The 282498-nt window shown below is 44.3% G+C and overlaps 16 protein-coding genes and 1 non-coding gene across 28 annotated transcripts; 9 read left to right on the forward strand and 8 right to left on the reverse strand.

Moving 5' to 3' along the window:
• Positions 1-7020: 7020 nt before the first annotated feature.
• On the reverse strand, positions 7021-23072 carry ZBTB33 (zinc finger and BTB domain containing 33). Of its 3 annotated transcripts, none has more exons than XM_033137961.1 (2): positions 22954-23072; positions 7021-9462 (listed from the first exon to the last, which is right to left on the reverse strand). In XM_033137961.1, the coding sequence occupies exons 1-2, from the start codon at positions 22994-22996 to the stop codon at positions 7436-7438; spliced, it is 2070 nt and encodes a 689-aa protein (XP_032993852.1). In that variant the 5' UTR covers positions 22997-23072; the 3' UTR covers positions 7021-7435. The 3 variants fall into 3 exon arrangements, with proteins under 3 accessions (XP_032993852.1, XP_032993853.1, XP_032993854.1); XM_033137962.1 differs by lacking the exon at positions 22954-23072 and adding an exon at positions 13991-14108; XM_033137963.1 differs by lacking the exon at positions 22954-23072 and adding an exon at positions 12952-12972.
• A 221-nt stretch (positions 23073-23293) lies between these two features.
• NKAP (NFKB activating protein) lies at positions 23294-31564 on the forward strand. Its single transcript, XM_033137854.1, has 9 exons — positions 23294-23614; positions 27221-27301; positions 27712-27788; positions 28153-28239; positions 28897-28954; positions 29626-29741; positions 30185-30260; positions 30675-30824; positions 30985-31564. The coding sequence occupies exons 1-9, from the start codon at positions 23355-23357 to the stop codon at positions 31157-31159; spliced, it is 1080 nt and encodes a 359-aa protein (XP_032993745.1). The 5' UTR covers positions 23294-23354; the 3' UTR covers positions 31160-31564.
• A 2759-nt stretch (positions 31565-34323) lies between these two features.
• AKAP14 (A-kinase anchoring protein 14) lies at positions 34324-40576 on the reverse strand. The gene is made up of 6 exons (XM_033138195.1): positions 40544-40576; positions 39746-39913; positions 39556-39653; positions 37803-37982; positions 35864-35916; positions 34324-34490 (listed from the first exon to the last, which is right to left on the reverse strand). Exons 2-6 carry the CDS (start codon positions 39900-39902, stop codon positions 34406-34408), a joined length of 573 nt encoding a protein of 190 aa, XP_032994086.1. The 5' UTR covers positions 39903-39913; positions 40544-40576; the 3' UTR covers positions 34324-34405.
• A 5994-nt stretch (positions 40577-46570) lies between these two features.
• Positions 46571-51924, forward strand: LOC117040257 (putative defense protein 1). Its single transcript, XM_033137925.1, has 5 exons — positions 46571-47024; positions 48459-48571; positions 49759-49874; positions 50755-50819; positions 51716-51924. The coding sequence occupies exons 1-5, from the start codon at positions 46817-46819 to the stop codon at positions 51811-51813; spliced, it is 600 nt and encodes a 199-aa protein (XP_032993816.1). The 5' UTR covers positions 46571-46816; the 3' UTR covers positions 51814-51924.
• Positions 51925-53612: 1688 nt separating this feature from the next.
• On the reverse strand, positions 53613-57984 carry NDUFA1 (NADH:ubiquinone oxidoreductase subunit A1). Its single transcript, XM_033137926.1, has 3 exons — positions 57734-57984; positions 54552-54641; positions 53613-53783 (listed from the first exon to the last, which is right to left on the reverse strand). Exons 1-3 carry the CDS (start codon positions 57833-57835, stop codon positions 53763-53765), a joined length of 213 nt encoding a protein of 70 aa, XP_032993817.1. The 5' UTR covers positions 57836-57984; the 3' UTR covers positions 53613-53762.
• A 1029-nt stretch (positions 57985-59013) lies between these two features.
• Positions 59014-72401, forward strand: UPF3B (UPF3B regulator of nonsense mediated mRNA decay). Of its 2 annotated transcripts, XM_033137513.1 has the most exons (10): positions 59017-59241; positions 61135-61241; positions 61392-61498; positions 62764-62862; positions 64470-64580; positions 67108-67151; positions 68933-69121; positions 69736-69896; positions 70633-70951; positions 71400-72401. In XM_033137513.1, the coding sequence occupies exons 1-10, from the start codon at positions 59080-59082 to the stop codon at positions 71541-71543; spliced, it is 1443 nt and encodes a 480-aa protein (XP_032993404.1). In that variant the 5' UTR covers positions 59017-59079; the 3' UTR covers positions 71544-72401. The 2 variants fall into 2 exon arrangements, with proteins under 2 accessions (XP_032993405.1, XP_032993404.1); XM_033137514.1 differs by lacking the exon at positions 70633-70951 and having other exon boundaries at positions 59014-59241.
• Positions 72402-74845: 2444 nt separating this feature from the next.
• RPL39 (ribosomal protein L39) lies at positions 74846-78541 on the forward strand. Its single transcript, XM_033137957.1, has 3 exons — positions 74846-74961; positions 75632-75735; positions 78299-78541. Exons 1-3 carry the CDS (start codon positions 74959-74961, stop codon positions 78345-78347), a joined length of 156 nt encoding a protein of 51 aa, XP_032993848.1. The 5' UTR covers positions 74846-74958; the 3' UTR covers positions 78348-78541.
• Positions 77052-77183, forward strand: LOC117040536. Its single transcript, XR_004425863.1, has one exon. It is a non-coding gene; the product is annotated as a small nucleolar RNA SNORA69 (small nucleolar RNA).
• A 3886-nt stretch (positions 78542-82427) lies between the features above and the next one.
• SOWAHD (sosondowah ankyrin repeat domain family member D) lies at positions 82428-88017 on the reverse strand. 2 transcript variants are annotated; one of them, XM_033137944.1, is made up of 2 exons: positions 87695-88017; positions 82428-84025 (listed from the first exon to the last, which is right to left on the reverse strand). In XM_033137944.1, exon 2 carries the CDS (start codon positions 83854-83856, stop codon positions 82831-82833), a length of 1026 nt encoding a protein of 341 aa, XP_032993835.1. In that variant the 5' UTR covers positions 83857-84025; positions 87695-88017; the 3' UTR covers positions 82428-82830. The 2 variants fall into 2 exon arrangements, with proteins under 2 accessions (XP_032993835.1, XP_032993834.1); XM_033137943.1 differs by having other exon boundaries at positions 87680-88017.
• A 6814-nt stretch (positions 88018-94831) lies between these two features.
• Positions 94832-143879, forward strand: SEPTIN6 (septin 6). Of its 5 annotated transcripts, none has more exons than XM_033138360.1 (11): positions 94832-95129; positions 109758-109872; positions 122638-122833; positions 123652-123838; positions 124231-124392; positions 127532-127628; positions 129511-129679; positions 131194-131326; positions 133285-133475; positions 134522-134567; positions 143268-143879. In XM_033138360.1, the coding sequence occupies exons 1-10, from the start codon at positions 95100-95102 to the stop codon at positions 134523-134525; spliced, it is 1284 nt and encodes a 427-aa protein (XP_032994251.1). In that variant the 5' UTR covers positions 94832-95099; the 3' UTR covers positions 134526-134567; positions 143268-143879. The 5 variants fall into 5 exon arrangements, with proteins under 5 accessions (XP_032994251.1, XP_032994250.1, XP_032994249.1 ...); XM_033138359.1 differs by lacking the exon at positions 143268-143879 and adding an exon at positions 136624-137006; XM_033138358.1 differs by lacking the exon at positions 134522-134567.
• Positions 143880-148629: 4750 nt separating this feature from the next.
• Positions 148630-157318, forward strand: NKRF (NFKB repressing factor). Of its 2 annotated transcripts, XM_033137481.1 has the most exons (3): positions 148630-149084; positions 152232-152371; positions 153983-157318. In XM_033137481.1, the coding sequence occupies exons 1-3, from the start codon at positions 148789-148791 to the stop codon at positions 155950-155952; spliced, it is 2406 nt and encodes an 801-aa protein (XP_032993372.1). In that variant the 5' UTR covers positions 148630-148788; the 3' UTR covers positions 155953-157318. The 2 variants fall into 2 exon arrangements, with proteins under 2 accessions (XP_032993372.1, XP_032993373.1); XM_033137482.1 differs by lacking the exon at positions 152232-152371 and having other exon boundaries at positions 148935-149084.
• A 2852-nt stretch (positions 157319-160170) lies between these two features.
• Positions 160171-169602, reverse strand: UBE2A (ubiquitin conjugating enzyme E2 A). 2 transcript variants are annotated; one of them, XM_033137532.1, is made up of 6 exons: positions 169396-169600; positions 169035-169115; positions 163701-163726; positions 162363-162452; positions 161475-161563; positions 160171-160669 (listed from the first exon to the last, which is right to left on the reverse strand). In XM_033137532.1, the coding sequence occupies exons 1-6, from the start codon at positions 169437-169439 to the stop codon at positions 160541-160543; spliced, it is 459 nt and encodes a 152-aa protein (XP_032993423.1). In that variant the 5' UTR covers positions 169440-169600; the 3' UTR covers positions 160171-160540. The 2 variants fall into 2 exon arrangements, with proteins under 2 accessions (XP_032993423.1, XP_032993425.1); XM_033137534.1 differs by lacking the exon at positions 162363-162452 and having other exon boundaries at positions 169396-169602.
• An 8578-nt stretch (positions 169603-178180) lies between these two features.
• On the forward strand, positions 178181-186903 carry CZHXorf56 (chromosome Z CXorf56 homolog). The gene is made up of 7 exons (XM_033137902.1): positions 178181-178385; positions 179898-180015; positions 180436-180477; positions 180844-180982; positions 181670-181759; positions 184772-184864; positions 186406-186903. Exons 1-7 carry the CDS (start codon positions 178262-178264, stop codon positions 186466-186468), a joined length of 669 nt encoding a protein of 222 aa, XP_032993793.1. The 5' UTR covers positions 178181-178261; the 3' UTR covers positions 186469-186903.
• A 16172-nt stretch (positions 186904-203075) lies between these two features.
• Positions 203076-210652, reverse strand: SLC25A5 (solute carrier family 25 member 5). Its single transcript, XM_033137454.1, has 4 exons — positions 210387-210652; positions 206245-206731; positions 205982-206122; positions 203076-203448 (listed from the first exon to the last, which is right to left on the reverse strand). Exons 1-4 carry the CDS (start codon positions 210495-210497, stop codon positions 203291-203293), a joined length of 897 nt encoding a protein of 298 aa, XP_032993345.1. The 5' UTR covers positions 210498-210652; the 3' UTR covers positions 203076-203290.
• A 5585-nt stretch (positions 210653-216237) lies between these two features.
• On the reverse strand, positions 216238-229575 carry SLC25A43 (solute carrier family 25 member 43). The gene is made up of 5 exons (XM_033137617.1): positions 229221-229575; positions 228039-228280; positions 226433-226605; positions 217008-217142; positions 216238-216566 (listed from the first exon to the last, which is right to left on the reverse strand). The coding sequence occupies exons 1-5, from the start codon at positions 229490-229492 to the stop codon at positions 216390-216392; spliced, it is 999 nt and encodes a 332-aa protein (XP_032993508.1). The 5' UTR covers positions 229493-229575; the 3' UTR covers positions 216238-216389.
• A 9721-nt stretch (positions 229576-239296) lies between these two features.
• LOC117040042 (A-kinase anchor protein 17B) lies at positions 239297-259348 on the forward strand. Of its 2 annotated transcripts, XM_033137567.1 has the most exons (5): positions 239297-239430; positions 246381-247171; positions 248597-248727; positions 253754-253988; positions 255213-259348. In XM_033137567.1, the coding sequence occupies exons 2-5, from the start codon at positions 246395-246397 to the stop codon at positions 256815-256817; spliced, it is 2748 nt and encodes a 915-aa protein (XP_032993458.1). In that variant the 5' UTR covers positions 239297-239430; positions 246381-246394; the 3' UTR covers positions 256818-259348. The 2 variants fall into 2 exon arrangements, with proteins under 2 accessions (XP_032993458.1, XP_032993460.1); XM_033137569.1 differs by lacking the exon at positions 239297-239430 and having other exon boundaries at positions 246002-247171; positions 253754-253865.
• An 8271-nt stretch (positions 259349-267619) lies between these two features.
• PGRMC1 (progesterone receptor membrane component 1) lies at positions 267620-274614 on the reverse strand. The gene is made up of 3 exons (XM_033137930.1): positions 274176-274614; positions 269306-269461; positions 267620-268122 (listed from the first exon to the last, which is right to left on the reverse strand). Exons 1-3 carry the CDS (start codon positions 274507-274509, stop codon positions 268001-268003), a joined length of 612 nt encoding a protein of 203 aa, XP_032993821.1. The 5' UTR covers positions 274510-274614; the 3' UTR covers positions 267620-268000.
• Positions 274615-282498: the final 7884 nt, after the last annotated feature.

Genomic DNA, 282498 nt, shown 5'->3' on the forward strand with positions numbered 1-282498 from the left:
TCCACCTTTTTCTCCAGAATATCTATGGGCAAGAGCCTTTTGGAGTGGGAGGGTTTGACTCTGCACTAAGATTTCATTAATTGTGTTAACCTCATTTGTATAGCAATCCCTGCTATCATAAGAGGCTACGCTAGAACAGGGCTGGCCTCTAGCAGACTTACACATTACCCTTTAGATTTCATTATCGAGTGCCAAAGACATTTGAACAAATGGAATGGTTATGTCACAGTATCCTTGCTGCTTTTTTAAAAGGTCTTCTTTTTTTTTTTTTTTACATGAAGAAAATAGCAGTTATCTCCATCCTGACGACCAGGTTGCTTTTTAGCTTTGATAGAAGTGTATGCAATCACCTGTAAATGTAAACACAGAAGTCACGTGCGCTGTATTATCTTCTTCAAATCCATTTCTTGTGAGAATGTAATGCATACATGGTTCATGTGCCCTTGGAATAATTTATAAAAATAAAAGTGGTAAGAATTTTGTTTACGTTTTGATTTTGTGGCAGGGTTAGCTGGTTCCCAAATTCTTATCTATATAAATGGCATTATCTGCCTATATACATAAAAACGTAAGGCTGTCGCTGTACAGCCCCATTAAGAGAATGTGTAGCGCACCTCTTAACCTGGATTTGCATTGATTCAAGGTGGAGGAGGGGAGAAGACAGGTTTTAGAATGGTGGCTATAAACAACAGCAGAGGTTTGAATAAAGCAGGGTTGGAAGGATGCAGAAGAGCTGTGGATATGGGTGGCTGGGGGGCCTTGAACGAGCTGTGGAGGGTTGGGTGAGGAATAAAGGGAGGGAGTAGGTGAGCAATACAAGTAGGAACAGCAAACCCTAGCATGCTTTTAAAAAGGAACAGCGTGCTTAAACAGCCTGGCCCCGAACTCCCATCTGCTGGCAGTACAAAGGGGTTCACTCCCAGCTATAGGTAAAGGGACCCCTGAACATTAGGTCCAGTTGCGGACGACTCTGGGGTTGCAGCGCTCATCTCGCTTTACTGGCCAAGGGAGCCGGCGTACAGCTCTGAAGTTCCACAGTAAAGGAGCTGACGTGGAAAGCGCCTCCTAAACATGTTTTTAAAACCAGTCACCTATATACAGTAAAACACAAGCTAAATGAATGGAATAATGACAAAATGACTCCACATTCTTTTACCCCAATTCAGCCAAAAATATGTGCACAAAACAGCCTCTTTCGTGTGTAGATGGTTTGCATCACAATTTAATTCTTCCGAACCGATGTACAACTCAACCCAGGGTCACCAATTGTCATAAGGGACTAGTATGTTGTGCCTTGAGTTGGATGCAGGGCTCTGAGAATTACTCCCGAGGGAGAAGAGATGCTGGGCTACTTGATTGCCTCAACCATAGGACACCAGCTCTACCAAGCTTCCCTTCCTCATTTGGCATCAGGCGACAGCAAATAAAGAGATGCAAAGCAGAGCCATTCCATTGCCTTTTCTCCCTGAATTGTTTTAATCCCAGCTGGTCTTTATAATACCTATTTAAGAATTGTGCTTGTTTGCTCCCCCTTCCGCCCGCCCCTTATGTCTTCTAGAATGCAAGCCTTTTTGATAAGCTTACTTAAAGTGCTCTGGGATACTTTCTGTTGTTTTGCTAAACTGCAGCAGGGTTAAAGTAGTTTGAATAAATAATATTTTTAAAAAACAACAACAGCAAAACCAATTAGATTTTGAGACATACTACATAAATGAGCTAAAACAATGGTTTTTCATTGGTAAATAAAGGTAAAGGACCCCTGGATGGTTAAGTTCAGTCAAAGGCAACTCAGGGGTGCAGCGCTCATCTTGCTTTCAGGCCGAGGGAGCTGGCGTTTGTCCACAGATAGCTTTCCGGGTCATTTGGCCAGCATGACTAAACCGCTTCTGGACCTGACATTGGACCCGACAGACTTGTAATTGTCCCTATTCAGATTAATCGCCTCTTTCCTTCAGTTTACGCCTGCAAAGGAATCCAAACCTGACTTTTCAAAAACTGGGCAGCAGCAAAAGCCATCCATGAACAGCAATCCCAGAAACAACTGTTTTGGTTTTTTTCTCTCAATAATAAACTGTTTGCACATTGGGAAAATTAATAGCTTTTTATTTTTTTGCCATACAAAGCTCTAAGAACTAAAGGTCAAGTATTGGTTAATGAAAAGCAAAACACAATTCCCAAAAAGTATGTTAAGGGGGGGGGGGAAACTGTACAAATTATATACATTACAGTACTGTATTGATTCAATATTATTTTTAAAAAAGGATAAAGCTCAGTAGAAACCAGTATGGAATAAACCACTGCCCCCACCCCTTAAAAAAGTTCTATGCTTTAGTAGGAAATAAATACGCAATGCACTGATATTCCCCCTCTTACATGTTTTAATTTTATACTGGAATGTCATATGAATTTTGAAAAGAAATCATTACGGAGAACTTAACACTCTCCTACCCACCTTACCCTCACAATACCATTTCCTTGGACTTAGGGGTTGTTTGTATACATTACAGTGGTACCTCAGTTTACAAACAGCCCTGTTTACGAACTATTCAGTTTACGAACTCCGCAAATCCAGAAGTAGCATCCCGGTTGGCAAACTTTACCTCGGTCTAAGAACGGAATCTGAACGGTGGAAGGGCACCAGTGGCAGGAGACCTCATTAGGGGAAAGTGCGCCTCGGTTTAAGAACAGACTTCTGGAACAGATTTAAGTTTGCAAACCGAGGTACAACTGTATACAGAAATGTGGTGGTAGAATCAAAGACTGTACCACCTCAGTCTGCAGGTAGGTCAGGGTGTCATGCATTAAACTCGCAAGAAGAGGGATATGCTGAACTGTTCCTCCCTTGCTGCATGCAAGGTGGTAGGCAAAGCACTCGAAAAACACGAATGCAGATCAATGTGGTACTTCCAGAAGTGTGCCACCTTATTCTGGGTAACGTGCAAGATGGACATAGCAGAACTCGCCTGAAACGAGTTCAACCAAAATCAAGGGCACTTAGTTCCAAGCAGGACACGTTTGGAATGGTGTCAATAAACCACTCTTATTTTAACCTTGAGTACAGATTTGCTATGGGGTTTCTGGTTAATATCTAGCTCTTCTGTACAAACACATTTTTAGGTTACAGTAACCTTCCTCCCCACAGTCAACATGCTAATATTTACAGAAAGGTGATAAGTGAGGCTAGAAACCAAGTGTTTCTTTTTAACCCTACAAAAAGCAAGAGTCAGGTGTTTTAATATCAAAACGATAGGGTGTCACAAAAATGGCTTAAGGTACAGAATGGATACAGCGTTATTTCCAACCCATAAGCAGAGGATTTCAAAAATATAAACACACTTTATAGGGACTTTTCGACTTTGGATACTGAAACTTTTTTCCTAGGAAAAGCAAGGAACCTGAGATGCCTGCATGTATGATTCTTCTACCAAAAACACAGCTTGGAACCCTATCTATCTTCCAGTTTTCTTTTACACTTAATCAAAAGGGGGAAAAGAAAGACGCCGTCTGTAGGCATGATTTGGGGCTGCATCCAACATACTCTAGAGTAGAACCACTGAAAATAATGGGCGTGAACAACAGGTTCACTAATTTCAACCAGCCTACTCTGAGTAGGATATGATCCCTTTTAAGTTTTAAAAAGTTTCAGTATATGCTATCATTATGTCCCGGTTCTCCTGAAATTACCAGGGAGCCTAGATCTGCAGTGGCGCAGTGCAGGAGGGGGACAGCAGCCTTCACTCGGTAAGTCAATCAGGGCCGCCTCTCTGAGAGATTACTGTAATCATAGAGTTGGAAGGGAAGAGGGTCATCTAGTCCAACCCCCTGCAATGCAGGAATCTATTGCCCAACCCGGAGCTGGAATAAGACTCTCTTTCTCAGGTATAGTTGCAGGGGGTGTTAAAAGGAGAGGCACCCTCCATTTGCCCTCATCTTTCCTTTGGTGGCAGCAAAGGCATTGGGGCTGGAATCTAAGAAGGAAAGTGAGAAGGGGCACCCAGACCCATTTCAGGGGGAGCTCCCCTTAAGGGGACTTTGGAGGGTGGTGCTCCCTGTCCAGAAGCCCAGTTTGGGGGCTGAAGGGTCATAGCACCCCCTACCAGGTTGCCCATGTTTGCTTCAAAGCTGTACATGCTATAGTGGACCCTGACCATGGACAACCCCCTATTGGTTGTTGGGGTATCCACCAGCACTCAGGCTGCTCAGTCTTTTGATCCATGCCCTAGGAAGGCCTACATTAAACCTATTCGCTTGTGGCAAAGTTGTGGTCTTGATCATTCTCAGCTATGTATCACGCTTTGTTTATTTCTGTACTTCTTCGTCTGCGCTGCCGCCAGTATTCTCTGGAAGTAAAGGTTGTTTTAACTCCGTAAGTAGCAACTGTTGTAAGATGCACAAAACCTATCATTTGAAGGAATAGTGAGCAATTTTTACTTAGCGCAAAGCAACTTTTCTTTTGCTAGGAACTACTAATATTTTCTCTTTAACAGGGATCTTGTTCACTCCTAAAATTTTAGAGAAACTTGAAGCATGCCTCCTGTACCAGAAGGAACACACCAATTTCAATTAGTGATTAAAATTATCATCATCATCATCACCACCACCACCACAAATCACAGAATTTAAATATGAACCACTCACTTTAAAACATGGTTTATGGAACTATTTTCTTTTTAATCCCTCCCCCATAAACAAAATGTATTCAGTCTAGATAACAAAGGACCTTTGCCCATTACTGCAAACACAGATTTCCAACATCCTTTTTGTCATAGCTTATCACATTTCAACAGACCTTACTTTCTTGCCAGAAAAGTAGATATATATATTTTTAATCAAAGGATTAAAATCTAAAGGTGAAGGACCAGGAGCAAGACCTTGGGGGGGTCATAGCAGAAGGCTTGATTAAGACGTCAACCCAGTGGTGCAACAGCCATGAAAAAGGGGGATGACGCTCATTAGAGGAAAGACTACAGACTTTTTAGTTTAGAGAAAAGGCTAGGAAGAGGTGACATGATAGAAGTTCATAAAATAGTGGATGAAGTGGATTTTTTAAAAAAAGTCTCCCCCTCTCATGGACATCCAATGAAGCTGAACAGATTAAAGATTTATTCATGCATCACATAGTCAAACTATGGAACTAGTTTCCCCAGGAGGCAGTGATGGCCACCAACTTGGATGGCTTGAAGAGGGGATTGGACAAATTCATGGAGGAGAGGGCCATCCATGTCTACTTGCCATGATGGCTATATGCTCTACTTCCACAGTTGGAGGCAGCAATGGTTCCAAACAGCTGTGCTGGAAACCACAGAAGGGAAGAGTGCTCTTGTGCTCATGTTTTGCTTCCTGGTTTCCCACAGGCACCTGTTTGGCCACAGGCTGCCGGACTAGATGGGCCATCGGCATGATCTAGCAGGCTATTCTTATGTTCTTAAAATTAAGGTCCAGAAGAGGTTGCTTTTAAAATGAAATGTTTATTTCACAAAACATGGGGAGAGGGAATTCTAAAGTGGTGGGAAGAAGAGATTTTAACAACATAACCACTGATTTCTAGCTACTTCTATTCATCACAATCCTGTTCCGTCTTCTATAACGTCTCCACACACCCCCTACAAGCCCGCGTAATTTACAAAAATTTAGGACGTCATTCAATGTAAAGCAACAAACTACATGACTGCTGACCAGTTTACTTGGGACAAGCTCCCCCCCCCCACTCAAGATGGACTTTTACTATAAGCACAGCGTTTTTAAAAAAATGTGTAACATTGTGCGGGGGGGGGGGGGAGTAAACAGGCACAATGTCTGAGACCTGACACACCCCTGCCACTGAACGTACATGAGATGTTAAATCCTTATCAGAACTCCTAACTAACCTGACAGTTACCTTGAAATGAAGTCAAACGAACTAAGTTCATGAAAAACTATAAATAAGTTCAATTATGGAACAAATGACAGTAAGCCAGCAACTTACGTGGGGGTTATGTTCCAGGGAGAGTCAAAGCACATTGGGTGCAATAGCAGGTGGGATTGCCAGTCTTTTTTACCCCTGAACACCCTCCTCCTTTCTGCCCCCTTTAAAAAATGTTTTGCCAAGCACATAAAAGTTGAATGCACACTAGTTAAATGTGTGTAAGTTGTGTACATCATTTGAAGCGTAACTTTGGGAAACAGCTTCCACACCCTTCAGCACAAAACAAAAACAAAAACCCACCTATACAGTTATATCTGTCACCACCTTTTCCCATGGTAAACTAAATGGAAAACGGCAGCTTAATCCAAACCACCAACATGATTTCAGCAAAAGGAGGGTCTGACATAATTCCTTGATATTGGAGGGTAGAAAATGTGGGCAGACTTAAGAAGGGCAATGTCACTGGACAATTTTGCTGACAAAGCCCCTCCTGTGTTGAAGGATAGAACACAATGGTCCAGCCATTGGGTCTTTTTAATTACCAAATATAAATAAAACTTGTTCAGGCTTCTTCAAACAAATAGCATCTTTTCTCCTCCAAGATAAGAAGCTTACATTATGAGCAATTTTTGTGAAGGCAGAATGGCTATTTTGCAGCAGAACAGACTTGGGATGCAACTTAGAAAATAATTTGATTTATGGACAGGATGATTGGACCTTCACACACTCTCCCACAACAACACTATTTTCCATTAAGTTAAAAGGAGTGCAATGATTTCTACTATAAAAAAGAACTAAGCTATAATCAGGAAACCTATCTAGACTGCCTTTACGTAGTCTCAAGCAATTTAAAAAAAAACAGTTTTAAAGTGCTAACATGAAAGAAGGGATTACGTAATAAGTGGTTCAAGAGGCAAGAAATGTTCCCATTATTCTACAAGTTATCAGGATCATTTCTCATTACAAGAGACTCTCAACTTACGTGGGGGTTGTGTCCCAGGGATTGCACCTAATGCCAAAGTCATGTTTGGTCAAAACACACTGGGTTCAATGGCAGGAGGGATTGCCACAGTCCTTTTTCCTGGACATCTGCCCCCTATTTAATTTTTTTAAAATTTTTTGCCAAACACATGAAGCTGAATGCACATGGGTTATAAATGCACAAGTTGTGAGTTACCTTTATTGTAAAGAAGCCACACCTTTTCAAACAATTATTTCACCGGATTTTGATCCATGATAATGAACCAAACACATTTAACACCTAGCTTCTCAAGTGCCTTTTCCCATAATCAAGTGAAGCGTTTTTCTTTCCCTGACCAATTTTCTTTCACAAGCCTCTCTGAAGCTTATAGGCATTCTAGTCTTAACATACTACATTTTTGTTGGCTAGGCGTTAACACACTGACTTGTTATATAACATGAGATGTCCTACAACTTTTTTCAAGCAGCCCATTTAAAGAACTTTTTCTTTATATATATATATATATATAATCTATATATCTATATTTCTATTTCAGTCAGAGAGAAGATTCAGTAAGATTCCGGTATAACAAACTCAAATTCAGTACTGCCATCCGATGGATTTTGTTTGAATAGTGATTCACTTCCCTGTGGAACAAATATATCATCCCAGGTCATTGGCTTTCCTGAAGGGTTAGGGGCTGGTTCTTGAGGGGCTTCTTTTGCAGGGTCAACAGGATAAACAAGAGCACTGTCATTTACCATGGGTATATTGCTGGAACTACCCGAAATATATGCATAATTTCTGATCTGCAGAGACCGACAGGGATGCAAGCGATATAGCTTGGACTCGCCAGAAGGATCCTGGCTGTGAACCGATCTTACGTGCGTGGCCATGACCTGATAGTTGATGAAACACTGGCCACATGCCAAGCACTGGTACCGCCGCTCCCCGGTGTGGTGAATTTCATGCTTGGTGCGGTACTCCGCAAGAGGAAAAACCTTCTCACAATAGCGACATGGATACTTCTTCTCCCAAGAATGGACGTTGAAGTGTCTCCGCAAACTTGTAAGACAAACGTAAGACCTCCTGCACACAATGCAGATATAGTAGACCTTGCCATCCATTATGAGCTCGTAGTGATCATCATGCTTTACTTTCAGGCGCTTCCTGTTTGTAGAATCGTCCCCCGATGTTCTGGGCATGTCATCCAACTGCACTTCTCCATCAGCCTCATCTTTCACAGGAATTACAATATCATAGGTATCTTCACCGATGTTTGCATAAACCTTGCAACCTGTTGACAAGCCTTCTATCTCAGTAGCTTTATCTAAAGTGATGGTCTTCTGGCCTTCTGTTACGTGCTTTGGCACAGCGCCCGCTGGAGCATCCTTGTTGTTCCCAGGAAGAACATCAGAAACTTTATTTTTGAACTTTCTGGGTTGGGAGACTGGTTCTTGGGGAAAGCTAGGGCTGTGCTTCTTCTGTACTCCTGTGGCATCAGGTGCAGCGGCTGGTTTAGGGGTGGTGGGCTGCTGGACCAAAGAACTGCTGCTTGCTGAACCTGGGCTGGATGAACCGAGGATGTCGTCGTCATCTTCAACATCCTCATCTTCATCCTCTTCTTCATCAATGGCATTGGTTTCCATGTCAGTTAAGGAATCGTTATTAGATGGCTGCTGATTCTCTTCGGGGATAGGAGATACCTCTATTTCGTGCGATGAGCCAGCATTCGGCAATGCTCCAATCTGCGGCCTATTTAACACAAGCACATTTGGACCCGCAGGTTTTGGAACCGAGGGGACAAGCGGCTCAGCAGGGACTTGGTTTTCAGTTGGATTTGACTGGCCAGGGCACGAGTCAAGCCTCGGAGCTGTCGCTGCAGCTGACTGAGGCGGGGAAGTACTGCTGGTACAATTTATTTGGTCAGGGACCCCCACAGGATTTAGGCAAGGCTGGCTCTGTGTTACTACAGTAGGCTCCAGGGGACAGTCCTTTGGAGGCACAAGCTCGGAGCAGAAAATGACGTCGTCATCGTCAGAATCACTGATGGTAATCTTCGCAGCATCACACGCTTCCCCATGCAGCGAGACAGTTACAGCGGGCTCCTCATCAATTAGATTTTGGCCCCCAGCTGGTGTTGGAGGCTTCTGTGCTTCGAGACCATTAGTTTCAGAGCTGGGCCATTCTGAAGCGCCAGGCTTGACACTTCCTGACATACTTTTCACCTGCTGCAAAGGACCACCCAAATCAGCAAGGAATTTAACTCCCAGCAACTGCCCTGATTTAATTAACTCATCGAGCAAGTCCGATCTCACCCGGACTATTTTGGAGCTGTAAATGTAATTGAGAATTTCTGCAAAAATCTCTGCTCTGATGAAGTTCAGTTCAACCACTTGACCTGCAAGGGCGAAAAGCTGGTGGAAGTAAGTGCTGGAAGCTGAAAGGACATTTCTGTGGGCTCGAAATTTCCGGTCCTCCACAATGATGGTAACATCACAGAAAAGTCCATGTCCTCGCTGTTCATCCAAAGCCTTTAACAACATGCCAGAGTACTGGTTGTCTGTTGCGGTGATTAGCTTCCTGGTCTCCATTCCTACAATGAGAAAGAGAAGTGTGTTCATATGTATCTGCTACAGAAGGAGATGCTTATACCCTGCGCTCCAAATATCATCTTGAATGTTCAGTAGCAGCATCTTGAACTAGATTGAAAGCTTTTAAGTTGGAATGTTAATGAATTTGACTTATGAGATTATCTTGCTCGGAAGCCATGTATTAAGGAATAACTCAGAGTTCCTCAAAACAGAAAGCATTAAGAATATTTACTACTACATTTCCCAGTAAACTGGGCTACAATCCTAAACTACTTATTTTAAAAGTAATTTCTCTTAACAATAATAGCCCTTAATGTGTTTAAAATTGCATGTGTGACTGAGGGAGGGAATCATCCAAGAGAGTGTATGTACAAAGACTGGGGTCAGATACTATCAGATAGAAAATCTGTGCTTAAAAAACCCAAATAATTTATTAATGTCCCAAACTAAATACTGTTGCCCTTCAAATAAAGCCTAATATTATAAGGCTGCAGCCCCTTGGTTGACGGAAAAGCAGCTTTGAAAAATATCTAAGCAACGCTGACAGTGACAACACTTTTCCTAGAACTGTTTTGAAGAAAAACGATAAATATTTACAAACCTCAAATGCCAAACATCTGTGCAAATCCAATGCATAAAGAAGACTGATTATATTATATCAGCCTCTTTGGGGATAAATGCATCTCTCATTCTCCTAATCAAGAGGAAAAATAAAAATATTTTTAAAGAATACTGTTAACTGAAGCAAAGAAAATGCAAGGGGGCATTTAAATATTGTTACACAACCAAGGGCTACTACCTTACACATGTATTGTTAGTCAGGCTGCCAGAGCAAACAAGTCACTGAGTTCCCGAGCCTTTAAGTACAGGGTGAAAGGAGCATCTTAACAATTGCACCTTTCCCATAACTAGTGAGAAAAGTTGAAGCTGTTGTAATTCCCACTCCTGGGCAACTGTTAAAGACATGGGAGCCCAGTTCCCTATTGTATCCTTAGAGCAAAGAGCTTATCCAACCTTCTTCTTGTGCAGCTGCTTTTACCCTGGGGGGAAGCTGCTCTTTAGCGATCAGTCAGAACAAATGACAATTTGGCTTTTCCTCATATGTTGCCTGCCATTTGTTCCAATCTATTGCTGAAACTGCTTGGACATGTGCTTTCTAGTATGGGCCCAATGAGACAATGTTGTATATTAGAATAATTAAAGTGCAGACAACTCCTGTCCTATACGAAAGAGTGAGGGTGAAGTCAGAAATTCAGTGCTTGTAAGATCCTACAGATTGAGAAGCCAGCTTGGTTAAATAGTGTAGGCATGCTGAGACATATCCTTGGAGGTGTTTGCTTTTATATATATATATTTTAAAAACTACTTAAAGGGACTATAGACTGGATATGTGGGAGGAGAGCATGTGAGAGCGTGAAGCCTGGGAAAGGCCCACTTTCAAGACTAAATCTAGCTCCACCACAGCCACTACCACCATCAACTGCAAAGAGAGCTGTAGACCAGCTCCCACTCACCCTGTGCTGCACATGTAAAAAGGGATAACCAGACTGAAGCTTCTGTTGCCTGCAGAGGGAAGGGCAGAACAGAGTTTTGAGGTTCCCCCTTGGAGACTCAATTCAGGGCCAACATCACCTGGAAATCAAGCTCACTTTGCCAAGTTGGCTCAGTTACTCCTACCCTAACTGAAACAGCACCCACCCCTCCAAGCAGAGGTGTGTAGTACACCCAATGCCATTCACTTTGGCACCTGGAGCAGAAAAAAAAACCCACAAGTATTTCTCACTCACCTTAGCGGGAAACCATCCCCAACTCAAATATAGTAATAATAATAATAATAATAATAATAATAATAACAATAATAATAATAATAATAATAATAATAATAAATTAAATAACTAACAGCCAAACAAATAACCAAAAACCAGCTACCTCTCTCTGCCTAATAATGGTAGGGTCAGGACAGAACAGTGGTACTTGTTGCCTGCTGGGAGGTGGACTTCCAAGCTCCAAAAACCAAACCTGACTTAGCCTACAAATTGAGATTAGAAGTGGTAGCCACCCCCGCCAATAGCACTCTTAGAAAGCAAGCAGTGTGCAGAACCCTCAGTCTCAGTCTGTTTCACCTGGACTGTGCATTTGTTGGATTGAACTTTGGTTGTGTGGAGCCAGGCTGAAAACATGAACGCATAAGAAAAATGGGTGCAAGAGGTGAGTTGGAGTTCCTTCCAGAAAACAAACGAAGCGGGCATTAGCAGAGGTTTTAATGTTTTAACTTCCAAGGGCCTTTTAAAGTGTTACAAGTGGTCTGGTTTTCTGTAACCTGCTCTGAGTTATGGGGTGGGGGCAACTGGGACAGCCACGTAATGGAACACATATGAGAAGCTTTCCAGATAGATTAACGCCTGGTATATTGTCAAAGAACCCAAGAAACAGGACATTAGAGGGAATATGGGTTTATTTGTTTTATTAGGCCCTGCTCTGATGCTTTTAAAATCAGTCTGATAGACAAGAGTGGTTCAGATGCAAAGGTCTCAGCCTAAGAAGCTACAGGTTCTCTGCCTAAAAACAAGCTGTATTCTGCATGACCCCCTCCTCGCATTTCCCTTCTCCCACATGCCCAGTGTTGACATCTAAAATGACCCACAAAAAAACGCAGCTGCTGAAGCTTTTCCCACAGTTTATTTCACAGCCAGGAAAGTTTCAGCTGCAGTCAAAGCTGGAGAAACAGAGCCTGTAAACAAAGCAGCAACTCTTAGGAGTGAAGCATAGGGGATTGTCATGCAGAATATATTTGTCAAACTGGAGCAACAAGTTTCTATAGGAAAAGAGCAGAACAGGAAAGCGGAAACCTTGGGAAATCTTTGATTGCTACATACACATATTCTATGCATTATGCTCAACTCCACTCATCTTCACTGTCCGGAGACTATCAGCTAGTGCATTCAGTTCTTTTGCGATTTTGCTTTATACATGCCCCAAACTGAAGGCTGAGGGAACCACTGCAAGCAGTAGCAGCAGCAGCAGCAGCAACAACAACAACAACAACAACAACAACAACAACAACAACAACAACAACAACAACAACAACAACAAGAGTCTGGGAGAACTTCTGGGTGGCTGCTGTGAAAGAGAACCGTTTCAAGTGTAAATGATGGTATTCAACTTGTAAGTGTGTGAAATGGAAGAGGCTTTAAGGTGCCATTTGTGGGAAGTGAGTGAGGGGTGAGCTGCAACCACAAGGGGAAGATGCTAGGTGGAGAAAGAGCAGAAGCAGAGATACCAGAGTGCGGGGGGGGGGGACACTTGGGAGGAAAAGAAACAATGAGCACCAAGGAGGGAAGAAGCAAACAGCAACCTCAGGAAGGGGATGTGCTGTAGCACCTTAGGAACATGGGATGCTGCATTATACCAAATCAGACTTATGGGTCTATCCAGCCCAGTAATGTATACACTGGCTGGCAGCGGCTTTCCAGGGTTTCAGACAGTCCTACCTGGAGGTGCTGGGGATTGAACCTGGGACCTTCTGCACGCCAAGTAGGTGCTCTACCCCTTGAGTTGCAGCTCTTCTACTGAGGGAAGCAGGGGGTGGGGTGGGGTGATGGCAGACTAGCTCACGCTGCACCAGGGGGCTCGTCCACACTTCTACCTAGAAAGCATGGGTCCAAGTGCTTTACCACTTCTAGGCATATGTCTGAGTGGTTTCCCCTTTGTCCCTCTCCTTTCCTAAGGCAAACCTGCTCTTTAGCGATAGATTGGAACAAATGGCCATCCAGGGAAAACCCGAATTGCCTTTACAAAAGGATTTAGGAATGAGCCCTTTAACCAGCCACGTCCGTCCCCCCCCCATCCCGTCCCCCCCCCCCGGGAAGCTCGTTCTTTGGCGCTGAATTGGAACAAACGGCAATCTGCAGAAACTCAATTGTTGTTTGCTCCGATTCTGCACAAAACCATGTGTTTCCCTGGCGGGCAGGGGGGTGGGGTGGGGGACAGGGAGATGCATACGGAAGTATGGACAAGCCCTGATCAATTGGGGGGGGGGGTGTCCTCTTATTTATTATTTACCCTTTGCTTCCAAAAAGAAAAGAAAGCGGGGTGGGGGGTGTGCTCTATCCCTGAAGGGAAAGGAAGAATCCCAGTCGGGGCAAACCAACAGACTTGAGGGTTCAGCACAAGTTGGTGGAGTGGGTGGGGGGCGCGCGCAAAAAATAACGGGGGAAGGGGAAGCGGCTCCCCAGGACACCCCAGGGGGCTGCTTCCTCTCCTTCCGCTCCTCCTCCCCCCACCCTCTTTCTCCAGCTGACCTAATGCTGGAAGCCGCTGAGCCCCTTCCCCGTTAGCATGCTGGGGGCGGCGGGGGAAGCACGCGCAAGGCGGCACCGGCTTGCACAAAGGAGAGCGCGCCGCCTTCTTTTCCTGCCGGCCTCACCCGGCGCTTAACCTTCCCTGGGACCCCGCCCGCACCCCGCGTTAAGTGGGGGTTGGGGAGGTAGGGGAGAGAGGGAGAACGAGAGATATATACGGGCCCGATACCTCCGCCGCGCTCCTTGCACCGTCGCCCAAAGCCGCCAGCCCCGAAGACAGGCGCACGCGAAAACTCGCCGTCCGCAGACGTCGAAGACGCCTCCCCGTTTGCCGCGCCGCCACCAGGGGCCGCTGTCGCAGGCTCTCGGTAGCACCAGCGCCGCTTCCTCTCCCCGCCCCGCCTTCGCCCCGCCTCCTGGTTTCAAGGATCGGGAGGCAGAACACGCGTTCACGCTCGGCAAGTTTCGGCGCCTTTGCCCGAGCGCGCACGGCTACGTTCGGAGAGGGCGGGTTCGAAGGGAGAGCCTTAAGGAGAGCGCGCTCGGATGCTGTCGGAAAATTCCGGCGAAAGAGAGGAAAACCCAGAAAGGAACCCTGAAGGGTCTTCGGCAACTTTCGGCTTTTGGGACGATGACCGCATTCTGCGCGGCTCCATGTCTTAAAAAAAGTAAATTAAAAAAATTGATCGATCGGGTGATTGATTAATTTATTATTATTATTATTATTATTATTATTATTATTATTATTAAAAAAACATGGAGCCGCCAGAATGCGATCGTCTCGAACACTCCAAAAGCTGAAATTTCATTAATTAAAAGTAATTAAAGTCATTAATAAAAAGAATTAATGGATGGATGGATGGATGGATGGCTAATGCTCAGCAACCACGGAGCCAGGTCCTAGAAAGCCGCCGCCCACGTGGCTGAGAGGCATCAGAGCACCATCAAGCTCTTAAGCCACGTGTGCCCCAGAACCCAGGGAAAGTCTACACAGACTTACTAAAGAAGGGGGCTTCCGTGTAAACATAAAAAGGAGAAGGAGTCTCTTTGAAGTTTACTTCCGAGTACGCAAGCACCAGGTTGTGTTTTTTTTCGGGTCGGGGGTGAAGAGAAGGAATAATCAGATAGCACCTCTAACTCTCAAAGCCCACAGACTCTAAATTAAAAAACCAGCATTTAAATACTCGTTCACTTTGGCTATAAAAAAATAACGCTGCTGCTGCTGCTGCTGCTGCTGCTACACCAGACTACCTACAACAAATACAAGTCCCACTTCAGTCAAGAGTGCTGGTGTTAAACTCACCAGTACTGTACTGAGAAAGAAAAGCAAGTTGCTCAAATGCCCTTGGAAACAGCAGCTTATTCCAGGCAGCTACTGAATGACTGGATGTAACTGGGCATACTTCACTTTATGAAGCATAGCCGAAACACAACTTGCATGTAAAACGCTTCCGGCATTCTTTAAAAAACACACCTTGCAGCTAATCTCAGCAGGGGCAAAAAATAAAGATTTATTTACCAAGTCTGCAAAGTGCTATCCAGTACTGCAGGCATGTCCAACAGGTAGATTGTGATCTACTGGTAGATCACTGGACGTCTGCGGTAGATCACTGATGATAGATCATTGGCTCCCCCCAAAGAAGCTGAACAACTGTGGCTCCCCTTAAAAAGGGTCAACATTTTACCTCCTCCCTGAAAAAAAAAATCAATTTTGACCTCGAACCCCCCCCAAAATGGGTGTTCCTCCTGCCTAAAAAAAGCTCAACAACTCTGACCTGAATCCCCTAAAAGGGGGTAGCTCACTAGATCGCAGTCTCTTGGGAGTTTGCCACCCCTGCAGTACTGCAAAGTACACCCAGTCCCAGGAGCCACTTGAAAAGCTAGATACTCATGCTAATGCCCTGACCTGCATTTGTCAACCTTGATAAAGACAACCTAGCAAGCAGCTTGCCCCTAGCTTGGCTTTGGCTTTTACTGGTGGAACCTGTTGATTTATGCACATCTAGTCAATCCACAACAAAACTGCCTACAAATTGGGAATGCAAGCCACTTGTTAATCACTTCAGATTAGGCAACTGGTCCTAACATAAAAAAGAACTTGATTCAATAATAGAAACAAAATAAAAATAAAAATACTTCCAGTAGCACCTTAGGGACCAACTAAGTTTGTTATTGGTATGAGCTTTCATGTGCATGCATAATTCTTCAGATACCAATAATAGAAAAAACATAAGAAGCAGAAGAAGTATCCTTTAAATCACTTGTTGTCATTTAATTCCCACCTGTATATTGATGGTGTCAATGATCTATTCACTAGAAATGACTACAGTTTTTTTGTATTGCTAATGTACTTTCTCTGCTTGCAGTTAGCACAGTTCTGGGATTCATACCCTGCTTTCTCAGTAGAATCTGCAAGTGTTCTCTATTGTTTTCTGGGAGAAGCTCAATTGGTGAGCAGCCCTTGGAATGCTTGCCCATTAGGAAATAAGTGTGGACCTTCCAATAGTTAAGGGAAAGTGGATGTATTCTCCTTCTTTCTGGGTAAGTATTTCTAATATTCCTCCCTACCCACATCTCTTTTCACTGGTGTCTTAAGACAGAGTCAATTCCTTGAAGAGAAAAAAACTGTGGTAGTGCCTGTTATTTCCACAGTTTCTTGTAACTCCAGTACTACTTTAACTTTACGACTCCCCAGGTCACTTCTTGGGTATGATGGCGTCAGGCAGCAGGGAGTCCTATTGGGTGACTCGCTGGATCATCACCTTGTGGTGAGTGGGCTTCCATGTTCCTATGACCCTTGTGAGCGAAGCCGTTGGGAGTCTCATACTCCCAGCTGGGTCACTCAAGGCGGTTAGGTCAAAGGGGAGCAGTTAGACCAAGAATGATCCAAGAAGTCCTCAACGGCAGAAAAGGCGGAAGATAACAAGCAGTATGTTACAACAGCTGTGAAGGCAGATAAAGGCTGCAGCAGATAAGAATCAACTGGTCGTCGTGATATTCATGTCATCGGAATAGAGCTTACTGCGAAGACTGTGCGTTGGTAAGCGTGCACTGATCTACACACATAAAACAAATTCATGCACAGGTGTCTTCCAAAAACCCATCCCAAACCCTAACTCCAAAAGTCCCATGGCCATTGGCAAATGGTAACAGGGGATAGGACCGTGAAATCTGGAAGCCCCTAGTCATGAACCAGTACATGGGCTGTGGATACAGATTCAGTCACTCTGACTCAAGGAATGAGGCAGTTGAGCAGCTAGGCAGCTGTATCCATGACTGAGCAGCCCTATTTAGGATCCACTCTGCTCATCCCAAAAAGAGGGAGGGGCTAGAAAAGGTGCCCTAAACATAGTCTGCCTCCCTATTTACCTGACTGGATTGCCGTGCCCAGTGGGGCTACCCAGCAGTCATAAAAGACAATTGAACTTTGGAACATGGAATATATGGACTTTGTTGGATAACACAGATAATGAGCATCCCAAACGCTGAACTGCCATCATTGCAAGAGAGTTACGATGTTTTAACATCAATATGGCAGTGCTTCAAGAAACTCAAAGAGCTGGAGAGGGACAACTGAAGGAAGAAAAGGAGGCAACACTTCTTCTGGAAAGGTCTACCTGAACAAGAATATTGAATACATGGAGCAGGCTTTGCTATCAAAAACAATCTTGTGAAGCTCTTGTCAGAAGTCCCTAACAGCATTAATGAGCAACTTTCAATCCTTCGAATAAAACTCACCATAAACCAACAGGCTACTATTCTAAGCGCTTATGCACCAACACTGGATGCCAATGAAGGCATTAAAGAATTTTTTTTTTACTCTCAGCTGGATACCATCCTCTCAGAGATGCCTAAGGAGGATAAAATTATTCTCCTGGGTGATTTTAATGCAAAAATTGGGCAAGATTTCAATCTGTGGGAAAGAAGGAATTGGCAATAGCAACCAGAATGGAATCTTACTTTTGACTATATGTGCAGCACACAACCTTGTTATTACCAACACACACTTTCAACAAAAAATAAATTTAAAACATCATGGAGGCACCCTCAGTCGAACCACTGGCACCTCTTAGACTATGTAATTGTCCGAGTAGAAGATCGCTGTTATGTGCTCCTTACCAGAGCTATGATGAGTGCCAACAACTGCTGGACAGATCACCGATTAATACACTCCACGATGGCTATCAAGATTATAACACAACTTGGCTTCAAGATAGGAAACCAAGGCGCAAAGTGAACACTCGAGCCCCTCAATATTGCTTCCAAGTGACTCGTAAGGACCATCTGCTTTCAGAGTTCCCTGATAACATTGAGGAACACTGGACCAAGCTAAAAACATCCATTACTGCAGCGTGTGAACAAACTATTGGATACCAAACCAATAAATACCAGGACTGGTTTGATGAGAATAACAGTGAGATTGGATGCATTATTGACAAGAAAAGGAAGGCCTTTCAGATCTGGCAAAGAGATAGATAGATAGATAGATAGATAGATAGATAGATAGATAGATAGATAGATAGATTATTTATTTATTCCCCACCCATCTGACGGGGTTTCCCCATCCATTCTGGGCAGCTCCCAACAGAATATTAAAAAATGATAAAACATCAAACATTAAAACATTTCCCTAAACAGGGCTGCCTTCAGATGTCTTGTAAAAGTCAGATAGTTTTTTATTTCCTTGACAACTATTGGGAGGGCATTCCACAGGGCGTGCACCACTACTGAGAAGGCCCTCTGCCTGGTTCCCTGTAACCTCACTTCTCACAGGAAGGGAACCGCCAAAAGGCCCTCAGAGCTGGACCTCAGTGTCCGGGCTGAACAGTGGAGACACTCCTTCAGGTATACTGAGCCGAGGTCATTTAGGGCTTTAAAGGTCAGCACCAACACTTTGAATTGTGCTCAGAAACATACTGGGAGCCAATGTAGGTCTTTCAGAACCAGTGTTATATGGTCTCAGCAGCCACTCCCAGTCACCAGTCTTGCTGCTGCATTCTGGATTAGTTGTAGTTTCCTTCAAAGGTAGCCCCACGTAGAGTGCATTGCAGTAGTCTAAGCAGGAGATTAACCAGAGCATGCACCACTCTGGCGAGACAGTCTGCGGGCAGGTAGAGTCTCAGCCTGCGTACCAGATGGAACTGGTAGACAGCTGCCCTGAACATAGAATAGACCTGCGCCTCCATGGACAGCTGTGAGTCCAAAATGACTCCCAGACTGTGCACATGGTCCTTCAGGGGCACAGTTACCCCATTCAGGACCAGGGAGTCCTCCACACCTGCCCGCCCCTTGTCCCCCCCAAAACAGTACTTTTGTCTTGTCAGGATTCAACCTCAATCTGTTAGCATCCAGACACACAGAGAGACATTCACCGCCTTCACTGGTGAGGTAGAGCTGGGTATCATCCACATACTGATGAACACCCAGCCCAAACCCCCTGATGATCTCTCCCAGCAGCTTCATGTAGATGTTAAAAAGCATGGAGGAGAGGATAGAACCCTGAGGCACCCCACAAGTGAGAGCCCAGGGGACTGGACACTCATTCCCCAGCACCACTCTCTGAACACGGCTCAGGAGGAAGGAGCAGAACCACTGTATAACAGTGCCCCCAGCTCCAAGCTCCTCCAGATGGTCCAGAAGGATGTCACGTCGATGGTTTCAAAGGCCAAATCTGGGAGAGCTGTGTACAGCTATTAACCAAATGAAAAACAACAAAGCCAGCGGAACTGTTGGGATACCTGCCGAAATCTTTAAAGTAGGTGGAATTGAACTTACACAACTTCACAAGCTCATGGAAAAAAATCTGGGAGAGGAGATCCCAGCAGACTTCAGGTATGCCAAAATTATCAATCTCTCTCTAAAAAAAAAGTAACAGAATGGATTGTGGAAACTATCAAGGCATCTCTTTATTAGCTGCGGCCAGTAAAATTCTAACAATGATCTTAGCAAACCATCTCTTAACAATATCTGAGGCTACGCTTCATGAATCCCAAAATGGTTTTAGACCTTCTAGGGGGACAGTGGACATGATTTTCACCACTCAACAGCTTCAAGAAAAATGCAGAGAACAAAACCAACCCCTGTATATGGTGTTTATTCACCTGACTAAGACCTTCAGCACTATAAATCGTAATGCCCTTCTGAATTTCCTTCTGAAAATTGGCTGCCCAGCTAAATTTGTGAACATCCTTCGGCTCCTCCATGATGATATGACAGCAACAATCACAAATAGCAATGGTTCTCAAAGTGAACCATTCACATTAGGACCAGGTGTTAAACAGGGTTGTGTTGTTGTCCCAACTCTATTCATTATTTTCATTGCCATGATCCGGAGTATACTGGAAGAAGCAAAGATCACCAGTGTCGAAGCAATTATTCTTCAACATCAACTTCGCTGGACTAGTCATGTTGTTCGGATGCCTGATTATCGTCTTCCAAAGCAACTACTCTATTCCAAACTTAAAAATGGAAAGCGTAATGCTGGTGATCAGCAAAAGAAGTTTAGAGACTCTCTTTAAAAAAGTAGTATAAACACCAACAACTGGGAAACACTGGCCTGCAAGTGCTCCAATTGGAGAACAGCCTTTACCAAAGGTGTCATGGGCTTTGAAGACACTTGAACTCAGGACAAAAGGGAGAAACATGTTAAGAGGAAGGCACGTTGGGCAAACCCTCACCATGGTCAACTCCCGCCTGGAAACCTATGTGGAAGGATGTGTGGATCCAGAATTGATCTCCACAGTCACTTACGGACTCAGTGTTAAAACTGTGTTCATGAAAGACAATCTTACTCGACTACAAGTGATTGCCAAAGAAGAAGGCTTTAACTGAAGTGAATCAAATAACTCTACCTGTTATACTTCCGTCCAGTTAATGCTCACATAATGTTTATTATTACTCCTGTAAGACAGGCTTCAAATAAAATTGCTCTCAGTTGCCTAAGGTGCTAATGATATTTCATCTTTCGCAAAACTGGAAGGCATAGCGAGAAGCATTAGAAGCACTGTAATTTCTTTAGTCCCTAACACATAATGAAGAACACTTGTTGAACCGCACTAGGAAAGCTCTGTTAGTTAGAGCAGTGGTTCCCAATTAGGGGTCCAAGGACCCCTGGGGGTCTGCAGAACACACTCAGGGGGTCCATGGACCCAAACTATATTTTTGGTCATTTTGTATGGTAATATCTCATATTTTGTGGTCTGTTTAGCACTGTGTGATTTTTTAACAAACTGGCCAAAATCAGTTTTGATATTACATCACGACAACAATTTTGACCCAGCAATGCGCAGCAATATATTGCTCCTCACGCATGGGACAGCAGGGCAGCCAATTTCAAGGCACCGCTGATACCGCAAGATGAACTCAGCCGATAACACTGCTGATCTGAGCTGCCTTCCCTCATGCTGAGGGAGACAAAGGCAGCCAATAACTCTGCAGTCTTCCCTCACACTCAGGGAAAACAGGGTATCTAATTGTGAGGCGCTGCTTTTCACTCATGCTGACAAACAGCAGCTGATCGCCCTCACTTCAAGGCACCATGGCACTATCTTCCCCTGGCACTGAGGTGGGGCAGCTTTTCTCAGTCAGCAAGAAAGCAGCAGCAGCCACAGTGAACGTGCATCTTCGCTGGCTGCCATTGCTGGCTGTCCCATTGTTGGGGGGGCTTGATGCATCACCCATCCCCATCCCCTCCCACTCAAACAATGTGGTGGAGGTGACTCCGCTTCCTCTTCTCTCTCCCCCCCCCCCATTCTGATCTCCATGACTGCTTCTTCCCTCATCCCCACGCCTGATCTGCATCTATGTGACTGCTCCTTCCCTCATCCCCAATTTCAGGTATCAGAATATCGCAAGGTTTAGCGATATATCACAATGTTGAAAACCAGATATCGCTCAGCCCTAGTCTGTTTTTCAGTATACCTAAAATCCTTTGCTTATTAGGGGCTACCCCACATTTTGTTCAGAAAATTGCTTTTCAAAAGTAGGGGGTCCATGGCTTGGCTTTTGAAAAATATGGGGTCCTCAGTAATTAGCTAATTGGGAACCAATGGGTTAGAGCACTGAGCTGATTACACCAAGGTCGCAGGTTCAATCTCAATATGGGACATCTGCACATTCCTGTATTGCAGGGGCTTAGACTAGAACAGGGGTGGCCAACTCCCAAGAGACTGCGATCTACTCATGGAGTTAAAAACTGGCAGTGATCTACCCCCCTTTTTGGGGGGTTCGGGTTGAAGTTGTTGAGTTTTTTCAGGGAGGAGGTGAGATGTTGAGGTTTTTTTAGGGGAGCCACAGTTGTTCAGCTTCTTTGGGGGGAGCCAGTGATCTACCAGTGATCTACCGCAGACCTCCAGTGATCACGATCTACCTGCTGGACATGCCTGGACTAGATGACCCACAGGATCCCTTCCAATTCTACAGTTCCATGAAACTACTTCCTAATTATGTTGTCTACATTTAGGGCATAAGAGAAGTATTTGTGTAGCTTCCCAACAATGTTCTCTAGTAACTTTTAGGATCCAACCTATCCATTAGAATAAATTATCAGCAAGTTGTGATCCCTCTATTTTAAGGCACAGAAATTTGAGAATCACATTCCAGAACTTCAAAATGAACAATGAATCTGCCACCTATCCTGCACATACGATAGGTATCAAAATGCTGAATATTAAAACACTGTTTTCCTTTATGTGTTTTGTGGATCTCAGCCCTGGTAAAGCTTAGCTGGGAAAACAGAATTGCCAGTTCAGCTAATCTGTACAGATAAAAAGTTTTATGAACGTATGGATTTGTGTGTGTGTGTGTGTGTGTGTGTGTTTATGTCTGAGAGACCCTTAATTGGTAGGTGTGATAACAGTAACTGAGATGGTTCTTAACGCCAAGAGAACTGATTTTTATTCCTACATTTTGCTACCCAGAATCAGAAAACGTAACAAGAAGCCCTTCAATTCTTAGTCTTATTTAAAAAAAAAGAAGATCCCCCGTATTTGGAGGGAGGGTATCTGCACCCCACAGAAAAGAAAGGCGCGCAGCAACCCAGCCAGGACCTTGCTTCGCTTTTTCTTTTATCCAAAGGGGTTGGGTTAAATGGTCCCTAATAAAACTCCCCCCCCACGCCTTTCTCAGTTGCTTGCCCGGGTCCTTAGCCGCACCTCCGAAGCGCAATGAACTGCGAGGAAAGGTTGTTCTCACCTGGAGTTTGGCTTCCCGCCTCGGTCATGGCGCCAGCCTCCATCGCTCCTTAGGGGCTGCAAGCCCATCCAAGCACAAAGGAGCCGTCTCTGGGAACCATTGCGAGTCACCTTGTAGCATCACGAGCGCTATACGGTGTTGCGCCCGGATGCAGAGGGTGACTGTAGAGATAAAAAGTAAAGAAGCGTAATCTAAAACTAGGCGTTTGGACCAATCAATAGAGGATATCAAACGCTTGACGGAGGAGTTTGAAACGAGCGCCGGAAGTGAGGTAAAGGTGGCAATAAACACACTCTCTCTCTCTCTCTGACGCCACATCCGGCGGAAGGAAAAGAGCTCTCTGTTGACCGTTGGCGACGCTTCCGCTACTCGACGCTTTCGGAGGACCTCCTGCCGAGGCCATGGCGCCGGTGTCTCGCTCGCGGAGCCCAGAGGAGTCGCCGCCCTCACGGCGGGAGCGGAGCGGCAGCTCAACCAGCCCTTCCCCGCCCAGGTCCAGCCGGAGCAAGAGGTCCCGCGCCCGGTCTCCGTCCCGGTCTCGGTCCCGCGAGCGCGGCGGCAGCGGCGGGTTCCGTCAGCGGCCCGGCCCGCTTCACCACTTCGGCCACCGTCATGGCCCAGAGCACTACGGCAAGGAGCAGGAGGAGTCGCTGAGGCAGAGGTACGTGAGGAGGTTTGCTTGCTGGCGTCATCCGGGAAAGGGTTCCTGGCGGGGTCTCCCCTCTTGTCTATCTCCCTTTTGAATATTTCCTCCCTCCTTCCCTTCCTTACCTGTTTTCCGTTATTTAATGCCCCGCTTGATTGCGGCTTGCAAAAGGGATAAGGAACTTTTGGCTCTCTGGATGTTGCTGGCCGTGCAGACTGCCAAGTTGGTGCCCGGCAACATATGGAACGTCCCATGTTCCCTGTCCCCAATCTATACGAATCAGTGTCCAAGTTTATCTGAAGAAGTGTGCATGCACACGAAAGCTCATACCAAGAACAAACTTAGTTGGTCTCTAAGGTGCTACTGGAAGGAATATTTTATTTTGTTTTGTTTTGACTATGGCAGACCAACACGGCTACTTACCTGTAACAAGTTTAACCAGTTTCTCATAAAAAGTTAACACAAAGAGTGGTTGTGCCTTTATTACGCCCCGAGTCGTTTCTCTCCCACCCTTTCAGAATGTGGGTATATGGTTAGTTTTGCCATATCTGCAGGTCTCCGTGCTTCCCTTATTTCTGTATACCAGGGTTGCTGTTAAAAAGCATAGAAGCAGGGCTGTTTGGGGTTTTTTATGACAATCTAATTCTAAACCATAACAAAACCATTTGAGACATAAGATCTAATATGTTGGCTTTATATGGGTTCCGATCCTTATTGGGACCAGGTTGCTGACAGCCTTCAGAAGTTTTGATCATCTTTGACTTTAGAGCTTGGGAATAGGCATGAGAATGGGACCATCTTGGTGGCAGCACTTTGCCTGTGGCAAGTAGTATTCCAACTCATCCCTTACCCTTGTTATATCATAACAGCTAGAAAGTTATTACCATGACTCCTAGCCATGGAGGTTTAAGATGTGATATATACTGCAGCTTAAACTGATGAAGTCATGCCTAAAATGACTTCAGTCTTAAGCATAAACCCTGTTCATACTTGCATGGGAGTAGGTTTCATTCAATTCAGAGAGGGATTTGCTTTTGAGTACATATGCAAAGGATAAGTCAGATAGTGATTTTGATTGGGCAACATATCACTAAATCAGTGTTTTTCAACCTTTTTTGGGCAAAGGCACACTTGTTTCATGAAAAAAATCACAAGGCACACCACCATTAGAAAATGTTAAAAAATTTAACTCTGTGCCTATATTGACTATATATAAAGTAATTTTTCAATTTTTCCCACGGCACACCAGGCAACATCTCGCGGCACACTAAATGTTAGGCCATTGATGCAAGCATTTATATTTTTTTGTACCACTTTATATTCTTAGGGGGGGGAAATATCAGAGCAGTTTACAACACATTAATACATCAAGTAAAACAATCCAGAATAAAACATTACAGAAGAAAGTCAAGTATAAAGTATACATCCAAAGCAATATAATTAACAGGAAACTTAAATATTATTTTAAAGATTTCAAAATAAAACTTTACTAAAGGAATTCAAATATAAAATGCACATTTAAACCAGCATAACTAACAAAAGACTAAAATATTATAACCACATAACATTGCTGCTGCTAATCCTGCCAGTGGGGTTTCATGGCAGAGAGCAGTTGTGGAAGTTCATGCTTGATGACCTGGGTTTGTACTAAGAGAGAGCCAAGATGGTCTTTGGGCTCTTCAGAAGCCTCAGCTTTTGTAGCTGGAGTCAGTCAAGGCCCTTCTCTCCCAGGTCAAGTGGCAAAAGGTGTGCAACAAAGGGAGCAGGTGCCCCAGGACTCACAGTTAAGATGAGCCTTCAAGGATATCACCCCTCATGTGACCTCTGGACCTTATTTTGTCTAACCTCTTTAGCGTGTTCAGCACTGCAATGCATCTAAGGCAGAGCTCTTCAAATTTTGTGTCGTGACTTGTTAGTGTGTTGGCTGCAGTGTGTAGGTGTGTTGTGCAGACGCTCCCTGCGCTCCTCCCTGGATTGGAAAGGGGTTAGTTTAACCTCTGGTTTGCTAGTAAAACTGAGTTACCCTGTAGCGAAATGATGCATGTCCAAAAAGCGTATCACCAACATGAAATGTTTGGAAAGCTCTAGGGAGATTGTTTTCCCTTTAATAAAAATTCAAATAATGTTACTGATAAATCAAGTTGTTTCTTGCCTTAGCAGTTCCTTTCAGCTGTGGGGAACCTCAGCCCAGGTCCAAATGCAGTCCTCCTGGACTCCCTAAAACATGCTCTCCTTCCCATACACCCAAACTTGCACTGTTCACACCCTACTTGCTGGCTTAAATGTATAATTGAACTGTGATAATGCTTCTTAATTACCCAGACAGAGAGATGTGTGTTGTATGTATTAAGGATGGACAATACTGTATCTGGTTTTCAACATTACAATATATCACCAGCTAAATATCACAATATTTCGATATAGCACTATATATACCTGTGGTGGTGGAGGGCCTTGCTGGGCCTCCCTGCGGGGGCAGAGAGCTCTACCATACCTCCCTACAGCAGTGGACGGTGTGCAGAGCTGTAGCTAGATGATCTTGCGCCCGTGGCAGAACTGTCCAGATTGCACCCTCTACCCATGGACAAATTATTCTTTCCGACTCTCCTCCAACGCCCCTCCACCCATTCAATTCACCCTCTATTTCAAAAGCTTTTCTTATGAGGCAATAATTGATATTTTTATTTATAGACATATTTATGGACATATTTTAGCCAATTTTGCATGCACACCCTTTCGCCTGCGCCCCTGGCGGGGCCCCACCTCACCACCTAGGTACAGCCCTGAGGGTGCTCAGCGCTTTCCTGCAGCAGCAGAGGGCCTTGCTGGGCCTCCCCGCAGTGGCAGGGGTCCCACAGTACCTTCCTACAGTGGTGGAGGGTGCACTGCACATCCCTGCAGCAGCAGAGGGTGCTGCTGTAGCTCCTTATGGTGGTGGAGGGTGTGCTATGCTTCCCCGCAGCAGCAGAGGGCTTTGCCATGCCTCCCTGTGGCGGCGCAGTGTGTGCCACGCTTCCCTGCAGCAGCTCAGGGCCTTGACAAGGCTCCCTGTGGCAGTGGAGGCCCCCAAATAGTGAATCTGAAAGATTTTGCTGGTTTGCATGAAGGTTTATCTTCATTTCTCATGGGTTAGGAGAGAGGAGTGAAAGAGCAAACAAAGCTGGAGATACTTGTCTACAAATTATCTGCAAAGTATTTGCAAAGTATCCATTCAGCTGAGGTACCTCCTGGGAAGCTGTCAAGTCTCTGCCTTATTGAAACACTTATCATGATGTTATTTTGATACAATGATATGGCAATTTATTGCACAGCCCTAGTATGTAAGTATGTGCAGAAATCTCTTGACTGTTTGCATGACAGGAATATAGTCTACTGCACAAAGCTAATATTGCTCCACCCATTTTTGTCTCCAACCCCATTCCCCACTGGCATGTCGGCCCCAGAAGGTTGTTGGTGAGGAAAAGTGGCTCTCAGGCTGAAAACAGTTTCCCACGGTCTAACCCTTTTGCTCTATAGCAACACTGTCTCTTATGTATGGAAGCATCTCTATTCCTGTGTTGTGCTTAAATTTTATACATGGGAATTATGTCCTGGGTTTTAACACAGATGCATCTTTTACAGGCGATTAAACGAGAGAGAGAGAATAGGTGAACTTGGAGCACCTGAAGTCTGGGGATTCTCACCAAAGGTTCCTGACCCAGAGTAGGTTTGTGTTTTTTTAATAAATAAATAAATACTGCTGTTTTCATTGCTGTAACCTGTCTTGAGGACCTTCCCCTGAATTCTACTAAGGAGGATGGTGATTATCTTTTCCCATTTTGTCCCCCCATGTTGGCTTATTTAGCATCATGGTTTTGTCAAATGTATTTTCTGTTCTACTTTGCTACATTCCTAAAATCAAATTGTAGAATCCCTTGGCATATTTATAATGTTTATAATAATTAATATTTTAAAATCCAAACAGTGGTAAGCTCTCACATAGAAATTTATTTTATTGAATACTTAACACGGAAGTCTTTATATGCTTTCGGCCACAGCTTTTCAAATTATGATGATATATTTTGCACTTCTACCTACACTAATATTGTTTTGTGCTCTGCCTTTAAATCTAGCTCTGATGAACACACTCCTGCAGAAGATGAAGATGGTACATCTAAAAAGAGCAGCTCTTCTGATTCCAGCTCAGAAGGTATTTTGCACTGATTTGGTGGTGTTTGGGTACCATCATTAGTATTTGTAGGGACTGAGTTGTCTTGCCTTCCTAGAATGAATGCACTCCAAATGGAATTGCTAAAATAAATTGCATCAATAATAATTAATGTCGCCAGTTCCTGACTCACTGACACTTCCCATTGCCTTAACAGTTGTCATATTATTTGCAAATGATGTCTCCCATCCCTGTGCAACAGCAGCCCCTACCTGTTCTAGAAAGCAAGGCTGCAGCCTGGTCTCATAGGTGTAGCAGATGCAATCTGTTGGTCAGGAAGTAACAACCCATAGAGTGGATTGTTTGGCTTGATTGTAAAAACATTTCCTTTTCAAATTATTTTCAGAGGAAGAGAAGAGGAAGAAAAAGAAGAAAAGGAAGAGAAAAGCTGTTTCACGTATGTATGAACCTGTTGTGCAAGACTTGTGTTCCGAGCTTGGAATTGGCCTCTTCCTTCTTTTGAGCTGCACACTTAAAGGGGGTTCTCCCAACCCACCCACCCTACAGTTCAAATAAGGAATAGCAAATTCCCATAGCCTTTAAAGTCATATTTATTATTCCATTCATTTTGAAGTATTAACTTCTTCAGTTGTCAAGAATTTTGGCAAATTGAAAATCATATCACAATAGCCCCATACTAACATTGTTCCATTGGATGCTTAAGCTCTCAGGAAGATGAGCTACAATTGAATGATATTGCATTAATGTTCATAAATCACAGTGGGTTTTTTAAAAATGAATATCACTTGTGGCATAGTAGTGCTGGGCCCTCCAGCTCCCATTAGCCTCAGCCAGTGCAGGGATGATGACAGCTGCTGATTCTCATCAGGAAGGCCACTGCTTTTCCATCCCTACTGTGAATAGTCCAGAACTGAAATGCATTGTGCACTGGGGAATAATTAAATTCCTTATTCAGTTGCTATGTAATGTATATTAGGCTGGGAACGTGAGCAAGTGGTTCAAAGTTTCCATTCTGGTCTTCCCAGTCCTAACCCAACACCATTCACTATACCACCCTGGTTTTCCACCCTTCTTTCACTCAAACATTTTATGCCTTACCCTTGTTTATTTTTGTTTTTCTTGGTTATTAACATTTCAGGTGGTGAGGAAAAAAAGAAATCCAAGAAGAGGAAAAAGAAGCATAGGAAGTAAGAGCTGTTTTTTTAAAAAACTTGTAAAATTGGGGAGGGTTTGTGTGTTTCATAACACTAGTATCAAACTCCTGTTTCCCCAGCTACTAAGTTGTCACCAAGAGAACTCTTGACTCTGCTTTCAACTTCTGCTTTTTGTTTATTTCATTTTGCATTGTTTATTTCTGTTTTGGATTTTAGTTTGCTTTCCTTTTGGTCTGGTTATTGTCACCAGTTATGTCAATAATGTAGTAAAAGTTATGTTAGTAAATAGATATGGAACAAAACTAAGGCCACATTCATCTGAAAGAAAGCCTCACTGAACTTGATGAGAGTGGTTTCTGAGTTTGTGTTATAAAGGAAAAGAGAAAGGGAAGAAAATGTGTTTATGCTCTCAGTGCTTCACATCTTCCTTGTGAGCAAGCTTTGTGCTGCATTGTGTGTTCTGTATGCTCCCCAAAAGGCCCAAGATTTTTATTTGGCCCAAAAAGGTTGTTTTTTCTTGGGCTATGGTTATTTTCCCATAGTATCCTTTATACATATATCAGTGGATTTTCTTTAACCCTTTCATTGATAATATTCTTGTAAGTGACACAAAGCTAAAACGTTTCTTCTTGTTCTTACCAACCTTTCTTCTTCCTTGCTTTGATTTTACATATTTATCCCATTTCCCTCTCACTTCTCAACAGAAAAAAGTCCAAGAAAAAAAAGAGTAAAAAAAGCAAGAAAGACTTCAGCGAGTCAAGCAGCGAAGATTCTGATGATGACGAACAGCAAGAGGATGATCTCTGGATTGAGAGATCAAGTAGGTTTTGAATGCTCATAGATTCTTGGAAAAACCTGCACACAGGCACAGCCTTCACTGTTAGGTTGGTCTTTGCTAAGGAAAAGCATCTCTAAAGAGATGTCAATTGATGTAGGCTTTAAATTTATTCCTTTTGTAAGATGGTTATTTAGTTTATACGTATACCCCACCTTTTCCAACAGAAAAAAAAATCAGGTGGGCTGATAAAATGAATATGCCATACAAAACAGAGCAGACCACTGGAAGGCTACCTTCCTTTCGTACAGAGTGGCTGGCTGCAGATGGAGCTCAAAGTGGGAGGGACAAGGTGGCAGTTAACGCCAGGCAGACCCCACAGAAAGGGTGGCAAGGATAAAATTTGTACAGTTGGGTTAAAAAAACTGGTTAAATAATGCATTAGAGAAGGTTTTGGCTTCATTCTTCCTTTTATTGCTTTCTTGCAGAAAATGCAGGTGCTGTGGATTTCATAGGACCAGAAGCTCCCATTACTCATGCCTCTCAAGATGATCGGCCCTTGAAGTAAGTGCTGCACCTTTAGCTTATTTCAGCATTTGAAATCCAAGGTAGCCCAGGAATCCAAATACAGTTCTTAACTATTATATAGCATATTTAGATGATCACAGAGCTCAGATAACAGAGCATATATAATCCTTAATAATCCTCAGCAAGCATCCTATTCAATCAATACTATGTTTCCTGTACAGTGGTACCTTGGTTCTCAAGCTTAATCCATTCCGGGAGTCCGTTTGACTCCCAAAACTGAAAACTGAGGTGCAGCTTCCGATTGGCTGCATATATGAAATAATACTTTTAAGTGTCTTGCTTTGTCTCCTCTTCATCTTCTCTGTATCCATAGCTAGAGATAGAAGTCAGCGGGGCTTTGGGATGCCAATATTTTTTTTGTAATGTAATGATCCTGTCTCTTTCTTAAAGCTATGGACATGCTTTACTCCCCGGTGAAGGAGCTGCCATGGCGGAATATGTAAAAGCTGGAAAACGCATCCCTAGGAGAGGTGAAATTGGTCTAACCAGTGAAGAGATAGCATCATTTGAGAAGTCTGGCTATGTTATGAGCGGCAGCAGGTGAGCGTTCTGGTGGGGATTGCTGTGAAATTTTGCTGCTGTTTTACAGTGTAGGGGGAGACATTTGGGTAATGGCTAATAGAAATTGAGCTAGTAATGAAGGAAATCTCTTCCTGTTGAACATTACTTGTTTTTTTATGCGTATCGTGTTTCTCTTCAGGCACCGGAGAATGGAAGCCGTGCGTCTGCGTAAGGAGAACCAGATCTACAGTGCCGATGAAAAGAGGGCCCTGGCATCTTTCAACCAGGAGGAGAGGCGGAAGAGAGAGAACAAGATTCTGGCAAGCTTCCGAGAGATGGTCTACAGGAAAACTAAGGGCAAAGACGACAAATGAATGGGACGCTCTTCTTGTGCATATTGACAACCGTCACCTGTTACAGCGATTTGCAAACAGGTTCCAGCATCACAGCCCTACTTGCAGGGTGTACTGCTGGTTGAACTTCAGGAAATGGTTTATATGTATCAATAGGAACCATGACAGGTTATGTGGATAGCCTGTTCACAGATTTGCTGTATAGCATTAACAGCAGCAGAAGGACAATGGCCTAAATGAAATGAGACAAGGCTCTATTACAGACTATCCCAAAATATTGCTAGGAATCCAAGGTACTGTGCCGGTTGGTGGATTTAAAAGACATTTTGTAAAATTCTGAACAGCAAATCAAGACGTGTGGAATTGAAACCCGGCATTTTGTTAAGGTTGCTTTGTTTTCAATCCTTTGCTAAGAGAATGTTGAGTGTACAGTATGAGTCACAGAGTGGATCAGAGTGATCTTCCAGATAATCAAATAAATGTTGGTGTGTGTACACACACACACACACACACACACATATATGAATTTTTGGATGCCAAGATCTCCAGTTTTGGGGAGGTACTCTTTGGTGATAGAACCCCAGCAGGGAGTAGGAAGTCACAATATATTCAGCAAAGTAAAGCATAGAAGTATAGGCTGTTTTACCTTTAAAATATGCCCTTTCACGTCAGTTCCAAATTTTCCCTCTTCCCCCAGAATGGTTTACTAACAAACTCTCCAAAGGTCAGATTCATGTGCTCTTCCACACATCAGTCAGAAAAGTTGCACAGGCAGTAAAACTTAACTTAGTTACAAAGTGATGAAAGTTCCTAGACATAGGAAGTGAAGAGTAGTTTGTGAGAGCCATGCTGCTAAGCTGGAGGAACCAGTTCAAACCTCTTCACATGCTAAGGTGCTCAGGTAGACTGGGAGGAAATGATAGGTTTGATTACCTATTTCTTCCCAAGGTAAGGGAACTGACATAGCTAAGCCTGGCAGGACAGCTAACTATTGTATTAACCATTTCATGCATTAATTAGACTTAAGCATGTTGGTTATATGGGGCTGGTTATCCCACAATAACAGATGGTGCAAATTGATTGTACCATTGATTGCACAAAGACAAAAAGTCATTGGCACAGCCTTTTTAAGCTTCAGAACAGATTTGTTTGTTGTACATTAGTGAGGCTTGATTCTCTTTTACTAGATTTTAAGTGACAAATTATAGTCTTTTTCAGTAGCTCTGATTCCTTGTAAATAGAATTGGAGCAGCTCTCTTTGTGCAGATTTGTACATTGTAATTATTAATATATTTTATATTGTTAATAAGAAGCTGTATAATGCTGCAGCAGAGTGTCTTCCAGTGACTAGCCTATTTCTGAGCCAGCAGTGGAATGGGCATATGCACCCTCCCGTTTCTCTTAGTACAGATTTGCTTTCATCATCCTGTACATTAACTAGTATGGGGAGTCTGGCCAATAGCTCATCAAGAGAGAGAATTATTTGAAGATTGCAAGCATCTTCCTACCTGACCTCATTGTGCAGTGGAACGAAACAGGTTAGATATCCATAGGCTTTGATGGGCTGAAAACATAACCCCTATTGTAGGCAAAGTCTTTATGCCAGTATTGAAATGTGTCTGGCATGTGCCATCCACTGGGCACCTCTGCTCTTTCAGAAGCCTCAAACCCAATCTAAAAAATCTCCCTCCCAAGTTCAGGGGACTCTCAGGGGCACCTCTGACATGGCACAAGGAACTGTAATGCAAAAGTTGGGAGGGAGTGGTGAAGTCATAAAATGTGTCCAGGGAATGGGCTTGATGTGCATCCTGTGTACCATTCCTATCACAATTCCAAAACCACATATTATTTCTGGAAAGTTACATTTAAAATTGTTTTCCTGGGTCCACCTTAGTTGTTTTTTATCCATGGCTTGTCAGTTTCAAGCCATGACTCGTTCTTTGAAACAACTATAAAAATAAACAGTTTAATTTGACAGTGTTTGAAAGTACTTGCCATTTGGAAAATTGGAACTCAGGGCTGGGGCTCACAAGCAGGTCTTGAGTAAAGATCACATGTCAACGGCTTACTGTGCATGTTGCAGTCTATGGTACTAACTTGGTGAACAACCGGGACTGATGAGAGCAAGAATTCCCAATAGTAAAATTGTGGGATGTAATCCATTGGTGCAGTCAAATGCAACATTACTTGTTTCCCTAGAGTGGGCACATGCAGGGGAACATCCAGTCAGTGTGACTTCCTGTACCACTGGCCGGGAGCTTCTTCCCCTGCTTGTGACCTGAGAGATGGGTGTGGCTCTGGCTGACTCCTTAAAAGAGCTGAGTCATGCAGCCATTTTCTCACTTGTTTTTTCTCTTGTCTTGCTTGCTGATCTTTTGCTGCCACATTGCTCTCCTGCAACCATTTTCTATTCTATTCTTTCTATTCTTAATGTAATTTTGCTGTCTGCTGGCTCTTAGCCAGTAGCACATGAGTTCAGTCTCCATATGAGATGAACTCAGTTTCTTTGTGTAATCACCAAGTAAAGTCTGCCTTTCAGGAATCATATTGTGAACTGAAATGTGAGTAAACCTTTTGTTACTTTACTCAGAAAGACTCTTGTGTCTTTATTCTTTTAAGAAGGATTAAAGGGGACACCAGAAAATACGAATCTACAAACTAGCTTCCAGCTATATTGAGGGGAATTTGCTCTGCTACATCATAATACTTACCGGTAATCAGTATATCCTTCCCTACCATCCTTAGCATTCCCACAAAAACCATTAAACATATTTCAATGAGTTTAAAGAAAAAGAATACATAAAACATTTTAAAAGGTAAACAAAAGTAACAATACAGCTGTAAAATATAATTAAGGGATAGTAAGGGATAATGGGAGTTGTTGTCCAAAACATCTGGAGGTCTAGTTTATGACAGAGAGTGACATGCAAATATAACCCCTTGCAAATTCCCTTAAAAAGAGTTTTGCAGGCATTGGCAGTGTTGCCATATCTGTGTAAGCAAGGCTTCGTTTCCTAACATGGTACCCTCCAGATGTTGTGGAGTACAAGTTGCATCTTCCCCAGCCAGCCTGGTGAATGGTCATGAATTACATTTGCTACCCTTGGGTTTGATCAAGTAATATTTACTGTCCAAGAATTAAGCTTTCTAACACGAGACAGAAAGACCTAAAATGACAAGCTGACTACAGATATGCATAACTTTTATTTATAAAAACTAGCAGAAAACCTAAAGGAGAGTTTTTAGTTTGTAACAATTCTAGAGGAACTAAAAAGTGATGGTCTCCATCATGATTATTTTGCTTTCAATCACATCTTTGAGCCATTTTTCTTTGAATCGAGACTCTCCTGGCCTATAGAGAGAGACATATAACACAAGAGTTGGGTTACTTAACACATCTGAGTTGGGAACTATGGTTTGTTTGGTTTGTTTGTTTGTTTTGAAAAGTTAATTCCCTAACTATATTCATCATAATCATCTACTATCTTCAGGTCTTGAGTTCAGGTTACAACAGTTTAAAATAAAAAACAGATTACAGTCACAGGAATAGGGTGGATCCTGATTTTTTTTTAATGGCCTGTTTTGACATGGCTCAAATGCACTATGCACTAACACTTCTGTCCCAATGTCCGTGCCACCTTTAGCTTGTTCCTGCACACATCTATACTTTTAATGCACTGATTTGTGCCTTTTAACCCGTTTATGGTGACTTTAAAAAAAAAAACCACAGGAAAAACTTAAATTTCTGCAACCAAAATCTGAGTGCTCATGCACACAGAAAAAAACCACAAAATTTGTGTCAAGGGATGGTATCCAGTGAACTTGTTCCATTAACTAGGGCTGCCATACATCTTGAATTTCAAAGCCGGAATTGACATCTGGGGGGAATTTCCAAAAGGCGGCACTTTATCCTGGATCCTAGGCAAGTCAATCGAAAAATCGTGATTTTTTTTTTTGGGGGGGGGTAGTTCTTTGTAAAAGCTCAACAACTTCCAGGGTGTCCCGGATTTTTACTTTTTGAAATATGGTAACCCTACATTAGCAGAAGGATTTACACTTGCACAATTGAACTTTGCCCCGTCTCTGCACACCCTGCCCCCACTTATAACCAACTCCTAAGAGCTGGGGGAAACCCAGGACAGATCTCCGAGTCGAGTCACATGGGTATATGAAGGTGTGCACTTTACGCAAGTGTAAATTCCTGCACTACCAGAATGGGTTACTTAACACTGCATTGGATGCAACCCTCAGGTCCCTAAATAGGCATGGTGTCCAGTAATGAGCATGTGGTCAAATTTTGGGGAAGCCACTTAAACTCAGGGCACGTCTTGAATAAACAATCCTTTAGCACTAAGCAGCAGAATCCTAGACATTCCTGGCAGGTAGGCATAGGATTGCAGGCTAAGAGATGAATCTTCAGTGAATGTAGTTGGGGAAAAAGTTAGCCAACTTTTCATTGAGCCCTTAAAAAACAACAGCCATGTGACCCGCAAACTGTACCAGATTATGATACATTTTTTTGCAGCTGATTTATGCACAAATGCAGGTCTGGACTCTTCTAAGCCAGCAGTCCTAGTTGCAAATCAAAGAGACAGAGAGAAAGCAGGTACAATTCACTCCTAGATGGGTTTGCAAGATGAACAGATATTTCCCCCATAACGAAACATTTAGCAGAATTTATCATACCACCATTATTTCATGGATTATTTTTAAAATATAAAATACCTGTGAATTAGCTTATTCGTCTCCACCACAAAGAATACTTCAACAGGTAATGTCTGCATTAAATGAGGGACAAAAAAAAATCATACTTCGTTTAAACTCTGAGAATGTTGGGCTTCCATTTTGCTTTTTAAAATCACCCTTCCCTGCAAGGGATTTCTGGTCCTCATGCACACTGATAAACTCAAAATGTAACAGCAATAGGAAATTTGCAAGCAAGAGAAGCCTGACCGTAATGTTGGGGTCTGATGGGCGCACCTCTAGGGTCTTGGTACTATGCATACAATAAGCCTCTGCAGCTCAACCTTTCCAAAAAGGGAAGGGTTACAAAATTGTATTTCAGTTATTTTTAAACAGTTCTGTAGCACAGTTCATCAAAATAAATTCCAGGATGGTGTGCTGCATATGCAGATTAAATTGCGTTAATGATAATAATAAAAGAACGGTATCCTAAAAATGCAGCAGTAGTTAGTTAGTATTTTAACTTGGAAAAAAGGAGAGGAAGGCTTGGTCAAAGTGTGTAAAATTATGTGTTTGGCGGATCAGCAACAGTTTTCCTGTTCTTACAAAACCAGAAGCCAGGACATCTGATGAAGCTGATAGAGAGATACAGGACAGGCAAAAGAAATTGCTTCTATGTGTAAGGAACCTTTGACTCTCCAGATGTTGCTGACCTCATCTTCCCTGACCATTATGGGCTGTGCTTGCTGGGGTTCATGGGGGTTTGGAATTCAGCAACAAATGGAAGGCCAAAAGTTCCCCATACCTGCTCTATTGGTTTTTAGCTGAGGTTCTCTTGGCTTGTTCTGCTGTTTTTATCCCTGGCATCTTGCTGCTGTCTGATTTACTGTACTGTATTGTTTTCACGACTTCTGCAGACCCCCTTGAAGCAGTGTAAGTTCTATACATAAACCAATTCACACCACAGCCATGTGGGGTCACATTCCCTGCCTCTGCCGTTTTTTGGGTGGATGACAAGGTAAATCATACCTAAAGACAGAAGTATATCGGAAGATCCTTCCCTGTTTGTACCATTACAGAGGAAACTGTCCAAAACTTGTTATTGGTTATTTGCAACTTAAGTATTACTGTAACTATTATTGTTAAAGTTAGAAACTGCTGACATGCCAAAATGGCTTCTACAAATATAAAATCAGTTACAAAATCAAAACATAATTTAAATATGTGACAAAACAATTCCATCTAAGCCTTAAAAGCTTTCATAGACTATACTGTACTATAAATGCACAATAGTTTAAACAGTTTATAAACAATTAAATGAGGAGAGTGGATTTCAATGTCACGGTTCATAATCGTTCCATCAGCACAAGTATTTCTGCTTGCCAGACAGAATTATCTCCTCTCCTCCAATTTGTGGGGGATGTGGGGGCATGATGGGGCAGAAGAGTGGGGAGAAAGTCTCAAAACGCTGACAGGAGTCTTTACACTGTCTTCCACTAGCACAATTATTTAGTTCCAAGTTCTTAGGAACAAAATAGAAAATTCTTTCCAGTAGCACCTTAGAGACCAACTGAGTTTGTTCTTGGTATGAGCTTTCAGTGTATCTGAAGAAGTGTTCATGCACACGAAAGCTCATACCAAGAACAAACTCAGTTGGTCTCTAAGGTGCTACTGGAAAGAATTTTCTATTTTGTTTCGACTATGGCAGACCAACACGGCTACCCACCTGTAACAAGTTCTTAGGAAGTTCAAGTTCAGGAGACAGTTCTGCCTAAACATGTCTGCCTTCAAATAAAGGGCACAAAGGGAGTGTGGCCAAGCACTTGGCAAAGGATCAAGTTTATAGATCTCAGAAGTACAAACCTGATCCTATTGAGGGTGTTCTCTCCCCCTTCCGGCTTTTTTAAATTTTATTTTATATAAGAATATTTAATTATCCTCTGGGCTTATAGATCTTCAGAGGTGATGTCAAAATACTTACTGGTGGTCTGATTTTGGAAATCTCTATGACGAAATAGACACATGCTGTTGCTCGTGGGATGGGCTTTCTACAAGTCGGGATACTCCAGCGGACCCGGTAATAGTATCTCGTGGAATACTCCAGTTCCTCTTCACTGATATAGTTTGTCCAATGTAACCAGCTCTCATGAAGCTCCCATGTCTGTGGAATAAACATAAGCCATGATGTGGCCCCATGCACAAGCATTTGCTCGCCTTTGCCAACAACTGAACATTGTGGGTACAACCCGCTGTGTCAAGCACATGTCAAGCCTTTAGGTGTTATCAGAATTGTAATGTAGTGGCAGTGTTATGAGTCACACAATAAGGACTCCTGGTTTCAAATCCCCTGCTGGGCTGCAAAAAGTCTCTGACTGACTGGGTCATTTGCTTTCTCCCAACTTTACAAAGTTGTAGTGAGGAGAATTAGAAGCAGAGGAAGGTTTGAGGCCATGATCTGAGGGCACATGATGCAGGTGTGATCCAGGCCCCATTCATGGCTGCCTGTCACTTTAAGATGGCCCAGTACTGATCACCCACAGCCTCTGGGAATCTTTTGGCTATGTCATGGTGGGCAATCAATCCCTTTGTGATTGGCTGAGCAGGCCAGCTGTCAGTTAAGACCCACCTGGATAAGAAACTCTTCAAAATGGACTGTTGCCGTACAGGCCCTTGTCTGCCCAACTGACCATCTATGCTGCAACAAATGTGGAGACCAGAAGCCCATTTGAGGGTAGCTGCAATAGAACCAACCTTCTAGTAAAGGGCAGGTAACAACAACAACCTTTTAAACGTCTAAGAAACACAAACCATGCTTTGCTCCTTGCTTTAGCAAGATGTCTGTGGAGCCCTGTACGAGCCAATAATTGTAACCTTATATCTGTGAACCTGCATCATCATCTCACAAAAAATGTGTACCACTATTTATAAGGTTGCGACAAAAAGTGTTACCTGCCTGAAGATAGGGTTGCCATAGATGGATCCTAAGGGGAATGTGGTGTTGGCTTACCTGAGAACTCCTGGCATGACTGGATTGCCTGCACTAGCAGTCATTAAAGGATGGGAGAAAAAAAAAAGCCTCTCCAGCAGCCAGATAGTGAAGAGAAACAGGGTTGGGTATGGTTTGTGCATGTACTCTGCCATGAATTCCAAGGCAGCAGAACGATGGCTATAATTGAGCATAAATGTTTAACTGTGTGGTTGTGGATGTACATTGACTGCAGGTTCCTTTTGTATTTTTCACATGAGGTGCAGAAGAACTTGCAATTAATGATAATAGCCAGATTCACTGCCATATTTTTTATTGCTTTATTCTATGCTATTAGTTATTCATTGCTGTATATTTTATGTACCTGCAGCACCCACCCACCAAAGTTTAGAAAAAAATAAAGAAATATTGTTGCTCTTATTAACACCAGAATCAATTATTTAGTACAATAAAGCTGCAATCCTAAACCCACTTACGAGGGACTCAGGCCCACTGAAGTCCATGGACTTTTGAAAAAATTGAAATCTCTGTGGTAGCTTCTGTTATGTGAATGGTGCCACAGACACCCTGGGTGGGTTATGCAAACCCCTTGAGGGAACCACTGATCTAAAGGATTGCACTACGTGTTACCTTGGATGCCTCCAAACACGCAGGCCCCTTTCAGCTGATTCTCACAGCATATTCATGCATCCAGACAGTCATGTCACTTAGCTAAAGGCATTGAGTAAGTATCCAGTTTTAAACTTACTTTTAAATATTCCTCAATCTGTGCCAGTCCTTCAAATACTGTGAAATCCTTGCACCTCATCCATTTAATATTTGGTACGGGATAATTGATTCCTGGAACTGAAGGGAAGAGCATAGATTAATCTCTGGTATGGGCGGCTTTTATACCATCCAGGAGGCATCAAAAGCACAGCAAGTTAATATTGTAATACCTGCCTCCGTCTTTTGCAGGTGTCTAATAGTGTATATTGAATCTCTGACAACGTCTTTCACAATAGACTCTGCTGCCGTCCTGATGGCTTCTGGTACTGGCTCTTCAGCTTCCACGGATGCATCTTCAGCTTCCACGTTAGTGGTCAACTCCTCCATTGTCCACAACTCTAGAAAGAGGATTATTGCTGAGAATTTGACCTACACAGCAAGCAAAACTGCATATTTGGCATAACCTACTCTGCCACTGCTAATCATAGAAAAGATCAAAACCCTATCTTCATTTTTAAGAAAAACATTTTGGGCTGTTACACAGGGCAGACCTGGTTTACCACTGAGTGTATGCTCACTTGGGAGCTGCAACTAATCCTGGTTCCCTGTAAAAACACAGAAAGGGCTTTATACTGAGTCAGCTTATTGGCTACCTAGCTTGCCAGCATGGACAGGAAACAGTCCTCCAGGGTTTAAGACAGGATTCTTTCCCAACCCCAATTAGATATAGTGAGGGGGGCAGGGTTTGAACCCTGGGCCCTTTTGCTGCAGAGCATGTGGTTCCACCACCGAGCTATGGCTCAAACACATCTTTGTCACATTCTTTCATTACATTTTTGCAGTGTGTGCCTTGAAAAATATTCAATGCATGCCTGCAAATCATAATCTGCAAAGAGGGAATGAAAAATCATGAACGAGCCTGTTCCTTTGCATTTCTTTATTCCTCTCATTTCCACTGCTCGTTCAGCCACAAATGCAAATAATTAAGAATGAGAAAGTGGGTACTCATTGCTCTGAGAAATAATCACCAAGGGACGTTGTACGAAAGTCAGCACTTCCTCTCTTCCCATGAAGGATGGTAGATCACTCCACTACCTGCTTGAAAATGCCTCCCAGATGGTTTTCTCTTGTGATCGGAGCTGCTTTATTTCCTCCGAGATGCAGGTTCCCAGGGCTCATTAAGCAGCTGGCTCTCAGGCTTCTGTGACAAGTGTTTGGTCACAATCATCGCCTGGGCAACAGCAGCTCATCCAATAGAGCTGCAGGTTTGATGTACAGGCATTCCATCCTACTAAAAGGGAAAAAAGAACACTGGTGGAGATCAGCTCTTAGCACACAGCGTGCAGCCAATGATATTGTTAGGTGTTCAAGAGGCTGGGAAGTGATTAATGCGAGTTGGGTGGTGTTTTCATGTTATGGAGATCCCTTTTCAGCCCACATCATAGGTGCACTTTTTGCATGTTACTTTTTGAGGGGTAGGGGGGAATTGGGCGTGAAGCCCTTTAGAATAGCCATGGTTAAAAGATGCGTTTGACTGGAGGGAGGAAAATTCTTGGTGCTTTCTAGGCCACAAAATTTGGGCATGCAGCAACCCAGTTTGTGAACTAGCTAACCATTAAATAGTCAAACATAGGCTGTGTACACACCATTGCTCCCCCCCAAAAAAACTGTAGTTCACACCCCTACCCGGGGTAAAATTCCCAGCACCCTTAACAAACCACAGGTCCCAGGATTCTTTGGGTACAGTAAAATGCTTTAAATGAGCATCAAATGTATTCTGTGCGCACAACCACAGAAGAGGGTGCCGACTGCATCTCTGCAAGATTGGTTGCTCTGACTTTCCCTCTATCAAATCAGCCTCTGTCTCCTAGCTGTGTACTACCGGTAGTCAGGAATGGGAAATTAACAGTGTGCTGTTCCCTAAAACATAATTTAGACTCACCCTTCCCTCTTTTCTCGTGGCCTGAAACAAAGCCTGCCGCAAGCCTGTGTTAAGACCCTGACAGGGAGTGAAGTTTGTATAATCCCATTAGATTACCAACACCAGGGTTGAGCCTGAATTGGCATTTGAGAACATACAAGTGATAGGCAAGTGACATTTCTGCATAGAACGTTATCATGCCTGTATCCCTTCTCACTCAGATAAGCTGTAGAATTACTTGCCTTTACAGAAGGCCACATACTGCAACTCTTCACAATCATATCAGGAGATATACCAAGAACAATGGCTTGTGCAGAATGACTCCTTCCTGTTTGTAGTCAAAGGCCCTGTACCTTTATGTCAGGAATAGGGAACTTGTGGCCCTCTAGAAGATGTAATACTTGAAATCATCACCACCCCCCAACCAGCCTGGCCAAATGCCAGGGGTGCTGGAAGCTGTAGTGCAGGGATGGGGGAATCTGCAACGCTCCAGGTGTTGCTCCCTCAGCCCTGCCCATTGGCCATGCAGGTTGGTGAGCTGGAATCTAACTACATCTGGAGGGCCCCAAGTTTCCCGCCCCTGCTGTAGTGCTTTAACACCTGGGGGCCTATAGCCATGCCACTCCTGTTTTTTAAGGCACTTCTGGCTGGGATGCAAGCAGGGCCTGTTCGGTTATGGCTCCCAGGATAGGGAACTCCCTTCCCCTGGGAGACGTGATTGGCCCCTTCGTTAATGGCCTTTTTGTTAGCTGTAACAAAACAGAACACCCGGCTTCTCCAGGACTTTAGTCTACATTGGGTTTTAGTACCTCTGCTGTGAAGTCTTCTGGAAATTACAATTTATATTTTGGATTGGATTGGCTCTTAGAGCTTTTACGGTCTGTTTCACCCCACCCCCACCCCTAAAAAATCCCCAGGGTAAAAGCATTTGGATTAAAAAAATAAAATAAACCACAGTGGATCATCTCTTGTGCAGGTGCTTAGTTCCTGCACATTCTAAAAGAAATCAGTGCATGTTGGTGCCCCCAGTTTTAGAAGCAACAATAACGTCATCTCAATAGTTTTAGAAACAACTAGATCTTTTGTGTTTCTGAGTGTGAGATATATTTAGCCTCCAGAGCAGCTTCTCCTCTGCTTGTGACAGGAAATCTGGGTTCCAGTTTTAATCAGTTTTCAAACGCATCCTTTGAAATTATGTTCTGGATTTCTCTGAGAAACAAACCAGGCTTTTTATTTATTTCAGTGACCTCAACTGCTGCAAAGGACATACGCAGATAGGAAGCACAATGAATTTGCCATGATTAGAGGGCCAAGTCCTACAAACAGTTTTCTACAACAACAACAACAACAACAACAACAACAACCTTTTCTTTTCTTTTTTGCAAGCAATGTGGTCTTTTTTTCTTCTTCCACTGATTATGAACTACAATCCCAATCACTATGTTAAAACAAAACAAAACAACACAAAAACTTTAGAAACTGAAACACAGATGAAATATTGTCACTCATTTGGGAAGGAACATCCACAAATTATCAGAGCAGAAATGGTTTTAGTCTCTCACTTGCTGGAAATATTTATTAGTATTAGTATTAAGTACTAACAAAAAAAAAATCCTTCCAGTAGCACCTTAGAGACCAACTAAGTTTGTTATTGGTATGAGCTTTCGTGTGCATGCACACTTCTTCAGATACACCACGAAAGCTCATACCAATAACAAACTTAGTTGGTCTCTAAGGTGCTACTGGAAAGATTTTTTTTATTTTGTTTCAACTATGGCAGACCAACATGGCTACCTACCTGTAACTAGTATTAAGTACTAGACATATTTCACCAGAAAGTTACTGAAGCTTTTAAGGTGTTATATGTGTGGGATAACCAGTCTCATATAACCAACATTATTAAGGCATGAAGGGGTTAAGATTAAGCTATCCTGCCAGTCTTAGCCTATGTCACTTCACCTTATCTTGGAAGAAAATAAGTAATCAAGTCTATTGTTCACTATCAATCTACCTGAGAAGCTCAATGTGTAAAGAGGTTTGAGGTGGTTGCTGCAGCTGAGATTGGATGGCTCTCACAAGACACTCTTAAATTCCTATACTAATAATTTACGAACTTTCACCACTGTAACTAATCCCAGTTTTACTGCCTGTGCAACTTTCTAAAGCACATGAATCTTGACTTTTAGAAAGTTTGTAAGTAAACCATTTTTAGCTTATCAAATGCGCCATCTTTTCCTATGCTGGGGGACGTGGAAACTTTTGGAACTCGCAAGGGCATATTTTAAAGGTCTAACAGCCTATATTTCCATGCTTGACTTTGCTGCATGTTTTGTGATTTTAAATCTCCACTGGGGCTCTCTCAGCAAAGAGTACATGCTGCCCCAAACCTGGATCTTGGGATCCAGGGAATAGTCCTTTCTGTACCTATTACTGGCCAATGACTCATCTAGTCCAGCAATCTTCTCGCAGCAACCAGTCAAACGCCTCTGGGAAGCTCACAAGCAGCACCTAAATGTAACAGTTTCCAGCAGCTGGTATTCAGAAGCATTACTACCTCTTTACTGTACAGGTAAGATGTAGACATCAGGGTTAGTAGCCATTGAGAGCCTTCTCCGATCCTGTTTCAAAGCCATCCAGGTTGGTCACCATCACTGCTTCTTGTGGGAGTGGATTCCATAGTTTAGCTATGTGCTGGGTGAAGAAGTACATTCTTTTGTGTCTCCTGTCTCTTCCAATGTTCAGCTTCATCGGATAGCCTCAAGTTCTAGGACTCAGCTACATTTGTCAAAACACAGCATGATAAATGCGTTATAACACTGCAACACCAGATGGTGCTGTAGAGCTGAAATTGCAACTCAATTTTTTTCGATTGTGAGCTTTGCAACGTTTTTTCGCAGTGCATTTTCAGTGTTTTTTAATAGCTGCATAGACCCAGCCCTAGTGTTATGAGAAAGGGAGAAAGGGCATTTCTCTGTTCTCTTTGTGCATGTCATGCATAATGTTATAAACTTTCATCATGTCGTCTGATTTTTCACTCCTCCCCATTTTTCGCTTTAATGCATTTCTTATCACTGCTTTGACATGATTTGATTATTTGTGCCGTACTTTATGATGTTTGCCTTCACTTACTGTTGTTGGGTATGAAAACAGAAGGGCAGGTTGGATATAATAACAAATACGGTGATGTTTTTGACAAAGATGATGATCACCCAAGAAAGAATTTCTGTTTCTCCCTAGTTGGAAATACCTCAGTAAGACTGAGAACAAACACTCGTTTGTTGGTGTTGGACTACAAAGCCAGCACAGGTGGCTTCTCGCTTGCAAGGAGAGCCAATGAAAAAGAGACTTTGCAGAGATAGTTAAAAAATAAGCCATTTAATCTTCTCTAGGTAAATGTCCCGCAGTTCCGAAAATGTGGAGCCACTCACCATGGTTGCTTTATCCTCACCCACTACTAACACATTTTATTCAGATCAGCATTTGCAAATTTGTCCTATATTAATATTGCTTTGGCTCGAAAACACTTTGGGGCTGGGTGAGTTTGAAAGGGAAGAAAGGAAGAAGACTTTCAAGGACTGGAGCTGATCTAACATAGTAGCTGCAATTGTACGCCAGATATCAGAGGAATGTAAAAAGGTGCTGATGAATGCTTAATGGCTGAAAAAGTATGTTGCATATGCTAATCAATAAGTATAGATGCAAATGATAAATAATGGGTACTATCCCTTGGACCATAAAGAAGACTGATCACCGAAGAATTGATGCTTTTGAATTATGGTGCTGTAGGAGACTCTTGAGAGTCCCATGGACTGCAAAAAGATCAAACTTATCCATCCTTAAAGAAATCAGCCCAGAGTGCTCACTGGAACGACAGATCCTGAAGTTGAGGCTCCAGTACTTTGGCCACCTCATGAGAAGAGAAGACTCCCTAGAAAAGACCCTGATGTTGGGAAAGATGGAGAGCACAAGGAGAAGGGGACGACAGAGGACGAGATGGTTGGACAGTGTTCTCGAAGCGACTAGCATGAGTCTGGCCAAACTGCGGGAGGCAGTGGAGGATAGGGGTGCCTGGCGTGCTCTGGTCCATGGGGTCACGAAGAGTCGGACACGACTGAACAACAACAACATCCCTTGGTAGCATGGGTGTAGCCAAGAGGGAGGCGAGGAGGTGCAGCTGCCCTTCCCCAAATCAATAAAAACCAATAGCTAACTGAGGTTCTGCCCCTGCTAACAAAAGTCCTGCCCCCCCCACTAACAAAAATCCTGGCTATGCCCATGCTTGGTAGTCATACTTAAAGTAGACCCATTGGAATTAATAGATGTGGTTCATTCAGGTCCATTAAATGTGTCTACCCTGAGAGGAACTCAGTTGGGTCCACACCCAATTACTGTTATTTAGAAGAAATGCAATGCATCCCACTGTAATGGGAAAGATTGTGACCAACTGACCCATGTGCTTAAGCTGCTGTTCTGGTGCTAAGTGCTGACTGGCAACCTCCACCAGCACCACATCTGTACCATACATATAAAGCAGCGCTATCACTTCAAACAATCTTGACTTCCCCTAAAAAACCTAGGAACTGTGATTTGAGGATGCTAATTATTTTCGAATAACCCTATCTGCCTCACAAAGCTGCAACTTCCAGAGTTCTTTAGCAATCAATCCCTCTTCCCAGGGAACTCTACGCAGCCAAGCTCCTTGCCGAATCCATCAAAACGAAGAAGTAATCATTAAAATAAATAGGAATTGTGGGTCAAAACTGTACTTTAAATCTGTGGGTTTTGTCATACTCTTATTTTAAAAGGCACAATTTCCATGCAATTTGTATGTATATTTTTCTCTGCTGTCGTTGTCTTGGATAAATAACCCTGTGCTCCATCTGATGAACAAATAACTGAAATTTTGCACACTTTTTTCTGTTTTATCACATGTCAATGTACTGGGTACACACACTAGGAAGCAGCAACCAATTGCAGTTTCCCAACAGATGCAGTTCACACAATACGTGTGTGTGTGTGTGTGTGTGTGTTGATATAGAAGTGGACAGTGGAGAAAACTAATATCCCTTTGAAACAGGAAAAAGCACTGTAAAGTCTTCACTGTGCAAGTTCCATAATCCATTTCCTTAGCTTGTGTCCACATGGAATCCTAAAGAAACAATATGCAATTCTCAATTTGGAAGTCACGTGAGCAAGAGAAGGGGGTTATAATTGCATCCAAAAAGAGTAGAAAGTGAATCTGTTATGGGTCAGTGACTCAGCAAAGCTCGTGCTTTCATCATTTTGAAGATTCTTCAAGCCTCTTAGAATTCATTCTTGCTTCCAAGGAGCAGGAGAGACTGAGAGAGAGAGAGAACTAGCAGCTACTTCTCTTGCAGACATGGCTTATTGGAACTCCTTCCTTCTCTTCAGCTTGATGGCCCCTTGGACCATGCTCTGTCCATCTCATGCCTTTCCAACTGGTGCTCCCGCATCAGCCTGTGAGAATATGTTACCTATTCACACAGGGATCCAGCCTCAAAAGTCTCCAGTACCCTATGAATTCCTAGTTAGTACACCCTCTTTCCTAAATGGACAGCCTGTTAATGGTAAGTTTCTAAACTGGATTTTAAAAACGTTGGTTGATGATAGATAGATTTCTGTAATAATACCTGCTTTGTTTTATTCAATATTTTATTAAAAATGGGGGGAGAAGAAATCAATATATTCTCATTAATTAATTCACAAAATTGTTTTTTAAAAAAAAACCACAAAAGAAAAGTTATATAATGTAATTACTAACCTGAGCTAACATACTTATCAAGTTTTTCCTCCTAAGATATAGGTAGGCACAAATGCAAAACCCTTGGCAACTTTCTCTTTACTTCATTATAATAGTGGTAGGCAACTAAGTTTTACTCAGAGTAAACCCACTGAAATTAAAGTGACTAAGTTTTCTCCGTTAAGTTCCATAGGTGTAATTGGAGTATAACTTAATTGAATACCATATAGAGTTATTGTTTGCACTTAGTCTCTTTCCAGAAAAGGCTTTTGATAATGTTGCTGCATATGTCCCAAGTTTGTTGTGGGTATATGGGTGCCCTCACCCACCCACCCACCCACCCCACCCTCTTTGTGGGTGCCCTGACCTCCTCTAGATTGCTTGGTGCTGGGGTTTAATCAGAGCTTTGAGAATTAAGATGGGCTGATAGACAGTTTCATTTAACAGTGGGACAATGCAGCCCAACTTTGTTTTTCTGGACCAGGGCATCACCTGGGATATAAGCCACTAAGAACAACAAAGGCTGGTGATGGCCAGGCATCAGCCCATCAATTAGGTGATGCCTGCGCAATACAGGGAGTGGGGGCTCTCCTCCAAATGTGTGTCAGTGGGCAGAGAAGGAAAAGGTTAGGGTTTCAGCCAGGATGGTGTAGGCCAGTGGTTTTCAACCAGCCTGCTGTGGCACCCTGGGGTGCCTTGAATTATAATCAGAGGTGCCGCCTACAAGCTCCCCAGACTATCTTGCCTCTAGGGCTGGCCAGGGGGTGCTTCCCAGGCTTCTGTGGGGCAGTGTGAGGAGGTACCTCTCTTTGGGGCGGGGGCGGGGGCAGCTCAGAGACAGGGGCGCCAGCTGCAGCTGCCCAAGACTCCCGAGGAGAGGAGAGGAGGCTGAGGGGTGAGGAGCTGACAACTCTGCAGGCAAGGGGTGACATAACTGGGCTTCTGAGCCCCACAGGGGTGCTGCAGGAAGAATGCAGTTGGTCAAGACCAGCCAGAGAACTATATATAAGGAATGGGGAATCCTTGGTCCTCCAGATGCTGCTGAACTAAAATTGCAATCAGTCTCAGCAAGCATAGCCAATGGCCAGGGCAATTTGAGCTATAGTTCAGCCACATTTGGAATGCCAAAGGCTCCCCAAACATAATATATAGCCTGTTCCTGGACAAGGTTATAAACACCATTATAGGTCCAGCTGCAGAAAACAAGTGATTTAACCAAACCAGGCTTATTTGTTACTTGATGCCTGTCATCTTTCTCCAGTTCAGATCCTTGGTTCTGCATACAGAGGGTTATTGTTGGAAGCTCGTGCATTTGGTTCCACAGCTGCACTAGGTTTTTGGCAAACTCCTCCCAATAATACTAAATTATTACAGGTAAGAGACAAACAGTCATTCTTTAGTGTCTGATGCAGCAAAATCGTTGCCAGAAACAGTCCCCATTCCCACCCCAAACCAGAGAAGGGTCACAGATTGAACTATACAACTCATAGTTGATCCAGCTAGTTATTCATTTTTTTCTGCACTTACAGTTTGATGAGGTGCTATGCCAGTGGTTAAGGAGTATGTGGCCCTCCAGATGTTGCTGGACTCCAATCAGCTCTAGCCTACATGGCCAGTAGTCAGAGATGATGATAGAATTTGTAGCCCAAAATATGGACAACTTAAATATCCCCATCTCTGGGCTGTGGGGAAGAGGTTAGTTTAGACTTCCTCACTCTGGTGTCTTCCAGATGTTTTGGGTTACACTTCCCATCAGCTTCATTAGAGAGTTTGGCCACATCCTAAATCAGTGGTGGCTAATCTGTGGTCCTCTGAGTGCTGTTGAAGCTCTAGCTCCCATCATCCTTGATCATTAGACATGCTGGCTTGGGGAAGCTGGGGTCTGACAATGTCTGGATGGCCACAGATTAATCATCCCTGCCCTAAACAGCCTGTCTGTGAAGAAATGGCAACATGTTCAGGAGGGCAATGCATCATAGGTCAGAAAGGAAGGCCCACATGTCTCTGATTTTAAGTGGGAAGTTCAACACTTATGATATCTGGACAGCAGAAGTGACCAAAAGTCCTAAAATGGCTGGTTCCAAATGTCCAAAACAGGTTTGGAGGAACTTTAGCCCTCCAGATAATGGGATAATGGGAGTTGTAGTTCAGCCACAGCTAGAGGGGGGTGGCCCCCCACTCTTGGTTTATAAAATGTGTCAGGAATCATAATCTTCAAGATAATGCCATCAATTTAACTCAGATTGTAAAATTCAACATTTGAATTCGAATGTGCCTGGTTTGCTTTTAAAGGCAAATGAACCTCTGTAAAGGATGAATACTAGGTGGCTGCCTTAAAAAAGTGTTGCAATATTGAACAATATTGCACATGTATAATAGCAGAGACCTGGGCAATATGGGGAAATGAATTTCGTTTACTAATGGAACACTGAACTAAATAAATTTATCTCCCAATATTTCTGGACCGGCTCTATAAAAAGTGTTATGGGGTCTTGGTTCTGCTTTAAAATTGATAAATTTGAGGAAGCTTATTTAAAGTGATGTTGTGTCTCCTTTTGCAGTGTTCTGGAAATCCACAAGGTGCAGTGACTCATTCTAACACCAATTTAAAACCAAGACAAGCCAGTTACACATGGCTTCCACCAAACTCTGGCTGCCCTTCAGCAGTTATATTTGTGTAAGTTTCACACATTCTCTAAAATGTAGCTGCCTTCCCTAAATCGTAAGACAGTTGTGCAGAATCTTTGTCCCTCCAGATATTGCTGAAATACAACCCTCATCCCTGGCCATGCCTGGCTTGCTTGCTAGAGCTGATGGGAATTGTAGTTCAAGGCAAAGGTTCCCCATTCCTGATCTAGATTTAAGCTCCTTCCCATGGCTTCAGAAGCCTCTTTTGATGACTGCAAACATTACCAGGCAATTAATGGGATATAATTTTCTCCATCTGCATGCTATTATTTCATTCTACTAGGCAGAAGGCAAGTTTATTTTGAAAGTATGAGGGTCGTTCATTAAAGATTTCCCCTGACCCACTTCTGGTTATCGTAGGAGGATGAAATTGCACATGTATAATTATACACCTCTCCATAGGTATTGTGCTAATTTGTAGCTCTGAACTCCTAACAGTTTCTCTGTTATGGGTGCTAACGTGGAGTAATGTCTGATAATGGAACCAGTTGAATGCAGGGCAGTTCTAAGGTCGTGGTGGCTTCTGATGCAACCTGCCGACTTCTACCGGCAAAGTCCCACAACCGCATAAAGCAATGGGAGAAGTGTTTGACTCTTGCTGGTAGCTATGTGGAGAAGGACTAATAACTGTGCCCAGTTTCATTTGTCTCAGTCCATGGGAAGTATGTCAGGTGAAATGTTTAACCCTCCTATAGAACTTTAGGGACTCCATCAAAGTAATTACAAACTGAATAGGGTTTTTAATAATAATAATAATAATAATAATAATAATAATAATAATAATGTGGTGTTGGTGATTTTAGGAGTAGGTAGAGCCCAATCTCTCAATATGCATTGTAATTGTGATGTCCATTTTCCTATTGTATCAGGGCTACAGTCGCCCAGTCTCATGACATCTACTGGACCAACGTCAAATCCAAAGTGATCTGGAGAAGTGAGTAACTCACCACTTTGTTATGTGAAATAAGCTCCCAGTCTTAAGGTAACTACGCATCTCCCCTGAGATTGAATAGGCCACAAGTACATATGGCCTTGGGATAAATATATCCCAATAACCAACCTGGTGCCCTCCAGATCTTAGTAACTAGAAGTCACATCAACCCCAGCCAGCATTGCTTGTGGGATGGCTTTAGACTTGTAGTCAAACATTTGAAGGGAACAAGATTGGTGAAGGGCAATAACGTATCAACTGGTCTAGCGCTTTGCTTGGATACTTGATACCCCGCTATGGGATCAGGAGAAATGTTCCTTGTTTTAGTATGAGTCAGAAGAGGTTACTAGGTTACATGAGACTGCCTTGTTTGATAGTCTCTGGCCCTAGTAAAATCATTAGCTATGATGCAAGTTGATGAGTGTACCTTTCATTTTAAAAAGACACCTTATTGTTGGGGGAGGAACTGAATGCATAAAACTCAAAAGATGTCAGGATGTGGTGTTGCAAATTTCATGCTTTGTGCCCCATTGGAGCCAAAAGTAACTAACATTGACTGGAAAAGATGCACCATATATTGACGTAATTTTTGGAGCATCACTGAAAAAAATGCCCAATGGTCTGAATGATCTGCCTTGCCTGCTTCTTAATGCACACTAACACAATGAGGAGCATGTGTGCTCAATGGCCATGGAATGCTGACTGTTGTTGGATGGGGAGGAGACAGAAAACCTGGTGAAAATGGGGGGGGGAATGAAATATACTGGAAAGGGCATGGTTAGGGGTCTGACAACCCAAACAGGCCCATTTCACACCACAACATTTTGTTGCAAGCTCCACTTGTATCTCAACTTTAACCTGTATCTTCATGACTCTTGATTTTCTTTCCACCACTGCAGATTCCAAAGCTACCTGTGGAGCAGAATCATTTATAAGGTCACTATCTGCTGATGCAGCAATCTTCTCTTTTTTCCTGATTTTACTGGGATACATTTAGAAACCAGCATACAGCAATTTACTCGCATTCTTTAGTAATCTAAACACATTGTTTTGTGTGGGATATGCATTAAATAATAAAAGCTCTGCTCACTGCAGTGAAGACTTTCCTGAACTTGTGCTTGCTCTTTCAATTGGCATTTTGTGTACAGCTTTCCTGCTCCTTCTAATATAATCTTTAAAACATTGGGGCCGGGATAGATTAAAAAAAATAAAAGCGTTTACACTCCCAAGTGCATGTTTAATGAAAACTGGGCAACATCCAGTGATGTTCATCCACTTGTACAAAGGAAATTCCCTTGTGCAACAGGACATCTGGTTCTTTCCCCCCTACAGCTCCTCATATCCCCACAATATCTGTTCCAAAGCATCCCTCAACTCTCCAGAGCAGATTTTGGGGCTACAGATGGGAGTTGCAGAGAGAACGAAGCAGTCCTGTTGTGCAAGCAGACCTTACTCCCATGACACTGGATGTCTCCAAAAGAGCCTTAACTCACCTAAAGGGTGAAACAGGCTTGTTGGATCTTCCAGGGAAAGAATCCCAGAGTTATGATGACACTACCATAAAAAAACTCTGCACCTAGTATCTGCTAACAGAGCCATGTTTGAGAGCAGAGCCCCTGAAACCAACTGGAGGCTCAGACAAATTCATGTAGCAAGTTCTGGTAACTTTGTCCCAGGATATTAACAGCCTTAAGAGTCAATGTCTAATTCTTTAAACTAGGCTTAAAAGCAAACAGGCAACCTAGCCAACTGATATAAAATTGGCATAATATGCTCCAAGTTTGAAAACCCACAAATGTTCTATTCTGACCACTCAATTCCAGTGTCATAGATTGATTTTCTCTAGATCAGGGTGGAGGGACCACATTCCTTTATGAGAAACCTTTGGAGTGGGGACACACGCCAGTGGTGGGCGGGCCATGGGTATGACTTTCACCTTTGCAGAGTAGGCTACATTCCAGCCATGCAGAAGTCAGTTTTCTATACTCCCATACCACACATTTTTCTATCCAGGCAAGCGAGAGGCATCATTATTACACTTCACATTCCGGCCAGGCAAAACTACTCAGGGATAGTGAGGAACTGGCCTAGGTAAAGTCACAATGCCTGGATAGAAATCTGAAGGGCCAAAATTGGCACAAAGGCCTGTTCTAAAAACATCCACAGCTTGTGAAATGGTAAATATTACCAGGGGATCCAGAGATAAAGCTGTGTCCAGGAGCACCATGCCTGCATATTTGTTCCTTCAGGAAGAGTATAGTAATAAGCCCTAAACATAGCACATTCGTCTTATCAGGATTAAGTTTCAGCTAGTTCCATCCATGTTCATGCCAAAACAGAACTTTAAAACACTGATTCGGATAACCACCACTTCCTTAGGTTTAGACCAGGGGTAAGAAACCTCTGGCCTTCCTATTGTTGCTAAACTATGACTCCCATCGGTCCTAGCAAGCATGGCCAATGATGCAGTTGAGCATCATGTGGAGGGCCAAAGTTTAGATGGTGAAAATGAGAACGAACTGTGGTCATTACTATACCCAACTCTGCAGCTCATGTGTCCCATAGGTTTCATGTAGTAATCAAAGAGCAAAGAAGAACTATCTGGCACTCATTAAAGTAGGGGTAAGTCAACATAGTGCCCTCCACATGTTTTGGACTCCAAGTGCCATCACTCAAGCCAACAACAGCAACCATGTGTTAAGAGTAATGTATCAAATGTACCTTTCATGAAGGTCAGCATGAAAAACAATCCCAATACTGTATTCCGTCTGTCTTGTCAATATTCTCACATTTGCATTATTTCAATCTGTATTTTATTTCTTTATTGCAATTTTACTGGTACAGTATTAGAAACTTATTGTCCTCTTTCCTCGTGAGATTATGATCAATATGCTCCACACTTTGTCAAATACATGTTTATTAAGTTGCTTTCATTGCACCGTGGTTTTACTTAATGTTCTCCAAACCCTGGAAAATAAAAAGTGAAGCAAATGAGTTAAATGTGTCTGCTGTGCACAACGCTGCTGCTATCAAATTACACTATATAATCAGGTTTAACAAACCTCTTTTCAAGGTGGTGCCCTCCTTAATCCCACCAACAGAAAAATACTAATTGCGCAAACACATAGCAAGTTACTCAACTTTTGATGCAGGTACTAGCAAGTGCAGGCAGGTTTGCAGTTTCCTTTGTTACATCAGGCTGCCACTGACAGAAGTGCTCTGCCATCACAGGGCCAGGAAAGAAGACTCCCTAGGACAGGGAACCTTTGGCCCTTGAGATGTTGCTGAACTGCAACTCCCATCAGTCCTAGCAAATACAACAAATGGCCAGGCATGATGGGAGTTGTAGTTTGGAAAGTTCTTAAGTCTTTAAAGATGCAACATAACTACCCATGGGGAATCTACACAAGTAATGACAGCTGTTCTCCAACTTGTGGAAGATGATCAGGAATGCACAAGAGGGGGCAGGGCATGCATGGTCATCCCTGTTTCTTCACATCATGTGGAGAAACAGATATCTGAAAAGGGCTCTGCTATGAGCAGAACATGCCATGCGCATTTTAGTATTGAACACAGCTTAAGGATAAAAGTAACATTGTGCAGAGGAACAGAAATCATTTAGGGGCCAAAACAAATGTAAACTGTTGTGGCATTTAGCTCCCCACACCCACAAAAAAATAGTGTCGTGACTTTGCAACTAGACAGCAGCATGCAAGGAAGTTTATTCAAACCAACCTTGGAGTCATAGTATTTATTTACTCCGGACACACGCCTGTCTCTCTCCAACAGGTACCACTGATAGGTGTTCCGAGCAATTCTCTTCTCCTGGGCACATAAGAAATAAGGTGGTGTGTAGACAAGAGGCAGTGGGAGACAGATAAAGTGAGAAGACTTAAAGCAAAGTTGACAGAAAATGTGAAATATTGAAAAATTCAACAGATGCGGGCAGACCTATTCCTTTTTTGAGATGAAAAGGAGATTGCTCGGCCCTGCTTCACAGCCTAGCACTAAGGCTCAGATATACACATGACAGACTGTCATTCTTAGCTGAAGGTATGATTATTTGGATGTTGTGGACAATTCAGGGGACAACACTGTGGGGTTCAATAGATGCGGTAAGAAAGCCTATGTCTGAACACCACTGCTGCAAACTGCAGGTGTGAGTGAGGCTTGTTTCACTTAATATGCCCACCCCAAAAATAATATATTCATAAAAAAAGAAAATCAACTAGAGTTTCAGCTTTAACATATTTGTTCATGGTTTATTTGTTAATTTAATTTAATTTTTATTAAATTTATTAAAATTTCATCCTACTGAGCCTTTTTCTTACAATTATTATTATTATTATTATTTTATTTTGCTTTTTTTACAAGTCCTCATTTACCATTCTTCTTTATTTTCCTTTAAAAAAAAATCTGTACCTGTACTAATTAGAACATTTCTATATCACACTTCATCCAATCAGAGTTCAGGGTGGCATATATGTAACCTTTTATTTTTTTAGAGCCCGGCTCAGAGCCCAGACAACTTTTGGATACCTTTCTTCTGCATCAATCTGCCTATCTAGTGGGACAGGGATCTGAAAGGTACACATTTAAAACAGCAATTATTGTCTGTTATTGTTACAGGTAAAAGGTAAAAGGTAAAGGACCCCTTACAGTTAAGTCCAGTTGCAGATGACTCTGGGGTTGCGGCGCTCATCTCACTTTACAGGCTGAGGGAGCTGGTGTTTGTCTGCACACAGTTTTTCCGGGTCATGTGGCCAGCATGACTAAGCCACTTCTGGCGCAATGGAACACCAAAACCAGAGCAGCGCACAGAAATGCTGTTTACCTTCCCGCTGGAGTGGTACCTATTTATCTAATTGTACTTTTGGGTGTGCTTTCAAACTGCTACCGGTAGGTTGGCAGGAGCTGGAACCGAGCAACTGGAGCTCACCCTGTCGTGGGGATTTGAACCACCAACCTTCTGATCGGCAAGCTCAAGAGGCTCAGTGGTTTAGACCACAGTCCCATCTGTTATTGTTAACTACTTTTAAAATATTTATTTTCCTTTCTTGTAATACTCTACTAGCTGCCCTAGAATAAACCTACAATGAAAAGTGTAGGGCAGTGGTTTTCCAGCAGTGTGCTGTGGCACCATGGGGTGAGTTGAATGGTGGTCAGGAGTGCCGTGGGGCAATGGCTTCTGTCCCTCTTTCCTTCCCTTCCTCCTCAGATGCCCTCTCACGTCTCTGCCTCCCAAAGGCTTGTGCGGCTGTTTGTTGCAGCAGCCCTGGCTACAAGCACCACAGGTGAATGGTGCCTCTGGGGCTGGCCAGGGGAGAGTAGAGGAGGCTGAGGGAACACTCTACAAGGGAGAGTGTTTGAGAAAGGGTGAGAGGCCACCAGCTCTGCAGGCAAGGCGTGACATAACTGGACTTCTGAGCCCCACAAGAGAACCGCAGAAAGAATATACTTGGTCATGGACTCAAAAAGGTTGAAAACCTCTGGTGTAGGATATAAATTACATAAATAAATAAAACTTGTCCAAGCCTCATGTATTGTGCCTTTGTCACATTCAGACTGGGCTGCTGAAATGTACTCTGCATAGGGCTGTCATTAAAGAAAATTTGGATAGTTCAGCATCCTGTTCTCAGTGGCCAACCAGATGCCTATGGGAACTTGAGTAAAACACCACTCTCCCAACATGTGAACCACAGCAACTGATATTCAGAAACATACTGCCTCTGACACAGGAGGTAGTACATACCAGTGGCTAACAGCCCTTGAAAGCATTAGCTCAGTGAATTTGACCAACCACTTGCTATCCAAGGTGGCCATCACTGCATCTCGTGGGAGTAAATTCCATAGTAGAAGAATGTTTTCTTTTGTTTGCTTTGAATCTTCCAGCATTCAGCTTCATTGGATGGCCCTGGGTTTTAATATTATGAAATGGGGGCAGGGGACGACGCCACGACTCTCCCTATCCTTATGGGCCTTAAAGCCTTTAAAAGGTTTTTGTCACAGTTATTCGAAGGGCTGTCAGTTCCCACACCCAGCTGCCCATTTTCTGAGACCAGCCACCAGGTGAAGGTGAACTGCCAGGCACAAGGCAGTCTAAGAAATATGTCAAACCTGCTGGAGCAGGCCAATGGGCCATCAAATCCAGCATCCTTTTGCTCACAGTGGCATATGGGAAACCTATAAACACAAACACAACAGCACTCTCCCTGTCATTTCCAGAAACTTATATTTGGAAGCATAGCTGCTTCTTACAGTGGAGGCACCAAAGCATAGCTATGATGGTGAGTAGCTTTGTCCTCCATAAATTTGTCCAATCCTCTCTTAAAGCCATCTCCATGGTAGCCCCACAGCTTTGGAGTTCATTATCAACAGAATCAACACTGCAGCCCTTTCAGAAAGGTCTGGAAACAATTCTTATTCTTATTCTTGCTAGCTTTCTCCTGAAATGTATTCCTTTCATTATTATGATTTTGCTGTTGGCTTTGATTACCGGTACATTTTAGAAATTCTGGGTCACTTGCTTGTTTTCTTAGGTCTCTTAGGCCTCCTGGCGTTTATACGCAAGTACTGCACGTTGGATTTGGGTTTGCATCTTAAGACGACTTCTTCAGTTTCAAAGGCGGCGTGCAATTCACTTAAAATTTTTATTTACACCCAAAAGGTTCTCAGGGCAGCTTAACCCCCGCCCCCAGCCCCACCAGTTTTAAGAGACCCTCTGAAAAGTCATGGCATGCAAGGGAAAAGAAGGGGGTGGGGGAAGGGAGAAGGAAGAGCAAACCAGCCGCTGTTTCTAAATCGATCACATACATGTAAACGCAAAACAAGTTCTTAAAGATACAGCAATTCCTAAATCAGCAATGTGGGATTTCAGAAAAGGGAGGGGAGATGGGGATTCGTGAGGAGGAGCTCACCTTTCTCCCGTTGGTGTATCTGTGGATGTAGGCGGTGCTCAAGCCAGGGATGACCAAGCACACGTACATGATGCCCAAGCTAGGCAAGATCTCGTACCACATCCCGACGGCTGCGCGGCTCTTTCCCTCCGCGACCCTGGCGACCTCTCAGTGAGCGGAGCTTCCACACGACTTCGCCCTCAAAGCACAGCTGGTGCTCCTGCGCATGCTCCGCCAACAGCCCTTCTATCGCGAGCTTCAGGCAGCGTGGCCCAGAATGCTACCTTCCTCCCTCCCGCCCCTCCGCTCCAAACGCGTCAGCTGCGCATGCGCCCCCCGCCCCCTAGCACGGCCACGACAGGGTTAAGGGGTGATGTTGCTATGGCGACAAGTCCCGCTGAACGCTCTGAGGCTATTTGTTTGGTTTCTGTTTAAAGGCTCAGTGGATATCGCTCTCCGCTCTTACACTATATAGATTATACTATATCTTACAGTATACTATATACTATATATAAAAGCCACGATATATACTCGAACTGTTAGGTGCCTGACCGGCCGCAGTGCATGCTGGGAATTGAACCTCTTAAAAGATGCGAGAAACTTTTCGGGGGGTGGGCGGAGCATGCTGGGAGATGTAGTCTCGAAGCATCCAGCGAATTGAAACGCCCCACTAAAATTAGGTAACCTCTCCGCTGGGCGGTGCATGCTGGGAGACGTATTCTCGAAGCATCCAGCGAATTGAAACGCCCCACTAAAATTAAGCAACGTCTCCGCGGGGTTGAGCATGCTGGGAGATGTAGTCCCGAAGCATCCCGCGAATTGAAGAGCCTCACTGAGATGAGGCAACGTCTCCTCCGGGAGGTGCATGCTGGGAGATGTATTCCCGAAGCATCCAGCCAATTGAAGCGCCCTACTAAAATCAGACTACCTCTCCTTAGGGCGGTGCATGTTGGGAGACGTAGTCCCGAAGCATCCGACGAATTGAAACGCCCCACTAAGAGGAGGAAACCTGTCCGCGGTGCATGCTGGGAGATGTAGTCCCTAAGCCTCCAGCGAATTGAAGCGCCCCACTAAGCTGGGCAACCTGGGAGCATGCTGGGAGATGTAGTCGCGGGAAAGCGCCTCTCCACTGGGTCTGAGCGCCGGGACCTCCTCTCGCCGGCCGCGGGGGCGCTGTGGCGCCGCTGTTTACTATGCTGCTACTGCCGGCGGCAGTGGCGGCGTCGTGCTCTCCCCCTCCCGTTCCTGCGAGAGCAGCGGCGGCCAATGGGCACGCGGATCCGGCGAGGCGCGGGCGGAGGGAGATATCGGCGGCGCGGGCGGGGGCGTTGGCGGGCGAAGGCCTTGTGCGGCTCTCCGCGTTCGCGATGAAGGAAGACAAGGAGAACGCGCGGCCGAAGGAGAAGCGAGGGGCTCCCGTCACCCCGACCGGCGGGGTGGGAGCGGCGGCGGCGGCGGCGGACGCCAAGGCGGGAGGCGAACCGGACAGGCTGGATCGGCCGAAGGACAAGAAAGAGATCTTGAGCAAGGTGCGCTCAGCAGAGAAACTCCCCGCTAGGGGCCCGTCGGGGTCCCCCGGCAGGTGGGGCGCCTTTTTTCCCTTGGGCTGCGCTGGACTCGGCGGGGGCCGAAAGCGCCTTGCTGCGCATCGTCGCCCCGTGACGTTAGCCTCCCTCTTGCTCGTGGGGCGAGAGTTCAAACGCTAAAATATTCCCGTTCGGTCCCCGTCCCCCCCGCCGTGCATGGAGAACTAGGCTCTTCGCCTTCCCTGACGCGATGGCTTTTTCTCCTTAATCCGAAGTTGGGGTGGGGGGGGGGCGGAGAGGAGGTGCGGGAACACTTTTAAGTCGCAAGGTTTAAAAAAAAAGGGGGGGTGCGCGTGCTTGCGTTATTCCCCTACCATCGTACAAACTCTGCTGACGGCCACCACTACCACTTGCAGCCTGAAATGTCTGTGTGGGTATCTGTCTGTACCTCGAGAGACGATGGAGCGCCTTGGGACGTGCTGGCATTTGGCAGCACCCAAGTGAATTCCCTGGGTCACTGCAAGCCTGGGCAGTGTTGTTGTGCATTAGAAGTCCTGGGCTTCACCGCTGACTCGCTGGCCCAAAGGAAAGCAGAGCAAGACGTTTGTCACCGGCTTGGCTGCAGAAGGAGGCGTACAACCCCACTCCGTATTTGTGTAGGGTTTTAGCCTTTTCTTCTTCCGAAGATCTCCCACAAGGCAGAGGAAGTTTATGATCGTAGTTTTCCTGCTCCCTTACCAAGTTGATGAGCCCCACCTGCCCCTCACTTCCTTCTACAGCATGTGCAGAAACTGCCTTCTTCACCATTGGATCTACTATTGGTCTCATCCGCCAAATCTGCTGGAGCCTGTCTTCCTAAGCAGGGGAAGTCCCAAACTCACCAAGGTTTTGCCTTCACCTGGTTTAGCTGGCCTATACCAGAAGTAGTCCAGAACAGGGGTTTTATTTTCATTTCTGGTCATTGTATAAACTGGCCTCAAATTGCACCATTTTTAAATCTCTGTTTTGATCAAACTCTCTCATTCGGAAACACTCACATTCTGGTCACCAAAGAGCATTATTACTTGCAATGCATTACTATTCAGTAAATAATTGGTGTGCAAAAATGTCTTTCAGTTGTAATGAACACGATGCAACAGACTGGTTGAAAGATTACGTAGGAAGCTGCCTTGTACTGATTACCATTATTGGCCTATCTAGTTCAGTCTTCTCTCTGCGCTGACTGGCAAGTGGCTCCACCAGTATGTCAGATAAGATTATTTTCCATACCTACCTAGGGATGCCAGGGATTAAATATGGAACCTTTTGTGTACAAAGCATGTAGTGTAGTGGATCTTTCCGTGTGTGTGTGTGTGTGTGTGTTGATATATATACGAATGTGGATCCAAAAAACTATAGCAATGGAAAAACATCAGGCTGTTGTAGGGCAGGTCAGCATTTTTTCTTTACTTTGCCTGAAGGAATTCATTTACACAGATTTACATGCCAGAAGAGTATGGGCTGCAGAGAAGCTGGTTTATTATGAAATCTTTGGTAGAAATGTGACCATATCTAAGTTGTTTTCCTTTGTTTTGAAATACATTGGTTGTCAAACTTAATCCGGTCCAGGAATCCGTTCAACTCCCAGAACGGTTTGAAAACCAAGGCATGGCTTCCAGTTGGCCGCAGGAAATTCCTGCACTCAATCAGAAGCTGTGCCGGACATTTGGCTTCCAAAGAACGTTCACAAACTGGAACACTCTCTTCCAGGTTTGCAGTGTTCAGGAGCCAATTTGTTTGGCAACTAAGTCGCTCAACAATCAAGGTAACACTGTATGAAGAAACCTTGCTTTTTTAAAAGAAAAATATTGTATAATACACCTAGTTTTTGTAAACAAATGCAACTTTTTCTTTAAGGTAGTGATTCGACGCCTGCCGCCCAGCTTGACCAAGGAACAGCTTGAAGAACATCTCCAACCTTTGCCTGAACATGACTATTTTGAATTCTTTGCTAATGACTCCAGGTAAAGGAACTATAAGCATTTGGCTGTGCTTCATGTAACAATGTCATGTCATAAATGTCTTTCTGTTTTACATCCGTCTGTGTTGTGTATATTTACAATCATCACTCAGCGACGTTTCCTTATACATTGCCATTTTCTGTCCTTCTGCAGTTTGTACCCTCACATGTTTTCCAGAGCATACATCAACTTTAAAAACCAAGAAGACATTGTTCTGTTCAGGGATCGCTTTGATGGTTATGTTTTTGTTGATCACAAAGGCAAGTAAGCCTAAAACTTGGTTCTGTATATCATATCTGCTTTAAAACATGTTGGCATACATTTATACAGTAATTAAACTGTAATTCTGGAAAACCCATGCATACTTGACTCAAGATTTCAAAAGACATCTTATAGCCCAATTCAGTGCATTATAATGAGGTAGCAGGTACCTTTGATTTTAGTGCAGTTCATCTCAGAATAATCTTTCTTGGACTGCTGTTTTAACAGCCCATTCCTAAGCACACTTTCTTGAAAGTAAATTGCACAAGCAGCAGTTGGACATGCTTCTGAATAAGTTCACTTAGGATTGTAGTGTGCATCAATAATGGGGAACCTGTGGCATTCCAGATGTTGTTAAACAACAACTCCCAGACCCCTGATAATTGGCCATCTTTGCTTCAGTTTATGGGAGTTAAGAGTCCAACAACATCTGGGGAGGCTCACAGTAACCTGTCCCTTGTCTAAATCCTATCTTACGCTGTACTGAGGATCTACCTTAATTGCTAATTAGGGGTAGCTGGTGCTTTGCACTGCATAAACAGATGGCTTTGGGTGTGGTGAAGAAGCTAGTGCCACATTTGTATAGTGGATCCAGAGCAAACCAAATCGTTTTTATGGATTTGTAATGCACACATAATTTTATGGTAATAATAACTTTAATTGTACTGACACGCAAAATAGAGTTCATTAGCTCTGTGTGGTATGGGATGCTGCTTTAGCATTCTCTACTTGAGGAACAGTAGCTGAAATGGCACTCTAGAATAATAGAATTATATTATTTTGATTGCTTACCCTTCTTCATACTGCCAATTTCCCCCCTCTACTGTTTCTGATAGAATAGTCTCATGTAAGTGTTTGCTTCTGAATGACCAAACAAGCAGCTTTCCTATCATGATTTTTTAAAAAATTAAAAAAAATATGATGCAATTTGCCAGTTCATAAAATGTATCAAAACTATTTTGTAGTTTCAGGGCCAGTTCACTTGTTTTCCCAGGTGAACAGGATATAAACCATATTATTGGTTTGGGTAGCAATACTTTGGGTAGCAATGGAGGTATTTTTTTCCAGTTGGCTGCTGTTGGCAGGAGGCCTGGACAGATAGCTCATGTAAGGCAGTAAATGAGTTTTGTGAAACTGGTGTCTCAAAACATTGCCTTAATTGTGGGGTTTCTTGGTTTTGAGACATAGTCCCCCCCCCCAAAGAAAAGCTTTTTCAATTCTTAACATTTTTGTCATTGTCTTTAATATATTTACATATGAACAGGTCTAGAATATCCTGCCGTAGTGGAATTTGCGCCGTTTCAAAAAGCTGCCAAAAAGAAGAGTAAGAAAAAGGATGCCAAAGCTGGGACCATTGAAGATGGTGAGTAGTAGCAGTTGCTGCTGTCATTCAATGAAAATACTTCCAGTGTAGGGTTTCATTCACTTCCATGAGCCAATACAATAAAATAAAAACATACAAAGAGCAATCGCACATACTAACAGTTTTAAACAATACTACATGCATAAAATCAATTCATAATGTGTTTGAGACAATTCCCACCACCCTTCTGAGTAATACCCTTCCCCACTCCCTCACTATATTTAAGGGTCTGATGACTTCTGTTTCAGTGTATCTGAAGAAGTGTGCATGCACACGAAAGCTCATACCAAGAACAAACTTAGTTGGTCTCTAAGGTGCTACTGGAAGGAATTTTTTATTTTATTTTGTTTTGACTATGGCAAACCAACACGGCTACCTACCTGTAACTGCTTCTTAGATACAGGCCACCAGCATACCATGGTATTGCTCTGCTTGTCCCCACATGCCCTAATTTTTCAGCTTTCTCATGCCTAGAGCATTTACTAAACTTGACGGAGCTAATTCTTTTCACTTGCTAGGTTTAATTCCTTACAGTCTACTCTGTCTGTTGATGGTCTCATGGCAGAAATTTTTGCAGCAGGATGTCAATGTCTGTATAGGTCCGATGACGTAGGAAATTGCAGCTGCTTGTCCACTTCTTGTACCTTAAGTGAGCAGATCTTTGAAGGGGGCTGGGTCATTCTTCTATTAGCAGGCATTATATTGCCGTGGTTGGTGCGAGGAGCAAAATTTATTGCACCTGTCATTAAAACCAATTGAAAATTGACAACATAATATACAGTCGCCCTGAGACAATAGCAAATTATCTGATTTGAAGTATGTGTGCTCTTCTGGTTAACTCTGTAAGCTGTGTGTAAGCTGATCGTTTACTTACAATGAACTTTGATTTGAAAATGGTTTCAGGATAAGAATTAAGTGACTAAGGTTGTCATGCAGTGCATGCTTACCTTACACTGTTGGTCTTATTGTCAATTGAACAGGCATAGAATTGCCATGCTAGAATAAGGTTTTCAAGCAATATTGATTGCGCTTATGGTGCAAACCAAAGTATGTTGCTGTGCTCAGTAGGACAGCTAGTGTCAATAGCATTACAGCCATAAGTACTGGCAAGTCGCTAGAGCTCATTTGAGGATTTCGTACATGGTCATGTCAGTCCGGAATATGCAAGCCGATTCAAACGATAAAAGTGATCTAATAAAATGTTACACAGTATTGCCATTAACCATTCTTAAGGGTATTACCACACTTTGCATTCACAGTGATTATTCTGTCTTGTTATTTGGGGGAATTTAATGTTTGGTTGATGCACATTTGCTGATGTGTGAAGAACCTTTTGACAGCACAAACCTCTTTATGTCTACCTGGAAGTAAAGTCTATTGAATTTAATAGGGTTGGCTCCCAGTTAAGCATGTATAGAACTGCATCCTAAGGTTGTTGCATTTTACGGGTACTGGTAGATAGAAACAATAGAAACAACATATTTTATTCAAAAGTAGAGCTTATATCTAACATGACAGCTGGAGATCTTGTTTCTATTAGCTTTACATGTTATGTATCATTTTTAAGTGCATATATTTATGGTACTTACTCTTTGGTTCCTCATCAGATCCAGAATATAAGAAGTTTTTGGAAAACTACAGTGCTGATGATGAAAAGTTAACATCCACCCCTGAGACATTGCTGGAGGAAATAGAGGCACGAAACAAAGAATTAATAGGTATAAAAAGTATTGTTACACAGCATATAGTTACAGAACATAGTGTGGAAGCGCCTAATCTTTGTAACTCCCTGCCTATTGAGACCAAGCAGGCACTTTCACTGTACCCTTTTCAGCACCTGCTAAAAATACTGTTGTTTAGACAAGCCTATCTAGAGGATTAGAAAGTTGAGGTAGTTTTAATCTGTTTTAGTATTTTAACTTCCGTATGCTTTAAAGTGTGGTTGTGATTTTTTCATTCTTTACTGTTTTACCTTAAAAAAAAATCAATTACTATTTTTGAAATATTAATAAGAAATAATAATATGATCTAATTTCTTTGAGGATGTATACGATCCAGCAGGCTCTTATGTGAAACTGTACTTGCAAGTTCCTCATTCCTTGCTGTGATTCTGCTTTAGCTTGAACCTCATCTGTTTAATGTGGAGAATTGAGATAAATGAATCTCTAGTTATGTGCCATGGCAGGTGGAAAGGCAGTTAAGAGGAAACAGCTGGGACAGAGTATCATCCAGTTTCCTCTTAACGTAGAGACTAAAGTAGCACAATGATGTGCATTCACCAGCTGATATCAGCAGGCGGTAATTTATCTAGGCTGTGCATGTTGATGATGTGTCCTTTCAAATTTTGCTTGGAAGAGATACAAATATGAATTGGGGGAAGGTTCACTATACCATGCTGTTCTTAAGAGCATATGAAGCATGTGTCATGCCATTTACCATGCCGTTATGATTTTTTTTTTTAAAAAAAAAACTTTCTGAAAATTAAATTTAAATAATAATCTGCAGTTTTTAAGTATATTAGATGTATTCTCTTGCTTCAGGCAACTGAAGGTGTCTTTACAAAAAAAAAATACTATCCATTAAAACCAAGGGGGCATTAAACACACACACATTTCCCGCTTTAAAAGGCCATAGATTGTTAACAGCCAGTTGGTTGAAGTTTAATGTTTTGCCTGGCCCCTAAAGATATGTAACAAAGCTGCCAGGCCAGCCTCACTCGGGAGAGCATTCCAAAAACGGAACCACCACAGAAAATGCCCACTTTCGTGTTGCCACCTTCTGAATCTCATGGAGGGACACACACAGAAGGGCTTCAGATAACAATTGCTGGGTCCATCTCTGTTCATATTGGGAGAGGGGGTTCTTGAGGTCCTGAGCTGCATAAGACTTTATATGTCAAAACCAGCTCTTTGAACTGGGCCTGGAAGCTAATTGGTAGCCAGTACAGTCAGGCCAGAATTGGTGCTATATGCTCAGACAAGGTAGACATGGCGAGGAACCTTGCTGCCAGATTCTGCACCAGCTGAAGTTTCTGAACCATCTTCAAAGGCAGCCCCACATATAATGCATTGCAGTAATCTAAGCTAGAAACCAGTTACCAGAGTGCAGACAACAGGCTATCCATGTCCAGATTGAGCCACCAGCTGAGGCTGATGAAAGGCACTCAGTATCACAGAGGTCACCTGAGCCTGAAGCAACAGCACTGAATCCAGAAGTATCCCTAAGCTACGTACCTGCTCTTTCAGAGGGGGTGTAACCCCATCAAAAGCAAGCCACCCCTCCCATTCATCCAGTCTAGTCAGCTACCTACTATCAGTGTCTCAGATGTATCTGAAACGAGCTTCAGTTTATTGGCTTTCATGTATTCCACTACTGAGGCAAGACATGCATCCAGCCTATTCACTGCCACACCTGCAGATGTAAAGGAGAAATAGAACTGAGGGTAATTAGCATTAGCAGTTTAGCATTACACAAAAGCCCTAAACTCTGGTTAATTTTAACTGTGATTGTTAAATCACAGGCCAGCCTCATGAACTAGAGTTTGAAGTTTGCTTGTTTCAATTAATCTTGGTTAAGGCTAATCACTATTGATGAATTGCAACTTGTCACCATATTCAACACGTAAGTGAAAGCTTCCAAACTCCTCTTCAGTGAAGGTTGAGAAAGGAAGGGTGAGACATGCTACAGCTCACCCTCATAAATAGCCATTATCAGAAAACTGATAAAACAAAAAGCTGGAATAGCCTGTAACAAGATACCATAATGGGGTGCAATTGAACAAAGCTCAACATATTAATAGTAAGTTTTATTCAATTAAGGAATGCAGGTTTTTGGAGCACAAAAATTGACTCCCCGGCAGAGGAGCCTTTTCAAACCCACATCAAATTCTTGTGCATGTTTTACTTGGATTAGATTTGCTAAATTCATTGGGATTTACTACCCAAGCAATTGCATCAGATTGCAGTTGGACAGAGCTATGCCTTTGACAGTAGTGAGAGAAGATCTTAATTTAGTTAGATACATGAAGATGGGCAGCATTTTTATTTCCACATACGGAAACACCAGAAAAGAATTGTCTCAGCATAACTATATGTATTTGTACTACACTTTGATGAGTTTTGGTTATACATAATTTCAGTTTTGTTTTGTAACTTAAAATTTTCATATGAATATTCTTCTTGCATTATTTCCACAAATAAAATGTGTTAAAATAAATACAAAAGCATTTTCTTTTACATTCTTTAGCAAAAAAAACAACTCCTCTGTTGAACTTCTTGAAGAATAAACAGGTAACAATTGTTTCAGAGCAGCCTGCTTAATTATGTTGGCATTTTTGAATATGTGAATGCTGTCCAATAACACTTGATCTCATGGCAGTAGTGAATGAGATTGAAAAGTTTGTTATTGGATCTTGTTATGTGTACTTTGGCATTTCCAGCTTTCTTTGGAAGAGGCTACCAGGGTGAAATGAATGTTTTAAAATCATTATTCCCACAGGTGTCGTAATGCAGCAACTCTGAATTTTGCGTAATTTCAGAATATATGTTTTGGGGTAAAGGTAATTGCTCAAATTAATTTTGTTAAATAGCAGTCAGCAGACCATTAAAAATAGCAATTGACAATTAGACTTGATAGCATTCATGAAAATATTAATACAACTGGAAAACACAGAATTAAAATTCTAGAATGAATATATGTGTGTAGTGGGGAGTGCATGGCATGGGAATTTGTAGAAACCAAAACATGCTGTGTTCTCTCTTTTTTTAAAAAAGATAGTGAGATTTGTAAATTTGGACACATCATGCCAAAAATGGGGGCAAGTTAACACCAAGGTCATGATTTGGTCTGCCATCTTGAATCAAAATGGCAGCCAGCATCCAAGCATTGATGATGACTGCCAGCTCCAGAACCCTCAGGCCATGTTTGGTGACAATATCTTGAGAAGTGGTGAAACTTAGGAAGAACAGGAAGTGGCAGAGAAACCACTTGCCAAAATATACAGTAGATATAATATATGTACATTAGGTAATCTTATAAGGTGTCTAATAAAAATATTCAAAACTTTACCAATTGTTTTATAACAATTGGTTACACTGGAACAATTGTAACTGTGAAGCAAAGTGATCTTTAGAGACGCAGAGGGGCAAAGGGGGTGGGGGTGGCACGACTGTGTAATAGGATATACTGGGTCTTTCCTAGCCCCTTGATAAAAACTACAATAGAAAAAGATATGCAAGACAGACTCCACTCAGCATTGTTACAGGGGCAGCATTTGTTGTTCTTCAGCATTTTAATATAGAATTGTAGAGTTGGAAGAGACACCAAGGGTTAACTAGGCCAACCCGCTGCAATGCAAGAATCTCGACACTTGGTCCCCCAACCATTTTGGAACCATACTAGACCCTGCTTAGCTTTGCAAATGTGCTAGCAGTTTTATTGCCATCTGATAAATTGGAGGAAAGAACATTAAACCTTGCCAGAGAGAAATACTTCCTAGGTTTAAGGATTGTTTACCAACCCAAGTATGGGATTCCATCTTTACAAAGGTTCATAGTAACCCCAGTGACTATGGGGAACAGAGAACCCTTGAAGCTCCTGGAGATCTATATCTAAAACCCTCTGTTAAAATTTTTATTTGACATCCTTAGATCCATGGTTAATAGGTAGGAGAGCGATAGGCTGTGTTGTCGGGTAAAGGTAATGATTGTTATTACAGTGCTCAAATAAATCTTAATTATATTTGTGAGCTTATAACTTCTTAATCCATATGCAGAACTGTTCCTAGTGCTATATGCCATTAGCCAATTGGATAGCTCAGTTGGTTAGAGCATGGTGCTGATAATGCCAAAGTTGCAGGTTCAACCTTTGTATGGGACAGCTGCATATTCCTGCATTGCAGGGGGTTGGACTAGATGATCCTCAGGATACCCTCCAACTCTACAATTCTATGATTTACCACCCATTCACCCAATTTGGAGCTTTTGGAGCAGTTTATGATGCAAAAGCTCTCCTGTCACAACATAAAGACTTGGCTATAGTCTCACTACATCTCTCCCCCCACCCCTTACAGCGGCTTAGAGAAGAAAAACGAGAGGAAAGGAGGAGGAGAGAACTAGAGAGGAAAAGACAACGAGAAGAAGAAAGAAGAAAATGGAAAGAGGAAGAAAGAAGAAAAAGGAAAGAAGCCGAAAAAACAAAGAAAGTGGAGCGATGCCCAGAAAAAGAAAGGGACAGATCAAAGGATGAACCAAAGATTAAGGTATGCCTTCATTCCTGTAGGGTGCATTGGCCATATGTTGCTTTTGTATGCACACTCGTGAAATACGAGAGCAATTTTGCCTTTGGCTTTGTATAAAGTGTGCTCTTTTTTTGCATGCACACAGTTATTTGAGGTTGCAATCCTATGCATGCTTGGGACTAAGTTATACTGACTTAGATTAAAGTATTATAGAATAGTACTCAGTTCTGCACAGCATGTGTATTGAAGGCACTGTAGAAGCAAACAGTGGTGACAATTTCTTATTTATTGCACTAGAAGCTAGCCGTAGCAATCTCTTGAGAATAAAAAGCAGAACGTAGAATAAGGCCATAATCCTGTACCATTAAGCCTGAGAGTAAATACCATGGGACTCAGTGGGATGTGTGCTCAGAAGTATTGGATTGCATTGGGGAATACTTTTTTTTTTTAAAGCAAAGTTCTGGTAAGTGATAAGAAACAGTGAATCACGGAAATAGCTAGTTACGTAATGCTGATATATTTACTCTTGTATTATGCACCAGGCACCCCCTTGCCTTTCAGTGCAGACCAGCATCCTAGCACAGTTAGCAGCAGAATTAACTTAGTAAGGAAAACTAAATTTGTTCTCTTCCTAGCTACTTAAGAAGCCAGAAAAAGATGAAAGAGACTTTGAAAAAAAGGAAAAGGCCAAGAAACCGGAGAAAGAGAGTCTGAGGGAGGAAAAGGCAGCAAGTGCAACCAGCAGTATGCCAGCCAGGCGCTCCGATGGGGAGGCTAAGGAGGAGAAGTCCAAAAAGTTAGTGCTTTCATTTCAGTACATATCCTTATTTCTCAGAATATGATTATTAATTAGGCTGCTTTTAAATTATATAGTTGACTAGTGTTCCAGATTAGAACTGTGGAGGGACCTCTTTTTGGTCTTTCCAGTCTTTCTCGCAGTTCCAAATGGCTGAAAAGCAGGTGGTCAGTTATGCAGCTCAGTTAGGGTCCCTTCACATAATAGAATTTAATTATTTTTAAGTACGCTTCTCAAAGTGTAAACTGTGAAAGGTGGAAGTGTTACAAATGACAGAGAACTAGGATTGACTGCTGTTGAATTTAAGTTCAGCTGCAAAGCTGGCTTTGCTGCTGCATGAAGCGTGAGAAACAGCCTTGAGAATTCCTAGTTTCTGAGACCTTTTAGTAAATAACCTTGTGTTGCCTTTGGCTGTGGCTTTCAAGAAATGTACATTAGTTGATACTTGGTTAGAACTCTTTCTACACTCGAGTGGCTGGGGAGTTTCCCAGGGAAACTCAGCCAGATGGGCGGGGTACAAATAAATTGTTGTTGTTGTTGTTGTTGTTGTTGTTGTTGTTGTTGTTGTTGTTGTTGTTGTTGTTGTTGTTATTCCTATCTAAATCTTGTATTAAGTTGCCAGGGTGCTCACTTTTCAGGGTGTCATTTTAGTGTCTGCATGGCAATATAGTGGTGACAGGCCTTCACATTACTGTCTTCTCGCTGGATTGAATCTCCCAAGTCTCTTTTCATACAGATTGGAAGATGACTGTGGAAAAGACTATAGAGAAAGAGAGAGAGAATATGACCGAGACAGAGAGTATGAGAGAATGCAAAGAGAAAGAGACAAACTCCGACGTCAAGAAGAAGAGAGGAGGAGGCAGAAAGAGCGCTTCGAGAAAGAGAAGGTTTTTAGAAGAAAGGAGGAAGATGTGAAAAGGGAAAGAGACTCATTGCGAGAGAAAGGGAAGAGAGCTGAATTTGCAGAGTACATGGGCAATGCAGAGAAATCCGAGAAAGTAACCAAAGAGGACAAAAAAGAAGATATGGCTAAGAGGGATCGCATTAGAAACAAGGTGCTGATTGATTCTGTAATAAATCATTGTTCCTTGTTAGGCTGTGGGTGGATGCAGCTCTTTATTATAGACACAGAACGTTAAAAAATATGACTCCATCTAAGGACATTACAAAATAAGGTTTATTTGTAGTACAACTTATTTCCAACTGGGAATGCATAGGATTGCAATTACAGAATTGTAGGAATTATTGGCTTGCTTATCTAGCAAGTGACATTTATCTTCTTTTCTTTTCTTTTCTTTTTTTGTAAGTTCAGGAGTAGCACCTGTGAAGCTATCCCATATATTCCCCTTAACCAAAAACCCTGGAAGGGGCTGGCTGAAGGTCATCCAGTGAACTTCAAGGCGGGGGTGGCGGTGGGGGGGGGGGGTTGGACCTATATCTCAGTTCCAGGTCTGGCACACTTTCACTATTATGCATCACAGCTTTATGTATTCTTGATTTAAGGATCGCCCGGCCATGCAGCTCTACCAACCAGGAGCTCGGAATCGAAGTCGTTTGTCAGGCTATGATGAAAGCTCTGCAAAGTCACCCGATCAAGGAATGGATAAGAAGCAGGAGTGCGAGACCAGTAACACAAAAGAAGAGTGACAAGTGTTGTGCTTCCTCAATGACCTAGCAGCCAAAGAGCATTAACTGTGTAGTCCAAAAGTGCCTTGTAGAAAAGAGGAGGGAATAAAGGGGGAACAGTACTTTTGGATGTATCTGGTTTCAGGTCCTCGTTGCAGATTTGGGACTCGGGCTTAGGCGTTCTCAATACATTTTCAGTTGTGGGGGGTAGTGGCAGCAAAACCACAAGGGTGAGAAAACTTCCATCTCTGAAAAGTAGAAAGGCCTTGTCACCCTAAAATAGGCCGAGTGGTTGCACAGAATGAGTGCTGTCTTTCACATAAAACCCAAGAACCAGTATTTGCACTTAATATACAGCTATGTTGGAGCCTCATGTTTGTTCAAGTGTTAAATGTCTTTTATCACTGTGCTGTGTGGGGTGTGGTCTTCTGACCTGTTTCATTAACTGGAGATAGGGTGGGAAGGTCCAACATAATCTTGGTACTGAAAACATCTTGTCGTCTGGTGTGCTGCTTGTAGCCGACTGCAAAATGAATTTTCAGAAGAAGGCGTGAATGCTAATATTTTTCTTTTGTATAGCTTGAAGGGAAATGAACTTCGCCATAGGAAATGTGGGGTTTTTTTTTACACATGTCTTCTAGAGTCCAGATATAGATGTATATTGAAGGTAGTTGCATAGTCCTCAACAGTCCCTGCATTCAGACCTTCCTTTGTTTCCTGGTATCTTATAGGAAAAATGATCCGTCTTAATTGTGCATTGTTTTTGCCGAAGCTGCAGAGCATCTGGCAACCCAGGAAAGTTTTGCTAAGAGTCGTACCTCCTCTTTGTGGCAGTACCCTATTTGATACTTAATAAAACTCTATGAAGTAGCATTTAAATTTGCTTGTTACTATTTTTTTATGTAATTATTTGGCGCCTTTGAAGTTTATCATATCCAAGATCATATGAGGGTGGACTTAATAATCTTTCAATAAAAAAATATAAATATATATATATATATAAATGAAAAAAGATCTTCTACCTGGCTGCTGCAGCAGGGTGTAGAGGGTTAAATTCTCCCTTGATCCTACCAGTTATGATCCCATTAATCATCTGCCCGACCACCCAGCAACTTTAATTTTTAAAAGGCTGCATGTCAGTTTTTCATTTATGAAGAATGGCTTCCTATGAGGCATCTCAAAGTGATTTACAATACACATATGAAGATACTACCTGCAACTTGGACTTGACTGGTTACTTGCCAATTTTAATTCAATCTCAAACCTTTATTGGCATATAGACGAAATTCTGAAAGGTTCAATACAATCACATCACTCAGCAAAATCTGCACCTAACAATAAAAATACTGTTGTATAACATTCACGAATCCTCATTGCATGTTGCAGGAACCTGCCTATCTCCATCTTATCCCCACCCTGGGTAAACATTAGGAAGGCTACCTTACATTCATCTGACTCCCACTCCCTGCCAACAGCCAACTGATTAAGGAACTTGGATCAAATTGTCTAAACACAAGGGGCAATGCAAAAGAACATGCACGACTGATTCAGGCACAGTGTTTCTGTGAGTGGTATGTGTTGATTGGGGTTGGTTTGGTGGTGGAGATAAGTTGCCATTGGCTGTTCACATTGCACATCTCCAAACTTGCACAGATGCTATTCCTGATTTGGCTACCAAATTATCGAAATTCCTTGTCTTAACAATCTGCATTTAATTGTCTCAAATGCAGAATTTTCCAATAAGCAGCACATTAGGAGTCTAATGGGATTCCTATCTGTTTAATTTCGTTCTCAATCCTCTTTAACTGTCCTGATGATTGTTATTCAGCTAACATGGCCACAAGAAGACTATTAGGTTCAGATCTGTAATGCGCCTACAAACAAAACTTAAATGCTAGCAGCCATGCTTTGATAGCATGGGGGGGGGGGTGGATTTCAGAGGAAAACTGATTGAAGTCTTTCAGTAGCCTGGTTGAAGGTATTTATCCAAACTGGGATACCATTGCAGTTGTTGTGTTGAATATTAGTTGAGGGCATTGAACACCCTCAGGGCTGCTGGAACATACTGGTTCCCTTTGGAATAATGGAAATGAGTGATCACTGACACACTACTTTTTGCAGCATTAATAGCAAATTCTCTGCAGGTTACCCAGCCAGCCTTATAATGGATATAAATGCCCAGGTATTTAAACCACTTAACTTTCTCAATGGCATTTCCTCGTATCGGCTGCTTATACGCTTCCCGTGACTTTGTGAAGACCCATGTTTTTTGACTTCTCGAAAGTTAGTGTGAGTTTATTACACTTGCGACACTGCAAAAAGTAGAGCAATTAGCATTTTAGACATATTTTAAGTGTGAAAGCAACAACGCGTCAAACATGGACCACTCTGTTAGAGGCAGCTCCAGAGTCTATCTTGGTTTTTGTTAAGTTAGTATTTTAGCACTTTAAAAGCTTTGTTTTCAAATGCCTGAGTTTGCTGGGCTGCAGTAAGCAGCAGCAGCATTTTACCCAGTGCCCCCCCCCCACCTCTCCTTTTGAGGATTCAATTAACAGGCTGGCTTTTATCTGCTTTATCTGCTGCAAGCCCAAATCTATAGTAGGAGTCATCCTCTGCTTTTAAACAGTTATATATTTCAGCTGCCTGTACCTTGTGAGAGGTGCCTCCTCCTCACACTGCCCCACAGGGGGCTAGGAAGAAAATGCTCCCAGCCTTAGTGGCCCAACGGAGACTGGCCAAAGATGCTTCCAGGCCCACATAGCGGAAAGACTCCCCTTCAGCACCAGGCACTCAGCTCCCAGGCAGGCCTTGCACACAGCAATCACAAGAAAGGCCAGCACAGTGCCTGCCTGCCTGGCCTCCCACTTGTCTGCCTATTCCCAACAGCAAGGGCTGGAGGACTAGCTGGCTGGGCTCTCTTACCCACTTGCTTGCTTACCCTGAGGCTGCCTCATCTCCTGGCAACTAGCACCCCCTGGCAAGCCACAGAGGCACCATTCACCTGGGGAGCTTGTAGCCAGGGCTGCTGCAACAAACAGCTGTGCAATGGGGGGGCAGAGACACCAGAGGGCATCAGAGGAGGGAAGGAGAGAAGGAAGGAAAGAGGGACAAAGGCCAGTGTTGCTTGCGTCACCCATGACCATCCTTCAAAGCACCCCACCCCAGGGTGCCACGGCACACTGGATGAAAACCACTGCTTCAAGGGCTGCAAAGCTCAAAAAACACTTTTTAATAAACACGCGCGTGTTCGCTCAGAAGCCTGCAACGGCCTCTTGGAGCCGCCAGAGGGCGCTGCCGTCATTTGAGGGTGTATGTACCCGGGAGACATCTAGCACCGTTTCCTGATGCCGCCTCTTTCCCCCATCAGCCTCTGCGCCGTTTCCTCTTCCTCTTTTCGTTTGTTGCCGCTGTGGTGAGCGGTTGGTGGAGCTCGAGTATGGTAAGTTAATCCGTTGCCATCCTCCGCTGGGGCCGTTTTGCTAGCCATCCCCATGGCACCCCGCGTAGAATTAGTGTTTGACGCTCATCCTCGTCCAAACCCCACAAGTCTAGTAGCTATTTTGGGGTGGGGGTGGGGAGAGATTTCTCTGATTCCCTGGTTCGTTCATTGCAAGGAGGTGGGGGGGGGGAGCTCAGTACAAAATAGATGGGAGGGAAACGGCGGCAAGCCCAATATCCCATAATATTTTTTATCTTCACAACAACCCTGAGAGGTAGGCTGCACTCCGAGAGATTGAGAGGAGCTCCAAAAGGATCCTGGGGGCCGTAGTTTGCTTAGGATGCCTGAGTCTTGCTTGAGACCCCTGTTCCCCTCGGAGAGCTTTAATTCCTAACGTGGTTTAAAAACAACTCTCAGCAACCTTAACAAACACCAGCTCCAGGGATTCTTTTTTGGGACTGCTTCATTCGGCATAGCAGAGCTGTAAATATGTAGTGCAGAAAGGGAGTACATCCCTGGTCTAACAGGGGAGCCTAATGGGGAACCTATGGCCCTTCAGATGTTGATGATCGGCATCTTCTACCACCTCTGAGCATTGGCGTTGGGCCCCCATAGGAAAAGGTGAGATATAATAATTGAAACTCCTTATCTTTTCTTTCCAACCTGGCAGTCTTCCCACAAGACATTCAAGATCAAGCGGTTTCTCGCTAAGAAGCAGAAGCAGAACCGGCCCATCCCGCAATGGATCCGCATGAAAACTGGCAATAAAATCAGGTATGGGTATTGCATTCTAGAATACAGTAGAACCTCTGCTTACGTTACCCTCAGGTAACGTAAACTTCGGGTTGCGAAAGCAGCAAACGTTCACCTCATGCGCAGAAGCACTCTACGCACCATGCGCAGAAGTGGCACCTCTGGTTGCGGAAACCTCGGGGTCCAAGCGGAGCTCTGGAATGGATCCTGTCTGCAACCGGAGGTACCACTGTATTAGTAAACGTAAATATCATTCCTGGGTGTTTGGTTCAAATAGCTGTGTTTTTTGTTGGTGCTGTGTGGCAAACATACTCCAGAGGTGGCCAGACCTCTGGAATAGCATGCTGCAGTCTGAAATACTCACCCCTGGTGGTTTATCATTCATCTGCTTGGGAATACTGCATCATGCTTGCACTTCTGATGTAAGTGTACTCAATGCAGAATCTTGTCCCCTACAAACTTCTATGCTAACTGATTCTTTGCTATGGGCATTGTCTTTCTGAAGGTGCTGGGTGCTATCCTTTTCCCATAAGGAAAGCAGCTATGAGTTTCTTTCTTGACTGATTGAACAGTAAATGCCACAGTGAACTCTCTTTAGTGCTTTCCTGTTACTGGTGACAGGACTTTCTGTGGGTTGAACTTCCAGCTTACGTCTGTTGTTCATTTTCTAACCTTCACATGAACCTTTTACTGCAGTGGTCCTGCCACAAATACATGGAGAGCCTGATGGCTAGGGTGTGTGTGTGTGTCAGAAGGGGCCATCCAAGATATTGTGCAACCTTCCCAGAGCCTGGTAAGCAAGGCAGAGGGAAAGGCCTGCTGCAGACAGATGCAGGGGGTTGGGGTTCTGCGGATTTCCTGACTGCATGATTTTGCCTTTGTACATGGACTCCCAGAACCAACCCCTTGTGTAACTTGCAGGCCTGCTATATTGAAGGTCTCTACTGACATACCCTAGAACAGGGGTCAGCAACCTTCGGCTCTCCAGATGTTTCGGACTACAATTCCCATCATCCCTGACCACTGGTCCTGTTAGCTAGGGATCATGGGAGTTGTAGGCCAAAACATCTGGAGAGCCGAAGGTTGCCTATGCCTGCCCTAGAACCTCAGCATTAAAGGGTCCATTCTTACTCAGTTTTTCCCAGATCTTTCGTGTGTGTGTATTTTCTTGCTACAACACTTTCTCTTCCTACTGTTTCTTTTTACACCTCCTTTGAGCATGATGGGTTTTCCATACCTACCCACTAGTTATAATTTGGCTGTAGTGTTGGAATCATTGAGCTTTGTCTCCGATATCAGCTGTTCGGAGGTGAGTTTTCCAGATAAAGTGTGTTCCCAAAGCAGGCTGCAATTACAGTGCTTCATTCTGTGGGAGCACTGCCATGTCCCTGCTGAGAGCAATTCTGTTACTTAGGAATCGGTCTCACCTGTTCTGGTGAAATCAGACTCCCTTTTTAGCAGTGACAGGTGTGCAAGGAAAGCTCCGAACAACATGAACACTTCCAGTGAAAATGACCAATGGTAGCTTTTCTAGGGGAAATGCCTCTATGGTTGTGAATAAAGGGCTGTGTTTTTATTAGGCCAGATTCTATCAGTGAAAGATAATCCAGAGGTCCCATCTTTCCAGCCCTCTCAGAAGGAATGAAAATTAGAATTTATGTTGTGCAATAATAAGGAATGCTTTCCCCACAAAACCAAGCCATGAAGACTTTCAGTGGATAGAACTACTGTTTGATAACTCCATCAGTACCACTCTGTCCACTGTGCACAGCTTGGTGCCACTGCTGCATGGACAAAGATAGTAGTCAGTGATGCATAATGTGTGCATATTTTTTGCCTGTTTGCCATACCTTTTCCCAAAGCCTGCTACACACTTGTGTGTCATCCTCCAAACACACCCATAGTTTCTTTGTGGTCTGCCAGACCCCAAAGCTGATGTTTTAGACTCATTTTATTTATTGCTGGGGACAAAGACCTGCCCCCACAATGTATCCCAAGTTTAAGTTTACACTAGTTCAGATTTCTAATAGATATGTCAAAAGCTTTAGTTAAAATTCACCCACACTCATTCAATTAAGTAGGCTGGTACTTAAGAGCCTCTTCTACAGGAAGGGGAATTGTTGGCTTAATTAGGATGAAAAAGGAAGGTAATCACACAAGTAGTATTTTCAAAATATTTAAATTCTAAGTTTAGAATTGAAACTCCCCCCCCCCCATAATGTAAAACTATTTTGGTTAAAAATTATAATTTTGTTAGAATAGTAAATGCAGCAGTACTTAGTGCATAGGGTTTGGCGTATGTGCATGTGTGTTTAAATACCTTCTGAATTCTTGAAATTATCTCATATATAGTACAATATTAATAAGTGCTCATGTGAGAGGGAGCAGGGGAGCACAAATGGCTCTGGGAAAGTCACACTTTCCTCTGCTAACAGCTGTGGGTCCCTTTGAAAAGTGCAATATGCAAATTGCAAGGAGGTGGCCAGTTCACTTGCTTACTATTTGCTTAACACAGCCTGGGATTTTGGTCTGCTGGAGAGACAGAGCTGTGCCTTGCTTACTAATCATGTCCCTTTTGTTCTAGGTACAACTCCAAAAGGAGACACTGGAGGAGGACCAAGCTCGGCCTATAAAGAGAAGCAGCTCCAATCTTACCGGCACAACCCTGTATCTTGCATCAAACTCTCAAGCGCCAGAATGGTCTCTTCCTATCAACCTGCCACATTATCAGGGCTGGAATTCTGTTTTGTGCAGTGCAGTCTATCCCTTTGAAGAAATATTTGTTATTACAAATATTAATGAATAAAAAACTGAATGATGGAAAGCATTGTATTAGCATATGTCTTTTGGTTCTCAGTCCCATGCGTACTGGCTGAATTCTTGTTGCCAGTGGAGAGAAACTCATTAATAAATACGAGATTCCACATAGTCTAGCGAATTAGCGACTTCTGGTTGGATTTACTGTTTATACTTGCTACACACAAGGAGCTGGCAGCAGTACAAAAGGCTAATAGCTGTGAAATTGGCATGTATTGCATTGAAGGCTGAGAATTTCCAACTGTGTCTTAGTGGATGAATAGTTTGAAACAAGCAGGCCAAAAAAAAAAAAAAACACAGAAAACTCCACAGTGACAATCACCGTCCTCCACGGCTGGAAGTGGGATTGGGATGCCATTGGCTTTGGCTAAGGAAGTACCAAGCAAAAGGTAGAAATTGGGGCAGAAATGCGGAGAGGTGGGGTAGAGCACCATGGGTGTAACCAACGAAGGGCCCCCAAACAGGAGATTTGAGAAGCCATGGGGTAGATGTGAGCTTGAACCAGAAAACTTTTAGCATGCAACACCTGTGCTCTACCAGTAAATTTCAAACCCTCGCCAAAAACTTGGGAGAATCTGAGGAGAATGCTGCAAGGACAAGCTGATATACAAGAAAGTACTCTCAAAATTCTGGTGGTCTAACGCAGGCATGGGAAACAAAGCTTTATGGGTGCTGCTAAACTACAACTCCCATCAGCCCTGTGGCCAATGGTCACATGACTGGAGTTGTCATCCAGCAAGATCTGGAGAGCCCAAATTTCTCAACTTCTGCTCTAATGAGGGACTTTTTTAAGGCTTCCAATTCACTTGATGGAGAACAAATGCACACAAAATAATGCATTCACAGGCATGCACTCGGAAATTTAATATCTGGCCACAGAGATAGCATTTCTTAATCTTCATGGTTTTTCCACTTGGTAATATTCTTGGTGTTGATGTAATTTACAAATCCAAACTCTTTAAAACCTCCAGTGGGACTTCACAGTATTGCCTATGGAGTTATACAGGGGTCCTCAAATTTTTTAAACGGGGCTGGTTCACTGTCCCTCAAACACTGTCGAGGGCCAGACTATAGTTTTTTAAAAATGCATATATATGTGGAAGTCGCTCACCTATTTTACTTGGGTAAACCGATTGACATGAGTGGCCATGCCTAACCCAGGTCCATTCATTTCAGCTGGCCTGCCCTGTGCGTAAAAGACAACGAAGGAACAAAACACAAGGTCTTTGAGATACAGCATGCAATACCACCTGCCAAATGTGATGGACCTAAATAAATCACATGCGCCATATTGTAGGTGGAAATGTATAAATTAAATTCTGACAGAATGAAATAGGTGGTTAAAGATGGAAGAACGATAAATAATGTTGTGCTCCCTCTTCAGCCTACATCTCCTAGCCCACTTTGGAGTAAAGTCTGATGTTAACCAGTTCCAGTTTGTAAAGATGTGTGCTGGCTTGTCATATCAGAAGAACAGGAAAATGGGCAAATTAAAGAGTGCATTAATGCATGACCCGGAGAGCCATCCAGATGAAATGCTTACATTGAAAATATGTACTGGAGGCAAGTCTCTTGTCTCCTCTGCCCCTCAAAGGTTTGTTTGTCTGGCACATCCTTTTGGGAAGAATGCAGCTCCCAATACAACTAAACCACACATACAAGCTGGTGTGTACATTGCTATTAGTTCATTTGGATAAGAAGAGTCATGTTGGATCATCTAGTCCAGTGTTTCCCAAACTTGGGTTTCCAGCAGTTTTTGGACTGCAACTCCTATCATCCCTAGCTAACGGGTGATGGGGATTGTAGTCCAAAAACAGCTGGGGACCCAAGTTAGGGAAAAACTGACCTACTTCACCTAGGTCCAGCATCCTGTTCTCACAGTGGTCAACCACCCAAGTTGATAGTCACCACTGCCTCCTGCAGATGGCGCTGTGGTCTAAACCGCTGAGCCTCTTGGGCTTGCCGATCAGAAGGTTGGTTGTTTGAATCCCTGCCATGGGGTGAGCTCCCATTGCTCTGCCCCAGCTCCTGCCAACCTAGCAGTTCAAAAGCACACCAGTGCAAGTAGATAGATAGGCGGGAAGGTAAACGGTGTTTCTGTGCGCTCTGGCACTTGTCACTGTGTTCTGTTGCACCACAAGCGGTTTAGTCATGCTGGCCACATGACCCAGAAAGGTGTCTGTGGACAAACACCGGCTCCCTTGGCCTGAATGAGCGCCACAACCCCATAGTCACCTTTGACTGGACTTAACCATCCTTGGATCCTTTTCCTTTGCCTTACTGCTTCCTGTGGGAGTGAATTCCCATAGCTGAACTATATGCTGTGTGAAGGACCATTTCCTTTTAATGTGAGTGAGTGTGTGTGCATTACCTTTCTTGATTCTGTTACATTTGCATGAGGTGAGGGGTTAAGTTCCTTTCATTGTTAAATTAATTCTTTCTTGTTGAGCTGCCTGAATGTGCCCAGCTCCAGAGTAGGTGCATTCTGCTAGGATTTAAGATAAGGGCAACTAAGGAGAGGTTGATGTTGCTAGACTCCCTTCAGCTCCAGCCGTCGTGACCACAGCAAATTGCTGTAGTTTCCTATGTACTAGCAAACTCATCTATGAGTTCATATCCTTATTTAGCCAAAATGGCACTCAAAGAGGGAAGTATCCGCTCAACTGAAGTTGCTTATAGAATCACAGAGTTGGAAGGGACCATGAGGGTCATCTGCTCCAACCCTGTGCAATGCAGGAATCTTTTTGCCCAACGTGGGTCTCGAACTCACAACCCTGAGATTAAGAGTCTCATGCTCTTAATAATGAAGATTATTAAGGAAAACTCCCAAACAATTTTCAAGTGGTCCATGCTGGGGAGGGAAGGAGTTTTGAGAACTGTTGCTACAGACAATTGTGCTTCACCCTGTGAGGAGTACTCACCTGGAACAAAGTGAAGCCCATGTAGTACCTGAATATGATGCAGCCGATGCTCCAGACATCACAGGGCTGGGTCCAACTGAGCTCCAGAAAGAAGCCCAGTTTCCTAATGGTGATAGAGCTCTGTGACCACAATGTAGAGAAAGTGTTGGGAAGTAGGGACTGTAAGGGAGTATACTGAAAGTGGGTGTGGCTGGCTGCAGATGCACATAGGAGTACACCATATTGCATTTTGTTGCAAGTCTCCCTAGTTTGGTTCTCTCTCCATCACCCCCTTTATAAGCTGCATAGTGCTAGAAGTCTGCATGGTCCCTTTTTTTTTTTTTACATACACATGTAAACATCTCAAAGTTGGTTCTTGTCAAGTTCTGAGAGGAAGTCTATGTGCCCCCTTGTATCTGATGGACACAAACAGCCTTCAAATTGGCTAGAATTCCCCGACTCCAACACCCCAGTCCTTTATTTGAAACAGAGAATGCTCCTCTGGAGTCACACGGAAAGTTATTCCCACTTACTGTTGGTTAAGCTAGAACTACATCAGGGGTGGGGAATCAGAACCATAGAGCTGGAAAGGGCTCCAGGGATCCTCTAGTGTAGTCCATGGGGAGGCAAACTAAGGCCTGGGGGCCGGATCCGGCCCAATCGCCTTCTAAATCCGGCCCACAGGGTCCTGGAATCAGCGTGTTTTACTTGACTAGAATGTGTCCTTTTATTCAAAATAAATCTCTAGGTTATTTGTGGGGCATAGGAATTCATTCATCCCCCCCCCAAAAAAAATATAGTCCGGCCCCCCACAAGATCTGAGGGACAGTGGACCGGCCCCCTGCTGAAAAAGTTTGCTGACCCCTGCAATGTTGGAATAAGCTAGGGTACTGAGGGTGCTGAGAGTTGTTAGCAAACTCTTCTTCTCTTTCCAGGAACTCTGGGAATGCGAAAGAAAGAAGAATATGCAGGTTTTTTTCCACAGGAGCAAACCTTGCACAGGTTGCAGAATTTATTTATTTTTCTTAGTGCAGAACTACAGTTGCTTTCAGCACACTGTATGCACACCCCTATCTGCAGGTTCCTTTCTGTGGAACAAGGAGACAAATAGGGGCTTTCCCGAACTTAGTCTCACCCACTTTGTCACACCAATCCTCTTTTGTCACCCCCTCCCCACCCCTTCCTTCCAAATTTCAGGCCTTGGTTCTCCCATACCCGAGGCCAAAATGCAAACGCAGGCAGGTTTGCTGAAGCTATCCCCCTCTGGCAACATATCTCAATCTCACAACAGCACCTCCAGTACTTCCTCCTCCTACAGTCCCACCCTCTCATTTAATGGCTGTGATTACAGTCCACTCACAGCCAACAGGTCCAACTGCCTCAACCACAGGGCAGGCATCTAAAGCTCTTGGAAGAACGCAATGGCTTGTCTGAACATGTTCCTGAAATAAGACAGTCTAGGCGTGGCCCTCTGGCTGTGACCTCTGCCCCTGGCTTCCTTGCTGTCCCCCTTGAACATGCCGATTCCACCTCGTGTTGATGGAGCACAGTTGTTGTTGGCGTTTCCAGCTCCTAGCTGGGCCAGGTCTTCCTCGCAAGCCCCCGAGAGCTCCTTTAACTCTCTGGAAGCATCTGCTCGGAGGTACTGCCACGCCTTGCGGCCATTGTGGTCCCGAAGGCTTGCATTGGCTCCGTAGGCTCCCACCAGCACTTTGATGACCATCTCATGGCCTTGGAGGGCGGCCAAGTGCAAAGGGGTTAGCCTGCCACTGGCTGAGGGCATGTTGACATCAAATGGGTAGCAATTCCTTTCCGCAAAAGAAATCACCTCAATCAAGTCTTCATGGCGGCCATGTTTGGCCAACCAGTGGAGGACAGAGAAGCCCGTCACAAAGTCTCTCCTGTAGAGCAGGCTGGGGTCCTTGGCCAGCAAGTTGAGGATGCTCTCTGCATCTCCTTGGGCGACAGTCAACATCCACTCGTGCTCCAGTGGATCCAGAGCTAAGGACAAGTCATCAGTGTTCCCATCCATGAGAGGTTCCTGATCTGGTTGGGTGTCTAGCACAATGCTCTCCCGATGGGAAGCTGCCACCCACATGGGTTTGGCTTGGCTGCTTTGGAAGAGCATATCCTTCAGTCCCTTCCTTCTCGTGCTACCATAACCCATTGATAGTCTGGCTGTGTCCACCCCCGTTGCCCAGTTCCCCGAACGCCTGCTTGACCTGTTTTTACTTCTGCTGAAGTTGGACAACAACTGTCCTCGGCGGAGAATTAAGCTTTCAGCCCGGCTGCTGGGCCTGGGAGACTGGCTGCCAACAGCAGCCTGCTGCAGAGCATGGGTGGCGTCTTCCTGTATGCATGGCTTAAAACCTGGAAGCACCTGTTGTCCCTCTTGCAAGCCATCTTCCCTTTGTTTTTCTGCCATGTCGTCTCCTCCAGAGCGCACCGATCCCCCAAAGTCCCTGGGTTTTTCCTGTCTCTCCCGTTAAGTCACTGTCAGTTTCTGGAAGAGCCACATGTTCAATGTGTTGCTTTCCTGTGTAGATAAGAAGGAAGCTCCTCCTGAGGTCTCAATGCTGCAGGGCTTCCTGATTCTGCATGCAAAGGGGAACAGAAACTTTAGTTTTGTTACAAAGGAGGAAGAAAACACTTATTGAGAAACTGACAACTGCAAGCAGCAACCATCTGGTCAGACTGAGAAGGTTAGGGTTCCACTGCAAGTCTACACCGCCATTGTTAAGCAATGGTCTTCAAGGTTTTATGCATACCTGCAGCACAGAGGGGTAGTTTGTTATGGGTACTGAAAGTTGATAGGAGACCCCTATTCCTATAATTTGTATAGTTAGCTGGGAAGAGGGATTGACTGTTAAACCACTCTGATAACTGTAGTTCTGTGAAGGAATTAAGTGAGTCACCTAACAACTTTCAGCACGCTTAACAAACTACATTTCCCAGGATTCCTTAAGGGGGGGAAGCATGACTATTTAAAGTGGCACTGCTTTAAATGTATAGTGCAGATTTCTATCGCTCCACTGTCGCCTCTACACAATAAGGTTTTTGAAACTCACAATGGTTGGCGGCAAGATTGGGTAATTTGAAGAAAAACAACTCAGCAGCACAGGAAGTTCTTCATTCATTAGAACCAACTAAAGTGTGACAGATTAGTGAGCAAAATTGCATGTAGTACAGACTCCAGAACTCCTCTTCAGGCTGGTCTGTAAGACAAACAGGGGATGGAGGGGAATCGTGCCTGGAAAAGCTGCAAACCCACAGTTTGTATTAAGATAGAGTGCAGGAGGCACTGGGTGTACTTAATTAAGATTAAGACTTAATTAGATTAGCCTGTGCTAAGTGCAAGACAAAGTGCAAAATTTATCACAGCCAGATCTAATTAACAGTGAAATCCAGTGCATGTCTTTTCAGAAGTAAGTCTCACTGAATGACCTTATTCAGAAGACCCTCTGAATAAGTGCACATAGGAATGCAGCCTTTGTCAAAGTAAAGCTTTCTCTACTTCACGTTTCCGAACTTTTCGTTCTATTTTGCTTTTTACTTTATAATATGTTCATGGGTGGGTATGCATTTGCAGAGCATTCAGTACCTGGCAGTGAAAATATCTCATATACTGTGCATTGTATAGATGAGTGCTTGATGTTAGATACACACTGTGTCTTTTCAATGGAGCGTAAAATAGATTCTGGTGGTTCTGGAGACCACTTTCAAGAAAGAGTCCAAGCATGCTAACAAAGAGAACCATTTCTCCAATAAACGATCAGGGTGTTTAGAGACATAATTTTGAACTGAGTTAGGATGGCTCAGATTTTATTACAACATTCCCTGGTGGGATGTGTGCTTATTCATCATATATAAAGTTATTTGAAATCTGACTGCTTCTGTAAGTCAAACACCATGAAATAGTGTCATACTGGTGAGACACTGTCACTGGCTCAATCTGCACTATACAGTACATTGAAAATGTTATTGTACCACTTTTAACACCCATGGATTTCCCCCAAAAGAATGCTGGAAAGTGTACATTCGTTAAGGGCTGTGAGAGTGCGTAGGAGAGCCTCTATTTCCCCTCACAGAGCTACAATTCCGGAGTGGTTCAATAATCAATTCCTCCTCTCAGGGAACTCTGGGGAATCTAAAACCTGTTTGTCAGAGACATACGCAGGCTAAATATTCCAGAGCCAAAAAGAACAACACCCACCTCTTTTCCTCCAGAGATGAACTGAAGTTTCCTTTTGCTCAGTGTTGTTGAGACACTTTTTGGGAGGTACACAGGCTTTCGATATGAAACACAAACATCTTTTTCAAGGGGGTGCCCAACATTTTGGGCCCTGGGCACATCTGCACAAACGCCTCCCACCTATTCTATTGGATATTCTATTCTATTGGTTTCAGACCTAGTTTCAGCAGATGGAAGTGACCTGGTAGCACCAGGGAAGGTCCCTCTGGCAAACACTTTGGCAAATTCTGGTCTGATTTTAAAATATTTGTTAAATAGGCTTCTGACACTTCTCTTTCGATTGTCAAAAGTGTTAAATAAGCTTTGAAATGCAAACACAGTTGTCTCTCCTTTGTTCCCTTTCCCCCATAGTTTGGATAAACAGGGATTATTGATCTGTGACTTCTTTCCTCAGCCAACATAGCAACATTCAGGGTTATTTTTCTGTTGGGGAGCATCAGAGAGATTCTGGAACTCAGGTCTCCATGCAAATGCCCTCTGTTTGGGCAGCCCTTCTTATTTTAGCTATCCTTGCAACAGCCCTGTAAAGTAGGCTGTTGTTGTTTTTTAAGCAGCTCCTTCTTATCAGGAATAACTCACATAGACATAACTTTCTGGTAGCTAAGAAAAGCAGCCATTGTAGCCTCCCACTTGTCTTACTCCTCCAACATAACACCCAAGGGACAGAACCAGATTGCCTGTTTTAATTGTTTTCATATTACAGCTAACTAAGCTTAGGTATATTGGTTTGCCTATGGCTACTTATGTGCAAATGGCCTAAATGCAGACCTCTCAGCTCTCTCTTGCTGCCCTGTGCTAATGCATAGTGGCACACCAACAGTCCAAACACAAGCTATTATGATTCAGTGGTGAAAGAAACGCTCTCTGCACCTACTCAAGGGCACCATGTTCAGTCTGGGCATGACCCCAACACACAAATTGAGCTTGAATGTCTTAGGTGTGGATTCAACAACATGCAGGCAGAGCAGTTTGCAATGTTTTCACGCATGTAATGAACATACAACATAATGCTTTTGATCCTCTCAAGCTGTTCATTTCTACCTATGAATGTTGTGACTGCAGGATAAGAAGTGGGAGAAAGCCATGTTTTAAACTGAATCTACTTCTGAAGTAGGAATTACACGTGGATGAATTGACATGTAGCATTTATATTAATAGTAGTTATCCTTGTGTTCAAAATGCTTGGCAACCTTATCAGAGGCTAACTTGGGTAATACGGCACCATGAGCAAGGACAAAATCCACACACACACACCACTGCGCACTCAGGGTGCATGAGTCAGCGCGTCTCCACCGTTGACCCTCTATTCTGGAAGCGCCCGCAGGATTGTGACCTGGCTGCAGCTTCCCCCTCCCCCAAGTGCCACCTGCGCCTAGTCCGGGAAAGCGAATCTCCTGTCTGCAGAAGGGACCGAGAGAGGGGAGGGGAAGGGAGGGGAGGAGGAGGAAGCAAAGACGACTGCAGCTGCACCGGCTCCGACCATGAGGATGCCTCCTCCGCAGGTAGATCTCGGGGCACGCACGCACGCACCTCCTCGGCTCGTGCCCTGTGCTGGGTAGGCTACTCGCTTGCATACCCCGAATCGGCGCTGCCCTTATTATGACCATTGTCAGTTGTAGTCGCCCGCATTTCCCAAAGACAGGAAACGATAGCTTTTCCCGATTTTCTCTGGGGAATCCCAAGGGGTAACTTTCTGAATCGTAGTTCATACCCTTACGCGACCATCTGTAAAAAGAACTCTGAGACGCTGCAATGAAAGCCCTGACTTCAGCGTAGCGCGAGAATGATCCGGCGTCTTACATGAAACACCACCGTTTCATGTTTCACTTAGCCGCCCTTCGCACTACCTTCCCTGGGTGCTGACGTTTAGACACCTGTACACTTTCTTTTTGGGGCTTCTGAAAAAGAAATCCCCTAGGAAGTCCTAGCTCTTCCAGTAAAGGATGAGGAAGCAGCTTGGGAAGGGCGGGGAAGTACCCAACCCTTTTCATTTTACCTTTTCCAAGCGTACCTGCAGGGTGGCGGGGACAGCGGCTCGGACCAGGTGCTCCCCAGGCCTTTCCCAGCTTGGAAGCCGCTGGGGCACCTTGCAGAGGCGCAGCCGTCCTCGGGGCTCCTCCTCCCCTTCTGAGCCTTGTGTTCCTTCCGCGTCTCAGCGCAGTCTCCAGCCAGCGCCTCTCCGGAGTTCCTTTGTGCAAAGTTTGCCATCGGTGAGTTTCGAAGCGCAGCAGAAAAGCAACAGCGTGACCTTTGCTCTCGACCTATTGGCGGGGATAGATTAAGCCAACGCATGTGATGCTGACTGCGTTCTTCCGCATGGCGAGGAACTTAAACAGCCAGCGATCTTACCCGGCTTCTATTCCGCCAGAAGAAAAAGGGCGCTGGGTGGTGGTCGCCGGCCGCAGCTATACATCTCCCCTTTCTGCGGAGTTGCAGACATCGGATTTAGGGCGGTGCGGATGGTTCTCCCGCAAAATTGAACAGACCCATAGCTGAGAAGATCCATTTGGGGGCGCCAAATGTTGACTTCTCGCTGGAAACCAAAAATGACCAAAGCCTGCCCCTATCCAGGGACAGCGGCCCCCAAATAGACTGGCACCTTAAAAACCGTTTAGGGGTTGGTTACCTATCCAGTCTACAGTCGCTGATTCCTTCTATGGTTCCGGAAAGTCTGCACTATGCATTTTTAAAGCAGCGTGGTACCACTTTAAGCAGCCATGGCTTCCGAAAAAGAATCATGGATGCTGCATTTTGCTCAGGGTGCTGAGAGTTGCTGGGAGGCAATTCCCCTCCTGGAGCTGCAAATTCCAGAGTTCCCTGGGAAAGAGGGATTGTGAAACCACACAGTGAATGAGAGGAAACAGGGGGTCTCCTAGCAACTCTCAGCAGTACACCACCGTCCTAAACTTCAGCTCCCATAATTCTTTGGGGGGAGCCTACTTTTATCACACTACTTTAAACTATATAGTGCAAATGGGGGCCAGCGGTTCTCAGTGGGGGACTTCCTGGTGCAGCTAATCCCTTCCTGATCAGCTGTTTGACAGAGGCCAAAGAAAGAACAATCAGGAGTGTCCTTTGGCAGACATGTCTTTACCTGCTCCACACCTGGCACCACGTGACACATAGGAAGCTGCTTTATATACCGAGTCAGAGCATTGGTCCACCAAGCTCAGTATTATATACACTGACCGGCAGCAGCTGTCAGCGCCTTCAGTCAGGGAACAGTCCCTGGCCTACCTGGAGATGCTGGAGGACTGAACCTCAGGCCGGCTGCATGTGAGACAGGTGCTCCACCACTGAGCCATGGAGCTTACCTGATTTTAGGTGTGGGGCTCGTGGGTATATTTGGGAGGGAAACTGCCTTGTGGGCCAAGTTAGGCCCCATGCTGGGCTTAGGTAGGTCTGGTGTGGCAGAGTTTTTGCACCAATGCAAATCAATTATGCCTGCTGTTAATGCAGGGAACCGTTCTGCTTGGGGAGGATGTGTAATACATGTAATGGAGATTGCTAAACTAATACCGTGTTTCTCATAAAATAAGACACCGTCTTATATTTTTTCCCCCTCAACAAAACACAGTATGGCTTATTTTCAGGGGATGTGTTATTTTAACCGCATTGCATCAGTATGCTGCATAGCCACGCCTCTCCAGGCTGTTTTAATGGGAGGTGCCGCGTCACTATGGCTTATTTTCGGGGTATGGCTTATTTTCGGGGAACGGCTTATATTTCGCAAATGCATAGAAATCCTGCTATGGCTTATTTTATGGCCATGTCTTATTTTAGGAGAAACACGGTAACAACAATATACTTAACATAGAATCATAGAATTGTAGAGTTAGAAGGGACTAGGAGGGTCATGTGATCCAACACACTGCAATGAAGGGATTTTATGCCCAGTGGGGGGCTCATACCCATGACTCTCAGCTTAAGAATCTCATGCAATTCTGAGCTGCATCAATAGGAGTATAGCATCTAGATCAAGGGAAGTAATAGTACCACTGTATTCCGCTCTGGTCAGACCTCACCTGGAATATTGTGTCCAGTTCTGGGCACCACAGTTCAAGAAGGATACTGACAAGCTGGAATGTGTCCAGAGGAGGGCAACCAAAATGGTCAAAGGCCTGGAAATGATGCCTTATGAGGAACGGCTTAGGGAGCTAGGTATGTTTAGCCTGGAGAAGAGAAGGTTAAGAGGTGATATGATAGCCATGTTCAAATACATAAAAGGATGTCATATAGAGGAGGGAGAAAGCTTGTTTTCTGCTGCTCCAGAGAAACGGACACGGAGCAATGGATTCAAACTACAAGAAAGAAGATTCCACCTAAACATTAGGAGGAACTTCCTGACAGTAAGAGCTGTTCGATAGTGGAATTTGCTACCAAGGAGTGTGGTGGAGTCTCCTTCTTTGGAGGTCTTTAAGCGGAGGCTTGACAGCCATCTGTCAGGAATACTTTGATGGTGTTTCCTGCTTGGCAGGGGGTTGGACTGGATGGCCCTTGTGGTCTCTTCCAACTCTAGGATTCTATGTTCTGCCAACTGAGCTATCCCAGTATTTATTTATTTATTTATTTATTTATTTATTTATTTATTTATTTATTTATTTATTGGTTCCCCCTCTTTCGAAAACATCAGGATGATGTACAGCAACATTTTAAAAACCAACCCAAAATCATTAAAATGACTGGCTGCTCCATAACATTTTAAACAACTGCGTAGAACTTGCTGGCATAAAAAGGTCTTCGAGAGATTGCCTGAATGTCCAAAAACGAGGTTGCCTGTCAAATTCTACAGGAGATACCTGAAAGTTAGGTGTGGGGAACCTGTGGCCCTCCAGATGCTGCTGAACTACAACTCCCATCATCCATAGCTATTATCCATGCTAGATTGGGCTGATGGGAGTCCCTGTCAGGAAAAAAGGTGGGGGTCATCAAATCATTTAATTGTAGAGTTGGAAGTAGGGTATGTATAAATAAATAAATAAATAAATAAATAAATAAATAGTGCAATTTTTCTAGAATAAGAGGTGCTGGAACTCTCCATTAATGCCTCCCTCCTTCGCTTATAATGGCAATGGTGCCTACCTGGAACTGAGGTGCTGGAAAATATCCCTGTATATAGTAATAATAATAATAATAATAATAATAATAATAATAATAATAATAATAATAATAGTTCTGAATGGTTGGAGCAACACAAGTTCCCCACACCTGCTGTAAATTATCTTCAGGACAACACAGTAAATTAGACCAATGTTATACCCATATTTTGGGTTAAGGAGCTGAAGTTCAGAAAGAATAGCTGCTTCATTTACACTCTCGGTCTTTAGTGGTTAATGACTATGCAATGATGGTGCTTCTTCAGAAACTCTTCTCCTTCCTGCCCACCCAATCCCCAACCTTCCTTCTTTTGTTACTTGCATGGGAGAAGGCAGAAGAGAGAGCAGGGTCTGCAGCTGGGTTTTGCCTTATCTGCTGCTGACCATAAGATGCTCTTGCTGCTGAAGTTGGGAGCCGTTGAACCATTTAGGTGCCACAATGCATTTCAAAGAAGGGTTAGAAGCTTGTGGCCCTCCAGGTGTTTGGAGAAGAGACATAGCTCAGAAGGCCCCAGGTTCAATCCTCAGCATCTCCAGGTAGGGTTGAGAGGAATCCTGCCTGTCAAGAAGCCAAGAATAAAATATAAATTACTGATAGATGTTAAAGATAGAGGAGGCTTCTCCCTGCTAGACTTGAAACTATATTTGAAGCCTCTTGTATTTGCTGGATCCAGGAATGGATAAAATTAAAAAAATACAGATCTATTAGATTTGGAGGGATATGACAACAGATTTGTCTGGCACGCGTAGTTGTGGTACAAAAAGGCAAGAATACATCAGTGATTTTTAGGCTAGCTTAGGCTGACCAAACAGAATACAAGCATTCAGTTTTCCCCTACGCTGCCCAATAGGCAGGTGTGAATTTAAAAAACCTGCTTCTCATTAATTACAGTGGTACCTCGGGTTAAGAACTTAATTCGTTCTGGAGGTCCGTTCTTAACCTGAAAATGTTCTTAACCTGAGGTACCACTTTAGCTAATGGGGCCCCCACTGCTGCGCTGCTGCCACACGATTTCTGTTCTCATCCTGAAGCAAAATTCTTAACCCGAGCTACTATTTCTGGGTTGGCAGAGTCTGTAACCTGAAGTGTCTGTAACCTGAAGCGTCTGTAACATGAGGTACCACTGTATAGGGAAGATAAAAGCAGTATCTTTTCCAGTCTGCATCTTCTCCTAAGCATTTCTTGAGATATCCACTAGGGGTAGTGTGTGATCTGTTTTTTTTGTAAATGAAACTGATGTTGCAATCCTAAACACATAACTTGCAAAGGCAAATAGTAAGTCTAATTTGACTTAATGGGACTTACTTCCAAGGAAGCATGCATTGCTAAGGAGTTGCTTATTGTGCTGAACCCATTAGCACTCAGCTAATTCCTATTTATTTTATAAGATTTCTTAACTGCCCCTCACCGAAAGGTCCCTGGGTAGGTTACAGCAATAGAATATGCACTTTAAAAAAAAACAACAACAACCCACTACCAAAGTAAAACACATGAAACTGCTCCAAATGGGTTGTGGCTATATAAGTTCAGCTTACAGAGGTGAGTCCCAAGAAACAAAATACCTTAATCGTCCAAGACTAGGATAAATGGGTGCATCTTGGGTATACAAGGGAAGCTGTTTGGTGAAGGTACTAGTCACACCTCTGTAGGGAATGCATTCCTAGGGGCGTAGCAAGGGGGGCATAGGGGGCAGACCGCCCCATGTTTCATAATGGAGGGGTGACAAATTATCAAGGAACAATTACTGCCCAACTAGGGCGGTTCATTAAAAAAAACTTTTTTAAAAAAATTCCTGCTCCAAAGATCTTATCTTAGTATACTAGGGATTATATAGTTATATATGAAATTTCATGCATATCGGTTAATATCTTCCACCACCAAAACAGCTGTTTACTTGGCTGTTTTCCTATGTTGTGAAGGCTGAAATGATGATAGATGAATTTATTTTTTGTACCCTTCCCATCTGTCTGGGTTGTCCCAGTCACTCTGGGCAGCTTCAACAGAATATAAAAAGAACACAGCAGAACACCACACATTAAAAGCATCCTGATACTGGGTTGCCTTCAGATGCCTCCAGGAGGTCATATAATTGTTTATCTATTTGAAATCTGATGGGAGGGTGTTCCACATGATAGGCACCACTACCAAGAAGGTCCACTGCCTGGTTCCCTGTAACTTCAGTTCTTCAGAAGGACCTCAGTGTCCAGGCTGAACAATGGGAGTGGAGATACTCCTTTACGTATAAAGCACTGAAGCCGTTTAGGGCTTTAAAGGTCAACACCATTGTGCTATTGCTTGTGGATTCCAGTATGAGTGCCTTCACATATGGTGCCTGTAGTGTGAACAGTGCAGTCCTGTGTCTGCAGTTAATAGGTGGAGAATGTTACTTGCAGAGCACCTAGTTGAGGCTGATCCAGTTCTGATCTCTTCCTATGCTCCACTGTAAGACTGTGACCAAATGAAGATTTGTGGCTACCTCAAACCCGCTTCCCTTACCTCTGCTTTCACTTTGCTTAACACCCTGCCTCATGAAGGGTTCTTGAGAACTGAAGGTTGCTCACTGTTTTGAGATATTTCAGGCCAGTGTGCAATCTGGTCCTGTTCTCAGAGTAGCCAACCAGATGCCTGTGGGAAGCTTGCATGCAGGACATGTGTGAAAAAATACAATTTCACAACAACTACAAACTGTCAAGTCCCTGGTTTGAATGTCACCTCCTCCCAAACTCACTTCGGCAAACTACTCTCTTGGCGCCCTTTGCAACACAGAGGATAGTATACTGATTTACTTTGTAAGGGCTGGAATGTGGAATGTTTTGAATGCTTGAAAGAGCCCATATAAATGTTCGGTATCAACATGTGCATGAGTAAAGAGAAAAACAAATTGTAAACAGGGGAAACACATCGCCACAAAATGCAACAAATACAGTATGTGGTTTTTTATGTAAAGCTTAAGATAAGCTGTTAATGAATGGTCACTTGGCTTATCTTTATGCTTTACAAAGAAATTGTCACAGATTGTACTTCTTGTATTTCATGACTATGGGGCCCTGCTGTTCGCAACATTTTCTATCTCAACAGAGCAAACGCATCTGAACTGCCAACTGAGACTTACATTTCATGCATCTGTTGAAATGGACTCAACATTCCGTAATAAAACCTGTTAGGCTTTTAGATGCCACAAGACTCTTTGATGTTGATGCTGCTTCCAGTTTCCTTTGGCTGTGTACAGGGGCGTAGCTGGGGGGGCAGATGCCCACCCCAAGTAAAAATACATAACAAAAAGTAGAAATTGGAGCTTGTGGGGTTGTTGGGCTCACATAGGGCACAAGATTCCTGCATTGCAGGGCGTTGTATTTGATGACCCTTGTGGTCCCTTCCAACGCATTTGATTCTGTGATTTATCCTGTCTGCCCTAGGCAGAGGACAAAGAGAGGTGTGCGAGTAAATTAGCATTTCTTGTTCCACCCACGTTTGCTTATGGCCCTGCCCACACTGGCATGTGGCCCCTGAGAAAGGTTCCCTAGAAAAGAATGTGGCTCTCTGAGAGAAAAGGGTTGTCCAGACCTGATCCAGCCCAAACAGGAGAGAAGGAAGCTGGCTTGGCTCAAGGGGATTGCAGGGCCAGCTTAGTAAGCAACGGTGCAGTTAGAGCCTTGCTTAGAGGTGATGCTAAGCTTAAGTTAGGTAGTTTTAGTTCTTTAGATGCTAAGGTGCCATGCGTCACTTATTTCCAACTGAGGTGAGCCAGCACTGCTGGACTTTGAGGCCTCTCCTGCTAATTCTGTTGCGTGGGGGACCTGAAGTCCTGCCCTGAGGGCACCACTAGTAGTAAGGCTGGAGCGCCCTCCTCCTCCTCCTCCGTTCTAGTTCGCGGACTCCTTCCCTCCCTCCCCTTTCTTTGGCTTCCTTCCTCTCCGGTCTCATTCAGAGCAACCCAGGCAAGCGCACAGTCGCATCATAGCCGCGCGGACCCTAGCCTTGCGTGCGTCTCGGACTGCACCACTTCGCCCGGGGGAGGTGGCAGGGGAAGGAATGCTGTGGAGACGCCTGTGGAGACTCCTCGAAGCGTGCGGGAGGAGCTGACTGTTTAAGAAGGAAAGGATCCCGCCAGCGCCCTTCTTCTCTGCGCCCTAGCCGGCTTTCTAGCTCCAAACGAGTGGCAGAGTATTCGGTCGTGTCCACGCCCCATTTCTCCCCCACCCCCATGCCGCAGTAGCCGGGTCCTTCCTCCACCCGCTCAGTCAGTGTAACAGTGTCTCCTGGACTGAGGTAGAGTTTGCTGCGGGCTCGGCTTCCGAGGAGGCGACGGCAAAGGGGCCATGGCGGCCACCGAGATAGCGCGCCAGGTGGTGAGTGCGCGGCGACTGGCGTGGAGGGCGCACCGCGCTCCGGACTGGGGTGGGCCTCCCTGAGCATGGCTGACCGGCCGGCTAGCTAGCTGGCTAGCTTGCCTTCCCTGCGAAGCTGCCGCTGGAACTCCAGCTCTCGGGGACGGGCAAGATTTGCGCGCGCTTCTTTGGCGAGGGAAGCCGCGGCTAGGTGGTGATGCCGACGACTGAGAGGGAAACGGGCCAGAGAGGAAAGAGGCATCTTGGCTAATGAATGAATGCTGGGTGGATACCCGGATGGCCGCTTCAGGAAAGCGGGCGCGAGCTGCATATACACTCCCCAGCCCAGCCCGCGATATTCCCATGGTTCCGAATTAAGAACTGGGCGTTAACACAGTGGGATTGGTGCCGGGGGATTCCGAAGCCGTCTTTTCTAAATCATCAGAGATGTGAATTCTTAAATCTCGGTCTTATATTTACAAATCGCTGTTACTGTCGGCGCAGAGGGATGTGGAGCGGGCTGGTGATATAAGAGAAGCCGCTGGGGTGATGCGCTTGACGGTGACTTTCCCATTATAGTTTCGGGTGATGGCGAATGCGGGGAGGCTATGGACTGCTGCTGCTGCCGCCGCTGCTGCTTTTTGTCTTTTTTTTGCAGGCTGGATTCTTTATGCGTGTGTGCGGGGGCGGGTGGGGAGACAGGAGGACAAGAGGATGTTACTGACTGAAGGTGATGGGTTTTGGGTTTGTTTTTTAGGGACAGCCTTTGTACCAAACAAAAGAGGGTTTGCTTGATTGTGTGTGATGTGACTGGCCGTGATGGGCCGGATTTATTGGGTAGCGTGTTGCAGAGGACGAAGGAAGCAGTGCTTTGCAGATGACTGTCTTAAAGGCTTGGCCTGATGAAGCTGGGGAGATGTGGGTTGAATGATGCGGTGGGTGTGACCTCTTCTTGTATTAGCGTGGGATAGTTCGGGGCAGATTTTAACTAGGTTTGGGCTGCTCAGTTGTGGAGCCTTCTTCGTTTCTGGGCTACGCTAAACTGGCGCTGTGGTGCGTGCGTGCATTTTGCAGAAGAGCGGTTATTTATATTTATTTATTATTATTTTGCAGACTGTGGGGTTGCAACTGCCAGGGGTCACAGCAGGCACCTCCATAAATAAAGTGCTTTGGGTTTGATCGTAAATTGTTTCATATTCAAGCAGCTTAATTTACATAAATTTTCCATAAAGTGTTTGCTTCTCTCTCTGGCTCCATTTAGATTCCTATATATTGGCTTTTTTCTTTTGGGTGCATCGCTCACATCACAATGCCTGGCATCTCCCATGACAAAGAATTTTTATTTTATTTTTTTAATTTGAAGGGTGGGAGATTTTTGTCTTGGCACAAGCTCTATAATGTCCAGAGCTTACCTGCTCTTTTGTCTCTGCTGCGATGAAAGGGACCACAGAGGCACTCCTGAGGCAGGAGATGGAGCCCTTTGCAAACCAAATTAATTGAACATCTTTTGGATTGTAGATGGGTTTAATTTGTTTGCAATTCCCTGTTCATTTTAACTGGCGAAAGGACCACAGGAGCTCCTGGGATTTCTAACCTGCCAGGATGTTAGAAGAAGGACCATGCAGTGTAGTACAGCAATTGAGGATGGGGATTCTCTGTCCCTCCAGATATTGGACTACATCTCCCATCACCCCTCACCATTGGCCATCTTGGCTGGGGATTATTGGAGTTGGAGTCCAACAATAGCTGGCCGGCTAGAGGTTCCACACCCCATTTTAAATGGATCATCTTTGTGTGTTAAAAGAATGTGTTGTACTGCATGATGTTCTAGGGCTGGAATGAATCCAGTTTCTCCAGTTTCAAATATTTAAAGAGAAGGGACCATAACTCAGTTAGCAAACATTTGCCTTGTATACAGAAGGTCCCAGATTCAATCTCTGGCATCTCTAGTTAAAACAAATAATGGGGAGCAAGTGAATGGAAAGACCCCTTGTTGAGGTTCTAGAGGACTGCTGCCAGTCAGAGCAAGCAGTTTGGGGCTAGATGGACAACTAGCTTGTACAGTATTAGACAGCTACTTATAGCCCTACATTTCATGAATCTGACCTTCAGAGGGCAATATTTCCGTTTGTTCAGTTGGGTGCTATCCACGATTCGTTCCAATTGTATATCACAGAGCGGCATATATTTGGCTTGGCATGGTGAGAGTAGGGTCCAGATCCCTGCTTGAATCCATGAAGCTCACTGTGAGGCCTTTGCAGGTTGCTTGTAATCTATTCCCCCTCAAAGGAGCTCTGAAGACAAAATGTGATGACCTCATTTATGCTTCCCTAATAAACATCTTGACTGAGGTTTGGAATGCCAGTGTGATAAAAAGTTAAAAATAAATATGCTACACTATGCTTTGCCAACCTGGTGGCTCTCAGTTGTTTTGGGCTACAGCTGGCAGTCAGCACCAGCCAACCAGGTGAACATCACAGGAGGCTGCTGGATCAGGTCAATGGCCCATCTGTCTAGTCCAGCATCCTGTCTTCATAGTGGCCAACCAGATTCTTTAGCAACAACAACAACAACAACAACAACAACATTTCTGCCCTACCATTCCTCCCAAAGAGCTCAAAGTAGTAGCATGGATGGTTCTCCTGCCCCTCTGTTTTACCTTCTCAATAACCCTGTGAGGTAGGTTAGGCTGAGAGATGGTGATTGGTCCAAGGTCACCAAGATGCATGTGGGAAGCCCCAATGTAGGACCTGGATGTACAAGATCACTCTCCTTCCTATGGTTTCCAGCAACTGAAAGGCAGCACTAGACAACCAGTGAGCTGCATGTTGAGTCCTCTGTGGTAGACTAATAGGAATCATAGAATGGTAGAGCTGGAAGGGACCGTGAGGATTATCTAGTCCTACCCCCTGCAGTGCAAGAAAATAAAGCACCTGTGACAGATGGTCACCCAACCTCTGTTTAAAATCCTCTGAGGAAAGAGAGCCCACCACCTTCCAAGGTGGGCCCTGGTTGTTCCACTTTTACCTTACTTTATTTATTTGTTAAAATTTTGTCCTGCCTTTCCACAAAATTCTCCCCAAGGCAATAATAAAAATGCAAAATAAAATAATAAGGGGCAATAAGATTCCAGGTAAAAACTGTATAAGAATAAGGCAGGTAAAACAGCAATAAAGTTAATAAAAACAACCATACAGTATGTCAGTTTAGGTAATTAGCAGCAGGCTAGCCAGACACCCCTTGGCAATGAGTTCTTGCACTTGGGAGCAGCTATGGAAATGCCTTCTTACAAGGAAGTTGCCTTATATCAGGTTGTTCCAGAGAGCTCCAGATTGTCTACTATGACTGGTAGATGGTTTTCCAGGATTTCAGACCAGGGACATTCCCAGCCCTACCTGGAGATGTCAGGGATTGAACCTGAGACCTTCTGCAAGTGAAACAGATGCTCTGCCACTGAGCTGTGGACTTTCCCTTCAAATGTGTGTCCGGTGTTGGCAGGACAGGAAGACAGGCCCTTCCCAAGGATCTCTTTAGGCTTGTATGAGAAAATGCACTGTTTCAGACAACCTGTTCCAGGCTGTGCAATGCTTTGTAGGTCAGAACCAGCAAAGAGACTGAAAACAGACTGATAGCCAGAGAAAATTGTTGTGACATGGTGTGTGTGCGTGTGTGTGTCACATGCTCCCTGTAAAGGCACTTAAGCGGAAGACCACAGTGAGAATGCTTCTTGGGACTGCAGAACATGCTACTGCCAATCCACATGGCTAATGCTTGGCATCTGGGTGGCCTCAGTCAGAAGAGGTTTCTGGATTAGATGAGCCATTTGCCTGACCCAGCAGGAGTATTCTTATGTTCTTACGTTTAAGGCAGCTTCTTACCCAGGTTGCCTGATTTCCAAAGCACCACCAACTAATATTTGCTTTTAAGTTCATCTTTTTAAAAAACAAAAACAACAGCAATTCATCTGCTCAGCCAGTTTGAATTTTAAAAGAAAGCTGCAGCTTCTTTTAAATTAATCTAGCTGCTAGCCTAGGGAAAAGGAGCAGTCCCCACGTACTGAAGCCGTTCTGTCCACAGCCATAACAAACGCAAGATCCAGTCACCCTTCTGCCACGTGATGTTGCAAAGGGCTGGCTCAAGACATTTAGACACCTGAGGCAAACCACAAGATGGTGCCTCCTCCTGGCCAGGGAAGAAGGGGTGAGTGAGGTTCTACCTCGGGAACAAGGGGAGGAAGCAAATCAACCTTATCCAACAGCTGAAGTGGGGGATCAGAGGCTGCCATGGAGGGAAAAAGGGACCCACTGAATCAGGCCAGGTGAGTGCAGAGCCCAAGAGACCCCCAGAGGGCAGCTCCTGCAATTACTTCCCTGGGGTGGGAGGAAACCAGCAATGCTGTCTGTTTGCCAAGAGACCACTATAGAGACAGTATTCAGGAGTCGGGGTGGGGAATGCCAAGGTGGCGGCAGATCCAGCCTCCAAAGAGCACACCACAGCTATTGCTGTTACCATGGCGGTGGCAGCAGGTGATGCATTCTTTGGGTGCTGGATCTGCTGCCCAAGGCAGTTGCCTCCCTAGCCTCATGGGGTGGGCCAGCCCCTGATATTGAAGTTGTTATGGTTGTAGACTGAGAGGCAGTGCAATAAGAGCTCTAAATCAAGGGTGGAGAGTGTTTTGGCTCTTCCCAGCTTACATTATTCCTGACCACTGGCCATGTTGGCTAGGGATGATGGGTGTTGGAGCCCAACAACAACATCTGGAGGACCACATGTTCCCTGCCCCTATTCTAAATCCAACACAGATGCTCCAAAACATAACTGAAGGAAGATTATTGAGGTAGGGATAACCTGTTTTCTTACAGCAAGACATGTGAATTATTTCTGGATGTTGCTCACTTGTACTCTAGGGTGTGTGTGTGTGTGTGTGTGTGTCACTCTGCCTAAGGATAGAAGAGAATGGAGCCTAGTGTGCACACAGGATCATAGGAAACTACCTTATCCCAAGTCAGATCATTGGTCCATCTAGCTCAGTATTCTTGGCACTGACAGGTCTACCCGTCCCCTTCCATGTGTCCCAGTGGTTGGTGTTGTGCTCCTTGCTTCTAGAGTGGGAAGGGATTTATTGGTTTGTTTTTGTTGTTAATGATGATGATGATGATGATACTTTTATGATTTATACCCCGCCCATGATATAATTTTATATACATCAAGCGTCAAAAACCTCCCAATACAGGGTTGCCTTCAGATGTCTTCTAAAAGTTGTGTAGTTCTTTATCTCCTTGACATCTGAAGGGAGAGGTTTCACTGGGAGGGCACTACTACCGAGGAGGTGCCCTCTGCCTGTTTCCCTGAAACTTCACAGTGAGGGAACCACAGAAGACCCTTGAAGGAGGACTTCAGTGTCTGGGCTGAGGCCATTTAGGGCTTTAAAGGTCAGCATCAACACTTTGAACTGTATTCAGAAATGTACTGGGAGCCAGTGAAGATCCTTTAGGAGGCCACACCCAGTCACCAGTCTAGCTGTTTTTATTATGCATTTTGTGTTTTTTTTGTGTCTTGTATTTTATGTTGTGAACCACCCTGAGATCTATGGATGAAGAGTGGTATACAAAATTTAACAACAACAACAACAACAACATTTAGGCATCCACTTCCATTGCCTTTCTGTGATGCATTCAGCCAGAATTTTGTAGATTCCTCTGTACAGGGGCTACTTCTTCCGCTGAGATTGGCCTGCACTTAAGAGCACTGAGGAAGTACTTAAGAAGCTGAATGTTTCAAGAGGTGGGAAATGAATGCTGTGGCCTTGGTGCAGTGCAACTGAACATGAAGAAGGTTGGGGAATGGGTAGCATCTGATGCAATCTACCATACAGTGTGTATGTACACAGTTGTCCTATGGAGAAATAGTGCCTGAGCAAGGGTTTGGTGGTTTGATACCCATTAAGAACCTAAGAAGAACATGCTGGATCAGGCTAATGATCCATCTAGTCTTGCGTCCTGTCCTCACATTGGCTGGGCAGATGACTAGAGGAAGCCTGAAAGCAGAACCTGAGTCCAACACCACTCTCCCCACCTGAAATTCCAGGCAGCTGGCATTCAGAGGCACATTACCTCTGACAGTGGAGATAAAACATAGCCATCAGGGATAGTCCCCACTGACAGCCTTATCCTCCCTGAATTCATCTAATCCTTTTTCAAAGCCATCCAACTTGGTGGCAATCACTACTTCTGGGAGTGAATTCAAGAGTTTAACTCTGCGCTGTTGTGACTAAGTACCTTCTTTTGTCTGGCTTGAATATTCTAGCATTCAGTTTAGTGGCCCCTAGTTCCAGTATTATGAGAGAGGGAGATAAACTGTTCTCTTAATCTACTTTCGTTCCACCCGTGAATAATTTTACACACCTGTGTCTTGTATCCTCTTACTTGCGTTTTCTCTAAACTAAACTGAATCTTAATTTATTGTCATTGTTACACCCCTGAGGCTCTTCTTTCCCTAACACAATGCAGAGTGCCTGGTAGAATACACTGGTGGGAGAGGTGAGGAAGGCTGTTCTGGCTTCCAGTCGAACAGCAAGCAAAATGAGCAGGGTTGTGACCCTCATGTTTCTTGGCAGTCTGTCTTCTGGGCAGATATATAAGGAAGGCCTTTCTAAAGAAACCTGAATGTTTAAAACCATAACCTCGTTTTCTGTGTTGAGCGTGCATAGGTCTATTTAACATGCATTGTCAACCTGCCATGGATGGTAACAAGGCTTGGCTGATGCTTCCAGGCAAATGAGAGTTAGTGGGTTGTCTTAATGTGTGTGGCTTTTTGACAAGCAAGAAATGAATTTACCACTAACGGCGAATGTCTTCATTTTAGTGCATGACTCACGCTGGCTGTCTTTTTAAAAATATATTTTTTTTATTAAAGATTTTATTGGTTCACAAAAATGTGCATTGTCTTTTTTCAAGTTGTAGAGTCCTTTTTTTTACTTTTGATGTGAGACATTATACAGAATAAGGTGGGGGAAGAAGAAAGAGGAGAGGGGATTGGTGTAATATTTAGTGTGTTTGTGGGGCTGTCCAGATTTGGATTGCTAGGGGTTTCAGGGCCAAGATGAATAGGAAGGGAGATAGTGGGCACCCTTGTTTAGTACCTCTTTGTATTGCTATGGTATTAGAGTCCATACCATTGATCCTATATTTTGCTAAAGCTTGGGAGTAAATTTTTTTAAGGATTTGTAGGAAGTTGGTTAATACTGCTTAGAGGTATTTCCATTCTAAACAATCAAAGGCTTTAAGGATGTCTAGGGGCGATCAGGTTCAGTAATTTCCTGGTGTACACTAGCTGTCTTGGGCTTGGGTTAGTGGTGCTTCTACCACATGAAACATAAACTAGTCAAGGTAAGAGTTAAGGCACACATTTTGGTTGCCACTGAAATGCCATACACCAGGCATGGCCAAACCTGGCCCTCCAGCTGTTTTGGGACTACAACTCCCATCATCCCTAGCTAACAGGACCAGTGGTCAGGGATGATGGGAATTGTAGTCCCCAAACAGCTGGAGGGCCAAGTTTCCCATGCCTGGCCTAGGCCAGTGGAGAGGAACTTAGCTGCTCTCTGCATGATGTTGTTGGACTATGAATCACATCATTCCTAACCATCTGCCATTGTGGCTGGGGGTGATTGGAGTTGGAGTCCAACAACATCTGGAAAGGCCTCAGGTACCCCCATTCCTTCCTCTTCTTTTCAGTTTTGGGGGAGATGACTTCTGCTTGACTGTAATGCATTATTTACTGAGCTGTGCAGAAATACCAGTTTCTCTGCAGTGCAATGATTTCTTAACACCTTTCCTATTTGTGACATTATTATAAGGTACTGGTAATTTTCTTGCAGTGCAAAGTAGGGGGGAAAGGTTGATATTGCTACCTTTTGCAAAATTATGGCCCTGATCCTGCAACAAACCTAATGGATATTTCTCAAGAAACACCCACACTTGGGATGTGTGGGTGCACAAAGGAAATAGTTTCCTCTACAATCAAAAGTTTATATTTCAGATTATGGGAAATTAGGGACCTGGCCCTTTAATACACAATTTAAAAGGCATTAAGCTTCTTTATGTGGTCCAGACCCTATGGAGTTTGCACGGTGGGGGAAACAATTTAGAAAGCTGTCTTAAGCCAAATCAAACCATTGGAGAAGAACCATCACTCAGTAGAAGCCACTTGCTTTTTGTTCATTTGGTCCCATGTTCAGACCCTGGCATCTTCAGGTGGGGCTGGAAGAGAACATTGTCTGAAAAACCCCGGAGAGCTGCTGCCAGTCAGTGTACAGTGGTACCTCTGGTTAAGAACTTAATTTGTTCCGGAGGTCTGTTCTTAACCTGAAACCGTTCTTAACCTGAGGTACCACTTTAGCTAATGGGGCCTCCTGCTGCCACCGTGCCATCGGCGCACGATTTCTGTTCTCATCCTGAGGTAATGTTCTTAACCCGAGGTACTGTTTCTGGGTTAGCGGAGTCTGTAACCTGAAGCGACTGTAACCCGAGGTACCACTGTAGATAATTCTGAGCTATGTGGACCAGTGATCAACCTCAGCATAAGCCTGCTTCCTTTGTTCCTATTGGTCCATCTAGCTCAGTAAATAGTAATTGGCAGCTGCTGTCCAGGTGTCCAGATGTGAGTTTTTACCCTGCCCTACTCAGGGTGGGATATATGGGGGGGTGTTAGAGGAGGTGCACTCCGTTGATTCTCAAAACAGACAGATGCCAACACCAACAACTTAGATGCAAAAGATTGAACCTGGGACCTTATGCCTGCAAAGCGTATTGCTCTCCCACTGAATTAAGGCTCTTTCATGGGATAGAGGTTGGCGAGAGAAATGGGTCAAGGTAGGGCTGCAGCTATTGTTTATGAGAAGGGGCGATGTTATGCTTCTCCTGCCTGTTTAAGCAATTGAAATTGCTGCTTGCTTCTGACATGATGGAATTGTGACACGCAAAGTCACCAGAGCAAGAGTGGCTGAAAAACACTCTCCTGCCCATTCAGGAAGAACCCCACCCAGCTGTGCAATGGTTTACAGTCATGCCCTTCTGCTACGGACTCTGGGGACTCTGTGCCATCCTAGCCTCTGCATGCTTCCCTGCCCTTCTTGTGAACTCCAGCTCCTCCTTGCAAGAGCTGGAAGGAAGTGCTTTCCCCCATCTGTGTGAATTTCTGCCGAATTCTCCCCGTAATAACAAAGTAGTGGCTGGTATCTTTTTATCCTTCTCTTCTGGATTGACTCAGTGAAGAAAATCGAACTGTTAAAATATCCAGATAGTTTGTCGTTACTGTTGTTTCTGGTCAAGAGGGTTATCTAAAAGCAGTCAGAAACTGTGAATTCAGGTTGGCCAAAGAGCTCAGTGCATTTTGAAACTACATAATGTCTTCTGCCCTATACACAGTTTACTGGCTTTACTAACACCTGAGATAGAGAGAGAAATTCAGAGCTCCTCCTCCTTCTGCAAGTTTGCAATGTGTGTGCAATAGCAGTAAAGCAAAATGACACATGCATATTCCAACAAGAATGGCATTTCCCCTTTCTCCAGATCAAGAGGCAGTCAAGAAATGTATTTGAAGACTGACCACATTCTGAACCAAGAGCAGAATCACACACACATGCCCATGGGAGGGGAGTTTTGCATTTGCTAATTTCCCAAGGCTCTTGCAGCTACCTATCTTGTAACATCTAGGCTGTTTCATTCCTGGAATTTGCAGCGCTCTGTTTCTGGAAGAGTCCCCATCAGTGCAAGCCTATTTCAAAAGAGAGATAACAGCAGCTTAGCTCCACCAGAAAGTCTCACCCCTGAGAGCCTGTTTGAGGATGTTGGGGGCAGACAGCAGGGGTTGGGGGTTGCCTTCAGGCTTTTGTGGGCGTTCAGGAAGCAGCTGGCTGGCCACCACTGGAAACAGGATGCTGTCCTAGAATGGGCTTTTGGTGTGATCCAGCAGGTCTCTTCCTATGTTCCTCCTCTAGTCCTAGAGGTAGAGCCAAGAGGAGGCTGGAGTGACGCACGGCATCCTGAACGTCTGGTTCTCAGCTGAAAGCTGCAGCTTGCATAGCAAGAGAAACACAGTGTTGATGGAGGAGCTGCCTTGATCTGCCCCCACAAATCTCTAGGGTAGAGTTTCCCAAACTTGAGTCTCTAGATGTTTTGGACTGCAATTCACATCCTTGACCACTGGTCCTGCTAGCCATGGATGATGGGAGCTGTAGTTGAAAACAGCTGAATACCCAAGTTTGGGAAAACCTGCTTTAGGGAAGCTCTGCTGGGCAGGAGTTGGTTGCCATATACATGGTGGCATTTATTGGTCACCATAAACCACCACCGCTTAAACCCAATGACACATCTCTTTGTGCTTTAAACAAGTGACTCTTGAAGATGCTTCATTTCTGTCTGGCGTGGCAAGGGCAAAACCCAGGTTGTTGGTGCTACTCTAAAGATCGAAAACACAATGAGGTTATTAGCTTCCTCAGCAGGAGCATCTATAATTGGACTGCTGTAATTGGATGTATTTTCCAGTAAGTGCATCTTTCAATGCACCTCCTGGAAAGGAACGGAAGCAACATGGACTCATTTTACTTATTTCTTCAGTTGTTTAAGATGCTAAACATCCTGTTCTGCATGCAAGGAGCAAGAATGGAGGGTGGGTGTGCTTGATTCCAAAGGAGATCCCCCACCTTAGTTACCTCTGCACCGCCCCCAAGGTGTGACAGTTTGCTGCTGCATCTTGCAGCAGGTATGCTGGGCAGTTCAGTACTTCTAAAGTCACCTGTGATTTTGAAAACTGAGAGAAAGTTCAGTGTAGCAAGTTCAGTGTAGATGAAATGATGGCAAATGACTGTAGTGAAAAGAATGTCCTCTTGATAGATGGTTCAGCCAGACACACATATATATATATATATATATATATATATATATATATATATATAACATTGCGTTTATGTTTTGTGGATACAGAGAGGAGTGGCAACAGGAGAATTAGACACCTGCTTACTCTTTTGGAACAAATGGCTTACAGCATAAACATTTCTGAAATGCTCATTTGACCCACTGTTGAAAAATGTAATTGATGTGACTCCCTTCATTTTGCTATTTTTCTTGCTTTCTCTTTTCCTTACTCAATAAATGGGAAAATTGATCTGATTACTGCACCTGATTGATTCTTCTCATTCCTTTTCTCAGTTCTGTTTTTTTTTTAACCCCCCCCCCAAAAAAAACCCCAACTTTATTGTTTGGTCTTCTCATTCTGTTCTACATCTATTTGCTTTATATAAAGACATACTTTTTGAAGGATTGCAGCTTGGGATAAGTAGATTTGTGAGGCCTTGGGAGGAGAACCTTTGCAGGAGCAGAAGTACATTCCTCTACCAAATATATGACTGTGCGGCAGGGCATTTTGGTATGTGTAATGATACCATACTTGGTGAGGATGTTGGCAAGAGAAAAGCAACCGAAATGCACACAGTGGGGCAGATGGAGAAGCACATGTAGTCAGCATCTGAGACATAAAGGGCCCCTCCGGATTGGTGGTTTGTGTGTGGGTAGATTCTGCAACATGCCTTTGATGCAGTAATAGCTCACTAGTGGTAGATTTATACTGGACTGTCCGCATATCATTCCACTTTGTTGTTCTGTGATGGATCTCCAGCACTACTGCATTACAGCAGCCTAGAAGGGTGCTTTTGAACCGGACCCGGAAAGTGGTTGGCAGCCAGAGCAGTTGGGCCAGAATTGGTTTTCAGTGCTCAAGCTGTCTTGCCCCAGTGAGCTCCCTAGCCACCAAATTCTGCACCAGAAGGATAGACAATATTGGGCTGGATGGATTAATAGTATAATGAATGGCTTAAGGAATATACTACACACTATATTCCTAGTATAAGGAATCATCATGTATGTAGCTCAGGCAGAGCCAACATGGTGCCCTCCATATGCTGCTGGATTTCGATTCCCATCATCCTTGACCACTGGGAAGGCCAGCAGTGGCAGATGGGAGTTGTTGTCTATAACTTCTGGAGGACACCAGTCTGGCTAACCCATGTGGCTGAACAGCTTTTGAGTTGGTCTATGTCTCTGGACTTGCCAACAGAACATTGGTTTTGCCTAATGGTCAGGATTTTTGTTTTTGTTTTTTGGGAGCTGGCAGCCCAACACTTAGGTACTGTTTTAAGGTGAGCATGCCTCTGGACAGAAGTTGCTGGAGCGTGGACTTGTGGATCTCCTTGTAGACTTCCAAAGAGGTAGAATTATGGACTAGATATTGTGTCTGATCAAGCAGAACTGTTCTAATGTTTCTTTTGTGCAGTAGGCAGTTCCCACTTAAAATTGTTCCAAATGTTTGTTTTAAACTTCTGTCTGCACCTTTGTGCCTTTCCTGAATCTGAGGCAGTTTACCAGGATATGTGTACACATACATACATACATACATAGCCATCTCTGTACTGTAGTGATGTGGGTGGAAGAAACTATGTTTCATAAGTTAATTAGTAAGGGTGAATGGATGCCAATTGTAGATACAATAGGAAGCAATATTGGCAGTTTCAAAGTTGCAGTTAATGTGGTTTTCCCCACCCCAGATGATTTGCCCCATGTGTGCTTTAATTTTTGCCTCAGATATTTCAGGTCAAATACTTGTGGTATATTGGGACAGAAAATGTTGTTGTTGTTGTTGTTGTTGTTGTTAATCATATTTGTTAGTTGTTTCATACAAAAGCCTCAAAGCAACTTAATACTGTAGAGAAATAAAACCGGTTGAAAATGAAAGTGGAGTACTCCCCCCATACTTGCATTTACTAAATGCAAATGAAATAAGCATGCTGAGGTAGATCACTTATGAGGGCAGAATCTCTGGCCCACAGCCCTAGTTTGGTCTAATTAGCTTCTGGGTTTAGCCAACGAGGCCATTTTGGACAAGCTGTACAGCTGCCTGTGACTGTCAGTCACCTGACACCAGAGATCTCCAGCCAAAGTGCTGAGGTCCCACAGCACTAAGGTTGTAGATATGCCCTTGCTCGCTCCTTGATAGTAAAAGGGAGCAGCAGAAGCTTATATCTGAACTTAGCCCTGTGGGATGTCACTGAAGTGGTAAGATCGGACATAAGTCTGTCTCTGTTCTGTGGCTTGAGGTTTGATGTCAGGTGATTTACAGGTGAGTGGCCCCAGCCACCTGTCAAAAATGGCCCACAGAAGTGTCAGGATATTATTACAAGCCGAGCTGCAAAAGCTGCAGCAGCGAGGCCAGCATGACTATGTGTCTGTTTTTATCCTGTGGGAAAGCCACCAGTTCTACCAGCTTTCTCACACACGTGATGTTTTTGTACTTTACTATTGTTTTTTACTTTCGTTTCTGGCTTGAGAGATGCCGGACACGCTAATGCACAGCTCTGTCTTACTGAGCTGGCTAGCAGAGACATATTCAGCATCTTATCTACAATAAAGTAGTCTTAGCCTTAATGGCTTGTGTGTGTTGTTCTTCACACTGGGGAACAATCACATATCAATGTGCCCCTGGACTCGTGTAGCCAGGAGGGCACGCAGGCTTCATCCCTACCTGGGGATCAGTCTCACAACTTGCCCCCGCGGGACGTTTCCTAACAAGAAGATGGTCCAGTTCTGGATCTGGTTCCCACTTGATTCACTAGGTTATCAGAACATTTTCAGAGGAAACCTGAATTGTTTCCAGTACTATTACCCTGTGCAGATTACCCTGAATTCCCATTCAAAATTTACAGTTCAGAATTTTGCAGGAATCCCACATTACTACTTTGCTGTCCACTACAGCTTTGGCCAAGCCACTTAGGGAAATTCTATCTTGTAGTGTTTTATGTCTTGGAGCCTTATTGCTCAAACTGATCAAATGGCCATATGAACAGAGCTTCCAGATGTTGCTCCTTTTTGGCTAGGCTTTCAAATTGTGTCATAATGCAGTCACAGCTTCCATTTTTAACTATTGCTTCTGGACTCAGGACAACTTTTTAGGTTATTTTTTCCCTACTCCACCCTTCTTGCATTTTATAAGGAGAAAAAGTCCTTGGGTGTGCCTCTTCTTTTGAATTGCCTTGTGTTTTAAAATGCTAACAGTTATAAATGGTGTGTGCATTGTTCGTGCTGTTGGAAACACAATTTTTATGAGTGCAAAACTGCGGTTGTGTTTTGCTTTGTTAGTTGACTCCTTATCAGGTTAGCAGTCAGCGATGCTGGCAGTCAAGAAAAAAAGATTTGGAAAAGTATGCAAAAACCTGTTTTGAGATTTGGATGGCAAAACAAAGAAGTGGGGCTGTATCTAACACTAGTCCTAGCAGACCCCCTGAAATTAATGAACATGGCTAACTTGGGTTTGTTAATTTCAGTGGGTGGCATTCAACCAAGTTTTCCTCAGAGCAGACCCATTGAAATGGATGGACCTTACTTAAGCTGTAGCCATTCATTTCAATGGGTGTGCTCCAAGTAATACTTCATTGAATGCCACCCATTGGGTCTACTCTTGGACTAGCATAGACTAGCATGGGATAGAACCCATGGTGTACTTTATTTGGAAGGGAGAATTTTCAAAAGGCCACCAGGAATAGAATGTGGTGTTCTTTTAGATCTAATTTTAACATGTCTTTCTTTCAAACTTCCTTAGGGCGAAGGCTGCCGTACTGTCCCTCTTTCTGGCCATGTAGGATTTGACAGCCTTCCTGACCAGCTGGTTAATAAATCGGTTAGCCATGGTTTCTGTTTCAACATCTTGTGTGTGGGTGAGTACAACACTTCTCTCCCCCCCCCCTTTCCATTTTTGGAAAATTCTGTTGCTGAATGGGGACTCCTCATGAAGGTAAACTTGCCTAACAAAGTAATCCTTTGACTTATCCAGAACACACATTATGTGTTGTCATCTGATCCAGTTTTTAACAGCAGATAAACAAGGATCACTGCCTCTTTGGGTGGTCTGAAGATGATGAGGTGGGATGAGCTCTGTGTAGTGCTTTGCTGGGACAAATGAGCTGAAGCACAGAGGTTTACACTGAAGGCGTGTAGGATTTGTTGACTTGGGATGTGATGTTCTTTTATGGAAAACCAGCTGGGTGGCTTGTTTTTAAGCCCGTTGTTGCTGGAAAGAATAGACACACAGAGGTTCTTCCAAATGTGATGCTGTTGCTGTGAGTTTGCTGGTTCCAATGATGTACCTTCATTTATGTTTGATTCGGGCATCCCCCACCCCACCCCTCTCACATGATTAGTTATCACATGGAAGAGTGAGGACAAGGCTGTGTTAGATGGTCTCCCTGTGTAACCAAATTTTGCATGATAGCTCCTGAGGAGCAGCTAGTCACCTGCGTTTTGGATACAGTTGGGTGCTCTTTTATATCAAGGTGGCAGACTGAACCTTTCAGAACTGTACCAATTTTAATCAAGTTTTGCAAGATGGTTCTGGAGATGAAGGAGAAGTTCTTTATCTATGTTGGGACACAATTGGACACCATTTTGAATCAAGCTGGCAATCCGTTGTATCCAGACATGGATTAAAACCCTGCTTTTTGATCTCTGGAACTGTGCATTGGATGAGTTCGTCTGCAGAGGGGAGCTTGCTCTACATGTGTTGCCTTCCTCTCTGATCAGGGTTCCACGTCACAGTGGGAGCCTGAAGTTCACAGAGCAGGCTTTCTCTACAGAGATGCCACCCCTAGTTAAAACAGCAGATGAAGGGAGAGAGAACTGATTCTGGACTGCACAACATCAGTTATTGGTGGGGAAGTTGCACAGCTGAAAACCCAAGCTGAAATGGGTCTAAATGATCTGTTTCTGACCATGCCCTTCTTGAATAGCTTGACAAAAAAGGGGGGATGTTGGTGACTGGGCGATAGTCGTTTACCACTTCTGGGTTCAGGGGGGACCCCTTAAGCAGCAGGTAGATCACAGCATCCTTGTGGCCCAAGGGAAACTCCCCTCTTCCTGCTCCTAATTAAATATCTCCCGCCTGCTTTTTCCTGATCGAAGCTGCCACCAACTGACAGCTGCTGTTAGCCCTGCTGAGGGAAATACTACAGATTCTAGTATTATGCCTATATTCCTCCCTACAGAAGGGCTTTCAGCAGCTTTGAGGGATTCGGATTTACATTCGTAAAACAGCATTTGGGTAGGGGGGGGTAGTTGAAATACCTCCTTCTGCTGCTCTGATGAAAACTGAAGCTGCTTTAAAGTAAAACAAGTTAGGAGATGATAATGGATCTTCTGCACCGAGTTTGCCACAACACATTTATTCTGTGTGTGTGTGTGTGTTTGTGAGATGGGGTGTTGTGCATAAACCCTGCACGTTGAAAGGTTGAGCTCAACTTGCTGACTGCCTGCGTAGGAAGCTGCCGAGTTGCTATATGTAACTAGGTGACACGCTCTCTTGACGCTGCTCTAGTTTCAAGGTAATGCTAATAGACAATGGCAGGTGTGCTGGAAGGAGAATTCCATAGTTCAGGAAGCAGTGCTGTTGTGATACATTTTGAAGTTGGGGAGCAGCTCAAGACAATCCCCCTCCACCAACCATGCCCCCACCCCAAGGGGAGTCCAAAAACACAGGCAGCTGTATTGATCCACGCAAGGCCAGTCCAATACATTTTGGCACTTGAGGCAAACCACAAATGGTGCCTCTCGCCAGGGAAGAAGGGGTGAGTGAAGTTCTACAAGGGAGTGGGGCAGGAATAATGATCTAACATTGGGGACAAGGGTGGGAGGAGACCAGCAGTGCCTCCTATTCACTAAGAGACCATGGTAGAGGTTGCATGGGGGCAGATCTTGCCTCCAGGGAGTATGTTGCAGCCACCAGTGGCATTGCAGCAGCAGCAGCAGCAGGTGATGCATTCCTGGGAAACCAGATCTACTGTCTCTGTGGATCCTGTTTAAAGCATTGCCCACCCCCAAAAAACCCTCTTTTCTGTTTTAAGGCTCCTCTCTTTTTTTTGTTTAAAAAAGATTACACTTCTTTAAAATCAACAATAAGCTCAGTTAGAAAGAAAAATAATAATTGTAAGTACCCACTGCTAGGGATTCAAACAATAAGACATTCTAGGGATTAGATTTGAGCTGATTCCAGTACTCGTTGGGTAACATGCCCTGCAGTGTTGGGGCCACAGCTAGAAAGGCCCCACTTCAGCCATTCACATTTGTCATGGCCTCTTCTGATAATAGCAGTGGACATGAGGGCTGACATTGAGAGAAGCCTTCCCTTCCCTAAGGTATTAATGGACTCAGGTGACACAAGGCTTTCTAACTAGAAGCAGGACTTTCAGCTAGAAATCTGCCTGTGAAGATGGCTTTTGTGGCTTCTCCTCTGCCAGGAAGTGAGCTGCTATTTCCGCACCAACTGTAGCTTTTGAACCACGCAGAGCACATTGCAGTAGATGGCCTTTGAGGATGCATGCTTGCAGGCATGGGGCCCTTTGATCTAGGAGAGGCTGCAGTTTCCAAACCAAATTGTTGTCAAATGCTTTTTGCTGCAGCTTCTGCCAGAACTTGTAGATCAGGGATGGTGAACTGGGGGGGGGGGGAGAGAGAGAGATGATAGATGCTGCTGGACACTAACTCCCATCATCTCTAGCCAGCATGGCCAGTGGTCAGACACCTAATGCCATATGACACCAGGAGCAGAGATCTCCAATCAAAGCGCTGAGGTCCCACAGCACTAAGATCAAATAAATGTCCTTCATTGCTCCTTGATAGTGAAAAGGAGCTTCAGATTTATACTCCCAACAATATCTGAAGGGTCACAGGTGCCCCCATCCCTGTTCTAAACTCAGCATCTGGACGCCAGTAGCATGCCTAGATTGCAAACCCAATTAGCTAAGGGGCATGAATTCACACCATTAATGTTTTCAGGGAAGTCCTAGAACACCTGCTTTACATGCAAGTTCCAGGTTCAGCCCCTTGCATATTGAGATAGGACTGGTAAGGTCTCTTGCCTGAAACGCTAGAGAGACACTGCCTGTCAGTGAGGACAGTATTGAGCTTAATAGACCAATTGCCTGACTTAGTATAAGGCACTTTCCTGGGCTCATTCCAGTTCTCTCTCTTGACTGCTGGAGAACAGTGCAGCACAATCTCTGTCAGCTTTGGGAGTTGAGAGTTGCATTGCACTGAGTCAAACCACCCAGCTTGCTGTTGTCTGCACTGCCTGACAATCGGTTTTCTAAGGTTTCAGACAAGGTTTTTCCTACCTGAAGTTGTTGGGGATTAAACTTGGGACCTTCTGCATGCAGAGCAGGTGCTCTACTACTGAGCTAGTGCCCTTCACTGATACCCTTCAGATCCTTCTTCAGGACCTATTATGGTCAAGCAGTTGTTGAAATTTAGTTGGTTATTATTGATAGCTTCCACTATGAAAAAAAAGCAATGTATAGTGAAGCTATTGAAAGTGGTACAAAAAAAAAAGCATTTAAGCAAGCTTTATTTTTGGAAGCCGCAAGTCACCTTTGATGGAAATTGGAGAAACATAAATTCTTTCTCTTCTGCATTTCCCTCCTCCCTTCGGAACCCCATTGGATGCAAGCCTGCTCTTTTGATTACATTTTGTTCCAATTACATTACAAACAAAAGACTTTGAAATCATATCAGAGAGCTTAAAGTAGCTGCTTTCTAGATTTCTTAGCAGAAAAATATCTCTGTACTTGATAGGAAATGCAGAAAATGTAGAGCTCGGCAGAAAGCATAGTGTTCTCTGAGGCTCAGTGCATTAATAAAAAAAAGGTTGGGCATTGCCTCTAAACACTTTACAGTGGTGCCCCGCTAGACGAAAAACTCGCTAGACGAAAAACTCACTAGACGAAGGCATTCATCTAGCGGAAGGCTGCCCCGCTAGACGAAAAAGTCTATGGGGCTGCCTCGCAAGACGAAAAATTTTCGTCTTTTTTTTCCGTTTTGCGGAGCGCGGCTGTCATTGCCGCTCTGCAAGACGAAAAACCCGCTAGACAAAAATTTTCACAGAACGAATTATTTTCGTCTAGCGGGGCACCACTGTACTTCTGTTTAGATATTGGTTGCCAACCAGGCTGTGATACTATGACTTGTAGAAGGTTTGCAAACTAAGATTGGGGGTTAAATACTTCATCTGCACTGAACATACCCTGGTTAAATTGTTTGTTTATTTATTAAATGCATTACTTGCTCTTTTTGCCATGGCAGCTCAAGGCAACTTATAGTATTTTAAGCAAAAAAACAAACATTCATACATTAAAATCAGCATTTTAGAAAATCTAAAGTACAATTTTATATATATATATATATATATATATAACAACTACATCTTACCCATGCAAAAAGTCTATAGGTAGTTAAAAGTCAAAGGCCTGATAGAAGAGGAATAATTTTGCCCGGTGCCTAAAGATATGTAATGATGGTGCCAGGTGAGCATACCTAGGGAGAGCATTCCACAAGGAGAGTGCCAGTATTGATAGGGCTGGTTCTCTTGTTACCCTGCCTCTCCATCCTTTCTGTTTATTAAGGTGACTGCTCTTGCTGGTGTCTTTCTATACACATCCTCCAGGGCAGTGCTTTGTTCAATAAAACTAAACCTTGGTTTCATTGCCCATTTGTGATCTTAACCATGGTTAAAACAACAAACTATGGTTAGCACTAACCAAGGTTCAGCATTCCAGGTCATATGGCACCGGTAATACAGTTTTGGTAAACGAGACACACTGCCTTCCTGTTGAGTGAATTATGCACATAAAAATTTGACTGCCTTGTGCAGTTTCTAATGTGCTGTCTGCCCTGTTTAGCTGGAAAGAAATCTGAAGGGAGTTGACAGCTGCGCTTCAGCTATTACCTTCGGTGGACAGGAGAGCAACCCACTTTCCCATTAGCCTGGAATTCTGTTACAGGCTAACAGTGGTGTCCCCACCCCCCAGGGGATTTAGTAAATACAAAGTTGTCCGTTCTGATACTTCGTATTAAAAGCAGTGAGGAACTGTCATGGCCCTCAAAGCACTAACCTGATCTTACGAGTCGTCTATAAGCAGGAGGAAACCACATACCTCAGCGTATTACTAATATGAATACCTTAGCATTTATTCGGTGCTAAAGTGTTGAAAAGCATTTTGCATAGATAAGCCTTACTGCTGCAACCCTGAAATGTTGGGCAATGTTTATTATACTTATTTTGCAGAAGGGAGACTGGGTCAGGGAGAGCGATGGAGGCTGGCCTAAGGCCATGTAATGACTTTTTGAAAGCTCTTGTGGTGTCATAGTTAGAGTGCAAGGTTAAGACTGATCAGAGTTCAAATTCCAACTCTGCCATGCATATAACATTGGGACAGACCACCTCTCTCAGCCTAACCAATCTCTACAGGGTTGTTGTACACAAAAGGGGACAGCAATGAAGGGCACCTTGAACTCTTACCATGGCTGCATCAGACTTTGTGTTCTTTAAAAACTGATATATATGATGATGTGTGACCTCAGTTAATGGATGTATTCAGTCTTTACCCAACTTGGCTACTCCAGATCATGCCAATGGGGTAGTTAGATGCTATTTTTCTGTATAAAAATGTTTTAAGAGTGCAGGAATTAGATGCTTTCTGCTTGATCATCAGAACTCATGGTCTGATACACACAGAGAGCTCTGTCCCTCTTCTTTTAAAAGTTGGGTCTGGCAGAGACTTCCTAGCTTTGGCAAGCTGTGAAAGATTGCATGCTCAAAACTCGATGACCTCTCTGTCAGGAAGCGCTGCCTGGGCACAGCTCCAGGATAGAGTCTCATTGAGAGTTGAGATTGGTCTGTAATGTCCCATTCCAGGAAACTCTTGAATTCAAAAGCAATAAATCCATACACTTTCCTCCCAGAGATGTGATGCAGTCTGCACCTCCTTCTGATGAGGGCCCATTTTTTTGGGTTCTGTTCCATGAAATCCGTAGCTCATTAAATATCTGTTACTGTTTCTTGGCAATAACCCAGGTAAGGCAGTAGCACCCAATATCTTTATTAGAGCTGGCTGGGGAAAAAAGCAAAATATAGAGAACTGGTTTGTGAATTCCAGAAAACACTTCCTCATGCTCAATTGTTAAAGGATAAAAAGAAAGAAAAGGAAGTGACAGGGTGGAGTTCTGGGTAGGAAAGCTGGTAGCAGATGAGATGGAAGCCCAGACTACAGTCTATTTCAGTCTTAAAATGGCATTTAGTGAAGCTCTTTGCAGACAAATTAGCTCAGATTGTGCCCCATTGCTTTAGTTGCACCAAGGTATATTAGGACAAAGAAGCAATGACTCCCAGTAGTGGGAGTTGGAGGGGGCCGAAGACTCTGTTACTATTTCTGAAGCGGTGTCCCTGTGTACAGTGTCCTAGAGAGTCACCCAAACAGCGGAAAGGGGGAGCTTTTTAGCCACTGTATGCTCCAGGGCTAAGCATTTAAGAATAGTGAAAATGCAAAGTGCTTCAGTTTCATGAGAATAGTGTGCAGGAAGACACAAGCTATTGGCAGCTTTCTCCTGCCTTCTGTACCATTTTCCTGCTGCTCTTTGCCCTGCAGGTTTCATTCGCTGCAGTTGACACCATTTAAGTGTGGTTAGTTTTGGAGAGAGGACTTTCAGCATGAAAACGGCACAGGGGTGTAGTCAAATCCCACCCCACATACTACGGTCCCAGTATGTACATACCCCCCTCCGCTGGGGCCAAGAAAAACAAACCATCAACTTTCTCCAACCTGGTGCCCTTTAGGATATTTTGGACCACATCTCCTTTCAACCTAGCCAGCCCAGCCTTATGGTCCTGAAGCTGATGGGAATTGTGATCCAAAACATCCCAAAGAGCACCAGGTTGAGAAAGACTGATCTAGTCCAAGTGTCACACTGGATGTTGGGATATTGCCTCTTTCCATGTTTGCACAGATGTCATCCACTTGTAGTGCTTCAATTTCTTAGTGCTGTGATCATAACTTCGGGCTCTTTATGGAATGTTCATTTATCTGTTTCCCTGTTTTAAAGATTTATTTATTTGAGGCGTTTCTATAGGGCTTAATCATTAGCAACTCTAAGCGGTGCATAGGAATCGTGTTTTGCTTCATTTCTTGTAGGTTAAATGTTTGCTGCTTATGTGTGTGTGTCCCCCAACTCACATGATGCCAGTTTTTAATTAAAACTGTGTTTTTAATGGCCTTTAGTGATGACAGGGGTTGTTGTTTTTTAGCACAGTGTGGGGTGTTCACTTAAACAATAAAAATACAGTGGTATACCTCAGGTTACATACGCTTCAGGTTACATACGCTTCAGGTTACATACTCCGCTAACCCAGAAATAACACTTCAGGTTAAGAACTTTGCTTCAGGATAAGAACAGAAATTGTGCTCTGGCGGTGCAGCGGCAGCAGGAGGTCCCGTTAGCTAAAGTGGTGCTTCAGGTTAAGAACGGACCTCCAGAACGAATTAAGTTCTTAACCCGAGGTACCACTGTACTTATTTATAGCTAGATATATCCCTGAATTAAATCTGGCCCAAAGAGACAAGGTTCACTATAGTTGGTGGGAAAGGATGTCTGAGCCAGCTGATACTTTTCTTTAAAAGGCAGAAAGAGATTCTAATTTAGGATTGGCATAGTCAGGCACACGGTATCTCTCCTGAGACTCATGGCAGGCATCCATGCCATCTATGCCGCTGTTGTGTTCCCAGCACTGTAAAGAGGCCCAATATGGGGTTAACCTGGGACTTTAGCCCCAAAGCATATGCAGTCATGAAAAAGATAGTGCCTTTGACCACACACAGAGTGCTCACTGGTGAGGGGATGGAAACTACAGATAGCATTTTCACAGGCATTAGGAAGAACAGCTTCCTGGGGCTGGTTTACACATCCATGTGCAATGCTTGATTACCATTCATTGGATGGCTTTCAACTGAATATATGAACTGAAGGGGTGACATTTGAACTGGGTCCAGTCTCTTAGCCACTTACACAGTACCAATGCTGGGTCAGTGGTCAGGTAAGCTGGTTATTTGCAAGCCTGGATTTGTATCTGGAGGCCCTGCATGTGTTTTAGAAATTAAGTCTAGTCTTCCGTTCCAGTAAGTATCTCCCATGTTGCTCCTCATCAAATGGTGGTACTTTGGTATGGACTGATCATGTGCTGTGGGCCATGAAATATTTACCTCTGAAAGTAAACATATTTTGATACGGGGGCAGGGGGCAGGCCTGCAAAGGTTTCCTTGATCCAGTGCATTTTAAATGCCCTGGCAGTACCCTTCTCCTTTTCTGCCATCACTACTTGGAGACGGCTTCAGCCATGGTTGTAGTTAGATAATTATGCCTCCAGATGGACAATAATTGGCAGTCTCTGGTCCTTTAATGCAAGGTGCTTTTACAGGAAGAAAAACACTTTGCTCAGAAAGGGAGCAGGAAAGCCACTTAAATTGCTGGGTCAATGTCCTATCTCATCCAGAATTCTTACCGCTGACTAGGAAATACAGTGACAGAAAGCTTTCCTATCCATGTTCACAGAGAAAGATGGTAGACATCTTCCATTGCACTTCATACAGATACTACTCTCAAATGCTGTCTTTATAGCCACGTTGTCTCAAAATTGGGAGCATGCAGTATACCTCAGAATACTGGATGCTGGCGACAAAGATGAGCTAGGGGTGGGACAGCCAAGTCTTTTATCACAGACCTAAATTGGGAGGGCCCATAGGTAGTGCCCATTGGCTCTGCACTCTTGCTTTAGGCGGTAAGAGAAGTAAATTTTGGTTGGATCCTCACTTGCTTTGCCCTAGGAACTACCAGCGAGCTAGACTGTAGGGATCTCTTAACAGAGAATTACCAGTGCCCCTTATTGAAGGTTTGGTTCTCAGAATGTGTTGTGTGAAGCCACAGCCATCAAAAGTAGTACAAAAACAATGCAAGTTTTATAGTTTCGATAAAGTCCTGAGAATCATCCTCAACTACCTGAGGTAATGGTGAGCCAGGTTCACCATGGTGAACTGAATGTGCCATCATGTGGTGAGCGCTGGTAATTATGTCAGGATGAGCTCCACTTTTCAGTGGGGTGGCTCTTGTGTAGTAAAGCACTTGGCCCCAGTTCATACATGTGATCATGTTGCCATGGCAATTTATGGAAGGGCCATACTGTATTGTATGGGCCTTGCACAGGACGCATTGCTGCTTTCCTCACCAGGACCATACCTCCTTTGGAGTAGCTCAGTGGACTAACTTGTGACTTGCATCAGTGGTGGAAACCTACAGCCTCATTTCTACATGAGTCCTGCAGCCTAGTTTCAGGAGGATGGGGAAAACGGGTGGAAGGAAGTGTCAAGAGAGAAAGTGGGGTGGCAGAAAGTAAGAAAAGTGGATGTCCTGTTTACTTTTGGTTCTGGCTCCAAGGCCTTCAGCCACACCATCCCCAGCATCCAATTATCAGTGCCCCTTATTGAAGGGATAATTCTCAGAATGTGTTGTGTGAAGCCATGGCAGTCAAAAGTGGTACCAAAACAATGCAGGTTTTATAGTTTCGATAATGTCCTGAGAATCGTCCTCAACTACCTGAGGTAATGATGAGCCAGTTTCACCATTCTTCAGCCACGCCACCCCCAGCATACAGCCCTCAACAGATTCCCACCCCCCCCTTTGAGGGAATGTGGCCTTTCACTGAAAAACAGTTACTCATCCTGCCCTACCTGATACTATCTAGGTTACCATGGAAACATGACATTTGGCTCCAAGGTAGTGATTTCTCACACTGCATTGGTAGCCCAAAACTAAAGAGGTGCACGACCATGGGCATCTGCAATAATTTTACCAAGGGGCAAGCAAAATAAATCACTGAAAGAAGGGAGTGGGCTGGTTTATCACACACAAGCAGATGAGAAGAACAGGGTCTGAACGCTTTGCCTGTTATCTCAGGTTATACAAATGCTAAAAACGTATTGGTTCTTTTTTAAATGAAAGCTGGGAATCTGGGAATTCGCTCTCCTTAAAAAAAATTGCCTGCTGAAAGTGGATGGATTTTTTTTAATGGACTAAAAGACATTTTCTCTTGTAATGGCTTAGATTTCCCTGCCTTCCCCCATCCCCTGAGGGCAAATGCTTTCCTGGTCTGTGATGCAGGAAATGTGTGTCAGTGCATTAATGTACTACTAAAAAGAAAGAAAGGCTGGAGACAGATCAGCAGTGAGTTGTAACATTGCACTTGGTTGATGTGGCTAGATTTTGATGGATTCCTGCTACAAATGATGCTTAGATACACTTTTGCAAAATCCAAATGCTTTTTCTTTTTTAAATTGCCTGAAATGGAAGTGCAGCTAGATAAAATAAAGGATGAGAAAATATACAGCAAGACTTTTTTTTTTAATAAAAAAACCCCATACACTTGAAGTATCAGCTTTAAATTATCAGCTTTTCAATTGGATTGTTCTACTGCTCCAACTCTGACCAGTTGGCCCTCTCTCCCTTTTATTACTAATGTTTTAATTAAATTATGAATATCGAGAGAAATACTAAAGAAGTTATATCCATGTGAGATGAACTATAAAATATCCCGTTTGATGAAATTGCTGTAAAGCAGGGGTAGGCAACCTAAGGCCCGGGGGCCAGATGTGGCCCAATTGCCTTCTAAATCCAGCCTGCGGATGGGCCGGGAATCAGCTTGTTTTTACATGAGTAGAATGTTTCCTTTTATTTAAAATGCATCTCTGGATTATTTGTGGGGCATAGGAATTCGTTCATTCCCCCCCCCCCAAAAAAAAATATAGTTCGGCCCACCACATGGTCTGTGGGCTGAAAAAGGTTGCTGACCCCTGCTGTAAAGGAAGGCATAATGTTAAAAAAAGAAGATATTTCACATGTGTAAAGGTAAAGGGACCCCTGACCATTAGGTCCAATCACAGACGACTCTGGGGTTGCGTCGCTCATCTCTCTTTACTGGCCGAGGGAGCCGGCGTACAGCTTTCGGGTCATGTGGCCAGCATGACTAAGCCGCTTCTGGTGAACCGGAGCAGCGCATGGAAACGTCGTTTACCTTCCCGCTGGAGCGGTACCTATTTATCTACTTGCACTTTGACGTGCTTTCGAACTGCTAGGTGGGCAGGAGCAGAGACCGAGCAACGGGAGCTCACCCCGTTGCGGGGATTCGAACCGCTGACCTTCTGATCAGCAAGCCCTAGGCTCAGTGGTTTAACCCACAGCACCACCTGCGTCCCATTTCACATGTGTAGGCAGTGTTAAACAATTACATGTTGAGGATAATTTACCTCTGTACAGAGAACGATGCCTGTCTAAAAAGACAGATGAGCAGTTGGTGGGCGAATATTACACATTATATAAATGGGTGTCATATTACTTCAATTGAATCTTTCTTAGAGATAGTTGGCCCTTTCCCTTAAGGGTTTTCACTGGGCTGTGAAAATATTCTTGTCCTTCCAGGCGGAGATATTCTGCCTGTAGGATGGATGGTCTTTGAGCTGTAGATAAAACAATGAGTGATTTACAACTCTAAAGAAGGCTCACCTGAGCTGAAACGAGCTGGACTAACATAATAATTTTTTAAAAAAAACATTATTTCCAGAATCTTTAAAAATTAATGTATACTGTCTTTTTGTGGTACTTTGTTTTTATCTTTATATTTTTTGAAACAACCCTGAGCAAACTATTACCGTATTTTTCGCTCCATAAGAGGCACTTTTTTTCTCCCAAAAAGTAAGGGGAGATGTCTGTGCGTCTTATGGAGCGAATGGTGGTCCCTGGTGCTGAATTGTCCAGGGGCCAAAAGCAGATCCTGCTTTTTTTAAAAGAAAGAAAGAGAAGGAGGTGTTGAAAGGTCCCTGCTCAGCAGCTGATCAGCAAGAGATCGGGAGAGAGATAAGACTCCCGGCTCCCTCTGGCCCCGCCCCCTTGCCCAGGCTTCCATTGTTGAATGTGCCTGCAGAGGGAGGCTGTTTGTTTCCCCAGCCACATGTAACCGGCTGATTAGATTATCTTTCTGCAAACTGTAGAAAGGGCTCCTTAAGAATCTGCAGAAATGTGAGTTGAACCCCATAAAAATGGGGCTTTTCCTCTTGCTTTCCCCCCTTTGCAAAAAAGCTGCACAAATCTGAGCTGATCCTCAAAAAACCAGGGCTTTCCCCCTTTCCTCCTCTAAAAACTAGGTGCATCTTATGTTCAGGAGCGTCTTATGGAGCTAAAAATACAGTATTTCCTACCCCTAGTCTGAATTCTTTTGAAAAGCTGTGTGTGTGTGTGTGTGTGTGTGTATGTGTGCGTGTGCTTCACTGTTTGAGCTGTTTGAGGATTTATGTTTTCTGCTGCTTTCCAGTGGATTTTATGGTTCTTCAATTTGTTTGATGATGATTTTTAATTGTTGGTTTTTATTTGCTTTGAATACAGACAGTGGGAAAGTAGGGTTCAAATACATAAGACAAAAATTAACAATTTTCATCAGCACTGTTCCGATTCTGTTGTGTAATGTTTAACTTGCTTAACTAACTACAGGCCCAAAATGAGGCACTGTGTATTTTTAATGTCTTGTAAAACATTTTGCTTTCTCCCCCCCCCCTTCCCCAAAGGAGAAACAGGGCTTGGGAAATCAACGTTGATGGATACCCTTTTCAATACTAAATTTGAAGGTGAGCCAGCCTCTCATTCGCAGCCAGGAGTTCAGCTGAAATCCAGTACTTACGATCTCCAGGAAAGCAATGTCCATCTGAAATTGACCATTGTTAGCACGGTGGGCTTTGGGGATCAGATTAACAAAGAGGACAGGTAAGCAAAAGTTTGTTCTTGATTAAATGGAAATCAGGTTGTCTCTGTCCCCCACTTTATTGCCTGTCTAACAGTCAATGATTGTCAGCTCTGAATATATGTTAGTAGCCAATTTGGGGAAAGATCTAGGAAGCTGTGTTATATCAGGCAAGTTGGCTAGATCAGGCTTCACCAACCTGGTTCTCTCCAGATGTTTTGGACTGCAGCCCCCATCAGCCCCAACTAGCATGGGCGCCAGGTTAGTGAACACTGGGCTAAACGAACCAGTCTGTCTGTTTGTGTGATACAGCTTCATGTCTATGAACCGCCCCAAAGTCACCAACTTTTTCCAGCTTGCAAAATGCACAGTTGCGATCTTCTTCCATTAGGTTTGTTTATGGTTCTACGTTGCTCAGATGGAGCAGACCACTATTACGGTGTGAGTCCTTTAAAAGAGGCCCCGTGGAAACAGAGTATACATGTTCCACAGGGCCTCTTTTGAAAGACTCACCCTGTAGTAGTAATAGTAGTGTTATGAGCATGATAGCTTTGTTTTGTTTTGTTTATTGTTTTGTTTCGCTTCGCTTTACTTTGCAAGTTGACCACCATTGTATTGTCTGAATTGACTCTCTGGAGATATGTTTGCTCATTGGAATGGCCCTGGTTGACTCAAGGATGGCTTCGAGGGGGAGACATTGCTTTTCATGAAAGGCTTTGTGTGGTCCATGTGATTACATAAATTAGGAAGAGACTTTTGCTTCTTTAATGATTGAAGCATTGGACAATTTCACATATTACAACATGTTCCATGTTTTCTCCCTCTTTCTATTTTTATAAAGCTATAAATCTATTGTGGAATTCATTGATGCCCAGTTCGAATCTTACCTGCAAGAGGAACTGAAAATCAAGCGGGTGCTACATAACTACCATGACTCCCGCATCCATGCCTGCTTGTACTTCATTGCCCCCACGGGCCACTCTTTGAAATCCCTGGATTTGGTAACAATGAAGAAGCTTGATAGCAAGGTAGGAGTCAGGTTGACACCCAGAGGGGAAATGTCATTGGTCATTATTCTCGTCTCGGCTCAACTACAAATTGCTTCCTTCTCTTTCGCATCTACCACGTTGTTTCCTGTACTTTGGGCATGGGTCAAAGCTCAGTGGCAGACCAGGTGCTCTGCATGCTGGAGGTCCCAGGTTCAATCCCTGCCATCACCAGTTAAGAAAGAACAGGCAGCAGGTAATGCAAAAATCATCTCCGTACCTGAGACCATAGAGAGCTACTTCTTATCAGAGTGGACATTAATGGGCTAAGTGTAAGATTGTTCAGTGCAAGGTCGTTTCTTATGTTCTATGAGAAACTTAGGGCAACTTTAAACATTCAAAGCCCCCCCTTTTATTTCTTGGTTTCTCCACAGGTAAATATCATTCCTATTATCGCCAAATCCGATGCCATTTCCAAAAGCGAGCTGACGAAATTCAAGATTAAGATCACAAGTGAGCTTGTCAGCAACGGGGTGCAGATCTATCAGTTCCCTACAGATGACGAGTCCGTGGCAGAGATAAACGGGACTATGAATGTAAGGCAATAATGCCAGCTGCTATAGTTTATTCTGGGCAAATTTCCTTCTGTCTCTTACGTTTGAAAACAGGGGTAAAAATACCAGCCTGCCATTTTATAGGGCTGTTGTTATGATTTCCTTGATGATGTACATTGAGTACTTCGAATGTTCTAAAGGCACAATATAAATGATGCCGTTGTTATTTTTACATATAGAGTGTGGGGTATATTTTATCAAAGTGCACCCATATTGTCTCAGCCAAGAGTGATGTGTGATAGTGAAAAGCAAATCTTTCACCAGTTGAAATAATCTGGTGGGTAGAACATTTTTCTTGACTGCAGTGTGGGAGATTTGTTGGCTTTACTTTCATAGGCACCAGCTGTATTCTCATGCAACATTGAGCCCAAAATTTAAGTACGTACCCTGGTACATATACCAGGATTTGGGGCATGTGTGAAGATGGCCATTGCCTCAATTAGATGAACTATTACCTTGGTGGAATGGAGTGCAGGGAGTCCAGCAAAGTCCAGCCACAAGATACCTTAGCTTAAAAAGAACTTGCCTTGTAGCTGAGAGCATATCAGGGTTTTTCGCTAAGGTACTGCGTGGAAGAAATGCTCCTTGTTCACTGTTAGGCTTATACAAATACACTTTACCACCCTTTAAGCCATAGGGACTAGCAGCTTGCTACCTTCTTATACAAAAAACCAAAACCACCCTGACAACACTAGAGTTCTGTATATCCTATCCCATAGATAGTATGTAGTCCACACAAAAGTATAACCCTAGTGCAGGCTTTCCCCAAACTTGGGTCTCCAGCTGTTTTTGGACTACAACTCCCATCATCTCTAGCTAGTAGGACCAGTGGTCACGGATGATGGGAATTGTAGTCCAAAAACAGCTGGAGACCCAAGTTTGGGAAACCCTGATCTGGTGAGAGGTGTGTTTGAACTGAGGCCTGACACATCAACCACGAAACATGCTGAGTAGCACATTGATGACTTGGTTCTGCATGTCTGAAATAAGAATTACAAGTCAGGGACCTGTGAAAATTCACATTCTTTTGGGATTAGTGTGCCAGTTAGAAGCTGACACATTCTCTCCTGCATTTAGTTCTTCAAATTAGCCCAATTCACAATCCCCTCACAATGCTTTTGGTTGGCAAAGGGCAGCCCCCTCCCATTTACTGCTGGAGTGGGTGAGAGCTGGTCCTGCATGTCTCTCTGCTACCACTGATTTTAGGTGACTTGAGATTGCAGCTCCCATCTGCATACCAGTTGGCAGGGAGGGGCCTGAACCCAATTCTTGCAGGGTTGTGTGTGTGGAGTTGCTCTTACCCCACCTGAGCTGCCCAATTTAGCACCCTCCTATTCTGTGCACAGACTTCCCGCTTTATAAATTGATATACAGGGAATAGGTTGAGGGGATGAATGAGAAAAGTATTAACTGCTCTGCAGCCCTGCCCACACACATTATGCCGAGTCTCACCAAAATAGCATAGAAACAATTTTTTATTATAATACCTATGTGTAGCTGTAGTATTATTGTCACAGTTGCATTCCACAAGTGTGCAGCTATGCACAAAACCCAGCCTTGTAGATACTTTCTCAAGGGATCACTTTTTCAGTCACTAACACAACCTTACCTCTCCTACCACCCCTGCTGCTTTTCGAAATGTGTTTCTTTTTCTGGCAGCCATCCTTGGCTCTTGCTTGTGCAGTGCTGCAAGAAATAGCATTTCCCGTTCATTTCCTGTAGGGTGGAGGCGTGTGTTTCTCGTGGCTGGGGAGCCATGCCATTCCTGTGCTTGGCGCTTTTTCCTTTTCCAAACCTAGAATTGTGATCTGCTTGTGTGTAAATATCTATCGTATGATCCGCTTGTGTGTAAGGATGATTTTGAAATGAAAGAACGAGAAGGTCGTCTATAACACATTCAGGGTTGTTTTTGTTTAATGCAAATCTTGCCATACATGGAAAGGTCCGTTGTTCCTGAGTGTGTCTGGGCTGACGTTGCCAGCCTTGCTGTATCAAAACCTGCAGCTGGAGAGGACGCATGACAGGATTTCTGGTATTTAACTGGTCAGGAATTTGAGTGCATAAGGTGCAGTGCTGCTTTTCACCTGTCATGTTCTTCTGGGAGAGAGGCACCTGTCCCAGTAAGAAGCAGCTCTAGCCAGAGCTATAAATCCAGTCCTACTGGATGAAGGGCTGGAGCTCAGGACCAGAGCATCTGGAGAGATGCTGCCAACCAGTGCAGGCAATGCTGAACTAGATGGACCAACTAGTAACTGACTCAGTATAAAGCAGCTTCCTATGAATTTTTCTTGCCTTTATTCCATCTGTACTTTAAAGCTTCAGAGTATAAAATGATCATGTGTCTGTAGGCTACTTTAAATGAAAGAACAAGGGGTAATCTAAAAACTCCTGTTTCCCGCTTTGCTTTAGGCAGAACCCCCTCCTCTCATAACCTGTGATAACTGTGCCTAAGCACTTTGAAGTGCTTTCGAAGTGCTAGGTGGGCAGGAGCTGGGACCAAGCAACGGGAACTCACCCTGTCGCAGGGATTCGAACCGCCGACCTTCTGATCAGCAAGCCCTAGGCTCTGTGGTTTAACCCATTGTAAAATGTACCTGCTGGCTAATAGCACCATATAAATAATAAACCATAAAACATTTAGGGTTGTGTGTGGTTTAGTAATATCCAAATCCTTCATGAGAAAGACTGGGAAGGATCACAACAGGATCCTATAGGCAGTGTGCCATCTTTGCCTTTTCAGATTTATTGTCAAACGCTTTGAGCATTCTGGAAAACGGCTGTAGATACGGGGGTGGTATTCAGCCATGTCCTACTCAGAGCAAGCTCACTGAAATTAACGAACCTAAGCTAGTCATGCCCACTAACTTCAGTGGGTCTACTCGTGAGTAGGGATAGATAGCTTTGAGTACCACCCATTTGATTTAACACATTTAACTGCAAGGAGCACAAGATTTAAAACGACCACCATCCAGAAGTTCAGGGGTGGGGGTGGGGAAACCCCAACAAAATAGTTTCAACAAACTCTAAAAGCAATGAAACTATCTTTACAAGTTCTAAAAGAAAAGAAAAGAAAGGTATGCAGTGTTCCTTATGATTATTGTTTGAATTGCTTCCGTTTTAGGCCCACTTACCTTTTGCCGTGATTGGCAGCACAGAAGAAATCAAGATAGGGAACAAAATGATGAAGGCCCGGCAGTATCCCTGGGGGACGGTGCAGGGTAAGTGATGGCTCTGGCTGTGGTGACGTTTTTACCCAGACCAGAGTTGCTATTGATGTGTGCAGAACAATGAACCTAAGTAAAAGTAGCAGGAATTAGAGACACCTGGGTCAAAAAAACCAGTTCCAGCCAGAATTGTAGTTAGTGGGATGATGTTCACGAGGCAGACGGGTAGCCCCTCCTGCCAGTAAAATTCTGTCTGTTTTAAAATGAATATAGAAAACCCCAGAGCCCTTTGTTTGTAGTCCAGCCATTTTCTTGCTAGGTTCCCAGATTGCTTGTTAGCAGCACCTCAATAGTCGAGTATGGAATAAATTGGGAAATCCTGATCAAGTGGATGCTCCCCCCCCCCCCCCGGCCTCACTTTTGGATTCCGGCCTCACAAAAGAGATGCAATGTTTCTTGAACCTCTGGTGGGTAATTTCCCCACAACATACAGGCCCTTATCCCCTGCTATGTTATCTAAGCCTCACTCCACAGAGATAGGAAAAGGTTTGAAATACGCAAGTGGAAAAGACCGAAGTGTTTTTATATGTACTGCATAAATGCCCATATGAATAGATGACTGACAGCCAGCTGTACTTTCCCATTAAAAAATGAAAGCACCCATTGGCCCGCAAATCTGTGTGGGAACAAAATAGCATTGCTTCATCCCCATGGCAACTCTGTGGGTGAAAATGGTTTATTCTTTGCATTGGAAGATGGTGTGGAAAACCAGTTCAGTATTAGATGGGAATAAAGTGTTGTAGCATGTCACTTCAACCTTTATTTCTGTGGCTAACCCTGGAAATACGTTTCATTAGCAGGGGTTGGGCCTAGCATGTTAGAGTAGGCCATTCCCTAACTAACAATGGTTTCCCTAAGCATGGCTACTACGGCCAGGCCCTACAAATCTGGCAACGGTGAAAAATTACCCCAGGCCAGAGCTTCAACATTTTGGAAACTACAAGGACTTACATATAGCACTTCCACACTATTAACCCTTGTGATTGGGTGGCAGCATGACTGGCCAAGCACAGTACAAAACTGGGAAGCTAGGCTTCTCTTTTTGCCTTTGGTTGAATAACAGAGCAGAGCGACTGCTACACCAGTCTTAGCCAAGACGACATCCTCTCCTGACGTGGTTCTGGTTCATCCTTGGTTTCCCAAATATTTGGGAGCCGTTGCTAGGTAGCAGTGGGAGCTGCTTTGCAACCCTCAGTTTAAAGATAAATAACTATAAGAAGGATGAGCAGCAGGGACCTTGAAGTTGCTCACCAATAGTTAGCAGAAACAGGTCACTAGGTTGCTGTGAGATGTATTTCTATTTGAATTATAGCAATTCTTTCTAAATTTGCACATATAAATTATCAATACATATCTGCTCCCTCTTCTCATTTGCTGATGATGTACCAGCAGCCACCTAGTCATTGCCAATGTTTCGGTTGTACTTACCTTAAGCTAAATCCATCTAGCTGTCTTACAGGGTACCACTAATGTGGGTGATGCTATGGGAAACACCCATAGTGAATACTGCTGGAAATAAGTGCCAGTAACAGCTGAACTGAGAGAGAACACTTTTCTGGGGTTTACTGTGGGTGGATAGACTTTTCTGGAGTAATAATTTGTTTATGTCTAAGAATATTTTGAAATATTATTGCCATTATATACCATTTCCTCTCTGTTCCTCTATCATCCAACTTTTGCCACCTTTCCATGTTTTCTTCATGTTCCTGGTTTGCTTGGGGGGGGGGGAGCGATGTATAGGCTTCACTGTACCAGTTCTTTTTTTCCTCAAGGGGAGGTTCAAACTTCTTGTTTCCTTAACTATGGAGGACTCTGTGTAACACATGCTTAGAGCCACTTGCATTCAAGTGGCCCTTCCTCTTTTTACCATGAACAGTGGAAAATGAAGCGCACTGTGACTTTGTGAAGCTAAGAGAGATGTTGATCCGTGTCAACATGGAGGATCTCCGTGAACAGACACACACGCGCCATTACGAGTTGTACCGGCGATGTAAACTGGAGGAAATGGGATTTAAGGACACTGATCCAGACAGCAAGCCATTCAGGTATACAGGCATCCCCCCACTTACGGCCAACCCACTCGTGTGTGACTGCATTTACGTGCCGTGGTGGCGAAACAAAAAACAAACAAACAAATAATTTGAACCAGGAAATGGTTCCAAAATAGTGTGAAAAGAGCAGGACAGAGCTGGAGGTTGTGGGGAGGGGGGGGGACAGCTTGCATGGCTGCTCAGAGTGTCTCATTGCCCCCACTCATTCATCCTCCTTGACTTTCTTCTTCCTTGGCCTGCAGAGCCATCACTCTCTACCCAACCTGCCCATCCCTTTGCTTGTTTTCTTTTATCAGTTTTGTTCCTTGGGCAGGATCTGAGAGACCCTCTGCCCTCCAATCGCTGCTGCCCCAAAAGCAAGCATCAACATTATTTCTTGGGTAGGGGGTAGCAGAGAAATAAATAAAAACAAACAATCTCCAGCAGCTTCCAAGACTTAACAGGGAGGGTGCCGAGAGGCCCTGCAGTGGCACTAGGCACAAGGAGCCACTCAGCCAATGCCCCATTGAACCCACTGACCTCCAGCTTAATCTTCTGGTCACTGGAGGCAGGCAGGTCGCACACATGCGTGTGCAAGGGTGCATTGCCACCCAGGGAAGGTGGGTGTGATGGATGGGATTTGCTGAGAAAGAGAGAGAGCCGCTTCCCAGCCTCTCTCAACAGCAACCTCCCCACTTTATGCTATTTCACATATACACACAGCATCTGGGAACGTAACCCCCGCGTAAGTGGGGGGACGCCTGTATTTCACCAGAATATTACTACTAGGCATTGGTGAGACATGACTTGAAAGGAACACTTGCCCACTTAGAAAATATGAAATGAACAGTGCCAACACTTCGTTAATTGGCCATGGAACACAGTGAGGAACACTGAATTTTGGGTCTAGTAGTGTGTGTCTGGAACACATGTCCTGTACCAAATTTTGACTTTCAGAGAATCTCATGTCATGTTTTTGAAAATTTAGTTTCTAGTCCTCATGGCTTTAATGAAGTGCTTGGAAACATATATGGACAGTGTGTAGAAAAAAGCTTCAGTGCCATGTGCCGTTCCTTGCATGGTTTCTGATCTCTGCACATCCTCAAAATCTCTTCCATCTATGCTGTCTCGATCTTAAAAACACCTTAAAATATTTTGAAGCCGCAAACAATTGAAGGATAATTGAAAGATTATTTCATTCTTGTCCCAAGGAGGTTTGTTGCAGTGAGAAGAAACTTACCAGCCTCAGTTTACCAAAGGTTTTTAAAGTTCCCCCTTTTCAAACTTGATGCCTAGAAACATGTAGCAATTAATTTTAACAAAAACCTAAGTCATGGCATTTTGAGATTTAAGGTCCTGTTTCACACGGTTCAGCATTATCACAGCAATGCATATTTGTAGACTCTCACGGCATTAGTAGGTTTCTGGTTGCGTGAGTGGCAAACAAAATTTGATCCTTTCCCTCTGCCTGTTCTGTATCGCTCTGAAATGTTTCTTTTATCTCCTCATCCTCCATCCTGTCACCTTAGTTTACAAGAAACCTATGAGGCCAAAAGGAATGAGTTCCTGGGAGAGCTGCAGAAAAAGGAGGAGGAAATGCGGCAAATGTTTGTGCAGAGAGTTAAGGAGAAAGAAGCGGAATTGAAAGAGGCTGAAAAAGAGGTTAACGTGATTAACTTTTATTGACTGTGTTCTCTGATTTTTGGCTTAAACTGTGTGTGTTGCCCAAGTTAACTGTAACCAGGGAGGTTTATTTCTGCACATTAATCAAGGCTAACTAGTGCTAAATTTTTCTTTTTATTATAAAATATACAAATCAAACAAAATTAATATAAAACGTATTCTATATCAATCACATAATTTTTGTTATTGGTGTAATAAAACTATCATCTCACAGTTGTTGGTTCACTTCCACACCATGGTAAGCTTGTGTTTTTTAAAGTTAACAACTGAAAACTTATCTATGTAACCAGTGTTTTGGGAATCTCCCAGGCAAGGACCTAGCAGCAGACTCCTGGAAGACCGCCCCCCACTATAAATATGTTGTGTCTTCAGTTATGTCTAATTTAGTTTGTGCTGGGGAGGGGGGGCAGAGAGTAAGCAAAGGAAAAAATATACACTATATCAGTGGCAGCAATAGGAAGAAATAGGTATTCAATGGGTTGAATAATTTCTGATTTAGAAAGCAGGGCTATTTGCTCACCCTATCACATTCTGATAATACTACATGCATCTTCTCCTGATTTTCCTCTCGATCTTGCTACAAAACCCTTTTCACATTGTCTACCTCAGGCATAGGCAACCTTCGGCTCTCCAGATGTTTTGGACTACAATTCCCATCATCCCTGACCACTGGTCCTGTTAGCTAGGGATCATGGGAGTTGTAGGCCAAAACATCTGGAGAGCCGAAGGTTGCCTATGCCTGGTCTACCTGCTTTGCTTTTCCTGGCTTGTACTGGAAAGATACATACCATGGTCTCTGGCATAGCATTTTGTCTGAACTTGAGATCATGTGGTGTGTGCTTTTGCTCCCAAGAAATCACAGTCTGTAATCTAAGAACAACCCGCAACTACAGATTGTGGCTGGCTGGGGTTGAAACAAACCATGATTCCTATTTCAGATGTAACTAAGTTAGGGTTTGTGATTTGTTTCGTCTCAGTATGAGCTGGAAGCAGCAAAGCAGGCATGACTTCACTTGTGGACAGTAAGCAAGCCATGGTTGTGACAAAAGTGGAGAATCTCTGCCTTGTGGGCCAAATTTGGCCCACTATGGGTCACAGCTTGGTCCATGAAACCATTTCTCCCAAACAATCCACCTAATACTGTATGTGACATCAGTTATGGAGCAGGTTGGAACATGTATGGATTGGCTGCCCAACGGAGTCTCAGTTGCACAGCCTATCGTAGCATAGGTGTTCATACTGCTGGGTTGGCTGCATGACTGAGTTCTCCATGGAGAACTCAACCAGGAAGCCACTCCCTGCAGAAAACAGCTGTGCCAGCCCTCTGCTTGGTGCTTTGTTGAGCATAGGGTTGGCAAAGTCCCTTCTGCTGTGGTTCCCAAGCACCCAACAGCCATTTAGCATAGCAAAAGGGACTTTGACAGGTGGGCAGGACAATGCACCTGTCAGCTGATTTATGGGTTTGTCCTCTCGCCCACCTGCCCAAGTTGGCCTGCAGGGGTGGGGCCAGATAATGTTATGATCTACCAGGCCCAAAAGATCCCACACCCCAGCTTATGGCTTACTGCAATGTGTGAACATAGGCATTGACTTGCTTCTCCAAACTCCTGCAAACAATGCATTGGATTTCGGAGCATATTCTTGGGTGTACAGTCTCTTCATGAATAGCACTGGTTGCAGAATTATTAGGTCTTGTGGTTGCCTTGTGCAGAGTGTATCCTAGAAACACCCTCAGCACCCATTATGGGTTTGCATTCTGTAGGGAAAGCAATAGCAGTGGGCAAGCTGTCTTTCAGGGACAATTGCACATCATCAGTGATTTCCTTTTTGAGTAGGTTTATGAGGAACCTAAAGGCTCCCTGCAGCATAGCTTTGAAATCTCTTATGCCAAGCATCTATCCCCCAGTACCAGCACTTACCCTGGGCTTCCATTCCAGTTGCATGAGAAATTTGACCGGCTGAAGAAGCTGCACCAGGACGAAAAGAAGAAAGTGGAGGACAAGAAGAAATCCCTGGATGATGAAGTCAACGCATTTAAGCAGAGGAAGACTGCGGCTGAATTACTCCAGTCTCAGGCTCAGCAGGCAGGAGGCTCGCAAACTCTGAAAAGGGACAAGGAGAGGAAGAAGTAAGTTGGTTTTCAGTTGGGTGGCATTTTGCCTCATCATTTTCTCCCACCGCCACCCTTGCCTTGGCTTTTGTACTCAAGACTCTAGCTTGAGTACAGGCAAGGGCTTGCGACAGTATAGTGGGAGACTACAATGTTCTACCTCTAACAGTTGTTGCTATAAGTGTTTCCCCTGCCCCACAAGTCTTTGGCCCACCTTGATTTCATGCTGGCAAAAGCTAGACAAGTGAAAGGCCTATCAGGAAAACCTATTCCTATAGCACAAGCCTAGGCCTGTGCTAGCATGCAGGAATCGCCTGACAACAAGTTGTTTTTTTATATGCTGACCGCTGTACAGAGGCCACATTTTAATTGTTCCATGGGGCAGCAGTGTCTACATCTTAATTGGCTTACCCCGTTGGCAGGGATCTTAACCTTTATTTTCACTTCTGTATTAAATTGAACTGGTTGCCGCTCATCATCACCAATGGCAGGCATATAGGGCTTTTATCACAGACATGGAAGGATAGAGCAACACTTCTACCTTCATCATCTAGCCTTCAACTTCAGTACTTAGATACATTACTCCATTCCAGTGCTTGAATTACAGGGACGAAGGTAGGGAGCCTTTAAAAAAGAGGAGGGGAACCTGTGGCCCTCCAGATGTTGATGAATTACAGTACACATCATTCCTTTACCATTGGCCATGCTGACCGGGACTGATGGAAGTTAAGAGTCCAGCAACATCTGGAGGGCCACAGAATCTCCATCCCTGCCTGGTAAAATCTATCCCCTTAGTCTTCTAAATGGTGCCAGAAGTTAAGGATAATTCCTTCCCGTAATTTGAACATTGCTCAAGTTGTCGTATCTTAAATTTTGAGCAGTTTACACATGTAGATCATGAACAAGCCCTGCAAGTTGCTTTTATGTCAGGTTTTTTTTTCTTTTAAAAAAATACAGAGTGTAAAATCAAGATCTGATCACTACCACCCCACTTTCATTTTCGTTTTTGGTGCACTCAGTTGCCTTCATCTTCCTTAGTTGCCATTTGTATGCTATTTTTACAGTTAACCCTGCCGTTTGCTGCATGGTGCATGAGGGTACGTTGTGCTGGTAAGCTTGACTAAATGAAATAGCCATTGCAGTGGGATCCGAATGGGCACTTTTTGCAAACAAACACAGTGTATTCTGAACCAGCAGTTTGGCCTCTAGTACAGTGTTTTTCAACCTTTTTTGGGCAAAGGCACACTTGTTTCATGAAAAAAAATCATGAGGCACACCACCATTAGAAAATGTTAAAAAAATTAACTCTGTGCCTATATTGACTATATATAAAGTAATTTTTCAATTTTTCCCACGGCACACCAGGCAACATCTCGCGGCACACTAGTGTGCCGCGGAACAGTGGTTGAAAAACACTGCTCTAGTAGATCCAGCAATCCCAGCACATACACACTCTCCAGTTATGTGAACTGCCCTCAGATCCTCTGATGAAGGGCAATATACAAATTTGAATAATAATAATAATAATAATAATATGCCTCTGCTACTTTTTTCCAAGAAGCAAAGGGCTCTTTAATCCCTTCCTGTCCAGCATGAACCAGCCACAAAACATGTCTTTTAAGTTCTTATATGTACTCCTGTTACTTAGACATTTTTTTGTCTTGGCTTGACTTCTTCATAGCCTAAGGTGCAGTGGTGTGTGACAGTGGAGATACATGCCTCTTTTTCACATTGGAAAGGATTAATAAGCCTATTGCCCATACAGCAATCAGTGGAGCCAGCATTTCCTGCCCTTTCCCTCTTGCTCTGCTTCAGAGTTGTAACCCCATTAAAAAAAACACAACTAGTTGCTGGGTAGAGGTCAACATTAGGGTCCCACAATAAATTACCCTGCCACCAGCCAATCTTCTAGCAAGGAAGCATGCACTCTTAACAGTGCCCGTGTTCAGTATGGCATCTTGTTTGATTCTAAGCTACCTCTGTGCTGCTGTTTTGTTTTGTTTCCCCTGTCTGGGCCTGGTATGTAATTTGAGTGGGAATTATTCTGGGTTAAATGTGCTTTCTCCTGAACAATAAGTATGCAGAACAAAAGGAAGGGACGCAAGTGGTGAGATGCAAAAACAATGGTTTGCTCTTCAAGACTTGAAAAAATGAGCTCAAACAATAGGAGTGTTTTATATGGGGCCTGAGAACATATCTAGGGGCTGGAGAGTAGCAGGAGTAAACATTGTGTGTTCTTGTTAGCTCTGGATTGTTTTTGGCAGGCCGCCATATGCAAGACTGTGGCGTGCTGGTCAGTGGCTCAAATAGGCCTTCTTCTTTCTTTCTTTTTGTTCCTAAGACAATTTGCAAACATGCCCTTTCTGAATGGGAGCATTTGTCCTTGCCAAGTGCAATAGCCAAAAATCCTGTTCAACGATTCACAAAACACTTTCCAGTATTGATTTGGCCTGAAAAGCCTTGCATGGCTTCCTCATTTTTGCCAGAGCACAAACAATTTGCATCTAAGTGAACAACCCCGCTGCAATCGGCTGAAAACTGAAAGGCTGCATTCATGCTACTGTGTCTTCAAGCATGTTTAAGTAAAATTAAAAACCATATTAATGTGTGTGTTTTCCCCCTCCCTTCTGTAAATGAGGGACTGGGGTGGGCAGTGCACAGCCACAGGCTACATAAATGTGGGCACCCAGATTCTTTGGTGTTGCATATATTTTGCTAGCATATTTGGAACCCCAGATTTAAACATCAGTTTTAAATGTCTAGTCCAATTGACAATGTGATGTCTATATTTATGAGCTCAATGGCTCAGGAACCAGGCAGTTAAATACTGGCCCAAATTAATTCTTTTCTGTTGATCTCTGCCTGTTATTGAAACTGTTTCTTTATTTCCAAAGACAATTATTTAACATACAAACAATCTTGTTTAGATTATTCATGTTCAGTTTCAGAACAGAAGTATCACAATTGATACAGCAATCACTGAAATTCACCATGTTGATGTAATAATGAGCAAATTGCATGTAACATCCATGCAAACGACCTCTATGTCTTATTTGTTTCCACTGTGGCCAAAGTATGTTGCCCACCCCTGTTACAACCATATATATTTTATTAACTTCCTTTTAATCCAGAGAAACATTAATCTTTTTTCTTTCTTCATTTTCAGTTCAGGTTTCCTGTAGATCCTATTCTTTTGCTCCAGAAACGACCACCCCGCATTTTGAATTAACATGCAGTACATTTCTGTACCTACCTGCCCATCTCCTCCCCACTGCACACACACCCCTTTTTGCTTTTGTTTTGCTTTTTTCCTAAACACAAAAAAGAGGCTGTTTTGGTGAAGAACTCCGCAGCAGTCACTTCTGTGGAGCTGATAAGAAAGGCTCTGAGTAATTTTCTGTCTTAGAAGCTTGCAGGACCAATGTCCTAAGACGTTCTTTGTCGGCATCTTATTAATGCATTGATGCGTGTTTCTGCATGATAGGGCAGCATGTTCGCTTACTACTTGTTCTGCAATGTCTGAGCCCTGTTGCAGACTCTCTAAGAAAGGCAAATAAATAAATAAATAAAGTTGTGTGCAAAAGATTCCTTCTCCCACAGCCCAACTTTCTAGCTGCATTTGGACAGTTGCAGAACTTGTCACAAAGGCCTGATGAAAAAAAGCGTCAGGGATGTGAGCCCCGATCTGCACTATACATTTTAATCAATATCATATGACTTTAAACGGGTGGTCTGATGGTACCCAAAGAGTTCATCATCATCATCCTGGAAAAATGTGACCCGCGGGGTGCTTCAAGGTTCTGTCTTTGGCCTAGGCCAGGTAAATAGACTGATCCTAGCCTAGGGCTTGCTGATCAGAAGGTTGGCAGTTTGAATCCCCGCGGCGGGGTGAGCTCCCGTTGCTTGGTCCCAGCTCCTGCCCACCTAGCAGTTCGAAAGCACGTCAAAGTGCAAGTAGATAAATAGGTACCGCTCTGGGGGGAAGGTAAACGGCATTTCCGTGCGCTGCTCTGGTTCGCCAGAAGCAGCTTTGTCATGCTGGCCACATGACCTGGAAGCTGTACGCCGGCTCCCTCGGCCATTAACATGAGATGAGCGCCGCAACCCCAGAGTCTGACACGACTGGACCTAATGGTCAGGGGTCCCCTTACCTTTACCTATAACATGTTTACTAAGAAGTCACGCTGAATTCAGTGGAACTCAGCTTCTTAGTAAGCATGGTTTGGATAGAATTATTTTATCTGAACAAAATTCCCACAGCTTTCTCTCTAGGGACGTGGGAGACCCTTTATAAGAAGTCAGACCATATCCTAAACCTGTTTACTGGCAACCCTTTCATTTCAGTAAAGCTTGCTTCAAATCTGGTATTGCAGGACTATCCCCTTAAATCTGATTAAATTTAAGTATTTTGCCTTGTAGTGTCAGTTAAACATCAACTATATTTTAGAAATGTGACTTCTTCTCATGATTAGTTTCGAAAATAGTTAGTATTTTTCCTTCCCAAAAGTTGAAAAGAACCATATATATATTTCCCTTTGGGAAAAGGAAATCTTTCAGAGCCTGCAGTCTTTTACATGTATTTCACTTTAATTTGGTGGGGAGAATTACTGGTACATTTTTAATGTGAGAGTTCAAAGGGTTCAGATAATGGTGAAATACTAAAATCTGTCTAGTTTAAAGAAATACAATATGAACTAATGAAGCAGAAAAAAATATAGCATAAGAATACTGAGAAAAAAATATGGCCTGGCTTAATATTCATTCTCTCCCCCCCCCCCAAATCCTGGAAACCATAGTTCTATACGGAATAGAGGTATTTGGAGGAGAAAGCAATTTTGGATTAGGTGGTATGCAACTGTTGTAAGTTGATAGTGTAGGTGTGACTCTATATGTGTCACCTTCAACACCAAAAAGAGGTCTTCCTTAAATGCACAAGTGAGGAAGCTCTCATGACAGCATTTCATCTCTGTTTTGGATTTGCAACAACCCCAGCTGTCTGAGCACCTGTTTCTATTTGATGGCATCTGTTTCAGTTTCAGCAATGGAATCAGACTACTTGCGAGGGAGGGTGAGGTCCTTTAGCAGTAAAATACACGTCTGCCCTTTAGCTTTCTCCCTTAGGAACAACCCCCCCCCCTCAACCTCAGGATGCAAAAGTTGGCTATCCCTGAGACAAACAGCTAAAAGAAGCTATACTGTAATCTGATTACAGTGTTTCAGTGTAGACTCCCCTTCCCCTGGAAACTTGCATGCACGACCCCATTATCCTTAATTGGATTTCTAGACAAACATGTACACTTAGAATCACGAGTATTAGTCTTGGATTACAAAGATTTAGAAGTGAAATCTTTGCACTGAAATCTTGAGGACCCCTTAAATGTAACAAAATGTCTTTCTTTGTGTTGCTTTGTTACAGTCTATATTTTTTATGGAAAACTTTTTTTAAAAGAATAAACTTCTTTCGTACATTAATTCTGGTTAATACTTTTTTTTTGTTATTTTGCCCTTCTTTTACAGTAACCCATGGCTGTGTACTGAGTAATTTCCCTTGAGTACATGGGCTGGAATTGGACCTTCACTTATTTAATACGCTTCCGTTCAGCCATGGTCTTCTCATGATGCTTCCACCAATGTGTTAATCTAGATGCATATTCTACATTAATCAGTATCTGATTTATTTTTATTTTATTTTTGACTGTATAATAGTGTGTGTTTGTATACCATGTTAAGTAACACTATATAGTTTGAAGAAGCTGTGGAATTTTTAGGATACCAACCTTGTTGATAAGCCCCCATCCCAAAGGTACTAGCCTATTAAAAAACACATTTTTACTAGCATGTTGGAGGTTAGCTTCCATCCTCTGGCGGCTGGGTTCGCCTCTGTGCTGAGGGAAGAGTATTCTACCTTTCTTTGCCAGGCCACCCCCTCATCTGCTTGCAGTTTCTTATCACCTGTGGCTAGCAGGCTAGTGCTTAAATGCAAGGCTGTTCCAGGCTCAGTAATACAACAGTGATAGATTCCCTATGCACAATTGTCCTCTAACTCACTTGTGCTCATAGTCATGTAGGGCAGGGATGGAGAACCTGGGCAGCCTCCAGATGTTGCTGGACTCCCATTCCCATCAGCCCAGCCATAATGGTTAGGAATGATGGGAGTTGCAGTCCAACAACCTCTGGTGGACCACAGTTTTCACATCCCTAATGGAAAGAGAACTTGCAGGTAGGGACCACAAGGACTACCTACTCTCACTTGAACCCACCTGACTATTAAGATTATCTTCTGAAGCCCTTCTTTGGGCCCCACCATCAAAGGTTACCCAAAGAGTAGGGCCTTTCTGATTGTGGCTCCTTTCTCAACCCCAGTATTTGGAATCCTGACTACGGGTGGGGTGCACATGGTGCTGAATCTCAGTGTCTTTTCAGTACCAGGTTGTACCCTTCCTTATTTGCTCAGGCTAGTAAGTCTGAGTAAGAGAAAGGCTGTGCCAATCACCTTCCAAGCTAGATATACTAAGAGCTGAACCTGGGACATTTTGCATTAAAAGCCTGTGCTCTACCATGGAGCCTGTATGGTTTTCTCCTAGCATTACCCTGTTGTGCCCTTATCTGCCAGCAGTGCAAGGCAGGAAAATTCATAGCAGTGTGAAATACACAGGGCAACTTTTTTTGCTGCAAGAGATGAAAAACTCCAACATAGGACTACTGTCCCTGTTGGTAGTTCTTTTTTTCTCATTACAAATAGATCCATTCTAGCCTATGCTGGGATTGAAGGAATGCCTCTGGCTTTGCTGGGTCCAAGAAGTAGCACCAGTACTGTAGAATTACTGCAACCCCACAATGGTGTGAAGGGATTCCAGCATCTCCCCTGCAAAAGTATACTGTCCTTGATTCCACTGAAAGCTTCCCCAAACATGAGCCCTGAAACTCCACATTCTGCACAAATGTTTGTAAACAGACCTACTGGAATGTTCTTACTGTTTTTCCTGGCTGACCATGTCAGAAAACTGCCTTGAACACTCAGAAGCCTCCTGAGTGTGCTTCTTTCCAAAAGTGAGGAAACCAAAGTAATAGAAGCCATGTCCAAGGCAGCTTGGGGAATTGTGGGAACTGGAGTCTGAAGAAGAGGGAAGGGACAATATCCTGCATCTGTCAGAAAATGCCTTCTGTTTAAAGGCAGCATTGTCTATCAAACCAGGGGCCTTTGCATCCTGTGGTCATCCAAGCTTTGACCTGCTACCCTTGGCTCACCCCAAAGTCTGCCATTGTGAACCTCGGTCATCCTTGCCTTTGTATGCATGGATCAAGGCCCTTGTTATCCCACACTATGCTTATTTAACTCATTACACCTCAGCTGGACCTTGTCCTGTTGTCAAGATGTTGCAAAGGCCCTGTTTGTAAATGTCTGAATCCAGCAAGTGACCCCCTATGTTCTTAACAAAAGTCCTTAGGATGTAGTACCTTCCAAATGTTTTTGACTCCAGCTTCCATCATCCCTGATCATTGGCTGTGCTGGCTGGAGCTGATGGGGGGTTGTGGTCCAAAGCATCTGGAAGGCACAAGGTTGGCTACCCCCATATTAGTCGAGTGTGTCGCCATACCCTGTACCCTGCCTTACTGTTGGACTTGAGCCCCAATTCATGCATTTGCCAGGGGGCCAGCTCTGACCTAATGTGGTGATTGGGTGGAACCAGAGCTCCTCCATTGCACCAATGGAGGACAGTATTCCATGCAAATTGGAGCCAGTTGTGCAGACAGCCCTTATGCCAATACCCTTTTTCTGGGGGTTAAGAAAAGCCCCATAAAGAGCATCTGTGATCAGCTGTACATGTGAATGTCATGATTCACATGAGATGTCTTCTGAATGGTGGAGGAGCCTCTGCCATTTCTTCAGCATGCTATTTCAGGGTCTGCTGTTGGTGAATATGTAAAGAGGAAGGGGGAAAGAGAAGGGCAAATGCTAAAGGGCCTGTTAAATTTATATATATATATATATATATATATATATATATATATATATATGTATGTATATATTTCATTTAACCTTTCCATCTGGCAAACAAAATTGTAGTTCTTTGGTCTGTTGTTTTAATTACTTTTGATTTATCCTAGCAAAAATACAGTACTGGTTTTTGACTGGTGGGTTGTTTGTTTCAGGACAACATCACTAAATTTAGTTAAAGTTTGGAGTGGGGAGAACAGTTAAACATTGTTTATATACCATAATGATATTGTTGTTATATGTGTCAATATTTTGGGGGACATTTAGCTGGTCCCACCACTTGGAAAAACAGGTAAGGTAGAACCTGATGTGGTTAGCTTATTGAGATGTGATCCTCAACTGCTGTGTACTCAGGTACACAAGTGTGTTGCTCACACACAGCTATATATTTATGGGGCAGGCACCTAGCAAGATCAGAAGTTCTGCAAGATTTTGAACAATAAGCACTTTAGAGAAGTTCTGTATGGATGTGCAGATGACCTCTTAGAATATCGATTAATATTTGAAAGAAGGTTCCTTTCTTCATTGGCCAATCACAGTAGCTGCAAAGTTACCATTATTACCCTTAAGCCAGTTGTGGAAATACGTTTGATATTCTTCAAATTTGTTAGGATATTTAAATGCAACAGAAGGGTGCAACTCTTAACAAAAGACCCAGATTGTGATATGGTGAGGCCTCTTCCTGGTGGTTCAGATGGACGGAAGGGTTGAAATCAAGAGCACACTCTTAATGGCATCAGTTGTTCCCCTGGTTAGGTTAAACAAAACAAAAAGGTTAAAAATGAACCTGCAGCTGCGAGTGGCTGTCTTGAGAAGTGATGCAGCCTCCATAGTCAGCGCAGAAGGTAGGCCGATCGTGATCCATGGGTCACGACCAAGGTTAGGGAGGATTCCAGATATTTATTGTTGAACTTCAACTTCTGTTTTTATTTTTACTATTAGCCATGGTGGTACAGGCTGATAGTTGTAGTCCCACATAATCTTGAAGGCCACAGGTTCCTCTTCCCTACTGTAGGAGGGTGCTCTTTTGCTGCTCCACAAAAACAAGCAAGGGCTGTGTCCATTGATTTTAATTACATATTGATCTCTTCTTCCAAAAAAGCTCAAAGCAACCTACTCATTTTACCCTCATTACAGCCTTGTGAGGTAGATCAGGCAACCGCAGAAGTTTGGTATCCTTTAAGAATGGAGATGTCATGGTGTGGGAGCAGTTTACGATTTCTTCCTCCATGAATCCATGTTCAAGTGCAGGGTGCCACTGACTGTGGCAGCGGGAGAAAGTGACAAAGAAACGGTGGAGGAGCACTGTTGGCTTTATGCCCCTGCTTGTAGGCTTCACCTCAGAGGCATCTGGTTGGTGCCTCTTGGGAAGAGAAAGTTGCATTAGGTGCCCTGAGTCAACAGGACTGCTGTTGTGCTGTTTCTTAACCATCCTCCAAATGTTTGCACTGCACTGAAAAAACAAACCCTCTCTTTCCATATATACTTTATTGTGCTTCCATGCATTTTGTTAAAAGTGTGTTTACAGTCTAACTCCACTATAAGGTTTATTGTGCATTGTGCCCAAATATTTAACATGCTTGAACTCTTCTGATGCATCAATGCTGCTCTGTTTGGGGCCCCAATGGTAGCACAAGCATTGATCCATTCATCTGTCGTCTTGCTCTCTCTCTCAATTTAATTGTGTGTGGGATCTGTTTTTTTCCTGCTTGTTCTTTGAATGCTTCTTCCACCCCTCCTCGCATTTAATTGATGATCTGTGTTTTTTCTCTCCCCCCACCCCGCCTCTCTCTCTTGCTTTCTTTCTCTAGCTTTTTCTGATCTGTCTCCACCCGCTGCTCTATGTCTGATGGAGAAGATTTCCACTTGAGGAAGAGTTTAGGAATTCCCACCCTGTTTGGGAGGGGGAGGAATGAATAAGTCTTTGGATATCTGGAAAGACTTGGTTTTGTTTTCCCGTTTTTTTTCTGATGTGCATGGGGTGTGTTAAAAGCTGAGGTGTTTTGTGGTTTTCACTGCAAGACAGGGAGAATATTGGAAAGGCAAACATCTGTGTATCAGTTAAAAGCTTTGAGGAGCAACCTAAAAGGGGCAGGCAAATTATTGATGTAGCCAAGTGACACTGAGACAGATTTTTTTTTAAAAGCAAAGTATTTCCTTTCTATTTTGCCTCAGTATAAATATGATGGGTGGTTTATAAGTATCTGTGAAAAAAATGTGCTAATTCGTTGGTTTGCTTGGATTAAAAACTAAACAAAAACTTTAAAAATACAAGTTTTATGCAATGAACAGCAAACAGAGAAACACGCGACTTTGCTACCTCTTGAGGAATATTTAATTTTAACACTGAAGCAAAGGACAGTGCGGGAGGGGTTGGGGGGAAGTATATTTTTCATTGGGGTCATAGATAACCTCTGCCATTTTGAAAAAAAATAATAATCAGGTTGATTGAGTAATATTTCTCATTTAACTTTTTTTTTTAAATTAAAAAAGGTCCACTAAAGTTTCCACAGACCCTAGTGGCTGAGGAAGGACTGTGAGCCAGAAAGCACACCATTTATACATTTTCACTACAAGGATAGCCTTAAGCAAACTACTTACCGTATATACCCGAGTATAAGCCGACCCGAATATAAACCGAGGCACCTAATTTTCCTACAAAAACCTGGGAAAGCTTATTGACTCGAGTATAAGCCGGTTCACCTTTGCCACTGTGGAGGAGGAGGAGGAACGAGCAGCCCGAAAGCAGCCCTTTGGGCTGCTCCTTCCTCTTCCTCCTTTGCCAAGTTTGCATTTATGCGAGCAGTTCAGGAATGGAACAAGCTTCCTTAAGAAGCGTTCTTGTACGCTTCTTAAGGAATGGTTAACTGGGGAGAGCAGGTGGCGGCACGAGCGGAGAGAAAGGGCTTCTTTCTCGCTGCCCCCACTGCCCGCCTCACTCAAGTATAAGCCGAGGGCAGCTTTTTCAGCACAAAAAATGTGCTGAAAAACTAGGCTTATACTCAAGTATATACAGTATTCTTCCAGCCTCAGCTGTCCACCCTCCTCCAGTCTGAGAAAATTCAAGCTGGCCCACCTGGCAGTCATGTTGTAAGGATTACCATGGTAAAATATGTGAAGTGCTTTCTGAGCACTGGGGGAGGGGGAAACATTTTAGTAAAGACTTAAGTATTATTAACCATGATTAATTTAATCCCTGTAGTTCAGCCCTTCCCAGATGTCTTCTGGGTTACAAATTTACTTTTCTATTGTCGATATCAAGGTTGTGGAGAAATTTGTCTGTAATTGGTCATCTGTTTCTTTAAAAGTTATCATGCAAGTCAAGTGTTAACTGCCCTTAATAATGCATTTTCCGAGCACTCCTGGAACTTTTCTGGAACGTTCACTGCATGGGGGTCTGTTTCCCAATACCTTGTTCTCTTGTCTTTTCTCTCTCTATTTTTTATTTTTGGTCTCTCTACAAACAAGAATTGTGATTTGACAGCTGCACTCAGTATCTATTTACATGACCCACACGAAAGAACCAGCACTGTTGAGCTTGATACCTTTCTAATGTTGTCAATTTTCAATAAAAAGTAACCCTCCCAAAAAAAGAGACATTTCCCCCTGGTAATTATTTCTGGAATCCATCAAATGAATTGTGTTCACTGAGCTACAATGTTTAATTCTATATCATTATTTTTGATGCACACGTGGATTACGTCACATGTGGGATCAGTCTACATTGTATTTGTATGTCACATGTTATTGGGAGTAAAACAGCAAAGAGTTTATTGTTTTAAAAGACTTGCAAATGCATGATGACTTATTGTCAAAGATGGAGAAGCTGTGGCCCTTCAGATGTTGCTGGATGAAGACTGTTTGCATCCCTCACCATTGGTTATGCCAAGCAGGGAGTCATCTTAGTTGCAGTCCAGCAGCGTCTGAAGGGTACTGCAGGTACACCTGGTATAATGTTTTGTGAATTCTAGTTCATTTCAGCAGATTTAGTCCATGAAAATGTGTACCATAATACTGTGGCACTTCGGTTTTCAAACGTAATCCGTTCCAGAAGACCGTTCGAGTTCTGAAACATTCGAAAACCGAAATCTCAAAACAAGCCTCAAAACGGAAAACTCAGTACAGAAAACTCAATATGGAAGCTGCATGGCATGTTTGACTTCCAAGGCTTGTTTGAAAACTGAAGCTTTTACTTCCGGGTTTACAGTGTTTGAAATCCGAAATGTTAGTCAATGGAGACGTTCAAAAACCGAGGTACCACTGTAAATTGGTTAGTTTTTTTTAAGTGCTAAAAGGACTCAATGGGTTGTTTGCTTCCCCACTCCTCCACATGCAGTTGCTGGGTGACCTTGGGCTAGTCACACTTGTCTGAAGTCTCTCAGCCCCACTCACCTCACAGAGTGTTTGCTGTGGGGGAGGAAGGGAAAGGAGATTGTTAGCCGCTTTGAGACTCCTTAAGGGGAGTGAAAGCATAGCTGTCAACTTTTCCCTTTCCTTGCAAGGAATCCTATTCGGAATAAGGGAATTTCCCTTAAAAAAAGGAAAAAGTTGACAGCTATGAGTTAAAGGCAGGATATCAAGTCCAAACTCTTCTTCTTTTCTGTGTCAGTCATATTTAGAGTAGACCTATTGAAATTATTGGGCATGAGTAACTTGAGGCCATTTATTTCAGCTGGTATACTCTATGTAAAACTTGGTACAGCTGTTGTTTTGGCTGCCACAAGCATGATTACTGCTCTGGAAACTATTAGAGCTGCAATTTTTTATTTGTTTCATCAGTTAGATTAGTTGATTTTTTAAAAATAATAATAAAACAACCCTTTTTAATTGACTAAAAAGTCATTCCACATTTTAAAAAACATATTTTAAAATGTTAATTTTAATAGGCATGGTTACAGTAACAGCAGGTGATAGGCACCATCTTAGAGAGGCATTCCCTTCTTTACTCATGCAGAAGGGAATGCCTCTTCTAAGGTAATTGTGACATATACATACAACATCTTTAAAAGAAGCACGCTTGTCATCTTCAGAACTCCTGTTTTCTAAACTGCAAATACATTTTATCGCGTGATCAGCTTCAAAGTCTAATTGTCTTGCAGTGCAATCCCTAAACATGCTAACTTAAGGGGGTATGGTCTATTAAGTTCACTAAGACTTATCTCTTAGTAAACATGCCTAAGGTTGTAGTGTAAGATTTATTTAAGTTGAATGACATCATTATTCATCATCATAACAAACCATTTGTCTTGCCTACAATTTATTCTGTAATTTTATACAGAAACTATACAACTGTTCCCCACCAACTCATTCACCTACCCACGCACTCAGAAGTATGGTTGACAGCAGTAGCAAGGAATAACGTAAGCCCAAGGTGTCTTGGAGGTAGTCTTCTTTGATCATGTGCCTTGTTATAATCTGAAATTCACCAAGAACCATCTGTGAAATGACACTATCTGTGTGTCATGTTCCAATATCAAAGGTGTGAAGAGAGCTGTTCTCAGTGGTTGCCTCCCAGTTTTTGTACTCCCTCTACAAACCCACCACCACACTTCAAGACAGATCATATTTCAGAAGTGTAGTAAGTTCTGCCAATTTGGGATGGGGGCAGATCAGGGCTTAGTTGGGAAGGGAGGGGTGATACTTCAGTGGAATCTGACAAAAGCAGGGGGTGGTATGATTTTTGTTACCTATCTCAAGTTTCAGCATTTCCTATAAATCTAAGTCAGTTGATGGATTTCAGATTTGAAATAAACACACTGAATAGCATCATGGGGCTGATGTAGAAATATCCTTATTAAAGCTGTTGCAAGGTAGCATTTATCCATAACAAACAACACACCCCAACCCAGAGATTAAGTAAACATACAAGCAAAGAACTTGCTGTATCTGTGCTTACTGTGCTCATCTGTGTTTATGCTCCTCTCCCTCCTGATGCAAAAGAACTGCTGAAGCTAAGATCATTGAAAGCTTGTTTTGTGCTACTCCAGGGGTAAGAAACCTTGAAGCAGTGGATTCAGATTACCATAAAGGAGATTCTGACTAAACATTAGGAGCAACTTTCTGATGGTAAGAGCTGTTCCAACAGTGGAATGAACTACATTGAAAGGTAGTGGACTCCCCTTCACGGGAAGTTTTAAATGGGTTGGAAAGCCATCCACCAATGATTCTTTAACTGTGAATCTTGCATTGCAGGGGGTGGACTAGATGATCCTTTGAATCCCTCCCAACACTACAGTTGTGTGATTCTAGCTCAGAATAAAATCTATGTCGACAGTTGTGCTCATATGACTTGGGGGTAAACATATTCTTGATTCCAAATATGGATAGGTTTTAGAGAAAACTGTTGTGTATTAATTAAGACATTCTGTCAGCTGGGTGGAGTAATGTCATTGGTCAGTTTAAGAGTACAAGCACAATCCACAACCTGATTGGGTCCCGCCGGAAAGTTCGAATATTATTGGTTCCCGCTTAAATGTATCTATCCTCTCTGTACCAGTGTGCCTTTAAATAGAGCTTCCCCTGCCCCCTATTCCCCAGTCTTGTCCTGTCCTGTTGGTTACCTTACAATAAAGAGCTGTTCACGAAGAAGTGTCGCTGGAGTTATTGTTCCACGAACCCAAGACACAACAAAAACCATAACATTAAATGCATTCACAGAACCATAACATTAAATGCATTCACAGAACTTCCTCAACAGCAAACATCTGCTGTCTTCATAGAACTGTAGAGTTGGAAGGGGTCACGAGGCTCATCTAGTCAAAAACCCCTTATAATTCAGTAAAGTTTCACCCAACGTGGGACTCGAACCCCAAACTCTCAAAGAATGATTCCATCCTCCTCGCCTTGCCGGCCGAAGCGCTCTCGCTCGCTTGCCTGGGGCTCTTTCCCTCCCCACCTCCAGGTGGTGCTGTGCGAAAAGCGGAGCGCGCTCCTTGCGGCCGTTTCCTCTCTCTCTCTCCCCTAGGCTGCCCCGCCTCCTCCGGAGATCTCGCGCGGCTCGAACGTTCCATCCCGCCCACGCGAGCAGCGTCAAACAAGCGGAAAAAGAAGAGATTGAAAGGAGCGGGCAGGGCTGTGGGGAGGAGCTAGGGAGAAGCGCTCGCGCATGCTCAGGAAGAGGAAAGAAGGCGGGGGGGGGGGTAAAGGGGTAGCGCACTTGAAGGGAGAGAAGGAGCGGGGTCTCCTGCACGTGTGAACGGACACGCTTGTTCTTCGCTCTCCTTTCCGCATCCGGATTGGGGTTAGACGGGGAGCCCCGTCCTGAGTGCTGCCACCCTCCCGCTCACCTCACGCTGGCGCCGGTTGGCCTTGCTGCCCGGACAAGGCCAGCCCATGGCTGGGGGAGGGTGGACGTTGCCCGGCGGGGATTTCTTGTCGCCGCGGCCGCCTCCCTCTGCCCAGTCGGAGCCTCCTCAGCCGCCACAGCCTCCTGCCGAGCGGTCAGCCGCCACGGCCCCCGAGGAGCCCGACCTGGAGCCTTGGCGCGACAAGCAGGAGAACGACCGGCACTGGGCGCTGCGCAGGCAGTTCCTTCTCCGCAACTTGCCGGACTACCAGGGAGACGTCTCCTTCCAGAAGCTCCTGGCGCTCTCCCACGCCTGGGCCAATCATGTCTTCATGGGGTGCAGGTAAGGCGCGGGACGCTTCTCTGCTTCTTGTCCCCACTTCAGCGAGCGAACGCGAAATGACACGTGTGGGGGGGGGGGAACTAGTGGTGTGTACAGCCCCGGTCACGCGTTGGGTGCGTATCGCAGTTAACGAAGAAGGAGGAGGGGGCTTGAGTTGTCAATAGAGGAGTACCCTCTGTTAAGCTGCTGGGATATGTCAGCCGGGAGAGCATGAGACACTGTTCATCTCAGGGTTGTGGGTTCGAGCCCCTACGCTGCGCAAAAGACCGCTTATTTGCAAGGGGTTGGGTTAGACAACCCCCAGGATCCTTTCCAACTCTACAACTCTGTGATCCCACCCACGCACGCCTGCCCTTGAGCGGTACTTTCACTGATTCATCCGTTAAGCGTGTTTCCGGTTGTTTTGCTTAGGGACTCAGCGCAACTATTATACCGGTCCATGCAGCTCCATGCTGTCTTCTGTACTAACCGGCTGCGGCTGTCCAGGGTTTCAAGGAAGGAGGATTTCCCTGCTCAGCCGGGAGATACCGGAAAATAAACCTGGGAGATCTTCTGCCAACAAAGTAGCTGCTCTGCCACTGAGTTGCAGCCCTTGGTCTGCCTAGTTCAGAAGTGTCTACAAGAGGAGTGGGGAATTTGCACCTGCAGCTTCCATCAGCTCCACTCAGCTTGGCCAGTGCTGTTACTATTAGCCAGGGGTGATGGGAGCTAGACTCCAACAAGGTCTAAAGGGCCACTGGCTCTCCTTCCCTAGGTATTATTATTATTACTGTATTATTATTATTATTATTATTATTATTATTATTATTATTATTAAATAATTAATAAATAGCTACGCCGCTGCCCACGCCCCATCCTGTACAACGATTGGCAGTGGCTCAAGAATATCTGGCAGGGATCTCTCCCAGCCCTGTCTGGAGATGTCAAGAATAAACCTGTGACCTCCATGCCAAGCAGATGTATGCTCTACCACTCACCTTTGACCCTTCCCCTTTCTCTTCCCATTACTCTCTGTTCACAACTCATTTTCCTTTCCATACAGTGATTATTAGTGTTTGATATTTAATATTTTAGTCATGATCTTCTAGCAATTAAATACTACAGACAGTTTGCAAACAGAAAACCAGTAGCAGTGCAATCAACAAGGGCATGCTGCACTAAAACCACCCATTTAAAAACATCAGCTGCACAGTAAATAAAATATTTTGGGAAAACAGCAGTAGAACTAACCATGAAAAGACTTATTGAATAAAAACTCTTTCACATTTGGTTCAAAAGGCAACAGAGAGGAAACTGGACAAATCTCTGCAGGGAGAATATTCCAAAGTTTCTATTTGCAAAGGCAATTTGCAAAGCCCCCTATTCACCCTGTTCTCCGTATAAGGGTTCATCAGGAATAGGTGGTGGTGCTAGCCTGCTCCCCATCTCCAGCCCTCATGGGAGCACCTCATTGACATCTGTCTGATTGCCATTATAGAGCAGCAACAAAGGCTGGGAGCAATGCCAGTGGAAGGCAGAATATTAAAACTTCTGTTTAGCTTCTTTATTGAATCACAAAACAATTGCAAGTTCCCAACACCCTTGAGACTGTACTGGTCTTCTTCAAATTGCTCATTGGCTTGGCATCACTGTTGTGGGTCAAAACCAGTCCTTGGCAAATCTTCTATTTTCATAAGCAATATTTCTCCAAATATATTAAGGCCTTGTATATTTGTGGGGATTTTTAACAGTCTGCCATGTTCACTGTTGTAGCCTGTTTGGGTCTTTGGTTTGCTCTGGTAGGCAGCCCTCGTTTCCTTAACTTTACTTCATTTTGAGCCAAATGCCTTTATTTCTCCCCAGAATAACTATCATCCATTATTCTCTCTTTCCCCCCAAAAGAAGAAAGTTACAGGCAAACATTTCCAGATCAGAGGGCATGGAAGCCGTGACTTTTTTTGACCACTGGGGCCACACTTCGCCATACATTGTGCCACTTTAAACAGCCATTGTTTCCCTCAAAGAATCCTGGGAACTGTAGTTTATTCAGGGTTGTTAGAGTTGATAGGAGGCCCCTATTTCCCTCTGAGAGCCAAAGTTTACAACATAGTTCCTTGGGAAGAGGGATTGTTTGTAGCTCTCAAAGGGAAATAGGATTCTCCTAACATCTCTCAGCCCCCTTAACAAATGACAATTCCCAGGATGCTTTGGGGAAGCCATGACTGTCTAAAGTGGTACAGTAGTGCTTTAAATGTATGGTGTGGCCTTTGCCATTATGACATAGGACCCACTGAACACAGCCCTTCAGGTATTCAGGGCAGTATTCCCTGTTTTGGCTACCAGCCTTAAACTGCACTCCACTCTTTAAAAAAAGTGCTGGAGGGGAAGAGGTTGCATATGCTAAGAATCAAGCTGTCCTTAACCAGTGGCTGTCTTACTCCCTTCACTTAACTGGGTCAGAAATCAACAAGGTTTAGGAACATAGGAAAGAGTCTTGTACCAGGCCAGACTATTAGTCCTTTTAACTCAGCATTGTCTGTTCTGTCATAGCAGTTGCCCTCACAAGGTTTGGGTTCTTTTCTCATAACCTGCTGCTGGATATGCCACGTGTCTCTCCATAGCATCCCTTGTGCCAAAGATTGATGCCAGCATATTCCTTTATCTTGTCCATTGTTTACATTTGAACTGGAAGCAGTTGCCAGTTAGATATCATGATGGAAAGTTTTGCATCCACAGTTTTCTTTAGTATAGCTTTGAGTTTCCAAATTGTTTTCCTTTTGCCAAGAGCAGCTTTCCCCAATCTGTGGCCCCCCAGATGTTACTGGACTCCCAACTCTCAAGAGCCCCAGCCAGGATGGCAGGGATGATGGAGCTAGTGTCCAACAATATATGGAGGGAGCCAAATGGACTACCCCAAGCATAGACAGTTCTGAGTTAGCTGGATATGTGGCCTGACTCTGAATAAAACAGCTTCCTGTGTTCCTTTATCTTGTACTGTATTATGTTTTCCTGGGCAAGGGTGTGAAAAGGTGTTGTAACCACGCATCTCTTGGTCTAACAGGACACCCACTTAGGTTGTCCTCTGGTGGCCAGAGGTAGGAGTAGAGCTGCAAGGAGGGTTTTTGTAATGGCGATCTATAACTTGAAGCTTCCTTTGCTTAAATGCAGGTATAGCCCTGAAGTTATGGAGAAAGTCCTCCATATGGCCGAAGGGATTGACATTGGCGAGATGCCGTCATTTGAATTGGTGCCTGATGCCAAGGCAACCAAAAGGCCACGCTCCCTGCCGGACGATTCTCCATCTCGCAGTGAGTGTCTCCATTTCCCTCCATTCCATTCACAGCAAAATTTAATGACGATAAACGAATCAGCAATGTCAGGCATGAAAAGATCAAGGGCTGTATCTAATATTCTTTGTCCACTAGCCCAAGGCCTCATGCACTAGTGGACGAGTGAATTTTAAATGTTGTGCAACTGAGGAATCCAGTGCTGCAACAGTTGCACCAGCACGGTGGTCTTCAGCCAGTCTAGACCTGAGACCCACCTCTAAATCCCAACCAGGAACATGGGACCCACATTCAGATTTTCACTTTTGATTTATACTTAATTGTGCTAACATCTCAGCACACGTCACACACTATTTTTTTAAAAAGCATGTGAGCCAATATTTAATATATCGTCGGTCAGATTTTGAATGCTTTTAGTAGATGTATCCTCTTTTATATTTTACCTTTACTCAGTGGTTAACACTGAGCAAGAGGGCAAGTCATCATCACCATTATGTTTGTGTTATATTCCCCTCCAAAAGGCTGTCACTTTTTTAGCTTTCCATAACTTTTCTCTGTCAACTGCTGATGCCTTTTTCTCTGCACTTCTGGACTCTATTGTTCTCCTCTACACCTCCCTCCCTCTCTTTGTCTCCTCCTTGTACCCTCTCAGTCCTTTATCTCTTGTCATTTACATAGAGCCAGTGTGGTGTAGTGGTTAAGAGTGGTAGACTCGTAATCTGGGGAACCGGGTTCGTGTCTCCGCTCCTCCACATGCAGCTGCTGGGTGACCTTGGGCTAGTCACACTTCTTTGAAGTCTCGCAGCCCCACTCACCTCACGGAGTGTTTGTTGTGGGGGAGGAAGGGAAAGGAGAATGTTAGCCACTCATTCGGGTAGTGATAAAGCGGGATATCAAATCCAAACTCTTCTTTTGTCTTGCCTTCTTTCTCAATCCTTTATATCAATAGGTCTCTGCCTGTTTCCTCTTTCTCTCAGCTCATGCCTTCTTCCACATTTTCTTTACCTTCTCAAAAATGTATTTCCTTTCTCTCTCTCACCTTCTTTTGCTTCCTTTTTACCTGCTAGTATTACCTTTCTATGTCTCCTTCGCTTTCCTTTTTTTACTCTGCTCACTTCATTTCACCTTCTCTGCCCCTTTAATCCACCTCTCTGTAACTCTTCCCCCTCCTACTGTCAACAGCAAAACAGGATTTCTGTGGAAGGTTCATCACTGTCAGAACCTAATAAAGGCAACAGCAGTTCTTTGTTGCCCCTTTGTTTGGATTATTAAGTTGATTCTCAGATACACCCCAGCACTGAAACACTGAAACATATAGTTGTAGTTCCCAAACCAAAAGTGCTTCCTCCCTTTTCAAATTGCAAAGTATTGCCACTTTACAATTCTCCCCCCCCCCCAAGAAACTAAATAAAACTGTCCAACACTGGAATATTAAAGTTGCAGTCCTATGTATGCTTAATTGAGAGTAAGTCCCATTAAATAAATGGATCTTCTGAGGACTGTATGTGTTTTCAGCCATAGCTTTAATCACACAACTATGGAATATAATATTTGCCTGCAGAGAAAAGCTGTATTTCACCTATGTTTCATTTCTCATTTTAAAAATCCTGTTTTAACTTCTTCATTGCATAGGTCTCGAACCTCCAAGGAAGCAGACTCCCAAATACCATGTCAGGCCTCGTTTTGAACCTATACACTTTGTAGCCAGCAACACTCCAGATGAAGGAAAGAAGCCTGCTTCAGAAAATGAAGCAGAGGAGGCCAGTGAGAACATAACCCAGCAAATCCAAAACTACGCTGATCAGGTTTTCAGCAGCTTCAATACCCAGGATGGGGACACACAGTTTTCCAGAACAGTAGGTTTAGGCTATGGAAGTACCCAGGGAAACCAAATGGAAGCTGAAGTGGTTTCCAAAAACAAAGACTCTTCTGCCAGTGGTGTTGTAGGAGTTTTGTGGGGGCCTTCTCTTCTCCAGGCTGCCTCTGAAACATTTCCCAGATCGGTTATAATAGCCAAGCAGTATTTCATTAACAAACTTGCAGTGGCAGTCCGCAAGAATCTTGCTAGCCCTGAAGCTGATTGCGAGCCAGACAAAATTAACTACACTTTTCTGTTGACACGGTCCATACAGGCTTGCAAGACAAACCCTGAGTATATTTATTCTCCATTGAAATATTTTTCCCCTGAGGACCTTCCCGATAACAAGAAGCTCCTAAAAGATGGTTTTGCTTGTGAGGTGAGGTGTCAGAACGTATATTTGGCCACAGGTTATGCCGGCAGCAAAAATGGATCGAGGGACCGAGCGACGGAACTGGCAATGATTCTGCTGCAAAAGCCTGTGGAGGTTAAGGTCGCCCAGCGAAAGTTCAAGAACACCATCCTGGAGGATTTAGTGCTATGTCAGAAGGGCAAATCCCCTCCTGAATTCCCTCCAGCGCTCAAGCATTTGGATGACACTATCACTTCCACAAAAGAATGCTCACCTGGACAGCTGACCTTTAACCCCCAGCAGGGCTCCAGTTCAGCTAAACATTGGACTAACTTTGTCCTCACAGAAAACGCCAGTGATGCCATTGGGATTTTGAACAATTCAGCCTCCTTTAACAAAATGGCAATTGAATACAAATATGTCATGATGCCAAATAGATTGTGGCGCTGCTGTGTCTATCTGCAGGACCACTTTTTAGCTGAAGGGTATGGCACGAAGAAAACAAGCAAGCATGCTGCAGCAGACGAAGCGCTGAAAGTTCTCCAGAAGACCCAGTCAAGTACTGGGCCCACCAAAGCAGTCCAGCTTCGGAAATTTAGCGGGGCCACTCGTAATCCCCCCAAGAAGAAGAGTCTGAAGGAACTTGTTGTGTATGAGAACTCCATGAACCCCGTGTGCACACTGAATGACACTGCTCAGTTCAACAAGATGACAGTGGAGTACATCTTTGAAAGGGTGACGGGGATGCGGTGGAAGTGCAAGGTGATGCTGGAAAAGGAATTAATTGCTGAAGCAATTGGGGTCAAGAAGAGTGTCAAGCACATGGCGGCAGAAGAGGCTGTCAGAGTCCTGAAAAGAACCCAGCCAACAGTCGTCAACAACCTGAAAAAAGGCACCATCGAAGACGTCATCTCAAGGAATGAGATCTGCGGGCGTTCAGCAGAAGAAGCATCCAAGCAGCAGATCAAGGAAGACAACATTGGGAATCAGATTCTAAGGAAAATGGGCTGGACAGGCGGTGGCTTGGGGAAAAGTGGGGAAGGGATCCGAGAACCGATTGCCGTGAAAGAACAGTTCAAAAGGGAAGGGCTTGGGCTGGACAATGAAAGGGGGTCAAAAATTGCAAAGAAAGATGTTGAACAGATCATCCAGAATTATGCCTTCTCGGACAGTAAAGTTGATCTGACCTTCTCGACAGAACTGACCAATGATGAGCGCAAACAGATTCATCAGATAGCCCAAAAATACGGGCTTAAGAGTAAATCCCATGGACAGGGCCGTGATAGATACTTAGTGGTTAGCCGAAAGAGGCGTAAAGAAGACTTGTTACACCAGCTAAAGCAAGATGGTCAGGTTGGCCATTATGAACTCATTATGCCACAGGATAAATAAGGCTTGAGGGCCATCCATTTCTCTGGGGATGTTCAGACTGAGGCTGAATTCTCCATTAAACCGAGCGAAGGTTGCACATGGTTGTGGGGATAATTGAAACATGTTTTATTTGTTCATTAATTTTCTAAAACTTTTTTAGGGGGGAAAATAAGAGCTTTATCTAAGCAGTTTAACTGTTTTATGAAATCTCTTGGAAATAGCTTGTTTCCTTCACATTTTCCTAGTTTTGTAATAGCAGGAACACTGTGTCGCAGGGAAAGTTTGCACACCACTTTAAAGGAAAAGGGAAGGATGATTTCCTTCTCTATTTTTTGACTTAAAAAAAATTAAAATACAAAAAGAAAGAAGGTGGCAATATGTAGAAAACTTTGTAAAGTTGGTATTAATAATAAATAGATTTTTATTTCTGGACATGCAAAGAATTGCATGTTTTGTATTTAAAATGTTGGATTATATTGTGGAAAGGATGGGGAACTTGCTTTTCAGTTTATTCAAAATGCAGCATCATTACAGCAATTAGTGATTTGGTTTACCCAAGACTGCCTTCTTCATTTGTACCCTAAGCCAAGAATGAGGAAGCTGTGGCTCTCCAGATGTTGCAGAATTACAACTACCACAATCCCTGGCCATTGGTCATGCTGGCTGGGGCTGTGAGGAATTAGGAGCTGACCACCATCTGGAGGCCCGCAGGTTCTCCATCCCTGATGGGAGATAGTCAGAAAAGCTCGCATCTCAGATTTTTATTTAAAATCTATATTTATAAGCCAAAGTTCGTAAGTGGGTGGGAGAGTGTGCTTGAGTTTTTTTAATTTTAGTAGGAGCACTATGGCATAAAACTCCCACTGAAATCAGTGGGCCTTAAGTGTGTTCAACTGGCAAGTTGCCTACGGTTTCTAAGAGCTTTCAGAGTTTGAGGCAATGCCTTCTGCTTCCTCTTGGGGAGGACGTCTGAGGAGCATGTCACAGCTCTGTATATGTGTGATTATGTAAACACACGCAAGCTTGTTTTATTTATTTATTTTATTTCATAGAGCAGGGGATAGGGAACCCAGATGTTGTTAGACTTCAATTCCCATGAGTCCTTGGGCAATGAAAATTGTTGCCTTGCAAAATCTGGTTCAAGGCCACAGGTTCCCCACCTCCATCATAAGAGCCAGAATCTGTAATTCTTTGACATGAAATTGATTTATTGTTTATGCTGCAGAACATACAGGGCTCTGGGTGTTGCCTCAAGTGGCCATGCTTCTGCTTTCCAAATCTGATGATGTCAGTGAATAAATTTAAGCGTTTTCTATCACCTTAACAGAAAGGTGAACCCTGGTGGAGTGGATTTCTCCGACAACTATTGTTCAGTGAAGTATTTTTTTTTTAAATAAACAAGATCCACTTGTTTCTATGTGTACTGCTTCCACTATTCATTTCCTTCCACTGCATCTTTTGTGTACATGTGCTTGTATAAAATATGGAGAGAAACAAGTAAAAAGTTCTCTCTGTAGGGTGTTTGATTAGTGTGTACATAATTCTCTTACTTCCCCTTTTTTCTTACTCGAAAACTAGGCTTTTTTGAACACATACCTCCCTCCCAGTTCCAGTAACCTTTAAAGAAAATACAGCCTTGTTAAGGATGCAAGAATCAACTACCTTTTCAATCTACTTGTCTTTCTGGGAACCATCATCCATAGCTAGAAACAATAAGTAGAGGAGGCCAAGAGTAAATCTTGGTTGATTTACTAAGCCTGTGTAACATTGTTTTATGCATAAAAACAAGTTTAGCTTATGCACCCAGATCATTGCAGGTGCCATCCAAGAAGAGGCACCCGCTCCTCTTTATGGATGAGGGAAGGTGGAATACCTCTTCTGAGACTTGTACTGAGAGTTTTAACCCGTTGCCCAATTTAATCAGAAGCACCATTTCCATCAACAGAAAGGCTTTCAAAATTAATAAATTAGATATTACTGGGCTACCTGGGACCACCTTGAAGAATTAACTAGTTATTTAATGGTTACTCTCTTGGACCTTTGCCACCTAGGAAAGGTACTGAAGCATGTAACAACCCATAGCTTCTCTTGCCAATCATGAGAACTAAAAAAAAAAGAGGTAATACTGGAGATAGCTAGCTACTGTGTGCCAACAAAATCTCTTTCCTAACTCAGAAGGCAACAGAAATACTACAACAACAACTGCACTACAAATAATAGTTGATTTGATTGACATCCTATGTCCTTTTAAAATTTGGGGGGGTGGCCATTGGGTTGTTTTTACTGTATTTTGTGGTTTTATATTTTGATTTTATTCTGTGAACTGCCCTGAGACCTCTGGGTATAGGGTGGTATACAATCAATCATAGAGCGCGGGGGGGGGGGTAGCCCCAACCCAGAGACCTGATTCAAACCCCCTGGTTTTTCAGGCAACTGGATGGCTCTACAAATTACCAGCTTCCCCATACTGATGGTTGGTTTGATAAGCACAGAGGGATCATTAAGTGCACAGATCAGCTAAGAGGAGAAGCTCAGTGCCTATATGTGTAAGGTGATACACCCACCACTAGCAATGCCCCACACCCCTCTCCAAGGGTAAATGCACCCCTTTGACCAAAAATGGTTAAGCACTCCTGAAAACATGAGATTTACTTGGTGGGGATAAACCCCTCCAGACAAGTCTGGCTTATATGAAAAGAATGTACCCATGATCTAAGTGAGGAAACCAATTTAAAGCAGTGATAGCAAAGCTAATTGAAAACAAAAGGCTCTATAGAGTTGGTTTGGTGTGCTAGCTTACCAGCCTCCATTTAAGAATAGCTTATTCCTATGCTGCAAGCTGTTCCCCAGCATGCAAGCATACCTGCTCTTGGCTATTCTGTTTTGCTTATCAGTAGCCAATACAAAAAGTAACTGCGGTGTTTACAAAAAGAATGCTGGGAAATGCACAGCCCCCAAGCAGCTGCTGAAAATGGCACAGAACACTCTCAGTAACCAATGTGAGTATAAATGGAATGCGACAGCTGACAACTGGCCCCTGCAAGTTTCAGGGAAGGGTAGCAGGTTAAGCAGTGAGAAACACTTTGCCAGAAACCTTATACAGTCCATTGGGTTTTAAACTGCTTTACTTTATAAAATAGCATGTGGGGTACCACTTGTGGGAGAAGTGCTATGAGCCCTCCCTTCATGTAGACATTAACAAAGAGGGATGCCTTACGACAACTGTATAAAATCCTGCTGAACTCTTCCTTCCACCCCAGCCAGCATGGTCAGTGAAAATGGGAGCTGTCATATCTCAACACCCAGGAATATGGGCTCCCCACTGCTGGTGGGAAGATGAGGTCATTGTTCCAAGACTGTTTCTACAAGATGTAACTATCCACAGTGGATTAAGACAGCTTGATTGAGGAGGATTGACTACCACCAGAAGAATCTGTCATAATAAAAATAGTGATAGGTATCTTCCCTTCAAGAATTTATTTACAAGTAATTGAAAAATGTACAGTTTCTTACATGGGTTACTTGTGCAAAGTTGAACAGATCAATGTACACAGAAGACACTGGAAGAGCAGACAAGCACACCAACAGTCTCCTCCCACACTGCTGCCTAAGGTATCCGAAATGTTTGATCTGAGCTTTGCTTTACAAAAATGCTTTTGCAAAGGCAGAATTTATAAAATTGCACAGGTGTGGGGGTGGGGAAAGAAAAAATGAAGCATACAGTAGTAGCACTTTTGACCTTGCTACTTTTTTCAACAACATAACTAGCTTCTTGATATCTTCTCAAGAGCTGTTTGGATGAAAATTATTTAAGGGAAATAAAAGTTTTTTAGAAGCACTTTGGTTTTTCCTCATTCTCTGTCCAGTTATTGTCTGCCCATGTCCCATAACCATGTTCAAAAGCTTCAAAAACAACTAAGAGTCCTACAGAAAGGATACCTAGCACTTAACCTTGAATATGTTACCACACACAATGATAGATTGCTTTGCACATGACCCATAGAGCAGACTGCAACCCCCTTCTTTCCCCCCGCCCCGAGCTTGACATAATAGTCCATTTCTCAATTCCATATACTTTCATCACATTGCTAAACGGAAAGAAAGAAAAAAAACCAGGGGTAAGATAAAGCAGCAGGGAAATCTAGTTCTTCACACAGTACTTACAGATGCACTGAAATTGATACCAGCAGTTGAAATCATACTTTAAAATGTATACTGTATATAAATATCCCTTTTTTTAAATCAAGCTACACGTAAGCATCACTGTGTATAACACAATTACACTTAAAAGCTTAGTGTCCACTACAGAAATGCACAATGCTGCCCTAAGACTGGAGATGGTAGATCACAGACAGTGGAATTCAGCCTTAAGTAATTCTTTCACAAGTAACCCAAGTACAGTACATTTGACCTCAAGAGGGAGGGGAGGGGGGGTGCTTTCTGATGTCCAAGGAGAAAGAAGCTTCAGCAAGGGTGGGTGGCAACAGCACAACAGCTATTTTGCTTTTCAAAGTAAATGCAGTGATGCTAGGAGGAGGAGGAGGAGGATGACTCAGACACTTCATACATATATTTTCCTCATCAGAGTGTTCATTTGCATCATCCAGGGTCAACAGTCACGCCAACTTTGTTCTACTATTGCAGAAACCCGTTTTTCATATTCCCGCTTATTCTCTTGGTATAGTTGAGCTGCCTGGCTGTTTGCTGGACTGTTTGGATTAGGCTCATCCAGTAAAGACTGTTGGGGGGAGAGAAAAGAAAAGATGAATCAGACTTCATAATGAGGTTTCACACAATGCAAGCAAAATGATTAATTCAATGTAGCAAAACAGCGATAGATGCCATGTATTTTAGGAACATCTCTTGACTATTTCAACCTCCCTGCTTAGCTTACACCTATCCCATTGCTTTTAACACAATGACATGGACGCTGCACAGGTACAAGTTACATGATTAACAATTATCTTTGTTTCGACAGCAAAGCTTAATGTATGCAGCGAGCCACTTCTTTAAGCCTACAGGACTAGACTCAGAATCAAATCCGATGGACTGTTCCTCCATCATTCTAATGGAGAATGGGGGGACAGGGCTTTTGGTATGCCAGCAGTTATCTTGCATTGGCTTCAGGCAAGACTTTGATGGTGAATGAGAAGTGCAAAAAGCAAGGGGAAAAGAAAGTACACTCTGAACTGTAAGAATACAGCTCTGCTACACCAAATACACCTAAAAGCACAATGGTACAAAAATAGACTAAATATAATTACTACCACTAGAAAAAGATGCAATGCTTTTTAAATGTACTGTATAGCTGTTTCAGTTTGTGAAGCCATTTTATTGATCTTTTTAAGTACACTTGTGAATACAGTGGATAATAATCACTGAGAAATAAATATGCATTTCCATACTTTCACAAACCAATTTACAGATATAAAAAGATGGGTCATAAATAATGATGATGGAATCCCATGGCAGATAGAGGTTTCCACCTAAGTTGTTATTACACTTCTTCAAACTATTAGCAAGGTCATCAGCCCTGATGTTACCTGTATGGATGTTAAGATGGATGACACATCATAGGTAGGACTCCAACGGTTCTGAAGAATATCCAGACATATACTACCATCTGCATAGACTACAAAAGGAAATTAATGAGTTTCATAACAAGAATCAGTGCGTTCAAATTTCTCTTGCTATGCCACCAACACTTCTTCCTTTATAACCTCACAACTCTGATTATTAAATGTTCAACAGCATGGCATTTCAAGAAAAGGTTTAAAGAGCAGTAATGGGTTGCCTTTCAAAGATCTATGCAAGTCACCCTGGTGACAGCATGTACCCCATTGCCTAATGTGAACTTTCCAACGTAGGATTTAAAATTCTTCATAAAGTAGGGAATATATAAATGCAAGATGACAAAATCATGTTAAAATAAAGCCATTAAAAACTCATTTGCAAAAGCACCAGCAACTGTAGGAGTGCTACAAATTTCATTCGGTGCACTTGGTTAGTGACCACAAGAAAAGTTTCTTCATGGTTCCATCAGAAGTCATATAACCAAAACAGAAGCAGCAGACAAGAACTAGGATTATAAGGAATCCTAAAACTGAGCAAGTATTGCTATGAAGTAGATCTGGTTTTATTTAAATATGTTCCCCTTGCCTTTAAAAATTAAATGACTCTACACCTTTGTGATCAAGGAAGTCACTGAGGGAAATCATCTGATTGCACTAGAAACTTAGGGGCCAGGTAGGATGGAGCTCAGCAACATTTAGCATGTGGGGACACACACACACAAACACACACACAGAGAGAGAGAGAAAGAAAGAGAGAGAGAGAGAGTCCAAAATTCCCTTCAACTATCAGTATCAGGTCCACTTCTGTGACCACTACTGCAGTTAAGAAACGAATCGCTTCATTTTAGGTGTACATACCATTTGGATGAAACATTTTAGACACAAATCTAACAGTAGGTGGCTTGTTTGGATATTCTTCTGTGAATTCTATGGTAAGCTTGAAAGTTCCTGCAATGGGGAGAGGCAAGTTGTAAGTATCTTGTTCACAAATTGAAACTCCCTGTTCCCATTGGTCTCAAGTGCAGAAGAACCAACAATTTCACAAAATTCTCTTGGTACATGACATTCAAAGATTAGTCCACCTTTCCAACAGCATCAGTGGGTCAGCCAAATGGCTTTAGGAAGCTCACAGCCAAAGCATTAATGTTTATGTAGCACCGCATATGTGAACAGCACATTACAGAGTACAATTAGAAAGGCTCTTGCCCCATGGCTTATATGATCTTACACAGAGAAAGCAGCAGTGGTAAAAAGAGGAAGATTTTGTTTTATTTCAATTACATGTACACAGGCCTAGTTACAGTATGACATGGGAACTAAGGAGTTGTGCCAAAGCCATCAAGGAAAAAGTGGATTCTGAGGGATTTGAAGGAAGACAGGAGTTCTAGATGGCAGTTCTAAGCATAAGAGGCACCAAGGATAGAGTGGGTCAAAGGAAGCTACAGATCTTGAGATGGCTGAGAGCAGGGAGATGGAGTAGAAAAGAGCAGGAATTTGTTGGGATATTAAGAGAAGGCAAGGCCATGAAGGGTTTTGATGTGGAAGGTATGTTGGATACAGGCATGGGCAAGAAAACAGTGTACAAATTTAAGAAAGACCACTATGTGATCAGAATAACTAGGGGTGTGAATGCTGCTGGCAGAAAAGTACTAGAAAGAGGAGAAGGCCACAATAGTCAAGGTGAGAGGGCATGAAACAGTTTCCATCCAAGGGATATATTTGTAACATTCCCTATTTATGGAGACAGCATCCTTCATGTACCCCAATACATGGGTTATGAAAGATAGGATGCTTCTGAACACGTACCTCAAACAGACTTTGTTTATAGGAGTAGCTTCAAGAAAGTTCTTAAGTAAAGGGTACTACTGTATTTACACGGTAAGCCTAGTCACCATTTCAAGGCAAAATGCTTAACTGCAGCTGTCTTATTTTCCAGCCAAAGTTTTTCTTCTCCCACACACCTATCCCCTTTCTAGAAAGGGTGACTGATGGGGAGGAGGAGGACTTGACATCATTCTCTCTCTGAAACAGTTAAATTATACTGAGAAGCCAGAGAGAGATTGCAAACAGTTGAATCTCTGTTTCTGAGCTACACTGATCCATGAAATTCTGATGTGGAATCCTAAGACTGGTTAACAATTTGATCACATCACTCTTCTGCCCATTGAAAATGTGTTGTTTTGTTTTAATACTTACCATCTTCAAATGGGGTTCCCTCAGGCCTGAAAGAGGAGAGAGCATGTCAGCATCTTACATTTAGCTTAGCAAAGTTAGTTCATTATTAAACTGGCACTCAGCCTTTACAGAATGACATGTGGCTTAATCCATGCCCAGCACAGAAACAGGGGTCAGAATGAGCGAGGCTTAAGGGCTTTAGAACAAGAAAAAGTTTTAGCAGTTTCACAATTTCTACACCTGGGTAGTTTTAATTGTGTAAAGTAAAACTGACACCCACTCCCATGCTGCTGCCACCTCTAATTCTATTCTCAACCTAGACGCTATCCAGGACAAATTGTGGGGGTGCCACCCCCAAAGTCTCCATAGCACTGTTTCATTTAGAAATGGCAGAGCTAAAGATGCTGCACACATGCTGCTCCTCACTGTCCCCAACTCCAATTTTGCTGGTATTTTTAAATTCAATATAGTAGCACAAGGGTTTGCATGGCTTGGATCTGATGGCAACCAATTTGCCACACGTGACTGGACATATACTCAGAAAATACTTCCTCCCCTGAATAAAAGAACACAACGCTCAGTGGATTCTGGGTTTTTGCTCAATTTGCTGACCAACCTGAAGATTGCTAGCTAATGTTGACATGTATAACACATTACAGAGCAACATAAAAGAGAAAGATCCCTGCCCTGAGGAATCCCTGCCCTAAATTCTGTGGGGAAGGCAGAGACAAATGAAACGGGAAGAATATGAACAAAACAGTCCCACATAGAATCACAGAATTGTAGAGCTGGATGCGACCCTGAGGATCATCTTGTCCTAACTCCTGCAATACGCAGCTGTCCCTTGCAGGGATTGAACCTGCAACCCTCACATTATCAGCACCATGCTTTAACCAACAGAGCTATGCACTACTAAATATATCCTGCTTTATCACTACCCGAAGGAGTCTCAAAGCAGCTAACATTCTCCTTTCCCTTCCTTCCCCACAACAAACACTCTGTGAGGTGAGTGGGGCTGAGAGACTTCAAAGAAGTGTGACTAGCCCAAGGTCACCCAGCAGCTGCATGTGGCGGAGTGGAGACGCTAACCCGGTTCACCAGATTACAAGTCTACCGCTCTTAACCACTACACCACACTGGCTCTCAAACTAATAAAAGTTTTTTTTTTTTAACTCAAAAAATGTATAAACTAAAACCATATTAAAATCAAAATACAAGTAAGAAAACCCCTGCTGAAAAGCCAGCTCTTGACTACCCTCGATGGAGGTCACTCAAGGAGCTTTGGCACAGTTTTCTCAAGAGCAGGCTCTACCTAGTGGCTTTGTTACTTCAGAAGGCAGAAACAGCACCTCCTCCTTGGACAATCTTACAAGCATGTGGTGGTTGCTAAATAGGAGTGAGCAAGGAAGTTCCCTGAATATGAGAAGAAAAGAATACTTGCTGAAAATTTGGGACAGGAATCAGCTCCACCACCACAAAAACAGGCTGAAGGGGGAGAGTTTCACTGCAGCTTTGTGAAGTTGCATAATACAGTTGGATACAGAAGTGGCAGTGTTTTTCTATCTAGCAGAGGAAACAATTCCTCAGAAGCTTATTGTGGAGTTTCTCAATTAAAATATCAGTAATGACATAGAAACTGCACTCAGAAGGTTTGCCCAGCACTACTGACTTTCCCCTGCAATGTGCAGCCAAGGAAGCACGTTCATTACACTCCTCAGTTTACTCTCAGTATATGGGAACAGTAAAGTTCAGTCAGTGTTTTAATGATTTGTGTCTCCAACCTAAAGCAAACTCCAGAATCCTCTACAGTGAACAGCAGTTCCTGAGCAGAAAAGTATCCCTCTGAATGCTGCTGGGGGCAAGGGCCTGAACTAGATGGTCAAATTGTTCCTCAGCCACAAAACTCAGAGGATATTTACTAATTTTATTTATTAAATTTCTATACCACCCTTCATCTGAGGATCACAGGGCGGTTTACAAAATAAAATGCATAAACAGAAACAAACAAAAATAACAACCATCACCTCGTATTTCTTAGGCTAGTTACAGCTACTCTCTCATCCTAACTTACAAAAGTTCACTACAAGCTAGCAAGACATGATAGCCAACAGTTGTTTCTAGTAGCCTGGCTTGCTTGCTTTCTGCACCAAAAAAGGTAATATATATCCCTTGCATAGCAAAGAATAGGGCTATATAAAGGAGCAATGTTTGTACTGCATGCCAGTACAGTGGTACCTCTGGTTGCGAACGGGATCCGTTCTGGAGCCTTGTTCGCAACCTGAAAGGACTGCAACCTGAAGTGCTGCGCCTGCGCATGTGCACAGCGTGCTTTGGCGTTTGCATGTGATGTCATTTTGCGCGTCCGTGCATGCGCGAATTGCCAAACCCGTTCCAGTACTTCCGGGTTCGGCGCATTCATATCCCATGACGAACACAACCTGAAGCAATCATAACCAGAGGTACGACTGTATATCTATACCGAGGTGGGAAACCTGCATCCCTACAGATGTTGTGGGACTCCATTAGCCCCAGCCAACATGGCCCATATTCAGGTATGATGGGAGTTGTAGTCCAGCAACAGCTAGAGGCAGTGTTTGAAACTCCCATTGTTCTAGGCATGTTTTGCGACAGGAAACTTCATTAGCGCAAGCAGTTTCTGAGCTCTGGGAGCAGTACTGCGCCTAAGATTTCAGATTAAAACTGCAGAGTGGAAGGAAAGGAAGACCTTTTTCTGCATTCCCACTTCCAGCTACTCTCCGAAGACTGGAGAAAAGACCTTCTTAAGAATATTAAGGGAGTGGGCAGAGGAAGGACTAGACCACGGGGAAATGAACATATTATTTTAGTTGCAGTTCATTCATTTTCAGCTTTGTATTTTTATTATAAAAATGCACACCTAGACATTCCATTGTAGCGCCTATAACCTAGGTTTAAGGTGCCATTTAGCTCCTAGCTTTCATATCTCAGTTTCTAACACTGGCTAGAGGGGCCCAGGTTTCCCATTCCTTTTCCAGTCCAAGGCACTGAAAGTGCTCCAGTATAAACATGAAACCTGCAGTCTTGTGATCCTGCACTGCCAGCAGCTTTTTGAAAAGAAAAATGTTGCGCCTAGTGGGGTATATAGGGAGTTTTGCTTTGCTTATCAACAAAATTAAGATTCCTGGTCACCACTGGCAACAATATTTCCACACCAACCCCAAGTAATCTACTTACAGGTCTGTCACAAGGATAATAGGGAGAGCAACGGAATGACAACCATAAAGCTCCTTACAGCAGGGGGTGCCAACGTTGTGCTCATGAGCACACATGTGCCTGCAGAGGCCTCTGCTGCAGCCCACAGGGTCCTCTTCTGCCCCCAGCAGAAATTGTGCAAATGGATGAAATGGTTGTGAGCACCACACACATCACAGCCTATTCCAGGGGTCTCCAAACTAAGGCCTGGGGGCCAGATGTGGCCCAATTGCTAAATCTGGCCCATGGACAGTCTGGGAATCAGCGTGTTTTTACAAGAGTAGAATGTGTGCTTTTATTTAAAATGCATCTCTGGGTTGTTTGTGGGGCATAGGAATTTGTTCATACTTTTTTTCAAAATACAGTCTGGCCCCCCACAAGGTCTGAGGGACAGTGGACCGGCCCCCTGCTGAAAAGGTTTGCTGATCCCTCGCCTATTATATTGGGTAGAACAGAATGCTTTTTTTCCAAGTCTATTTGTTCACAGGCCCAGAAAGGTTGGTGATCACTGCCTTACAGGAAAAAAATAAAAATAAATTATGGCTAACACCAGATGTAGTATTTGGAAACTCTCTCACATACCTCTTAGCCTGGATATACAGTATAGCCTTTTAGCACCGTTGTGCAGATTAAAAACCAACACCTCCTGCCCTCCTTGGACAAAGAGCAAAATATGATTACGAAAAATAGCTGCTAAACTGTCATCACTGCAGAACCACACAGCCCTAACCTCCTTGGACAAAGGCAAGATATGGAATGATAATCATTAAAGCAATAATTATAGCAACACAAACACCACACCCTGAGCACATTGGAAGGAGAGGAGCAAGATGCAACTACCAGCACAATAATAGTGATTACAATTGCTACACTTGCATTTTGATATCTGCTGTAAACCAACCAGAGTGGCTGGGGAAATCCAGCCAGATGGGTGGGGAATGATGATGATGATCATCAACATCATCTTTCTCTTCATCATGGGATACAAGCTGTTGTTTTCTAATATAATAATAATTACAGCTATTATTCCTATGTTTGGGAATAAATTTATGCATATGCCTATGTTTGTGAAAAACAGATCAGTGACATCTTGATCCCTTGAAGATACAGCAAGGCTCAGGAGTTAATACGAATAAGTACTACTAGCATTATTAGTATTTATTTATTCAATTTCTATACCATCCAAACAGGCTCACATAGTGACAAACAAGAACAATAACACCCCCCCCACAAAAAAAACCCCACTCACATAAGCAATTTAAAAGGCCACAGACTGCTTAATTAGCCAAAGGGCTGGGAAAAGAGGAATGTTTTTGCCTGGCACCTAAAGATGTGGAACAAAAGTGCCAGGTGAGCCTCCCTAGGGAGAGCAATCCACAAAAGTGGGGCCATCACAGAAAAGGTCCGTTCGCATGCTTCTCCTAGAGGTGGGCACATGAAGAAGGGCCTCGGGTGACTGCAGGATCCAGATTGGTTCACATGGGGAGAGGCAGTCTTGGAAGTATCTCAGTTATCTCACAGAATCATAAGAGTTGGAAGGAACCTTGAGGACCATGTAGTCCAAACCTATGCAATGCAGGAATATGCACCTGCTCCTTACAGGGATACAGTGATAACACTGGTTGCAAACAAGATCCATTCCGGAGCCCCATACGCAACCTGAAAGGTCCGCAACCTGAAGTGCCAAATCTGCACATACGCGAAGCGCCGAACCCAGAAGTAACCCGTTCCGGTACTTCCGGGTTCGCCGCGGTCGTAACCCATGCCGAACTCAACCCGCAGCAAACACAACCAGAGGTATGACTGTATTGTGGTCCTGAACCATTTTAAGGTTCTATAGGTCAAAACCAGCACTTTGAATGAAACTAACTGTCAGCGAATAGTCAGGATAGGATCGGTGTCATAGGCTCAAACCCTCTTGTAACCTGGCCCTTGAATTCTGCAACAGCTGCTGTCTCTGTTCAGAAACCATCTTCAGAGAAAGGGAGGACAGGTTAAGTTTCTAGCCGTCTTTCTTCTTCTTCTTCTGCCCGTCCCGGTCCCTCTCCCCAATATTTGCCCTGAAAAGGGTGGGGGGGAGGCTACTTGCAGGTGGAAGGAGAGGGTCCAGGCCTGCCTACTCACCCGAAAATGACCGCGTTCCACACCATGATGTTGTTCTCCGAGGGAGCCCCGCTGACTCCCGCCGGGGGGTCCTCCTGAAGCCTGTTTTCGGAGGGAAAGGGACAAGGGACACCAGCAGCTCAGTGGCAGGAGTGACAGCGCCTCCTTCCCACCCAGCCTGCGCAAACTGCGTAGCGCTCTCTCTCCCCCCCCCCTTCGCCGCTAGCTCGCTCGCCTGCCCGCCTTGCGCAAGTAACGCAACACTGCCCACTACGCTAGCGGCGGAGTCCCTCCGCCGTCGCCATGTTGGATCACCTCACCACCTTCCTCGCTCTCCTGCCCGCTTCCCCACTTCGGGAAACCCGCCCTCCGCCGCGCTTACCTCTTGAAATCCCGCATGAGGCGCCTCCGGGCGGGCGTGGACATCGCGGGGTCGCGGTTATAAATCACTCATACACACCAGCTCCACCGGCCCCCCAGGGAAGGCGGGACGGCGGAGGCGAGAGAGCGGGGCGAGGGCGGCGGCTGGCAAGACTCCGAGCGACAGCGGCCTCTACCACTTCAACAAAGCGCGGGAGGGGGGAGAGAGAGAGACAAACAACGAGGTCCTAACTACGGCGGCGGAGGAGGCTGCCGGGCAATACACCGGGCAGCACCACTGCCGTTGCGAGGGGCGGCGCTCCGCGGGGCCGACTCAGCTCGGGCTGTACCACTGCTCAGGCAACAGGGGGAGCGAGGGGTGAGATGGGAAGCTGCGGTTTGTGGAGCGAGGGCGATACCACCGGAGGGAGGATGAAAGAAAGAGTGGGCGGTGACGTAAAGCGAAGGATTCTGGGCGATACCAAATGGAAGATGCAGTTGGGGGAGGAAGCTACCCTGGTGTGCAGCATAAGGCAACTGTTGGGTGTACCTGTGTAGGCTTCCCTCTCCTTCTCATTGGTGCGCAAGGGACTGGGAGCCGCGCCTCTGGGCGGGACAGTTGTTTACGATTACAGCATTAGGGGCCTGATCCTGCGCACGGCCGCTGGGATGTAAGCGCCACAATTGTTCGAGGGAGCATGCTCTCGATTTTCGAATAAGGAAAGGTGCCTAAGGAATGGAGCATTTGTGCTGCCATATGTCGCTTGGGTTCTCACTAGCTTATTGTCACCACTGTCACTATGATCATGAGAAGCATTAAGAAGAGCCTGCTAGATAAGGCGAAAAGGAGCCTTTTTAGTCCAGTGCCCTGTTCTCACGGGTGACGAAGTGGGGGAACCTTCAGACAGGCTCTGGGCACAAGAGCCCTCTCCTCCTCCAGCAGCTTTTACAGGCTCAGAGACCTCAGAGATATTAAAACAGCTGATTAACTCTTATGTAACTACAACAAAACAACCCACTTATAACCTTATATAAATGTTTATTAGTAGCAAACCAGTTTGATGCACAGTTATTAAAGGAGGAATGGAATAAAGAGTTGGATATCTTGATCTCAACCGAACGATGGGAAACTGTTCACAGCACCCTTTATAGACTCCTTTCAAAGATTCTCTCAGGAGTGGAAGTCATGTGCTTTGAATTTCTTAGGGTGTGTATGCAGTTTCCCTGCAGCGGACCTGTCAAAAACAAAACAAAACAAAAACAGCCTATTTAATAAACAACGCAAGCTGGAAAAAAATGTCCAGAAAATGGCAATTTAAATGATCAAGGGGATGGAGCAACTCCCTTATGAGGAAAGGTTGCAGCATTTGGAACTTCTGTCATGCCACCTCCTGCTCACCTTTTCTCTGCACTAAAAAGAGGAGAGATGATAGAAGTTGATAAAATGATGCATTGCCATGGAGAAAGTGGATAGAAAAATGCCACCCGCTTCTCCCCACCCCAACTAGAACCTGTAGACATCCAATGAAGCTGAATACTGGAAGGTTCAGGACAGATTTGTGGAGTTGGAAGGGATCCCCAAAGACCGCCCCCTGGCCTTGCTGATGTGGTCCAAAGGAAATCCAAGCAATATGTTTGACACCAGCTTGCCTGCAGGAATTGCCAAAAGGAGGCATACAAGGTACCATTCAACCGTCTTAGGGACTCCACTCTGGATTTGTGTAGGGTTTACTCCTGAGCCTTTTCTTCTCCCGAAGATCTCCTGCGCTGCAAGGCAGTGGAGCGTTAGGGTCAGAGTTTTCCTTCTCCTAGATGGGCTCCCTTCCCAGGCTGACGAGCCCCATCCGCCCTTCACTTCCCTCTACAGCATGTGCAGAAACCACCTTCTTGATCACTGGACCCACACTATTGGTCTTGTCCTTGCAATCTACTGGAGCCTGGCTTCACATGCAGAGGAAGTCCCTAACTCACCAAAGGTTTGAGACCCATTGGCTACCTCGCTTGGTTTAGCCAGTCGAACCTGTTCCCAGGGTGTGGCAGACCTAGCAGGCCCAAGTTAACCATGCCCATTACTTCCAATGTTATGAGAGAATGATATATGATTGAATGCTATGCTATGCTTCCTCTCATTGGTGTGCAGGGGACTGGGAGCTTCTCCTCTGGGCAGGGCCCTTGTTTAAGATTACAGCATTAAGGGCCTGATCCTGTGCACCACTACTGGGAAGTAAGCCGCACAAGTGATCAAGGGGGCACGCTGTAAAATAGGTGTGTGCAATAAAGAATGGAGCTTTAGTGCTGCCATTTGTCACTTGGGCTCTCACTTGCTTACTACCAACATTATCATGCCTTGGCCACATGCAAAATGGTAGTTCCCTGTAGTTCCTTCAGGGAACTGTTTAATATCAGGTGTGAGAGTTATTCTTAGGACTATGGGAGGAAGTTTAGAGCAGGGTTTCCCTAACTTGGGTCTTCAGCTGTTTTTGGACTACAACTCCCATCATCCCTGGGTGGCTGGACTAGCAATCAGGGATGGTGGGAGTTGTAGTCCAAAAAACAACTGAAGACTCAAGTTAGGGAAACCCTGAGTTAGAGAGAAGCCAATTGTGATCCTCTGTGTTCAGGTCGACCAAAAGGATAGTGGATTCTGAATAATTACTTTGCAAACCTGTCACTTTGTGGAATTTATTGAGTTGCTCCAATATATAGGGGAAGGCCACCTGGGGGTTCTGGAGGATCAAGAGAGTGTCACTCCACAGTTTCATGTTGTGTTCTACACTTCTCACCGTAACCCATTTTACTGAAGTGTTCTCACAAAGTTTCAATTAAAGTGCCTCTATAAGCACTGCAAACAGCAGTGGGGACAGAGAGAAACGTTGGTGTATACCTCGAAGGAGGTCAATTCTGGTTTTTAGGTACTTTTTATGATTGCATAGATTTCATTTTTATTATTTTGTATAATTCTTATGCATAATCTTTGTTTATATGTTTGACTGCAACCTGTATTTTGTTGCCTTATTAATGAATCTGAATTTGACATTCCTACTGCAGGCAATGAACACACTAAGGGATATGTTTATGTGTGTATGACTCAGACTTGGCACACCTGTGCATCCTCTCACTTCCTTCCATGTGCATTTAAGCCCCAGCTGAAATGACAGAGTAAGGCTAATATTAGCACTTTAACTAGTCATTTGGCCCCTACTCTATCTCTTGCTTGGCTTCCATTCAGCTGCGTTCAGTCATGCCAAACAGAAGGGATTTACTCGGGGGGGGGGGGGGGGGAATTCAACATCACATGGGGAAAGGAAGAGTTCGTTGCTTGTGACTTCTTTTATTTAACATGCTGTGCTCTGTGCTCTTCCTTCAGGAAGCTCAACCATTTATAGAGAACTCCCAGGCAATCTACTATCGAAGTAATGATGAGTCTGACCCTTACGTAGCTTTAACAATGTGGCAGCATTAAAAAAAAATTAAAACAACAACAATGTGGCAGCATCACATGCCTTTAGACCACTCTGAGATGAACGCTAGTGTACATAACACTGAAAGAAACAGTGGTAAGGCTTTCTGCCCAGTTTTTTATGGGCTGACTTCCAATATTCCTTGGAATTGAGAGAAGCTATAACAATGGCAACAAGAGGCTATCTGAGATAACATCGTGCCACTGGTTCCTACACACAGGTGTTGCAACAGTTCAACTCACTCTGTGTTCTCACTCGTGCCCTCTGCATGATGTTCCACTGTAACTCCCAACATGCATGCCCACTGGCCATGCTGCTGGGGCTAATGGGAGCTTTACTCCAACAATCATCTGCAGGGTATCATGTTGGTTGCCCCGCCCGCCCAACTGAAATAAAACCCACTGTCTAACCTGAGGAGCTTGAGCACATTGCTTTACACAAGGAAGGTCTCAGGTACTATTTCTAACTCAAGCAGAGATTGTGGGAAGTACTTGGAGAGCTGCTGCTCCCAACACCAGACGAGAATGTAAAGTAAGATATTTACTAAAATAAAAATTAAAAAATAGGCACAGCTCCAGAAAAACAACAACCTGATTTTGGAAAGCTTTTGTAGGCTTGGAGTTGGAGAGCAGCTATTGAAAACTACCTTTAGGAACATGTTTTTGCAGTTTATTCAATCAATCAATCAATGATTTTTTTCAGCCCAGTCTTCATTCATTCATGAGCTCTGTTTTAACAATGTCTTGGGTATTTGGGGAATTGATCTAGGTGACTGTTCAGGAAATGGAGCTTCACACTCATATTGCACCCAAGATTGTGGAAAGCCAACAACATTTTTTCAACCACAACCTCATAGATGTCTGCTTTTATGTTGCCAAGGAAGTCTTTGATAACTGCCACGAAAGACAGCCATGCTTTCTTCTCTTTGCCATTCATCTTCCTGACAAATTCCTCATCTTGAACAAGGCCACGAATCTGAGGTCCATCAAACACACCTGCTTTGATCTTCTCGAAAGACAAAGCGGGAAAAGCTGCAACTATATGTTGAATACATTTACCTTCAGTATTTAATGTCATCACAAACTGTTTCATCAAGCCATCTTTTTCCATGTCTCTTATGTCGCTTTTCAAACTCCAAATTAATTCTTTTAAATCCATTTTAGAATAAAATCCAGAATTCCTCCTTCCATGTTGATTGTGAAGCAATATGAGTGTGAAGCTCCATTTCCTGAACAGTCACCTGTCCTAGATCAATTCCCTGAAAACCTTGGGGCAGTCAGTGATGAACAGGGAGAGCACTTCTATCAAGACCTGAAGACAATGGAAGAGCGTTATCAAGGGCGATGGGACAAAAGTATGATGTCAGACTACTGTTTGACCATCAAATGAGAATCCCCTGTGCAAGTCCACAAACGCAAGTGTTAGTGCAGTTGTTGGAACCCAGTGGGATTGGGAAAAGGTTGCACTTGCCTCAAGTCTGAGTTGCACAGACAAGAAGAAGAAGAAGAGTTTGGATTTGATATCCTGCTTTTCACTACCCGAAGGAGTCTCAAAGCGGCTAACATTCTCCTTTCCCTTCCTCCCCCACAACAAACACTCTGTGAGGTGAGTGGGGCTGAGAGACTTCAGAGAAGTGTGACTAGCCCAAGGTCACCCAGCAGCTGCATGTGGAGGACCAGAGACACGAACCCGGTTCCCCAGATTACGAGTCTACCACTCTTAACCACTACACCACACTGGCTGTCATGCAACTGACTTGCACAATTACAGTCATACCTCAGGTTACGGCTGCTTCAGGTTGTGTGATTTCGGGTTGCACACCGCGCCAAACCTGAAAGTAATGGAACGGGTTACTTCTGGGTTTCGGCGCTTGCACATGCACAGAAACACTGAATCGTGCTCTGCAGATGTGCAGAAGTGCCAAAATGCGCCACGCGTGTGCGCAGACGCAGCGGTGCGGGTTGCAAATGCGCCTCCTGCACAGATCGCGTTCGCAACCCGAGTGTCCACTGTATTACACAAAGATCCCAAGACGTGTGGAGTGTTCTGCTCTCAAGGTTGCACTTTCATTTTTACTACTTCACACTTAGCTACCGGTACTTGCACAGATCTATTCTGCTCCAAACAATATATTCTTTGAACCTCTTGGAACTTAGCATTTAAGAGGTACGGGGGTTAATTCTGTGTATATAAATTTGCAAAGGAACAATAGAATTAAGGTTTTTTTCCTCAACTCTGTATGTTTATTTTATAACAATTCTTCTGTGAAGAAAAGGCATGTTATCTCTGCAGACACAAATTCACACTTTTGAGAACTGCAAAAACAAGCACCTGTGAAATATCTTCTTGTTAGAAAAACTGCCTCAAATAATCTTACATAAACCTCTGGAAGAGAATGACATTGTGAATGGATTAATGGAATCCATTTACCAAAAAAAAAATAAACATTGCATATATAGCCTCATGCTACATAATTAAAAACAAATCCTTATTTCCCGATGAATAGCCTTTGGACTGTAATGTAACTTAAATAGAAAACTATCTTTAGAAAGATTTTTTCTCCAAAAGCATTCTATTTTTTTAAAAAAATCCGATTTAAATTTTTTTAAAAAATTAAATTTTAAAAATCTGTTTTAATTTTTTTTTAAGTCTGATTTAAAAAAAAAATAATTAAAAAAGATTTTTATCCACCCTGAATACCACTGAAAGACATTGTGAATAGAGTGTTAATTTCAGGACAAATTCCAGAATCATGGAAGGAGGCATATATCACCCCAATCTCAAAAGAGGACAAAGACCAACTTTTGATTTGTGATTACAATTTATTTACAACTATATTAGCATATAAGCTTTAAAAAGTGTTGAATGAGTTGTTCCATATGGACCAAGTGGGATTTCTCCCCAATAGGCAACTGAAAAATAACGTAAGGAAAGTTAAAAACATAACAGAATATCTGAAAGTACACAATGAAAAACAGGCTGCCCTGATCTTTCTCGATGCAGGAAAAGCATCTCCTGGTTATTTATGAAAGAAGTGTTTGAAAAAATGGAACCAGGTGATGCCTTCTTAGGAGGTATCAACTCTATATAAGGAACAATGGGAAAATAGTAAACAACATCATCTCAGAAAAATGCAGTATCATGAAAGGAACAAGACAAGGATGCCCACTCTCTCCGCTATTATTCTCATCCTAGAAGCTTTATTGCAAAATATAAGGAATAATGATAAAATTAGAGGAGTAAGAGTGAGCAAACAAAACTGCAAAATAAAAGCTTTCATGGATGATATTGTCTTAACTCTGGAACAACCCTTAGAAAGTGTACTAGAGCTATTAAAGGAGATAATCGAATTTGGAAAATTGGTGGGCTTCAAAATAAATAAAGATAAAACCAAAATGTTAGTTAAGAACATGGATAATCAAGCCAAAAACAAATCAGTGGAAATTAACAGATGGAAGACAGAGGAAAAAGGTAAGTATTTAGGTGTGTGGCTATTGGTAAATAAAAATGACATCTACAGTGATACTATGCAAGGACTTGGAAAGAAGTTTTAAAAGATTTAGATATATTGGGCAGAATGCAATTATCATTACTGGGGAGAATCTTAGCAATAAAAATGAATACTCTCCTAAAAATGCTATTTCTTTTCCAAACAATGTCTTAAAGAGTGGCGAAAAGATCTGTCTAAGTTTATTTGGCGGGGGAAGAAGCCTAGGATAAAGCCTAGGATTCTTATTGACATAGAAGATAGAGGCGGTTTCGCACTCCCAGACTTAAAATTGTATTTTGAAACTGCTTGCCTGTGCTGGATAAAACATTGGGAACTGCTGCTAGAAAATACACAGTTGCTAGACTTGGAGGGCCATGTCGTCAAATACTGTTGGCACGCTTGTATTTGGTATGGCAAAGATGGAATACATAAAAGCTTTGCCAACCATGTTATTATTATATATATAAAAAACTTAATTAGGGTATGGGGAAAATACAAAAATTTATTAGAAAACAAAACACCGACATGGTTATCCCCAACAGAAGCTGATACAAGGAAAAAAATTAATATGAGGGATAATTTGAGTGCCTATAATGAACTGTTAGACTTTTCAGAAGAACAAAAAAATGAAATAAATTGAAGAGATTAAAGAATATGTGTTGGATTGGCTATATTATAACCAAATCAATTCAAAATTTAAGGTAGACAAGAAATTGGGATTTGCAGAAAAAACCATCACAATTCAAATTAGAAATATTAATATCTAGAATTAAAAATAATCTAAAATGTACAGAATATTACTCATTTGAGAAACAAAAGAAGAATTTGTGAAATCTTCTATGATTAAATGGACACAAGATGTGGGTCATAATATTGATCTGAACCTGTGGGAACAATTGTGGGAAATAAACTTAAAATTTACTGCTAGTTATGCGCTAAAAGAGAACTATGCCTGGGCAATATATCAATATGACCTATGCTGGAAGTGCAAAGAAAAAAGCGGCACATTTTATCATTCATGGTGATCTTGTAGAATAATAAAATAATTTTGGGAGATGGTGTATAACCAACTTAAGAAAATGCTTAGAATAATGTTTCCCAAACGCCCTCAGATGTCGACTACTCACAAGTCTGGGGATGCTGCCTCAACCATGGCTGGCAACGAAGTCGCGGGAGCTCCAGCATCCGACATGACTTCGCAGGAAAAAGTTTCAAGGTTTAGGAGCATCCCTCGAAAGCTGCACAAGGCGTTCGGGCCGTTTCGGGATTAGCCGGGAGGGCAACCAATCAGAACGAAGGATCGGCTTGAGGACCTTCACATCAATGTGAAGGCGGAGAGTCCCCTGGTGGAGAGAGAACGCAGTGACGCCACTAAGATATAGAGGTTTAAAAGAAGGGGGGGTGGGGAATCCCTATAAGCACTGCCCAAAACCCTCGCTTCCGGTTCATATTCGAAGCCCGACGAATGCGGGGCAGAAAGACAATACGAAGAGGGGTGGGGAGCTTCGCTGCGGCTCCCTTCTCCCAGAATGTTTCCTCCCCCACCGCCTTTTGCATCGGCACAGGAGCCAACTCCTAGGGGATGAGGTCACTTCATTTCCCCCCCCCCGGCTCCCAAAATAAAATATTACAGGGGCCACCCCCACCCCAAGTTAATGGGCCTCGTTATTCAAATGGCGTGTGCAATGCGTTCGATCATGTGGGGAGAGGCTTATCTAGCTAGCTAGCCCGCCCCCCACCCCCACCCAATATATTTTATTCAAGCTGGCACGCTCGTGTATCGTCGATTGGGAACCGGAAGTTGTAGGTGCAGGTTTCGTTCAGAGCTATGGGCCTTTATAGAAAAGGGGGGAAACCCTAAACGCACTTCCTCGCGAGCAAGCGGAGCTAACATCGGAGGCTAGGAGGGGCCCGATCCCCTCCCTTCCTCCGCTGCCATGCCGAAGGTGGTGTCCCGCTCCGTGGTTTGCTCCGACACCCGCGACCGGGAGGAGTACGACGACGGCGAGAAGCCCCTGCACGTCTATTACTGCCTGTGCGGGCAGATGGTCCTGGTCCTGGGTGAGCATAGAGAACCGGGTCGGGGCAGGGGAGGCCCCGATCCCGCAGGCAGCGCTTTCCTTCTCCGCTTCCTCCATTTCAACCCTACGCCTTCTACCTACCCGGGGCTCTGGGTTTAGCTGGCGCGGTTCTTTCCCGTCCTCGCGACGACCCTGCGAGGTAGGCTAGGCAAAGGCAGGCAGGCTTAAATTTCAGCGGTGCTGCTGTGCCAACGGCCGCGGACTTCCTTCTTCTCCACCCCCACCAAGGGGTTCCGGGAACTGCCGTTTGTTCAAGGCCCTGCCATGGGATCAAGAACCTCAAGATTTAGATTGATTTGGGCGCTGCTGAGACATCTCCATCTCGCGAGGCCTGTTCCCCTTTTAGTGCTATATTTAGTTAGTTAGTTAGTTAGTTCGTACACACCGTCCTTCATCCAAAGATCACAGGGCGTAAAAATGCAAAATATGGACCCAGGAATGGTTTGGTAAATATGCCCCACCAGGAGGCAGACCCTGTTTTCTACTTCCGTGCCCCAATAAAAAGTAGAGTCTTGGACCCCCGATGGTCATCTAGTGTAATCCCCTGCAATGCAGGAATCTTTCGCCCAATGTGGGGTTTGAACCCACAACCCTGATTTTAAGAGTCTCATGCTTCACCAACTGAGCTGTCCCAGAGGTTGGGTGGTCGTCTGTCATGGATGCTTTAGTTGAGTTTTCCTAATTGCAGAGGGTTGGACTAGATGACTCTCGGGCTCCCTTCCAACTCAGCGGTTCTGGGTGTTCAATCAGTGTCCCTGTGTATACAAATAGTCAGTCTATTTATAGTTATTCACAGGTAAAGTTCAGCAGCTGAACTAATAAAAAAGTGTAGTCTTTCATAGAAACACATGTACATTTGCAGAGATACATTGCACACATTGAGTGTGAACAGGCCTATTTGTTCTATGGGGGGGGAACCTTTCTATCTGTATTTTCTACACCATGAACAATTTTATACACTTCTCTTTTATTGTTCATTGAGTTCAGTGGGACTTAGGTCCCCTTGGAACTATATATTTAAAGCAGTATCGTGCCATTTTAAACAGTTGCATTTGCCCAAGGAATCCTGGAAACTGTAGTTTCCCAAAGGTACTGAGTTGTTAGGAGACACCTCCCTCACAGTACTACAGTTCCCAGAATGGTTTAATAATGAATCCCTCTTCCCAGGGAACTTGGGAATTGTTGCTCTGGGAGGGCCTCCTAACAACCCACAGCATCTGCAGCAATGTTCTGCCTTCACTGTTGGGTAAATATTTGCATGTTTTTAAAAATAAAAATAATAAAATGGGGGGGGGGAGAGGAGAGGAATAATAATAATAAAGACCTGCTTTATAACATGCTGTGAGGGTTGAAAGTACATTTTAAATATATGGAAATTTGTATTTTCTTCCTAGTTAGTTTACTAAAAACAGATGACCCCAGGGGCCTTTAGCAGGACAGAATTTTGTCCTTATGTGGTGAAAAACTGTTTCTAGTCTCTGTGTTTCTGCAGATTGTCAGCTGGAGAAGCTGCCCATGAGACCTCGAGACAGGGCCCGGGTGATTGATGCGGCCAAACACGCCCACAAATTCTGCAACACTGAAGAGGAGGAAAACGTTTATCTCCGCAGGTAGGACGATCCAGCCTCTCCCACAAAGTCGCTGTGCAGGCATAAAGGCTTAATCACCCTTGTGGTTCCTGGGCTGCCATTTTTTATTCTGCTAGCCTGCATATGGACAGAACAGAATTGAAAATGGTTTACTCAAGTATGTAATGCTTTCTTACTTGTACAAACCTTAGGGTCCTCCCTTGGCTGCTGATACCTCCTTACTTTGTGTAGATTGGGCCATTTTAATTACAGAAAGGTCGACACTGGAGGAATCAGTTAATTGTTAATATATATAGCAAGAGGGAGTAAAGTTTTTCACCCCAAGCCAGTGATTTTCTTTGTTGCTGTTGTTAGGGTTTCATGTTCAGTTCTTCAGTGCAGAGTATGTGTGGTTAGGGTCTTCTGTTCATACATTCAACACTGTCTCTCTTCCTCCCCCAGACCAGAAGGCATTGAACGGCAGTACAGAAAAAAGTGTGGAAAGTGAGTATGACGTTATAGGTATTTTGGGGATCTTAGCAGTGTCTTATTTACAATTTTATTTGTAAACTGCTTGGAAAGTTCTTCGATCAAGCATTATATGAAACTCCTAAATAATTAATTAAAATATTATTTGTACACACATACATACAGGTACACACACACACACACACACACACACACACACACAACACACTCTCTCTCTCTCTCTCTCACTCTCTCTCTCACACAAAGAGAAAGATTCAAGCTTTTATAATTTCGTCACAACTCGAGCAATACCTGACCAGCCAATGTGATTTTGTTTAATGTCCAATGAATTAGCAGATAATTCATTCTTTTTATTTTTCTCCCCATCCCCAAACTTGTTAGGTGCGGACTTCTTCTCTTCTACCAGCACCAGCAGAAGAACGCCCCAGTAACATTCATTGTTGATGGTGCTGTGGTCAAATTTGGACAGGGCTTTGGAAAAACGAACATCTACACCCAGAAGCAAGAGCCACCCAAGAAGGTAGGGACGTGGATTCTGTAGAATCATGGCTGCTTCCTTGCTGGGAGCTCAAAACTGAGACTGTGGCTCTGAGTGCCTGGCTGTTGCTCAGCTAGAACAGTAGGAGACGGCTTGATGGCAGTGGCCATCAAGCTTAGGGTTGGCAACCTTCTGGGGACAGCAGGACCAGTAGGCTCATTTCTATGCACACTTGCAAATCCCTCTCTTTTCTCTATCCAGGCAATCAAGGAGCATGATCAAATATACTTTCTAGTGAAGCAAAAATGCTCAAGGAGGGCTGGTGAGGGCTGTGTGACCTAGGGAGAATTCCAAGGTCCAGACAGAAGCACCTGGAGGACCAGAGATGACCCAGGCCTGGGCTAGGCAGCCCTTTGTTCTGCTCTCGTTCCACCAAAAGAGAATTATTTTCTCTTCCTGTTACTGCTACACTTTAGAAGAGGCTCTTCTGGTGATGTGAATTAGAGGACAGTTGCTTCTGCACATTCCAAGCTAGGGATGAGGAATATGTGGTCCTCCAAATGCTGCTGGACTACAAATACCATAATCCCTGAGTGCTAGTCATGCTGGCTAGGGCTGATAGGAGCTTGGAGTCCAGCAATATAGAGAAGGCTCCAGGTTCCTTGCCACTGTTCTATGCCCCAAGCTGATGCACACTTAATCAAAAATATACATGCCTTTGTTTTCAAGGTGATGATGACCAAACGGACGAAAGACATGGGCAAATTCAGTTCAGTCACAGTCTCCACCATTGATGAAGAGGAGGAGGAGATTGAAGCGGTGAGTTTTCTCTCTCCTTCCCTGTGGTAGTATGCGAAATCTAGGCTGCCTTTCTGTAGCCATCTTATTTGGCCAGCTAGTTCAGATCGGTGTGTGAGCTGGCCTCTGCAGTTGCTGGCCCTGTAAATTGACTTTTTCCCTTTCGGGAAGAGCTCCAGTATGGTTAACTGGTTAGAATGTATGATTATTATTATTATTTGTGAAACACAAAAATGTGTTTTATGTTTGAATCAGATGTTTAGACAGGGACTTCTTCGTATGTCATTTGCAACTACAAGGACACAATGAGCAAATCTGGTTGCAGAGTCAACAGGGAAAGAGCTAAGGAGGACAGAAAATGCATGCATCACTAGAGTGGAACAGACTATCCCCCAAAACACTCGTGCTACACCGATATTGCTGATGTTGCTCATCCCCATCCCAGAGCCAGTGCAACCGCCCAGGCAGTCACAGCTTTTGGACTCCTTCCTTACCATATCAAACACAGAGTCCATTAGCTTGGCTCCCTCTGTGCAGTGGCCCTCGGCATAGTTGTTTACAGCACCACTGTGGCCAAAGACAAAGCTGTCAGGTCTGAAGATCCGGCCAAAAGGTCCAGACCTAACTTGAGTCCATTGTGCCAGGTTCCAAGTCAACAAGGATTGCATGGGAAACGTACTTGTTACCAGATGCTTCATTGTAGTAAAGGTAAAAGGTAAAGTACCCCTGGATGGTTAAGTCCAGTCAAAGGCGACTATAGAGTTGTGGTGCTCATCTCACTTTCAGGCCAAGGGAGCTGGCGTTTGTCCGCAGACAGCTTTCTGGTTCATGTGGCCAGCATGACTAAACCGCTTCTGGTGCAACAGTACACCGTGACAGAAACCAGAGTGCACGGAGATGCCGTTTACCTTCCTGCCACAGTGGTACCTATTTATCTACTTGCACTGGCGTGCTTTTGTAGTGCTAGGTTGGCAGGAATTGGGACAGAGCAACGGGAGCTCACCCCGTCGCAGGGATTCAAACCTCCAACCTTCTGATCGGCAAGCCCAAGAGGCTCTGATCGGCAAGCCCAAGTGGTTTAGACCACAGCGCCCTTCATTGTAGTATTCACTGATCCTCTCTAGCTGCAGGTTTCTTTCTCTGTGGTAGCTGTCTGTGGGGTCAATGCCGTGCTCGTTACTGATGACCTCCCATAAGTTCATGCCAATTGGTTGCCGCACCAGCTGGCCTGGGTGTGCACTATCTCATACATGGTGACGGCTTTATTCAACGCTGGCCTCCACTTACTGGCCATTTCTGCCTCTGGTACACCCTCCAGCTCTGGCAGCTAGCAACAGGGAGCACCTCTGCAAAGATTTTGGCCAGAGAGAACTGCATTTGAAACATCCCACTCCGCCACAAATATATGCTGCCTCTCAGTCTCAGCTGCCTCTGAGGGGTAGGGAAAGGAGGCGCCATGAATACATACTGTGCATGTCATAAACCCTTGCAAATAAGCCTGCAACAGTAACTGGCCTCCTGAAAGACGACAAGCCTATGTTTCCATGGTGGTTGCAGAGAAAGGGAAGCTGTTGCAGGTGCAACTGCCAGCAAAGTGGACTGAATTGCAGGTACTAGCCCCACTCCTTTGTCTCAGAGGACAGCAGTGGGAGCTGTTGCCTGGCATTAGCAAAGTGACTTAAATAACCCAGATGGCCTCCAGAGAAAAAAAGTCTTGATAAACACGTTACTGAGAAACTGAGCAAAAACAGTGCATACTCCAAGGAGAAAGGAATTGGTTTTTTTTTTTTTTTTTGTCTTTCCTTCACTGACGCTTTGTACATATCTGGGAGACTAAACATGCAGAGGAAAAGCTCCCTCAGAACTACACAGCCAATCAGGCCCCTTTCTACCTCTGTGAAGATCATGCCACTCTGTCTGGTTGCTAAGCAATGGCTTTACCCGTCCTCCCTTTGGCTGGTTGACTTTAACCATAACAGAATTAACCCTTGTTGCAAACTGAATGAACCCTGCTTTGCGCTTCCAACACCTAGTAGGTGGAGACCAAAAGGAAACACCAGGGGAAGGCCATGGGTGAGGTCCGGAAATACCAAGTGCATCATGATATTTCTCTTCCTGATGCCAGTGTGCTTTTTGCTGTGATAACTTTATGCAAGCTGCTCCAAGAGCCTCTTGGATAGAAACAGTGACATAAGCACTATAAATTAATGCTAATCCCTTGCGAAAGAAACTGCCTTCTACTGAGTGGGCTGCTAGAAGAGTAACAAGGCAAACAACCCCTCCACCATGAAGCCCACTCATTCTCATGCACAGAATTATTGGTCACTATGGCAAGGAGGCGAGCTGTTTAATATAAGGCTGGTGTCATACTATATACACATGAAAGCCACTTTGCAGCTGGGGGGGGGGTAAGGAAGCATCTCTTGAAGAGCCACAAGCCCATGGAACTATTCTTACATAGATCAGTGAGCAAAAAATAGAAATAGGTATAATTGAATCATAGAGTTGGAAGGGACCCAGGGGTCATCCATTCCAACCCCCTGCAGTGCAGGAATCTCAGGTAAAGCATCCACAACAGATGGTCATCCAACCTCTGCTTAAAAACCTCCAAGGAAGGAGAGTCCACAACCTCCCAAGGGAGACCATTCCACTATCTTAGGCTGCTCTCTGCAGAGGGTGGTTTCTCATAAGCTGAGTAGTCAAGTTTCATCCTCTGTAGCCTCAAATGGTACAGCCAAACAAAAACTGCACCATGTTATACTGCTGAGTAAACATTCTTTAGTATGGGGTAGAGAGGGAGTTGGAAAGGACCCTGAGGGTATATGTATCGGCATCCAATGAAAATCAAGGCACCAGAAAGGGATTGTGAAGTTAACAGTTGAGGAGTTTCCCAAAATAGATGGTGGGGTAGGGAGAAAAGTGTAATGCCACTTCCTTAACGTGCAATGTCTTTTTAATGACTTTTTCTGGTGCAGAGCACTACTAAGTGTTGGACTTTGTGTTAACTTCCCTACCTCTCATGTGTTTTTCCAGCGAGAAATTGCTGATTCGTATGCACAGAATGCCAAGGTGATTGAGAAGCAGCTGGAGCGGAAGGGCATGAGCAAGAGAAGGCTGCAGGAGCTGGTGAGTTGTCTCTCCTCTCTCTCTCTCTCTCTCTCTCTCTCTCTCTCTCTCCTTCCTTCCCATTTCATGGATGGGCTAGATGCAATAATTTTCTTTATATGCTAGTAAGATTCAGTTCATTGACTACTTTCAGACAGTCACATTTTAGCTTAGGGCTTATCCACACTCACCTTTCTCCGCTTTTCTCAGTAACAACCCACAATTTAAAGCTCCACACACACACACCCTGTTTTGGGTTTTCTTCTTTTTTGCTCCAGAACTTTCCACGTGAAAAACTGCTCTTTAAAGCTCAATTGGAGCGAACGTCAATCGACGGAAAATCCAAATTGATGTTTGCTCCGATTCAGCTTTAAAGAGCAGGTTTTTCTGGGGAAAACTTGGGGCAAAAGGGGAAAAAAAGATGCTCAGACATGGAGCATTAAAGCGTGGACATGTGCCTGGAAAGTGCAGGGCAAAAAGTAAGAGGGGTTAATCCCTTAGTTAGCTAAGACAGAAACAAGCCTTCTGACTGCACAAGTGAGAAAACTGTTAGAATCCCTCCCAGTCCAGACTCAGGGGTGGGGAAACTTTTCCAACCAGCAGACTGGATCCCGGGGTAACCACCTCCATGTCACAATAGCATCAGGTGACCCAGTTTTCTTTTGTATTGTGGCTTGAGTTGAAGCCATTTCCTACAAAGGAAGTTCCCTGTTGATCTAAGCAGGGCTTGAAATCATCGCTAATCAGCTAATAGGCACTGGCTTCCAGTAGGGGTCAGCTGCAGCACAGAATTCCACATTAGCAAGTTGTCCTGTTCCAGTGCTGTTAAAGACATTTTCCTAGTCTAAGCAGAAAAAAGGGAAACTACGGTTAATTGAATATTTCCTAGTATATTCTCTCCTTCTGCACAGGGAGGAGTGATGGGGCTGTGTGTGCTCCCACAAGGCTTATTAAACTGAGATATGGTCATCCAAATAAGCACATTTTTCACACTTTTAACAGCGCATCTTACAAGTGCAGGCATGATGAACTCTACAGATATTTTTGTGCCACCAGTATGTTGTGAAGCATTTGTTCTAGAAAAGCACTGAACTGTTTTATCAAGAAAAGTCTGGAATACTGCCTTCCTGGAGCTAGTTGTCTGGGCTGGGTAATATTCAGACCATTACAGCAGGTTTAGGGAAACCTGTTTCATCTCGAGGGCCAGTGAGTGGGGGGTATCTGGAGGGAGGGTCTCAGATGGAGAGGCATGAAATATCTGGAATTGCTAGTGGTATATCCAGCCATGGTGGTATGTCAGATCATGAAGAAATGTGGTTAGTGGCCAGTGAAGTGAATATTCAGGAACTCAATATATTATTGATCTAAGGATACTTTGTTAAGTTGCTGAGGAACTTGCTGTAACCTGGAATACAATTTGAAAACTAGCGCAGTGGGAGGTAACATTCCTCTAGTCTTTTGTCTGTGTTTCTGAAGCACCAACATAATAATTAACACTGGATTTAGGGATGTTAATATTCCAATTTACCCTTTAATTTTTTAATTTTTTTTGTTTTAATCAGGCTGAGCTGGAAGCGAAGAAGGCCAAAATGAAAGGAACGCTTATTGATAACCAGTTCAAATAAGGAGCATCGATATAGAGGACTAGCCAAGAAATGTCATTTAGGAAGTAGGGACAGCGGAAAACACAATACCCCAACACCCCTTTTATCTGCCCTATGAAATCCAGACATCACTAATTTGCTTCAATGATTCTACCATGGAAGATATAACTGCTCCATTTTTTTAAATGGATTTTGCATTTTTTTCTGGGGTGTGCACACCATGTTATTAATGTGTTCGGAAACTTTTTGAGTTATACTTCCATTGAATTTTACTTCCATTGGATTATACTTCTTCCATTTCAGAGCTGAGCAGAGAGGCATTAGTTTGCCTCTGTTATGCAATTTTTTTTAATTTTTATAATCTTCATGTGTATGTAGAAATTTTACATATTGTAAGCATTGCGTTGCCGAGGTGGAAACAATGTGTACAGAGAAATAAACCCCTAACAAGTTGTTTTTATGTGGCTTATCATTTCCCACCCACCCATGTCTCTTGACATAAAGTTAAATTTCTTTATCACACATGTATTCCTTGGAGAGATCAGAGGGGATAATCTGGAGCTCTTGGGCAGTCTTCCACCCAGATATTGATCACACTAAAAGCTATACTTCAGGTGGCATCAAATGTGACTCGACATTTATCATGCAGGTTTTAAAAATGCATGGAGAGGGAATTTAACCATTTCCCCTCCAAGTTACCACACTATTTGCTCTGGGGGAAATCTCATTGTCATGCAAATGGGGAATTCCCCTTTCACCCCAAAGCAAATAACAGTTTCAGAAGAAGGTATTCCCTCAATGCTGCAAGTGGAAGAAAAGGGTAAAAGTCCTTCTCCGTACCTCCTTTGATCCTCCCCTTTGTAGCTGATTCAATGTACCTTTTTAGGCGAGGGAAAAAGAGAAACCCTGCAGGTGAGATGCCCCCCCCCCCTGGATTTTGGGAGCTCAATTTCCATCAGCCCCAACCAGCATGGCTAGTGGTCAAGGAAGATGGGAGTTGTAGTCTAGGAACGGCACCCTAGGGTAATAGAGGTGGAGATGCAGTGTTTCTCTGAAGCTTTTGTATAAAATCCAAGTTTTCATTAAGCAAGAGAGAGTGATTTTGTTGTAGTAATAATGATGCTTGGCCTGCTGGAGGCTTCAAACTCCAGCACAGTGTTGGCAAAATCCAAGCCAAATTGCCAAGTCAAGCAGGAAGTGATTGGGTTCACCCAGGTTGTTAACTAGGGACCAATCAAAAGTTTGTGTTCCATGAATGGAAGGAGAGTCCCACTCATGGGAGGGCTCCTGTGAATGTGCAAACAAATCAGAATGATTGCTCAATAGAGAGGGTTTTTTTTTTTTTTAAAGCCCTGCGTAAGTTTCTTGCAAGCAAATAGTGCTGCAAGCTCAATGAACAAGTTGTCTAGAGAGGCCCCAAGTTCTTATCAGCCATACTCTGTATATTCTGGTGTATAAGACTACTTTTTAATCCAGGAACATCTTCTCAAAAGTCAGGGGTTGTCTTATACGCCGGCTGGAGAATCTGCGGTCGAGTGTATCTCAAACTCTGTATCTTAACTGGAAAAGTTGGGGGTTGTCTTATACACCCAGTCGTCTTATACGCCGGAAAATGCGGTAACATTATGTTGTACATCACCCTGAGTTCCTTTAGGAGGGAGGGTTGTATTTAAAGGAAATATTGTTATTAATAAAAGGGACGCAGGTGGCGCTGTGGTCTAAACCACAGAGCCTCTTGGGCTTGCCAATCGGAAGGTGGTTCCGAAGGTCGGCAGTTTGAATCCCTGCGGGGTGAGCTCCTGTTGCTCGGTACCTACTCCTGCAAACCTAGCAGTTCGAAAGCACGTCAAGTGCAAGTAGATAAATAGGTACTGCTCTGGCGGGAAGGTAAACAGCATTTCCGTGACCTGCTCTGGTTCGCCAGAAGCGGCTTAGTCATGCTGGCCACATGACCCGGAAAAACTGTCTGTGGACAAACGCCAGCTCCCTCGGCCAGTAAAGCGAGATGAGCGCCGCAACCCCAGAGTCGTTCGCAACTGGACTTAGCTGTCAGGGGTCCTTTATCTTTTTATTGTTATTAATAGTAATAATTTTATTATCATGAGACCACCTATTTATCTACTTGCACTTTGACGTGTTTTCAAATTGCTAGGTGGGCAGGAGCAGGGACCAAGCAACGGGAGCTCACCCCATCGCAGGGATTCGAACCGCCGACCTTCCAATTAGGAAGCCCTAGGCTCTGTGGTTTAACCCACAGTACCACCCGCGTCCCTAAGACAAACTTAGTGGTCATCTAATTGCTCCAGCTTTATTGCTGGAACAAGATTCAACCTAATTATATCTAAATAATCCATCGCTGCCCCCCACCTACTGAGATAAAGGGCAGGATTCCCACTTATGAAGTGGGAAGTGATCCAACAGGTCTCCTGTTACAATTCTGCCTCCTTCCATCCTTTAACTATTCAGCTCCGCTACTGTTATGCTGTTGTGGCAACGAAGCCAAAGGGAGTTGTTAAAACAGTGTGGAGATACTAGCAGGCAGAAGCCTTCCAAATCAGAACATATCAGTTTGTTTAACCAAAACAGAAGGCTTGCTAGCAAAACACCAAAGAAGATAGGACCACAGCAGAAGAAATTAAAAGCAAAATGTTTATAGTAGCTTCTCTAACACACGCTTCAGCAGATAGGTTATCTTAGAGGGTTGCAGAGGATTCATAACAAATGGCAGTAGTTTAGAGTCAGAACAGGTCTCTGCCTTCTGGGTGAAAAGAAAAGCATTGAATCCAGGGAACCAGCTTACTGCAGGCATTTAACAAAAGACTGGGTTGAATATTTATATCAGGATGGGCCAATTGCGATCATTCAGAGATTGCTGGACTTCAACTTCCATCAGCCCCTTCCCCCCCCCCCATACCCAATGGTCAGAGATTATGAGAACTGTAGTATGTGGCTAGCCTGTGTGCAAACTGATGCAGCGCTGTGTTGCCTGCTTTAGGAATCGTTAGCAAGTTTAGGATGCAGGGCGAGGCAACACTGCTTTTGAAAATCTTTCTCTCGTTCAAGACTCAGGAGGAGCTGTTCCCAGTTCCTTCGCTTTGCAAGTGCCTCAGCAGGCCTACTCGGAGAGTTTCCCAGACAGGCGTTGTGATGATGACATAAGCAAAGGTGGAGCTTTAGTTAATCAAGTAAAAAACACTTCCTGGCATCTTGAATATCCTTAAAAGGAAACACAGCAGCAGGGAAGGAGGGGACACTGTCGTGGCCCATGGGTGACCTTCAGTCAGGTGACAATCAAAGGGCAAAAGAGAAAGGGGAGGGGAAAGTAAGCAGTTTTCTGCTGCTGAAGGTCATTCTCACAACCATGGAAGTCAAAAGTCTTCATTCAGTTGCTGCAGAATGCTTGATCTGCAGTCTGATAGGCTCAGCTATTTTTTTCACACACACACTGGTAGCAGGGATGTGTCACTCTTTGCCTGAATCTCTGCCCAATTATGCTGCAATGAATTTGGGATGTTTTTCTGAGTCCTCTCTAGTCCCGTGTTTTATACCTGCAAGATTGGTTTCTGTGCAGGAAGGAGCGGGGGCAGTTCCTTGTGTATTAAGTATATGCTTTGTAATGTAAGCTCTGGACAATGAGTGGGCATGGGAGGAAGTAGCTGGAGACTCTAATGGAAGATGAGCAGAAGGGGAAAGACCTCCCCTCACCCCCTCTGCCACATCTGGCTGGAAGAAATGCCAGAAAGGTGTGTCTGCCTGAAAGAGGGCAGTCAGGCTTGGGGCTGGAGCTGAAAAGAGACAATGAGGCCCAACTCACTGTCTATTAGATCGAGTGCTATGTCCTTACAAAGGCCAGGTGAGGTAGCAGCTGGTCAGGCTGGGCATTGGCCAAATGTCTCTGTGGGGCTCAGAAACATAGCTGTCAACTTTCCCTTTTTTGCGGGAAATTCCCTTATTCCAGTGCCGTTTCCCATTGCAAAAAAAGGGAAAGTTGACAGCTATGGCCATTTCCCAATGCAAAAAAAAAGGAAGGTTGATAGCTCTGCTCAGAAAAGTCCCTCAATGGTCCAACCTGGCTGTGTCGCCACTCCCTGCCCTCCCTGCCAGGCTCCCAGATGGTTGTAGTAGTAGTGGTGAACTGGATGGACAGTAGTACTACTTTTGAATGGGAGCCCAACCTTGAATAAATGAGGGCATTACATTTTGGAGGAATTAAGATGGCCCCCAGCCCCCAGTCAGGAGCCATGTTGGTATGGTTGCTGCCCAAGGCTAAGTGGCTGCATTGTGAGTGGCAAGGTGTTCAGCATGTGAGATTTCACCACAGGCACCAAACTCTCTACACATAAACAAGTTGTGTACAAATGTAGACTTGCCATGGACAAATTTAATGATATTTGGAATTCATTTTTTATAAATACCATACTAGATTAAGGACTGGTTGACTACAATAACAAGTCCCACCCTTTTTGGGGGGTAATGTAAGCAATATCATTTTGTTGCTGTTGTTCTGTTTTGTTTTCTACATGGGTACTATTTCTTGTTTCCTCTTTTTGTGTCTTATCTTACTCTGCACACTTGTAATTTTGTATTTTATTTGCAGTAAGGAATATAAGCTCTCTCTCTCTCTCTATCTCTCTATCTCTCTCTCTCATACACACACACACAGAGAGAGAGGGGGGGCACCATGCTGGAAGCCCCCGGAAGCCCTGGTGTTCCTAGAAACCTGTGTTTGCATTCAGCTCACTTTTGCTCAGAGTACTAGTAAATTGAAGTCAATGGCCATGACCAACTGAGGTCCATTAACTTCAAAGGGCCTAGTCTAAGCCGAAGTTAGTCAAATACAGCAGTGTTAATATTGTGAGCCTCCCATGCTGCACTCATGACTAATTAAGCCTTACATCACAGAAAAAAACAATACTGGCAGGCTTCCAGTGACCTTCACTCTAAGGATATGAAACCCAATATATTTGCTGGGATCTCTTAGCGCTCAGAGACTCAGGTGTGCTCAGCAGAATTTGTACCACTTTGGGGAGTGCAGGGATGAGGTGGGCTACATATCAGAATACTCCCCCCATCCAAACAACAACCACCCAGCTCCATGCATGCACAAAAACCATACATGAGGGCAGCCTTTGCTAACCTGGTGCCTTCCAGATGATTTGGAATATAACTCTCATGAGACCAAGCCAAGGGGCAATCAAAAAAGAAAACAGCCTGAAATTTTTTTGTTAACATTTATACAGTACTGTACATTCATTTGCTGCCAATCCTGTAGTCTAAAAAAATAGGTGAGGTAGAAGATAAAACCAAGGCAAGGGGCACTCCAGGAATAGTTTTATTTGAAATAAGGGTCATTCAGTATTACTACACTCTGTTTTTAATATAGAACTGTCATGTACAGAGAGCAGTAGTTCAGTGGCAGAGCACAAACAGACAATTGATTTCTGTTTCTGATTGATTTCTGATGTTGATTTCTGCACCACTCACGGCCGAGTGTCGCTCCAATACGACATATGAAGGTTTTGCTGTCCTCTCTGGGAAATTTCCCCTAGAATTGCCTTTTATGAGGTGACTTTTGATCAAGTGTTGGCTGAATTCTTTACAATTGGTGGGGGTTAGGGGACATTGTGCGTGAATTTTGTGTGTGTAGTACACAGCAGTAAGGCTCTATTCCGATGGCATGAGTATCATGACGACCAGTAGATTCTTATCTGCTGCAGCCTTCATCCGCCTTCACAGCTGTTGTAACATACCATTTGTTATCTTCTGCCGTTGAGGACTTCTTGGATCATTCTTGGTCTAACTGCTCCCCTTTAACCTAACCGCCTTGAGTGACCCAGCTGGGAGTATGAGACTCCCAACGGCTTCGCTCACAAGGGTCATAGGAACATGGAAGCCCACTCACCACAAGGTGATGATCCAGTGAGTGAGTCCACCTTTTCTACTCTGATTCCTTCTAGATGTTTTGAACTGCAGCTCATAGTCCAAAACTTCTGGAATGTTCCAGGTTAGCAAAGACTGAGCTAGATGGACCAGTGGTCTTCCTCAGTAAAAGGCAACATCTTTTGTCTTTGTAATTGTGGAAGAAAGGATGAACATTAATAAAGAAGTGACACTTTAATGATTCCATGTGTCCTTATGTGTGTTTTTTTTGGTGTTGTTTTTTTTTAAAATGACAGGTCTTTCCCTACCAGAAATGATTTCTAATGCTAAGGAAGCTGACATTCTGAACATTTATTTCAATTCATTTTTTAAATGAATTTTGTGATTTATTTATCCAAATTTAGAGTGCCAAAAGTATAAACTAAAAGTTACCTGCAGCATTATACTCTTCTCAAATAAGGAAAGGTTCTGTGCACTGCCAGATATCTGAAAATCATATTGTCTACAAAAGCTTGCAGGCAGGAGGATGAAGAAAATGTAGGTAGGACTCACACTTTCTGATGGAAGCAGCATACCTGACGGTTGGCCTGAACCTGCTGAGCAACTTGTTTGACAGGTAAGCAGCTTTGGAGATAGAAGAAAGTTTCTACATCTGGTTTGGTTTGGACTAAACCAAACTACACAGCTGACATGAACACATGTTTTAACAAGATTTTTTTTTTTTTGGTAGCATAGATCAGAACAGATTGTCTTTAGCGTGTGTTTGCTTTTGCACACGTTGACGTGGGATTTTCAGAAAGCTATTATGCCAGGGAGATTTTTCTCATATGGGAAGGTGTGATTTCTTCTTCTGTGGTACAACATCTGTTCTCTGCTGCCAAGCAATGGAACTCCCTGGTCCATTCCACCCTTTTCTCCTTTATGTTCCAATGCAGCTGAAAACCTTATTGCTCCAGCGGTATTAACCATATTCTAAAAATGTTCTCTGCCAGGCATTTCCTAGATTGTTGACTTTCATCCATTCTGTATTTTAAATTGTTTTTTAGGGTCTTAAAAAAATATGTTTGCTGCCTTGGATGCTTCATTTGAAGCGAAAAGACGGCATGTAAACATATTAAACAAATATCTCAGCCTAAAGCCTGAAGTGGTACAGTCCAGAAAGAGCTGTACCAAATTCTATTTCTGAACATATTTTTCTTTTTTCACTCTTACAGTGAAATCCAATTCATTTATTCCCAGCCAGATGGGCGGGGTATAAATAAATAAATTATTATTATTATTATTATTATTATTATTATTATTATTATTATTATTAGTCTTTTGGATCTTGTGCATAGTACCTGCTGGCATTACTTACTAAAAATTTTTTACATGTATCCAGCTTAAAAGCTCCCTGGACTAGCTATATCTGTGATAGGGCATGGTGACATCTGTTTGATTAACATATAGTTCCTAGTAGTACTGGCTTTTGCCATGAATTGGCAATTATTTATCCACGTGTTCCTCCCTCCCTCTGTCTTTTTACCGGGCCGAGCTCTTAAGGTCAAAGTACTTCTCTGGCAATAACTTTTCAACCGCCTGCTTGCCCTCCCCTACAGAGCATGGAGACGCATTCTTCACATTGTGTAAAATTCCTGCTCAGCACAAACACACCGTCACTAAAGCAGTCAGCCGGAGGCCTCAAGCACGAAGCGGCAAGAGAAACCAGCTTGTTGGACATTCTTCAGATCCTATTAGGACCAAATTACTGTGACGATTTAACACGCAAATCACTGCTAATTAAAGGGATCAGAACTGGCATGGAGGGGAGGGGGGTTAATATTATCCTCTCCCACTGCAGTCCCAAGGAAAATCCCTCTGATCCTACAGTTTGTTTTGGGGGAAATTTCCCCAATGGGTCCCTTTGCACCCATAAATCTATAGGAAGGCACTGGAGTGCTGGTATCATGGGGCCTGCTGATTTGTCAATGAGGTTTGTGCCAGCTGAAACTCCCACACAATGGTTGGCTCTTGTTGGTGGCAGCGCAGTTGTCAAACTTTAGCCACAAACTATTTTCCTTATTAATAAAACATCTAAAAGGAAACTGTGCAATACATTACTTGTGTGAATGCTTGTGGGCTCCAAGATGAATGCCTATCGCAGAATTGAAGAGTTGGAATGGACCACGAGGATCACCTAGTAAAACACAGGAATCTTTCACCCAATGTGGGGCTCAAACCCACAACCCTGAGATTACCAGTAAGTGTCTCCTGCTCTGACCAGCTGTGCTATCCCTTCTCCTCCTGTACAAGCCCAGCCGAAATGAATGGCAGGCCTCTGGCACTGTTTCCATTCCCTTCAGAGCTTGTGCAGATGACTTTCCCAACAAATGACCTAGTATCTAACACAACTTCTTGTCAATGAAAGATTGTAAGTAACTATCCCAATTAAAGCACTCTGTAAATAACAAGTAATGAATGTGAAAGAACCTCTCTTTTAGGTCATAAATCAACTATATACAACTTCCTAAGCTCCTATGGCATACTATCCCTTCCTGGGCAACCTTCTGGGGACCTCATACCAGGGGCAGTTGGTGCCAGCATCAAAAGTGAGGAAAAGAGCATGGATGTGACTCTTACCTTTGCACCACCGTCACCCACACCCACACCATGCATACCTCTTTCCTGGCAACCAAGAAACCTTGCCACAGCTCAAGGACACATTGCAGGCAGACAAAAGCACCTGGGGAGGACAAGGATCAGGGCTGGTGAGGAGGTGTGGTCTTGCAGAGGGGCATGTTTGGGAAGAGTCATGAGGCCCCGATAAGAGGAGGCAGCCTGAAGGGCTGGAGGCTCCTGTTACCTGATCAAGGATATTGTCCCACTTTGGGGACTTCTACCGCCAACTATAATTGCACAATAGTTAGTTAGCATCTGAGGATAGTGGGCAAGGAGAATTGGGGCAGGGAGGGAGTTGCCCCTGTACTTCTACTGGAGGGTTGTTACTCACCCAAGTAATCCTGGGGAAGTCAAAGATTACCCACTTGAATGTTTTCACTACCAGAAGTAGTAGAGTGAGCAAGTGAGCACACTACTACTACTACTGATGCACATAAAGACCTACTACTACTAGCTTTTATTGGCATAAGTTAAAAAAGTAAAATCATACAAAGTCATCCAAATACATTGAAAATCCAAACACATACAATATATGAGAGACTAGATAGCCACCCTTGAATAAATCAGCCAACTTTAGCTTTAGCTTTAAAGATCTCGACCGGGTACCCCTGAAACAATCTTGGTAGTTTCGCCAGTATCATACCTCAACAAATACTGGCTTACAGGCTCTTTGTAAATCAATAGGAGTCACTAGGAAATATCTGCGATGGGTGTCGAGAAGAGTGCAATCCAAAATGGCTTTCACTAGCTTGATTTCCCTCAGTTGTTAGGGGTGGTAAGTTAGGAGTAAAATAGCACACTAGTTTCCCAACACCACTGTTTCTTCAGAAAAAGAAACTGTTATATAACCCAATTTGGCAAGAGATAAATTGGGCAGGGGGAAAGGGAAGCAGCAGCAGATGCCTAGAGGGGAAGACTGTTGTGTTGCTCATCTGATTTCAACATATCTGACTTATGAGGGGATATGTCAGTGCTATTTATTAAGCAATTCATTGCCTAAGTGGACACACCTTGATTGCTAAGAGGGATGAGTGAATTTAACCGATTTTGGTTTCCCTCAGCTTCTCATTTGTTTCCACCTTTTGTTCAGTGCTCCACATTTCCATATCAGTTTGAGATTATTCTTTTTTAAAGTCCCATGAAAATTATTAAGCATTTTAATGCAAATTTATCTCAATATACACATTTAGGTATTTTCCCTACTATACATATTTTTGTGAAGCAATTTTCTCTAATGTAATTCTTTTTGTTTTGTTATTTTCACTAATATACTGTATGCATTTTAGCCAAGCATATGCATTTTTGTACACATTAATTGGCTGGAGAACTGGATTTCTGCAGTCTGCATATTGGTTTTGAAAGGGCAAATTGGGCAGGCTCACTTTTAAATGCAGAGCTCTGCCAATAACAACCTTTCTCAACGCCATCTTGGCCAGAAGTCCACATTTAAATGCAAACTGAATCAGATTTTTGCTCCATCTCTTCCTTTGCAGCTTTCTTGAGTGTTTTAGTCTGACTGGCATGTGTTTTTGAACTATGATCACTCTCCTTTCTTGCCTGGGAGAGAGACTTGAGCAGAGGTCAGCAAACTTTTTCAGCAGGGGGCTGGTCCACTGTCCCTCAGACCTTGTGCGGGGCCGGACTATATTTTGAAAAAAAAAATGAACGAATTCTTATGCCCCACAAATAACCCACAGATGCATTTTAAATAAAAGGACACATTCTACTCATGTAAAAACACGCTGATTCCCAGACTGTCCTTGGGCTGGATTTAGAAGGCGATTGGGCCGCATCCGGCCCCCGGGCCTTAGTTTGGGGACCCCTGGACTTGAGTGTGTGAATGCACCTACTGTTCAAAGATCAAATTAACATTAGCTGCGCCACTCACTTTTGCTCCTGGGCATACCCACCCCAAGCAGGTTGCTTAGAAGAAAATGCAGCCCTTGGGCTGAAAAATGTTCCTACCCAATTTATATTTCACAGAGGATGATATTATTAACTGTTACTAGCCACAATGGCTTTTTTTCTACCTATGCTGTTGGGAAGCAACATGCTTGGGAATGTCAATGCTGGGAATCACCAACGGCAATAGTGTTATAGGATTCAGGTCCTGCCACTGGGCTTCCCATTTAGGCTACTTGTGTTCCAATGTGAGAATAGCAAGCTGGGTATTTGGCCTGATCCAGCAGCTTCTTATATTCTAACTGCTGGGCTATAGCAGGCAATCTTAGAAGAGGCACTGTTTACCAAGTGTGAGGGAATAGGGGATGCCTCTCTTAAAATGGTTCTTCCCATCTGCAGCTTTTGTAAGTATTTATAATAAAAATATTACATATAAACAAACATGCTGCTTGATTAACCAAGGTACCTTCTTAGCCATTGTGGGTTTTATTTATTTTTTAAAAATAATCTAACTAGTTTATTGATACAGGTAGGTAGCCGTGTTGGTCTGCCATAGTAAACAAAATAAAAAATAAAAAATTCCTTCCAGTAGCACCTTGGCTCATACCAAGAACAAACGTAGTTGGTCTCTAAGGTGCTACTGGAAGGAATTTTTATTTTATTTTTGATTGGTTTATTATTGATGAAATCTTGCAGTTCTATTGATGACTAGCCAACACATGGCCCAGCTCTCCACGATATTGCAATCAAGTCACGTGGCATAGCTGCTAAGAGCAGATGCAATGAGATCCCTAGTTAAAATTTAACCTCTGCTGTGATAGCACTAAATACCCTTGGGCAGCCCACTCTCTGCCAGCCTTCCACATCAGCCATATAGAGCTAAAAGGGACCTGTTATACAGACTGTTGTGAGAATTACTAGACAACACATGCTCAGCCAAGTGTTTGAGCAAAAAGGAGACACTACTGTTCTTTCTGCTTCTGATGTTGGAGCATAAATGTTGCTGTTTCCGTAAGCCCAAGTGGCACCACCAAGGGGGGGCGCCAGCAGTAGGAAACCTGAAGTTTGCAGAAGTACAAAACATATTTATGGGGAGAAACCCTAAGGAGGGGGAAACTTAACAATCTGTTGAAGACTGAATGTGTTCATTGCTGGCTGGCTGATCAGGGGAAGAAAAGAAGAGACAAGAAAACCAGGTGGGGAACAGAATGAAGTACTGAAGAGATCATGACTGGCTGACTGAAACGGACATGCTCCACACCTCTAAGGTTTGTTGCAAGTCCTACTTGCACAAAATTATGTACAACCACAGCTTTAAGTCCCCATCAGCTGGATGCTTAATGTTACCTGGTGTGCATCTGAAAATAGCATTGCAAGGGACTTTACTGGGTTTTCTCCTTGAAAGAAAAAAGTAAGGAATACTGGAATATTATGTTAGTAATAGGTCTATATGCATTAGCATATATGTAATAGTCATACCTCGAGTTGCGTACGCTCCATGTTGCGTACATTCGACTTACGGACCTCCGCGACCCGGAAGTCCTCCCAGGAGCGCGCGTGACGCGTGGGTGTGGAGAAGCATTCTGCGCACTTCGCACATTCGCAAAAATGCATAAACTTCTGGGTTTTTTGTTTTTCCCCTAGGGCGTTCGTGTTAAGCACGCCCATGTTATGTAGCACAATCCAGAACGGATCGCGTGTGTAACACGGGGTACCACTGTAATGTGTGGATGTGAAATTGATTACATTTAGTGTGCTATAATATACCCTTTTTATTGCCCTTTCTATTTTTTCCTCCATGTACTTTTTCTTTCTTCACTTTATTTTGAAAAAAGACGAAAGGCACTTCCTATTGTACATTTAACATGAAGGATTATTTTCAACCTCCAGTAGGAAGGTGGTGAACTTGCCGAACTGGAAATCCCAATCCCAATGGCTTCCTTTCCAATCCAAGCTGCAACACATGGCAAAGGAATCTGGGTCTTTTTGGAACAGGCAACCAGGGGACCTCAGCCATCCATGTAAGCATGATGAAACTGCTGCATATCACTCATATCACAGTTGCAGAGAAGAGGAGGTGGTGGCTGTACAGTGAGGGAGCCATAGAGATGTTGTTGATTCTAGGTCAGCGCATTTACCAAGCTGAACTCTGTGTTCCAATTAATAATGCCTTTTAACACTTATGGTCTCCATTTGCAGCCAAGTACTACACAATGAAACTTTCCATCACTCAAGACTGAAGCAGGAAAGAAAATGGGAACTGGTCTCCCTTGAGCATGGTAGAAGTATTTCATTCCCATTCCCCCCAAGCTGCGAAGTTTGGGATAGCCTTAGACATCAAATGTATTTTGCTGTAATTATGTATTTGCAAATATTGGTCTTGGCAGTTACTTTGGGAAAGTGTAGGCTGAGCACATTCATATGTGTTTCTTTGTAGACTCATGGGGCTCAGCAACAAAATAGCCACATCTTCTTCCAGGACTCCCAAGCCGATTTCTCACTACCACAACAGAGATTTAGCATTCTGTATCCACTCAGTATGATCAGTCCTCAATGGGACATTTGCAATCTCCCCCCCCCCCCAGTGGGGAATTAAAACAACTCATTCTTCTACAAGCCTTGGGCTTTCCCTAACTTGCCAATTCTTCCTTGTTGTTTCTCTGTGGCCCTGTTTTAGCTATACAGTAATATAATCCTCCCAGCACCTGCATTTACTCTATTAGTATAGAATAGAATCTATAAGTGAAATTAAGTCCTGCCAGTTTGTTTCATGTTTGCATACTAGGCATAAAGTTAAATTTTACCTGTGAAATTTAAAGATAAAAGCCCAATGTTTATTTTCTTCTGTTTACATCTTAAAGCTTTTTTTTTTTTAATCTAACAGGTCAATGGATTCGCTTTGCTTATAAACTGGGCTCTTAACAACAGAGTAGATGCTGTAATCTGGTGTAGAAGTCAGTGCAATGTTGTCATTGCACATTTTGTCCAACAGGGCCCAAGACCACCACAAATCTGAGATGTTGTATATTATATTGAGCCATAAAACATGGGAAAGGGAAGGGTAGCAGGATACAAGGACACACTTGGGCAGTGGCGTACGGAACCGCTTCGCTGCTCGGGGGCGGGGTGCTGCTTCGTGGCACGCGTGTGTCGTGATGTCACGACGCATGCGCACTACAGAACGCAGTCCGTCCGGGCTGCTGCGCACAAGCAGCCGCCGCACGGATGGGCTGTGGCAGCCCATCTGTGTGGTGGCTGCTTGCATGGCAACTTATAAGGCTGCAGTGCATGAGCAGAGTTACCGTGTGAGTAGCCACCGCACAGAAGTGGTGCCAGGCGGCGGTTTGGGAGTCGCAGGGGTTGGTGGTGGTGGTGCCGAGTGTCCCCAAAATTACGTCCCCAAAATGCTAGAATCATGGTATCAAGAGGGATGGAGAATATCACTTGTGGAGAAGTTAAAACAAAAAGATCAGTTCAAAGTTCATGGGAAGAGAAATATGAATGATTTCCATGCCACCTGGAGTAGCTCCATCATCTATTGCTGCTAGAGGTGAATATAATTGTAACCAACCTGTGACTCGCAGGTATTAACAGAAAGGTGATTTGGGATGAATGAAGATGGCTTTTATATTTTCTCCTGGATATCGTAACGTTAATTTCTCAATACGTGAGTAATTCTAAACAGTTGCTTGGGCTATTGTTTTATATTAGTTTTTGCAGAACTAAGAAGTAAACATATCGGTTCCTGGACCATTAGCCATTAAGAAAATACCACTCATAACCCTTCTTGCTGAAGCCAGCATCAGTATTGTTGGATACCTCGCTGAAGCCTACCTGCTTCCAAGTGGCCAATCAGTGCCTCCTGCTGCTTGCTCCTGTCACTGCTTGTGTGCTTGGAGAGCAGATTTGGCTCACACTCCCCCTGGGTGGTTATGCCAGTGGGGCCCAGAGGACAAAGCTATGTAAATTGGTAGAGGTGGCCAGGGCAAGGAGGCGGGTTCACTAGGAGAAGGACCAATCAAGGTCATTTTACTCAAGCCCCACCCCATAAAGCCCCTGTTGTTGTTGTTGTTCAGTCGTTCAGTCGTGTCCGACTCTTCGTGACCCCATGGACCAGAGCACGCCAGGCACGCCTATCCTTCACTGCCTCTCGCAGCTTGGCCAAACTCATGTTAGTGGCTTCAAGAACACTGTCCAACCATCTCATCCTCTGTCGTCCCCTTCTCCTTGTGCCCTCCATCTTTCCCAACATCAGGGTCTTTTCTAGGGATTCTTCTCTTCTCATGAGGTGGCCAAAGTACTGGAGCCTCAACTTCAGGATCTGTCCTTCTAGTGAGTACTCAGGGCTGATTTCTTTGAGAATGGATAGGTTTGATCTTCTTGCAGTCCACGGGACTCTCAAGAGTCTCCTCCAGCACCATAATTCAAAAGCATCAATTCTACGGCGATCAGCCTTCTTTATGGTCCAGCTCTCACTTCCGTACATTACTACTGGGAAAACCATAGCTTTAACTATACGGACCTTTGTCGGCAAGGTGATGTCTTTGCTTTTTAAGATGCTGTCTAGGTTTGTCATTGCTTTTCTTCCAAGAAGCAGGCGTCTTCTGATTTCGTGACTGCTGTCACCATCTGCAGTGATCATGGAACCCAAGAAAGTGAAATCTCTCACTGCCTCCATTTCTTCCCCTTCTATTTGCCAGGAGGTGATGGGACCAGTGGCCATGATCTTAGTTTTTTTGATGTTGAGCTTCAGACCATATTTTGCGCTCTCTTCTTTCACCCTCATTAAAAGGTTCTTCAATTCTTCCTCACTTTCTGCCATCAAGGTAGTATCATCAGCATATCTGAGGTTGTTGATATTTTTTCCGGCAATCTTAATTCCGGTTGGGGATTCATCCAGTCCAGCCTTTCGCATGATGTATTCTGCATATAAGTTAAATAAGCAGGGAGACAATATACAGCCTTGTCGTACTCCTTTCCCAATTTTGAACCAATCAGTTGTTCCATATCCAGTTCTAACTGTAGCTTCTTGTCCCACATAGAGATTTCTCAGGAGGCAAATGAGGTGATCCGGCACTCCCATTTCTTTAAGAACTTGCCATAGTTTGCTGTGGTCGACACAGTCAAATGCTTTTGCATAATCAATGAAGCAGAAGTAGATGTTTTTCTGGAACTCTCTGGCTTTCTCCATAATCCAGCGCATGTTTGCAATTTGGTCTCTGGTTCCTCTGCCCCTTCGAAATCCAGCTTGCACTTCTGGGAGTTCTCGGTCCACATACTGCTTAAGCCTGCCTTGTAGAATTTTAAGCATAACCTTGCTAGCGTGTGAAATGAGTGCAATTGTGCGGTAGTTGGAGCATTCTTTGGCACTGCCCTTCTTTGGGATTGGGATGTAGACTGATCTTCTCCAATCCTCTGGCCACTGCTGAGTTTTCCAAACTTGCTGGCATATTGAGTGCAGCACCTTAACAGCATCCTCTTTTAAAATTTTAAATAGTTCAGCTGGAATATCATCACTTCCACTGGCCTTGTTGTTAGCAAGGCTTTCTAAGGCCCATTTGACTTCACTCTCCAGGATGTCTGGCTGTCTAGGTAAAGGTAAAGAGCCCCTAGGTAAAGGTAAAGAGACCCCTGACCATTAGGTCCAGTCGTGTCCGACTCTGGGGTTGCGGCACTCATCTCACTTTACTGGCTGAGGGAGCCGGTGTACAGCTTCTGGGTCATGTGGCCAGCATGACAAAGCTGCTTCTGGTGAACCAGAGGAGCACACGGAAACAGCATTTACCTTCCTGCCAGAGTGGTACCTATTTATCTATTTGCACTTTGACGTGCTTTCGAATTGCTAGGTGGCCAGGAACTGGGACCGAGCAACAGGAGCTTACCCCGTCGTGGGGATTCGAACCGCCGACCTTCTGATCAGCAAGCCCTAGGCTCTGTGGTTTAGCCCACAGTGCCACGCGTGTCCCGCCAGAAAGCCCCTAGCAAGCACTAAAGTGCCATGCTTCAAAATATACTGCAAAAATAAAACCACCACCCTTATTAAGTCTTCCCAGATACAATCCACATAATATTGGCACCATTGGCAAAATGCTCATCGATTTAACGATACGACTCAAAGCAGTGAAGTGTGGATAATTCAAGTTATTAATGACAGGGAGAATCAAAGCACTTTTGTTTCTGTTTTTAAATTTAAATTTTATTTATCTCAAACTTATTTTAACAGCAGTAACTGAACAAAAATAAAGTTTGAGTCCCATTGTCAGGGGAACAACTTGATAAATGGATCAGGCAAGCAGAACTGTGGCCCTCTGCCAACCAGTAGAAACCTCAGTAGGAACTGATAAATAGTTTTGACGCAGTCCATGAACGTAACATAGTAAGTGCCATCCGGGAGGGGAGTAGCTTATGTGTATTTCTTGATTTCGTCGTACAAGACTAGGACAAAAGCACCACCCATTCCTCTGAGGACGTTGGACCAAGCACCCTTGAAGAAAGCCTTGCCTCCTTCGTCACGGGCAATCTTCTTCCAGCAATCAATTGTACCAGAGTACATGATGTCAGCTAAAGAAGAAAAGAGAAGGAAAACTTGGCATGGGAGAGGAAGTGATTCTTTTGATGCATACTGCAATCCTGCTGTTCTGTCTGGCTTCCACACATATATTGATTTGTGCAGCATGAATGCATGCGAAACATGAGTTTAGGAGGAAGTCTACCATTCAACATGGGGGGCACAGGAATGGAATAAAGTGGAATCAGGGCTGAGATAAGGAAGGAATAGGCTTAGTTATGGACTAAGTCATTAGCAGGGCAAGGGAACTAGAGGGCTGAGCCAAAGGCAAGAGCAGTGAAGACATAGTACTCTTACATCCCACTATCTACTATGTTTTCGTTGTGTTCAGGGTAAAAATACCCAACAGCAGGGGCAGACCTACATTAGGGGGTCCCTGAAGCTTGAACTGCTATGGGGTCCCCATCGTAAACAGCAACGAGGTCTGGGTAACTACTGTTACCTTCTTCAATGGGGTTGGTTCCACAACAGATCACCACAATTTTTATTTTATTTTTATTTTATTTTATTAACTACTGCATCTCAGATTTTGGTTAAAATTGCTGTACAGTACATCACATATCAAAGTCACTGGTGTGAACAATTTTTTTCCTACGCCATATAGTTTTCCAGTTGTAGAACTCAAAATGGGTCTACTAGACCCCAAAAATTTAAGCAACGTGGACTAAAGTAACTTCTGGGACTCTTCTGGGATTAGGGGCCCTGAAGCTTAAGCTTCATTAGTTTTATGGACGATCCGTCCCTGTCCAACACACCTACTTCTGGGATAATTTGCAGTGGTTCACCAGAGGAGTAGGAAGTGGAACAAAATTCCCTCATTGGCTGAGTGTGCTAGCCATTCAAGGCCACTTATTACCACATGTAGCCAAACAGAAATAAGGATCTAATGCTGTAGCACATTTTTATATTTAAGGGGGAAAGAGTGCCTAGGAACATAGGAAGTTGCCTTGTAGCAAATCAGATCACTGGTTCATCTAGCTCAGTGCTGTCCACACTGGCTGTCCTCAGTTCTCTAGGATTTCAGTCAGGAATCTTTTCCAGCTCTACCTAGCGATCCCAGGGAGCAAATGCATGCAAAGTAGGCATTCTTCTACAGAGCTACAGCCTTTCCCTATGAGCCACTCATTTTGTCAAGCATGATAAAATGTGTTTTCCTTTTGTTAATGGCAGCATGTTTGGAATTTGTAGATTGCAGTGCTTGTGGTCTGCACAAATTGGAAGTACTTCTCAATAGTACCCTGTAGTGGTAAAGAATGCTTTTCCTCTTAAACTATTCAAACCTCTAATTATTCTGGAAGCTTTTGAAGGGAGAAATGTACAGATGCTAGGAGCTTGTGTTAAATGGTGAAACTGAGATGCATGAGTTTGCTTGACATGGTCATGCAGCAGGTGGGCTGGATGACCTTTGGGTACTTTCCAGTTATGCATTTAACAAATATTCACTATTTAAGACTGGGAGAGATCATATACACAGAATGTATCTAAAGGACATTTAGCCCACCTGCTCTCACATGATAGAAACCCGCTGGTTCTCTTGTTGAGCAAAAGACAGGCCAAAGAGACAGCTTTACCCTGGCTTCCAGAAGTCTAGCATCTTCCTCAAATTTCTAGGTCTTGCATTTCTCCTATAGGATTTCTTATTTTGAAGTAGAATCGGTACACTTGCAGCTAACATGACAGAGCCATCAGCCAAGAAGCAGTCCATTTTATGCCTATGCTCAACCTATTCTAATAAAATTTAGAGAGACTCCAGAAGGCAGTGTGGCTCTTTTTCTTTTATAAACCAGTCCCTCTGTCCTTTAGCAAGAAACATCCCTTCCACACAACACTCAATTTACCTGCGTGAAGTTTCAGAACAAAAATGGTCATCTACAAGAGTTGCATGCTTTTGTTTGAAACAAGCTCTAGCTATGATTTCTACCAGGGAAAACCAGGTAGTAGAGCCAAGCTTGAACTTAAGATATTATAATCAGCTAGAACCAACAATACATAGGTAGATGGGACACACTTTCAGTCTGGTAAAGTAGACAATGCATTGAGCGCCCAAAACATGCCTGCTAGGTAAAGGTAAAGGACCCCTGGACAGTTAAGTCCAGTCAAAGGAGACTATGGGGTTGTGGCGCTCATCTCACTTTCAGGCTGTGCATAGACAGATTTCCAGGTCATGTGGCCAGCATGACTAAACTGTTTCTGGCACAACACAACACCGTGATGGAAGCCAGAGCACACAGAAACACCACAGCGGTACCTATTTATCTACTTGCACTGGCGTGCTTTCAAACTGCTAGGTTGGCAGAAGCTGGGACAGAGCAATGGGAGCTCACTCAGTTGTGGGGATTCGAACTGCCAACCTGCCGATCGGCAAGCCCAAGAGTCTCAGTAGTTTAGACCACAGCACCACCCATGTCCCTCCTAGGTATACAGCCACAGGTCCCACATATGTGGCATAGACAGAGGTGGCAAAAAGATCTAGCAAAACCACCAGCTGTGCTTTCCGCACTCCCTGCAGGGGGCTTTGATACTTACCACCTCTGCGACCAGATTGCATCATCATACGCCGCCGAACTGTATCAAAGGGATAAGAGGTCAGGCCAGCAACAGCAGTAACCGACTGAGCAATCATCCAGCTGATCAAGATGTGTGTGTTCTTTGGATCCGGAAGCATCCCTGTGAAGTGAAGAAATCAGAAATAAGGGGAAATGCTGTTCTTGAGCATCCATACTTCTGAACTTTGACTGGGAAGCCAATAAAATTACCAAAAGGCCCCAGCAAAAGCCCAAGAAAATTACCTTTTGCAGTATCGTAGATACCAAAATAAGCGGCTCTGTAGATAATGATGCCTTGGACAGAGACGTTGAAGCCTTGGTAGAGTCCCCGAAGGCCGTCCGACTTGAAGATTTTGACCAGGCAGTCTCCAAGCCCCTTGAATTCACGCTCAGCCCCAGCTTTTCCCACATCAGCCGCCAGACGGGTTCGGGCGAAGTCGAGAGGGTAGACAAAGCACAGAGAGGTAGCACCAGCAGCACCACCAGATGCCAAGTTTCCAGCAAAGTAACGCCAGAACTGGGTTCTTTTGTCGACGCCACCCAGGAAGACCTGCTTGTATTTGTCTTTGAAAGCAAAGTTGAGGGCCTGTGTGGGGAAGTATCTGATAACGTTGGCCAAGTTGCCACGCCAGAAGGACAGGAAACCTTGCTCTCGAGGGATGCGGACCACACAGTCCATGATGCCCTTGTATTGCTTGTCTGCTGTGATCTGCATACTCGCATGTTGCACCTGCCGAAATGGAAAGTGGAAATTAAGTCTACCTACATAGTCAGTGATGGCTAAGCCATAGCAAACCATAAAGTTAAAGGAACCCCTGACCGTTAGGTCCAGTCGTGGACAACTCTGGGGTTGAGGTGCACATCTCGCTTTACTGGCCGAGGGAGCCGGCATACAACTTCCGGGTCATGTGACCAGCATGACTAAGCCACTTCTAGCGAACCAGAGCAGCGCACAGAAACGCCGTTTACCTTCCTGCCGGAGCGGTACCTATTTATCTACTTGCACTTTGACATGCTTTTGAACTGCTAGGTTGGCAGGAGCAAGGACTGAGCAATGGAAGCTCACCACGTCGAGGGGATTCGAACCGCTGACCTTCTGATCGGCAAGCCCTAGGCTCTGTGGTTTAGACCACAGTGCCACCCGCGTCCATAGCAAACCATAGCTGATGTTAACCATGGTTCATAAACCATGGTTAAAACAGAGGTGTCTTGCAGACTATCATTTTAACCATGACTTGCTATGCCACAACTGGATTTATCTCTCTGTAGTCTTCTCCTATCTACTATCCCCCAAATCCTTTCACTATCTGTGCATCAATGTTCACTGGCAATGTGGCTCTTCCCAAGCTTAAGAAATCTACATAGTTGCTCATTTTTCTCCTGAATATGGACCAAAGCTCTAACTTAGCCAGGGGCAGGGGCGGGAGGTCCTGTGGCCTTTCTAGATATATACTTAAACTTATATTTTAAACAATAATCAGTATTAGCTATGTGAGAAAACATAGTACATCATTCTTTACACATAGAATCAGAGTTGGAAGGGACCCTGACAATAATCTAGTTGAACCCCCTGCAAGGCAAAAATATGCAGATGTCCTATACAGGAATCAAACCTGCAACCTTAGCATTATCAGCACCATGCTCTAACCAACTGAACTATCCAGAGACACTGGAAGTTACAGTTTAAATACTCAAATACAGGCACACCACCCATGTGATAATGAAGATTAATATAACAGATGTTGTGGCAATATTGCTTTCCAGAAGAAGACTACTGGCTGCCACTTGAACTCCAACTCCCCACGTTCCCAACTGTTGGGCTGGGGGAGGCTGATGGGAACTGGAGTCCAATAACATCTGGAGGGCCATAAGATCCCGATGCCTGCTGTAACCGAATAAAGGGAGGTTATTGGGGAAACCAAGTAGCGCGCAGCAAGGCTCAAGTTAGAAGTATCATGTTACAGGGCCTAAATCATTCTTTCTGACTCACAAGCACTTACAGCAAGCAGGACCTGTGCATTTTTCTTCCACCATTTAGAACTACAGCGATATCTTGGTTGTCATTTGACATTCCATTTGACTCCCGGATCCATTCGCAAACCAAGGTGTGGTTTCCGATCGGCTGCAGGAGCTTCCTGCACTTAATCGGAAGCCGCGTCGGACGTTCGGCTTCCAAAAAAACGTTCGCAAACCCGAACACTTACTTCCAGCTTTGCGGTTGGGAGCCAAGCTGTTCGACAACCAAGGTACCACTATACACACTGAGGACTAAGAATTAAGTTTCAGTTTCTTCTTTCCAGCCTATTGCAATAGGAGAAAGACACTGAATGACCCTTTTGTCCTTTCTAGGCACACTTGACCCAGGCCTAATGACAAACCATCATTTTCAGACCTGTGTTAACATAAAGTTTAGGTGCAATTTTTTGCCTCTGAGGCATGAAAGCAAGAGTGATAACCATGGACTCGAAGTAAGCTTCAGGAAAACACCAGGCCTTCAGGCAGAGATTAAACTTTAGCTTAACAAGATGAGAGAGGTAGGTTTAAAAAAAGAATAGAATAGAATCTCAGTCCGATAAGAGGCAGAATCCTGTATCCTTGCTGAACCTAGTAACTACCTGATAGGTCATCTCTCAAATCTGTATTCAGGCTCCATTCTATTTAGCCTCTGGTAAGATAGCTAGACAATGCCTGTAATCCAGCCAATGATAACTTCATTGCAAGGTGACCTCTTTTACAAGCGGTTGTGCCCAGATCATTGAGGTGTTCCAGATTTCATAAAGGCCCCAAGGTGTCCACAGCTCCCTGTTCTAAATCCACAGGTGGGACTGGAAGGTGACAAGACAAACCCGTGTCCCAAATAAAATGGCCAACACATCTCAATTTCCCATCTACCATCTCTGGCAACTGGCAGCTCTTGTGAGTACTCCTTAAGGAGCCTGATCTGGCCCTCCTGCCTTTAGTTGCAGACACCTACCATAGGTTAATCCACCCACATGACCTTGACAGACCTTCTCTTGCTACAACACCCTAGTTTTTGGAAGGCAAGTTTAATTAAATTTTGACGTTTTACTCTCCCATATGCAGGGAACCAATCTGCTGTTGAAGCAACAAGAATACAAAGACCTGTCAGGTGGCCCATTTATGTAGCAAGACAGTTTCAAATTGGTGTCCATTAGAGATTTGCCTTCAAGGTCATCTGCCCAAACTTTTGGGTTGATTCTTTGAAATAAAACCCTCAATAAGATTTTTATGGAGTTTTGAGTTTTTATCACAGGTTTTAGCACCATTTGCTAAATGCCTCCTTATCATTTACACAGCCAGGTAACTCCCAAGTTCCAAAGAGGCTCCACTTCAAAGACCTTGGGCTTTGCCCAAAAGCAATAGCATGCTGGAGGGGATGAAGTGCCACCTTCGTGCCTATTCGAATTCCGAGGCGATGCTGCTTGGATGCAGCCACGTTGCCAAGTGGCAGGTTGCCCGCGACAGTAGCAGAGAGAAAGGCAACCCAGGCTCTCTGCGGGGAAAGGCCGCGATTTACTCGCGTTGCCCTTCCTTGCCAGCCTCTCCTTCCCCCGCACCTAATCCAACGCCAGGCGGGGATTTGCATAAGCGGAACTAGTTTTCGCCAGCAGCCGCTCCGGCGCAAACTGCTAACAAGCGTGGGGTTTCCTCCCCTTCCACCGGCACGTTTAAAGGGGAAAAAAGAACTGCGTGTTCCTTTTGGGTGCGGGGGGGGGGCGGAGGAGCAGAGGTCGACCGCTTGCCTCGGACCATCACCAAGGCCTGGGCCATATGAAACCCCGATCACAAGCCTAGCATAGAATTTTAGGGCTGATCTTGGATGCCAGAGATAGCTGCGGCCCACTCACTCCACCTGGGCCAGCAAGAGCCGCCTTCTTCTGCTACAGGGCAGGCGCAGAATTGAGGCTGGAAATCTAATTTTGTTACTCTCTTGGGTTCAAAGGCAGGGAACAAAGGATGCTCCGGCCTGCATCTCCTTGGCGCGACCTTGGTGGGGAAGGTAGGGAAGAGAACCGCGGCTTAAAAAAAAAAAAAAAAAAACTCCCTCGCATCTCCTCGGAGCCGGGATACGCCACGAGGCCGCACCGCTTCAGACAAAGGCAGAGAGACGGATCAGCTTGTCGCGCCATAGCGCACGGAACGCCCCAGCGCACCCTGGACAAAAGAGGCCTTTCAACTCCGTCGACCCGCCTATGACCCCTTTTGAGGAACCCCTGCCCGGCCCCCTCGTCGTCCTCGACAGACTTCAAAGCCGGTGAGAGCCACTACTTAAAAGATCCCATTCTTTCTTCCATCCACCCTCTCCCAAATAGTTTCCACCGTTCTCCGCGCGCGGTTCCACTCGCCCACCCACCACGTCGTACCTGAAGAAGCAACTTGACTCTCTCGATGGGGGCTACCGCTGTCTTGGAGATCGCGGCTGCCACGCCGCCCGCCAAGAAATCTTTCATGAAAGAAATAGCCGCGTCAGTCATGATGCCGGTTGGGAAAAGGTTGAGCGCGGGGGGGAAAAGTGAAACAAAAACTGCTTTAAGATCCGATCGGAAGAGAAGACGTAGGGAGGGGAGATGGTTGCACAGACGGAGATGGAAGGGAGGCTGCCGGCTCACTGAGACCGAGCAAATTAAATGGCCGGTTTTTATACTACGCAGGCTTTAACGTGGGAACAGAGGGAGGGAGGGGAAAACGCGGGCATCTACGTACAGCCGCTTCCCATTGCCCTGATTGGACCTGAGCTGGAGGGAGGGACCGCAGAGAGAACTGCGGTGGCAATGTGTGAGGGTGGGGGAGTTCTGTGCGCCTTCCTCTTGAGGGACCCCTGACAGCCAAGGAGTGGGTGGGCCTTGGCTGCCTATGATGCCTTAATACAAGGAAGCCCCGATCCTAAGTTGCCAAGGCTTGCAGCGGATGGGGCGCACGCGCGATGGAGATTGGCTATAACCTTGGAAGGTGGGGGCAGGGCTTCGCTTACGGAATGATGTGGGGTGGGTTTGCACCTGGGTGACGTGCGATGACACAGTCGGGGTGTTCCCCAGGCAACCTCGAGAAGGAACAGGCTGTGTGTCCTTAAACGTATTTACTGGCTGACAGCAGCAAGGTGGAATCCGTGTCCTTGAACAGCCCTACTGGGTCAGGGGCAAATGGGGCTTGTCGACCTGGGAAAGTAGGAGAAGGCAACTCCTGCAGCCCAGCTGGTGCCAAACCTATTGCTCTGCTTTCCCTTGGACCGCATCAGCGAGGCCAAGAGGAGGGTCTTGTCATCTGGGCAGCCCAGGACCTCCATACACTCTGTCAAGCAGGGGTGCCAACTTGAATAAAATATTGGGAGGGGGGCAGCAGGCAAGCCCCACCCTGCATAATTGATCACATGATGTGGTGCACACACACCACTTGAATGGCAATGTCCATCAACATGGGGGGGGGATATTTTACTGGGAGGGCCAAAGAGACCTCAGCCCATAGGAGTTGCCTCCTATGCTGCCCAGGCTTACTAACACAGCAAAAACAACACAGGAGACAGCGGTTATGAGTTACTGGTCTCTGCAGCCACAGCAGGCACTGTGGTTCTCCAGCGGGTTTGACTTCACCCCGAGAGGTGCGCTCCATTGTCTTTTGAGACAGATACCAACAACTGGATCAGGCCAATAGACCACTTAGTTCAGCATCCTGTTGTCGCACTGGTCAGCCCAATGCCTATGGGAAGTCCACAAGCAGGACCTGAAGGTGCAACGGCACCCTCCCCACCTGCAATTCCAAGCAACAGGTAGAGGGATGATGCCTCAGGGTGTGTACAGTGGAGGCTGGTGAATTAGAGCATGTGGCACACTGTCCCACCGAACACATTCCACCCTCAGCCAGCCCCCACCTGCCTGCCTCATTCCTTACAACCAGCAGAGGATGGCATTGCTCGCCAGCTTCCTCCTCCATAGTGTCAGTGTTACTGTCATGGACTGGTGGGAGGAACCTGCTGGGGAACCCCCAAGGGAAGAAGGCTCAGAGCCTGGTGAGTGGTGATGGGACAATGATCAGGGGGAGAAGAGGGAGAAGACTGGGTAACAGGGCTTAGTGAGTGGGGAGAGCCTGTGGCAGAGAGAAGCCCAGAATCAGTGGCAGAAGCAGGAGGGTGGAAGGGGGGGGATGCCAAGAAGCAGACATGAGTCAGGCTGGTGAAAAAGCAAGGGTGTCTCCCTCTCCTGATGCAACAAGCTCCCCTCCCCCCTTGTCTCCCAGAACCAAGAGAGACACGAAAAGGGTGGAGGAGAGGTTGACTACATGTAAGCAGAGTCTGATTGCTCAGGAAAAGCCCTGACTGTGGGGAGCAGGGACTTTCAGTCTTGGCAACTGAGTTTCATGGAGTGTGAGTACTGTACTGGGAATGAGCTGCTATGCTTGTTGGCCTGACACTCAAATCAAGTATGTGAAGATTATGGGGTGTTTTTTCCCCCTAATAAAGAGTTAACTCCATCTTTGACCAGCAAGCTTGTGTGACTGGCATGCTTGTAGAACTGAGCAGAGAGCGAAGAAACAGAAATAGAATTAATTGGATCTGCCTGTCATCTGCTCCAGCTCCATTTGCTGTGGGGTACCCTGTCTTCTGCCCTACCATCCCCAATGGGTGTCAGGCAGCCACCAATGCACTCTGATGAAGCTTTCTGCTTGCCTGGATGGATAGAAGGGCGTTTGTGTGTCTCTGTGTCTAGTAAAACTAGGTAATGTTTGCATTCATTGCTTTGCCTATGGACCTTCCCATACCTGGCATGTGGCCCTAAGAATGTTGCCCAGAAAGGACAGGGTGTGAAGGAAGTTCCCTGCACCTTGCTAGGGTCTGCCCTGCCTACAAGAACCCATTTCAGTAATAGTGAGACCTCCAATAAAATTGATCCTTCTGTTCTGCATAGATGCAAAAGACATTTACAGCATTCCTGTTCCTATTTAGTATATATGTAGAAGTGGGGGTTTTGGCATAGCTGGCTTCTCCTATCATTGTATGACAAAGTTCCCTCTTCTTTGCACATATGTATATGAGAGAGAACTGGGACAAAGCAGCATTGCAACTCTTTAACCACATCACCATTTTGCACTTCTTTTTCCTGGAAAAAGGTAAGTTTAATATCAAATACACCTTGGCAAAGTGAAACAAGGACTGTTATTGCAAGGGTTTCAACAACAATTGTTGACAGCAGTGTGCATGTGCTCACAACTAAAAGGACAACAAGGGTACACAGAGAGTCATGATTCTACACACACACACACACACACACACACACATACACACACACACACTCCCTCTCCCCGGAGACTCACTTTTGTTAATACACCTACATTCCATGTGCCCGAGAGACAGAACGGTTTGTCGTACATTTTGGTTTGCCGTTTATAAAGTGCACAGTCACTGGTTTTGTGAGGTTTTCCAAGAGTCACAAAGAGACCCAGCAGTGGATTTTCCCTGCATTGCATTGAGGTCGCAGTCCACCAGAAAATTCTGCAGTCCCCGTAGCCAGAAGCATAATGTAGCAAAGTTTGCTTTGTGGAGTGCCGCTTCAGAATTCAAGTGGCACCCAGCATTGTGTTATGTACATATTCACCCTCCCAAAATAACTTTGTACCTGTGGAAACCTTGCATCTCTCAGAGAGGCTCCCAATCTAATCTCCCTGTGCTGGTTTCTTATGAGCAGGTAATTCTGATGTGGAGAAACACTCCCATCATGTCATCTCACTACTCTCCATCAACACCTCCATACTTAAAGGTATCACATACACCAGAAGCAGGGAATCTTTTTGGCCTGGTGGCCCCCTATAGGTCAGCTTTGACAGGTGGGCAGGGCAACCCCACCTGTGAACCACCTAAAGTATTTCCCCAAAGACATGCAGCATCAAATGTAAATTTCGTGTGAGTTTTGATTATCCTTTGCATGTGCTTTTTTACTTTTCAAAAACAGTTCAGTATTTTCAGTGCATGCAAGTAAAAACACCCGATTTCTCATTTTGGCATTCTCCCTCCCAAAAGACGTTGAAGTGGTTCTTTCTCCTCCCTGCCGATAAAACTTTGCATTCCAGCTGTGATTACAGTCACATCATCAGTATAGGCCATGCATGTACAACCTGAGATTCAATGTGCTGAATGCAGCCCACATTCCATATATGATGGCTTGCAAAGGTTCAATAGACTTGTTTTTGCTGCCTCTCTGGGGCCTCTACATACAGCAGGGGCCTCTGAGGTCTACATACGTAGCAGAATAAGGTGGTCAAATGAACAGAAAGGGCTATCATTTCAAAGCAGGTGGTGAGATCACAAATGCCAGTGCTCCCTTATATCAAAAAGCTATTTGGAGTCAGAAAAAAATAGCACAGCAAGGAGGGGTCTGGAACAGAACTTTTCTCCCTGCTGTGTTATGTTGTGGTGGAGTGAACTATGGGAGAGCAATAAAAAAAATAGCATACACCCCCACTTTCATTCTTGAGTGTTATAGTCCATTCTGTCATCTCATTCTGCTGCATGTATAGTTTGAGACAACAGGCTCGCTCAGCCCAGGGTAAGGGAACCAGCAGGCTGGATCCCTAATTCCTCATCCCTCTGTTGTTACAGCTGATTGGTAATTAACAGCAGCCTCCTTTGAAGATGTGCCTCCATAGCAGTTTGCTGTAACCAATGATCAGGGAGCCTCTTTGAAGTCTGTTTGGAGTAGGGGTAGGGAACCACCGCCTCATGGGCCAATCTTGGGCTGCCAAGTTGGCCTGCAAGGCCACTTCCCCCAAAACTGTGCCCACCTGTCAGCTGACAGTCGGGAGGGCGGAGTTAAATCCTGAACTGGTGTGCAGCCAAACAGAGCAGGATTTAACTCCCACTCATCAGTTGATGTACAGGGTTAAATCCTGCTCAGTTTGGCAGGATTCCATGCAAACCCTTTCCTGACACAGCGAGGGGTTTGCAAGGAAACCCCAAGAACTCAAAAGACGCCCTGCCCTCTTTTTTAGCAGTGCCTTGCAAGGTGCTTTGAAGTCCTGACTTTGGGACTTCAAAGCACCTTGCACCTGACACCATTGTGGCGTCCTGTGATTGACAGGTGGGCAGCTGCCTGCTCCACACTTCTTGCCATCTGTGGCCATGGGCTGGAGGTTCTCTACTGCATGGCAGACCACAATCAATATCTGGTGAGCTCCATTGGCTTAGTGGCCCACAGGGGCGTTCCTAGCCCCTCGGCTGCCCGGGGCGGGAAGCCAAGGGGCACCCCTGGGGGGCGGGGCATCGTGGCGCGTGCGTGCGTCATGACGTCATGACGCACGCACGCGCGGCGACGGCCCGGCATCCCCGGGGGCGGGGCATCGCTGCGTGTGCGTCATGACGCACGCGCGCGCAGCGACGCCCCCGCCCCTGGGGTATGCCGGGCGGGGGCTTGGGAGCATCGGCGGGCTACAAAGAGCCCCGAAGCCGCAGCCATAGCGCAAAGGGCTGTGAGGCTGCGGCTTCGGGGCTCTTTGCAGCCCACCGAGGCTCCGGAAAGCGGCGGCCCGGCATCCCCGGGGGCGGGGCATCGCTGCGTGTGCGTCATGACGCACGCGCGCGCGGCGACGCCCCGCCCCCTGGGGTATGCCGGGCGGGGGCTTGGGAGCATCGGCGGGCTACAAAGAGCCCCGAAGCCGCAGCCATAGCGCAAAGGGCTGTGAGGCTGCGGCTTCGGGGCTCTTTGCAGCCCACCGAGGCTCCGGAAAGCGGCGGCCCGGCATCCCCGGGGGCGGGGCATCGCTGCGTGTGCGTCATGACGCACGCGCGCGCGGCGACGCCCCGCCCCCTGGGGTATGCCGGGCGGGGGCTTGGGAGCATCGGCGGGCTACAAAGAGCCCCGAAGCCGCAGCCATAGCGCAAAGGGCTGTGAGGCTGCGGCTTCGGGGCTCTTTGCAGCCCACCGAGGCTCCGGAAAGCGGCGGCCCGGCATCCCCGGGGGCGGGGCATCGCTGCGTGTGCGTCATGACGCACGCGCGCGCAGCGACGCCCCCGCCCCTGGGGTATGCCGGGCCGCCACTTCGGGAGCCTTGTCCGTGCAGCGCTGCTGCTCCCGGGGTGACGGAGGGAGCGGCGGCGCATGGGAGTGGTGGGACGCGCCGCCGCTCCCTCCGTCACCCCGGGAGCAGCAGCACTGCACACACCCGCCTAGGGGCGGCACCAGGGGCGGACCGCCCCCACCGCCCCCACCCTACGACGCCCCTGGTGGCCCATTCAGTAGTTTGGGCCTAATTTTATCAATAAGAGGCATTTTAAGGAAAAAGTCACATGCTATTAAACTGAGGGCTAGTTAGCTGGTAGTAAACCAGTGTCTTATTTTGCAGCGTTGACCTAGTATTGCTTTGCAGAAAATGCATCCTGAGGCTTAAAAGCGTCTTCTTCCAAGTAATTTAAATTCTTGCAGTTCTTTAGGCTTTAAACTCTGGTCCACACCTGGAGTTAGCTTGTAGGTCAGAGGGGAATCAATGTAACCATTTCGATACAGGCAGACGCGACGACAGAATTCAAAAGTGCTGAACATGACTCCAAAATAAGGAACAATCTGTTTAGAGAGAAAGCAAACAAACACACATAAATAGTCACATACTTTCATTATCCAGTCTTCAACCCTACTATGGGGGAAAAGCCTGAGCATGTTTATTCATGGAGAGGCAGTGTGGTGCAGTGGTTAGAATGGTGGACCATTAGAACTGGGAGACCTGGGTTCAAATCCCCACTCACTGGGTGACCGCAGTGAAGTCATCTTAGATCAGCCTAACCTACCTCACAGGGTTGTTGGGAAGATAAAAGAGGGAAGGAGAGAACCTTGAAAATTATTGAATCTACAAAGAATGGCAGCTTTAAAAAACTGCATGCAATCCTCAATTTACATCAACATCTCATGGTTAAATTCTCACAGGAGGAAAAAAGAATAAATTCCTAATTAGGAGCACAATAAATCAGACCTCCAGTGGTATTGAACAACAGGTGCTTTAATACATACCCTGAGTAAGTTAGCAGTGAGTCCATTCCAAAGGGCGAGCACCCCTTTTGTCTTCATCGTTTGCTTAAAACAGTCCACCATGCCTTCAAAATGGACATCAACCCCTCCGTGGTGTGGGAGGAAAGGACTCTGAGCCTGCTCGGGAGAGAACACATCACCATTTTAAAGTTCTGAAACCCTTTCAGCAGAAACCTAGCCATGTCTGCTTAGAAGTAAGTCCTAGTAAGGTTAGTGGGGAAATGGTTGCAGCCTAAGGTCACTTCTGGGTGTCCTACTTCTTGAGCAGTCGTCTGAATTTGATTGCACAAAGTTTGCAGGCAGGTTATGCGACGAATTGAACATTTGCTCTGATTTGTTTGAGCAGAGGTTATATGACTTTGCATCAAAGCAAGTCTTATCCCACAATTTATCATCACTTCCTTTGTTGCAAAAAGGGAAGTGGGTTTGCTTTGCAAGAGCACTACTATGGCTGCAGTTGCACAAGCTGCATTTGCTGGTATGCGACTGAATCCCACCCCAAAACAGTGATGGTTTTCAAGTGCCCTTAAGTCACCAACACTGCACTCTGATGCATGTCTACTCAGAAGCAAGTTGTGCTGTTTTCCATGGGGCTTACTCTCACTTAACTGCACTCAAGAATGCAGCCTAGCAGCAAAAACATATATACAGAATATCTGCACAGAAGTCCCATTGAATTAAATGGGCCTTGCACTTCCGCATTAAGTGCACAGAGGAGATTGCAGTGTTAGTATTGCTGCTGCCTTACCTTATGGATTTTGGACATAAGATCCAGGCGTTTGAATTTCAGCCTTGCACCAATACAAAGACAAGGAGAGGAAATATTGGGGGGGGGGGGGTCATTCTGCACAGCAGTATACCTGATCCTATTTGCCTAAACTATGGGTGGCAAACCCGCAGCTCTCCAAATGTTAAAAAGGTAAAGGGACCCCTAACTGTTAGGTCCAGTCGTGTCCGACTCTGGGGTTGTGGTGCTCATCTCACTTTACTGGCCAAGGGAGCCAGCATACAGCCTCCAGGTCATGTGGCCAGCATGACTAAGCCGCTTCTGGTGAACCAGAGCAGCGCACGGAAACGCTGTTTACCTCCCGGCAGAGCGGTACCTATTTATCTACTTGCACTTTGATGTGCTTTTGAACTACTAGGTTGGCAGGAGCTGGGACTGAGCAATGGGAGCTCACCCCAACGCAGGGATTCGAACCGCCAACCTTCTGATCAGCAAGCCCTATGCTCTGTGGTTTAGACCACAGCACCACCTGTGTCCCTTCTCCAAATGTTACTGGACTCCAATTATCACAGATCATAGGAAGCTGCTGTATCAAACCACTGATCCAGGTATTTCAGTCTTGTCTACACCAGAGGTGGGAAACTGGTGTCCTCCAGATGTTGTTGGACTACAACTCCCAGCGTCTCTGGCCATTTGACCTGCTGGCTAGGGCTGATGGAAGCTTGAGTCCATCAGCATCTGGGGGACTTTAGGTTCTCTGTCTCTGCACCAACTGGCATTCCCAGCTCTACCCAGAGATGCCAGATATTGAACATGGGTCCCTTTATGTGCAAAGCATGTGTTCTGTCACTGAGATATAGCCCTTCATGGGCTGTGTTGGCTGCAGATGATGGGAGCTGGAGTCCAACGTTTGGAGGATCACAGGTTCCCACCCTTGGTATAAATTACACAGACACATGAAAAATACAATGCCAAGCAATGCCATACTATTCACTTATAAACTCATCTGCTAAGTGTGCTTTTAACCTAAAGTATACTTTTGTCATTCATTCATTCATTCCTGCTAGTATTCTACGCTGAACAGCTACATTATCATGGAGTAATTCAAGACATGTTTGCTTCCAAGTCTCACTGGTTTCAATGGGGAAAACGCCTTAGGAAGTATGTTTAGAACTGCAGGCCTACAGCGCAATCCAATACATGCCTGGTCAGGGAATCTCCAGATGACCTATTTATTCAGCAATCATCCCAATTTGCTTGCACATTATCCAGTGGTCAGGCTAGGTCCAATCTTCATTGAGCATCTGCAATAAGCACTTGTTCTGTTTTGTTTGGAGGGTCTTTACATGTCTTCCGTTCTTTCACACACTCTTAAATGCATTTCCCCATAGCTTTCCTAACAGCAAAGAGTCTCTCTCTCTGTGTGTGTATATATGTGTTTAAGTAGAATTGGACTGCAACTCCTATCAACCCCAACCAGCATGGCCAAGAGCAAGGAATGCTGGGAAGTTGTAGTCCAGCAACATTTGGAGGGCCACCTCTGATTTAGTTATTTATTTAGTTATTTTTTTTACACATAATTTTTATTAAGTTTTCTCATAATTATAATTTAAACAAAAATATACAACGTTTATGAATTATATATATACAAAAGTTTGTATCAATGAAAGTGCTCTTATGCTTATATCATATACATAGCTTGTACACAGTTTTGTATATTTATACTAATACTTATCACTTTTATAACTGCATAACTTGCATACAACTAGTTATTTAGTTAGTTAGTTAGTTAGTTAATTTATTGCTTATACCACACTGGCAATACTCTTGGGACATATGTCTGTGCCCTGGCTCAGGTTTGGAAATCACTGCTCCAGCCACAGTGAAGGGAAACGACCACAAGTTCTGTGCTTCCAGCAAGGCAATTCTGCATCTCACTCTCTCTCTGGCTTAGTTCCCAGATAAATGTTATGCTAAGCGATGTCTGCAAGGCACTGTGTGAGATATCCGCCAAGACCTACAAGTTAAGCCATAAGGGCAGAACTCATTTCCTTTCCTCATTCTTCAGCATTAGAGGGAATTTGCAAGAAACTTTGAAAGTACAAAGAGACACTAGCGCTGCAGGTTCAGCTCGGAAACTGTCTTTCACGCATAGAGGAAACAAGTTCGTTTTCTTACAATGAATTAGGACTGGTTTAAACTCAAGAAGAATGATTCAACAGGATAAATCACACCACTTCGGACTGCAGGTTAAAAAACTCATTGCAAACAGAATACCAGCACTGCGGATAAAATTCACAGATGTGTTAATTTCTGCTTGCAGGGCCTTAAAACAACAAAATGGCAGCATTCAAAAGTAGTATATCCGACTTGCAACCTGAAGTAGTACAAGCAATTCAAACACCTGCCTCGTTACCATTTCCTTCTGTTGCATCTGCAGACCCAGCCTGTGCAGGAATGCTTTCAGCCTACCTAGGTTACATTTAAATTCACATGTTAACACTAGCACAACAGAGATTCAACTACCCAGGCATATCTGGAGGGTTCACAAGGGAAAAGCATTCTCTATGCCCCATGTTCTGTGTTAAGTCAGACCTCAGACAACTTCTTAACAGTGATAAGCCTAAAGTGATCCTCTCTGTCGGATGGATGCCTTGTGATGATACATGAGATGCTTCCACTCTCATATTTTAAGTTCTTGGCTGCTTCACTTTGTTTACTGAAAGCTGAACCCTCCAGGACATGGTTCCGTTACGGAGAAGCACTCTTCAACTGGACAGAAGAGTTTTGACTGGATTTAGTATCTGCTTTTTAATTGATTAATGGATTGCAATTTTATTTTTATTTTTTTAATCCCCTTTACCATGGCCTCAATATCAGTCCCTTTGCTTCCAAAGCAAGGTTAACCCCCCCATACCCCGTAAGTAAATAAAATAATAATGCAACTAATATATGCATTGATTTTTTTTAAAAAACATATAATTCACCAACCCAAACCCAAGAGATATAGAAATGAATTAAGAAATAAAGACACAGGTTCTTATGGATCTTTCCAGGGTACAGAAAGTTGCCCTGCAGGAATTCTATGAAATTATATTTTCAGTGAGAAAGCCTAGGAGTGTGGTATGTGCCAGCCTTGCTAATAAGGGATTAGGAAAAGAAGTGGCACAGAAGTACTCGGGGCGTTTATTTCACTTAATCTGAAATCTAAAATAAGAACACAGAATCCTTTCAAGGGCTAGGTTAACACGGACGATTGGGGATATCTAAATACTTCCAGGCTGAATGAAGCCCGACCTCAAATCTTGCAGCCCTCAGTCAAGGCTTCAATGAAGCACTTGAAATTCTGCATGTCTGGGGATGTGCTTATTACTTTTGCCCAAAGGAAGGGCCTGGGAAACTGACACAGTTATGTCCCTAGAGGGAAACAGTTTTAGAATCAGGCACGGTTTCTGCATTGGACTAGGTTGGGACAATGGGACTCTCTGCTGGTGGTGGATTAATTCAGGCATCCAGTGGGGGGGTTTGCAAACATTAGAAGTTGATACAACTTCCTTTGCTGGTTGATACTAGGGTGTCCAGAAAGAACAAGGCTTTTAATAGTAGTGCAAATGAGGGGAATTTTGTGTACCTGGTAAAATGATGTTTCCTACATAAAGGTGTAAGAGCACCTGTCTTCTTTTGCAGCAGGCCACCCAAGGTGAGAACAAGGTCTGGGGTTGCCAGATATCGGAATTTGATCTAATGTTTCAGGGTTCTGTTCTGAGGTTCCAATCCTTCTTCTGAGGATATCCGTTTTTAGCTATCGCAGCCATCTGGTAGACTTGTACTCCTACCAAGAAATCATTCCTACAAACACTTACTAAGGGATAACACAGTGGGGCTTGCTTCTATAGGACTGTGCTATGAAAGTCACTGTAGCTAATGGCCAGTGGCAGATCTTGGGGTAGCGAATTCCATTACAGGAGGACCAGATGGCAAAGTGGGGATATCTCCTGCACTTTTAGCAGCTGTTCACGAGAGGGGATTTCAGCAGGTGTTGCTTCCCTCTTCTACTCAGCTTCTAAAGGTGCAGGAGCTCTGCCAAACAATTCCACAAGTTATACTTTCTCCGGCCTAGCCTGAGACTCCTTCTGACTGTCCTAAGCCATCACAAATCAGTTCCTTTGTGGGATCCTGACTATGAGCTTTATGGAAACAGGAACAAGGGAATAGATAGGAAAATGACATGTAGTGCAATGCTATACACATCTGCTTAGCAGTGAGCCCACTGAATTCAATGTGGCTAAGTAACTGTGCACGTGTACAGCTTGAATGTTGGGTACCCAGGCACGCGAACTATACACTTGTTCAGTGCTTTCCTTCTAGGGGAAAAAGGTGCCAGTACTCACCATGAAGTTGTTACAGTAAGTGCCACACTTTTAGCTAGTGCTTTTCTTTTAGGAAAAAGAGGTGCTGGTACTACATACCCTTGAGTACCTCCGGGGGGGGGGAGAGCACAGCACTCGCTGAATATTACATGTGAATAACTGTACGAGTGTACAGCTTGTTAAGGAGCACACACCCCTGCTCCCAAACTAAACCAGGCCTATGAACTCAGTGGTCGTAGAATTTTCAAGGGAGGAGAAAACTGGAGTGGAAGGGAGAACTGCACTCCACACTGCAGCATTTTGTTACAGGGCCCACTTGTCAGGGCTAACAGTTGCTCATCTCCATGAACCTGTTGAGCCTGAAATGTCTGTAAGGCAAGTGGCTTTCACTGCAGCGGACTCCATAAAAGTACAGTATGCACTGTGCGAGGAACAGCTTTCTTTTGTCTGTCATTAATCTACTGCCAAGCCAGTCCCACAGGGTAAATAATATCTGTCTCGAGGCAACCAGTCCAGAAAGCTTCTGTAAATGAGGGGTGTGTGTGTGTGTTCTGATATATCATCTCAGGTTCTAGGGATGATACAAGGCATAGGTGGGAACTTTTGCAGCTAAGGGCCACATTCCCTTCTATATAACCTCCCAAGGGCCGCATGCCAATAGTGGACGGGGCCACAGGCAAATGTAGGTGGAGCAACAAGTGTGACTTTTAACTTTGTACACTAGGCTACTTTCTGCACACACGCAGATTCCTGTTCCCTTCAACTATAGCTAAGCATGGTCAATAGTTCGAGATTAGGGTAGTTGTAATCCCAAAACTACATCTGGAGGGCACAAATTATCCACCCCTGATTTAAAGTATTCCCTCCACATGTTTTGGTGCCAGGGATTGCCTACTTCTGTTATTGTAGATTTTATTATTACTATTTAATTATTGATCTATTTTGCGAACCGCTCTGGTGTATGTGCTATGAAGAGTAGCACATAAATCTTCTAAATATATGAATAGGTTTCCCTTTCTTTTTATTTAAATTGCGACAATTATAAACTGTCAAGGTGGCATTGTAGAGGGATGGAGACCAGGATCCAAATATCTGCTGGCCGTAAAGCTCACCTTGGGCCAGTTGCTATTTTTCTTTCAGTCTAGTCTACCTCACAAGGTTGTTATGCTGATGAAATGGGGAGGGGGGTAGGAATGGGGAGGAGTCTTGCATGCTGTTCTTCGCTCATTTGAGAAAGGATGGAGGGGTGGATATAATAAATAAATGAGTAGTACTTCAGCTGCTTCAGACAATCATACGTTTCACAGAATCATATAATTGTAGAGTTGGAAGGTACCTCAAGGGTCATTGAGTCCAACCCCCTGCAATGCAGGAATCCTGCCCACAGCTATCCCTGGGTGGGCTTGAACCACCAAACTTCTGGTTAACAGCAAGATGCGCTGACCCATTGTGCATTTGCTTCAGACAATCGTATATCTGCTTAATAAAGCGAGTCTTTCCCCAATGCATGAAGCCCCTTAGCATCTCCCTTCACTCAAAATGTAATTAGAAAACATGAAACGTTTTATTACGGTAACCATAGCTTTTACCCAAACAAGGAATCTATGGTTAGCAGCTTCAGCACATAAGAAACCAACTTCAAGCCACAATTTAAGATCTAGGCTTGATCCAAAGCCAGCAATTATATGGAACAGGGGAAGCTGCCTTGTGCCGAGTCACAGCACTGGTCCACCTAGCTCAGTACTGTCAACACTGACTGGCAGCAGCTCTCCACAGTTTCAGGCAGAAGTCTCTCCCAGCACTACCTGAAGATGCCTGGGACCTTGTGCATAGAAAGCAGATCCCTTACCATTGAGCCATGTGGCCTTGGGAAACCACAGTTTCCCAGTCTGGACAAACTGGGCAACTATGGTTAATTGAAGGCTTCTTGGTTTGTTTGGTCACAGTGCAAAGGAAGGATATAAGGATCTGTAAAAGGGCCTTCCAAATGTTGCACTTATGTAGAAAATTCTAAGCCTTTCACATTTGCTAAAAATGGAAAGCGTTATGAAAAGTCATCTTTGCCTTATGCTTTAGTACTCTCTTGCTCCCCCCTTTCTTTCTAAAATTCAGCAGCATTTTAGCAAAAAGAAACCTACCCAGCATCTGCATTTTTACTCTAAGCCACGAGGACCCATGCCCAAACATGCATACTATACCTTTTAGTTCGCTAATAGGTCAACCAGGAGCAAAGGGAAAGAGGGAGACAAAGGGATACAGTTAGGGTGAACAACAAAGAAGATGCTGCAAATTTACATTTTTTTAAAGGATGCTTTTAAAATGAAGAAAGAAGCAACTTAACAAGTATCTCAGTTCTATGCATATTTAGCGAGAATTAAGTCCCAGTTAATTCAATGGGTCTTACTCCAAGTTAAGTGTGTGCAATGCTGCATTGTTAGTGTAAAATAGCCCAAGTTCAAAAGGGGGGAAAAGGTTTTAAAGGAGATCCGTAAATCCAGGCAGAAAGACCAGAGAGGAAATGTTGGAGGCTGCAGGAATCATCCTGAGCTGGAAGTGTATTGTGGAGGAACAGCACCACCTAGTAGCTCAAAATGACCTAACATTTCTCCTTCGCCAGCTGTATAGCTAAGGGCAGAACTACATGTTACAAGGCAAATGCAGTGGACAAGAAAGGGCCATAACTTGGGAGTGGAGCACCTGCTTTGCATGCAGAAAGTTTCAGACTAAATACCTGGCATCCTCAGGTAGGGATACAAGAGGCACTGCCAGTCCGTGAGGACAATATTGAGCTAGATGCACCAATGGCAATATGAAGAACCTCCCTGCTTTCCTATAACAAGCTTCCAAATCTATAAATTAATGTGCAGTTAGAGCATCTGCAGGGGGAAACTGGTGGATGGAACAGGGTGTGCTTGATCTTCCCCTCCATTGCAATGTCTCCCACAAGCCCTCCTTCCCAGGCTGTTTTTCATTGGTTTTCATGTATGAAACAACACAGGTACAATTACTCAGGGGCAAGCAAATTGCAGCCTTCCAGATGTTGCTGGACTCCAGCTCCCATCAGCCCCAGGCAGAATGGCCAATGGTAGGGGATGATGGGAGCCGCAGTCCAACAACACCCAGAAGGCTGCAGGTTCTCCAACCTTGCTGTAAAGCAACAATTCCTTTGCGGCAAAGATGCCACATGGCAAATGTAAGGACTGGTACCATCCTAGTGCAATGGTGGCGGTCTGCTTTGCTCGTTACTAGAACCCCAAGGCTCAACAGCTGGGCTACAGATGCAAAATGGTTGTGCCAACTTTCTGCTGTTGTCCATGAATCATACACTTGGATAAACTGCATATACAAATACAAAACTACCTCTGATTTATTACAGACTAGGGATTCTATCACAAAGCTCTAAAACTGGTCAAAGGGGCTGCCAGTTAATACTCATGTTATTTATAGGCAAGGAACATTGATGATGAGAGATAAGTGATTGACTCAAGGCAAGACACAGCAGTGGCATGTGAGGGGTGTTTGCACTTGCAAATTTAAGGCACAGCAAGTTATGAACTATACAATTTTCTTAAGGCAAGCCTATCCAAACACATATATGTTGATGTGCTTTAAACTCTTTTTAAGTTTACAGCTGGTTTTAATTGCATTTTAACTACTTGAGTTTAACTGCTTTTATTGATATTTTTTTCTTGTAAACCACTCAAGAGCTTTTGTTCTAATCGAGTGGTAAAGAAATTGTTAAATAAATAGATCCCCATTTTACAGCTAAGAAATACTGAGACTCTGAGATAAAACCTGCCGGTTGGATCAGTCAAATCAGAAAACCTGGATGATCCCCTGCAAACAACTCAAAGGTCTACCAATACATCTACCTTCTAGTTCCAGAATCTAGCACATAGTGCTAAACATATGCACACAGTCCCAGGTATGATTTTCCCTCCCGTCCTTTAAGCAGACAACAGTGCAGCCCAGAAGAGGTGTGATCGCCTTGTCTATGGGCCCTCTTGCTCCCAATACGCCACAACGTTTCCGCTGCCTATGCCACTAGAGCCGAGGTTGCCATGGACCTTCCCTGATGCCAACAGGATCCTCTCCCTCCCCTCCAATGAAATTAGGTGTGAAAGAAGCATTCTGCTGTAGTCTTCAGAATAGATTGCAGCATGTGCTTGGTTGTGGGGGTGTGGTGCCCGCAAGAGCTTTTGCAAATGTGCCTACAGGCCCCCACCAAAGGTTGGCAACACCTGAGCAAGAGGCTGGTGTGTGTTGCATACCCCAGTTCTAGAGGAATAGGGTAGCCCTAAATTCCATACCTGCATTTTCCTCTTGACTGTTTCAAAAGGGAAAGAAAGTGACTGTGCAACTCCAGCAGCCAGGCAACCATTCACAAAGTTCTGCACAGGAGTGAAGCGGATGCTGGGCTGACCCCAGATTTTATCCAGATGTGTGTAAACGAGGAAAGAGCCAATGGAAAACGGGATAGCACCTGTCATGAAAAGCAAGCAAGCAAAGAAGTTGTTAGGTGCTTACTGATACAAATTGCTATGCCGGTTCAGATCAAGAAACCACCTAGCTCAACATCCCATCTGCTATCGCTGGCCAATCAGATGCCTCTGAGAAGTTTGCAAAGCAGGGTATGATCAGGACCAGTGCTAGGGCTTCTAGCGCCCTAGGCGAACCACCTTCTGCCCCCCCCCCCCCCGCCCAAGCCTGCTTTAGCGGGAGGTGGGGGTGGTGGAGAGGCAAGCAGCAGTTTCTCAGCTGTAGCGAGAAGCTGCTGCTAGCCTGTCCCGCCCAAGCCTAGTTCGCCTAAATGGACGTGCCGGCCCTGCGTATGATGGGAATATCTTTCTCCTGCAATAATTTCTGCTTCCAGAAAATGGAAACATATGAAGTTGTGTTTGCACCCAGGAGCTGCTTTTGGGGCTTCCCATAATCATTTGGTTGGCCACAGTGAGAACAGAATGCTAGACTACATAAGACTTTGGTTTGATCCAACAGGACTCTTCTGATGCTCTTTTGTAGCAGAAGCTGCTGATTAACATGTGTTGACTGTCCTGGAAATGTCAATAACTCCAAAGTCTGATTGCATTTTTGTTAAGGGTAAAACAGAAAAGCATTGTACTACAGAACTTGGCACAATGTAAGGTGCAAATATTATTTTGGGATATACTTGGGTCTTCTAAAACATTTGGACTATAAAAGCGAAAGTAGGTGAGGCACCAAGGTCATCACTGGCAATTGAATGGGTCTTTTAAAAACCGTATACAGTAGTACCTCCGGTTACGTAATCCTCTGGTTACGTAAACTTCAGGACGCGAAAGTGGCAAACCCAGAAGTATTTGACTGGGTTTCGCCACGCGCACATGCGCAGAAGCGGTCCTCAGGTTGTGGTAACCTCGGGATCTGTCTGAACCTCCGGAATGGATCCCATCCGCAACCAGAGGTACCACTGTATAGTATCTGCTGTTGGGTCAAATCAGAATCTGTATTGCAGATTGTCTGCATTGCCTCTTTCTTCCTTGCTACATTTGGTCATGGGAAAACTTATGCCTCTCAATCATGATCCCCCATCTGTAAAATCAGAATTGGATCTCCTCACAAAATTTTGGGGAGGATGCATGACTGAGAACGAAGTTAACAGCACATTGCCAATACAGTTTTGCAGGCAATAGACTGAGATCTGACGCAACCGATTAAAAAAAAGGGGGCTTGTCTTATTGCATTTCAAAATTCAATGCTGCCTTTTATTGTTTTATTGATTGAACTGACAGCTGTATTTTAACGTCTTTTTGTTAGAAGCTGCCCAGAAAACAGGTGGCACAGAAAATACTGCAAGTAAAATAACTAAAAAGCACCGACTTTCAGTCACCATTCCAACCCCAATGTTATAGGAAAAAGAATGCAGTCTCACGATACCTAATACTGACAGTGAAACACCACGGTAAAGTGCAGCGACACCTTCTTGATGATAAATCATGTACAAAGCATGCAGAATTCCTTTGTAGGAGGGCTCCAACCGGTTCTGTACAATGAGACGGGTTTTGACGACTTCAGTTGGGTATGTTGCAACAGCAGCCACCATGCCAGCCAAACTTCCCGCCATGATGGAACCCCACTGGGAGATGTGGCCCAAATCATCCACAAACAGCAAGACAAACCTAGTATGATATATGGGGGTGGGGACATCACAAGTCAGATACACAACATAGATAAAGTCAGTGATTCATTTGTAACACTAAATCATGGTTTGTTTAAGCCACTGTTTAACAAACCATAAGTTAACCAAAGAAACCATGGCTTTCCCCCTCATTTGTTTCATTTTCTCAGTGTCTCTTGCCTTGTACCTTTGTAGTTTGGCCTCCCCACCCCAGACAATAATCAAAAAGGCCTTCTGTGAACTTTCCGTTCAATGCAAGTTTCAGTTCTGATGAATTCCTGATTAGCTTAAGTCTGAAATAAGGAGAACTTCTCTTCCAACACAAAAGTGGCATGCCTACTACGCATGTGTTAAGTCTGGCTAACAGAAGGCAAAAAAAACCCAGCTGCCTAAGATTATCTAAAACAGGTTTAATTTATTTCTGTCTTTCTTTTAAAAGAAATCAGACTTGATTTACAGCTCTCTCTTCAGCACCACACCTCAGAAGCTACATCTAGCTCCCACCACTGGGGGAAATACAGGAAACCTTCATCCTATTATTTGATTCAAAACCAAAGGGAGGAAATGAGTTCTGTTTTTGGGCACAGAATGCAGTTTATAATTAAAGTTTGGAACCCACTTTCTGCATGGAAAATACATTTTGTGGACAATTAATCATATTTTATCTTTTAGGCTTCATAGTGAGACAGTTAAAAAACAAACACCTCCAGAAAGTTTCACTGTGTTCAACAGAGCTTAGTCGTAGTTAGGTGAAAACAAGACTGAAGTTTACTGGAGTCCCCTCCCCTCCCAAGTGCCTGTAGAACTGGAAAAAAGCTGGGCAGCCACAACGAACTGCAGGAATTATTAACCCTTGGAGAGCCGTGTCCCCGCGCCACGCCATTGCTTTGGTATCAACTGTTTGGGTCCCAAAGCCGAGGGGGTCTCTCACCCCAGCTTACCTGCGGTAGGAGGCCAGTTGTAGGGCGCTGTAGGGAAAGAGGCGCAAACAGGCGGTGAGGTTGCCCTTCCAGAGGGCCCCAATGCCTTCGGCCTTGCATAAACTGCGCCCCGTCTCCCAGAGCCCTCGCCGCGAGTGGCGAGTGCCAACTTGGGCCAGGACGGTGAAAACTTCCAGAGGCGCCGTCAGGCTGTGGCTCAGCGCCCCGGCCAGCCCGGCGCAGCTGAGCCTCTGAAGAGCGGTGAGCCGACTGTCCCGCTTCCAGGTCGCCATGCCGCCCGGGCGGCGGCTGCACCATGCCCGCTGCGGGCCGGGCAACTAGCGAGGAGGACGCATAGCGACGCATACCCGGCAGTCCAGCCCCTGTGTGCGCTACGCAAGGCCGTCGCGGGGCGGTGCCAACTTGGTCTGGAGACGGGAAGGGGAGGGAGAGCTGACCCTTTGAGAGTGGAGGGGTCGAGGCAGGTGGCTGATGCCCGATTGTCCGTGCCCAGGAGCCCGGAGCGCGCGGCTCAGAGACAGGAGAGAGCGCGGGTGGCTCAGGGAGTTTGTTCCAGCGACAGGGCCGTCTTAAGCATATCTGGTGCCGTGGTGTAAAGATCCCTCCAGCGCCCCCCCCCCTTTCCCAGAGTTGTCGACCTTTTCTAAGGGGGGACCCCAAAGTTGTTGACCTTTTTTGGGGGAGCTGACACCACGCTTACACATTATCTCTGCTTAGGAAAAGAAACAGAAACAAATTTTTTTAGCTGCTCATTTATTAACAGTGCACCTATATAAACACATATAATCTCAGATGCATGTGGGCCAGCCAAAATCTGACAAGTCACTCCTGGTCTTAAATTGTCCAAGCAAAATGGCATAGCTCAGGGGTCAGCAACCTTTTCCAGCCGTGGGCCGGTCCACCATCCCTCAGAACCATGTGGTGGGCTGCACTATATTTTGTGGGGGGAAATGAACCAATTCCTATGCCCCACAAATAACCCAGAGATGCATTTAAATAAAAACACACATTATACTCATGTAAAAACACTAGGCAGGCCTCACAAATAACCCAGAGATGCATTTTAAATAAAAGGACACATTCTACTCATGTAAAAACACACTGATTCCCAGACCATCCACAGGCCGGATTGAGAAGGCGATTGGGCAGCATCCAGCCCATGGGCCTTAGGTTGCCTACCCCTGGCATAGCTTAACCTGGCACCAAAATGAGAAAAAAATGCTGAACGTAGATATACCTGTCAGTAAAGCATGAGACTCTTAATCTCAGGGTTGTGGTTTCAAGCCCCATGTTGGGCAAAAGATTCCTGCATTGCAGGGGGTTGGACTAGATGACCCTGGTGGTTCCCTTCCAACTCTGTGAATGGTTCTGCTATTCTGTTGTATCTGAAGGGCTGTTCACAGGGAAGATGGAGCAAATTTGTTTTGTGGGAGATGCTTGTGCTGTGATTCCTGCACTGGAGGGGTTGGTCTAGAGGACCCTCAGGGGTCCCTTCCAACCGTCCAGTTCTGTGATACAATGATTAAAATACTCCCAAGAAATAAATAAATGGGCTTCTCTGTGACAGTCACTGCCATTCCAGGGGCGGTCATCCCACAGAAAGTTTGGTGTGTGCCCTGTGGCCCTAGCCCCATTCACCAGGAGAGACCCAGTGAACAGAAGGAGCGCTCCGCAGTGGCAACGGGGGGGGGGGGGTGCCCAGGAGAGCTTGAGTATGTGACTGCATGCCTGAAGGATCATGGCAGGAACTGACGGGGTTTGAAGTCCTTGGCCAAGGGTATTAAATGACGTTGGAATGAAGCAATTCGGTGATTTTATATGAATTTTCAAAGTTTTGAGGCTTTCCCCTAAAGTCCAAATTGACTGGTTACATTTCATCCAGGTTATGATAGAGTTAACAAGATAATAAGGTTTCGGTAGACTCAGTCCATTGTTCTTGCAGCTGGGAGATCAATCAAGTGTGGGGGCGGGGATGAGGGATGATCCTGGCGCTGCAGAGCAGAACAGGGTCCTAGTGCCTCCAAAGGTGCCTCCAACCCCTGCTCCGTCTTGCTTACCTCCCTGCTCTCCGCTGCCCGGACTCTCTGCCTGGCGCCCTCCACTGCTTGGTGCCCTGGCTTACTGCGCCACTACTCCCAATGGTAAAGACATCCCTGTCCAGCACCCACAGCCGCGACGGAGCTGAAGGTGGGGACACTGATGCCAGAGGGGTCTGGCAGCAAATAGGGGAGATCCTGTTACACTAAGAATGTCACTACACAAACACACATATACACACACATCCTGGTTGGTATTCATCTTTCTCTGGAGACAACGGGAGAGTGCACAGCTTGTGGCCGGAGTTAAACCGTTGGGGAAAGTTACAGCATCTGCTGTGGCTGTAGAGACTGACATGGGAGAAACAGGGGTGCCACTTGGCCCCACGACCATGGGTGCCCAGGGCCGTGGGTGCCATGCAGCATGCATGGCCCTGGCACAAAAATTTGTGGATGCCTGGTCCCTTCATGGGGGAATTTTGTGGGTGATTGGGCACCCAAAGCCCCATGGAGTTGGCACCTATGGGGAGAGATGTTTTGATGCAGCTGGGGCTCATGAAGGCATCAGGATGTGCTGATGTAGGTGTATCATACAAATATGTGTGTGTAGTCTCACACACCCTCACAACCAGAGAGCGACACATATTTATTTTATATATATGTATATGTGTGTGTGTGTGTGTGTGTGTGTGTGTGTGTGTGTGTGTGTGTATATATATATATATATATAACACATACATTTATACATTTATATCAAGCCTTTTCTCCAAAGAGCTCAAGGGTGTGTGCGTGGTTCTCTTCCTCCCCCTTTCATCTTCTCAACAACAACCCCAAGGTAGGTTAGGCTGAGAGGCAGGTACTAGCCCAAGGTCACACATTGAGCTTAGCGGGGATTTGAACCCTGGTCTCCCAGGCCCTAGTCCAACACTCTAACCACTGTACCATATTGTCTCTCTTAAATACATTCTGCTACTAAAAAAAAAAAAGGATGCACAACAACTGTAAAACTTCAACATGCACCAGAGGCTTAAGTGAGATGAATGTCTGCACTACCTACATTCTTAAGTGGTACAGATTAGGCACAGGTTGGCCTCAAAGGGAAGAGACCCTGCAAATACCAGAGAACAGGACAGATCAGCAACATTGAAGAAAACGGGTTAGAATCTTCCTTGCTCCAATTCCAGCAGCACATTCCAGAATAATGTTGCTCTTCTGTGCTGTCCACATTGCCAGGGCAATTAAGCAATTCCTGTTCACTTTGGTGTGCCTGCATATCAGGAGCGAGCTAGCAGTAAATCACACCATGCAAGTTGGAGTTAACCCTTTTTTTAGCAAGAGCACAAACAGCACAGACTTGGTGGACTGTTGGGCCTAATGAACACAGGAGATCATTGCTGGTAGGCTCTGCCCCTTTGATTAGTTGTGAAGACTGAAAGGCCCTGCCTCCCCACAGCTGTCTATTTCTCCTCCTCTCCAGGGCTTTTACCAACTCTCCTTTGTCCTTTTCATGCCTCTTTTGGTTTTGGGTGACCAGGGGGTAGGGGAGCTTGTTGCAGCAACTAGGAGATGTTGAGGTTTCCTTAATTGCTGTTAGGAAAAATCTGCTATAGTGCGAGACATGCTGCCCTTATTTTGCACCTCAGGTCTCATGGTCAGTGTTTGAAGGTCACTGTGACCTGGCAACTGGCAACAATTTTGGCACTACACCAACAAACTACTGAAGCTTGAGGAGGTAGTTGTGAATGGTAAAGGTAAAGGTAAATCAAAACAAGTAATTATTTATGGATTCAGTGGAAGACCAAACCTGGGGAAAGTTCTTTCAACTTAGTTAAACTAGATTTTGGTTCAGCAGCATTCCTAAGACAATAGTGCCACCTGCAGCTGGCCTGGTGCAACTATCCTGGCTTTCCCTGAGAAGGTGAAGACAAGTGTTTGCCAGCTATTCACCTATTTCACCTACTATCCATTCATTGTAAAATTAAAGTAAACTTAAAACCCTGCTAATGTATTAACCTGTGTACATTGCTTCTGTATATATGCAATAAACACCTTCCACTCTTCCTTAAATTCATATAGGTGATTTAAATACGTGATAAATTTAACAATGGACATGCAGCATGTTGACAAATACAGTGGTACCTCCGGTTGCGCATAGGATCTGTTCTGGAGCTCCAGTCAGAGAAATACTTCTGGGTTTCAGTTACAGGTGGGTAGCCGTGTTGGTCTGCCATAGTTGAAACAAAATAGAAAATTCTTTCCAGTAGCACCTTAGAGACCAACTGAGTTTGTTCTTGGTATGAGCTTTCGTGTGCTATCTGAAGAAGTGTGCATGCACACGAAAGCTCATACCTAGAACAAACTCAGTTGGTCTCTAAGGTGCTACTGGAAAGAATTTTCTATTTTGTTTCGACTTCTGGGTTTGCCATGTTTGCATCCTGAAAGATATGGAACCAGAGAAGGGATTAGAGGGAAGTCGATTTGTTTTGTTTTGTTTTTGTATTGTTGTTCTTTTGTTTTTGGAAAATCATTAGATTTTATTTTTATTTTTAAAGAAAAAGACAAGTGTATGCCAGAATGATGCAGAGAGCAAGAAAGGTCTTTACTCCAGAGATGAACAGAGTCCCATCAGCTTGACTATAAAACCACCTGCCCCACTATTGAAATGCTTTGCTATATCTGATATATATGCAGATGTTGGTTCTCTGAGAACCTCCATTTCAGCTATAACCTGCTGCTGTTAGGTTATTAAGTAATCTGGATGTACTTGGATTTCTGCAACTTTTAAAAATTGGATTTTTTTTTTTAAGCTGCTAGGTCTTTCAGAACTGCCCTATTATTTCTAGTAAGGTAGATTCTATACAGCAGTGTTTTTCAACCACTGTTCCGCAGCACACTAGTGTTCCGCGAGATGTTGCCTGGTGTGCCGTGGGAAAATTACTTTATATATAGTCAATATAGGCACAGAGTTAAATTTTTTAACATTTCCTAATGGTGGTGTGCCTCGTGATTTTTTTCATGAAACAAGTGTGCCTTTGCCCAAAAAAGGTTGAAAAACACTGCTATACAGAGAAAGCTTGTATGCTGCAGAGTGGTCTGTTGACAAGACATGCATGTGCTTTATATTTTTCTTCACTAATGAGCTTATTGGACAGCGTTTGGTAGGCAACTATTTGCCAGCACTACTTAATGCATCTTGGGGATAAGAATACGGGACTATCTCACAAAGTTGTTGCAAGAATCATTTAGAGCTCCTTAAATTCTTTACGGATTATTTTGGTAGAAAATGCTTTTTCTCTTGTTTTTGCTTTTTATACCAGTTATGATTGTTTTATTTCTTTTTTTCTCTGTAATCTGTTTGCTAAGAGTTTTGATTCCTTCCCCCATTCATATTTTTTTCTTTTAAATATAACACCTGTATCATTTTCTCTGCTTCTATAGTTTCTAATTCTTTCCATTTTATTTGTAGCTTTTAAAATATGCCCTTTGATCCTCTTCCTCTGTGTAGTTGTTCTAAAAGGGAGATTTCCTGTTCTAATGGTTATTTTCTCTCTCCATTCTGTGTTATTTGTTTAATTTTATCTGGATATAAGCACCACTCATGACTGTCTTCATAGTTTCCCCACAAAAAACAGGAGCTTATTCCTCCAGTATTATTTTCTTTTAAAATTTTTTGCTAGTGTTTTTGTAAACTTTACCCTAATCAGCTGATTTGCTATGAGAAGTGGGCTGAGAAGTACCACACTGGAGCAAAGTCAAATTTTGCAGAGACTGGTGCATGTTCTGTTATTTTAATGTCTCCTGTCTGTGTCCCTTGCACTGCATTCAAAAGTGAGGCAGAAGTTAAATCTAGATTGTGAGCTGAAAACTGACTGGTTTCCCCTGGGTTCATGTGTCTCTCAGCATATGACTCTTAATCGCAACTCTTGTAGCAGTCTTGAGAGTTTCAACCGCTACTGTATCTGCCTTTTTAAAGTCCCAGTGCACTTTAAAACATTTCTTTTTCTAAGCAGAATCAGCCAAATGCTTATGATAATCCTTTTATGTTCCAATTAAGGTCACTGTCAATTATTAAATCCCTAGCAGCTCTACCCAAAGTTATTTTGCAGGAAACTGACCACTATTTGGTACATAGACAGATGCCAATGTTACCTTAAAGGTAAAGGGACCCCTGACCATTAGGTCCAGTTGTGTCCGACTCTGGGGTTGCGGCGTTCATCTTGCTCTATTGGCCGAGGGAGCCGGCGTACAGCTTCTGGGTCATGTGGCCAGCACGACAAAGCCGCATCTGGTGAACCAGAACAGCACACGGAAACGCCGTTTACCTTCCTGCCGGAGCGGTACCTATTTATCTACTTGCATTTTGATGTGCTTTTGAACTGCTAGGTGGGCAGGGGCAGGGACTGAGCAACGGGAGCTCACCCCGTCGTGGGGATTCGAAGTGCTGACCTTCTGATCAGCAAGCCCTAGGCTCTGTGGTTTAACCCACAGCACCACCCACGTCCCTTTTATGTTATCTTAGGCATTCCATTAAAAATCCCTTCAACATATACAAGTCTTCCATTTACATCTCTCAGTGCTTTAGTAGTTAGGAAATTAAGTAATGTGTGTATTAATATGCCTATACCTCTTCCTTAGCTTGAACCTCTTGCTCTGAACATTTGTCTCACCCATGACTAAATAAAACCTATTTTTTTTCAATCGGCTTTGTGTGTTTCTGGCAGGAAAAATATTTGTGGGTCCCTTTTATAAAGAAATGCTGCTGTCTTAGTCCATTTTATCAGGTTTTCCAACCTCTTCACATTTAAAGCAATTGCATTTATACCTGTACTCATTCATGCAAATAATCACTACTTTTCTTGACCAATCTATATCTCCTATATATTAGTCTGTTTCTGTTAATTGGTTGGATCTCCAACAGGTCTACTTAAGTTCTAAGCTGTGGAACCTTCATAAAACATTCAATAAATAGTTTGGCATATGCCCAGCAGAGGGCACTCCAGCACCGTCATTGGAATAGAGCAGCAGTTTCAAACTTCTTTTTCTGGGCCATACTTTCATAATAAAAATATGCTGGCACCACACTGTTGTTGTTGTTGTTGTTTCATTGATAAGAAATGCATTGGAAAACACAAGCAGGATTGTCCTCAGTACCGCTCAGTATCTCCACCCCCATCATTCAGCCCAGACACTGAGATCCAACGCCTTCTGGAGGTTCCCTCACTGAGAGAAGCAAAGCTACAGGGAACCACGCAGAGGGCCTTCACGGTAGTGGCACCCGCCCTGTGGAATGCCCTCCCATCAGGGGTCAAAGAGATAAGCAACTACTTGACATTCAGGAAATATCTGAAGGCAGTCCTGTTTAGGGAAGTTTTTAATCTGTGACATTTTAATGTATTTTAATATTTGTTGGAAGCCGCCTAGAGTGGCTTGGGGGACCTAGCCAGATGGGCGGGGTACAAATAATAATAATAATAATAATAATAATAATAATAATAATAATGAATGCTTTTGCTTTCATTTTGAAAAGATGCACACACATACACACACACACACACACACACACAGAGAGAGAGAGAGAGAGAGAGAGAGAACACCCATATGCACTATATTTATACAGTGAAATGTTTAAATCAGGGATAGGAAACCTAAGGCCCGTGGGCCAGATCCAGCCCAATCGCCTTCTCAATCCAGCCTGCGGACGTGTTTTTACATGAGTAGAGTGTCCTTTTGTTTAAAATGCATCTCTGGGTTATTTGTGGGGCATAGGAATTCATTCATAATTTTTTTTCAAAATATAGTCCAGCCCACCACATGGTCTGAGGGACGGTGGACCGGCCCACAGCTGAAAAAGGTTGCTGACCCCTGGTTTAAATGTTTCTCTGATTGCCCTTGGATCTTCCCATGACACATGCCATCCTTTCTTGCCACACCAGTGCACACAGCGTAATAAGCAAATATATTTGAAACATCTTAGATAAAAGCGGGGGGCATATTGAAATGGAACATTAGCTTTCAAATACAGCTGTACCTTGGTTCTTGAACGGAATCTGTTCCGGAAGTCTGTTTGACTTCCGAAAACCAAAGCGCGGCTTCCAATTGGCTGCAGGAGCTCCCTGCACTGATATCAGAAGCCGTGTAAGCCGTGTCGGACGTTTGGGTTCCAAAGAACACCTGCAAACTGGAACACTCACTTCTGGGTTTGTGGTGTTCGGGAGCTGAAATGTTCAAGTCGCAAGGCATTCCAGAACCAAGGTACGACTGTACCATATCCCTGCTCCTGGGTACCTTCTTTAAGACTGCATTTTTACTGTGGTCCTTTCTGCTCTGATTGCTTTGTTTCTGTGAAGCTTTTCTTTGTAAACAGCATTATGTCCTTGAACAGTTCTATTTTTGATGTCCATTCATTTTATGAGTTTGCGGGCAGACAAATCTCTCAGAAGTGTGGGTGTTCCCACTTCTGCCCCATGGCCCATTGATGGCCTTTCGGCTTTGCTGTACATTTTCCTCCTGGGGTATATACACAGCCTCTGTTTTTCACATGTGGTGGATGCTCCCTCAGGTATACCTATTTTTGGGGAAAGGTCTTTCATAAAATGGGACTCGTAACGTTAAGGATCTTGATTCTAAAATAGCAATACTGCCTGTATTGTGTGTGTGTGTGTGTGTGTGTGTGTGTGTGTGTGCAAGTGGTTAATGCTCTAAAGACTTTATGGCACAACCAATGACTGCAGCACAATTGGCCATAGCTGGGGACTGGAGAACATTAAATATAGATTTATTTGAGATGTGTGGTTGGCATAAATCTGCGGCCCAGCTTTGACAGACAAGTTAACTGACAGGATATGTGGATACGGAAACCAACAAAAAGACAAGGCACCCCATGCCTGCAAAAAATTGTTTGACATTGTTTCATACAGTATTCTTTTATTGCAATAGGCTAGGAGTTCCAAAGTGCAGGTGCTGCCACACTAAACCAATGCAATACAGTACAGGTATTATGTGGAACCTGTAGTAGTGCTTGAAATTACTGAAGGGGAGGTTTCCTTATTGTGATTTCACCATGCTCTGTATTATTTGAAAAGGAAAACACTTATTCTTGCTTCTAAATAAGCAGAGTGGTAGATCAGCCTGCACAGCAGCAATCTACTCACCTACATCATCAGTGGGACCAATCCTATGCACCCCTTGCATCCACCTTGTGCCCCAGGAATCTGGATAAACCTGCACCAGAGAATTGTAGAGTTGGAAGGGATCCCTAAGGGTCATCCAGCCAACCCCCTGGCAATGTAGGAATCTCAACTAGATCATCCCTGATCTATGGCCATCCAGCCTCTGTTTAAAAACTCCAAGGAAGGCGAGGCCACCTCCTCCCGAGGGAGTCCTTTCCACTGTCGAACACAGCTCTTCCTGCCAGGAAGCTCTTCCTGGTGTTCAGATGCGGAATCCCCTATCCTGTGACTTTGAATCCGCTGGTTCGAGTCCTTACCCTCCGGAGCAGGAGAAAACAAGCATGCTCCGCGCTCCGACAAAAACAAACCACGGGCATGGCGCTGCGTTTACTTGCGAGCAAGCGCCTTTCCTTGAGGAATAAAACGTGGTCAGTTAGGACCCGTCTGAAAACCCGTCAATTGACCGCTGTTATTATGGTCACTTTAGGGTTGCCATATATGGAAGAGGGGGGAAAAAAAGACTTTGCGACGGCCATTCAAAGCGAATACTGTAAATGCAATTTGTCTCAATTTGTTACCCCCCCCCCCCTTAAAAAAAGGACACTAGCAACATTTAATTATTATTGCAAGTGAGTAGTAGCAGCAGCATCCCTTGGAAGGACCCTCGGAATGGGCTTTCACTCCCGAGCGCAGCCGAGCATAGGATCGGGTCCGCAAGGAAATTGAGTGGGTGGGACACCTCCACCTGCGGGCAATAAAAGGCAACCAGCGCTGGGCGTCTTAGGGGTTCCTGCTTCGCTCGGCTTCCCAGCAGCGAGGCAACGTCCCTTTGACAAGCAAGGAGGAGGAGGAGAAGAAGGAGAACCCGGGGCTCCGCCAAGCAGAGGCAGCAGAGGCTCCCCAGCTCCCCCGCGGACAGCGGGGCCCGGCGCGCTCCGCCCCGGGGAGGCCCGAGCAAGAGGCCGCGAGGAGCCGGCGGCGGGAGAGGAGGCGGAGGCCTCACCGGTAAGAGGGAGAAGCCACCCGCGGGTCCGGCTTCGCCCTCCGCCAGCGACTAGGCCTCTCCCCGGGAGAAGGGGTCGGGAGGGATGCTGGTGGGGGACGCCATGCAGCGGAGCCGGGGGCCCGGCAGTCGCCCTTCGAGGCAGGCGGGCGGGCGGGGGAGGGAGGGAGGGGGCGAAGCGTTAAGGGCCGGCGGGGGTGGGAATGGGGCCGGATGGACTGGGGGGGGGGAGCGCAGGCCCGCCTCTTCCCCCGGGGGTGGGTTGTGCCGCGGAGAGGGTTTCGGGGCTGTAGCTGTGGGCTTCGCCGGGAACACCTGTGGGGCGGTCGGGCGGGGAAGAAGGGGGAGGTGGGCCAGGGTCGTCGGCGCGGTTGGGCGAGGGAGGCCTGCTGGGCGGAAACGTCCGTAGGAAGCCGTGGACGGTCTTCGTCCCCTGCCGCCGCCCGCTGGGGTGGCCGAGGGCTGCAGGGGGCGGGTGGCTGGGGTGCTTGTGGGGCTGCATGGCTTGTAGGAGGGTGGTCTAGGGGGCGGGTGGCTTGGCTGCATGGCTTGGGGTGGTCTAGGGGTGCAGAGGGTGGGTGGCTTGGCTGCATTGCTTGGGGGTGCTCTAGGGGTGCAGGGGGTGGGTGGCTTGGCTGTGGCTTGGGGTGGTCTAGGGGTGCAGGGGACGGGTGGCTGGGGTGCTTGTGGGGCTGCATGGCTTGGAAGGTGCTCTAGGGGTGCAGGGGGTGGGTGGCTAGGCTGCATGGCTTAGGGTGGTCTAGGGGTGCAGGGGGTGGGTGGCTTGGCTGTGGCTTGGGGGGTGGTCTAGGGGTGCAGGGGGCGGGTCGGGTGGCTAGGCTGCATGGCTTGGGGTGGTCTAGGGGTGCAGGGGGTGGGTGGCTGGGGTGCTTGTGGGGCTGCATTGCTTGGGGGTGGTCTAGTGGTGCAGGGGGTGGGTGGCTTGGCTGCATTGCTTGGGGGTGGTATAGGGGTGCAGGGGGTGGGTGGCTTGGCTGTGGCTTGGGGGTGGTCTAGGGGTGCAGGGGGCGGGTGGCTGGGGTGCTTGTGGGGCTGCATTGCTTGGGGGTGGTCTAGGGGTGCAGGGGGTGGGTGGCATGGCTGCATTGCTTGGGGGTGGTCTAGGGGTGCAGGGGTGCTGGGGTGCTTGTGGGGCTGCATGGCTTGTGGGAGGGTGGTCTAGGGGGCGGGTGGCTTGGTTGCATGGCTTGGGAGGTGGGTGTTCTAGGGGTGCAGCGGGTGGGTGGAAAGAGCCCTAGTGGGGCTGCATGGGTACCCTGGGGGTGCTTGTGGGGCTGCATGGCTTGGGGAAATAGGTCTCCAGCGGGGGGGGTCTAGGTCTGCAGGGGGTGGCTGACGTCTTAGCATGGGCATAGCTAAGAGGGACGGGGCAAATTGCCCCCCAACAAGTAAATGAATAAAAATAACTAAGTGGGGTTCTGCCCCCCCCCCCAACATGAAGCCTGCCCCTGTAACATGAAGCCTGATTCCCCTAACAAACCCTGGGTCCTAGTGGTGCTGAATGGCTGGGTGCTAGTTGGGGCTGGAGGGGTGGGTGGAGGAAACCCCTGCATTGGTAGAAGGGGACGTGAGGCATGGCCGCCAGAGGTGCTCTCTGGGGTTTTCAAAGAAGGCTGGGATGGGGGAAGAAGCAGGAGGAGTGGGAAAGGCTGGGCTGGCATCACGGAGCCCTGTGGGAGTGGAAGAAGGGGTGCTAAGTGTTGGCTCTCTTTGGGGCATAAGCAAGGCCTGAAGCAGAGGCCTGGGACTAAGTACTGGGTTGTGTTTGAAAAACAAGAGGGAATTTTCAGCTCTGTGGGGTTGCAGGAACAGGGGAAGTATCCCCATTGGAGTGTGTGTGTGGGGGGGGGGGGTTGTCTGCATGGGGTTGTCTGCATGGCTTCAGAAAAGTCCCTGTAGTGGGGAAGAAGGTGGGCGTGATTTGTGCCTGTGGAGGTGGGTTGCAGGAAACCAAGGGCTATTCCCTCATGGAGTGGGGCTGGGCTGCAGGTGGCGAGTGGCGGTGTGGGCAGCTGCATGGAGCTTTCCTCAAACGTTCTAGAGAATATTGGCAGTGTTGGGTAAGGTTGGGGCAAGGAAAGAAGCATGTTCCTTAGCAGTGGAGAGGGTTTGCCTATGGTGGTGTTTCTTTGGGTAAAGGAACCCTATGGGATGGAAGAAAGGGGACAGTGGAAAGTATAATGGGGTTAGCACTCTGTGGGACATAAGCAAGGCCCTGTGTGTGGATGGTTGCCTGACACAAGTCTGGTTCGCTGAGTGGGTTTATGTGGGGGTCTTTATAGGCTCTAGAAGCCTTTTATTGGGCAAGAAGGCTTTGCGAGGTACAGCTACCTTGCTCTCTCTGGGCCATGTGAGGAAAGCTCTGTGTGGGGCTGGGTTGTGGGTAACTATTTATGGCTCTTCAGCCAACTCAGGGTGGCATTCATTTGGCTCCCGTTTTATCCCCACAACAACTCTGAAGTTAGTTAGACTGGGAGATTGTCTCGTGACCACCCAGTGAGCTACATGGCTGAGTGGGGATTTGAACTCGGGTCTTCCCAGCCGTAGTCTTCACACTGTGTAGCCACTAGACCACAATATTGCAGCAAATGCCTTTTCTTAAGGAGATGAGTGGGCTGTGGCAGTAGAGAGGGCCCTAGAGGTGTGGAAGAAGGATCAATGTGCAAGCCATAGGAAAGTGGAGTGGGCCAGCACTCTGTGGGGTGTGGGACATGATTGGGATTGGGCTGTGGGGATTAGAGGCCTCTGGAATGGACTTTGCTGCTTTCTGAATTGGAGTCATGGCCAGTGTTTGGGGGGGGGGGGAGAGAAAAAGCACATTGATAAACTTTAGGGTCTCTGTGGGGCTGGGGTGCAGGAAGCTGAGGACCTATGGAGTGAGTGGTTTATGGCTGCGTTACTGTGTATAATTTAAAGAGACTTGCGGCTGTATGAAAGAAGAGCAGGAAAGCTCCGTTTGGGCCTAGGGAAATAGTTGAAGCCTGCTCATGACTTGGGCTTGGCTGGGTAGGGTGTGTTTGCCTCTGCATGTGTTATTGGAGCTGTATGTGAGAAGGACCGCATGTGCAGTGTGTGTATGTTTGGGTGCATGTGCTGCAAGATGAGGGTGTACTGAGAGGCCCACTGATTAGAAGTGTTTGGGTCACATATATGTAACGTGGAAATGCTTTGGGGTGGACTGAAGGAAAAAGAGCTCAGCTCTCTATTTTTGTACATAGGGCAATACCTGGGGGAAGGTGTTATTTGGTGTTGGGCTTAGGAAGCAGCAGCTTATCTAAGGGGAACATGTATGTGGATGATGAAGAAGAGGTGTTATGAAGTCCTGTATTGAAAGCTGAGGGTAGCGGAGGTCTCGTTTTATGGATGAGAATAGGCTCAATTTGTGGGAACTGTGTTTTACAATTTTTAAGTTACTGTACTCTAGTGTCTTTCTGTGGCATATTCACCAGAGGGAGCTATGCACCCTTTTAGATATGAATTGAAGGAAGCAGATGCTTGAGGGATGGATTTATGTTATGGGAAGCAGGAACTGGTATCTCCAAGTATTGATAGGGTCTAGGAAGAACCAATGTAAGGCTTGGATTGAGGAGAAGGGTCAAATTTCTGCTTGACTCTGCTTGATCACATAATAGAGTGATCTTGGTTGATCATAAATTGGGATAATATTGGCCTAACGGCCATGACCCCACAATATTTCCAGTATGTGTTTTAGTCTTTTTTGCCTCACCGAGACCCTGGGGAGATAAAAGGGTAAAAATAAAACCAAATAGCTCCTTGGATAATTTTATTATCTTTTAAAATCCTTCAATAGAGTTATCGGGGTAACTAACAAAAACACACTAAGAACAGCAAAATTCACAAGAACAGCAATCAAAATTCAGAGTAGATAGGACCAGTAAAATCGGTTTAAAAGCCTGGAATAATAAGGTATTTGATGGTCCCAAACTAAGTTCAGAATAGGTGAAAGGCAAGCCTTTCCACAGATGGCCTGCCGCAAGCAGGGCACAGTTGCTGAGAATACTCTTCCAGCTTGCAGAAGAAAGGGCATCATGCTATCCTATCACATCAACAAATGTAATGATATTTTGACAGTGATGGGCCCCTGTATAAGGAATGAGAAGGGTGGTTAGGAGGAAGAGGAGCATCAGGGTGTTTATAAAGTACAGTTATGTAAAAACAGTATGCCAGCTCTTTCAATACACCTATAAAATTAAAATAGCTCTATGCATGCTTGAGAGCAAGCCCCTCAAAAATATTTTGTAGCCTTCCTTGAAGATGCACAAAGTTGGGTGTACAGATTCTTCAGGTATCTGAAGAAGTGTGCATGCACACAAAAGTTCATACCAAGAACAAACTCAGTTGGTCTCTAAGCTGCTACTGGAAAGAATTTTCTATTTTGCTTTGATTATGGCAGACCAACACGGCTACCCACCTGTAATCAGATTCTAGAGAAGGGACTGTGAACATGGAAGCAAAATGGGATGCCTTTGTTTAGAAAGAAAGGGTTGAATTGTGTTACAACCCACACTGCAGCATGGCAGTACTAGTGTGAGTCTACTGCTAACCGCTAAAAGGTCAGTTGCATCACCATGCAGTGTGAATGTGGTTGCAGCTGGACCATTATGGTACAGGTTGTTCATAGCTTTCACTATAATCTTCTGCTCAGCCATAAATTCCTCTCCGGTGTCTACCATCATGCAGTATTATTGAAGTTAGGAACAAATTTCTTTTTGATTTGCTTCATAAAACTTCCTCTTCTGTTTGTGGAACGAAAGTCCTAACAGTCCAAGTTTACCAATGGGAACCAAGATGCAGCCAGATGAGCCTGGTACTGCAGTTGAGTTTTTTTGCCAGCATCATTGGACATTACCAGGCTATTTGTGCTGCACCCCAATTCTCTTCTGTGTGATTTTAATTTTTAAGATAGGATGCTTTCTGGTTACTGTTTTAAAGTATGGCAAAGAACATCGTATAGCCCATTTCAGTGTTGTATTTGAACTTCATTGGGTGTAAGTATTTTACTGGGGTGTTTATTAAGAAACAAGATTAGCAGCAGCACATGTGGGTGTACACCTGTGATCAAGGTGTTTTTTTTAAAGGATGGGAACAGGTGATGGCTTTGCCAGCAGCTGCATTTTATTATTTGCTCCAGTTTCCCTTGGGTCTTGCAATTTGGACCCTGACATCTCAGAAGAGAGCTTGCACAGATTTGCCAGTATACTTTCCTAACACATTAATATAGCAGAAGGACTAGACTGAGAAGTGTTTTGTTATGTTCTGACTTGAATAAAAAAAAAAATCTGTTGCAAACTATGGCATTTTAGGATAGGAGAGAATGCAAACTATACAAATTGGAAAACTGTATCATAATTTCTAGTGCAGAGCTTAAAGGCAAACTAGAAGACTGAGAAGGGAAACATACTACAGTGTGGAGGAATGGAATTCATGAAGCCAGAAAATCTCAAGATAAAAAAAATAACTGGATTATATTGCTTTTCAAAGTACACTGCATTCCAAGGTGTGTAATTAATTATAGCACGGAGTGTGAGGAACAGATTTCACTAAGTTATGTTAAACCAAACTTGGGAGTGTAGACATCTTATGCACTTGACCTTTGTTATAAATGAAGGAGTAAATACACACATACAGTATGTGTATCTTGCCTTGAAACTTAACATAGTTGTGAGTGAATTGTGGAAGCATTTCTTTGCCATGTTAATGGAAACGACGTAGTTCATCCGTGTAATACAGAAACTGCATTGCTTGACTGTGGGTTGTCTAAGAAGACAGAATGGATTTTTGATTACTGCAGATGCTCTTTAAAAGCAATAGTCATTTTATTTTTTAACAAAAGAACATTTGATTTGTGCAGTTTACATGTTCTCATGTATTGGAAATAGCTTAGTTAAGTCTAGAGACTTTTCCTAAAGTACCCATTTGCTAGAATTACTAAGCTGTGTTTCTATATATTTGTACATGTGTAAAGTTTCAGAAAGCAGTTTTTGTGTAGTTTGTTTTAGACTTTGTTAAAATATTTTTATACCATTTCCCCAGCAGTTCAATTTTAATTTTAATTTTAAAAAGAGCTTGGATACATTAGCTGCAATTCTTTCATGGCTATTAGAGCTTGAAGGATGTAGCCCTAATTACACTTGCTAGAGAGTAAGACCAGTGGAACTCATTTCTGGGTAAACAGTTTGCAATGTGCCACGAGTGTGTATTTTATCTTACTTGGTTTCTTGGTTATCTTACTGGGTTTCTTTTAAATTGGTTCTTGGTTGGCATTCTGTGACATGCTTAGTGATTTATCCAGTAGTGGTGTGTATTTCAGCTGCAAATGCTTTTTTGTATCTGCATAGTTTTTCGTGTGTGTGTGTGTGTGTGCGCGCGCGTTGTGCTGGGAGCTTGCATTTAATTTCAGACTCTTCTGTAGTTCAGTAAGAGATCCTATTGGGACTGTGTGTTGTATTTAACACTCCTCACAGTGTGTGTTATATTTCTTCCCTACTAGGCCTTTAGGATGATTGTATGCTATTTTTAAGATGACTGTATATCATTTTAAAGAGATTTGTTTAGAAGATAACATTTAAAACAGCAAACAAGCAAGGTTTCAATCCCAGTGAGCTCCATTGAAATAAAAGGCCCTTCATTCAAAGTAAATTTGCAAAGATAGGATCATTCTGCCAGAGCAAACATTTTTAGGTCTAAATGTGGCTCTAATTTTAATTCAGAAAATAGTGTACTTGTCAGAAATTTGGAAAACACAGGTCCAGCTTGAAACATGTGTGGTATGAATGACAGCTGTGTTTAATGTCACCTTGCACCGTTTGCATGGTGCAAGCAGCTGACCCTAGTAACTATGTAGAGTATAAAGGAGCGTGCTTTATTTGCTCTTTATCATAACTGCCCCTCTTTAATTGTTTTTCTAAAGGACCTCTGGACATCATGAATCACACTGTAGTATATGATACCTCGGAATCTATGGAGCTCTGTGCTTTTCATCGACTCTATCTTAAGCCAGTAGTGAAATTGTCAATCTGTGTGGTGCTTCCACAACACACCGGATCTACCCACGTAGTCCCAAAGTGGGAAGTGATTGAAAAGCTGAAGAATATAGTTTGTCCAGTCCGGTTCACCAGTGTTAAGATTACAAAGAGCACTAAGGGTTTCATTATGTTTGAGGCAGAGGCAGACACCAAGCGCTTGGTTTGTAGCCTGAAGGAGAAGCTTCATGGCAAGATGATAAAGCTCAGTGGCTTCAAAGATGACTTGCAAGTGGTTGTCATGGAGCCTTGTTCCGATTTGCTAACTCCTCAGGAGTTGGAACCCAATTTGAACACTAGAGAATTGCCAGAGGAAGACTTAGCACAGCAAAGCAAGGATAGTCCTTATTGCATCCATTTGGAAGGATTCCCATGCAAATGGTTTGCAGTAAAAGGCTCAAATAGTGAATCACCAAGTGAAGATGTCTTGAGAGCAGTTTTTGAAAAATTTGGGAAGATCAAGAACATAGATATCCCTATGCTTGACCCTTATAGGGAAGAAGTGGTGGGAGGAAGCATGAATAATTTGACTTTGTGTAGCCTTTTGAATTTGCGGACATTTGAAGCTTTTGTCCAATACCAGGAGTCCACATCTTTTTCAAAAGCTATGGAGACATTTAAGGGAATGAAGCTGATGTTTAAAAGGGATGATGGAAAAGCTCTTGCATGTCACATCAAGGTAAGAAGTATTGCTTAGGGGTAGCTATTTTTAGTCTGTTGTTGTAAAAACTACCAAGTCTTATGCCACCTGGAAGGCTGGCAGTTTTATTTTTGCATAGGCACTATAAACTTTTTTCTGCCATAGGTGGAAGTGCCTAGTGATGTGGAATCTAGTCCCATGAAAGGATATGCTGAATTAAATTTTTCATGGACTAAAAACCGCTTCATCAACCCACTTGCATCTGATGGTGTTGCATCTGATGTTCCACAATTAATCTGCCACCCTTTCAGGTGGCACCAGAGTTTTTGTGCCAGGGATGGGGAACCTGTGGCTCTCCAGGGTTGCTGGGCTACAACTTTTGTCATCCTTGACCATTAGCCATATTGGCTCAAAGTTGATGGGAGCTGCAGTTCAACAACCTCTGGAAACCACATTCTTTAGGAAACAGGAGTCCTTCCGTTTGTGGAAGAGTCTTGCAGAAGCCAGCACTAATGGAAGAGGAGGCGAAGTGATGTTTGCCTATCTCTCCTACAGCCTCCTGTGCCCCCTTCCATGCTGTTGCAAAGGGTCTCACAACTCTCTGGAGCAGAACTGAAGGGCACAATTCATCCCCCCACCCTTTGCTGCCATATGGTTTTGACAGCTTTGGTCTTCTTTATGCTTCCATATACAGAACCTTTGAATGATTACTGAGAGTAAATCACAGCTTCCTAGAAAATATGCATTTTCTGGGGCTACCTAACTGGAATATCTTTCATCATTATTTCCATGTTTGGTCTTTAATGGGTATACAATTGCAGTTTTGAAAATAATTCCATTTTGTTCACCTCTTAGATTACTTGGATTTTATTTCATTTCATTAAATGTATGTAGCCTAGTTACCCGGACACCTTTTTAGTTTTTCAACACTGTGGTTTTTAATATGGGAGAATTTTGAAAGATGCCCAATTCTCATTTTAAAATTGAGGGCAAATAACAGCTGGTTTTCAAAGCCTTAGGGATATCCCATGGGTACCTTCACATGACACCTGTATTCTGTTTACACCCTATCCCAAGTGAACCTTCAAACTGCCTTTATAATTTTCCAACCCCCAGCTCCAAAAATAGAAACTCGCAGTTTGGCATAGGCACCAGATGGGAAGTGTTTGTGTTCATGCTGGGTTACGATCACTAGCAATTATTTCTCAGTAGCACAATATAATTCTTCCTTTACTTAAGTATGAGTCTCCCTGCCACCCTCATGTCATCTGTTTTGGGCTGCATAGCAAAGACCTTCTTTCTGGTATGGAGATAGTTGAGCCAAAGTGGTTTAGGGATTGTCCCGATGCTGTTAAGGCTCCCTGTGTTCTATTTGAGATCTTGAAATTGGCTCTGGAGACCTTGTAGATTTTGTATGCTTGAGTGAGTGATACTACAATTTGTACTTTTTTGATTTTTAAACAGGTGACGCCTGATACTACTGGTCATTTCAGTGAGAATTCTATAACTCAGAGAAACCTGGAAAAATTAACTCTGCAAGGACTAGAGAAAGAGCGAAAGAGGGAAGAATACAGAGGGGGAAAAGGGAATGGAAGGTGAGGAATCTCTGTGGCTTTTTCTTTTTTCTTTTAAAGGCAAGATTGAACATGTCCTGTTAGTGGGGAAACTGAGATAAGAGGATTGTTTTTTTTGTGGCTGTGAGGGCTCCATACTTTTTCTTTGCATAATGGCAACTGACATTATGTACCAAAATCAGCTGGACATTGTGACTTACCTAAGTTTATGCAAGTAGAGACAATCTGCATACTTTCCCTTTTTTGCCATTTTATTAGTTATGCATAATTCAGATTTTGTTTAGTTATTGGGATATTTATTTGAGATAACTGAAAACTTGCCCCCCAAGTACTTGAAATCTTTTCCAGACACCTTCCTGCCTCCCGAGATTTCAGCAGGCATTTATACATATGTTCCTTGCCATGATGGCTAGAAACATTTCTTTAAAAGATACAAATGAAAGTTGAGTTTCAGGAAATTAATTTGTTTACCCAGTACTAAATTGTGTGATTCTGTAGCATTCACATAACCGTGATTATTTTACTGTCTTCCCTAAAGTACATTTCAGTATAACTGATAAAGCTGAAGGACTTTTAACAGAAGGCTGCAAACATCAAAACACTGGTTCTCACTTCATGTTTTATCTGCAGCTGTTATTAGTGCTGCATGCCACCCCAATCTCTGATCAGCGTGAGGTTCCAGGGGTTCTGGGCACTTACTCAGGGTTTGTGTTTTCTTTTGGAAACAAGGCACAGTGGGGACTGTATGTCTTTAGGATATATGGTTTATATACTGCCTGAACCTACGATGGAGGGGTTCACAGCATTTACACCCCAAGAGGGTCTTGCTTCTACCATAGCCATAGCCTTAGATTTAGTAGACATCAAACATTGTGCTCTGCCTCTCTAGCTTTCCAGCCTGCAGCTTTACTTCTAGATCATATCACTCCTAAACTCTGCCTTCCACAGACCCCCCCCCTTCCTTTGCTCTCCTTACTAGTAGGCTAGCTTGGTTTGAGTAGTTTTGAACACTTGCTAGAGCCAGGGATTAGAAGAGTCTGGCATCCACAAACTCATAACAGTATCTGTAGGTGCAAACTTGATAGTGAAGACATCTAGATTACTGGAGAAAACTAGCAAGATATGAGCAGTCCAACTTTTGGCCATGGGATTACTATCTGGTTACTAATTTCATGTCCTGCTATTCAAAACATGTTTCTATCAGGTAGCAATAATAATAATAATAATAATAATAATAATAACAATAACAATAATAATAATAATAATAATATATTATCTATACCCTGCCCATCTGGCTGGGTTTCCTCAGCCACTCTGGGCAGCTTCCAACAGAATACATGTATTAAAAACACCAAAAAAATCAAACATTAAAAACTTTCCTAAAAAGGGTTGCCTTCTAAAAGTCAGATAGTTGTTTATTTCCTTGGCATCTGATGGGAGGGCGTTCCACAGGGTGGGCACCACAACCGAGAAGGCCCTCTGCCTGGTTCCCTGTAGCTTTGCTTCTTGCAGTGAGGGAACCACCAGAAGGCCCTCCGAGCTGGACCTCAATGTCCCAGCTAAACGATGGGGGTGGAGACGCTCCTTCAGGTAGCTGTTATTGGGCGTTTGAAAATCCAGCAGACTCCAAATCCTGCCATTTTACTGTTCAAAGACTTCCTGATTCTGCCAAGGGGAACAAAAAAGGAGTTTAAAAAGGATATTTTTGCCATTTTAGATGTTGGTTATATTGCTGCATGAATTTTTCCATAGATGCTTAGTTCTTTTCTATTAGTTGAGAGTTGCCTCTGCATGGTAATTAACAAATAGAAACTTGCCTTCAGTGAAAAGGTAATATGTCCTTTGCCTTACGTTAATAGATAACAAGTGATTGTTATATATGAGGATGAACCTTAGGCACTTTTTTGCAGTTTGCTTTGTTTTATCAATTGCTGGAATTTTGTATAACAGCATTATGCTTACGCTGAAGTTAGATCAATTTTTGTGAGAGGATATTAGGTTTTGCTGCTGAGTCCAAAGATAAATGTGTGCCACCTCTTGTTTTCTCAACCTTCCTTAGCTCTCCAGAGGGCTTCTTCAATGCCAGATTACATCTGAGCACATATGTTCTTATTCTGCAGGGAGCCTCGGGCTCCGCCTCCTTTGTTGTGTTCAGAACAAAAGTTGTTATGCCAAAAGACTGAAATAGTAACACTAGATTTACGAAATTCAGCAAATTCAGCTTTTGCAAGATTTTATTTCACCCCTCCCCCTTTTTAAGACTATTTAGCAATTAGGATATAAAATGCAGACCCTCAGGCCCAGGGGTTTCCTATTACAGGTAATTGGCAATGTATGCTCATTAAACTTGTGTGCATTTAGAATTATGAAGTGGGCAAAAAAAATTAACAAATGCTGGGCAGAAAATGGGTGGGTATCTGAGGGGGGGGGAAGACTTGGGCAACCCCACCTGCAATGTGTTTTCATTACACACAATTTTGGCTTTAGGTGCTCTCCCTGGAACATAACCCTTCCATACATTGAGAGTTTCCGGTATGTACAGAAGTCCGAGTTGGCTGTGTACCGAAATTGTTTCCTAGAAAATCAACAAGGATTTTACAAAATATTTTTCTCATCAGGAATTGTTCTGGTCTATAGAACCCTTACAAAATCCTTTGTGCAATGCTTCTCAGGCTTATGAGAACTCTGGCACACTTTCTCCAAATTAAATTTGGAGAGGCATGCATCACTCACGCTTCTGGAAAAGGCCTACTTTTATACTATGTGAGTTACAATTCACCTGCCTTTAAAAGGGCCCTCCTAGCTAGAAGATGGCAAGGTCGGAGCAGTGATTCATTCATGGACACAACAGACCAGGACATTCTATGTTACTCCATGACGAGTGGCAGAATGATCCAGTTACATCCAGTGACAGGTTAGGAGGAGGAAAGATTAGAGCGGTGACTCACACAGATGCCGGAAGCATCCTCTTCTATGGCTGGGTACTTTTGAACTCACAGGAGCATTATATATGCTCACGTGACATACTAGCAGATTTCACACAGCGCAGAGTTTGGGAATTAGCTGCTCTGTTCAGTCTGCAGTAGGGCTCAGCAACTTACAAGGCCAGAACTGCTTAGAACTGCATTCTGTGCCTTGAGACCATTTTTCTGGCCTGTGGAGGCATAGAAATGTTGACTGGAGGTTAGGAACAATGACTGAATCGAAAGCAAAGTGGTCTATAGCTCTGACTGTAAAAAAGAAGAGCCACGGTCAGCAAATGCTCAAGGCCTCCAGACGAGTGTCTTATTTCTTTTCTTAAGATGGGGAAGGTGAAAGTGTTTGTATAAAATCTGTTAGCTTTCGTAGTGCATCTGAGCACTCCCTGAGTAGTAATAATGATGCCTGTTCAGGAGTGATGGGGAATAATCCTAGCGTTTGGCATCATTATAATGAAGCCAGTGAAGGAGGGAAGAAAGTTGTTAGGTTATCAGTTTTGCAGGTTTGAACACACTAACGATGCAGCAAGAATGAAGGAACATTAACGATATATAGAAACCATTCTGTAAGAATTTGGGAGAAAAGTTTAAGATGGGTTTCTTACCTTTTTGAAAAACAAATATAAGTGAACATGCTATACTATATTTTTATTTACTAATCATTTCGTAAAATTTATAGACTGCTTGACTGTAAAAAAACAAAAAACAAAACTTCAAAGAGGTTTACAAAAAGATAAAACAAGAAAATAAATAAAAACCACAAGCATGCTTTAAAACATAAAGTTAAAACACACACCACCTCAACTTTCTAAGCATCTGGGTAGGCTTGCCTAAACAAGATGGTTTCTTAGTGTGGTATGCTGCGGCACAATTGCTGATTGCATTTTCCAGCTCAAATGTGAGGGAAGCCCCATGTAGAGTGCATTGCAGTAGTCCAGTATTGATGTAAGCAACACATGAACTACTGTGGCAAGGCTTTCCCAGTCCAGGAATGGCCACAGCTGATGAAACAGCTGTAATTGGTAAATGGCCCTGCCAGCCGCTGAGGCTACCTGAGCTTGTAGGTGGATCTGGAAGCACCTCAGTTTGTGAACATTCTCCTTCAGGGAGAGTGCAACCTCATCCATGGGAGGAACTGACCAATTTCTCAGACAAGGGAGCTGCTCACCCACAGTGCCTTTGTTTTGTCAGGATCCAAGCTCAGCTTGTTTGTCCTCATCCATTTCACTATTGCCCAGAGATTGCTCAGGTTCATTGTCTAGGCATCAGAAATGTTTTCAGTGCAAGTTATCCTTGCTTTTCAATCAGTTCAGAACAACCATATCACTAATCTAAAATAGCAGAAGCAGTGGCAGATCTAAGCTTCGGGGCCCCTAATCTTGGAGGGTCCCCAGAAACGACTTTAGTCACATATGTATATAAAATCCCTCCCATAACTCGAAAATTATAAGGCATAGGAATTTTTTTATTCACATCAGTGACTTTGACATGTGAGATATGTGACATGTCCAGTACGGCAATTTTAATCAAAATCTGAGATGTAGCAGTTAACATTATATATATGTGGTGATCTGCCACGGAATACCCCGTTGAAGATAACAGTGGGTTATCTTGTTGCTGATTGCGAAAGGGGCTTGCATAACAGTTCAAGCTTCCAAAATGTAGGTCTGCCACTGAGCAAAAGTGTCTTAATTCATTGCCATACCAGTGAAGGACCATGGGGTGGGGACAGGGTTGGGAGACTAGGCTCATTATTGTCATGATAAACCATGGTTTGTGGCATTGTTTGAAATAGATCATGTAACTTTAGATGTAGTACTGGGAAATGTTAGGACCAGAAGATGTTACAAGAGAGAGCATTTTGCATCTCCTTAGAATGTGTGAAGTATGTATGTTTACATTCCAAAACACAAATTTGTAGGAGGTGTTCTCTCTTGTGTCCAGACAGATTTCAAGGGTGGAAGCCCTTCCTGTTACCTCCTTATCTTCCCTTCTGTCTTGCAACGGGTTAAAACTGTAAAATTATTTCCCTCCTGCACCTAAATTGTCCCATATCAATATATGCCTAGAAAACGACGCGATGATGAAGAAAAGAAAATTGGAGAAGGAAAGAGGAAGCATAAGAGCCACGAGAAAAGGCAGGCAGATTGGGATTTAAAACGCCCAAGGAAGCAGCAGAAGGTAACAGATGCAGAAGATTTATGGACAGAGAAAATGCCCAATAGGGAAGAGAAGAAATACCATATAGCTCAGAAAAGAGTGGCGTCTATGAGGCTGCTTTCCTTGCTCTTAAACAAAGTAAAAGTAAGGATATAATTTTCAAAATATTCTAAGTGTTTGGGTTTTGTTATTTAAAAAAAAAGTTTAAAAAAATTATATGTAATAAGTTGTGGACAGCTGTACGCATATATGATAGCAGAGTTCACCACAAGTGGGCAGTATGCTTCTCAGTTTCCACATCCAAGGCACACCACATTTTGATGCACTGAACTGGGTGTGCTGGGAGACTTACATGTTGACTCTGAGAACGAAATGATTTAGGTAAACTACTCAGCAAGATGCAAGGCTTTTGATAACTTCTCCTTTTCATCTTGTGATAAAGGATCATACAAATGCTTGTTGGTGGACGTTCTCTTTCCATATAGGAAATTGCTGTGAATTATTGAGGTGGGGCTGAAAGTTGCTTGCTTGTATGGGATCATTATTTTAGTAGAACAACTCCGAAATTATCATTTAAAAAGCTAAAGCAAATAAACCGGTAATTTGACTATTGCCTCTGGCAAGTGACTTTCATTAATGATTATTTTTCTTCTGAAAGCAGCAAAATCAAGCTGGCTTGTATCTTAAAGGCTATGATTTGTGCAGCTTTGTGAGCCTTTTAAAATGTGGTTTGAAGTGAATTGGCATTTAAAAAACAAAAACAAAAAACACAGGTTTCCTTTATGGAAAAATTAAACCTCCTCAAACAGCAATCTGCAGAGACAACTCCTACAGTGAATGAAGTCTTAAGTGTGTTTCCCAAGCAGTGTATTTTGGGTCTTGCTAAGACTGGCAGGGAGGGAAGCAGATTTCACCCATGAGGTACAATCCACAGGGAGGTTATGCAGAAGTCCCTTTTGGTGGGGGTGGGGGTGGGGACGAGCTGTTGAAGCACAACAATGCTTTTATGCAGCTTTTGCATTTTAGATGAATCACTAGGACAAAGTAATCGATCCATGTTGTCCTCCAAATGTTCTTGGACTCCAACTCCTGCAATCCCAGGCCATCGGACATGATGGGAGTTGTAGTCCAAGAGCTTCTGGCCACACACCATGTTGATTACCTCTTCTCTAGGTGGATTCTGGGTTGTTTGACCTGGGTGGGTGGATGCCATTTGGAGTTCCTCTGTTAGGCACTGAAGGATCTTGGACTAGCCCAAATTGTTCATAAAATCATTTACCATTAGGCTTTGCTGATTTATTTGCTTTCTGCTCAAGTCCCTTGTTCTGTTGCGCTACAATTCATTCTTTTATTTTTTCCCCCCTTAAGGACGTTGTGCTAGAATCCAAGCAAATAGGGCAGCCTCTGCTGGATCTTGAAAACAAATGGGGGAATTGCTCCTCTGCATCTCAGATAAAGAATGCACCAAAGGAACAAATAAACTGTTTTGGGCAACAAGAGTTGAAGAATAAGAGAGAATCCAAGTGTCAGTCAGCTCAGTTGGCTGATGCTTTTATTGAGGAGGAGGAGGAGGAGGAGGAGCAGCAGCAGCACATTCCAATTAAATTGCCTGCATTACCTGATCCCATTTGGAGAAATACTTTGAACAGGCCAGTTGCTGGAACAATCACCAACTACTTAACAGACAAGGATACAGACCGCTCCCATGACAGCCACTCGTTAGTTGGGTGCTCCCCTAAAGCTCCCAGGGAAGGAGAATTCAAGAAGCTCAAGGTACCGATATATGAAACTGATGAATTCTTACATTATTTCTTCAACTACGATCAGACCCCAAAACATGCACGGGTCTTTCCAAGTGTGCATGACCCAGTGGATAATTCTCAGTGGGAGAGGTTGGTGTATTTCAAAGAGAACGACTTCCAGATTAACCTGAAGAAAAAAGATAGGCAGTGCATGACGGATTTGAGTTGCGTACCAAATACCCAAGAGAAAATCTCCAGAGGTAGTGATAACTGGGAAGTAATAGATGAGGAACCTGAGGTTATGCCAAAGAGCCAGGCATGTGCTAGGGAGTTTGCCGAAAACTCTCAGGTGTGGTGCAAAGATCTGTCGGGTGAGGCTGAAGAAGGAACGCTGCATGGTGAATTGAATAGTCCTGTCCTAGTAAGTGCAGCTCATGATAGAAAATCTCAAGCAGAAGACACTGAAATGATGGCTATGGCATCACACAAGCCAGTTGGCCGTGTGAATAAATTGAAGGATGTATTAGAAGAGATCAGCAGTGATTCTGAATCCTTCAGTGAGGCACTTAATGAGTCACAAAGGAAAAAAGAAAGAAAAAATGGAGGTAGCTCCAAGGTGTGGTTCTTCGGTCAGCGAAGTGTGAGAGACTTGTCGATTTCTATCCAAAATGATTCTTATGCTGATGAATATATTGAATACAACAAACACAGGTTCTGCTCAGAGTCTGGGTGCCGGTTCTCAGCAGAGCACTCCATGCTGAAGCTTAGGACAGCATTTGAAACAACCAGCAGCAAAGTAAGGCACGAAGTACAAAGAGTCAAATGGACATCTAGTGATGAGGAGAGGGAAGCTGGTGAGAAGAAGAACAGAAAGAGATATTCTGGAAACCATTTGCCTGATGATGAACCACAGTTATTTAAAGCAAACCACTGTGAAGAGTTGGAGTCTCCTGGCAAGATGGAGAGGAAGTATAGCAAGATGTCCCATCACAAAATGAAATGTAAAACACATCACACCATGCCAGGGGCAGTAAAAGCAAAAGATGTCACCTATTTGGGCGGATCTCCTTCTCAAGAAGCATTCCCAAAGGCAGATAAGGGGAATGTAGACATTAATAAGACCGATGAGAATGGGTGCAAAATAAAGGTAAAGCAGAGAGCTCGCAAGACTACCAAAGGAAGAGGGGTGTTAGAGCAGTTAAGAGAGGTGCGAGAAGAGGTGGGGTGCTGAGACACGGAAGTGGGTGGAACAGTATGGGGCAGCTTTCAGTTTTTGCAAGCCCTTTTTGGAATTAATGAGCAGCTCCTGCAACGGGGACATTCTTCACTCTTGAGGTTTTGCTGCAACTCCTGGTTTTCAGGGGACTTGCTGTTAAGAAAATAGGTGGAAACAGATTCCTGAAGGATGCCCTTTGTTTCCTGTCAAAATAATTCAATCCATATGCAGAGACAGTCTGTGGAGGAGAACTTGGAAGATGATGCTAACTTTGTTGGTCTTGGGGGGTGATGGGGGTGGTTACTGGAAGCTCAAATTAGGCCCTCTTAAGGACTTAAAAATAAATCACCTTTGGTGATTTGGGTGCTCTGCTTGGGCTGCTGTGCATGCTGGCAGAGTGCGAGAGGGCAGACACAGCTTGGCAAAAACTGGTCAACAGATTCAACATCTGTACTAATGACCAATTTTTTTTATTAAAAAAATGTTACTGCAGTGCATGATTGAAGCCATGTTGAATGGTCTACTCAGAATCTGAGCCAAGTGAAGTGAATGGTCCCTGCTGATTTTGGAGGGAGCCACAGAATATGAAAATGCTCCCTAGTAACTGTATAGTTAAAGGAGTTAGTTGAATAAATTGTTTAATTTATAAGATTAAATAAAAAAAGTGCCTCCTCAGTGATGTCAGAAAGGGGGTGGTGTCAGAGATAAAACATTTATCCAAAAGGCAGAGAAGGAACGTGTTTATAATTTACTGCAGACGTAGCAATTTGAGGTACTCAAGCTTTCTTTTTTAATTATTATTATTATTTATTTTGCAAGAAGCCTTTTATTTATTTAGAAAGATTTATATGCCACTTAGTCAGAAAACTCTGTAATTAGCATAGCTCTATCCAGCATTGGGCAGTATATGCTGTGTGCCGGAATCTGCTTCTCAGTCCAGACCCTTTTTGTGGCAGGCCCCTTTGGGTTTATTGGAATGGTTTGAGTAGAGTAGCAGGTGCTCTGGTTTGAATGGCTACTCCCTTTAATTCTGCTTAAATCTTCTCCCCTTTATTATCCACGTGAGGGCAAAGTTACACATGACACAGGAGAGCCATTATCAGATTTCCTGCCATTCATTCAACCCAACCCACCCCTTTTTTTCTTTTGAAAGAGCAGTTGCAGGGTGCTCAGATGGCAATCAGTAGTGGAGCTGGGAGGAAGTGCTTAGCCCTTCCCACCCCAGTCACTTTACTAATAAGTAATTCCCTACTAGCATCAGGGTAAGGTGGAAATGTGGGCATGATAGAGGTAAGGTTGGGCCCATATCTTATGCCCACCTTATATACACACACATATATATATATTTGGGGTGGTGGTGATGGTAAATACATAAATGGAGAGTGAGGTAAACATCCCATTCCCTGCTCTTTTTATTCCCCCCCCCCACACCTGTGCACACAGCAATTTTTCCTTGCTTACCAGGCTCTGGGAAGATAGTGGGAAGCTTCCAGAGCCTTGCCTTGTATTGGGGGGTGGGGGAAACGGTTCTGGAGGTTCCTGACTCTTCACAACTTTGCTTTTGTGCATTGGCGCCTGGAACAGAACCCTTGCTTTAAGTGGCGGGCCAGTTGTATCTATTTTTTCCTACCATGGGACAGAAGTCAATGGCAGGAGGGGACTATAGGTGGTGGTGGTGGGGGGGGGAGAGCAGGGAAAGGGAGGGCTTAGCACCCCTAGAGCCCAGCATCACTGCTCCAGTCAAAGCAGGATGCACCAAGGTCGCTTTAAAGTTGTCTTGTTCTTACTTTACTTTTCTTTTTTAAAAAAAAAACAAACCCATATCAGGAGACCTGATACTTGTTTCACACAGAGTTTGGCCCCCCAAGTTAATTTATTTTGAAGAATAGGTGGGGCTTGCAGCTGAGAGGGGAGAGATAAATTAAAATCATGGTTGATGTTGTGTGAGAACCAATGAAAGTCCCCCCCCCCCAATCCTCTGCTAAATGTCACAGAATTAATTACTTTCATTTCAAAAGACGGAACTAGAAAGCAAGAAGTCCATATTTTCACATGTTCTTCACAGGCTAGGGGTGCTGTACTTTGTATTCAATGGATCTGCTGAACAGGGAATGCTTTGAGCAGTGAAAAGGGGGTATGAAATCTACTTAAGTGCTGGTTGGTATTTTGTTCTTTGAGTAAGTGACCTTCTAAAGCATAGCTATATAGTCTGAGCCCATAGAAATTATTCTGTTCAGTTATTGCTTATAATTTTATGAAACATGGAATGGGCAAAATAAAGACCATCAAGGACTACAACCTGAAACCATTCTACTGACAAGAATAAGCAGTTCCGAGGGCTGCAAGCTAGGTTTTCGCTTATTGCACCAGATAGTCACAGCTGTAAGAAGAGGAACAAATTATAGTTTTGAGTTTTCGCTTATACTTTTAGTATGCTTTATTTATTTCATGTCATGGTAATTTTCATGTGAATAAGCATTCCCTAGCATACCATCCATGTTTGTTAACCTCTGCTCCAATAAAGTAGTAATGAAGCAATGTATGCAAGATATTTTCTGTGCTTAGATTTCATGTTTTGCGTCAGGCTGATTGGTGGTGGCAACTTCCCACAGTCCTCTAGGCTTCTCTTTTCTTTAAGGCTCACCTAGTTTGCAAAAATTGAATGGATTTCCAAATGTAGCCAACAAATGTTTGTTTAATCCAAAAGTAATATTTTGCACTTGGGTTTTAGATCATTTAGTGCTCTTCAGCCAATGGCTCCCAGAGTGGCTCACATACAATCAAACTAACACAGTGCCACTGTAGGCTTATAATCTAGGGGGATGGGAGAAAGGACACACGGGGGGGGGAAAGGGACAGGGAGGGAAGAGGAAAGTAAAAAAAGCAAAACTCAAGCACCAATTTCTAAACAGGTGCACTGTAATGACCAGCTGGCACAGTAAAAGTTCAGGAGGTGCCTGGCTGAGCAGGGCCTCCACCAGCAAAACCAATGAAATGAGCCCTGCTTCCTACCTCTTCCACTGAGGCAGCCTGATGGAATGGCAACCCCCAAATGGCAGTTAAGGGGGGAGAGGACAGTTGAGGGGTTCCATTTCCCCCTCTGGATCTTCACCACCCTGCTGGTGGTTTTGCATGTGTGTGCATGTTTTGAGTACACGGTTTGTACACACTTCATTCATTTCATGTTGGCAAGCATGAGATGCAGTGCTGGGGAAACAGGCCTTCCTGCATTGTAGTCAAGAGGGGCTTGCGGTATCGTCATAACCCTGCAGCTCGTATCGTCTGTTGGAGGTTGCTGATCCTCTGCAAAGTGCTCTCAGCGTAGGTCCCTTGGAAGCATTGCTGAATGTGCTACTTACTTCGGTAACAGACCAGCATAACCTAAATAAATAGCATAACAGTATGAATCTAAGCGACTAATTATTAAATAAATGCGAGCAAGAACCAACTGTAGATTAAAACATATACATAGAATATTTGATTAAGCATAAATAATGGGTGAATAAAAACTAATAATTAAAAAGACCAGTTAAATCAGCTGTATGGGGTGGAGCTTCAGTGATACAGATCTAACAATATGGGCTTTCATTTTAGGACTGATTTGTAGCATAGACCATCCTTCAATGAGTATCATGACTGCGCAGAATCTGGCAACTGAATATGTGACTTCTGGGCTTCCATCCTGTAGTAATAGGGAGATTTTGTGGTGTTCTGAATGCCCTGGGAATTTATATACGATGGGCTGGATAAACCTGGCTCGAATGTCTATAGTGTATAATACTGGCAATAAAGAAGGGCATGCTCCATTGTTTCCTGCTGCCCAGAGCCACATGGGCATTTCCTCTCCCTGTAAGGTATCTTCCTATAATGCCCTTCCTGAATTGCTGAAGGGAGGGCCTGACAAACGGGCCAAGGTGAAAACCCTTCACTGTTTTGGTATTTAGAGATTAGCTATGTACCGGTATTTGGGAAGTCAAGTATCTTCTAGTTTCACTAATCAGAAATTTTGGGGACCTGGCTAGGGCTACCTGTCAATTAGGTGAAGGTAAAGGGACCCCTGACAGTTAAGTCCAGTCACGGACGACTCGGGGGTTGCAGCGCTCATCTCGTTTTGCTGGCCGAGGGAGCCAACGTTCGTCCACAGACAGCTTCCAGGTCATGTGGCCAGAGCAGCGCACGGAAACTGTTGATTGCTGAACGTCAAATCTCCATGGAAGTACAGTCATACTTCGGGTTATGGCTGCTTCAGGTTGAGCAATTTCGGGTTGTGCACTGTGCCGAACCCGGAAGTAACGGAATGGGTTACTTTTGGGTTTCGTCGCATGCGCAGAAGTACCGAATTGCATCACGCGCCTCTCGCATGGATCGCATTCGCAACCCAAGCGTCCACTGCACGCCACAATTGAAGTTGCGTTTTATAAGAGCCTTCCAAGAAAATGCCGTGTGCTTTCTACACTCCACACAGCTTTTGCTAATGCTCCGATGCGAACAAAGACTTAGCTCTTGCATCTGGCTTTTTCATGGCCCTTAACACCAAATGAAGCCACGGGGCATCTGAGATGTCACCCTTGGATTGAATTTAGGAGCTGGACTTGGTTTTGTGTGCTCCTCCACATAGAAATAAAAGATTGAATGGTTCAGGTATTGCACGTTTCGGTGAAAGCAGAAGCGCCTTGGTTCGGGGAGCACAAGTGAAATCACTCCACATATAAGCCCAGCCAATTTCCCTCCAGGGATGCTCCCCAAACCTCCAGAGATAAAAAGCAATGACTTCATCATATGGCACTGCAGAAGATAACTTCAGATAGCAGCTCCCTTATTTAATTGCTCGGGTAAAACTGTGCTGAACTATTTCCTTGCTTTTTATGTGCTGCCAGAATTTTTTTAAATTTTTTTTTTAACACACTGGTTAGGTCACCAAAAGATAAGACATGTGCAAAGTAACCTTGCAGATGTTTTCTAGGACACTTTGTCAAATGTCTTTTTAAAGCAAGTGTGAATACATACTCTATTCAAGCTTGTACTGCTAGGGGGAAATCTGTTTTACGAAAAATAAAAAATATTTATGTAAATTAGTTTAAATGCTAGTTCCTGACGATTATTGACAAGCAACAACCAACATAGTTTATTGTTTTGAAATTAAGGTGGTTCTAATGGCTAGGCGCTTGCTGATCAGAAGGTCGGTGGTTCGAATCCCCGTTGCTCGGTCTCAGCTCCTGCCCACCTAGCAGTTCAAAAGCACGTCAAAGTGCAAGTAGATACATAGGTCAGGAAGGTAAACGGTGTTTCTGTGCGCTGCTCTGGTTCGCCAGAAGCGGCTTAGTCATGCTGGCCACATGACCCGGAAGCTATATGCCGGCTCCCTCGCCCATTAACGCAAGATGAGCGCCGCAACCTCAGAGTCGGACACGACTGGACCTAATGGTCACGGGTCCCTTTACTTTTACCTAATGGCTAGGCAGTTGAGAAATGGCAAGAAAAGTGAGAAACCTTTACGAGGGAGAAAGAATAAGAAGTTTACCGTCATCTACTGTAGGTTTTTGCCCCTCCTGCTTGCACCCATATCAACTGGAGGTGCTAAACCTGCCACATAAAATTCGATTGCTGCATTCTAGCTTTGCGTTCATCCCAGGAACTGAGAATTTATTCATAGGCCAGACTTTCCAGCAGCAGAAGGGCTTATAGAAAGGAGGGAAGATAGCTGTTCCATGACAGGCAAAACTAGTGCTAGAATAATTTTATGCTTGGCCTTTGCCCCATCAAGAATGGGCCTTGGGCTCAGCTGCCTGATTTGCTCACAAAAACAGGCTGCGCCTTAGGCAATAGGAAGGTTTAGTTCTCTGTTGCAATTACCATGTTTCAAAACCGTCAGTGTTGAATTTCCAAAAAGAAGTGTCTGGGTTAAAAAAGTTCCTGTAACCTCTGTGCCTTTTCAGTACGTAACTGAAAATCTAGTTTTTATTTCTTTATTAAATTTGTATACCACCCTTCACCCATAGATCTCAGGGCGGTTCACAACATGTTAACAGAGTTCTTTCATGCTAATCATCTGTTGATGTAAGAAGCTAGAGTAGGACTAGCTAAACGAAACTAAACTTGGATTCTGAAAAAGGTGCCAGGAATCCCAAATCAGTTTGATGCAAGTGCCCTTTGACCACACGGGTGACCAGGCAAAGTTTGGGAAGAGCCTGAAATGCAGTGGTGGACAGGTTTTAATTCCATCCCTCCTCTACCTTATCCACTCTGGAAGTAGTGGATACCATACCATACCATTGTGTCTTCTTCCTGAACCCCAGTGTGTAGGCTTGCTGTGGCTGTCATGTGGCAATTGGAAAGCCCACTGTACATAGAATCATAGAATCATAGAGTTGGAAGAGACCACCAGGGCCATCCAGTCCAACCCCCTGCCAAGCAGGAAACACCATCAAAGCATGCCTGACAGATGGCTGTCAAGCCTCCGCTTAAAGTCCTCCAAAGAAGGAGACTCCACCACACTCCTTGGCAGCAAATTCCACTGCTGAACAGCTCTCACTGTCAGGAAGTTCTTCCTAATGTTTAGGTGGAATCTTCTTTCTTGTAGTTTGAATCCATTGCCCCGTGTCCACTTCTCTGGAGCAGCAGAAAACAACCTTTCGCCCTCCTCTATATGACATCCTTTTATATATTTGAACATGGCTATCAGATCACCCCTTAACCTTCTCTTCTCCAGGCTAAACATACCCAGCTCCCTAAGCCATAGTCAGAAACATTCTGTCACCTGTCCTAGAAGCAGAGGGAAGGGGTGTAGCTAAGTGGCAGAACGCTTGCTCTGCATTCAGAAAGCGGCAGGTTCAACCCTGGGCATCTGCAAGTAGGGCTGAGAAATTTCCCACCTGAAACTCTGGAGACCTGGTGCAGTCAGCATGGATGATACTGTGCGAGGCAAACCAATGTGCTGACTTGATGGGAGGAACATTGTGAACTAAGCCTTGGCTTTGTGGCTGAAGAGCCAAATTAAATTGTGAGCATTGCACACAACATGGTTTGACACAACTTTGCTTGGAAAATGTCTTGCAAGTGACTTTTTTTTTAATCCTCCAGCAGCAACATTCTAGCTACTAGCTGGCATCATGGGGATTTTAAGCTCTTCAGTTTGCCACTGCTTACATAAATATGATAGAATCCCTGTCCCAGTGGCATAGAGATTGGTTATGTAATACCTAGTTTCAGACAGTTAAAAAAAGGTGAAGTCCCTAGAGATTTATAGCACTTCCTGAGTTGGAAGGTGTGAAGTTACTGGGAGATGCAAGGATAATAGAGCATTTTCTTTCTATTTAATAATAATAATAATAATAATAATAATAATAATAATAATAATAATATTTGTATATCACCCTATACCCACAGGTCTCAGGGTGGTTACAAGATAAAACCACAATATAAATATAAATATAAATACTTAATAAAAACCCAATAAACCCCCCCTCCCAAGCACATTTAAAAAGGGCATTGGAAGTCCTTAAGCCAAAGGCCTGATTAAAGAGGAATGTCTTTACCTGGCACCTGAAGTGGCCACCCTCCATATGGAAGGTTCATATGGAAAGAGGCAGTCCCTGAGGGGTATTGTGGTCCTGAGCCGTTTAAGGCTTTATAGGCCAAAAACAGCACTTTGAATTGGGCCCAGAAATTAATTAGTAGCCATTGCAGTCAAACCAGGATCAGCATAATACGCTCAAACTTGCTCTGGTGAGCAACCTGGAAGGCACCCCAAGCCGCTGAGGCCACCTGAGCCTCAAGTGACAGCAAAGGATCCAGGAGAACCCCCAAGATACATAGGTAAAGGTCCCCTGGATTGGCTCATCTCTGCTTTCAGGGTGAGGGAGCCAGCGTTTGTCCGCTGCTAGCATGACTAAACTGCTTCTGGTGCACGGAACACCGTGACGAATGCCAGAGCACACAAAAAGGCTGTTTACCTTCCTGCCACAGTGGAAACCTATTTATCTACTTGCGCTGGTATGCCTTCAAACTGTTAGGTTGGCAGGAGCTGGGACAAAGTAATGGGAGCTCATCCCATCGTGTGGATTTGAATTGCCAACCTCACGATCAGCAAGCCCAAGAGACCCGGTGGTTTAGACCATAGCACCACCAGCATCTCTGCCCCAAGCTAAATACTCACTCCTTCAGACAAAGTGTAAACCCTTCGAGAGCAGGCCACCTCCCAGCCATCTGGTCTAGGGAACCACCCACGAACAGTGCCTTATTCTTATCTGGATTGTTGGCTCTCATCGTCCATTACCGAGACAAGACACCATGCAACTCCATGCAACATTATTACAGAAACTACTTTCAATCTGTAGAAATTAAGAGAAAGCACTATATATAGCATGTGCAAGTTTCTTTGTGTTGTCTTTCCTATCTCTGAACTTTTTAGGAGTCTAAAGGTACAAAGCCAAAAAAGTGTGGTCAAATTATTACCCTAAAATAGTTATAAATCTAGTCATAACCTTTGGAATGCTAACTGAAAGCCTACTACCTTACTTGAATGTGTTATATTGGAGAAAACGTTCAAGTGCAGTTTAAACTAGATATGAATACATATTTTTTAATTGGGTGAAGGCAGCAACTTAACTAAAGTTAAACTTCTTAATTTTCAGGGGAGATTTAAAATCATTCCTGCTTTCCTAAGTGTTTTTTGGGGGGAGGAAATATTGTTGGCTGAAAAAGAGTTCTTAAAATTACTTCTTAAAATACAGTACTTTAAAGTATTAGCCATGAGTGTATGCAGTTACTTTTGTTATTAGCCATTTTATCACTGATCTGGTTGCTGCACTGGGCCATCCTAAATCTGTGTTGATAGCAGGGGTCACCCCTCAAAAATATTTCCTTAAATGATGCTTTGCCACTCAATGGTGCCCAAAATCTGCTGCTTAGTGGCTTCAGTTGACTTGTCAATAGATTAAGAACACCTTAGTTGTGGAACAAACCAGTGCATTGGGAGAGAAGGCCTGTATGTGTTATAAAAAGTTATGTAGCTTGCCCTTCCACAGGCCTTTTCTTACTCAATTTCTTGTGTTGAAAAGCTGTGAAGTAGCTTCAGCCATGCTCTACTGAATGTGTGAATACTGAAATAAATATCTGATTAGAAACCCATTGCTTATTTCACTGGGAGCATTGGAAGGCACACAAGTGAGAGATTCCATTATAAACAGTTCCATTTCCTGTGACACAGGAGTGCTAAATACTGCTGGTTAGTTTTCAATCAGGCAATGAGGTGCCAACTTTTAAGGAAGATTTTATTTTGCCATTTAGAAAACAAATGCATGCTTCTTGAGTTGGAAACACCCCCCCTCCAAGAGACACAGCAGTACAATTAAAGAGCATTTAGTGTACTATCAATTAACCTTCCAACAAGTTGAAAATTTTTAACAAAATCTTGCATTAGAAACTGAGAATATCCAGCAGCAGCTGAACTTTTGTTCTTCATGATACTGGAAATTCAAAGAGACACCACTTATTGCTTTGTATAAAGAATGCAGGAAAGAAACTTAAGTCATGTAAAAAATAAAACACATATTGGTACAATAACCTTAATCCAATCTTTCCCACTGTTGGGGTTATCTAAATGGGTATGTGTGTGTTTGTTGTTTCAAGCTATTTACCTATAAGTAAGGCCAATCTCAATTTCATTTTTGCCTTCTGCACTTTGCAAAGGTTCTATGGTACAGAGTCAGCTCATACAGGGCACAGAAGCTGAGAGTACCCTGCAGCTGTACAGTAATGGTGAGCCAAGCAATTGTTGTCTAGTCCAGTGTTTTTCAACCACTGTTCCGCGGCACACTAGTGTGCTGCGAGATGTTGCCTGGTGTGCCGTGGGAAAAATTGAAAAATTCAAGAGAATTACTTTATATATAGTCAATATAGGCACAGAGTTAAATTTTTTAACATTTTCTAATGGTGGTGTGCCTCGTGATTTTTTTCATGAAAAAGGTTGAAAAACACTGGTCTAGTCCTTAAGCACTGTAATCAGTGTATGTTGGTGAGCTTCCAAAGAACCTCTTAGCTAAGGATGCAGTTCAGGCTTCACAGAATCAAATTTTAAGCCATACATGAACTATGGCTATCTAATCTAACATGTTCTACTAATCAAGGAAGATATTCCTCAGATCTAAACTAGTCTTTCTGCAGGTTTGGAAGCTGTTGTTTTACCATTTGCCATATGCTGCATTGGTAGATTTTTTTTGCTGGTCCAGTGTTAATGGATCCTGCTTGCTCCCAGACCAGTCTAATGAAATCTTATGCAGGGGCTTTCGCCATTGGGCTGATCCAACAAAGGCAGATGTTTATATATACCCCATATTTGGAGCAATACATCATTAAGGAACCATATAATAGCCCCTACTCCCAAATATTTACAATAATCAAGATTCCGAGTGAACCATACAGAAGCAACTTGCAGTAGACATAATGTGAGAATATGTGTGTTATGGTGGAGTTGTAGTTAACAAACAGGTCAGATTTTTAACAACAACAACAACAACAACAACAACACATTGCTGCTGTAAAAAAATGGAAAGCTTTTTGATCCCCTTCAATTCACTGTGAAAAGGTGGAATTTTTCTCCCTTTCCTCTAAACAAGTGCAGTGGTACCTCAGGTTACATACGCTTCAGGTTACATAAGCTTCAGGTTACAAACTCCACTAACCCAGAAATAACGCTTCAGGTTAAGAACTTTGCTTCAGGATAAGAACAGAAATTGTGCTCTGGCGGCACAGCGGCAGCGGGAGGTCCCATTAGCTAAAGTGGTGCTTCAGGTTAAGAACAGTTTCAGGTTAAGAACGGATCTCCAGAACGAATTAAGTACGTAACCAGAGGTACCATTGTACCTGCCATTCGCTATCAACCAAGCTGGAGGCCTTTTGGGAAGCACCATTAAATGTATGGAAACTGCACAGAATCAGGAATTGGGTGCCTGCCCCCTTTGTTTACCAAAGAACTGGGTTCTGTTGTAACCCCATTGCTAAATTTGTATCACATTATCTTTAATTTAAGAAGTTTAGTGCTGAATTGGCAAGGTTATGTAGGAATGTAGATTAAAATGTGTTTAATTAAAGATAATTCACATACTATTTCTAAAACCAGAACTGGTGTTTAGACTCAGAGAAAATCAGAATGCAAGATTTAAAAAAAGAAACCCTAACGATTTCAAGATGGTTCTTCACTAATCATTCTTCCGATCCTGAGCATCCTTGGGTTTTTCTTCATTGGTTTTTTCTTCATCATCTGAATATACAGTGTGCTCTTCCCCATCCTTCAGCAGCTTGCCCACGTAGTGGTATTTAACTGAATGAAGACCAAAGAAAAATACTTTAGTAAACATCCACAAACTTTGAGTACCAACACTTTTTGGGGAGGCGGTTGTGGTGACGCTTTAAATGTAAGGTTCGAACATCTTTGATACCAATCGTGAAGCCAACAGAAACCTTTTCTGTTTAGATTCTGCAACGGGAAAATTTGGATTGTGTCCGCCAAGATGATGACAGGTTTTATGCAAACACCTGCAGAAAAATTTCCATGGGTTTGCATTAAAATAGCTCCTCTGTCTTGTGGCAGCAATCTTAACTGCACTTCCCAGAGAACCAATTCCATTCAACTTCAACCTGTAGCATTATGGATGATGTAGGACTCACAAACCCCTGTTAGCCTCAGCCAGCAGAACTAAGGGCCAGGAATGAGTCTCAGATTTATCCAGAAGGCCAAAGGTTCCTCAAACCTGTCTTCAGGGAGGCAGTGAGAGATTTTACTTTCTTGGGCTCCATGACCACTGCAGATGGTGACAGCAGTCACAAAATTAAAAGACACCTGCTCCTTGGGAGGAAAGCAATGACAAACCTAGACAGCATCTTAAAAAGCAGAGACATCATCTTGCCGACAAAGGTCTGTATAGTTAAAGCTATGGTTTTCCCAGTAGTAATGTATGGAAGTGAGAGCTGGACCATAAAGAAGACTGATCGTCGAAGAATTGATGCTTTTGAATTATGGTGCTGGAGGAGACTCTTGAGAGTCCCATGGACTGCAAGAAGATCCAACCTATCCATTCTCAAAGAAATCAGCCCTGAGTGCTCACTGGAAGGACAGATCCTGAAGTTGAGGTTCCAGTACTTTGGCCACCTCATGAGAAGACTCCCTAGAAAAGACCCTTATGTTGAGCATAAGGAGAAGGGGACGACAGAGGATGAGATGGTTGGACAGTGTTCTCGAAGTGACTAGCATGAGTTTGGCCAAACTGCGGGAGGCAGTGGAAGACAGGAGTGCCTGGCGTGCTCTGGTCCATGGGTCATGAAGAGTAGGACACGACTGAACGACTGAACAACAACAATGTAAAACAAATTCATCTGGAAAATAATGGCCAGCTCGGTTAGGAAAAATAGTGAGATGGGTTCAATTCCCAATCCATAATCAGTTGGTCTCATGGGAGGGTATAAAAGATTGTAAGTTATGGGGCAACTACATCTGAAATACTTACATTGGAACTGTTGTTCCCAGTCGCTCAGGGTCTCTCTCTGCGTGGCATCAAGATCAGAAAGATCATCATGTCCCTCCTTCAGAATCTCTCTATCCAGGCAGAAGGTGGCAAGGCCTCTGGATGCATCCCTTCCACCAAAAATCCCATAAGGACCATCTTCAAAGAAAAAGAGTGAGATATTAGAATGCTGACACCTGCCTGACCGTAAGGACTTGATAACAAGGTCAAGTACACATGACATGCTAAACGCCTGCACTCGCACCCCCTCCCGTTTGGCCTCTAAACCTCAGACATCAGTATTTAAAGCAGGTGTTTGAAATTACCCAGTGCCAGGCACATTTTGCACCTGGCTTGTGACCAAGTGAAGCTGCCTGGGTGCCCTGTGGGAGGCCAGTAGTTCCGTATTCCTGGTCTGCACCAAAACTTAGAATTAAATGCAGCTCCCCATCTGTCTGTCTTCCTAGGAGAAGTCTTGAGTTAGCACAGGCATTATGGCAAGGTCACACCCACCCACTGCATATGCAATTCTGGCAGGCTTCTCTATGGACTTTAGACAATAAAAGTGTAAATCAGTAACTTTCATAGTTCATCACTCCCTTATTTCTCAGAACAGTTGCTGGAACACCATAATTTTAAGCATTTTTAAATTTCTGTACAATCAAAATATGTGGGTTTAAAAAAAATGGGGGGGGGGAAACCTCCCTCAATTTCCCCAACATAGATTCACTTTCAACATGAGATCTACAAACATATGTTAAGATTGGATTGGATTATAAATTCCAGGCTCTGAAGCTGCCTGGTAGGAATTACTGAGACACTTTCAAGAAGGGGGGGGAGAAGTCAACAACAACAACAACAGACTACAGGCAGCACATTGTGAATAAGGAACAAGGAGTAGCAGAAAAACTATGCAAAAAGTAGGCCATATGAAACTGTTGGCCAAACAATATTTGTCAAACAACATTTAGGGACATAGAAAGTTTTGGCAGGCGAAAGATTAAAGTGCTTGCCGAACAGGAGTGAAAAGGGATGAGTGGAGATTACTTTGAAGCCATTCCAAGCTTTAGTAGCATTTTGCATCTGAGTTCACTGGAGACTTCAGATCTCCAATCAGCTATGGTTGACATTCTGGCAGTTGCTCTCAATCTAACCTACCTTGCAGGCTGGTTGAGATGATTAAATAGGAGGAACTCCAAAGTATGCAGCTCTGAGAAAACACCCATGGCTACCTCACTATAAATCAGCAATATAGGAGGGGGACGATTTGTGGTGAAGTGATTGGGGGAGAGGTATGGATGAGGTTAAGAGGGTGCTTCAGCTCCCCACCCCCACACCTCCTGTTTGTATGGGAACCTTTATTTTGGAAATAAAACCCTTTCTCACTTCCATGCAACAACAACAACAACAAAAACAGTTCGTTGCCATTTTGTTAACATTCATTTGCCTGCAAAAGTCTAGTTAGGCCGCAGGCTCTTGCAGAAAGAGCGGGCCACAATTAATCATAATCATCCATCTATCTTGCACAGTTGAATAAAAAATAAAAGTTGTGGAAGAGCCATGGTATGTTTAGCTAGCTATACAAAGGGCTCTGTATAGATCCTGCGACTGCACACTCTGGCCTTTCAGCTTGCCCAACATCTGGGTTGGGAGAGAATGGAGAAAGTTTGGGGGGAAGCCTCTGGGTCTTGTGCAACCACAGGGATTGCATGCCAAGCAAAGCTCACCTTGAGAGGGGCTAGAGAGAGAGAGACAATAGGCCAGAATGGTCACCTCCCTCCCTCTTTCAGTGCCTGGGGTATAATCCCCTCTACAAAACAAGACTGGCTGGTTAGGCAGGGAAACAAGGGGGAAGGGAACTGGGCAGCGTCTCTCCTTACATCTGAAAGGCTGTTTCAGTGTACATCTTCCCAGTGTTCCCAGTACCTGAGCCTTCTAATCTAAAGATAAGGAAGACTTTAGTCTTGTTGGATTTAACAGTGAAGAGCCAGGCACACAACACACATAGCATTAATGAAAAAGCAAGGTGGTGCCTTGGAACCAGGTGCCTCCCTGGTGCATTCCAAGCGTAGGAATTTGTTTCCAGCTCCGGAAATGAATTGAGTGCACAATACTTTCACAATAAATGCCTTCTCCTTACCAGTAAGGGCCCCCCACCCCCTGCCGCCCATTTCTGCAGCTTAGTTGCAGTCTACAACAACAGGTGGGCAGAAGGTAGATCTGGATGGATTAACATCTTCTGCCCACCTCTTGTACCCGACACCAATCCAGATGCTAACATTTCATGTGTACCCAACATGCTTTCCTTCAAATTTCTACCTGCCTCTCATGTTCTGTGTATCTCTTTCCACTGCCCTGGAAACCCATTTTGCAGAGTCACACAAACCATGGTTTTGTGAAACAGTGCACCAGTTCTAAGCTTCAGGCACAACTTTCTTTAATGTGGGGACCATGGCAAACAAATCTCTGGAGTTAGGATTTGCCTCTATTGCTATGAACATGTCAGCTAATTGTGAGCCAAACATAGTGGCTCAGGTTCAGATGTACTCTTGGTCAATAACTTGCACAGTGGTCCCAGACAAACCATTTCTATCTGGAGAGCTTTCCATCTGCAACAAGGGGATAATACAATACAGAGCTATCCCAGTGTCCAGTTGTGAAGATTCCTGATCCACTGTATCCAAAGTAGAGAGGAGGAACCTGTGGTCCTCTAGATCAGGGCTTCCCAAACTTGGGTTTCCAACTGTTTTTGGACTGCAACTCCCACCAACCCTGGATAGCAGGACCAGTGGTCAGGGCTGATGGTAACTGTAGTCCAAAAACATATGGAGATCCAAGTTTGGGAAACCCTGCTCTAGATGATGGGCTCCCACTTCCATCAGCCTCGGCCAGTATGGTCGGCGATCAGCAATGGATGGTGGGTGTTACAGTTCAACTACATCCAGAGGGCCAAATGTTCCCCAGCCCTTGCCCTAAAGGGCTTTGGCTGCTAATTTAAAATGAAACAAAGAAGCGAATGAACATCACCTGCTTCACAATGTATTATCATCTTTCAGCTTCTATTTCCCATCACAACTGGGGCAGAGCTTCACAACTTGTCCTTACCACAACTCAGGTGTGCACACCTTCCTTCTCCCAGGTCCCCCATGCTTTTTTTTTTGCACAGAAAGCCCGCTGCAGGTCAAGAATAGACAGTACTGGCCTAGGTGGTCAGACAGTCCAATTTTTATCAATCACCAGCAGTGGAACTTGATGGGAGTATGATGTTTCTCTGGTTTCTGGCATTCAGGCTCCACCACTGCAGCTGTACAGTTCTGCAGGAACTGTTTGGTCCATACTTAAAAGTTAGATTGCAAGCTTTACGGGGGCAGGGAGCTTCTTGTTAGCAGCCTTTCAGCTCAAGAGTCATGGTTCTTTGTGGGGAACTTTTCAGGTGCCACATGCAAGCGGTGGGCATTGCCAGAGGCAAAAGCGAATATAGGAATGAATGCAGCTCTCTAACTTTTGTACAGTTGACTACATTCCATCCTTGCAAAAAAAAAAATCACAAGTTTTTTATATACACACAAATTTCCATTCCCCATCCAAAGAAGAAAGAAATAGTATCACAGTTGAATAATGCTCTCCAACCAACAAAAGCACTCAAATGAGGGGTTGGAACAAAGAGTAGTTTGCAGAGAGGCATCTGGCCTCCACATTCCTTGCCCCTATTCTAAAGCAGTGTTTCCCGAACTTGGGTCTCCAACTGTTTAGGGTCTACAGCTCTCACCATCCCTGGCTACCAAGACCAGTGGTCAGGAATGATGGGGACTGTAGTCCGAAAACAGCTGGAGACCCAAGTTTGGAAAACTGCTCTAAAGTGCCATGTAAATTGATGACAATGCAATAGCAATACTGAAATATTTCCTCCATTCCTGTCACAACAGTTTAAATCCCTCTCTCTCACACAGTTTCAATCAGGATGGCTGATTAGTTGGAAAATGGTCAACTATTTACGTAATTTATATTTACACACAGTGAGAAAGTAGATGGAGCAACACATTATAGAGACCCAACGAAACAGCCAACCCACAAATCATTAGAGGTTCCATCAAAGCATGAGATCATCCAATTTTAATCACTATTTACAGGTGCAGTAGAGTTTCTTAACTTAATTAGCGAATGGGTCAGGATTTTAGGAAATGAACAAATGCTGCTATTGTACAGGTTATTCCAGATTGATATAAAGTGGTGATCAGCACTGAGGCAAATACCCCGATCCAATGAAAACTTACTTGGGAACAAATATTAACTGCTCAGTTAAGTCTAGACCTGGCCTATGGCAGCCCTGTAAGTTGGCTATTACCCAATTCGCTCTTGAGTAAGCGACACAGAAATCTGTGGAACTTTCTTCCAAGCAAACACAAGTAGCCTCAAGCCGCGCAAAACTCAACCGAGACCCAACAGCATTCTGCTTCGAAAATATTATCATACACACACACACACACACACACAACAATGAATTCGACTGCAAAGCGAGACACACTCCCCCACAAGTTTTCTGAGAGTAGACCTCTCAGCAAACACGTACAGGCACCATTTCCCAGTTTATGTGACTTTTCCGGCAAGCGACTAATTGCTCCCTTACAATATAAGAAATACTGACTTGTTTGGAAGGATTCTACTGAATCAATTTGCAACGCTAGCCCAAAGTGGCCTTGCCGGGAGGTAAACCAAACTGACTCAACACGAGCAGACAGACCCGGAGCGTGCCATGCAAGATTGCGCAATTCGCAACCACCACGCCACCACCCTCCTCCCCAACGAACTTCTGCCTGCCTGCCCACCCCCCCGCTGTAACTAGGGACGGAAAGGGCGCAAAAAAATCTCCTACCCGGCCCGTAAAACTTCCTGGCGCGAGACACGTCGAAGACCTTCCCGTTAATGGCCATGAGGATACGCTCGTTCTGGACGCCGTCGAAAGGGCGCAGTTCTTCCAGGGTGAAATCGCGGCGCTTGAGCTTGGGCAGCGGCGGCCCGTCTTCGTCGTCTCTGCTCTGGATGGGCTGGGGCCGATCCCCCCGGATTATCTTGTAGAGGAGGTAGCAGCAAAGGCCCAGCAGCATCAGGTTGAGCGGGGAGCTCAGGATCGCCATAATCAGACCCGGGTCGTCGGCCTCTGCGTTCTCCTTGCCCGCCGCCGCCGCCGCCGCCTCGTCTTGAGTCATCACAGCTGGTACTTTGCGCTCGCCGTGGGTGACCGGGAATCTGTAGACGGTGGTCTCTCGGTTAGCTCCTGGGGCAGCTCCTGGCTTAGGAAGACAGAAGAACAGGACTCGGAACAGGCCGGGCGAGCGAATAAAAAGAGGAGGAGGAGGAGGAGGAGCCGGGGCGGGAATAGGCTGAGCTGGGATCCAATGTACGGAGAGGTGGGAGGCGCACAGCATGACACGGGGTGGAGACTGAAGCGCCGCCGCGCTTAGGAAAAGAGTTCGCAGGTGGGCGGGAGAGGAGAGAGGGACACGATCCCTACTCGCAACCCAGGCCGGTTGTAGAACAAATTGCCTCGATCAAACAGTGACAAAAAAAGACTTCTCTCGCTTACCCAACAATTACATCAGTGCCGACTTGAATTGAATACTTGCACACAGGTATACCCCACCCCCCAATTGATCACATGACGCAGTGCACACACTCAGTTGAATTGCAATGCCCTTTAACTTTGTGGGATCCTGGGGTCCTCAAATATTTTATTGGGAGGCCAAATACACCTCTGCCGCTAGGAGTTGGCTCCTATATATAAGGCGTATTACAATACAGTATGCCCTTTCACAGGCAATTCCTATTAAAAGCGGATTAAAGCATATATTGGCACCATTACTTAAATTTTATATCAACAATTGCATTCCTGATATGGCATCCCATGTTTTGCAAAGTGTGAAGTGCTCATTCCGTTATATACTGATAACCAGTGCTTTTTTTCTGGGGGTACAGGGGGGTACGCATACCCCTAAATATTTTGTGAAACTAAGTTTGGCCTCATTGAGGGGCAGTATTTCAATACGAATAGGAAAATGTTGTTGTTGTTGTTGTTTAGTCGTGTCCAACTCTTTGTGACCCCATGGACCAGAGCACGCCAGGCACGCCTATCCTTCACTGCCTCCCGCAGTTTGGTCAAACTCATGTTAGTAGCTTCGAGAACACTGTCCAACCATCTCATCTTCTGTCGTCCCCTTCTCCTTGTGCCCTCCATCTTTCCCAACATCAGGGTCTTTTCCAGGGAGTCTTCTCTTCTCATGAGGTGGCCAAAGTCCTGGAGCCTCAGCTTCAGGATCTGCCCTTCCAGTGAGCACTCAGGGCTGATTTCTTTAAGGATGGATAAGTTTGATGGATTAAGTTTTTGCAGTCCATGGGACTCTCAAGAGTCTCCCCCAGCACCATAATTCAAAAGCATCAATTCATTGGCGATCAGCATTCTTTATGGTCCAGCTCTCACTTCCGTACATCACTACTGGGAAAACCATAGCTTTAAATATACGGACCTTTGTCGGCAAGGTGATGTCTCTGCTTTTTAAAGATGCTGTCTAGGTTTGTCATTGCTTTTCTCCCAAGAAGCAGGCATTTTTAAATTTTGTGGCTGCTGTCCCCTAAATATTTTTTAAGGGAAAAAGCACTGCTGATAACCTAGTTTTGCTTTCTTTGAATAAAATTGGACTTAGAAGGATGCTAGTTAAATCCAGGCACATGGGTGTACCTAGGATGTATCTGGGGGGGGGGTGAGAGGCAGGGCCTCAGTTAGTTAAGTATCTTTTATTGATTTACTATGCCCATTTTGAGGGACACGGGTGACACTGTGGTCTAAACCACAGAGCAGGGGCGTAGCAAGGGGGTGGGGGGCGGTCCGCCCCGTTTTCCATAATGGAGGGGGTGAGAAATTATCAAGGAACAATTTTTTTTGAAAAAAAAATTTTTTTTGAATTTTTTTTTGAAATGCCTGCTCCGAAGGTCTTATTTTACTATACTAGGGATTATATAGCTATATATGAAATTTCATGCATATTGGTTAATATCTTGACCCCCCTCCACCAAAATAGCTGTTCACTTGGCTGTTTTCCTATGTCATGAAGGCTGAAATTTCAGTTCAGAGAACACTTACTGTTCCCAACTCTAACCCTGTGGAAAGCCATCTAATTAGACTTTAATTTGATTTTGAGATGTTTTTAGGAGGTAATTTAATTATTGTTTGATTTTATACCAATGTTATGTATCTGATGTTAGCCACCCTGAGCCCGACTTTGGCCGGGGAGGGTGGGATATAAATAAAATGTTTTATTATTATTATTACTTATTATTCCTTTGTAAGAAAATATGAAATAACGTAAAACCATTTTTGTGGGGGGGGATCGGGGGGGGGGTTGACAAGAAATTTTCCGCACCGGGTACCACCTTCTCTTCCCATGCCTGGGGGGGGGGTTGACAAAAATTTTTTTGCCCCTGGATACCAATTTACCTTGCTACGCCCCTGCTACAGAGCCTAGGGCTTGCTGATCAGAAGGTCGGCACTTCGGATCCCCGCGACGGGGTGAGCTCCTGTTGTTCAGTCCCAGCTCCTGCCAACCTAACAGTTCGAAAGCATGCCAAAAAGTGCAAGTAGATTAATAGGTACCGCTCCGGCGGGAAGGTAAACGGCATTTCCGTGTGCTGCTCTGGTTCGCCAGAAGCAGCTTAGTCATGCTGGCCACATGACCCGGAAGCTGTCTGTGGACAAACGCCAACTTCCTCGGCCAGTAAAGCGAGATGAGCGCCGCAAACCCAGAGTCGTCTGTGACTGGACCTAACGGTCAGGGTACCATTTCCTTTACCTTATGCCCATGTTTGGGCAACTATGTAAAAAGGAACGACTAAAAGTAAATTATTATAAAACCAAGCTTGTCATATTTGGTAAGAGGGTTCCTAAGTCCAGGTGGCCATTAGATGAACAAGTACATATGTTTAAAAATCTAGGATTACTTATTATTGAAATCCCATCTGTTTGATGGTTTGCTTGGCATCCCTCTGTCTTGGGAGATAATGGAGGAGTGGGCCTTTGGGGGTGAAGTCAAACTATTGAAGAGTTACAGTGACTGCTGCAGTGCATAGCTACGGGGCTGGGGGCAGGGCGGGGGGTAGGCTCACCAGGTTTCTTGCCCTGAGTGAAGCATCCAGAGGGGCACCATTGAGGCTCCCAGCCTGTGTGTGTGTAGGCAAATGTGCATGGGGCATGTGCCAAACTGGGTCTTTGACCCAGATGAAAGAAAGCCTAGTTTTGCCCCTTCCTGCTGTGGCTGTACAGACCAATACAGGAGAGCAGGGGTGAAAGTAGGTTTTATGTCACCTGGGTCAAAGGCCCATGAACATGCATTTGCACGCGCGCACACACACACACACAGGCTGGGAGCCTCAATGGTGCTGCTCTGGAGGTTTCACCCAGGGCAAAAAAAACCCGGCTGTACCCCCACCCCACCCCACCCATAGCTATGGCACTTCATGAGAGACATGTTTTGTTGCAGCTGGAGCAGATGAAGGCATCTGGTTGTGCTGCTGCAGATGCACCACTGCGTTTCTTCTCTTTGTGTTCCTCCCAGCAGTCATTTCTCCTCTGGTCACTGCTGTGGATGCAAGACCTGTCTGTCTGTCTGTCTGTCTGTCTCCAGCCACTGCGGTTGTCTTGCAAGGGATCATGTCACGTTGGCAGACATCTTTGTTAGCACAGCATTGGACTGCCAACAGGCCTAGTGCTTGAAGCCAGCTTCCCTGGGGTTCCTGCCATCTTCCCTTCTGCAGATACCCAAGGACATAACACAATCCCTGGCAGACAACCATGGTGCCAGCCAAGACAGAGCACCCCTTATCACTGCTCATTGCTCTACTTGCTACTCTCAAATCAAGGACAACCACTCATGTCCCCATTATCTGTAGGCGCTTCCTTTACCACAGTTATGCAGGACTTTTGTTGAACTTAGGTTTCAGCGGATGCCTTCAACATGCTTGGAGGGGGAGAAACCTTGGAAATAGGACAAATGGAACAGAAATGCATTTATGGCTGTAACCAGGTTGAGGACATCATGCCCATTATATACGATGACCAGAATTGTTGTTTTCAGATTACCAGTAATCCCCTGTCAGATTAATCCCCTAAGGAAGTGATCGTTGAACTCTTAGACAATAAATACCTACAAATTACACATCTGGTAGCCAAATTTGCTCTGGCAGCTTATTGGAGATATACTTCAGAGATATACATCCAGGGACTGTGGGGAGCCCGAAAAAATTAATAATTAACAATTTGGACTGCAATTTGGTTTTTTTTTTTTTAATTTAGTTTATTGTTTTTAATTGGATTGTGATTGGATTTTATGTTAATTGGCTGTTTTTATTGGAAAATTAATAAATATGATTTTAAGAAAGAAAATGAGGGGGGAAATGGCAAAGTAAATAAATAGCTGTTTTCTCAACAACAACAACAACAACAATTGCTCTGGCAGCTAAGAAGCTTTGCTTCAGTTGTGTTACCCTGTTTCTCCTAAAATAAGACATAGCCATAAAATAAGCCATAGCAGGATTCCTATGCATTTGCGAAATATAAGCTGTTCCCCGAAAATAAGCCATAGTGACGTGGTACCTCCCATTAAAACAGCCTGGAGAGGCGTGGCTATGCAGCATACCGATGCGACGCGGTTAAAATAAGACATCCCCTGAAAATAAGCCATACTGTGTTTTGTTGAGCGAAAAAAAATATAAGACGGTGTCTTATTTTAGGAGAAACACGGTAATACATTGTGATTTCAAAATTTTATGCTGTGGAATTTTACATTTATGTTGCCTGATTCTAGATGAACATCTTGCTTTTTGCCCTGTGGTGTCGCGCAGACCTCTGGCTGTATACAATAAGTCTGACTGATTGATTGATCTACACATGCACACCACCCCCTAGGAGGAAGTCCCATCGAGTTAAACAGGACTCAAAGCATCCTATTAATTCCCACCACATTCTCCATCCTGGACATAGGCTAACTTCTGCATAAGCTTTGTGTAAGCAAATCGGGATTGAATGCTCAATAAGCAGGTTGGAGTAGTTCTGGAATAATGAACATGGGGGCCCTACATTGCAATTTTTTTTTTTTGCTAAGAACCCACTTGCTACAGACATAGCTCCATAAGAAAGTAGTCCATGAAGCCCAAGGCAGGACCACACATGAGACAGATGGAGGCACATGCCTTGGGCAGCAGAATCCCGCAGGAGGAGGGTGGTCCTGCCACCCCCATTGGAAAATCACAGAGAAGTGATATTGGCAGCTACCAGTGAGATCTCACAGAGCTTGCCTGAGATCTTGCTGTTGCTGCTACTTCTCACTTACCCCATGGAGGGGGAATGTCTCGCTGGTCTCCTGCTACTGCCACTAGAGAAACAAGGAGAAGCAACAATGGCTTCCAAGTTCCAGTGAGATTTTGTGGACTTCTCACAAGATCTTGCCAGCACTTGGACCCTGAAGCCACATGCAACGCCAGATTTAGGGTGGTGTGGGCAGTTCCCCCGCACAGGGTGCAAAGTAATAATAGTAATCTTTTTTTTAAAGCCTATATTTATACTGGTACCTACTGAGAAGAAGTGACTCGGGTGGCGCTGCAGTCTAAACCACAGAGCCTAGGGCTTGCCGATCGGAAGGTCGGCAGTTTGAATCCCTGCAACGGGGTGAGCTCCTGTTGCTCGGTCCCAGCTCCTGCCAACCTAGCAGTTTGAAAGCATGTCAAAGTGCAAGTAGATAAATAGGTACCACTCCAGCGGGAAGGTAAACGGCGTTTCTGTGCGCTGCTCTGGTTCGCCAGAAGTGGCTTTGTCATGCTGGCCACATGACCCGGAAGCTGTATGCTGGCTCCCTCGGCCAGTAATGTGAGATGAGCGCCGCAACCCCAGAGTCGGACACAACTGGACCTAATGGTCAGGGGTCCCTTTACCTTTACCTACTGAGAAGATCCAGTAAAAAAGCAACTGTACTAAAATAACAGGTGCATAGCCGTGTTGGTCTGCCATAGTCGAAACAAAATAGGAAATTCTTTCCAGTAGCACCTTAGAGACCAACTGAGTTTGTTCTTGGTATGAGCTTTCGTGTGCATGCACACTTGCACACTTGGTATGAGCTTTCGTGTGCATGCATGTATCTGAAGAAGTGTGCATGCACACGAAAGCTCATACCAAGAACAAACTCAGTTGGTCTCTAAGGTGCTACTGGAAAGAATTTCCTATTTTGTTTGTACTAAAATAAATTATTGTGAAAATAAGAATATTGTGGTGTATGCGCACCATATTTTGTCTTCATTCAGGATGCCATATTACTAACACCCATCCCTGCCCATGCAACCCTGCTCAGTGAAGTGGTGGTGGCAGGAGTACTGCACCTTCCATTCTGCCTCAGGTGGTGAAAAGGGATGGGCCACTCCTGAAAAGAAAACAACCAAAGGACAGTTTAGAGGTACGCTGTTTTTGTTCGTCTTGCACAGTCATGCCCAGTGCCATTTTTTCGCCAGAGTAGAGACGGACTCCCTTTTTGCGCCTCTTATTCCCGTCCAAATCTGTACAGCTGTCAATTCTTAAATTATGGGCAACTTTGATCTTTCTCGTTGCCCCGATCTTCTTTATCTTCTTACTCTTCTGTCTTGGAAGCGGGCTGCTTTTATCCGGATCTCGAGGCTTTGCGCCGCTGGGGGGGGGTGCGATGTCCCCGACTTGCGTCCGCTTGTCACCCCTTTCCCCAAAGTCTATACTCAAACCTCGGGTTCTGGGGTGCAGTGATTGACGCTGCTGGGTACACTGGACTTCAAGGTAAACCCCCTTGAAGTGACCGGGTCCGCCTAGCCTTTGCGCGACCCCTTTTTCCCCCAGGTGCGCTCGGAACTCCCAGAGGGGATATTCCACGATCCTGCGACGGCCGCAGCTCCACCGGAAGTCTCTCGGCATGCATCTGTCTCAAGAGCCAATGGAGTGTGCTTCTCGGGTGAAGTCAAAACACTGTGCTAGCAACACGGATGTGACCTACTTGGGGCTCAAGCCTAGGCAGTGTGCATGGAAGCCCTAGGTTGCCAAGGCAACAGGACCCCCCCTTTGGGCCTTGCTGATGTGGTCCAAAGGAAAACAGAGCAATGTTTGGCACCAGATTGGCTGTGGGGGTTGCCAGAAAGAGGCATACAAGATGCCATTTAAACATCTTAGGGCAGAAGTTTTCAACCTTTTTGTGTCCGCGGCTCTCTTGACCAAGTACATTCTTTCTGTGGCACCCCTGTGGGGCTCAGGAGCCCAGTTATGTCACCCCCTGCCTGCAGAGCTGGCAGCCTCTCACCCTTTTTCAAACACCCTCCCTTGTGGAGGGTTCCCTCAGCCTCCTCTTCTTTCTCCTCTCATTGGGAGTCCTCTGGGCAGCTGCCACCACCACCGGTCTCTGAGCTGCCCTCCCTGCCCCAAAGAGAGCTGGCTCCTCACCCTGCCCCACAGGGGTCTGAGACTTTTCTGTCCATTCCCAACAGCAAGGGCTGGCGTTCTGGCGTTCTGGGCTCCCTTGCCCGCTTGTTTGCTTACTCTGAGGCTACCTCAGCTCCTGGCAACCAGCACCCCCTGACCAGCCCCAGAGGCACCATTCACATGTGAGCTTGTAGCCAGGGCTGCTGCAACAGCTGTGCTAGAGGCAGAGACATGAGAGGGCATCAGAGGAGGGAGGGAGGGACAGAGGCCAGCGTTGTCTGTGACACCCATGACTATCATTCAAGGCACCCCAGGCTGCCATGGCAAACTGGTTGAAAACCACTGTCTTAGGGATTCCACTCCGGATTTGTCTTTTGCCTTTTCTTCTCACAAAGATATCCCACAAGGCAGCAAGTTTTAGGATCAGAGTTTTCCTTCTCCTAGATGCGCTCCCTTCCCAGGCTGACAAGCCCCATCTGCCCCTCACTTCTCTCTACACCATGTGCAGAAAACACCTTCTTCACCATTGGATCCACTATTGGTCCCAGCCCCTCAGCCCTTCATATGCAGGGAAGTCCCTAACTTGCCGAGGGTTTGAGACCCATTCACTACCCTCACCTGGTTTAGCTGGCCAGTCAAAGCTGTTGTGGCTGCTGTCACATGCTGATAGCTCCTAAGAGCCACAGGTGAGAGCTGAGTGCAGGGTGGGGAGTGAGATATTTGC

This window comes from Lacerta agilis, chromosome Z, assembly GCF_009819535.1.
Source record: "Lacerta agilis isolate rLacAgi1 chromosome Z, rLacAgi1.pri, whole genome shotgun sequence".
NCBI classification, from domain to species: Eukaryota; Metazoa; Chordata; class Lepidosauria; order Squamata; family Lacertidae; genus Lacerta; species Lacerta agilis.

Excerpts from the sequence above, each read along its gene's own strand:
- ZBTB33 (XM_033137961.1), bottom strand. The coding sequence starts at position 22,996 with ATGGAGGCTGGCGCCATGACCGAGGCGGGAAGCCAAACTCCAG. Across the intron at positions 9,463-22,953 it reads GGCGGGAAGCCAAACTCCAG|GAATGGAGACCAGGAAGCTA; the intron begins GTGAGAACAACC and ends TTCTCATTGTAG.
- PGRMC1 (XM_033137930.1), bottom strand. The coding sequence starts at position 274,509 with ATGACTCAAGACGAGGCGGCGGCGGCGGCGGCGGGCAAGGAGAACGCA. Across the intron at positions 269,462-274,175 it reads CAGGAAGTTTTACGGGCCGG|ATGGTCCTTATGGGATTTTT; the intron begins GTAGGAGATTTT and ends TTTTCTTTGAAG. Across the intron at positions 268,123-269,305 it reads CTGGGAACAACAGTTCCAAT|TTAAATACCACTACGTGGGC; the intron begins GTAAGTATTTCA and ends GTCTTCATTCAG.
- UBE2A (XM_033137532.1), bottom strand. The coding sequence starts at position 169,439 with ATGTCCACGCCCGCCCGGAGGCGCCTCATGCGGGATTTCAAGAG. Across the intron at positions 163,727-169,034 it reads TGGAACGCGGTCATTTTCGG|GCCTGAGGGAACCCCATTTG; the intron begins GTGAGTAGGCAG and ends CTCCTCTTTCAG. Across the intron at positions 160,670-161,474 it reads CCATCTTAACATCCATACAG|TCTTTACTGGATGAGCCTAA; the intron begins GTAACATCAGGG and ends TCCCCCCAACAG.
- SLC25A5 (XM_033137454.1), bottom strand. The coding sequence starts at position 210,497 with ATGACTGACGCGGCTATTTCTTTCATGAAAGATTTCTTGGCGGGCGGC. Across the intron at positions 206,732-210,386 it reads GAGTCAAGTTGCTTCTTCAG|GTGCAACATGCGAGTATGCA; the intron begins GTACGACGTGGT and ends CCATTTCGGCAG. Across the intron at positions 203,449-205,981 it reads GCAATCTGGTCGCAGAGGTG|CTGACATCATGTACTCTGGT; the intron begins GTAAGTATCAAA and ends TTTCTTCTTTAG.
- NKAP (XM_033137854.1), top strand. The coding sequence starts at position 23,355 with ATGGCGCCGGTGTCTCGCTCGCGGAGCCCAGAGGAGTCGCCGCCCTCA. Across the intron at positions 27,789-28,152 it reads TTCTGATTCCAGCTCAGAAG|AGGAAGAGAAGAGGAAGAAA; the intron begins GTATTTTGCACT and ends AATTATTTTCAG. Across the intron at positions 28,955-29,625 it reads AGGAAAAAGAAGCATAGGAA|AAAAAAGTCCAAGAAAAAAA; the intron begins GTAAGAGCTGTT and ends ACTTCTCAACAG.
- CZHXorf56 (XM_033137902.1), top strand. The coding sequence starts at position 178,262 with ATGCCGAAGGTGGTGTCCCGCTCCGTGGTTTGCTCCGACACCCGCGAC. Across the intron at positions 180,478-180,843 it reads TACAGAAAAAAGTGTGGAAA|GTGCGGACTTCTTCTCTTCT; the intron begins GTGAGTATGACG and ends CAAACTTGTTAG. Across the intron at positions 180,983-181,669 it reads AGCAAGAGCCACCCAAGAAG|GTGATGATGACCAAACGGAC; the intron begins GTAGGGACGTGG and ends TTTGTTTTCAAG.
- SLC25A43 (XM_033137617.1), bottom strand. The coding sequence starts at position 229,492 with ATGGCGACCTGGAAGCGGGACAGTCGGCTCACCGCTCTTCAGAGGCTC. Across the intron at positions 226,606-228,038 it reads TGTTTCACTGTCAGTATTAG|GTGCTATCCCGTTTTCCATT; the intron begins GTATCGTGAGAC and ends TTTTCATGACAG. Across the intron at positions 217,143-226,432 it reads CAGTCAAGAGGAAAATGCAG|GCTCAGAGTCCTTTCCTCCC; the intron begins GTATGGAATTTA and ends TCTCCCGAGCAG.
- RPL39 (XM_033137957.1), top strand. Across the intron at positions 75,736-78,298 it reads AAAACTGGCAATAAAATCAG|GTACAACTCCAAAAGGAGAC; the intron begins GTATGGGTATTG and ends CTTTTGTTCTAG.
- AKAP14 (XM_033138195.1), bottom strand. The coding sequence starts at position 39,902 with ATGGAGGAGTTGACCACTAACGTGGAAGCTGAAGATGCATCCGTGGAA. Across the intron at positions 39,654-39,745 it reads CCTGCAAAAGACGGAGGCAG|TTCCAGGAATCAATTATCCC; the intron begins GTATTACAATAT and ends TCTTCCCTTCAG. Across the intron at positions 35,917-37,802 it reads TTTCCAAAATCAGACCACCA|ACATTACCTGTTGAAGTATT; the intron begins GTAAGTATTTTG and ends CATTTAATGCAG.
- NDUFA1 (XM_033137926.1), bottom strand. The coding sequence starts at position 57,835 with ATGTGGTACGAGATCTTGCCTAGCTTGGGCATCATGTACGTGTGCTTG. Across the intron at positions 54,642-57,733 it reads GATACACCAACGGGAGAAAG|GAGAAGAGAATTGCTCGGAA; the intron begins GTGAGCTCCTCC and ends TTATGTGCCCAG. Across the intron at positions 53,784-54,551 it reads ATAAATACTATGACTCCAAG|GGTTTGGAGAACATTAAGTA; the intron begins GTTGGTTTGAAT and ends TTTATTTTCCAG.
- LOC117040257 (XM_033137925.1), top strand. The coding sequence starts at position 46,817 with ATGGCTTATTGGAACTCCTTCCTTCTCTTCAGCTTGATGGCCCCTTGG. Across the intron at positions 47,025-48,458 it reads AAATGGACAGCCTGTTAATG|TTCAGATCCTTGGTTCTGCA; the intron begins GTAAGTTTCTAA and ends ATCTTTCTCCAG. Across the intron at positions 49,875-50,754 it reads CCTTCAGCAGTTATATTTGT|GGCTACAGTCGCCCAGTCTC; the intron begins GTAAGTTTCACA and ends CTATTGTATCAG.
- NKRF (XM_033137481.1), top strand. The coding sequence starts at position 148,789 with ATGGCTGGGGGAGGGTGGACGTTGCCCGGCGGGGATTTCTTGTCGCCG. Across the intron at positions 149,085-152,231 it reads CATGTCTTCATGGGGTGCAG|GTATAGCCCTGAAGTTATGG; the intron begins GTAAGGCGCGGG and ends GCTTAAATGCAG. Across the intron at positions 152,372-153,982 it reads GGACGATTCTCCATCTCGCA|GTCTCGAACCTCCAAGGAAG; the intron begins GTGAGTGTCTCC and ends TTCATTGCATAG.
- LOC117040042 (XM_033137567.1), top strand. The coding sequence starts at position 246,395 with ATGAATCACACTGTAGTATATGATACCTCGGAATCTATGGAGCTCTGT. Across the intron at positions 247,172-248,596 it reads CTCTTGCATGTCACATCAAG|GTGACGCCTGATACTACTGG; the intron begins GTAAGAAGTATT and ends ATTTTTAAACAG. Across the intron at positions 248,728-253,753 it reads GGGGGAAAAGGGAATGGAAG|AAAACGACGCGATGATGAAG; the intron begins GTGAGGAATCTC and ends ATATATGCCTAG.
- SEPTIN6 (XM_033138356.1), top strand. The coding sequence starts at position 95,100 with ATGGCGGCCACCGAGATAGCGCGCCAGGTG. Across the intron at positions 95,130-109,757 it reads CCGAGATAGCGCGCCAGGTG|GGCGAAGGCTGCCGTACTGT; the intron begins GTGAGTGCGCGG and ends AAACTTCCTTAG. Across the intron at positions 109,873-122,637 it reads TTTCAACATCTTGTGTGTGG|GAGAAACAGGGCTTGGGAAA; the intron begins GTGAGTACAACA and ends CCTTCCCCAAAG.
- SOWAHD (XM_033137944.1), bottom strand. The coding sequence starts at position 83,856 with ATGGCAGAAAAACAAAGGGAAGATGGCTTGCAAGAGGGACAACAGGTG.
- UPF3B (XM_033137513.1), top strand. The coding sequence starts at position 59,080 with ATGAAGGAAGACAAGGAGAACGCGCGGCCGAAGGAGAAGCGAGGGGCT. Across the intron at positions 61,242-61,391 it reads TTCTTTGCTAATGACTCCAG|TTTGTACCCTCACATGTTTT; the intron begins GTAAAGGAACTA and ends GTCCTTCTGCAG. Across the intron at positions 70,952-71,399 it reads GGGATCGCATTAGAAACAAG|GATCGCCCGGCCATGCAGCT; the intron begins GTGCTGATTGAT and ends TCTTGATTTAAG.